Below are 288,358 nucleotides of genomic sequence, written 5' to 3'. Positions count from 1 at the left end.
AAACTGGCCTGAAAGACTACCTGAAGTATTGTGGTCCTACAAGGCTACCGAGCGAACAGCTACTGGGGATACCCCCATTGCACTTACATACGGGTATGAAGCGATGCTTCCCGTAGAGGTGACTCCACCATCTCACAAGCACATAGCATACGACCAGAATGGTAATCACCAGTTGTTAGTAGAATCCTTGGACTTAATTGAAGAAAGACGCAAAAAGTCCAACATACGCCTGGCTGCCCGTCAGCAAAAAGTTTCCCGGTACTTCAATTCTCGAGTTAAGGAACAAAAATTTGACATAGGAGACCTATTCTTACGAAGAATATTACCAGAAACTCGAGATGCTTCAGCAGGAGTACTAGGTCCAACTTGGGAAGGCCCTTACCAAATTACAGAGATAGTACCACCCAGAAGATACAAGCTAGCACGGTATGACCAGGATCTCCAACTAGTACCTGTCCTCCGTTATTGGAATGGCGAACACCTAAGGAAGTACTGCCAATAAGATTTCTTTTGAGTAATCATTGACTGGCCGGTACAGGCACGATTGCCCTTACCACCGACCAGCTAAAGTTAGTTTTATTAATTATGCATAGGCATGATTTGCCCATTTATTGTAATAATTAATGTTCATGAATGTAAGCTACTTTGTAGCAACGCAGCTTGTATGGTTAATCTTTAATCAATAAGACACGCTTTGTCCATTTTTACAAGATTTTTATATTTACAATGATTATCTTGCTAACTAGTGAATTATATCACGAATTGTCGGTAGTGTATGAAACTTTTATAGGTTTTGGTAAACCCAAGTGGTCTCGACCGGGTTATTATGAGCAACTCTGGTCAGTTAGCAAGTGACCAAGAGGATAACTCAAGAGTTATGAATCCCGCTCAGTCACTTGGGGGGCACCATAATCATACATGGACTAAAAGAGAAAAAAGCGCGTAATGAAAAGGACTTAGAAACGTTAATTTTTGTTAATGTTAAAGTGCTTGCGTGTTGTCCAGGGTGTTAGGCAACAAAAAGAGCCATAAAATAATTTCTGTAGAAAGGGTTAAACAGTTTTTGTTTATAACTCATTCCAGAAAATTGAACAGCTCCGATTCACAGAGCTGCATAGCTCCAGACCAAACAGTAATGAAAAATAAAAGAACGAGCAGATATTTACCCAAATTAAAATATCATATAGACATGTGTCAAATAATGCTCAAGATTAAAAGCTACTCGGCTCAGCTGATGTTTCAACAAAAAGGAAATAAATGCAAGAGAATAAAGACTACTCGGCTCAGTCACCTTTGTTGTTCAGATATATAAAAAAAAATAAAGACAGTTAGAGTTTCAAGGGGCAAAGGTATGTTGCTCAGGCTCAATAACAGGAGTTTGGGCTGGAAGATTGTTGGACTGGTCCGCAAGAGTTGGAACCTCAGTTAAAGAAATTGGGTCGGATGGCAAGACACCCTCTTCAGGAGCTATTACGACTGGCTCGGTGGGCTGCTCCACAGTCTCTGGCCCGGAGACTGGCAGCTACTCGGTGGATATGATCAAAGCCTCACTTTTCTCCCGTTCAGTGCAATACTGCATGAGCTCATCGTAAGCCTCTCCCAAATAACTGAAGTCCACCGTTTTATTATGGACCCAAAAATCAAAGAAGGCGCTCTAACAAAATTCTCCAAAGCCCTAGCATTGGTAGCCCGATCTAATTTTTCTTGCTCCAGGCCCATTGTGAGTCGGTCCTCTTTCTCTTAGGCAGCCTTCTCAGCAGCAACAATCTTTTCCTTCAGTTCTTCAATCCTCCTCTCCAGCTGATTAACATCCAGGTCCCTCTGTTCAGTGGCACTTTTAAGACTTTCATTTTCCATAAAAACATGCTCGGAGTTTTGTTGAAGATTATGAACTTGCTCAGACAACTTGATATTCTAAGAAGTTTTATTTTCGGAATCTTTCATCAACTCGACAACTTTCTTACTTACACCTTTGGTGCGATAATGAGCATAACTAAGGACCAGCATACCCTGCAGCAAAAGATAAGGAAACTGAGAGCATAAACAGACAAAGAAAAATCAATTTTCTCTAAGAATACCAAATACTTACTCTAGCGACATCCTGGAGGCCAGTACTGGTGATATAGTCCAAAGATTTGGAGCTTATATTAGTCATGAAGCCTAACTGGGTAGAAGACACCCTTTTTGTGTGGCCTTGATGGATAGTTAACGCTTTCTTCAGAGGTCCTGGTAACTCCTCAGCAGAATCCTCAATGGCATCCTCTGGAACTCCACTTGGGGGGTAGAACCTTTGTGGAGGGGACGAGTGAGTCGCATCCTCTCTTTGAGGTCCCTTGCCCTTCGTAGACTTACAAGTTGAAGCCTGTAACTTTTCTCGAGAGGGAATCTGTTCGGGGGTTCTGGCAGCCTGCTCAGCATGGGAGATTGTCTTCTGGCGTTTTCTTGGAGGAGCTTCACTGCTCGGACCGGTGGCGTGCTTCTGGGAAAATTTCTTGAAAAGCACAAACGACATATCTGCAAACCAAAGTAAAGGGTTAGTAAGGCACCGAGCAGTGTTGGAACAAAAAAAAAAAATTATTTATTATAATTACACAAGAATGCAAAAGAAAGTTATATGAAGAAAAGTAAAGTCACCCTCTTCATCTCCCCCCGGACAATCGGCTGCTCTAGACAAAGTATCCTCATCACTGTCTGAGGAGCTAGAGCTTAAATGCTCTGATTCAATCTGTTTCCCCTTTCCAACTTGGGGGCAATATCAATTTTAGGAGTATTATGTTCAACAGGCTCTTAGATAACTACCCCAGCTGAGCTTCTGGTTTGGTGGGCAACACAAGGTCTGGACGGAGGTGTTGATGGCTTGGTTTGTTTTTTAAGTGGTGGAGAGCTGGATGGCATAGTTTTGGGCGAGTGCTCCCTAGGTGACTGTCTGGTGAGAGTGGCACCCTTGGCTTGCGCTTCTCGATTGGGGTATAGTTCAGTATTGGTTAATTTTCTACGATTGTTAGAGCTATCGAATCTTTGAGGTCGGGGTCCATTGCAGCCAGCCTACGAGCCCGTTCAACCATTTCTCGAGTGGGGGCTGGGTAGCTAAATGGACCATTGCGTTTAAAGGATAGGTGGGTGGCAACAATACTGTCAGTAACAAAGTAATGGTTGGAATACTCCCCAACTTTGGAGATGTTATCTGTATTGGATAGGTAAATGTCAAAATCCCTATGGCTAAAATAGAAATAGCCCGAACGGCCCTGCCGAGGACTAGATTTGAGGCCAAAAAGGTAGTTAATTTCGTGGGCAGAAGGTACCGCCCAATATAATGATTTGTACAAAACATAAAGGGCAGAAAGAAATCTTATGCCTTTGGGACTAATTTGGGCAGGGCAAATCCCAAAGTAATCAGCCACACTCCGAAGGTATGGTTGTAGGGGGAGAGTGGCTCCAACGGTTATATGGAATTGGCTTCATGCACAGAATTGATCCTCGGGGTAATCAACAGTCCGTTGGTCAGTAGGCTTGAAAATGGTTATATCACGAAGCCTAAAATGCTCCTTCACGTTCTGAATCTGTTTAAGGGAGATAGTACTAACAAGAGCTACATACATAGGACCCTCCTCCTTGTCAGCCAATGAGTTTAGGATCGCCTCAGTATAAATTCCCGTGTCTTAGGGCATACTGACCAGTTCAATAGTCAACAACAGTATAGTATACCATGCAACAGGAGGGCAAGATTAAGAGTAAAGGGAGCCAAGAAAGGTAAGAGTTTTTCCAAAAGATTTAGCAAAGGGTGTTCTTGGCATTTTTCAAGAACACTAAGTATCAATATACTAAAATGGGCCGTAAAAAAAGTGTTTTGTTTGTAAAATCAGAAAATAAAGCAGATTACCCGTTACAAGATCTACTCAAAACAGTTTTTATTTACTGATTCAAAACAACATTCATGAAAGAAATCTAAGGGCTTGGTGGAAACAAAACCCACGGCCACAAGGAAAAAAAGAGGTATATTTGTATAAATAACAGATATACCAAGGAGGAAAAAGAAGAACTTACTGGTAGTAGGTCTGCGAGGGTGGCACGAACCAAAAAGCTTATGTGGTCACTGACTGGGAGCTAGTCGGTATAAAAACCCAAGGTGGAGGGAAGCTCTGAACGTCTGGGGAATTTGAATGAAGAAGGAACTGTAAAAAGAAAGTCACCAAAGGAGGAGGCTATTTATAGGCCAAATTTAACGCTCTATTTCCTCTCACGATTTCCTCCCATGGGCATTAATGAAATAGCCCTTCAGCTATTGTAAGCATGTCTTCCCAGGCACATCAGCACATAACCCAGCACGTCCTACCAATCACTTCACCTCAACCGCCCAACACGTCAGCCACTCTTTGGTAACTGCACAGGCCAATGGTACAGTAATTAGGAGGAGCTGTTATGACACTTTATGATATTAAGAAGAGGTGGGAAAAAGTGAAAAGTCGTTTCTTGGAAACTTGAAGAAGTGTAAAGGTCTTTAACTATATTAAATGAAGATTCCACGTAGCAAAGAGACCATACCCTCGACCAGGCTGGACGGGATGGTAACCAGAAGCAAAAGCTTACATACTGCTCAACACCATTGCAAACTTGGGGGGCAAATGTTATCCCAAAAATATGCGCAGCTGACAAGGCAGGAAGATTGAACACGTGGCATCATAGAGGGAGCATATGACATTTATTCTTGACACATAGCATAGGCATCTAATAGTCAAAGAAGCTAGAAAGAACAAGCTTTCCCAATAAATAACATTTGTTGCTCGGTATGCTCCCTAGGGAAGCAGTTGCGCAATGTATCTACCAGAAAAGAGGCTACTCGGTATGCTCTACAAGAAACCCGATGTACCTGGTCGGGTGAAATCGGTTACATCCCCCTCATGCCTAACAATTCACCTGAAAGCTCGATCAAACTCCTGAAGAATAGGACTACAACCACCCGCGAAAAGGAAGGGATATTTTGCAGCAGTTGCGGGGTAGCGCAACTTCCTGGGCGTGGGGAATAGTATAAATGCAAGCCTTCCACCAGTGTGGAAGGGGTTCAGACTTTGAACCTACCGATCAACACCAGGAATATACCAACCAGCTTGTTAGGAACACTGAGCACAGTTTTCTGCCATTCTGTATTGTTTTTACACTTAGTATCATGCCTATTTTCATGGGTTATCATGTGTAAACCTTTAAGATCAATACAAACTTGAAGAGGAAGTAGGTCATTACCGTCTTTTGAGGCCAAACCTCTATAATTTCTGGTGTCTTTTATCATTCATTACTCGTAGTTATTAGGTTCTTGGCTTATTTATGGTTCATTGATTGTCTAAATGAAAGCTCTCTAATTAATTATTTTAACTTCGCGTTAGTTAACTAAAAAACCAGCCAACACACTGAGTGTCCTAAAAAGTCTAGAAGTTATTTTTAGGGCTGACATCTAGGGGAGTGCCCTAAAAATAAGTTTTTGTAGTAGTGTAAAAGAATATTAATTCTAATTAGAATTACCTTTTTATCCCTGGACAATTTTGGGTAACTAAGAGCATTATAAATAGACTAGGTTTTATGCAGAAAGACACTTCAATTTTTATTGTAATTTTTCTCTCTAGAGCTTTTGTGAGCATGTTTTGTGTTCTAGGCTAAGTTCTTTGGTAAGGTTAGAGATATTTTATATGTAGAGTGAATTTATTTGGGTTATAGATTTGAGAAAACTATTTTTCTTCTATCTTCTTTTGAGAAATTTTTTGTTACTATAATTGTGTTGTTATTTTTCATATAAATCTAGTCATCCTTTTTTTATATGAATTTTTCATAATATAATTTTATTGATAAAATTAGATTATTTCTTAATCTTTTGCAAGTGTTCATGGTAAGAAATTGGTTTTGCTTAACGACATTTTAAAATATATCTTATTTATAAAATATTGGTGCTAAATTTTCATACAAGTCAGTCATGTTTTTCTTATGTGATTTTATCATGCAATGTCGTGTCATTAAGATTGTAATTACAAATTAATCTTTTACTGTGTACGCCCTGAAAATCAGCACGTACCTTGTTGAGGCAGCTCGGGTGCAGCGGGCTGGCAAAAAGCTATAATCGATGTGCTGTTATATTATTTTAAATAATATAATGTTAGATTAAATAATGTGACATAATGTGATTTGTCACATCTTGTAACATATTATTGAGAGTCACAAAATTGGACACATGTGTGTGTCCAAATGTGACATATTTTGGAGTTACAATCAGTTACAAATTTGTAACTCCCAAATATTACCCAATAATGTGTATATTATATGTTACACATTTGAGATTGGATTTCATAAAGCCATATGAGAAATGGCTGATAGAGATGTGATTTTAACTCCCATATTGTGTATGGAAGTTACAAAATCAAGTGGGAATAAATTGGAACGTTTTGGAAAAAACTTAAAAAATTGGTTGCTGAAACTGACCAAGGGCCGCGGCGCTTGAAACAAGCGCCGCGGCGCTAGTGGCTGACAGATTCATACTAAGTCAGTTTTTATCCAATTTTGAACGTTTCCAACAGCCAAGTAACTCCCAAATCTCTATTTTAATTCCATAAAACACCCAATTTATCATTGGTAACAGCCATGGGGTTGGTGGAATTTGAAATTCAAAGGGTGTCTCTAAACTCTATAAATAGGAGCCTAATGCTCACTTGTAAGACACACCATTTTTCATCCACAAAGCACTTGGCTGAAAAATACACCAAAAGGCTTGATAATTCCAGAGAGCTATTTCCTAGAGAGATCCCTTAGTGCTTAGAGAATAGGGGGAAATAAGCTTTTGGACAAAGGTCTTGAACCTTGTTCAAGTTGGTGATCCCCACTACTCTACACTTTGGTTGTGTGAGAGTTAGTTTGTGTTCTTATTCTTTTGTTCTTCTTATTTACTTGTATTGTTATAGTATTGAGTTTGTAATATTCTTCTTCTACATCTTTATATTTACTTGTATTTTGAGCAATTGAGTTGTAATACTTATTTAATCAATATTATCTTGTCCATTGTATTTTTGCATAGAGTTGTAATTGGTTTTTCCATATTTCCATTGAGCAATAATATATATATTCTCTAACATGTGCCACGTGTTCACCTTTCATCCGAGGAAATTTGGTACGATTCCCTAGAAAAATAGCTTGAGTTGGTGAGTTCAAAGGAGCATATTGCCTGGAACCACCTCTGCAATATAGCACCGGAAGGCAGGAGCTGGCACTATGCTAGCTCGTGGTAAGCCAGAGATCTGACATGCCCTAGAATCTTTATAAAGTTGACTACACAATCTAAACGTGCATAGAACAAACATCACGTGTCTGTTTATTCTCGAATTCCTCGATACGCAATATAAACGTGCATGATCATACATCACACACCTAATTTAGGCCATGCAGCCCATTATCCATTTTACCTATTGATTAGACCACACTTCAATATAAAATTTAGATATTAATCATTAATGTCACAGAGATAATGTGAGGGATCAAGAGATCATGGGATGATCCCAACACCTACCCAGAGATCATTCTCCTATAAATACCAAGACCCTGGGTAGTGCAAGAGGTGGGATTCTTTCTGTAATGCAAATACTCTGTAAAAATAGAAAGAAAGATACATCAATAATATTGACTCATGGACTAGGGGGATTTTAACCTCCGAACCACGTAAAAAAAATGAGTATTCTTACTACATCATTCTAATTACTTTAAAGAGTAATTATTCTCATTACGTTTATCCTTAAGCACTAGTTCATTCCAGCTAATTTTCGTAATACACTGTTGGAGAAAAACCACGTCAACAGTTTGGTGCTTTCATTGAGAGCTGCAAATTAGTGTATTGAAAAAGATTCAAGGAAAAGTTCATCATGGTGGTCACTCGTTCGAGGCACAGTAACGAAACGGATCAGCATGGTGGGAAGGAGGCTCACCATACCACTGCTTCTGACGAACTAGGTCCGGAGATCTAGCAGCGATCGGGAAAACAACCGATGGGCCACGGTGACCCCAGAAGTTTAGCACCTTTACCGCCGAATCTGAACCCGAATTACTTGACTGCGGTAGAGATGGAGAACATGCAGTTGAGGAGCCATCTAGCCAAGGCCAACAAGCAAATCGAGGAAGTATTGGCTCGGCTACCCCCACTTATAACTGACGTTAACGTCGGAAAGAGGCAAGGCGAGACTCGTAAGTCTCGCCGGGATAGTCGACACAGGCCAAGTCGATCAGTTAGAACCTCAACTCCAAGTTCTACTCTCGTGTCGCCCCATCATCAAGAAACCCCATCTGGTGGCTTTCCCAGGGATCACCACGAGTTAACCGATCAGTCAGAACCTTTACTCCGAGTTCAGCGCCATCGTCGAATGTTCATGGCAACCCACACAGACAGTCAAGGACAAACTCGCAATGACGGCGTGTCCCAACCGACTTCCCTGTACTGCGATTAGATCGCCATGCACAGGGAGCCAGAAATGGTGGAGCAGATCAACCTCGTGCTAGTTTGATCTGACCTGATGGGACAAGAATTGCTTCACCAATCAGACACCCTCCGTCACCAATCAGGAATCCGTCCCCACCTCGTTCTGCTCGGGACGTCCCTGCCTACAGAAACAGCAGGAGGAATCCTCCTCCCGCTGCCCCTGCTCATCTCCCACGAGCACGCGGGAACACTCCAGATCCTCCTCCTCGAACGCAAGCTCTGAGCTTCTCTAATGGAAGTTATTGGACAAAGAATCGTCGAAGTGGTAAAACCAGAACAGATTTGAGGAATCGGCTGAGCTCAACTCAAAACCCTCGGGTTGATCCACATACCGATTTGCGAGATCGCCTAAACTCACAAAGGACCAATCCGACTCGCGATGGAGTCAGCAGCACTCACCACGAGGGAAGTCCTTCTGAGGTACGTGACAACGGGAATGCCCCACCAAACCAAGCTTGAGCTTGGAGGGACAATAACCCGTCAAATGCGTACGGTCAATTGGGAGCTGTTGAACAGCCCCAAGGAACCAAGGACCCAACCCTCGAGAGGCTGGCCCAAATGGAGGAACTGATGAAAAGACTACTATCAGAAAAGGAAAAGGATGAGTATGACTCAGGGGACGAGCTTGAGCTTTTTGCCCCCAACATCGTAGCAACACCATACCCACTAGGTTTTAGGATGCCTTATTTGTCAAAGTTTGACGGAGATGGAGATCCGTCCGACCACTTGGGGATGTTCAATACCCTAATGAAGGCCCATAACATCGGACCCAAATTAAGATGCTTAGTATTCCCTTCGACTCTGGTCAGACCAGCCAGGCAATGGTTCAAGCAATACAAGAAGCATTCTATCAGCTCATGGAAGAGCTTCTCTGCTGACTTCAAGAGGGCATTCCGGGCTTCTTAAGCAGCTCGAATAAAGGCAGACTCCCTGGCAAACATAAAGCAGCAGCCTAGGGAGCCTCTGAAAGCTTACTTAAGTAGGTTTGCCAACATCGTTGCGCGAGCTAGAGACGCAGATGAAAGGTCCAAGCTTATGGCGATGAGAACAGGAATCCTTGTCATAGGTGACCTGTGGAAAGAGATCCAGAGAAAAGGCATTAACACAGTGGATGAGTTCCTAAACAAGGCTCAGAGATGGATCAACCTAGAAGAGGCGTGAGCTTCGGTCATAGGAACCAGCCAAGTCCTTGCCCAGCCCCTTGGAAAGGTAACGGACGTGGCAGCTACAGCTCAAACCGTTACCTAAAATAACCACGGGGGAGGAAGCAAGAGGAAGGGAAATGGCGAAGGCAGCTAGAGTGGTTCAAAGAAAAATAAGCCCGTGGAGAAATTCAAGCCGATCTATGCGACTTACGCCGATATCACGGATACCAGGGAGCGTATCTTCTTAGCGTACTTTGCCTGCCTCCCCTGGAATAAGCCTGAGCCTTTAAAAATCAAAGGGCAAAGAGAGACCCTTCAAAATTTTGTCGATTCCACAACGACATCGATCACAACACCGATGATTGCAGACATTTGAGAGATGAGATCGAGACGTTCATCAGGGCTGGGCCCCTAGCTCAGTATGCCTGGAATCGAGTCATCCTTAATCAGCCCGCTGGGCAAAATGTTCAACCAGCTCCGGAAGCCCCTGCAAATCAGACCGAAGCCCAGGTGAGCCAGGACACCCCTCATTCAATAATAGGAGGAGAAATAACCACCATCTCTGGAGGACCTCATCTGGTAGGTATGAGCAGAAATGCCCAGAAGAGATATGTCAATGAGCTGAGGTCTCACAATGGAGTAAAGTTCGTCCCGGAGCAATGTTCCTCTAAATAACAACAATTTAGAAATAATCGATCAGTTTTACTAAAGAAGACGCTAGCCATGTCCAGTTCCCGTATAACGACCCTCTAGTCATAACCGTCCAGCTCGCCAATCGAAGAGTTAGGTAGACCTTGGTCGACAACGGGAGCTTTGTGAACCTGCTATTTAGGTCCACATTGGAGAAAATGGGATTGTCTGTGGTCGAACTAAAGGCAACCTCCATGATGTTGTATGGGTTTTTCGGAGAAGGTTCGATAGCTATCAGAACAATCGAGTTGGTGATAACCTTGGGCGAAGGACCACAAACTGTTTCTAAGCTGCTCGAGTTTGTGGTCGTGGACTGTTCGACCGCGTACAACGCAATCTTAGGTAGGCCCATGCTGATGGCATTCGAAGCTATAACTTCCGTTCACCACCTCCTAATGAAATTCCCTTCATCAACGGGAATATGTATTATCTGAGGCGATCAGCTCGCTGCTAGGGAATGCTATAGAATTTCCATGAAGGGAAAATCATAACTCGGGCAGCAGACTATGGTCGTGTTGGATCAAGGAGAGGAATCCCAGGAAGTCAGAGATAATCTTGGGATGGAAGAACCTCAGCAGGCCAGTTGCAGGGAAATCAGCCCTAGTGAGGACATTGATCCCCGGATGGGTGAAGATAGATCCAAGCTCCAGGTTATCGAAGACCTCGAAGAAGTAAACATTGATCCCAAAGATGCTTCGAGGTTCGTTAAGCTCGGGAAAAATCTTGATGCCGACAGAAAGGCGGAACTGATTAGTTTTTTACAAGAAAACCTAGACGTTTTTCGCTTAGTCCCATGAAGACATGATAGGAGTCAGCCCGAGTGTCATCATGCATATGCTAAATTTGGACAAAAGCATGCCTGTGAAATCCCAGAAACAAAGGCATCTGGGTACGACTCGAGCTGAGGCACTGGAGGAAGAAGTAGCTAGGCTTTTGAAGTGCGGCTTCATCCACAAGGCTAAGTATCCGATCTGGGTCGCCAACCCTGTCCTGGTCCCAAAACCAAATGAAAAATGGCGGACCTGCATCGATTTCTCCAATCTAAATAAAGCCTATCCCAAGGATTGCTTCCCCTTGCCAAGGATTGACCAGGTGGTAGACGCAACTGCAGGGCATGAGCTCATGTCCTTCATGAATTCATACTCTGGATATAACCAGATTGCCATGAACCCTGTGGACCAAGAACATACTAGCTTCATGACTCCAACCAATGTGTACTGCTATGAAGTCATGCCCTTTGGGCTGAAAAACGTTGGGGCGACCTACCAGAGGTTGGTTAACAGAATGTTCGCTGATTAGATCGGAAAAAACATGGAAGTATATGTTGATGATATGCTAGTCAAGTCAAAGATTGCCGATAACCATGTCTTCGATCTGAAGGAATTTTTCGGAATTCTAAGGAAGTATAATATGAGGCTAAACCCCCAGAAATGTACTTTCAGAGTGGCGTCAGGAAAATTCCTGGGATTCATAGTCAACACCAGGGGGATAGAGGCGAACCTGGACAAAATCAGATCGCTGCTAGAGATGCCTTCGTCCAGGTCGCATAAAGATGTCCAAAGTTTGACAGGAAGGGTGGCGACCCTCAATCGGTTTATTTCTAAATCCACCGATAAGCGTTTGCCATTCTACAACCTGCTTCGGGGGAACAAAAAGTTCGAGTGGACAGAGGAATGCGAGCAGGCTTTCATCAACCTGAAGACACATTTGGCCGAGCCACCGGTGTTATCTAAACCAACGACAGGAGAGCACATTTTCCTCTATATAGCCGTGACCGAAAATACGGCTAGCGCCGTGTTGGTCCGGGAGGAGGACCGAGTTCAAAAGCCAGTATATTACATAAGCAAGAGACTTCTTAGAGCAGAATCTCGATATCCTCTAATGGAAAAGATGGCAATCTGTCTTATTATGACTTCCCGGAAACTTAGGCCATATTTCCAATCCCATTCAATCCATGTCATGACTGATCAGCCTTTAAGGCAGGTGCTGCAGAAACCTGAGACATCGGGACATTTGTTAAAGTGGGCGGTTAAGCTTAGCCAGTTCGAGATACTGTATGTACCCCGAACTGCGATAAAAAGCCAAGCCTTGGCTGATTTCATGGCTGAATGCACTGGATTCCAGGAAGAGCCCTTGAGAGAACCAGTGCGGGAATTATGGAGAAACTTCGTAGACGGGTCATCTAATGAGAATGGGTCCGGAGCTGAGATCATCCTAATATCCCCGGAAGGGCACCGTTTCCACTCCGCGCTACGGTTCGAGTTCATGACGTCCAACAATGAAGCTGAATATGAAGCCCTTTTGGCCGGGCTTAGAGTGGCGAAGGAATTGAAGGCCAAGGTCGTCCACCGCTACAGCGATTCCCAGCCCGTGGTAAACCAAGTATCAAGCTCGAGGGGCCCAAATGGCAGCTTACCTAGCCAAGGTCAAGATGGAGCTATCCGAGTTTGAGTATAGCTTAGTCGAGCAGATTCCTCGCAAGCAGAATGCCAATGCCGACACCCTGGCTAGACTCGCTACCTCCAGAGAAGCTGAGACTCTGAGCATAGTACCAGTGGAATTCTTAGAAAGTCTGAGCGTGGCAGAAAGCTTGGTGGAGGTCGAGATGATCGATATCAGACCAACCTGGATGACTCCCATAATAGAGTATCTTACGATAGGAAAATTTCCTGACAAGCAGAAAGACGCAAGGAGAGTACTCTATCAAGCTCCAAGGTACACAATCATAGACAGGATGTTGTACCGACATGGCCACTCCTTGCCTTTACTACAGTGTGTTCTGCCAGAGGAAGCCAAAACTATTTTGCAGGAGGTGCATGAAGGCTTCTGTGGAGATCACGCTGGGGGGCAAAGCCTGGCCTTGAAAATATTATGGCAGGGGTATTTTTGGCCCACGCTATTGAAGGACTCCATCTCCTATGTCAAAAAGTGTGATAAGTGCCAGCGGTTTGCCACCATTGCCCGAGCTCCTCCGGTCAAGCTAAAAATGATATCATCCCCCTAGCCATTCGCAGTATGGGGAATCGATTTAATTGGAGCCTTGCCCATGGGGAAGGGAGGAGTTCGCTATGTAGTAGTGGCTATCGATTATTTTACAAAATGGGCGGAGGCGGAGCCCCTAGCTACAATCACTGCAAAGAGAGTCCTCAACTTCATGGTCAAGAATATTTTTTGTCGATTCGGACTGCCAAGAAAGATTGTGTCAGACAATGGGACACAGTTCGATATCAATCTCTTCACTAAGTTCGCTATGCAATAGTGGCTATCGATTATTTTACAAAATGGGCGGAGGTGGAGACCCTGGCTACAATCACCGCAAAGAGAGTCCTCGACTTCGTGGTCAAGAATATTTTTTGCCTATTCGGACTGTCAAGAAAGATTGTGTCAGACAATGGGACGCAATTCGATAGCAATCTCTTCACTAAGTTTTGTGAAAGGCACGACGTAATCAAAAGCTTCTCCTTGGTGGCCTACCCGCAGGCCAATGGACAGGTCGAGGCTGTAAACAAAACCCTCAAGGAAAGCCTTAAAAAGAGGTTGGACGAGGCCAAGGGAGTATGGCCCGAGCAGCTCCCCCAGGTCCTGTGGGCTTACTGGACCTCCCACCGAACTTCCACGGGGCATACCCCTTTCTCCTTAACTTTTAGAAGTGAGGTCGTCCTCCTTGTCGAAGCAAAGGTAGCCACACATAGGCTCCAGACCTTTAGCCTAGGGCAGAACAACGAACTACTCAGCACATCCCTCGACCTAATTGATGAGAAACGAGAAGATTCACAGCTACGGCTCGCGCATTATCATAAAAAAATCACGCATTATTTTAATTCAAAGGTCAAAAAGCGTGTCTTTGGTTTAGGAGACCTGGTACTCCGAAGGGTATTTTTAGCAGGCAAGGACCCCAAAGACGGTGTCTTAGGCCCGAGTTGGGAAGGGCCCTATCAGATAGTCGAAATTGTACAAGAAGGTACTTTTAAATTGGCCCGACTTAGTGGAGAAACGGTACCACGTACCTGGAATTCTATTCATTTGAAAAAGTATTATCAGTGATAAAACCACCTATCTATGTAAGGCTTGAATATAAATGCCATTTAATTTTAGAAATATATATATAAAAAAATAGGTGGGTTTATGGTATATTTGTATCTTTGTACGGTTTCATATGCATGTTAGTTCAAAGTAACCCAGAAAGTCCACTTCCTGATTACTTGGGGGGCAGACAACCCGAGGACCAAGTTCCAAAACTTAGAAGTTGGTTAAATTGATTAACCAGTGTTTTTCTAAAAAATGTGAGGTGTCAATAAAACTAACGCGAACTAAGTTTTTAATTAAATATCCTGGACATGATCAGGTTTCGAAACTTAGAAGTTGGTTAAATTAATTAACAGTGTTTTTCTAAAAAACGCGAGGCGTCAATCAAACTAACGCGAACTAAGTTGTTAATTAAATATCCTGGGCACGACCAGGTTCCGAAACTTAGAAGTTGGTTAAATTGATTAACCAATGTTTTTCTAAAAAACACGAGGTGTCAATCAAACTAACGCGAACTAAGTTGTTAATTAAATATCCTGGACATGACCAGGTTCCGAAACTTAGAAGTTGGTTAAATTGATTAATAGTGTTTTTCTAAAAAACGTGAGGCGTCAATCAAACTAACACGAACTAAGTTGTTAATTAAATATCCTGGACACGACCAGGTTCCGAAACTTAGAAGTTGGTTAAATTGATTAACCAATGTTTTTTTAAAAAACGCAATGTGTCAATCAAACTAACACGAACTAAGTTGTTAATTAAATATCCTGGACACGACCAGGTTCCAAAACTTAGAAGTTGGTTAAATTGATTAACCAGTGTTTTTCTAAAAAACGCGAGGTGTCAATCAAACTAACGTGAACTAAGTTGTTAATTAAATATCCTGGACACGACCAGGTTCCGAAACTTAGAAGTTGGTTAAATTGATTAACCAGTGTTTTTCTAAAAAATGCAAGGTGTCAATCAAACTAACGTGGACTAAGTTGTTAATTAAATATCCTGAACATGACCAGGTTCCGAAACTTAGAAGTTGGTTAAATTGATTAACAGCATTTTTCTAAAAAATGTGAGGCGTCAATCAAAATAACGCAAACTAAGTTGTTAATTAAATATCCTGGACACGACCAGGTTCCGAAACTGAGAAGTTGGTTAAATTGATTAACCAGTGTTTTTCTAAAAAAACGCGAGGTGTCAATCAAACTAACGCGAACTAAGTTGTTAATTAAATATCCTGGACACGACTAGGTTCTGAAACTTAGAAGTGATTAACCGGTGTTTTTCTAAAATACGCGAGGTGTCAATCAAACTAACGCGAACTAAGTTGTTAATTAAATATCCTAGACATGACCAGGTTCCGAAACTTAGAAGTTGGTTAAATTGATTAACATTGTATTTCTAAAAAACGTGAGGCGTCAATCAAACTAATGCGAACTAAGTTGTTAATTAAATATCTTGGGCATGACCAGGTTCTGAAACTTAGAAGTTGGCTAAATTGATTAACCAATTTTTTTCTAAAAAATGCAAGGTGTCAATAAAACTAACGCGAACTAAGTTTCTACCGAGCACATCATAAAGCATGAGAAAGAGATCGAAGAATAATTAAAACTTAGATAACTAAAATTAATGTATAAAAAAAAGATTTGTCTCGAGATGAATAACCTCGTGCTTAGCATTTACAAAGGAGATATACATAAGTAAAAACAAAAAAATATAAGACCCCCCAGGTTGCTCTGAGGACGTCACCTCCTCGGTCTCCTGCTCGCCAGTGACAGAGGCCTCCCCGGTCTCAGATGGAAGCTCCTGTTGTAGCCAAGCCTTGAACTTCTCAAGGTAGTGCCCCCACACGTCGGAAGCCATGAAGGAGAAGTTTCCATCCTGATTGAAGGCCCAGCAGTGGTACAACATGCTCTCCATGGAGGATGTTGATGCTCTCTTCTTCTCCTGGATGGCCGCCTCGACCTCCAGCTGTTTGGCCTTGGCCCCCTCGAGCTCGGCCTAAAGGGCTACCGAGGTAGCCTTCACTGCCTGCTCGCCTTCTAGAGTAGTGGTTAAGGCAGCCTTCGCCACTTGTTCACCCGCTTGGGCCGCTTCCAAAGCAGCTTTGGTGCCCTGTTCGCTCTGTTGAGAGGCGGCGAGAGCAGCTTGGGCCACAGTCAGGGCGGTCTGAGCAGTTTGGAGCTCGGCTTTGAGTTCCACATTCCTGGCTCTGGCCCGAGATATGCTGCGGTGTTGAGCCAAGACCGCCTACAAAAAGCAAAGAAACAGTTAGGCACATACCAGGGAAAAATAATAAAAGTTAGGTCAGGGAAAATGCTTACTGTGAGGTTAATCCCCAAGGCAGACTCCATGACATTCTCCGGGCTCCTATCCTCGATCGCCCTTAGGTCGCTGGGCTTGGCCTTGTAGAAATGCTCCACCGAGTACTTCGCCGTCTCGTAGACGATCACCCGAAAAGTGTCTGGAATCAGCTCCAGATCCTGGGGGTTGACGGGGATGCGGACAGTGGCGGCAGGGACCACTGGAGCTGGGGGACCAACCGGTGCTACTGGATCTCGAGCAGGAGGTGGGGGAAAGCGAGGAAGGGGTACAGCCGGACCTCTCTTCTCTGAGGCTGCGGCGGGCTGAGCTCCCGAGCCCGAGCCTTTCCCCTTAGCCAGGGATTTGGAAGCAGTCACAGCTGAGGGGGGCATTTTCTTCGACGTGGGCTAAGTTTCTTGACTAGGGGACCCTCGCTGGATCTCCCCTCCTGGAACATCAAGTGGATGTCAGGTTTCCCTCGTTGTGCCATCTCCTCACCTGAAAAAGAATGGGAAATGTGCTAAGCATGCATATACGTTCATCAGTTTACCAAGAAAATGCGTATAAAGTAACAAAAATCCTACCCTCCAAGCTAGAGAAGTCTATTTCCACGACCTCAAGCCTTGAAATTGCTATAGGGGAAGGAGAGTCTAAGTCAACCACTTTTTGGATTAGGGGAGGTTCTGAATCAGGTTCTACCTCAGGACTGGACTCCTCTACATATTGTCTAAGTCCAGGAGCTACAACACCCTGGAGAAGGGATGGCCACGACCTAAGATTGGTTCCATACTCCTCAAAGAAGGCCGACCTAAAAGACAAGGTGTTATCTACTACTACGGTGCCCCTAGGGCGGCCCATGTCGTGACGTAGTACTAATTGATCGACGCACTAGAGTAAGGTTATATTACGGTCATGGTCATTTTGGTGACGATGCACGAGCTGGTTTGGGTTAAACCTAACTAGCCTAAGGTCTGTGGCTGCCCTATCTAGGTCCCGAAAAGGGTATGGGTTACCTTGGCCGGAGGGGCCGGCTGCTACCCCCAATTGAGCTTGGTCCACATCAGGTTCCCGAGCGATCTCGGGAGCTTGCCTCTTTCGCACAAGTGGCACCTCAGGCTCCTCTTCCTGCTCGTCACCATTGACGACCGCGGCGCCTCCCTCGGGGATGGGTGCCAGCTCACGAGCTACTGTGTAAGTAGCCCGCGTCCTCCTCAGGGCCAAATTCTAGCCTTCGAAAACTAATTTGCATGCCAACATCGTGTCATCAGACACAAGCTGGTGGTAGTCCTTCTCACTAGGCAGAAGCCCCTCCAGGGTATCATATTGACCACCAAGGGTCACTGATTTGGCCGTCCTCACAAAAATGGTTGCACGATGATGCTCCAATCAGTATACACGCGAAAAATCTAAGAATAAAAAATAATAATTTCGCGAGTTAAGAATAGGAAGGAAACTTACGGGGACGGTTGAAGTAATAGTATTCGCAATTGCGAAACCCATTTGACATGAAAAATTGGTCTTTGAAGTCGTTGGGATGACTGAGCAGCTCGATGACCGAAGGCGAGTTCGGGAACCAGGTCAAGTAGTAGAACCCGTCACCTCGCCCCCTTTGGTCCAGCCTGGCTTTGAGGTAGAAGAAGTAAAGGATATCTGCCGGAGTAGGGACCTCCCACATCTACTTTAGGAAGAGATATCTCAGCCCAGCCAGTAGACCATAGGAGTTCGGTGGAAGTTGAAACGGCGCCAACCTCACATAGTTGAGGAAGTCTGCGAAGTATTGGTCAAGGGGGAGGAAGGCCCCACCCTTTACATGTTCATCACTCCAGGCTGCGAAATCTTCCAGGAGGGGTGCACAGCTCCGCTCCCCCTCGTAGGGAGGTCGGGCGATGAGAGCCCCCGTCCCAGCCTCAATGTTATGGGACAGCAGGATCTTGTTGAACCTTCCTTGGGTCGTTATCTTCGAGACAATCTTTTTGGCCTCGAAAAAGGCGTCAGGAGCGACCGCGACCTCCTTCTCCACCACGGGGTCGTACTCAGGCAGGGAGGAATCAGGGACGACCTCCTTTCCCTTGTGAGATTGCTGGGACGACGATCCTGCTACGTTCTTCTTGGATGCGTCTTTCTTGGGTGCCATCAGCTCACCTATCGAATAAAAATGATGGAGCTTTTAGTGGCCGACGTAGAATTTTTTGAACATGAAAAATAACAAGGGCCAGGGGTCCTAACACGCGAGCTGATGCAATATCAGCCCGCATGATGTCACGCATTGCCTATGCTACGCGCCTAGGTTTCCCAAAAAATCCCTGATATTCAGGGATCCGCGTGTCAGTAGAGTCAGGCCACTACTTGCCTTGGGTAAAGGGTTTTAAAGAAAAACTGCCTAAGAAACGTGACCTCTAAGCTACCCGGTTTTGTACCCTAAAAACCTCTCGTCTTCCATATCCCGAATGAGTATTTCCTAAACTTACCCAGAAATTACCTAGTTATGAACATCACAGTCCTAGGCATGTTTTAGGATCTACTCAATACGCCTAAAATCAAAACTTATGCACCAAAGTTATTTAGGAGCAGCCTATTGTTGGTAACTATAAAGTGCATATTCACATGACAAAGAAAAAGGAAGAAAATTGAAACACATGGAAAACAGTAACATACAAGTCTCGGAAAACACAGGAAACTTACAATATGTTCTTCAAACGAAAGTTGCAAGAAAAATAGAAGAAGGGCTTCTGGGGAAATCCTTGATGACTGGGTTTCCGAGGGTTTTTTGTGATGAGATTATGGGGATTTCTGGGATTTTAATAAGAAGGAGAAGAAGAAGAATTTTTGAAGCTCAGAAGAGAGAAAATGAAGGAAAATTTCGAATGAAAGGTGATGAGTGCTGAAAATTGTCAGCCCTATTTGTACGTAAAAGGCATAAGGAAACGAGAACCGTCCGATCAAGTTAATGCGAGATACGAGGGTCATGATTCGAAAGATGAAACGGCGACAAAAAGGTGGTCAGGCCATTTAATACAATCCTTGAAACCCGAACAGACGCCAATCACGGCGTTCCACGTGTCCAGTACTCAAATGGTGGGCAGGGTCTGCATAATCGCAAAGGAAGTTTAAAAGTCCCTACCGTGAGGGTCAGAAGTAACGTCATAGAACACGAAAAGGGACTTGGGGGGCAAATGTACGCCCTGAAAATCAGCACGTACCTTGTTGAGGCAGCTCGGGTACAGCGGGCTAGCAAAAAGCTATAATCGATGTGCCACGTGTTCACCTTTCATCTGAGGAAATTCGGTACGATTCCCTAGACAAATAGCTCGAGCTGGTGAGTTCAAAGGAGCATACTACCTAGAACCACCTGTGGAATATAGCATCGGAAGGCACGAGCTGGCAGTACGCTAGCTCGTGGTAAGCCAGAGATCTGACATGCCCCAGGATCTTTATAAAGTTGATTATGCAATATAAGCGTGCATAAAACAGACATCATATGTCTATTTATTCCCGAATTCCCGGATTCCCGGATATGCAATATAAACGTGCATGATCAGACATCACACGCCTGATTTAGGCCATGCGGCCCATTATCCATTTTACCTATTGATTATACCACACTTCAATATAAAATTTAGATATTAATCATTAATGTCACAGAGATGATGTGAGGAATCAAGAGATCACGGGATGACCCCAACACCTACCTAGAGATCATTCTCCTATAAATACCAAGACCCTGGGTAGTGCAAGAGGTGGGATCCTTTCTGTAATGCAAATACTCTGTAAAAATAGAAAGAGAGATACAACAATAATATTGACTCATGGACTAGGGGGATTTTAACCTCCAAACCACGTAAAAAGGAACGGGTATTCTTACTATATCATTATAATTACTTTAAAGAGTAATTATTCTCATTATGGTTTATCCTTAAGCACTAGTTCATTCCAGCTAAATTTCGTAATACACTGTTGGCGAAAAACCGCGTCAACATACTGCATTATCGCCTGAGAGTACATTGTCGTTCTTACGTAATTTATAATCTTATTTGTTTTCATTGAATAAAACCCAAATAAGTGAATGAAGCATGGATTGTATTCTCGAAACCTGCCATTTTTTTTATTATTGATTTTCTCATCTCATATTAATTTGTCTCTACAATTTCTCACAAAAGTTGTTTTCCATTCTCTTGTGTTTATTTTCACTTATTTCTAAACTAATTGTTTGCTACGTTTAGAGCTTATTTTAGACATCTCCTCATGGATACGACCGCCAATTTTACACTACAATTGACCGCTTTGTGAAGACAAGTTTGGGCGTAATCAGCAGGTTGTATTCGGCCCTGGCCAACGTGTCTATCTGCTCAATGTGAATCAAGGTAAGCGATCAAGTCCTGGAGGAGTTTTGGAACCTGGTAAGATCCAGGTTCCCAATACGCTCCCCGTCCCAGAGAATTCCCACATAGACCAGGTTCTCCATAGTCACCAGCTGGCTCAGTTCCAGCTCCACGTCTAGGAAATCCCTCATGGCCTGCAGACGATCATGGTAGGCAAGGATGAACATGGTGAGGGAAAAGGGGCTTAAAATGACGTAAAGGAAACTACTAAGTCTAAAGAATGTCCGAGAATCGACAATATGTTCTTAGAAAGTGACGAGAAGACTTACCAACCCTGGCAAAATCTAGGAGTAAGGTCGAGTTGTCCTGGAGAGGGAAGTCAGTGGTAAAGAAGAAGTGGTCCTTGAACTCTTGATCGTGGCTCTCGTTTTGATGAGGGGCCTTGTAAGTGATCCGGGAGTACTTCATCAGGGTGTAAAACCCATCCAAATCACATCATTTCTTCTTGGGACAAGCTCAGAAGATATAGAAATACAAGATCTCTGTCGAAGAGGGTTATGGCCATTAATATCGGTTATACAAGACGTACAGGCCTAAGAGGACCCTGTAGCCATTTGGAGTGAGTTGGAAAGGGGCAATCCCCACGTACTTCAAAAAAATAACAAAATATTGGTGGAGCGGGAAAGTTGCTCCCACTTGGAGGTGGGACTGGCTCCAGGCTCCGAATCCATGGACGCTCCGATGAGACCTCTCTGATTTCTAACAAAGATGAATGAAGTATCCATCATTGTGAATCCCATAGTGGGATTTGATGATGACCAAGGCATCCAAGTTTTTCAACTTGGTCAAAATATGCTCCACCTCAAATCATGAGGCCTTGTACCCGCCCAACTCATTTTGGATGGGACCCATGTTGACCTCTGCCTCAGTCAAGGTGCGCACCAAGGATTGTGCTGCTACCGCCAATGGCCTCTCCGCCACTAGAGCAACCTCCACCACAACCAAGCGATCATCTACTCGAACATCCTTGAGATCTCGTCCTTGTTCTCAGGCCATGTTCTGAATTTCTTGGTCAAACCCGCAAAAACCGTGTTGATGCAGTTCCCTGAGCTCCTCGGACATCTGAAACAAAACCAAGCAGTTAGTATCCTAACCGAAAGGAAAATGACCAGAACATGAGAATACCCTAAGACAAATGCTCGAGGATCGAAAAAAGAAGGAAAATTTTCTAGAAAATGAGTGTTCTCGGAGGATCAAGATGTCTCCAGAAACACCATCGGGGATAAATAACATGGCCACATAATGGCTAGAATCTAGAAATTTATCAGAAATTGTGTTTTCGATAAAAGTGTGAAAAAGGCCACTTACAGTCGGTTTTGACACCAAAATGAGTCTAAAAGAACACAAAAAGAGGAAAGCGACCTACATTCCTCACATGTTCATTATCCCCAAAATAGAAACCAAAACCCAAAACTTACCCAGAAAATCAAGAACAAAAAACAGAAATGGAGAAATCGGTACACGTGAACGCATCATCTTCGAGTAAGCCAGAAGTATCTATACTCCCTCCAATTATCTAGATTCAACGAAGAGAAAATGGAAGTTTTTTGAATGGCTTCTCTGAGAATGGAGGGTTTTAGCTCTCTGGAAGTCGAAAAGTTTTGGGTGCAAATGACAAAGTGAAGGAAATGGGTAAGGGGGTAGTGTTTAAATTCAAAACCTCAAAACGTGGATAAAAAGTAACTTGCTCCTCAACAATTGATCACCTAGGGAGTAGGTACTCAAGCATTATCTGATGGTCGCAAAAATCGAGGCAAAGAACGTACTCGAAAACGTAGCACCTACCTTTTTTAAATGGAATCAATTGGTGGACCCAGTATTGGGGAGCCAACAGGTGGCACCTACCTTTTTTATTAAGTCTCCACTGTCCATGAAGATGAGTGCAGACTTGGGGGCAAATATTGTCCGTGTTTTCACCAATTGACAAGTGCCATAATTAAAGAGTGATTGACTCCGCGGAAGAGTGATCTGAGTCCAGTTTTTACCATTGCTTACCACCACCGGAGGAGTACATCCTCCAAGGGCATTCCCTTCTGAGAACCTTGTCAAAGAGTAGTGCTCCAAGTCTTACAACGAGATCACTTCCTCCATGATCACCTCCCCCGAGCACGCGAGAACCCTTCTTCGGACCAGGAGGGCAGTTGCCAGGTCTCAGACAAAGGGACGTCCTAGACCACAAACAACTTTATCACACCCAATTATCTTAGAGATCATGGTGTCAATCCCGTACAAGTGGCAAAGAGGATGTCTCACAACGCCGCCTGACATGTGCAACTACCACCCTGACACTGTCAGTGGCATTTTCCCTAATAAAGCAATGGGCTAAGACTCCTTGTACTGGGCCCACACGAGATATTCTGGGGCCCACGATCTTAGTTAATACAGAATGTCCATTTATGTAATAACAACCCTCATTAAGAGAGGATAATTGTAATCAAATCCAATTAATGAGCTTAATTGTCCTAGATGCTGATAAATAGGGCTAGGACACACATTGTAAAGGATTCGAATTCCATTTTTCAGAGTGAGCACAAACACTGCTTGAAAACCTAGAGAACTTGAGTTGTACAAGTTCTTTATAGCATGAGCCACGTAAAATTTGTGTTCTATTTTCTTTTTTCTTTAACATTTTCTGTTATTTTAGTTATTAGTGAAAAAGCTAGTCAACAATTATCATTAAAATAAATTGAGTATTAATTAATACTTTCATAGATTTAATTTGGAAATATTTATTTTTAATTTGATTTATTTGGTTTTATAGATAAATGTGGTATTTTTGTAAAGAACGATTTATGAAATCACAAACCATGAAGAGCCCAGCCTATTACACATTTATTTTCTCCTTGCCACGTGTTAAATTCTGCACCATTTTTCATTTGTTGGTCCCACGTGTAACTTGCCCGCTTTCTTTCCAAGCAAGTGAAGTCCACACACCAATAGTAGAGCTAGCAGCTGTCATATGCACGTGTCTAAAGGAACCATCAGCTTTTTCGTCAAATCATGTGGTCCCCATGAGATCAATCTCTTTCCAAGCAAGTGAGTTGCACTAACAATCTGAGAGCAAGTGCTCTACACACGCCCAAGCAATTTAAATTGCAACAAATTGATACTTTTCCAAAACTGAATTGGGAATAGTTTTTCACAAAAAAATAAAAAACACATTAGTTTAAATTTAAATCTGAATTTTTATATATGTGATATTTTTAAGAATACTATAAATAGAGGCGTAAAGTTTCTATTTGAAATATATATTTCTTGTCATAGAAAAACTTAGCATCAATGAGTGAATTTTAGAGAGATTTATTCAATAGAGAGTTTATGTTTCACTTTCATTCTTATTCATCTCTTTCTTAAAACACTTTGTGAAATTCTTGTGCTTATTTTTAGTTATGTCTAGCTAAGTTTTTATGTAGTTGATGGTGATTTTAAAGCTCTAAACATGTTTTTTTTTCATTTATTTTTTTTGAGAAAAACCCCAAGACTCACCAGCCAAGCAAATAGCTTGAAGAAAATGTGAGGGGGAGACTGATTGAATTAATTCTTCTCATATAAAATGAGATCATGGATACAAGAAGGGTAACCAGGCCACCAAACCTTACTAATAACTTCCGACAAGGCATATTTAGCTAAGGAATGGGCAACAGTATTAAAGGATCTAGCACAGAAAGAAAAACTAGCAGAGTGAAAAACTGAGTCTAAAATCTGCTAAGACTAACCCCAGAGAAGAAGCCAAAGGAACCTGGTTATTAAACTTCAAAACCACATTCAAACAATCAGATTCAAACCACACATATTGGAAACCCAATAAGCGGCATTGGTTGGCAGCATATTTTAAAGCTAAAGCTTCCGCTATTTCAGGAGTGACAGTACCCATAATGTGCCAAACAGCAGAAACTATAACATCACCGGTGGAGTCACGAGCCACCATACCTAACCCACATCTTCCATTAGGGGCATCAAGAGCAGCATCGACATTGATCTTAACAATCCCCCTAGTAGGCAGCACCCATGCCGACCTAAAAGAGCCCATGAGCGTGGATGGCGAGTTCCCCAACGTGAGAGAATTATCAAGAGGCTTATCTACTCTCTGATAGTTAGCAAGGAAGTCACGACCCCAAGAAACAACAATGTCTGAGTCAATCATTTTATCATAATGCACCTTTTTTTTCTCCTAAACCAAATTCTCCACATAATTACCAAAATCAGCTCTAAGGAAGCAATTGGCAAAGGGTCCAGAAACTGATGAATAAAATCATAGAAATCGTGACAAACAGCAAGAGGATCCCCCAAAGAGATATCACTAAGATTACGACAGTCAGCAAGGGAAGAGCAACCCCATAAGGCATGATGGGTAGTTTCTAACTGAGAATCACAAATAGGACATACCTCGTCTGTCAATAAACCGTGCTTAGTGAGGTTGCATTTGGTAGGAATCCAATTAGAAGAGATCTGCCAAGCGAACATCTTAACCTTCGGAGGAAGATTGAGAGACCAAATTTTTTTCCACCACCTCGAAAACCCGACTCAGGAAGAAGCACGACCTGTGCCTAGGTTGCGAATAGCAAGCCAGTAACCACTTTTGACAGAATAAAGACCAGAAGTTTCATAACCCCAGATTAGTCTATCCCGAGTCGGAGAAGATGGCCAAGGAATAGATAGGATTGTCGCAGCCTCATCAGGGGAAAAAAGACCACGAATGAGCTCCAAATCCCAATCCCCCGAGTCAGATCTGAGTTGAGAAACCGTACTTCCTTCACGTAAAAAGTTAGGAAACAGAACCAAAAAGTTTGACGGCATTGGAACCCACCCATCTTCATACACTCTGATATCCTTACCGTTTCCAACTCTCCAAATAGATCCAGCATCAAACAACTCCTTTCCCCATAAAATGTTTTTCCAGACAAAAGAACCATTCTTAGATTTAACCATAGAACCAAAGGGCTTTTTCCTGTGATACAAGCCTTTCAGAACCTTAGCTGCTACGGAACTCGGGTCATCATAAAGCCGCCACGCTTGTTTAGCTAGCATAGCTTGGTTAAAAAGGTGTAAATCCCGAAAGCCCATACCACCATCTTCTTTATGGCAGCAAAGTCGCTCCCAAGTACACCAGTGCATCTTTTGTTTGGTGTCATCACCACCCCACCAGAATCTGGCACACATACCATGGATACTATTCACGAAAGACATGGGAAGTTTGAAAAGCGACATCGTATAAGTAGGAATAGACTGAATAACAACTTTAATGAGAACCTCACGACCCGCCATAGAGAAAGATTTCGCCTTCCAACCATTAAGTTTTTTCCAAATACGATCACGCGCAGAATTAAACATCCCCGATTTGGTATGACCAGCGAAGCAAGGAAGACCCAGATATTTTTCATGACAATCCACACCTACTACCCCCAGCGCCGCTATCATATTATTCTTGTCAATGGTTTCAATGTTCGGACTAAACAAACAGCCGATTTTTCAAAATTGACCCTCTGTCCAGAAGCTGAACCATACCAAGACAAAATCAACTTGAATCTCTCACACTCCAAAACCGACGCTTGCAGAAAGAAAAGAGAATCGTCCGCAAACAGCAAGTGAGATATCTTCGGCCGCGAAATACCACAAGGAAAACCGTGGAGTAAGTTATTAACACAATCTTGTTTAACCAAAGTAGTCAAACCTTCTGCACACAATAGAAAAAGGTTCGTAGACATTGGGTCACCTTGTCTGAGACCCCTCTCAGGCTGAAAAGAACCAAACACACCACCATTCACAAGAACAGAGTACTCCACCGAAGAGATACAATCAAGAACCTTCCTGATCCAATCAACATGAAACCCCAATTTCTCCATAATCTTTCCAAGGAAGGACCACTCCACTCGATCATAAGCTTTGGACATATCCAACTTAATGGCACAATACCCAGGAGCACCAAATTTTCTCTTTTTTTTCAAAGCATTGATGCACTCAAATCTGATAAGAGCATTATCAGTAATCAGACGACCAGGGAGAAAAGCACTTTGTTCTTCCGAAATCACACCAGACAAGACCTCACACATCCTATTAGTCATTGTTTTAGTGATGATCTTATAAATGACATTACAAAGGCTAATATGACGAAAATCAGCAGGCTTACTAGGAGAGTCAACCTTGGGAATAAGACAAATGAGAGTCTTGTTAATACCTTTTAGAGTAGAATTACCATTCAAAAAGGAGAGAGCAGCCGCAATCACATCCGGGCCAACAGTTTCCCAGTTCTTCTGATAAAAACAAGCTGTCATACCATCACTACTTGGGCTTTTAGAAGGGTCCATTTGGAAGAGAGCTTTCCTCACATCTTCCCCAACAAAAGGACGGGTGAGCTGACTATTCAAAGTAGCCGAAATCTTTAGTGGAACCGCATTCAAGACCCGAGCAAGAGCCTCACGAGAAGGCTTGGTAGAAATAAAAAGATCAGAAAAATACTCCACAAACACTGCCCCCAAATCATCCGGAGAGGAAACAAGAACACCATCTTTATTGAGGATCGAAGCAATCCCATTTTTCTTCTTCCTACCCGAGGCACACTTCTGAAAATAGGAAGTGTTTTTATTGCCAAGCTTCAACTAGCTCACCTTAGCACGAGAGGCCCAGTACTTTTCTTCCTTTTCATGAAGAACATCCAGTTCTTTTTCAAGTATCCGAAGTTCCGCACAAGAAACACGGTCAAGGTTAGCATCAAGAATCGCCATCTGCTTCAACTTTTGACCAATGGCTTTTTTATGGCGCTGATGTACTTCTTTATTCCACTTTTGTAACTTTTTCCCTACAGCGCCCACACTTTCAACCACTTTCAACAGAGGATCCGCACTCGCAGCTTTCCATTCAGTAGTAATGATGTTTTCGCACTCAGACTCAGAAGCCCAAGCATTTTCATAATGAAATCTAGAACGAAAGAGCAGCTTACTGTCCGCTAAATGACGATTTGTGGCCAAAACAATAGGCCTATGGTCGGAACCCCGAAAAGTAAGGTGAGAAATATGCGAATCTGGGAAATAGTTCATCCAAGCCGAGTTGCAAACAAAACGATCCAACCTTTCTTGGACAAAATAAGAATCTTGATGTTTATTAACCCAAGTGTATTTAGGGCCCTCAAACCCCATATCACTCAGGAAACAATCATCCAAAGCTGTCCTAAAATTATTCATCAAGAATTGAGGCCGAGGGGGACCCCCATCCTTATCATTTTGAACCAAAATCTCATTCCAGTCACCACCACAAACCCAAGGATACGTGTTATTGTAAGCAATGCGACGCAATAAAGTCCAAAAATCATGTCGCAAAGAGGCATCAGGCTGCCCATAAATCCCAGTAAACCTCCAAGGAGTGACCCTTGAAATAGAAACTAAGACATCAATGTGTCCTCTTGAAAAAGAAAGAAGAGTAACATCAATATCCTCCAACCAAAAGAGACAAAGTCCACCACTTCTCCCAACTTTTTCAACTACTAGTTTACCAGCGAAACCCAAACGAACTCGTAAAAACTCCATTTAAGCAACAGTACCAAGTGTCTCAGAAAGAAAAAAAAATGTGCGGATTGACTTCCCGAACATTGGCATGGAGTGCTCGAAACGTCCTATCATTGCCCATGCCTTGGACGTTCCACGCCAACACATTCATAATGATAGGAGGCCCTGCTTCACAGGCACCGCCAAGTCAAAAGAAGTCACCCCGCCATCATTGTTCATCTTGACGGGTGACCCAAGAGAACCAACGGAAGTTTTCAGCTCAACAACCTCCGAACCAACACCATGAACACCCTCCGTCACTTCGGCCAGAGGAACCAGACCCGAGTCAACAGCATCCCGCACCAACCCAACACCACCACGAGCCCTCCGTTTTGTCGTTTTGAAAGAAGAACTAGACGGAGCAAACCCGAAAACGCCCAGAATTTTTTTCCGTCCTTTCCCCTTCGATGCATGACTTGAGTCCCTACACTCCTGTGCCTTCCCCCTTAGTCCTTTGTTTCCCTTTAGGATCAACCCCGTGGTCCTTAGATTCTGGCAGAAGGTGGCGTTTGACTCCCAGCACAGGAGGCCGCAGGCCACACTTGGCCTTGAAGCCGTCGTCGAGAGAAGAAGACGGCAAAGCTTGCAGCGACGAAACATGCATGGCTGGAAGAGAAGCAATATCAGTCCCATGCACCTTCACGTGGCTGGTAAAAAGAGGCACGTGAGCAGAAGCCTCTATATTCTTAGATTGAAGAGTTGGCCCAACAGAAACTGGCCCAATATCACCAGACCAAGCATTCCCAAAAATGCCATTTTTAGCACCATTGTTACCCGAAATGGCCATAGAAGCCTCCCCAATCTTTTTTGATGCACAAGGTGTACTTAACTCCCCAAGGATAGGTAAATTAATACCTAAAGTCAAGGGTTGACTCAAATTAGAAAGGGAAACTTTTTCAGCAATAAATGGGGAGTTATCATTTTTCCCATCACAAGAAATATGCAACTTCTCATTTATTTGAGAATCAATATTAGCCACCAAATTAGGAATGTCATTGACCACAGCCAAATTGTTTCTCTTTTGAGCACCATCGGCCCCAGAAGACGAAGAAGAAAGAGAAAGGCTGGCACCCCGATTCACACCAGCAACTTTCCAAATCGGGCTTGACTTGACTTCAGGCCTGATCGAAGCAACACCACCGCTCGCCGCCCTCTGATTCACATAACCTTTTATCACAACAGACGGGCCGCCTTTCTCCTTTCCAACCGCACGACGTAACTTCCCAGCATCCAAACAAGACCTCTTAGATGAAGCATGCAGTCGCTGGACTGGATTCGCACGAATAAAATCGCCGTACTTCCACTTATGGCCACGCGGAACCGAAGCCGGCAACGAAGCACATTCCCGCAAAGGGTGTCCGATAATACCACAACAAAAACAAATATCGGGGAGACGCTCATACTTTAGAGGAAACTTAGCCTTTTCCTCATCCTTGATCAAACTAACTTTCATAAGTTTAGGAAGTGGCTTCGTAATATCGATACCGACCCAGACACGTAAGAATTTTCCCAAACAATCCGTAGAAGAAATCTCGTCAACATCCGTGACCGGGCCAAGAAGACCCCCTAGTTCCCTTCCCATATCCACATTCATGCAAGAAATAGGGACAAGATGAATTTGAACCCAAAATTTGACTCTATCAAAGGCCAAGGAAAGATAATCACCTACTCCCGTAGGGACTTCCAAGGCCAAGAGTTGATGTTCCAACAACCAAGGTCCACCGCCAAAGACATTCCGCTTATCTTTGAGATCCGAAAATCTAAACAGAAAAACATTATTTCCCACGGCCTTGACCGTCACCGACCCGTTAATTTTCCAAAAAACCTCAATACATTGCGTTATGTGCTCTCCCGAGACAACTTTGGTGGAGATCAACTTACCCACAAAGGTTCGAGCAACACTGTCTTGTCCAACGTCGATGAAATCCGCCTCAAGATCACCCTCGATGATCTCATCATCGCAGTCCAAAGAATCATTCAAAGCCGCCCATTCATCACGATCCATGACAAGTAAAAGCTGCCTCAATAGCCAAACCTCAAATCTCTAAAATATAGACAAAGACCGGTCACCGGCGACCACACCTAACAACACGGTCAATTTGAGAATTATCAAGAGTGCTTCTATATGCACTTTTTTTCCCACACTTCTATCTAAAAAACTCATCATAATTTTTTTTTCATTTATTGATGATTATGAATTCTTATTTTCTCTTATATCAAATTGCTTATGTTTTTCTATTCTTATTATTTTGATTATTGTTTTCATGTTAATTATGTGGCCACTAGATAAGATTTGACATGAATTTAATGTTATCTTAGAATTGTTATTTACCTAATAGTCTAGGATTCAAAGTATTTGTGATAAATTATGATAAGAGATTAGGTCAAAGTTTTTTTTTTTTTTTTAAATATGATGAGAAACATAACCTAAGTTGAATGAATTATGTTTGTTGAATTTTTGGCTTATATCAATTCATCTCTATAGAATTTATGCTTTCATTAGGTTGAATTTTGGTTCTTTTTCTTTAGGTTATGTAGTAAAAAAAATTAGTTAATAATGCTTACCTTTGATTAATTTGCATAAGAGAGATTGGAATAATAATTACTTGTGTATTATCTACGGTTGTTAATTTGATAGGAAATATGGAATAATATTGTTAATAAACAACAACATTATTTTTTAAATTAAAAGTTAGAATGTTTCTCCAAGACTAATAATTTAGGGAAATTACCCTAAATACGGTAATTTCTCCTTTCATTTTCACTTTTACGTGTTTTTTAATTTTGTTTCAATTCTATATGTGATCTTTTTTCAATTTTACGCTAATTAAACACTTTTTATTCCATTAATACCATTTATATATAATTTTATATTACAACTTTCCGTCTCCACCCATATTACTTTAGTTTTCCATGTCCCAAGCTACACTAATAATTAATGAAATCTGATAAATGATATTAGGAAGAAAAAAAAATTAAAACAAAACCCAACAATGATTGACAAATGGTTGTGATATCTCTCTTCGTACCAAATTTTAATAAGAAGCTAAGTGGGCATAATAATAAATGCCAATAAGTGAAAGGTAATAAATATGTATTTTTTTATATATATAGTATAAGACTTAATTTTGGTTTTTTAACATACAAAACAAATTCATATTTATAGTCCCTAAAATGAAACAACAAAATAAATAAATAAATAAAATATTTTTATTTTAAAAAAAGATCAATCCTTGAATCGAAAACGTGATGTTGTCAGTTTATGTGCATCCATATCCTTAATGATCATCGATTATGCTTAAAATCTAAGACCTTGTTTTTATTTTTTTAATCTTCTTTATATTTGTTTTCTTGGGAGAGTAGCCTAGACGTAGCTCGCTCTGGAACAGGTCCTTGATCATCTTCAGGGACTCTCCTCTTACGTACCAGTGGTGCCACATCTTCTTTCTCCTTGGTGTCTTCAATGGATGGCAAGACTTCTTGAGGAGGGGGAGCATGGGAAGAACGAGAGGTGGACCTCGGGTCCTGATAGCCAGTGTCTGGCCTTTGCTGATCAGGTTGCAAGCCACCATGGTAGCATCATTCACTACCTGATGGAAGTCCTTCTCCTTCAAAGGAAGACAAGACAACGTCTCGTATTGACCCCAAGGGTCTCAGACCGCTCTGTCCTTGCGAATATAGTTGTACAAGGAGCGAACTCAGTTAGAATGATTAAACAAAAAAAATGAAAATGATAAAGGAGTTCACGTACAAAATTCATAAAGTTAGAGGACTTACGAAGGCGGTTGAAGTATCGATGATCGCAGTTCTTGAACCCATTTGACATAAAGAACTAGTCTTTATAGTCATTTGGGTGGTTGGGGAGGTCAATGATGGATGGCAAGTTGGGGAAACGAGTGAGGTAGTAAAAGCCATCACCTCGCCCCTTCTGATCAGGACTGGCCTTGAGGCAGAAGAAGTAGATAATATTTGCTGGGGTGGGGACCTCTCACTCGTGTCGCAAAAATAGATATTTTAACCCCGCCAAAAGTTGATACAAGTTCAGGGGGAGCTGGAACGGAGACAGTTTGACGTAGTTAAGAAAATCTACGAAGTATTGGTCTAAGGGGAGGAAGGCACCTGCTTTCAGATGCTCATTACTCTAAGCCCCAAAGTCATCTTGCAGAGGGGTGCAACTCTGCTCTTCTTCCAACGGAGGTCGACCGAGGAGGACATCGATTCCCATCTCGATCCCATGGCTCAGTAGTATTTTGTTTACTTTCCCTTGCGACGTTATTCGAGACATAATGTGGTTGACCTTGAAAAAAGCGTTGGGGTCGATGACAAGTTCCCTCTCGACCACTGGACCGAAATGAGGAATTGGAGATTCAGACGCGATCTGCTTATCTTTGTTCTTATTCTTAGTAGAGAAGCTCGCGACGTTTTTATTTGGTGGGGCCATGATCTAGCTCGCTTGATGACAAAGCGACCTATTAGTGGTGACCTAAGACAATTACTAGCTACGATGATAAAGGTACGATGATCCGAGGGTTTAAGTTGTTTACTTATGGGTATTCAAAAATTTACACGAGCTAAGTTGTGTCCTAGCATCAATGCATGGGTCCACGCATAGTCCTAGGTCACGCGCTATGAATTTGTGAAATTCCCTGATACTTCATGATTCATTTGTCAGACCCACTACTTTTCTTTTGAAAGCGGTTTAATGCAAAATCGTTTAAGGAATCGTGATCCATAAGCTACCCAGAGCCAAACCTAAAATCCTCTCAACTTCTACATCCAAACAGGTATCCTAATCGATTTACCGGTGACATTTTCTTTGTAAAACCCATAAAATTTGCCCAGTTTTTTAATACCTTATTTCTAAACAAGTCTAGTGTCATTATTTTAGCCTAAGCCAAACCCTATTTAAACTCAAACATGGCCAAAAATTGAAACGATATTGAACAAAGAATGTTTTTCGAAGTAAAAAAGTCACTGGAAAATAAAGAAATGAAAGATTCAAACTAGATGAGGAAATACTTATAGTTTATACGTTCGTTCGATGAGAATGTCGATTCGTCCATAGGCTGGAGCTTGAAAGCTTTTGAGAGACTAAAGGGCGATGAAGGTTTCTGGGAAAAGTTTGAGAGAAAAAGGGAATTTTTAGTTTTTGAAAGGAAAGTTTTTGAATGCAAAAGTGGTAAGGTTCAGGCACGATCTCCCTATTTATACATAAACTTTGAGAATTAATTTGGGCCATTCAATTGGCTCAGCATGAGATCCAAAGGAAAAGATTAAATGAGTCGTGTGGCGGCAAAAAGTTTACAGGATAGTTGTCGCAGTCTTCGAAACCCGGACAGACGCCAATTTCAGACGGCCACGTGTTCAACACTCGAGTAGTAGGTAGTGTTATATTATTTTATAATATAATGTAATATTATATTATATTATAATATAATGTTTTAGATTAAATCAATGTGACAAAGAGTGTCACATATTGTAACATATAATAGAGAGTTACAATATTTAGTGTAACGCCCTGGCTACCCCAGAACAGTTACGGTGAACGGTGAACCGGAAATTTGACCCTCTACCCGAGTCCTTTGGTTAAAAACGTGATCTAAGTGTTATTATCAGGTTAAGGTAGAAAACCAGTAAAAAGGAAAGGGTACATTTCATTAAGTAAACAAACTGCTCATGAGCCTTTCAAAATGTTTACAAGTAGTTCGTAATACAAAAGAGTCGCTACAGTTCCAAATTTACAATCCCCGCCGGCCTAAGCGGCAAAAATAGGGTAAACCCCTAGTCCCTCTGAGAACTCCTTGACCGTGGCGGTCAAGCGGCCTTGTATGTACACAACATCGCCCAAGCTCTCCACTCAGGGCTGGTTAAGCTTTTCCTTTCCTTTACCTGCACCACATAGCACCCATGAGCCAAGGCCCAGCAAGAAAACACAATAAAACATGATATGATATCAACGGCGATCATAATAACCATTCAGGACTATCAGTCCAGCAAATAGGTGACAATAGCCAAAAGTCACAATAATGAGCATCGCTCCCTCTAGCCATGTGACGATAGGGTCACCAGGGCTCAGCTGATAAGTGATTCTTTCATAAGCTTGTTTAGGACAAGTGCATGGTGATTGGTCACCAACATAACCTTCCTCACGACTCTAGATTCGAAACTATGGACAACGTCCCTTAGCCATGTGACAAACGGTCACCGGGGTCATATACCTTGGCTATAGTCTTTTGGTTGTAGACCAGGCAAGCGCTTATAAGTTCTTCGACCTTAGGGTCGGTCCCGCATTAATGCCGTAAGACCATTCAATACGTGATCACCGACTTTAGAGTCGGTCCCTGACTAGTCAGTGTCTTAAACAGGTAATCAGCATTCATTAGCATTTAATATGCAATCCATGTTCACATATATCAACCAACATGCCTCAATATCAAACCATGCATGTCATATACCTGTACAGGGTGCAATTGTATCCACACACTATTTTCTTACCTCAAGTTCGAGCGAGAAGTATGATAAAGACGACCCCTGAGAACGATCGATCTTTTAGTTCCTTAGCGGTTACCTAATCACAACCAATTATAACCTCCATTAATGAGAATCCATAATAATAAGGTCTTAACCCAAGCACCACCCTCGGGACCTCGAAACATGCCCACACGGTGAGTAGATTCGATCCCGGGCCTTAAGTATTGAAACCCCAAATCAAAAACCCTTAAAAACACTCAAAACGGGGTTTGGAAGGAACAGGGTAGCGCTACAACGCTCAACCCCTAGCGCCACAGCGCTCTACTCAGAACCTCCCAAGCGCCAGAAAGCCTCCCGAGGAGCGCTATAGCGCCCTAGGGTGGGCGCTGTAGCGCTACCTCCAGGCCCAAACACCCCTGAACCGACCTTCTTCAACTTCCTCGATTCTAACTCGATTCCCAAGCTTCCAAAGCCTATTCTTGATGCCAAATAAACCCAAAACCATCCTAACACACCCCAAACATCACAAGCATGGGAACCCTAGCCAAAACTCCCAACAAAAACCATGAATTCATCCTAGTAATCTCAGCTGCAAAACAAACCAAAACAGAGCAAACCAAAGAAAACCATGGTTAGAAACTTACCCAAAACTCGGCTTATGATGGTCTTCAATGGTGGAACACACTCCCAAACTCCCAAGGCTTGCTTCCCAAGCTTGAATCCTCAAAATTGGTTCAAAAACCACAAAGAACAGTGAGGAGAAGAAGGTACGGGAGAACTCTAAAGTATACTCTGTTTTCCATCACTTTCTTCAGTCATCAAGTGTTATATCTATCCTAGGGGTGAAATGTCCATTTTACCCCTAGGTCAATTAATAGTTTCTAAAGGCTCCCAAGGGCATATCTGGTACTTCCCTTCTATCTCGTTAATCATAATTAACACTCTCCAATTCCCGCTATTCTCAATAATCATAAACACCAATAATTCACATCCCGTTACCCTTTACCACCCGGTAACGCTCTAATCACCAAAATCACCCCGAGACTCAACCCAAGTCCCGACACTTAAACCTGTTGTGACCAAACTGCTAATCAATAATCTACGATCGTCTCATGTCGAATAGCTCGAACAAACCCACATCATAATGTGGTCTCAACATATATCACCGACATGCATACAATTAACATTATATTATAATATAATTCTCATAAACATGCATAAACACATTAAATGGCATAATTAAACAATTATGGCCCTCCCAGCCTACAAATCCAGCCGTTAAACCATAATAGGGAATCCGAGGCATTACATTTAGATATATGAGATATATCCAAATAATGTAACATATTTGGTGTTACAAATTTGTAACTTCCAAATATTACCCTTTATTGTGTAAATTTGGTGTTACACAATATTGAGTTGAATTTCATAAAGCCATATGTGAAATGGCTGTTAGAGATATGATTTTAACCCCAATAATGTGTTTTGGGAGTTACAAAATCATTTGGGAGGGTTTGGAACCGTTTGGAAAAACAGCACATTTTCAAGTGCTAAAACTGGGCTGTGGCCGCGGCCTGGGGGACAGAGAGCAGTGGCCGCGGCCACTAATGTCCCTGGCCGCGGCCACAGGTGCATTTCAGGCCAATTTTTCAATTTTTTCCAAATGTGTTGAACGGTTCCAAAAACCCAAATAACTCCCAAATCTCAATTTTAATTCCATATTAATCCAATTAAACATTGGTAACAGCCATGGGGGTTGGTGGAATTTGAAATTCAAAGGGTGTCTCTAAACTCTATAAATAGGAGCCTATAGCTCACTTGAAAGACACAACATTTCTATCCATTAGAGCACTTGGCTAGAAACACCTTGAGGCTTGATAATTCCAGAAAGTATTTCCAATATCTGAGAGAGATCCCTTAGTGCTTGAGTTAGGGGGAAATAAGCTTTTGGACAAAGGTTTTAAACCTTGTTCAAGTTGGTGATCCCCAACCCTCTTAACTTAGGTTGTGTAAGTGAGAGTTTACTTGTGTTTCTGTTCTTCATTTTATTCTATTGTTTTTCTTCTTATTCTCTTGTTCTATTTACTTGTATATTTTGTTTAAGAGTTTTAATCTTTTCTTTTGGTTCAAACACTTTATTTACTTGTAATCTTTTGCTTAGAGTTGTATTCTCACTATTCTCTTCTTCTTCATCATCTTCTTCCTTTTCTTTGTTTATTTGTAATTTTTAGTTATAGAGTTGTAACCTTATTTAATCAATCTATATTTATTTGTAATATTATTGCATAGATTTGTAAAATTCTTACCTATTTCCATTGAGGTAAATACATATTTTCCTAACAGGTAGACACAATTTTACATGACAGAAGCCTAAAAGCCCCTACTGTGCATGTTAGAAAGTGATGACATCAAGCATGAGCAGAAGCTTGGGGCAAATGTTGTACCCTAAAAATTAGCACGAGTTTAATCACTCAGCTAGGGATACGGTTGATAGATGAATATATGGAAAAGCAGAAAAGTAGAACATCTAGCTAATGATGATGTAAGAAGCTCGAGTTAGGACTTAGCAATACAACATTTAGGTAATTATCAAGTCCCCTCTTAAGATGAAGGTCCAGTTCAAGACATATAGTGCCCAGATCCCCTTTAGGGCGCTCTAAAGTTAATTCGAACTAAGGTTCGGGTATTATCGATCACCAGCTCGATGAAGATGTTCAGCTTGTGAAAACCTGCTCATGATGCATACTGAAGGATCCTGAGAGACTCGGAGGCATTCTATATGCTCATTAATGCCCAATTTGTATTTCACATTTATTATTTATTATCCGAGATAGTAGGAGTGTATTCTGTTATGCAATCATATCCCAATGTAAATGGGAATTATCTGTATTAAATATATACCATATTTATGCACACGGTTATCTAATACTGTTAAGGAAATTACACTATAAATATCAGTGATAATGAATAGGAAAAGGGACGACCTTTTTGTATTACTGAAACTCTGCAGAAATTGTGAGGGAAGAGCAATAATATTGTCTCGTGGACTAGGTGGATTTTAACCATTGAACCACGTAAAATTGTGTGTACGAAAGGGTTCTTATAAGTTCATTACGATTTGAAAATAAGCACTAATACCCTTATTAGATTTCTAAATCTATCGTTGATGCAATATTTGGTTATAATTCCAGCTCCTTGCTGCAATATTTGGTTATAATTATTCCCTTGTACTGTTGGTAGAGGCTCTCCTCGCTGGGCATTTAGATGGACCCTCAAGTCCATGTTTGGCTGATTAAACTGCCCCCGGTTCTGATTTAAATGATCTTAGAGATCAGGATTGTTATTAGGATAGTTATCATAGTGTCTTAGCTTAGTGTTATACACACTCACCATCCTACCAACGTCATGGTTGTTAGTTCGATAGCTATCCTCAGCATAACTAACAGTTCGTTTTTGTTGCTCATGGTTGTTGTTTCGAGGTAGGTTTTCTACGTGTACCCTGATCTCAGTAGCTCAGGATCTGGATAGGTGAATTCCAGACTACTGGGGTTGCCTTGTCCCCTAGTTTTCTCCTATGGGGACCTCACGATTATCGCTTTGACCTTGCCCCGTCCTTGGATTTCTATCCCCATTTGCACTCCTCGTGCTTTGAGCTGGCCTCTGAGGTACCCCTTTGCTAGCTCGAGTTCCTCTTGGGACATGTTGTGGAATGTCCCAAACTAGTGAAGGGTGCCTAATTGTCAATGGAAGATGCCGAATTGGTGATGGTGGAGGTCTCTCACCATTTTAGATTGGTCGTGAGGGTTCTGGGTAGCTGCTTCAAGCTGCTTGTTGAGCAGCTCGATTATTCCCATTGTCCATAGAGACCTCCCTAGCCTGGTTATTGTTTTCTTGCATGGGATTTCATGCTGAAACCCTTGGCTTGCTAACTCCAGGATTTATCATGGCTTCTCATGTCTAGGCTTGGCATACCCTCTACTCAACTATTCGAGCAACTGTACTTCCTTGGGGTCGCCCTTGGTTCTCCTGGGAGCTGATTGGGCTTCAATGGCTTCAACAACTCTTGTCCCCGTATCCTTTTTTACATGAGTGGCCTTAACTAGCATTTCTCACAATAATTGGTTTTCTAATTCCACCTTTGGGACGTACCTCGTCGGATCATAATAATCTTGACGAGGTGGTCTTAAACTCTGGCTAGGGTCATGTGGAATCACGAAAGCACTCCCTTCATTTGGAGTATGATTGTCATTCATGGGTCGTTTGTTAGCCCTTCGAGGGTGTTCCTCGGCCCGTGGAGTGGTATCTTTAGATATTTTGGGGAGTGGTCGTCCACTTCCAGATACAGGGAGATTTCTGATGGGTGTAGCCATTGCTACGATGAACACATACGTTTTTTGGGGGAGGTTAATGCTCTCAATGAAAGCACCAAATGGTTGACGCAGTTTTTCGTCAACGAAAATAGAAGAGAAATTAAGCATAAGTAATCAATAAAGAAATGTAAAGAAGAACATAGATTTTGTGTGGTATAGTAGTTAAATCTACTTAGTCCACGAGTCACTCTTATTAAGATGATCTGCGTTAAAGTTACAAGAAATTTCACAAAACTTTGGTACAAAATTTGTGTGAAAAATACAAATGATTGATCCCCATGTATTTATAGATTGAGTTATGATATTCTTCCCCACTTTTTTAGGGGAAGTTACATAAAAATCTACATTCAAAATTTGAAATAATTTGAATTACAAATGAATCAGTTTGACTATGCTAATATCTAAACCGATTCCTTAAAGATAGGCTTTGTTCACTCAAACATGGCTTCTTGATCTTGGAAAATGCGCTTTCGAGCTAATACACATCTTTGATCTCATAGCTGCTTTGTCCGTGATTACTGCCATTTACTTTTCAAGCTGACTCTCTCATAGCGATTGGACCTTTCGAGCTAATCCTCCATTTCGAGCAGAAATTAATTGGTAATGAATTAGCAATATTATAGCTAATTTACATATGCATATGATCTCATCAAGCTATTTCCCGAGCCTACATTTTGAGATAAATTATTTGTCTCAAAATATGAGCATAACAATTTTCATATGAAAAAATGTATATAGTTTTTGTGTGAACAAATATGTATACTAGTAATTACGTTGGTTGATGAAATTCCGTTTTTAGTAATTACCAAATTGATTAAACCATGTGAATTAATTAAAGTGCGGAATGGTAATTAACTGTTTAAACAGATTGCAGTTCTGTCGGGAGAGAATCCGAACTTGTCACGACAAAAACTGAACACAATAAAAAGACAGTGCAAAACAATAAAGAACACAATGAGTTTTTACAAGGTTTAGAAACCCTTTCGGATAACCTACTCCTTGGGGCCACGCCCAGAGAATAAAACCAATTAATAAAGAATCACAAGTACAAAATATTGACTTAAACAAAACAACACTCCCTCTTGAGATTTGCCGCAACTTTGTTGTACTTCTCTTCACTAATATGATCTTGATTGAAATGCTCAACCACTTGAAATCCCTTCAATGGCTAGTGAGTGCTTGCATCATCCCGACGCAAGGCTTGTAAAAATCTTCTCCCGAAGACTATAAAAGTTGTGTTCAAATTACAATGTGTATTCACTCATGAACGTTGTATAAACTCACGACAAAAAACTAAACTCTCATATTTCTACAAGATCACGTGAATACTATGATCTTGAATACAAATAAGGAACTCTCACAAATATTACAAGACACTCACAAATTATGTATCTAAGAGTTCACTTTTTCTCACTGCCTTTAGAGCCCTATTTATAGAGTCCTTTTTCGTGCTCATAAAGGCTGAGAAAGAATCTCCTAATAAAGGCAAGAATAATTGAAGATATTCTTATTTGATGAAGAATTGCCTTTTTCAGAAGATGCTGATTCGACAGATACGATTTTGGAGGAGACAGCTAATACTTGTGTCAGATCAAAAAGCTCAAGATAGAAATAACAATTAATGACAACAAAGATTTAGTTTCCTGATTTTTATAAACTTGAGTTGCACGAAAATATATAGACAAATATTCCAGAAATGACTTTGAGTAAGTACTAAATATTTGCAAGATATTACTTCCCTTTATAAACAAATTGTGATAAAATACAATTAAATAAGGAATGTAAATATTCCACAAAACACAAGAAATGGAAAGTGAATTCCGAAAAGCACAATAAGGGAAACAAAAATTGATCTTTTAATAAAAAAGATATTTCTATAAAATATGCCAATTTTAGGATTTACAATCTCCCCCTTTGGCAATTTTATAGACAAAGCATATCTATTTTTAAAAGATCCCTGCAAAACACAAGTGAGTGCTTAAATTCACAAGAGTCACAAAATGACTCCCCCTGCCAAAAATAACCAAAGCATAAGAGAAAAAATTGTTAACAAAAATAATGAACAACTACAGGTCAACCCAAATAAACAAAGTACCAAAAAAATAGAGTTACTCTCTCTCCCCCTCATTGTCTAAGAAAATGCCAAAGAACAAAGGAAACGAAACCAAAAGAAAGACACAACTAGTGTTCTTTTACATTTTAAAAAAATAAATAAAAATAAATCGAAAGGAACGGTAACCGACATGGAGCAGGAGTGGTGGATGCATTGATAATGGCCAACGAAGTAAGAATTTGGCGCTGAGTATCCTCCATGAGAGTGAACCGGTCAGAGAGACTTGTAATTCCTGTGTGGACAGAAGCGAGATCAGTCGGGACAGTAGGAGTGTCAGTCACAACATTGCCAGACCCAGAACCAGCCAGATTAATGCCTTTGACCTTTAGAGCTGTGGACGGAGCATGGTCATCTTTGACAGTGTAGGTAGGACCAACCAAAGGACAAGTCAAGGTCTTGTGGGAATTCTTCAAAGGACGTTGAGAGTCCAAAAGTTTGTAAATGACTTGCGGAAACATCAAGTGTTGACCCTTGCGTTTGGCACCACTCAAAGACATGATTTGATAAAAAAATAACAGCAGCAAGATCAATGGTGACTCCAGTCCCAATTTTGAACAATAGAAAAGCCATGTCTAGAGTGATGGTCGAGGAATGAGTGGTAGGCATCCAATTAAACATTGGAAATTTGAAAAGAGCACCATAATAGTGAGTGAGATCCGAGACTCGTAGAGAGGTGCTTGGTTCCCACACCATAGCTTGACCAACCAACTCATACAAGACTTGATCCTTTGCAAACTCAATAGAATCATCAATCTCAACAACAACGAGATTGAGGGCCTTAGCAATTTCAGTAGGACTAAACTTATACCAATGTCCCCTAACATACACTTTATGAAACATAAAAGAAGACTGGTCTAACAACTCATCATTCAAATTTGCATAAAATTCCTTAACAACCCGAGGCACAAACCCATCAAACCCAGACAAAGATCGCAACCAACCCATTTCCTCTAAAGTAAGTAATACCCCAAAAACATGATGATGAGAAAAAAAGGAAATTACGCTCACTAATAAAGTGATGATGGTCATAAAATTGCAGGTTTTTCTCATTATCATTAAAGCAGAAAGTAAGAGAATGAGCTTTGAAAGAACCTAAGGTACGGACAGGAGCACCTTTTTGTTTAGGGAGTTTGGAAGACAATTCTGGAAATGCCAATGGTGTGGTGCCCTTTAGGTCAGATGCAACAGGAGAAGCTTCTGATGGGTCTTCTTCAGATTCAGTCTCCTCCGCCAAATCGTCCAACTCAGGCAGTGAGTCTTCTGTTTCAGGAGAAACATCCTCCGACGAGGTGCAAGGAGGTGGGTTGATTTTTGCCTTCAATTTAAATCGGGATAAAGGAGATGAATTAGCGATGGAGCTAGTACCTTTTATTGGAGCTACTTTGGCCTTCTAGCCTTTGTTTGTTCCAGCAGCTTTGGTCTTGCGTTTGCCCTTTGCCTTGGGGGTCAAAACATCAGGAGATAACGACGATTCAGAGTCATGATCAGATGGATCAGACACAACTTTAGTGGAGATTGATTGGGAATGACTTGTAGTCAATGCAGGTTTGGATTTTATTTGACCTTCAGAAGAGGCGAGTGGAACCACCGAGGCTTGGTTTGGCTGGGCATCGAGGTTGGGAAAAATAACTCCTTTACTTGAAGCTCCAATTGCGGTAGATCCTATAGGACCCGGAAGAGCAAGAACCTTCTTTCTTGCTGTGGTTTTAGGTCGACGACCTGTAGGAGGCGAGACATTAGAGATTGATGCTGGGACGGGAGGAGTGGCCGTGGGAACTGACTCAGGAACTGTCTCCTGCTAAGACTTCATAGATTTGGAAGATGAATCACGGCCTCGAGTCTTCATGGCTGCTAAGAATGAAACAAGTGAAACACACAAAGAAAAACCCTAAACACTTTGGTTATAAGTGAGAGAGACAAACAAGAAAACACTGAGTATGAAACAACCAAAGTGAATCTGAATATATAGAGTATTCGGTGCACAAATGAGGCAAGTTCAAAAATGGGTAACCAAAAATGGGTAACCGGATTTTATGTGATAAATGCCAAAATATCTCCTTGTTTTTTTTAAAACAGATTCTTTCACACCTCAAAATTGGAAACTTTTTGAATATTTTAGAATATATTGAGATAAAACAAATAAATTGCATCAATTAATTTTTCAAACCCTTTTATGTACACAATCCAAAACATATTTTATTTTATCATTATTTTTTTTTAAAAATTGCCGAAAATAGAATGTAAATTTTCATACCATATGTGTCCATGTAAATGTCAAGTCCTGTTCAAAAGAAACAAGATAACCATATTTTTCACAAATTAGAGAAATGAGTTATAATTCAAATACTAAGTGACCATAATTCAAAAAATATACCAGTCACAAAACATATTTTAATCAATTCCTTATATGTATGAGTCTTACAACTATCTTACATAGTCTAGTCAACAGGCATGTGTGTGTGCATGTGTAATCAATTTGGCGTTTCTTTTTGGCCTTTTAAAGCTAGGGTCATTGCCCATATTTGGAAATTGTAGCCTTTTTCAAATTGTAACCATAATGGAGGCCATAACTCTTATACTGATGGTAGCCCTTTACATTGGTAGAGTATCCTCCAATATAATTGCTAATTACCTAATACCAACTTACTCAGTGTCGGCTTTCACACATCAGTATAGGTAGCTCTTTTCCAAAATGGAGCCTGAAAAAGAAACTGGATTAAGGAATGCTCATACAAACATAATGATTTGATCAAATATAAATTGGATGGTCTATAATTTTTCAAATATGGTTTTATATTCCTAACAAAGTTTAAGACTTATAGCGTTCATTTTCTATAATACAAAAAATATGCTCATCAAATTTATTCCAAACAGGACGAGATTTACACAAACACATATGCAAGGCAAGATAATCAATTTATTGGCAATTTCAAATAAAACAAACCCCCAAGTATTTCCCGAGGGAATCGAATCTGACCGTGTCTAAAGCTTTAGTAAAAATATCTGCAATTTGTTTGTTAGTCTCAACATATTCTAAAATTAATGTTTTGTTTTCAACAAGTTCCCTAATAAAATGATGACGAATGCCAATATGTTTGGTGCAAGAGTGCTGAACAATATTTTTGGAGATATTAATAGCACTTGTATTATCATAAAAAATGGTTAAAGATTTAATATCAAACCCATAGTCTACCAACATTTGTTTCATCCACAAAAGTTGAGTACAACAGCTTCCAGCAGCAATGTACTCAGCTTCGGCTGTTGACAAGGAGATGGAGTTTTGTTTTTTACTATGCCAAGAGACCAAATTGTTTCCTAAGTAAAAACAACCACCACTTGTACTTTTGCGATCATCAGTGTTTCCTTCCCAATCTGCATCACTATAACACACAAGGTTAGAATTTGTTTCTTTGGAGTACTAAATGCCTAAATCAAGAGTATTATTGATGTAACGAATAATTCTTTTTACAGCAATCACATGAGACTCCATGGGGTTCCCTTGGAAACGAGCGCACACTCTAACACTGTAACTGATGTGAGGGAGACTGGAAGTTAAGTATAGGAGACTCCCAATCATACTCCTATAAAGAGTTGGATCAACTTTCTTCCCATTCTCATCTTTAGATAATTTGACCGTAGTACCCATTGGAGTTTTATCAGGTTTAGATGCATCGAGTCCAAATCTTTTCACTAAATTTCTTGCATACTTGCTTTGTGAAATGAAAATTCCCTCGTCTGACTGCTTCACTTGAAGTCCTAAGAAAAAATTAAGTTTTCCTACCATGCTCATCTCAAACTCTTCCTACATTTGTTTCACAAATTCCTGCACTAGAGAATCATTAGTAGAACCAAACACTATATCATCAACATAAATTTGTGCTATCATAATATTTTCATCAACATTTTTGATAAAAAGTGTTTTTTCTACTCCCCCTCTCTTGTACCCCTTTGAGACCAAAAAATGAGTTAGTCTCTCATACCAAGCCTGTGAGGCTTGTTTCAGCCCATACAAAGCTTTTTGCAATTTAAAAACATGATTAGGATTGTAAGGATCCTCAAACCCTTTGGGTTGTTCCTCATAAGCTTCTTCATTCAAAAATCCATTTAAAAAGGCTGATTTTACATCCATTTGGAACAGTTTAAAACCAATAACACATGAAATAGCTAGTAATAATCTTATGGATTCGAGTCTTGCAACAGGGGAAAATGTCTCATCAAAATCAATTCCTTCAACTTATGTGTACCCCTGCGTAACTAGTCTAGCTTTATTTTTTATTATGGTCCCAAATTCATCAGTTTTATTTTTAAATATCCACTTTCTACCTATAACATTAGTATGACTTGGTCTAGGGACAAGGATCCTGTGATGCCCCACGTCACTATGGCTGCTTTCTGGAATGAGGACTGTCCCTACAAACCAAGACAAGTCTTTCCAGCGTGCTTTGTCCTCACTCGCACACTTCCTGGGAAAACTTCCCAGGAGGTCACCCATCCCTAGATTACTCCAGGCCAAGCATGCTTAACCATGGAGTTCTCAAGTGATGGGCTACCGAAAAGAAGATGCACCTTCCTGATATAGGTAGTACCCATCAATCCATTTAAGCCATTTTCAACTGTGTAGTCCCATACCTTCACAGTCTTAGAATCATTACACTTGACCTTCCCCAGGCGGTGTGGCATTGCACAGCTTACCCGGTCTTTCCCCTTACGAATCACGGGATTCTGACTGTCACAATCACCCCCCCTTACGGGCCCGACGTCCCCGTCGGCCACACTTCCGGCTGGGTCAAGGCTCTGATACCATTTGTGACGCCCCACTTCACTATGGCTGCTTTCTGGAATGACGGCTGGCCCTACAAACCAACACAAGTCTTTTCAGCATGCTTTGTCCTCACTCACATGCTTCTTAGGAAAACTTCCCAGGAGGTCACCCATCCCTAGATTACCCCAGGTCAAGCACGCTTAACTTTGGAGTTCTCAAGTGATGGGCTACCGAAAAGACGATGCATCTTGTTGATATAGGTAGTACCCATCAATCCATTTAAGCCCTCTTCAACTGTGTAGTCCCATACCTACACAGTCTTAGAATCATCATACTTGACCTTCCCCAGGCGGTGTGGGATTGCACAGCTTACCCGGTCTTTCCCCTTACAGATCACGGGATTCTGACTGTCACACTCGTGACTCCACTATAGACTCGGAATTGAACTCTTGAATTCATTCCCGTGATTCAGACACCTTTTTTCTCTTACCACCTTTTGGTTGGTACATTGTATTACTCATCCTTTACCAATCTCCAATAGTCCACAAGCAGAAAATTTGAGTTGCTATTTTTAGATTTATACAATTGATTTGCATTCTCAAAAATTTTCTCATCAGGCCAACCAATGCGATGCACTTGTTGTACTCATTTATAACACCCATTGAAACATACCACCTTTTGATTCCTCTTGTTCCAGTGGTCTTTTGTGGCCTTCCAGTTCTTGCTTGCTCAGCTTTTTGGTTGGTGTTGTAGTATTCTGCGATCCAAGCCCATAAATGTGTAGAAGTTTGGTCATTCACCACAACGACATCCTTAGATGTATGTAATGACCCAACTATTTCTATGACCTTGGACCATTAGATCTACTATACATAGCTACTATTTTGGGAAAGATACATATCACATATCATATAAAATCCTATCCTATTTTCCTTACCAATATACCGGGATGATGAGAACAAAGTCGGGATTTTGGAACACTCCTAAAAACCATAATATAGAGGTGAGTATACTAAAGAAAAGAGATGGAAAGAATAAACTACACCATCGAAATGATACTTACCAATGAAAACCTTAAGTTCGAAGAACTTAGATGCCTAAGAATAGAAAAGACTGAGTTAGGATTTGAGTAGAGAAGAATTATAAGAATCAATACAGAAAGGAACTAGAATTAGGAATACCTTGAATGCTTCTGATACCATTTGTGACGCCCCACGTCACTATGGATGCTTTCTGGAATGACTACTGTCCCTACAAACCAAGACAAGTCTTTCTAGCGTGCTTTGTCCTTACTCGCACACTTCCTGGGAAAACTTCCCAGGAGGTCACCCATCCCTAGATTACTCCAGGCCAAGCACGCTTAACCATGGAGTTCTTAAGTGATGGGCTATCGAAAATAAGATGCACCTTCCTTATATAGGTAGTACCCATCAATCCATTTAAGCCATCTTCAACTGTGTAGTCCCATACCTTCACGGTCTTAGAATCATTACACTTGACCTTCCCCAGGCGGTGTGGGATTCAACAGCTTACCTGGTCTTTCCCCTTACGGATCACGGGATTCTGACTGTCACAGATCCATACCTCATTCCTTGTGAATTGATCTAGCTCTTCTTGCATAGAATTGATCCATGATTCATCATTTAAGGCTTCCTTCACATTTTTTGGTTCCAATGTAGAAGTAAAACAAACAAATTGAACCAAGTTTACATACCTCTTTCGAGTGACCATACTCTCTTCAAGATTTCCCAAAATAAGATCAAAAGAGTGATTCTTTTTTACTCTGGCTGATGGTTATTTTTGAACGGAGTCAGAGGAAATAACTGCATTTTCCTTCTCTGTTTGTCCAGTTGTTGTTTTGACAGAATCAGCGTTTGATACAACAGCAGTGGTTGTTGTCGCCTCCGAAGGTTGTGCTGTCAGATCTGCCATTTCTTTATGATGTTGAACATCAATGAGCTTGTCAATTTCCTCCTCATGGGAGTACTCAGAAAAATATTTTAAATCATCTATAACCACATTAGCTGATTCCATAATAGTTTGGGTTCTCATGTTAAACACGATAAGCCCTACTTTTGGTGGAATATCCAAGAAAAACTCCCACATCGCTTTTGTTATCCAAAGAGCAGGCGTGGATGACGTGGAAAACATTTTTAACACATGGTTGACACTTGGCAGAGGTTCTGTTCGACCATCGACCAGGGAGATTCCCCTGACATAACATTTGGATTTTATATACGACCAGCTTGGTCGTATACTCCGTATATTTTGAGAAGATCTTGTGCAATTGTAATCATATTCAAGATTATCTCCGATGATTCCTGATTATTCGATTATTTAGGAAAGAATATCTGTAACTAATTTGTGTAATCCTCCTTGAGCCTATAAATAGAGAAAAATAGCTCAAGGAAGGGACTTTTGACTTTTGGCTGATTTGAGTTTATGCTTTACAAGAGAATTATAGCTATTACCTTTCGATTGTATTATTCATCCCTCTAAGGCTTGTGAAACTCGAAGAACCCTAGTTCTTTGATCACTCCTTTGAGAATCAAAATCAATAATAGCTTAAGTGGACGTAGGTCATTACCACTTCGTGGGGCCGAACCACTATAATTTGTTGCGTCGTTTACTGTTCTTTCCATTAGACTTATTTCAATACTACCTGTCACAGCAAGCATTTGACTCCGTGTCAGTTGACCAAAATGAGGGTCAACATTCTGGTGCTTTCATTGAGAGCTTGAGATGAAGCGGTTGAAGTACTAATGGCAAAGACAACCAGGAAGAGTGGACAGGTTGCTGATGCTGCACCATCTCAACCTCCTCCTCCGAACATGGCTGAGAATGAGCCACACTTGGAGTTTGATGAGGAGGAACTAGACTCCGAAACACTGAGAAATACTCTAGGAGTATTGCAAGATGAATTGGCCAATCTGAGGCCCAGTCAAGAAAGTGCCGCGGAGACCATGGCGCGGCAACAGCAAGAAATAGAGCTTCAGTGCCAAGAGCAGAGTGAAAGACATGCGGAGATGGACCGTCGTCAGAGGGAGGCCATGGCAGCCCTCCCATTGGCTAGGAATCAGGCTGCACCTACCTCGCAGCCTGATCAACCCTCAAATGGGCCACCTCAAAGGGGTCCCAATCCTAGCCCTCCAATCCAGCCAACAAGCCCTCAAAGGCCGAAGCACCCACCAATGCCTCAGGATGATGTCCCACCTAGGGACCCTGAGATGCAGCCTCCATCCCAGTCTAGTCGAGACAATCCACCACATCCAAGGTAGAATAGGGTCGGACAGCAGCCCCGCAGCCCTAGATGCCCGAGGAGTGAAGAGTCGCACCCACCGAGCAGGGGGCAGTGTCCTTCTGGCAACAGAAGGAACTCGGTGACAGGCTATGCGGTCAGGGCCCCCCCACGGCATGATAATGCACGGGGACCTACCGACCAGTGCAGGCCTCCCCCTAACGCTCAGGAAGCTCCAGCCCAAGGAGGCAACCGAGGAGACAGTCGGTCCCACCATAGCCAATCGAGGTTCAGAGATGGCCATGGCTACAATGAGGCTGACTCAAGCAGAGGGAATGCTGGTTGGAGGAATGAGGATAGAGGTGGAGGCAGAAGCCCACCACCTAGAGAAGACCAACAAGCAAGATGTAATGTTGGGGGGCAACACAGACAGAACAACGTCTTTAGCCGGCTCAGAGCCAGCGAGCAACAGTGAAGAGACGACGATCTAAGGGATGTACTTAATGATCGCTGAGAATGGCATGAAGAGTACATTCCCCCGGCACCAGAGGCCCCACAATTCCTGAACCCGTTCAGGCCCAAATAGATGCCCTGAACCAAGCAGTGCAACAGTTGGTTGGGGGAAGAACATCTCAGATTGAGTACGACAGGAGAAGGGGCACTCCTTTCATCCAGAGGATTGCTATCGTGGAGACTCCCAGTAAGTTTAAAATGCCCACACTTCCGAACTTTGACGGGTATGGTGACCCGGTATCTCATGTCAACAAATTTGAGATACAAATGGACACTCAGAAGGTGTCTGAAGATGCTCGGTGCAGGATCTTTCCTGCAACACTTTCTGATGCTGCACAGGAGTGGTTCTTTAAGTTCCCTCTTACAAGTATTGTATCTTGGGAGATGTTCGTAAAGGAGTTTTACGGACAATTCTATGTGGGACATGTGCACCCAACTGAGGCAAACCAGCTGGTCGAGATACGCCAGCAAGAAGGAGAACCACTGAAAGACTACGTCCAGTGTTTCATGCGAGCTGCAGCTGGGGCCAAAACAGTGGGAGACGAAGGAAAAATGATGGCCCTAGCTGCAGGAGTTAGGCGTCGTACACCTCTTTGGAATAGCCTCAGGAAGCATGGGGTTAAAACTACCCAAGAATTTTTGGATCAAGCTGATCGATACATCAAGCTCGAGGACGTGATTGCCAGCGAAGGAAAGACCCCAAATAAAGATAAGGGGACTGAAGACCCCGCCAAAGACGCAAATGGGTCAAAGCCTAATGGAAACAGCAGTGACAACGACAAAGGAAATGGGAATGGCAACGACAAGAATGAGGGGAAAAGGCCCCATAACGAACCCTCTACTTCCGAGAGCAAGCGCGCTAAGGGCAATCGTTATGAGCCATGGTTCACCAACTACACTGCCCTTATCGAGTCTCGAGCAGAGGTGTATCAGGCCACAAGTTCCAGTGTGCCTTACAAAAGACCCACTGCCATTCGAAAGGATATTTCGAAAAGGGATACCACCAAGTTCTGTTGTTTTCACAACAACTACGGACATGATACGAACGAGTGTAACCAGTTGAAGGATGAAGTTGAGTTCCTTATTAGACAAGGACACTTGAGGAGATACGTGCGGGCTGCGGAGGCTTCCCAACGAGAGGCTCCAAGTGGCAATGAGTAGGCGCCTACACGCCAATGCTCGCCACCTTTACAGCTTGACCCTGTGGCTGGCACCTTACTCACCATCTGCGGAGGCCCACACCTTGCTGGAAACAGTGGAAAGGCAAGGGAACGATACGCTTGGACCCTACGCCATGACCAGGACATCGAGATGACGACTGTGGAGGATCGGGCATCAAAGAAGGCTCGGACAGAGGACAGTGAAATAACCTTCTTTGATTGCGATGCCCAGCATGTCCGGTTCCCACACTCTGATCCACTGGTCGTGGATGTACAGATTGCCAACATGATGGTGAAAAGAGTACTGGTCGATACAGGAAGTTCAGTTAACATCCTGTATAAATCTTCGCTGGAACGAATGAAGTTGTCCGTCAAGGACTTTGAGCCCTGCAACCAAACAATTTATGGTTTCTCTGGTGAGGGACTCGCTCCAACAGGGTCAATCAGGCTTCCAGTAACAGCAAGTACAACGCCCACTACTAGGACATTACTCACTACTTTTATAGTAGTTGATTGTCCTTCGGCTTACAATGCTGTAATTGGAAGGCCAGTACTGGTCGACCTTCGGGCTGTCACCTCTATATGGCACTTAGCCATGAAATTCCCAATAGACGCAGGGGTAGGACGCGTATTGGGAAACCAGAGGGAAGCAAGGGAGTGCTACAATGCCTCAATCACTAAGGCCAAGAAGGGTATGCCAAGGAGTGCTCCCCCAGAAAAGTTGCAGATGGCCATTGATGTACAAGCCCAATCAGATGATGAAGTCACCAAATAGAGACTTAGATCCTCGCTTTGGGGATTTTGAAGAAGATGTAGGACCTGTCGAGGACCTTGAGGAGGTCCAGCTTGATGAAGAGTTTTTTACTAGAGTTGTAAAGGTCGACAAAAATTTAGAAGCAACAACAAAATATGCACTGGTGGAATTTTTTAAGAAGAACCAGGAAGTTTTCGCCTGGTCACATAAAGACATGGCTGGGATAGACCCTGTAGTCATCAGCCATGTCCTGAACGTCGACAAAAGCTTTCCACCTGTGCAACAGAAAAGAAGGCTGCTCGATAAAGACAGATCAAAAGCCTTAAAGGAGGAAGTTGAAAAACTAATGGAGAATGGGTTCATCAGGGTGGCATTTTATCCATCAGGGTGGCATTTTATCCATCATGGGTCTCTAATCCAGTACTGGTTCCCAATCCAAATGGAAAATGGCGAACATGTGTGGATTTCACAGACCTTAATAAAGCCTGCCCTAAAGATTGCTTCCCACTCCCAAGGATTGACCAGTTGGTCGATGCAACTGCAGGCCATGAGATCCTCACTTTCATGGATGCATACTCAGGATACAATCAGATTAGTATGCATCCCCCTGACGAGGATCACACTAGCTTTCGGACCGATACAGGGCTATACTGTTACAAAGTAATGACCTTCGGATTGAAAAACGCTGGTGCGACTTACCAGCGACTAGTTAACCACATGTTTAAGGAGTTGATCGTGGTAAACATGGAGGTGTACGTTGATGACATGCTGGTAAAGTCAAAAAAGGTAGAAGGACATGTGAAGGATTTACAAGAATGTTTCAATGTTCTGAAAAAATATCAAATGAAGCTAAATCCTCTCAAGTGTTCCTTCAGAGTGGGATCAGGGAAGTTCTTGGGGTTCATCGTAAATTTGAGAGGAATCGAGGCTAATCTTGAAAAGATCAAGGCCCTGATCGATATGAAATCGCCAGTAAAGATCAAAGATGTGCAAAGTTTGATTAGAAGAATTGCCGTGCTCAGTAGATTTATTTCAAAATCAACAGATAAGTGCGCCCCTTTCTTTAATCTACTTAGGGGCAACAAGAAGTTTGAGTGGACTGAAGATTGCGAACAGGCTTTCCAAGCCTTAAAAGCCCACATGGCGCAGCCTCCCATCTTATCAAAGCCTGTAGATGGGGAAACTTTGTTCATATACCTGGCGATCACCGAATATGCTGCTAGTGCGGTGTTAGTAAGGGAAGAAGAAGGTGTACAAAAGGTGGTGTATTATGTGAGCAAGAGGTTAATCGGACTTGAATTGAGATATCCTCCCATTGAAAGATTTGCCTATTGCCTAATTTTGGCCTCACGGAAGTTACGTCCTTACTTCAAGCCCATCCAATCACAGTCTTGACTGATCAGCCCCTTCGACAAGTTTTGGAAAAGCCAGAGGCTGCTGGTCGTTTGTTTAAATGGGCAGTCGAACTCGGGCAGTTCGATATAACATACTCACCGCGAGTAGCAATAAAAGGACAAGTCTCGGCTGATTTCATTGCTGAATTTACTGAACTCCCAGACAACGAGCAGGGCGAAAAGCCTAGTGCGCCTGAGCCTCAAGTTGAAGCTCCTTCATGGAAGCTATTCACAGATGGATCATCCAACGAATCTCACGCAAGAGTAGGAGTGATATTGATAACACCAGAAGGGCATCGATTTCACTGCGCAATTAGGTTCGATTTCACCGCTTCGAACAACGAAGCTGAGTATGAAGCCCTACTCGCTGGGTTAAGGTTAGCCAAAGACATAAGCATAAAAGTGCTAGATATTTACAGTGATTCACAGCTGGTAGTGAATCAAGTCTTAGGGGAGTATCAAGCACAAGGCCTAAAAATGGTGGCCTATCTGGACAAAACAAAAGACCTGTTGGCGCAATTTGAAAAATATACCCTCCAGCAAATACCCCGAGATCAGAATTCAAACGCAGATGCCTTAGCCAAACTCACGAGTGTAAAAGATGCTGACACTTTGAATATAGTACCAGTTGAGCGGCTACGCAAGCCAAGCATACAAGCAGACGAAACCAATACGGAGGTCCGGTTAGCAGATACCTGGATGGCACTATACTTGGAGTATCTCACGAGCGGTATACTACCAGCAGATAGAAACAAAGCCAGGACCCTTCAGAGACAGGCTGTTAGGTATATCCTGGTCGATGGTGTTCTATACCGAAGAGGATACTCAATGCCACTGCTCAGATGTGTTACACCAGAAAAGGCTAAAGAGCTGATGAAGGAAGTACATGAAGGCTTCTGTGGAGACCACGCTGGGGGGCAGAGCTTATCAAAGAAAATTCTAAGGCAAGGTTATTTCTGGCCAACAATGAACGAAGATTCGATGGAGTTTGTGCGAAAATGTGATAAGTGTCAGAGATTTTCCAAGATCCCACGGGCACCTCCTAATGAGTTAAAGCAAATGCAAAGTTCATGGCCCTTCGCAGTATGGGGTATTGATTTAATCAGGTCCTTGCCGACAAGAAAAGGTGGGGTGAAATACGTAGTTGTAGCAGTCGACTACTTCACCAAATGGGCCGAGGCTGAACCACTCGCAACCATAACGACAAAGAAGGTACTTGATTTTGTCATCAAGAACATTGTTTGTCGATATGGATTGCCAAGAAAGATTGTCTCAGACAATGGCACCCAGTTTGATAGTGACATGTTCATAGACTTCTGCGAAAGGCATGGCATCATCAAGAGTTTTTCTTCAGTTGCTCATCTGCAAGCAAATGGGCAAGTCGAAGCAGTAAATAAGACATTAAAGGATACTTTGAAGAAAAGGCTTGAAGAAGCTAAAGGAGCATGGCCAGAACAGCTGCATGAAGTACTCTGGTCGTATAGAACTTCTCACCGAATAGCAACAGGTTATACCCCATTTTCCTTAGCATATGGGTATGAAGCTATGTTGCCTGTCGAGTTAGATCCGCCCTTGCATCGAAGGATCACATACGACCAAAACCAAAATAGCCAATTGTTGATGGAGTCCCTAGACCTGATCGAGGAGAAACGAGAGAAAGCCCAACTCCGAGTAGCTGCGTACCAGCAAAAAGTTGCTCGATATTTTAACTCCAAAGTAAAAGAGAGAAAGTTCAACGTCAGAGACTTAGTACTTCGAAGAGTTTTCTTAAACACACACGCGACCAAGCTGCTGGAGTACTCGAACCAAACTGGGAAGGACCTTACCAAATTGAAGAAGTCCTTCATCTAGGCACCTATAAACTTGCACGCTTAAATGGAGATCTCGTTCTGCATTATTGGAATGGAGAACACCTACGCAAGTATTATTAGTAAATAGTCCTTTTTAAAGGATTGGCTTGTATTAATTTTTACTTTTTACAAGTTTTGAAAAAGGGTTAGTCATGTTATATGGCTAATCTCTTATAAGTGCAAGATCCTTCAAAGATCGCTGGTAAAGACATGTTTAGTCCATTTAAATACAAGAATTATAAGGGACTGTGCGCAGCTAGTCATTCTTGCCAAACTTTGTAATTTTTTACAAGTATTTGTTCATTACGTATGTTGTTTTGCTGTATTATAAGTTTTACATTTTATATCGAGCAGTAATGTTTGTACAGGTTGTGGTCAAGGCAAGTGACCAAGGACCTAAAGCTCCTCAGTCACTTGGGGGGCATATAAGGTACATAGAAAGCAAAGCATACCAAGAGGTATGCAAAAACATGAACAAGATAAGTGAAAGCATACTACGGTACTTAGAGTATTTTTCAAAATTTATATTTTGTTAAATCAAGCCAAAGTACTATGCTAGGTTTGATCATGCAAACAGATATTATAATAAAGCAAAAATATTATAATGTCAAAGGAATCCTTTTACATCGCGAGCAATACTGCTTGGATGTAACTGTTCCAGTAAAAGTAAAATGGCTGCCTTTGCAGCAATAAAAAATATTGTCTTTACATCGCGACCCGTGGGTCGTGTAGTTGAAATAACAGAAAAAAAAGGTTAAGGAGCTGGAGGGTCTTGAGGAACGTCTTGGTCGACGGCTGTGCCAGCTTCAGTGTCTGCACCGTCTATCCCTGCTGCCAGGGAAATCTCTTGGGAGGCAGGCACTTCAGCCCTCTCTTCTTCTTCCAGGCGAATGGCACACTGCGACATTAAAGTCCTCCTCAAGCGTTCTGACAAATAGTTGAAGTTAGCCTCCCGGTTGTGCTTCCTGAACTCGTAGAAGCAAAGATGAGTGGCTTCCTTGTATTTCTCCAAGTTCTTAGCTCCAGCTTCCTCAAGCTCTTTCACTCGTTTTCTGAGTTCCTCTGCCTCCTGCCTGCTTGCGATCAGATCAAGCTCGAGCTGTACAAGTTGTTGATAGTTGAGTGTGGTGCTTTCCCTGAATTTTTCCCTGGCTTCGTTGGATTTCTTCAGGGCGTTCTGGGTTTCCAGCAGCTCCTCAGTTGGAGTAGCTTTTTGCTCGAGCAGTTCTTCTTTCAGCTTAGACAGCTCCATTTTCTCCCCGAGCAACTCGCCATTTTGTTTAGTAAGCTCGTTGTTCTTAGCTTCGAGTGCTTTCTTAGCCTCGGTGAGCCTGGTATCGAAATTCCTGCCCCGAGACACCAACGCCCCAGCACGGTGCCAGCCAGCGGTTATGGTCAGTAGTCCCTAAAGTCAGATAGAAAAAGATAAAGTAAAGGCAGGGAATTGAAAATAAATGTTACATCATCAGGAGTTGACTTACGCTAACTATCTCATTCAGACCTCTATTGATAACTTGATCAGTCTCCATTAAGGTAGTTTCAGTAATAGCTGCCTGGCTGCGTTTATGCTTCGAGAGCTTGAATATTCTCTCCGTGGTAGAGCTGACCATGATACTGGGCAGGGAGCCTTCGGGCTGAGTACGCAATGTTTGGCTGCTAGGAGCCTTAGGAGAAGGCTGCTGGTTGATGGGTGTTGCAGGATTGGAAGTTTGATCGACCGAAGGAGTGGAGGCCGGCTGCTCGAGTGGCGATGGAGGTGGTGAGTTCTCCTTCGAAGGGGCGGTAGCCGGAGGGTCGTCAGTTCGAGCCTTCTTTGAGGCAGTTTTACTACTCTCCCCTTAAGCCCTCTTGATGTTCTTCTTCTGGCCAGAAGAGGCGATAACAGCCCTGTAATGCTCGAACACGTCCTCAGAGTCCATATCTGCACAAAAGGAAACAACGCGGGCAGTAAGACAAGATGGTCACACAAGGCCAAAAAATGAAAGTGAAGAGATTACAAGTAATGTACCCGCGCTACAACTATTGGTCGCTACATTATTTACTGAACTACTTACTGCCTGGAAGAAATCTGAATTTAAGATTGGAGCATTCTTAAAGTTGCCATCCCCGTCAAACAGATGACAGGGAATTGGCATATTGTTTAAAAGTTAAATTACTATACCGTTGTCATCCGACGAGTCGTCAGAGAGTTCGGAAGGCTCGTCGGCCTTCTGCTTTCCTTTTCCTTTGGGAGCCGAGGGCCTCTCTGCTCGATGAGTGCTAGCAGGTTCCCTGATCATAACCCCAGTTGATCTCCTCCGTGGATGAGATGCTTGGGGTTGCTGCTCGGGTTCCGCTTCGGCGTGAGCACTCCCTGCCGAAGGCCCACTCATATTTGGTTGAGGGTCCAAGAGGCTAGCCAACCTAAGGTTAGCCTCTGTAACTAGATTTTTGACACTCTTCTCAGCATCTGACATGCTGGCTAAGAGTGCTGCTCTTGACTCCATCCCCGGAGTGGGTTTGGTTGCAGCCACGGGCTTGAAACACATTAAAAGTTTAAGACATTGTGGTGGAAAAACACTAAGTGAAGAAGCCAGCCAGCGATGTGAAAGTTTTACCTCCACGAGCGAAGGCCAGATTGTCTACGACCAGGTCAGGCGTAAGGAAGTACTCTTGGTAGTACCTCCACACGTTCGAGATGTGGGTCGTGTCAGTCAGGAAAGTGCGCCCGGTTTCTTGATGACAAAGATGGAAGAACCCCGTGCCTTCTTGGTTGGGGTTAGACTTGAGGTCGAACAGGTAGTTGACCTCATGTGGCGACGGCACGGGCCATTTTTTCTGGCTATACAGGATATAGAGTGCAGCAAGCATTCTATATCCATTTGGGGTAATTTGGAAGGGGGAAACTCCAAAATAGTTGGCCACCCCCTGAAAGAATGCATGAAGAGGCAAAGTGGCTCCTGTCTTAACATGAAACCGCAACTAGGCGCTGTAAGCACCTCCAGGTAGATTAGCCCTTTGGTCTGGGTTAGGTTTGACTAGGCACCCCTGTTAGATTTTATTTTCTTAAGTAGTTGGAAATCATTTTGCCCGTCACCTACTCTCAACGACTACATGCCATTCGACATCCGGCTGAATAGCGTGTCGAGGGTGGGCATGCCTTTGGACATTTGGATCGGGGGCATTTTCATCTCGACCACTGGTCGAGGGAGCATCAGCAGTAGGCTGATGAGAAATGTTGGAAGTTTTTCTTTTCTGGGCCTTAGTTTTGGTGCGAGCCTTATTTTGAGTCAAAACTGGGGAAGTGTTTAGGTTAATGCGAGAAAAAGGAATATTTGATATTAATGTCGAGGGTTGTTCTTCGTCCTCGAGCAGTTGAGCCAACAGATCATCGTCGATGGGTCTTTCTCCTCCCCACGGGTCTTGCATATGAACTATAAACAGACAAAGGAGGAGATAAGACGCACAACCTGGGAGCTTATGTCGAAAGTTGGAATAACGTTGCTCGCGTCTATCGACCAGCAGCATTCTAACCGAAACACTAAGTTTTATGCTAGCAGTTTGAAAAACAGATCAAAAAGTGAAAGTAAAAAGTTTTATGAAAAGAAGCATTTTCTACTCCAAAAGGGCGGGAAAAACCCAGTTTTTCAACTAGCCTAAAAATCGAATTTTTACGTCGATTTTACGCCCTAAACCTATGATCCTGACTATCAAACTGATTCCTAACTTATATAGAGCAAAAGTACACTACCCTATCAAGCATCAAACGGCATATACAAAATCCTCACAAAATAGAAGCACAGAAGCATCATACATGACATCTCAAAAGGTCAAACGTCAAAGAAGACTTGCCTGAACGAAGATTGGATATCTTGAAAAATAGAAGCTTTAGGTTTACAGGTGAAAGATCATCAGCAGAGTGTCTAAAAAATTCGAAGTTCTGGGATCTGGAATATGGTTCTTCAAAGCTCTTAGGAAAAAGATAGCGAGTAAAAGGTTGAAAGAAGAAGGTGGGATTTACTTATAGAAACCGAGGTGTGCCAAAAAGGGGTAATCATGAATTACCTTTTTCGAGGTATAGGGGAGTGTAACAGCCGTCAGAATGGTTTCTTGGAAGCCGAAAAGGTGCGATTGGATGTAGTTGGTTCACATTTCCCGAGAGCGCACGAGGGACTCTGACAGATTTCGCGGGGCATATGAAAGGTTATTTTCCTAAGTTTACTTATTGCTGGTCGCAATAAATAAAATTGGGGGGCAAATGTTATCCAAAGAGCAGGCGTGGATGACGTGGCAAACATTTTTAATACGTGGTTGACACCTGGCAGAGGTTCTGTTCGACCATCGACCAGGGAGATTCCCCTGACATAACATTTGGATTTTATATACGACCAGCTTGGTCGTATACTCCGTATATTTTGAGAAGATCTTGTGCAATTGTAATCATATCCAAGATTAACTTCGATGATTCCTGATTATCCGATTATTTAGGAAAGAATATCTGTAACTAATTTGTGTTATCCTCCTTGAGCCTATAAATAGAGAAAAATATCTCAAGGAAGGGACTTTTGACTTTTGGCCGATTTGAGTTTATGCTTTACAAGAGAATTATAGCTATTACCTTTCGATTGTATTATTCATCCCTCTAAGGCTTGTGAAACTCGAAGAACCCTAGTTCTTTGATCACTCCTTTGAGAATCAAAATCAATAATAGCTTAAGTGGACATAGGTCATTACCACTTCGTGGGGTCGAACCACTATAATTTGTTGTGTCGTTTACTGTTCTTTCCATTAGACTTATTTCAATACTTCCTGTCACATCAAGCATTTGACTCCGTGTCAGTTGACCAAAACGAGGGTCAACAACTTTTGGCATCAAATTTTCCTAGATTCTAACGATCTTTAAGAATATAACACAGACACCCAAATACATGAAAATAATTGACATTGAGTTTTCTACCTTTCCAGATTTCATAAGGAGTTTTATTTGTACCTGGACGTAGAAAAACACGATTAATTGTGTAACAAGCTGTATTAATTGCTTCAGCCCACAATTTCTTTGTGAGTTTTTTGCTATTTAACATAACTCTGGCCATTTCCTGCAAAGTACGATTTTTCCGTTCCACTACCCCATTTTGTTCAAGGGTTTTGGGAGCAGAAAACTCATGCAAAATTCCAAAAGATTTACAATATTCATCATAAGCAGAATTTTCAAACTCTTTACCATGATCACTTTGTATTCTTACAATCTTTCCAATGTTACAATTTTTTTCAACTCTAAGTCTTGTGCATAGAGTTTGAAAAGCTTCAAAAGTATCTGTTTTTTCTCTTAAGAAATCTACCCAAGTAAATCTAGAAAAATCATCCACACATACAAAAATGTATCTCTTACCATTAATACTTTCAACCTGTATAGGACCCATGAGATCCATATGCAATAATTCTAACACATTTGAAGTATTAATATCAGATAATACTTTATGGGAAATTTTCAATTGTTTTCCCAATTGACATGATTCACACTTACCAAGCAATTCTTTACCCAGTTTGGGTATACCACGGATGAGACCTGCATTAGCAATCTTTTTCAAGTTTTTGAAATTTATATGTCCAAGTTTTTCATGCCACAAGTTAGGATTATTAAAACTTGATGAAGACGCATGACATGTGAATTTTTTTGTGAGTGTGTAACAATTATCCAAAGAACGAGAACCTTTGAGAACAATGTCACCATTTTTATTTACAACATTACACTCATCATGCGAAAAATTAATAAGAAAACCTTGGTCACAAATTTGGCTTATGGTAATTAAGTTGGCTTTCAGCCCATCAACAAGAATCACATTTTTCAGTTTCGGTAACCCTTCAATGTTTAGAGTACCTTTACCTAAAATATTTCCTGTCATTCCATCCCCAAATGTTACTACTCCACACTTCAAGGATTTGAAGTTGGTAAGTATGTTGACATTACCTGTCATATGTCTTGAATAACCGCTATCAAAGTACCATGAACTAGATGCATACATTTTATGACAGGTAAAGGTAGCCAAGGAAACAGAGTTAACTTTCTTGACCCATATTGTTTTTTATTTTGAATTTCTTTTGGTCAAGAGTTGATTCATACTACCAAAGTGTTTAACATAATTCTTTTTAAACAAATTTAACAGAGAAAAACACTTAGGTCTTATGTGTCCTTTCATTCCACAAAAATGACAAAATGGTACAAATTGTCCAATGTTTCTTTTTGGAGAAATTTTCTTTAGTTGTAGATCTTTTGGAACAGATGACAACTTCATGGGCTCTGCAGCGTTACTTGTTCCTGCAAAGCGGTTAGTTGGCACAACAGCCAGATAATTCATGGATTTTACAAAAACCATTTTTCTTGAGGATTCAGATCCATTAGATCCTAATCCATTGTAATCACCAGCCTTTTTTCCTGCAGAGAGAATATCATCCAATATTCTAGATCTAGGATTAAGCATTTTGACACCTTTTTGCAAAAGATCAATTTCTTTACTCAAATAATTAATTTCATCATTTTTGGAAGCAATAATCATCTCAAGTTCTTCAATTTTTTCAACAAATTTTTTATTATTGCCAGCCATTAGTCAATTCTCAGAGCAAACTTTCAGCCATTGATCATACATTATTTTATAAGACTCTTTTAATGACTCCTCATCTAAGTCAGAATCATCAGAATCAATGTCAGAATTCTCATTATTCTGAATAGAATTATTAAGACATAACACCTCCTTGTAATCAACTGAAGAAAAAACCATACATTTGTGAACAAAGGTTAAGGCAACACTATTTTCCTCCTCATCACTCTGTTCAGAGTCTTGATCACTCCACGTGGCTGTCATGACTTTCTTTTTCTTTAAGGTATTTGCACACTCAGATCGAATATGTCCAAATCCTTTACATTCCCTACACTGAATACCCTTTTTATTAGTCTCAAAGGGTTTAGAACAATTGCCTTTTGGGTTTCTGGATATGGCCTTTTTGTTTCCCAATTTCTTTATGTATTTTTGAAATTTTTTTGTCAACAAAGCCATCTCATCATCCTCATCATCCGAACTTTCCTTATTTTCTTTAGAAGATTTCAAGGCAATTGATTTCTCCTTGATTTCTTCTGTCTTACATTTTTTTTTTCTAATTTGTTGGTTTAGTTCAAAAGTTCGGAGTGAACCCATAAATTCTTCTACTTTTATTTTGTCCAGATCTTTTGCTTCTTCAATTGTAGTTAGCTTCGTCTGAAACCTGTCAGGGAGAACTCTAACAATTTTTCGAACCAAAACATTCTCTTCAAGTTTTTCACCAAGAGCAAAATATTCGTTAGCAATATTTGACAATTTCTCATAAAATTCAGCGAGGGTTTCATTTTCAAATTTTGTTGTGTGCATAACAAACCTAGAACGCTTGACATCAGCAGTTCCTTCAAATTGAGTTTGAAGGATTTGCCAAGCATCTTTGGCCGAAACCCATTAAGAAATCAATTTAATGTAACCTTCACTAACACCATTAAAAATGCATGTAATGCTTTATTATTGTAACTGGACAATTTATCTTCAGCATCAGTCCAATCAAGTTCAGATTTTACCTTAGTTACATCATCGCTTTCTGCTGGAGGAGTCCAACCACTTAAAACAGCTCTCCAAGCCTTTTCATCTTGAGATTTGATGAATGATCTCATTCTAACTTTCCAATATGGATAGTTCGAATCATTGAGCAAAGGGGGGCGAGTTATGGAGCCTCCTTCTGTGAAAAAAGATGTTATCCCAAAAAAATTCTGTACGATGACTTGGCAGTCAGAAGTGACAAGTGGCAATACATGGTCAGTAAATGGCGCATTAATAGTCAATAAATGTATTGGCTTTTCAGAGTTGTGATAAAGTGATCTGGCCGACCTAATAGAATTTATGTACGACTGATGAAGGGTTTTGACTGACCAGAGATATGTCATGCTAGACCAGAGATGCGCCATGTTAGACCAGAGATGTGCCATGTTAGACCAGAGATGTGTCATGCTAGACCAGAGATGCGCCATGTTAGACCAGAGATGTGTCATGTTAGACCAGTCAAGTGTCATGACTGACCAGTCAGGTGCTTGGCCGACCAGTCAGGTGTTTGGTCGACCAGTCGGGTGTTTGTCCGACCTGTCAAGTGTTTGGCCGACCAGTCACTTGTCTTGGCTGACCAGTGAGGGTTTGGCTGACTTGGAAGTGTTTTGGCTCTCCATTTTTCCTTGTGGGTATGAAGTGGACCGACTAAACAGATCATTGTTAGGCAAAGAAATCCCAGTAACGGCTTCAGCTAGAATTGGTCATACCTGCGCGAGAATCTCTCATATTACCCCAAAGAATCGCTTATTGTTGTATTTTAGATGTTATTATTAATTAAATATTGAAAGAATAACATAAAGATCCCGATTATGAGGGACTACGTTTGTACGATCCTGGGCTTATAAATAAATGGCCCATGGCATCATTTTAGGGGATCTGATCTTTTTAGACTGAGAGAACTCTGTAGTTTGGGGACTTTGGGACTGTTACTTGGGGTATTCTTGGGGCATTTTCTCAGAGAGTTTAGAGAGAGAAACTATGTATTTTTCTACTTACACTTAAGAAACACAGTTGGCTCAAGTTTATCTGATCTTAAGTGTAGGATATATATCACAACTCCAAGTGGATTAGGCTATTACCAATAAATTGGGGCTGAACCACTATAAAATTATCTGTGTCGTATCTTTCTCTTGAAGGTTCATTGTAGTTTTGACGTCTACTCCTCGTTGGCCAAAATCGTGGTCAACAAAAGACATTACAGGAACAAGAACAACAAACGGAATAAACCAAGATCACACTCAGAAATGAGTGACCCGCTCTGATACCAATTGAAGTTCCATTTTTAGTAATTACAAAATTAATTAAACCATGTGAATTAATTAAAGTGCGGAAATGGTAATTAACTGTTTAAATAGATTGCAGTTCTGTCGGGACAGAATCCGAACTTGTCACGACAGAAACTGAACACAATAAAAAGACAGTGTAAAACAATAAAGAACACAACGAATTTTTACAAGGTTCAAAAACCCTTTCGGATAACCTACTCCTTGGGGCCACGCCCAGAGAATAAAACCAATTAATAAAGAATCACAAGTATAAAATATTGACTTAAACAAAATAAGACTCCCTCTTGAGATTTGCCGCAACTTTGTTGTACTTCCCTTCACTAATCTGATCTTGATTGAAACGCTCAACCACTTGAACTTCCTTCAATGTCCAGAGAGTGCTTGCATCTTCACGACGCAAGGCTTGTAAAAATATTCTCCCAAAGACTATAAAAGTTGTGTTCAAATTACAATGTGTATTCACTCATGAACGTGGTATAAACTCACCACAAAAAACTAAACTCTCATATTTCTACAAGATCACGTGAATACTGTGATCTTGAATACAAATAAGGAACTCTCACAAATATTACAACACACTCACAAATTGTGTATCTAAGAATTCACTTTTTCTCACTGCCTTTAGAGCCCTATTTATAGAGTCATTTTTTCGTGCTCATAAAGGCTGAGAAAGAATCTCTTAATAAAGGCAAGAATAATTGAAGATATTCTTGTTTGATGAAGAATTGTCTTTTTTAGAAGATGATGGTCCGACAGATACGATTTTGGTGGAGACATCTAATACCTGTGTCGGATCAAAAAGCTCAAGATAGAAATAACAATTAATGACAACAAAGATTTAGTTTCCTGATTTTTATAAACTTGAGCTGCACGAAAATATATAGACAAATATTCCATAAATGACTTTGAGTAAGTACTGAATATTTGCAAGATACTACTTCCCTTTATAAACAAATTGTGATAAAATACAATTAAATAAGGAATGTAAATATTCCACAAAACACAAGAAATGGAAAGTGAATTCCGAAAAGCACAATAAGGGAAACAAAAATTGATCTTTGAATAAAAAAAATATTTCTATAAAATATGTCAAAATCAAAGATAGGCAGAGGATACTAAAATTTAATCCAAACATTTATACCAACTTGCTTAATGTTCATATTTATAAATGCAATATCATCATGGCACGAAACCACCCTTAGATACACATGCTTGCTAATCTCATAAACCTAAAAATAAAATTCAGCATGCTGCTCATTTATTTGCCTTTATCTTTTAAGCATATATGTAACGTCCCAAATTACCTAATTAGGCATAAGGCCTTGATTAGGGGGCCATGATGGAACATTATGGAAATTTTGTGATTATGTGATATATATATGTGTGTGTATCATTATATGATTATGTGAGTAATATTATAATATGACTTGATATGCATGTTTAGGTGTATTAATTAAGCATGTGGGCCTGTTTCTTACTAGAAAGGCAATTTTTGTAATTTGGCCTGTTAGGTGTATTTGTCATATATGTGATATATGTGTGGGACCACATTATTATGTGGATATATTTGGGTTACTCGGCACGAAGCGATCCTAGGGAGCAAGTTAGCAGGAAAGTCACAACGAGACCAATATTTGACTTAGTGTGAGTCAAGGGGTATATTCGGTATTTAGCACATTACCGGGTTATTGGGTAATGGGAATAAATATTGATGATTTATTGGGAGTTAGTAAGATCAGGAGGAAATTCTAGGAATTTTGACTATTTTTCCCCTGGGGACGTTTTTGGGAACCCAAGCCTTGGGTCTTACTTAAGGTTACTTAAGCTCGAAGTAACCTAACAGAAACAGATATACGTTCAAAACACTTTTTCTCCCTCTCCTGTTATCCATTTTTATCGTTCGTCGCATTTTCGAAGGAAACTCGAGTTTTAGGACTCAAATTCAAGCAAGGATCGAGTCATAATGATTCTAGGAAAGATTATAAGCTTATTAGACGGATGATTTAGCAAGAAATGACATAATCAGAGGTAATTTAAACTTTGAATTTCCGAGTTTTTGTTTCCTAAAATTTCTTAAGTTTTGAATTTGGATTTTACGTTTTGAGGATTTTTTGAATGATTTGAAGCTTGGGATTTGATGGTTTTGGGCCATTGAGAGGACTGAGAACTTGGATTTTTAGATTTGGGTATGTTTGGATAGGTTTTTCGAAGGATTTAAAATGGTAAAAATAGAGTTTTTGGCTATGTTCGTGGTTGGGTTGCGACTCTTTTCTTGTGTGTCGCGACCTAGGTTTGAAGAAGGAGGAGGATTTGGCTGATGGGGCACCTTGGGCCGCAACACCTTATAGGTGTGCCGCAGCATACGGCGCAGATAGAGAAGAGGCAGCGCCCCTGACTTGAGCATGATGCGGCCCAAAATATGAAAAATTTCCAAAATGGGCTTTTAGTGATAGGAATTTAAATCTAAGGGCTCGAGATCAATCCTACTACCCGATTTAGTAGAGTTCGAGGTCTCGGAGGCTAGGACTCAGTCCGAAAGCCTTTATTCGCTTATTATTGATGGGATTCTATATTATGGTTGTGACTAGGTTATCGCTAGGGGCTCAGAATCAGGATCGTGCTCGAGGGTCGTTTATTGGTATCCTGTGCTTGGACTAAAGGTAAGAAAACTACACCTAGTATGTGATACATGTGATTATGGCATGGCCTTAATGTTGAATATAGAATTGATGAAAGCTTGGGTCTCTGTAAATGTGCTTGATTATTATTATGCTTGTGATTCCTGAATTATTGAACAGGAACATGAATATGGCATGAGCGCTTGAGTATGTGCATGATTATCATTATGCTTGTGATTATTGATTAAGCGAGTTAAATGATTTCTATCTAGATATTTGACATATGATAAATTCCTATTTCCATTATCCTATTGAGAAAGGCTTCACTTATTAGTCAAGGACGACAATAGCGCGCTGAGCGCTGGTAATTTTGGTTAGGCTAACTAGAAGTGCTAGGTATGCATAAATAGAGGATAGGACTAAGGGACCCAAGGTGACTTATTAGTCCCATATCGTAGCATTGACTTACTAGTCAAGAACGACCTTAATTTATTAGTCCCATATCCTAGAATTGACTTATTAGTCAAGGATGACATTAGCACGGTGAGTGCTGGTCGTAAAGCATTGACTTATTAGTCAAGGACGACATTAGCATGGTGAGTGTTGGTCGTAAGGTATTCACTTATTAATCAAGGATGACATTAACATACTGAGTGCTGGTCATAAGGCATTGACTTATTAGTCAAGCATGGCGATAGCGCGCTGAGCGCTGCTCAGTATGATTTAGTCTAACTAGGAGCGCATTATAGGCTTGACCAACCTAAGGGTCAGAGATAACTAAAGCACCAGGTACGATGGGCCAATTCAAAGGCTGGTTATACAGAGGACAGGGAAAAAGGGCCCCGGGGTGACTCATTAGTCCCATGTCCTAGGGCGTTGAGCCAGTATGATTCCATAATCATGTATTTTGGGCATTGGGCCCTGATATTATTCATTGATCATTTATCTAGGGTAATTGGCCCCATATGACACTGTAGTCATTTATATGAATGTTATGCATGCATGAGTAGGGTTATTACTTCTAGGCATGCTTATTATGATCTTGTAATATGTTATAACTGCTTATGAGATTGTTTAAGTTTTCTTGTTGAGCCTTGGCTCACAAGTGCTATGTGGTGCAGGTAAAGGGAAAATAAAATTATACCATCCTTGAGTTAGAGAGCTTAGGTGACCATGTGTACATATGTGGTTGCTCCACCACCACGGTGGAGGGTTTAAACATGACTACGGTCAAACCCTATTTTGTCGCTTAGGTCGGCAGGTTGTAACCCTTTTATTGTAATTAACTTCTCAAATGTATTTTGGAGTCTTATGTGTATAGTAAATGTTTTAGTGAAACGTTTGTATCTTTGACCAAAAATTTTAACCCTAAACCGTTAATCATGTTTAGCTATACAATTATGAACAAATGAATCATTTAGCGAGTTTAGCACTATTTAAAATACACTGTTTTACGACCCCTGGGTAGTAGGGCATTTCAACTTGGTATCAGAGCGTGCCAAGGTTAAGGGTTCCTGAAGACATGCTGGGTGTAGAGTCCAAGAACTTTACTTAGCTAGTTAGATAGTAGTAGTAATAGTAATAGCTAGTAGTAGTTATAGTATGTTTATTAGTGTGGATTTTGGTTCAAGTCGGGATTTAGTTGGAAACTCCTAGCAATAGTTATGGATTTTATAAGTTTAACCTATAGTTTTAGAATATTAATTATAACATAAGGTTTGATTAATATTGCTGGTTATTAATATGATAATTATTATAACCTAAGGTTTAGATAGAGCTAATAAGAATATGACACTTGTCATGAGCATGGTTATTCCTAAGGTTTAGATAGAGCCAATAGGATTATGTCATTTGTCATATGTATGATTATTAATAAATTATTATTTTAATGATAAAATAAGGGAAATATAAGACTTATTCTTCACCAAAATCTGTAAGGAGCATGACATTTATCACAATTTTATTTATTTGTGTTATTTAGATAATTAAATAGATTTTCCGTAACTTTAGGGTACTGTAACTTCCAATCTATTTTTGACCCAGTTATGTTATGAATTTTGAAAAATAGTATTTCTATAAAGTTGTAGATAATTTAATAAGCTTTCTAACGGTATAAAGAGAGTCTAAATTAGAGTCCTACAACTCTAGATATATGGATTTTACTGCAGGGGAGTTTAGAGTTACGAGATTTAGGGAGTTAGAAGTTAGGATTCTATTTGTTTTTATTATTTTTGTTTTAAAAATCAAGCTTTGAGTCCTTAAATCTCTCTGAAAAATTTGACCAATTCCTAAGCCTTTGGCTGAAGGATATTCAAATATTTTCAATTAAATTTATTATTTTTATTCAAAGCCAAAAAGAAGATTTTTATTCCTAGAACTCTATAAATAGGACCTAGCACCAAGCCTTTTCATTCATTCTTCAAGCATTGACCAGAGCCTTCCAAGTGCTAGTGGGACTATAGAGTGATAAACAACTTAATCATTATAAGCTTAATAAACACTTGGGAAGTAAGCTTCATAGTGTGTATTTCGGTTTCGAGGTGTAGTTCGATCATAGTAATTTCAAAGGTATTTCTATTCTTAGTTCCTTTCAGTATTGTTTCATTAGTTTTATAGTCCTAACTCAGTCTTCTCTATTCTTGGTTAGGCATCTAAGTTCTTTGAACTTGAGGTTTCTTGTCGGTAAGAATATTCTCGGTGGTTTTTAGTTCATTCATCGATTTCTTTTAGAATACTCACCTCTATATTATGGTTTTTAGGAGTGTTCCAAAATCTCGACTTTGTTCTCATCATCCCGGTATATTGGTAAGGAAAATAGGATAGGATTTTATATGTTATATGATATGTGATATGTTATCTTATGTTATGTTGTGTTATGAAATGTTATATTGTGTATGTTTGTAGACTTGGGCATATGACCTGTACACTAACAAGCCCCAATAAATTTATGGGCATATGACTTGCTTAGCTAGCAAGCCCCACAAATCTAATGGGCATATGACTTGTTTAGTTATGGGACCCCAAGTAATAATGGCCATTATAGTATGTGTGACATATGTTTATGATATGTTTTATTATATGCTACGTTATGAATTTTATGTATATGAGTTATGTGTTAGGTTTTCCTTGCTGGGCATTAGGCTCATTCCTTTATTTTTTAGTGTGATGCAGGAAACTAGATACGGAGGCGGAAGGATTTTTGGAAGCTTGGCATGTGTGTTGAGGATGAACGGACTGAGTGGACTGCGTGTCGATCGAGGATGAAGTTATTTATATTTAGTCTTTTAGATCATGTTTTTTCGCATTTAGTTTTTTTAAACAATTGAATTAAAGTTTATGTTTTTTTTTAAACAATGGGTACCCATGCCATATTTTCTATTATTATGTAGTTGATACAATATTTTGAGATTTAATAAAGTTATATTATTTCTTATGTATCTTTCCCAAAATAGTAGCTATGCATAGTAGATATAATGGTCCAAGGTCTTAGAAATAGGTGGGTCATTACACTGGGTATGTTCAATCGTCACTAAAGACAAGCTCCACTTAGTGTATGGTGACTATTTATGTGGGTGTTTAACTGCTTAAATAGGATATAAATGCTTTACCTGCATGCTTTATTAGGAAGCATGCGATTTTGATAGGAAGCATGAGATTCTGATAGGGCCTGGCCCTTGATTATTAATATGATTATGTGATTACTTGCTCAGTGAATATGTGAATATTTTATCTGCATGCTAGAGTTAAGAGCATGAAATTTTATTGGCAAGAGCAGGGGTTATTGATTGATGCATGAATGTTATGGGCATGTATTTTAGTAACGCAGTGGTATGTGAATGTAGTGTTGTGCGATTGTTCTTGTGGGATTAGGCTTTTGAATGTGTTCATCATGCTTAATGGGTCAAGTTATTGACTGTAGACTAAGGTAGTTAACGGAACCCGGTGGTATTAATATTGAGGTTGGGAATTACATCCAGGGCCTGAGCCCTCCGCTTGCCCCTCAGAATTGGCAGCATGTGTTTGCAGATATGCAATTAAGATTCCAGAGGCAAGAGGAAGAGATCAGATGTTTAAAACACCAGGTTCTGTCGGGGAACACATGTACCTTTGCTATGCCAACAGTGGCACCAGTATTGGCTCAGCCTAGAGTTGAGAATTGGTGGGAATTTCTTTGTGAAAGATTTCAAGAATATTACTCTCTAGTTTTTTAGGGAGGCCTAGATCCATTCAGAGTTGAATAATGGACGAGCATGACCAATTCCATCATCGACAGTATGGGGGTGGTGGGTCACGATAAGGTGATTTATGCTATATATCTTTTACGGGAAGATGCCCGAACTTGGTGGGAAGTGGTATCCCAGACACGAAATACAACCACGATGAATTGGAAAGAATTTAGGCAGTTGTTTAATGAAAGATATTACATGATGCAGTTAAGACTGCTAACACAAATAAATTTCTAAACCTGGTTCAGTAAAATATAACAGTAACAAAGTATGTTAATAGATTCGATGAGTTGGCCAAGTTTTCTTTTGACATGGTACCCACGAATGTAGCTCAGAAGGAGCAATTTTTCCAGGGATTGAATTATGGGATAACTCAGGGCGTTAGAAACACCCCAGTTCATGAGATCTCTACCTATGCTCAGGTGGTAGGGAGGTCCCTTGTTGTTGAGGGCACAGGAAATGAGATTTGGAGGGAGAGTGCCGGAGAGCGCAGAGCTCAGGCAAGGATACCTCCGTTTATTGGATCAGGGACAGAGGCCCCAACGATCATAAAAGAAAAGTTGAAAACATTTGCAGTACCTTTGGACTAGAAAAAAGGTTCTAAAGTGCTCCGATAGGCCATTAGAGCGAGGACAAGGATTGGAAACTTTACCCAGAATGCACTCGGTGTAAGAGACGTCATCTGGGAGAATGCCAAGCAAAGACATGTTTCTTATGTAGGATGGTTGGGAAATTCAAGAGGGATTTCCCAGGGCTAAGGAAGGATGAGCCAAAGGGGGCTGACAACTCGACTTCAGCTCGAGTGTTCGCTCTGACGCAGTCAGAGACATGGACAAAGACTGAGGCTGGTTCCTCAGTAGTGGCAAGTCAACTTCCTAGTTTTGATTCTTGTATTATGCTGACTGGTTTTGGTGCCATGTTGTTCCTTGTATTGTTGCATCTAGAGAGGCATAAATTTGATATGAAGATTATGTGGTTATGCTATGATAAGAATTGGTACCCTATGGGTAATCTTAAGAGACGAGTTAGATTATTATGGGAATGGACTCATCAGTTGGCTTGATAGAGTTGGTTAGGACCGACTTCGATATGATCTTGGATATGGATTGGTTAGCCAAGTATGGGGAAATGGTAGGTCGTAAGGAAAAGATGGTAACCCTTGGTCTTGAGGATGATAAACCCTTGTATTTTTGGCACTGTGCATGGACCCCATATCTAATTATGACATCTGTACTTAGAGTTAGAGACCTATTGCAGGAGGAGGCATGGGACTCTTAGCTAGTGTGGTGGATACCACTCAGGTCATTCTAGTGGGACCAGGTTATAGTGGATTAGTTTGTGAGTTTCTGGATGTGGTTCCAGGGGTTTGTCAGGGTTACCTCTACACTAAGAGATAAAACAGTGGTTATGTGATGCCGTGGACATATTTTAACGACTCCAGCAGATTTGTAGGTACTAAAGGTTCAATTATTGAGTGAGACGGTATTCTCCATGGTGGATCTTCGATCTGGTTATTACTAGCTGAGGATCAGGTAGAAGGGTAAGCAGAAAACTGCCTTTTATATCAGATATGGGCATTAGGAGTGTTAAGTTATGTCTTTTGAATTTGACTAATGCCCCAGTTGTTTTGATGGATTAGATGAACAGGGTGTTCAAAGATTATTTGAATTGGTTTGTCATTGTCTTTATCAATGATACTTTGGTATACTCTTAGTTAGAGATTTTCCAAGGCCAAGGAACACCTTAGAGGTTAGCAGTTACCTTGGATTGACAGGGTATTACATGTGCTTTGTAGAAGAGTTATAAGTCTTCCTACGGATCATAACAAGTTTATGGGTTATTATGATACCTCATTGACAAAAAAGGCGATTGCCTATACATCACATCAGTTCAATGATATCACCAAAGCTGGAATTTGGTTACTAGTGGGCCAGTTGGCCAACATTACGCTTGAGTTTACTCTTGTAGGGAGGATCAAAGGAAAAACAGTTGAGTGACCCACAAATGTGAAGGATTGAGGGGAATGTCTTAGCTAGAATAGCTAAGGATTATGCAGTGTCAGGTATGAGTTTATTGAGGTATAAGGTTCAGACTTGGGATTCGATGGACACTGGGATTAGATGGAAGATTCTGCATGAATCTTATACTACCCCTTATTCTCTACATCTAGGCACCATGAAGATGTACCAGGATCTGAAAGCTTTATATTGGTGGCCTGGGATGGAGAGGGACGTAATTGAGTACGTGGCAAAGTGGCTGACTTGTTAGAAGATCAAGGCAGAGTATGAGATGCCAGTAAAGCCATTAGAGCCTTTGTGCATCCCAAAGTGGAAGCGGGAGGACATCACGTTGGATCTTGTGCTAGAGTTGCCCAGGTTAGTGGATCAATGTGATTCAGTTCAGGTTATTATTTACCAGTATACAAAGTCAGCTCACTTTTGTCAGTGAGGACGAGCAATATAGTGGACCAGTATGCAGATCTCTATGTGAGAAAGATAGTACACCTTCTTAGGACTTTGAGGTCTATCCTGGTGGATAGGGACCTTGTATTTACTTCCAAGTTTTGGGGAAGGTTACAGAAGGCGATGAGTATACAGCTGGAGTTTAGTACAACTTGCTATCCTCAAACTGATGGTAAATCAGATGGAGTTATCTAGTTATTGGAGGGGCGCCTTATGAGATATTGTAGGACAGGAAGTATAGATCGCCCATTCACTGGGATGAGATGGGTGAGAGGAAATATTTGGGTCCTAAGGTATTTTAGAGGACCACTGAGGCTATTGAAAAGATTAGAGCTTGGATGCCCACTTCTTAAAATAGACAGAAAAGTTATGTTGATCTGAAATGCAGGAACGTGGAGTTCCAAGTGGGATACTAGGTTTTCCTTAGAATCTCACCATGGAAAAGGGTGAGGAGATTTGGGAAAAAGGGCAAGTTGAGCCCCAGATTTGTAGGACCATTTGAAATCCTGGATATGATCGGTCAGATGGCTTATAGATTGACCTTATTTTTGGCACTGTCGGGCGTATACAATGTATTTCACAATTCCATGTTGAGGAAACATGTGTTAGACAAGACTCATGTGTTGAGTTATGAGGATCTGGAATTGGAGGCCAAGTTATCCTAGAACAACCAGTCCAAATATGAGACAGAAAGAACAAGTTTCTAAGGAACAAAGCTATACCTTTGGTTAAGGTATTATACAGAAACAGTAAGGTTGAGGGAGCGACCTGGGAACTGAAATCAGATATGCGGGATCTATATCCCGAGCTATTCAAATAAAATTTTGAGGGAAAAATTTCTATAAGGAGGGGATAGTTGTAACGTCCCTAATTACCTAATCAGGCTTAAGGCCTTAATTAAGGGGGCCAAGATGGCAAATTAATGAAATTATGTGCTATATATATTTGTATCATTATATGATTTTGTGAGTTATATTATAATATGACTTGATATGCATGTTTAGGTGTATTAATTAAGCATGTGGGCCCGTTTCTTACTAGAAGGGAAATTTGTTTAATTTGGCCCGTTATGGGTATATTTGGCATGTATGTGATATATGTGTGGGACCACATTATTATGTGGATATATTTGTGTTACTCAACACGAGGTGATCCTAGGGAGAAAGTTAGCAGGAAATTCACAATGAGAACAATATTTGACTCGGTGTTAATCAAGGGGTATATTGGGTATTTAGCACATTACCAGATTATTGGGTAATGGGAATAAATATTTGATGATTTATTGGGAGTTAGTAAGATCAGGAGGAAATTCTAGGAATTTTGACTATTTGGCCCCTAGGGACGTTTTTGGGACCCCAAGCCTTGGGTCTTACTTAAGGTTACTTAAGCTCAAAGTAAATTGACAGAAACAGATATACGTTCAAAACACTTTCTCTCTCTCTTGTTATCACTTTTTACTGTTCGTAGCATTTTTGAAGAAAAGTTGAGTTTTAGGACTCAGATTCAAGCAATGATCGAGTCCGAATGATTATAGGAAAGATTAAAAGCTTATTAGTCGGAGGATTTAGTGAGAAACGACATAATCAGAGGTAATTTAAGCTTTGAATTTCTGAGTTTCTGTTTCCTAAAATTCCTTAAGTTTTGAATTTGGATTTTACGCTTTGAGGAGTTTTTGAATGTTTTGAAACTTGGGTTTTGATGGTTTTGGGCCATTGAGATGATTGGGAACTTGGTTTTTGAGATTTAGGTATGTTTGGATAGGTTTTTTTGGAAGGATTTAAAATGGGAAAAATGGAGTTTTAGCTGTGTTCGTGGTTGGGCTGCAACCCTTTTCTTGTGTGTCGCGACCTAGGCTTGAAGAAGGAGGAGGATTTTGCTGTTGGGGGCACCTTGGGCCGCGTCACCTTATAGGCGTGTCACGGCACACGACATAGACAGAGAAGGGGAAAATGGCAAAAATAGGTTTTTAGTGTTGGGAACATAAACCTAAGGGCTTGGGATCGATCCTAATACCCGGTTTAGTAGAGTTCGATGTTTTGGAGGCTAGGACTTGGCCTGGAAGCCTTTATTCGCTCATTATTGATGAGATTATATATTATGGTTGTGACAAGATGATCACTAGGGGCTCAGAACCAGGATCGTGCTTGAGGGTCATTTCTTGGTATCACGGTGAGTGCTTGTCATAAATCATTGACTTATTTGTGAAGGACGACATTAGCATGGTGAGTGTTGGTCGTAAGGCATTCACTTATTAGTCAAGGATGACATTAACACCTTGAGTGCTGGTCGTAAGGCGCTGACTTATTAGTTAAGCATGGCGATAGCGTGTTGAGTGCTGGTACATATTATTTAGTCTAACCAGGAGCACATTGTACGCTTGACCAACCTATGTGTCAGAGATAACTAAAGCGTTAGGTATGCTGGGCCAGTTCCAAGGCTGGTTATACAGAGGATAGGGCAAAAGGGCCACGGGGTGACTCATTAGTCCCATGTCCTAGGGCGTTGAGACAGTATGATTCCATAATCATGAATTTTGGGCATTGGGCCCCGATATGATTCATTGATCATTTATTTAGGGAAATTGGCCCCATATGATAGTGTAGTCATTTATATGAATGTTATGCATGCATGAGTAGGGTTATTACTTCAAGGCATGCTTATAATGTTCTAGTAATATGTTATAACTGCTTATGAGCATGTTTAAGTTTTCTTGCTGAGCCTTGGCTCACTGGTGCTATGTGGTGCAGGTAAATGGAAAAGAAAGTTGGGCCATCCTTGAGTTGGAGAGCTTAGGTGACGATGTGTACATATGCGACTGCTCGACCACCACGACTAAGGATTTAAAGAGGAACTAGGGTCAAACCCTATTTTGTCGCTTAGGTCGGCAGGTTGTGACCCTTTTACGTAATTAACCTCTCAAATGTATTTTGGGATCCCATGTGTATAGTAAACGTTTTAGTGAAATGTTTGTATGTTCGGCCAAAATCTTTAACCCTAAACCATTAATTCCATTTAGCTTCACGATTATGGCCAAATGACACGTTTAGCAAGTTTAGCACTATTTAAAATACATAGTGTAACGGTTCATGGGTAGTAGGGCGTTGCAATATAAGTTCACATAAAATCATAGGTTTCCTTAATGAAATGAAAGAAAAAATATATGAAACTAATCCTTTTCATATTTAGCATATATCATGAAATCATGGCATCAAACTCACTCCTAGTTTATTCATGCTTGCTAAATAAATATATAAACAATAAAATTCAGCAAGTAAAATAGAATTATAAAATGACCAATAAAACACTAATAATATACCAACAATTCATGGATAGGTCTAACATGCTTTCTAACATATTATGTGTTTACCCAAAAACGGACTACTTGATGACGTGGCAGGATTGGTTTACACGTGGAATGCACGTGGCAGTTTTAAGTGAGTATAATATGTTAGACCCTCGACCAAAAAATCATTGGCTCATCAGGCATCATAATTATGGCGCGACCAGCCTGGTCGCATATATTCATTTATTTCCTTCAGATATGCAATATTGTAATTACTATTAATTGTAATTTTTATTATTATTTAGATATGCATGTTGTTGACACCGTTTTTCGCCAACAGTGAATAAAGTAAATAACAAGGTTGAATTAGTGCTTGATGATAAACCGAAGTAAGAAAATAACTCTCAAGAACACTGGTCTTTTTACGTGGTTCAGTGGTTGAAATCCACCTAGTCCACGGGTCTATATTAATACTGTTTCTCTCTCTCTCTCTCTATTTTGATAGAGTTTCGGTAGTACAGAATAATCATCCATTTTCCTGTCCAATATTCTCAGTATTTATAGAGAAATTCCTTGGACAGGTTTGGGTAACCGCGTGAGTCAATCACAGATATTTATTACATTTAATATGAAATATTCCCATTTATAATAGGATATGATCTGATCGTGAAATAAATAGTCTCCTAATATCTGGGACATTAAATATCACTGGCTGGCCATAAACGATCGTATAAAGTATCTGGGTCTTCGCGGATCCGCGGACACGCCATATCTCCAAATTACCACGAGCTCATACTGTGGAGGTCGTGCCTTATAAATATTATAAGCTCGCGCTTATCAACTTATGCAACCATAGCTCGTACAATCATCATGAAAATCGTGCTGTCTATGTGGAGAATACATGGACTCCTTGGTTATTTTCCTCCATGCATTTATTTGCCAGCTGTACACGATTTGAGTGAAAGACTCATACTAAAATTAGGATACACATTTTCCCCCTAAGTCCCTGCTCGTGGTTTATGACGTCACCTTCTGACCTACACAGTAGGGAATTTTAGACTTCTATTGCAATAAACCATGCCTGCCCACTACTCTAGTACTGGACACGTGGAACACTACAATTGGCGTCTGTTTGGGTTTCGAGGACTGCAATAATTGTCTTGTCAAATTTTTGCCGATGTTTTTTCCTTTGAAACATAGCCCTTGGATCTTATACTAACCAAATCAGATGGCTCAAATTGATCTATGTCGTTTACGTATTAATAGGATAGACAATTTCCATAGTTCATCACCTTTTATTCGAAACCTTTCTTCATCTTCTCTCTTCAGCTTTTTCAAACCCTTCTTCTTTCTCAGAGAAAAGAAACCCAAAAACCTTTTTTTTCAAAATCTCTCTGAAACCCAGTTGCTCAATTACTCAATTACTCACAAGTCTTCCAGGAACTATCCCTTGCGAACTCTACTTCTTCTATTGACGAACACACTGTAAGTCTTATAGTTTCGAAGAAACTTTTTCATTACTGATTTCTATGTTTTATTTATCATGCTCACCCATGCTTCACCGTAGTTAATATTAGTGTTATACCCAAAAAATAGGAAGGTGCATTCTAGGAGAGTTAAGGGGAATGGTCCTAGGAGACCCCAAGAAGGGTGTGGTCCTAGGAGACCCCAAGGGTGTGTAGGAGGTAAGCCTCCCAAGGTTTTCTAAGTGTTGGCTCGAACGTGTCCAAGGTAAATAGCTAAGGAGGAGGAGTCTCATGCAAGAGAATGGAGACTTAGACTTTCATAAGGAAAGTCTATACAATGTTCGATCGGACATGTTTGGGAGATGCTAAAGGGGGTTGCCTCAATGTTGTCCAAGGTGAGGTTGCCTCAATGTTGTCCAAGGTGAGGTTGCCTCAATGTTGTCCAAGGTGAGGTTGCCTCAATGTTGTCCAAGGTGAGGTTCCCTCAATGTTGTCCAAGGTGAGGTTGCCTCAATGTTGTCCAAGGTGAGGTTGCCTCAATGTTGTCCAAGGTGAGGTTCCCTCAATGTTGTCCAAGGTGAGGTTCCCTCAATATTGTCCAAGGTGAGGTTGCCTCAATGTTGTTCAAGGTGAGGTGCCAAGGAGGTTGCCTCGGACCACCTTGGTCCGAGGAGAAGCCAAGGAGATTGGTTCAAGGAGGAACATGGCATGCTAGAGGAGAGTGCATGTTATAGGAGAGAAATGCATATCCTACCACCATGCACGTTCAACCCACCAAAAACATGTCCTACCACCATGCATATCCTACCACCATGTATGTTCAACCAGCACTTGCATGGGTAGTGAGTAGGAGGTGGACCAACTAGCTAGAGGAGACTAAGTCAGACACAACTTCAACAACATACGCGGGAATCTCTCATTCTTCCCACAAATGGGGAGTTTGTTACATTTCGAATTTTGAATGTTTATTTGTAATATAAATGTAATAAATATAATAAAATATCCCTATTATAAGGGGATATCAGTTGAGGATCCCAGGCCTATAAATAGAGAGCTTATGGGATGAGAGAAGGGTTCTTCTTCTTTCTAGAGAGAGAAAATTGGGACTGTCTATTCTAGAGAGAGAAAGTGCTGAAGTTAGAGAGAATTCTTGTATTTTTACAATTTATACTGAAGAAACTCAGTTGGCATAGTCCATCTGATCTTGAGTATAGATTTATAAATCACAACTCTAAGTGGATTAGGCTATTACCGACAATCGGGGCTGAACCACTATAAAAATCTCCTGTGTTCTTTACTTTTCTTGTTTATACCGTTTGTTGTCGTTTTGATTTCTCTTGAAGGCTTGTCGTTATTGACGTGCTCACGTCGTTGGCTAAAAACGCCGTCAACAATTAGGTTGTTCTCTCAATGTTTTTGGCACATCGCCTTCAACTTAGGTTTACTGAGAAAGTCTTAGAATATCTCTTAAAACTATGATATTCATAGAATTGGGTAATTTCTGGGCAATTTTGGGTAGCTTATGACGATTTTTAGGAAATACCCATTCTAGATATAGAAGATGAAAGGTTAGGGTTCGAAATCAGAATTACTTAGGGAACACACTTCTTGGGTGGTTTTGCTCTAAACCGCCCCCCAAGGAAAGTAGTGGCCGAATTTTCTGACACACGAACCCCTAAATGTCAGGGGTCTGTTAGGAAACCGAGGCACGTAGTGTAGGGCAGCGCGTGGGATCACGCAATAGGCTGAGACTAACTTAGCTCGTATATCAGAGATATCATTCTCCCTCGTACATCTGTGTCATAACCTTTACAAAATCTTAGGTCGCCTACTAAGTGACTCGTCATTCTTTTTCGTTAAGCGATCTAACGGCATCCAAGAAGAGTGTACCCAAGAAGAATGCATCTGGCTCGTCTGCTCAGCAAACAAACAAGGGAAATGAGATCGCCTCCGAATCTCCCCTTCCTCACTTTGGCCTAGTGGTGGAGAAGGAGATTATGGTTGACTCCATCGCGTTCTTTGAGGCAGAGACGATCGTCTCCAAGATTATGACTCAAGGAAGGGTCAATAAAATTATGCTGAGCCATAATATAGAGGTCGGATCCGGAGTCCTTATTGCCCGACCTCTGTACGAAGGGGAACAGAGCTGCGCGCCTCTCCAGGATGACTTCGTGGCCTGGAGTGACAAGCATTTAAAGGCGAGGGCCTTCCTTCCCCTAGATCAATACTTTGCTGACTTCCTGAACTATGTGAAGTTGGCACCTTTTCAGCTCCCCCCAAATTCATACAGACTTCTAGCGGGGCCGAAATATCTCTTTTTGAAGCACGAGTGGGAGGTCCCCACTCCGGCAGATATTCTATACTTCTTCTGCCTTAAGGCCAGCCCAGAGAAAAAGGGCGAGGTGATGGATTCAACTACCTCACCAGATTCCTGAACTCCGCTTCAGTCATCGAGCTCCCAAGCCACCCCAACGACTACAAGGATCAATTCTTTATGTCGAATGGGTTCCGAAACTGTGAGCATCGTTACGTCAACCGTCCTCGTAAGTCTTCTTTCTTTTCTTAGCTCGTAAACTCATTCTTTTTTTTAAGACATACTCCTTGTGCATAAGTTAATTTAGTTTATTTTTTTGTGTAGCCATATTCACAAGGACGGGGAAGTCAGTGATCATCGGGGGTCAATATGAAACACTGTCTGGGCTTCCACCCAGCGAGAAGGACTACCGCTAGCTCATGAATGATGTCACGATGCTGGCATGTAAGTTGATCGGAAAAGGCCAGACGTTGGCCTTAAGAAAGACCTGGGCTACCCTTCCAATAGTCCACGAGCTCCCACCTTCCCTAGAAGAAGACTCAGCAGCAACTGAAGGCGAGAAGCAAGAGAAAGACGATGTCCCTCTTGTGCGGAAGAGGCAGGTTTCTAAAGCTGCTCCGGAACCCGATTTAGAACGAGTTGCGTCGGGGGCAGCAATCCACATCATACCTTTATAGGGAATTAGATAGGGTTGTTGCCAACTTTAAGCTAGTTAGATTTAAGCCACATCATCTCGTCCACCGCCACCCTTACAATCCAGATCGTAACATTACCCTGCTCCAGTGCGTGGATCATTTAGTGTTGAGCCATGATATGAGTTACCTTAGAGGAACTATTATTGTAGAAAACACCTTAACCTTTAGGTCAGCCATTTTTTAGGAGTATGGGACCAATCGTAGGTCGTGGCCTTCTTTGCTCCAGGGGGCTTTTGCCCCTGGGTTTAGGCAATACATAGACGAGTCTAGCCCCAAGGTGGAACCTGAGTCCGAACTCCCTATAATCCAAGAAATTTTAGACTTAGATTCCCCTTCTCCTCCAGTAGTCCCAAGCCCAGAGGTCATGATAATAGACTCCTCCCCCAGCTCGGAGGGTAGGACCTTTATTTATTTATTTTGTGTAAGTTTTCGACTTTACTTGTGAATTAACTCCATTCTTATTCTTTTCAGGCGAAGAGATGGAACAATCCGGAGCTCCTGACATCCGTACAACTTTCCAAAGAAAACCCCTCCTTTGTAAGGAAACACCTCCAGGGCGGAAAGTCCGGCTCGGATCCTGTCGTGAAAAGGCCCTGATTTACAAAGAAAACCCCTCCTGTGGCAGGAAAAACCTCCAAATCCCCTACTAAGGGGAAAGGCACAAGCTTAACAGCTCTAGCGTCTACCATGATGGAGAAAAGGATTCCTCATCATCCTCTTCCTTCTCGATTTATGTCTGCTTGAGATAAGGTAATATAAGCTGATCCCCCAACTCCTCTTGTCCCCGCCGCCACTGTGCGCATCCCAGTTGATCCCCAGGATCTGGAGAAGATCCTCGATGCATTTCGGGTGATCCTCTATGAGACAGCGAGCCACATGGTGGGGCATGCTTATAAAGCCAACCCGAGAGACCTAAGGATGATAGAAGAGCGGAGCCCAGAGAATGTCCTAGAGTCAGCCTTGGGGATGACCCTCACAGTAAGATATCATTCCTTAGTTAAATTTGTTTCTTTTCATCTTGCCAAAGTATACATCTAACTTGTCTCTTTATTTTGCGGTCTTCCCTGGCTCAGCACCGCAGTATAGCCTGAGCTAGAGATAGAAATGACGAACTCCATGCTGAGCTCCAAACTGCCAAGCCCGCCCTGACTACTGCTCAAGAAGGCAAGCAAGTTGTCAAAGCTGGGTTTGCAGCTGCTCAAAAGGGCGAGTACAATGCCAATTATTCTCTTGCATCGTCTTAAGAAAGCGAGCAGGCCGCAAAGATAGCCTTGGCTGCTTTCCAGGTCGAGGTTGCTGAGGACAAAGCAAAGCAGCTAATGGACGAGGCTGCAGTTAAAGAAGAGAAAGCAACCTCACTGAAGACATGTTGTATCATTGCTGGGCTTTTAACCAGGATGGAAAATTTTCTTTCATGGCTCCCGAGCTGTGGGATCCATACCTCGAAAAATTCAAGGCCTGGATCTTGCAAGAGCCGTCGGAGACAGGGGACTCTTCTACAACAGGCGAGCAGGAGATCGAGGAGGTCACGTCCTCAGAACATCCTGGAGGGGCTTAATGAAGCCTTCATTGTTTTACTCTTTCCTTTCTTTTTATATATGTTTGTAAACAATTGCCCTTGGGCTTAGTTCGAGGTTTTTCTCCTCGAGACAACTTGACTTTCAATTATCATATATTTAACTTTTAATATATTTGTCTTTTCCTTGATTATCTCTCATGTTTATGATTTCTTATATTTGCACATTCGAGATTTTAGGAATCAATTTTTAGATTGGGATAGATATTTTGAGTATGGTTATATCCAAATTTAATGTGTTGATTTATATCGTACCTGTTAGTGTCGGGCCTTGGACCCGGTTATATCCAAGATTTTAAATATTTTAAACTTAGTTCGTGTTAGGTTTATTGACATCTCGAGCTCCTAAAAAAGCCATCGAATATTCAATTTTGCTAACTTCTAAGTTTTGGACCTAGTTGTATCCAGGTTTTTAAGTGATTTGAACTTAGTTCGTGCTAGGTTTATTGACTCCTCGAGCTCTTAAAAAGTTGTCGGATATTCAATTTTCAGAGCTTCTAAGTTTCTGACTTGGTTGTATCCAGGATAGTTTTATACCTGGTTGTATCCAGGATAGTTTTATACCTGGTTGTATCTAGGGTTTTAAGTAGTTTAAATTTTTTAACTCAATTAGCAGCCCTACTTTGATTCACCTCGGGTTATATGCCTCCTAAGTAACCAGAATGTAAGAACTTTCTTGGTTGCTTTTACAAACATCGATACACAAGATTATTTATAGAGAAAAATTATTTAAAACCACGCTAACAAGAAAAATTACATAATAATCACCCATTATTTAATTAAATGGACTTCATAACTAAGCCTTACATAGGTGGTTGGTAATACTACAGGTAATACTTCTTTAAGTGCATGGCGTTACAGGTCCATGGGACTGCTTCTCCACTAAGTCGAGCTAACTTGAAAGTTCCCTCACGCAAAACTTCCACGAACTAATATGCTCCTTCCCAGTTCGGGCCTAAAGCCCCATTCTTAGGATCCTTGTTTGCCAAAAAGACCCTTTAGAGTCGCCCAGTCCAAAACTACGTCTTTTGACCTTAGAATTAAAATAACAAGTGATTTTCTGTTGATAGTGAGTGAGATGTAACTCTCATTTTTCATCAATCAGGTTGAGATACGCGTTAAGTAACTCATCATTCCGCTCCTGGCTGAATGTCCTTAGTCTGTGTATGGCTACCTTTGCTTCAACGGGAAGGACGACCTCACTTCTGAAGGTCAAGGAGAAAGGAGTGTGTTCGGTGGAAGTCCTGTGGGAAGTTCGGTATGCCCAAAGTACCTGCGGGAGCTGCTCGGGCCAAACTTATTTGGCCTCATCTAACCTTTTCTTAAGGCTCGCCTTTAGGGTCTTATTCATAGCCTCGGCCTGTCAATTGGCTTGTGGATATGCTACCGAAGAAAAACTTTTAATAACACCATGATTTTTATAGAAGTGGGTGAGGAGATCACTGTCAAACTGGGTTCTATTATCTGAAACGATCTTTTTAGGAAGCCCAAATCGACATACAATTTTTTTCACTACAAAGTCCAGAACTCTCTTTGAAGTGATGGTTGCCAAAGGATCGGCCTCTACCCACTTCGTGAAATAATCAATTGCCACCACTGTGTAACAAACTCCGCCATTTCCCATAGTGCAAATGGCCACGGGGATGAGATCATCGTTAGCTTGACTGGTGCAGCCCGGGGGACTGTGGCGAAGCGCTGGCATTTGTCACATTTCTGAACATGGGAGATGGAATCTTTTGTTAAAGTGGGCCAAAAATAACCATGCCTTAATATTTTTAAGGCTGAGTTTTGCCCCCAGCTTGATCTCGACAAAAGCATTCATGCACCTCTTGCAGAATGGTTTTAGCCTCCTCAGGAAGAACACACCATAGAAGAGGTAGTGAATGACCACGTCAGTATAATGTTCCATCCACTATCATGTATCTCAGAGCTTGGTAGATTATTTTTCTCGCATTCTTTCTTTCCTCATGTAGCCTTCCTGTTGTAAGATATTCCACTATGGGGGTCGTCCATGTTGGCCTTGTGTCAATCATCTCAACCTCTACCATTTTCACTGCCACGCTTGGACTCTCCAAGAATTCCACTAGTACTACGTTCAAAGTCTCAGCTTCCTTGGTGGTGGCAAGCCTTGCCAAAGTGCCAGCATTAGTGTTCTGCTCACGAGGGATCTGTTCGACAGTACCATACTCAAATTCTGATAGCTCTCCCTTCACCTTAGCAGGATAAGCCGCCATCTTGGTACCACGCGCTTGATATTCCCCCAACACTTGATTGACCACGAGCTGGGAATCTCTATAACACTGGACGACCCTTGCTTTCAATTCCTTTGCCACTCTAAGCCCAGCTAAGAAAGCCTCATACTCAGCTTCGTTGTTTGATGCTTCAAATCCAAATCTCAGCGCTGTATGGAATCGATGCCCCTCTAGAGAGATCAATATGATCCCAGCTCCGGACCCATTCTCGTTAGATGAGCCATCCACGAATATTCTCCACAACTCCTGCATCGGTTCCTTCAAAAGCTCCTCTTGAAATCCAGTGCATTTAGCCACAAAATCAGCAAGGGCCTGGCTCTTGATCGAGGTCCATGGTATGAATAGTATCTCGAACTGGCTGAGGTCAACTACCCATTTTAAAAGACGTCCCAACGCTTCAGGTTTTTGCAATACATGCCTTAGAGGTTGGTCGGTCATGATGTGGATTGAATGGGACTGGAAGTATGGTCTATGCTTCTTGGAAGCTAATATCAGGCATAATGTTATCTTTTCTATCAGTGGATATCGTGATTCAGCCCCGAGAAGTCTTTTGCTTATATAGTACACCGATTTTTGAGCACAGTCTTCTTCCTAAACTAACACGACGCTGGCTGCATTTTCTGTCACGGCCAAATAAAGGAACAGGGCTCTCCAGAAAAAGGCTTAGAAAATACTGGGGGTTTGGCCAAATGCGTCTTTAGGCCGAGGAATTCCTGCTCGCACTCCTCGGTCCATTCAAAGTTCTTATTTCCTCTAAGCAAGTTGTAAAATGGAAAACACTTGTCAGTGGACTTTGAAATAAATCGGTTTCGTGCTGCCACCTTTCCAGTCAGGCTCGGAACTTCTTTACACGAGCTGGGCGAAGGCATATCCAATAATGACCTGATTTTCTCCGGGTTCGCCTCTATCTCCCTTGTATTGAATATGAATCCGTGAAACTTTCTCGATGCTACTCCAAAAGTACATTTATGGGGATTTAGCCTCATATTGTATTTCCTCAAGATTTCAAAAAAATTCTTTAGATCGGAAACATGGTTATAGGCAGTCTTGGATTTGACTAGCATATCGTCGACATAAACTTCCATATTTTTCCCGATCTGACCAATGAACATTCTGTTGACTAACCATTGGTAGGTAGCCCAGACGTTCTTCAGCCCGAAAGGCATAACTTTATAACAATATACATTCATTGGAGTCATAAAGCTATTATGGTCCTGATCCGTAGGATTCATCACAATCTGGTTATATCTAGAGTAAGCATCCATAAAGGAGATGAGCTCGTGTCCCAAGGTGACATCTGCCAACTAATCAATTATCGGCAATGGGAAGCAATCCATAGGACAAGCTTTATTCATGTCGAAGAAATCGATGCAGGTCCGCCACTTTCCATTCGGCTTTGATACCAGGACAAGATTCATGACCCAGATTAGATATTTTGCCTCACGAATGAACCCGCACTTTAATAACTGAGCTACTTCTTCTTCCAATGCCTCAGCTTGGACTATTCCTAAACGTCTCTGTTTTTGGGATTTTGCAGGCATGCTTTTATCCAAGTTTAGGGTGTGCATGATAACACTCGGGCTTATTCCCACCATGTGTTCATGAGACCAGGCGAAAACATCTAGATTCCCTTGAAGAAATTTAACCAACTCCTTTTTCCTATCATCGCCAAGATTTTTCCCATTCTTAACGACTCTTGAAGCATCTTTGGGATCTATATTTACCTCCTCGAGCTCCTCAATAGCTTGGAGCTCTGACCTGTCCTCGCCCGTTCGTGGATTGATGTCATCACTTGGCGCGACGTCTCTATCCTTTGTTTCTTGAGGTTCTTCTGTCCGGGAGGAAACTTCTACTTCCTGGGACTCCTCACCTCCATCACTTATGGCCATTGCTTGCTGCCTGGGTTGTGATTTTCCCTTCATGGAAATGCTATAACATTCCGTGGCAGCAAGCTGATTGCCTCTGAAAATGCATATGCCCACAAATAGGGGGAATATGATTGCTAGGTGGCGGATAGAGGTTATGGCTTCGAACGCCATCAACGCAGGTCGGCCCAAAATCGCATTATATGCGGCTGGACAATCGATGACCACAAACTCAAGAAGCTTGGAGACAAGTCGGACCTTCACCCAATGTTACCACTAATTCGATTGTTCCGATAATTGTCAATCCTTCACCAGAAAACCCATATAGAATCATGGAAGTTGCCTTGGTTACAGACAATCTCACTTTTTCTAAGGTTGACCTAAAGAGTAGATTCACAAAACTTCCATTATCTACTATCCTCCAAACTCACCGGTTGGCGAGCTGAACGGTTATGACCAGAGGATCGTTATGTGGGAACTGGACATGGCTGGCATCTTCCTCCGTAAAATTGATTGGTTGTTTTTCCAATCCTTGCTGCTTTGATAACCGTTGCTCCGGGACAAACTCTACTCCTTTATGGGAGTTTAGTTCGTTGATATACCTCTTCTGGGCACCTCTGCTCGTGCCTGCCAGATGAGGTCCTCCCGAAATGGTGGCTATATCTCCTCCTGTTATCGGAGCAGGATTGTCCTGATTCACCTGAGCTCTGGCTTGATTCACTAGAGCTTCCAGAGCTGTCAAAGTGTGTCCAACGGGCTGACTGGGAGTTGCCCGATTCTGAGCGTACTGAGCCAAATGTCCTGCCCTGATGAGAGTCTCGATCTCATTCTTCAGGTGTTTGCAGTCATCAGTATTATGACCGATATCATTATGAAATCGGTAGAACTTTGAAGGATCTCTCTTCGCCCTTTGATTCTTTAGCAGTTCTGGCTTCTTCCATGGAAGGCGAGCATAATTTGCCAAGAAGAAGTGTTCTCTAGTATACGTGAGATCGATATATGTTGTGTCGACCGGTTTAAATTTCTCCACAGACTTGTTTTTCTTTGTTCTTTTCTGGTCGTCCTCGCCATTTCCCTTTCTCTTATTATTTCCCCCTTGGTTATTCTGGGCAACGGTTTGAGTCGTAGCTGCTACATCCGTTACCGCTCTAACGGGGTGGACAGGGACTTGGCTGGTTCCTGCGACAGAAGCTCGCGCCTCTTCTAGGTTAACCCACCTTTGAGCTCAGTTCAAGAACTCATCCACAGGACTAACTCCTTTCCTCTGTAGCTCTTGCCACAGGTCACCTCCAACAAGGATTCCCGTCCTCATTGCCATGAACTTAGAATTTTTGTCGGCATCTCTAGCTCGCGCAACAACATTGGCAAACCTACTTAGGTATGCTTTCAACAGTTCACCGGACTGTTGCTTTACATTTGCTAGAGAGTCAACTTTAATCCTACCTGCTTGAGAAGCCCTGAATGCTCTCTTGAAATCAGTGGAAAAGCTCTTCCATGAGCTGATTGAATGCCTCTTGTACTATTTGAATCACTCCATAGCTGGCCCAATCATAGTCGAGGGGAATATTAGGCATCTTAGCTCGGGCCCGATGTTGTGGGCCATCATAATGATATTGAACATCCCTAAGTGATAACACAGATCTCCATCTCCATCGAACTTTGATAAATGTGGCATCCTGAAACCCTGTGGATATTCAATCGCCCCAATATTCGAGACGAAAAGCTCGAGCTCATCCTCTGAATCACACTCATCTTTCTCTTTTTCTGACATGAGCCTTTCCATTAGCTCCTCCATCTGGGCTAACCTTTCGATGGTTTGGTCCCTAGTTCCTTGGTTATTCTGGGGCTGCTCAACAGCTCCCGTCCTATCGTACGCGTTTGGCGGGTTGTTGTCCCTCCAAGTTCGGGCTTGGTTTTATGGGACATTCCCGTTATCACATACTTCGGAAGGACCTCACCCTTGACGAGTGTAACTAAATCCTTCATTTCGGGATGAATTTCTTCTCTGTGAGTTTAGGCGCTCTTGCAGATCAGGATGTGGATCGAATCGAGGACTTTGAGCCGAACTTAGGTGATTTCTCATATCGCCTTCGAATCTGCCACTTCGATGGCTTTCAATCCAAAAACTTCCATTAGCGAAGCTCACTGCTCGCGGTTGAGGCTGAGGATCTGGATTATTGACACATGTCTGTGGGACATAAGTAGGGGCAGACGGAGGAGGATTTCTCCTGCTGTCCCCATAAGTAGGAATGTCCCGTCCAGAATGAGGCGGTGTCGGATGTCTTAAGGTTGATGGGGGATGCCTGAATGGTGAGGCAATTCTTGTCCCATCAGGGCGACCTAGATTAGCCCATGGTCACTCCACCCCACCATTTCTAGCTCTTTGCATCTGGCGATTCGATCGTGACGCAGGAGGATTGGTTGGAACATTTTGTCTCTGTGAGCCTGCTCCGACCCCTCCTCGTGGGTTGCCATGGGTATTCCCAGGCGCGTGCGATGGTGGTAGCGAACTTGGGGTCGCGGTTCTAACTGATCGACTAACTTGTTGATGACCCCTGGGAAGGCCACTTGGTTGAGCAGTTTGGCGATCTCGCGCTGTGGGCACAGAACTTGGGGTGGCAGTTCTGACTGACCGACTTGGTTTGGATCAGTTATTCATGTGGGACTTATGAGACCCACTTTGCCTCTTCCGACATTAATGTTAGTTGCAAAAGGGGTAACCGAGCCAAAACCTCCTCGATTTGCCTGTTTTCCCTAGCAAGATGGCTTCTTAACTGCGTGTTTTCCACTTCCACCGCAGTTAAGTAGTCTGGCTTTTGATTCGGTGGCAATGACACTAAACTCTCAGTATCGTCGTGGCCCACTGGTTGTTTTCCCGGTCGTTGCTGAACTTCAGGGCCATGCTCATTTGGAACAGCGGTATGGTGGGCCCCCTGCCCACCAGGCTGTTCCATCTCATTGTCGTGCATCGAGCGAGTGACCACCATGATGAGAATTGATTAGAATTTTAATGAAAGCACCAAACTGTTGACAGGATTTTTTGCCAACAGTGAATTAAGAAAATAACAAGGTTGAATTAGTGCTTGATGATAAACCAAAGTAAGAAAATAACTATCAAGAACACTGGTCTTTTTACGTGGTTTAGTGGTTAAAATCCACCTACTCCACGAGTCTATATTATTACTGCTTTTCTCTCTCTCTATTTTGATAGAGTTTCGGTATTACAGAATAATCATCCCTTTTCCTATCCAATATTCTCAGTATTTATAGAGAAGTTCCTTGGACAGGTTTGGGTAACCGCGTGAGTCAATCACTGATTTGCATATTTATTACAAATAATATGAAATATTCCTATTTATAATAGGATATGATCTGATCATGAAACAAATAGTCTCCTAATATCTGGGACATTAAATATCACAGGCTGGCCATAAACGATCGTATGAAGTATCCGGGTCTTTAGGGATCTGCGGACACGCCATATCTCCAAATTACCACGAGCTCGTACTATGGAGGTCGTGCCTTATAAATATTATAAGCTCGCGCTTATCAACTTATGCACCCCTAGCTCGTACAATCATCATGAAAACCGTGTTGTCTACGTGGAGAATACATGGACTCCTTGGCTATTTTCCTCCATGCATTTATTTGCCAGCTGTACACGATCTGAGTAAAAGACTCAGGCTGAAATTAGGATACACACATGTATTAATTATAATTAAGGCCGATTGGCCCATGTAGAACTCCTTGAGCCTATAAATAAGAATCAAAGGGCTCAAGGGAGGGGACTTTTTGGACTTTCGAACATTTGGCTTGAGAACGCTTGAGCTGAGAAATTCTAAGAGAGAAAAAGAGTGTTGTTATCCATCACAATTGTATTTACCTAAGAGCTAGTGAAACTCATGAACCCTAGTTCATTGATCACTGTTCTTGGAATACTACATCAATAAGAACACTAAGTGGACGTAGGTTATTACCATTCTATTGGGGCCAAACCACTATAAATTGTTTGTGTCGTTTATCTTTTCGTCTTGATTTTTTATCATTTTCATCTTATTTTATATCGTTTATCTGACTCCGTGTCGTTGACCAATTCGAGGGTCAACATTTTGGTGCTTTCATTGAGAGACAAACTCAAGACTTTCAATAAGATCAAATGGCAAAAAATCCAGAAAGACGGGACAAACTTCTGGTGCCGCATCAACCCACCCTCCTCCATAAAATGTGGCTGAAGATGAGCCACAGTTGGAATTCAAAGAGGAGGAAATGGATTCTGAGACCTTGAGGACAACCTTGATTGTGTTGCATGAGGAGTTAGCAAATCTGAGGGCTAATAAGGAGAATGTGGCTGAGACAATGGCATTGCAACAGAGAGAAATTGACCGTCAACGTCAAGAGTTGAATGAGCGGCAGGCTGACATGGACCGTCGACTGAGAGATGCCACTGCCGCCCTAGAGGCAGCCATTTAGTTGGCCCGGGGACAACCTGCGCCAACTTCTCAACCGGATCAGCCACCAAGTGTACCACCACAACAAGGCCCACACCCAAGTCATCCCCCTCAACCGGCAAGCCCTCAAAGGCCAAAGCAACCTCCTGCTGCTCAACAAGATATTCCATTTCAAGATCCTGAGCAGCTACCACCTTCTCGTGCTGGTCGAGGTAATCCCCAGCATCAAAGCCAAAATAGGGTTGGGCAGCCTCCCCAAAGCCTTAGATGCCAAACTGCTGAGGAACTAAATCCACCGAGCAGGGGACATCGTCCTTTGCTAATAGAAGGCACGCCGAGTCAGGCTCTGCATTCGGGCCCCCCCCACGATATAGAATGCCCGGGGACCCACTGACCAATGCATGCCTCCCCCTGATACTTGAGAGGTATTAGCAAGAGGAGGAAATAATGCAATCAGCAGGTCGCGCCACAACTGGTCACATTTTAGGGGCAGTCATGATTACAATGAAGCTGATTCAAGCAGAGGAAACTCTGGTCGAGGGCAAGGAGAGAAAGGTGGAGGAAGGAATCCCCCACCTAGAGAAAATAGGCCTGCGAGCCAGAACGCTAGGGGCAGCCTAGGCAACCTAACGTCTTTGATCGATTGGGCACTAGCGAGCAAAGGCGTAGAGATGATGGCTTGAGGGATGTGCTCAACGATAGGTGAGAAAGGCATGATGAGTACTCTCTTCCAGCACCGGTCGCCCCAGCAATACTAGACGCAGTACAAGACCAAAATGATGCGCTGAATCAGGTTGTCCAGCAGTTAGTGGGGTGCCGAACATTCCACATCGAGTATGATCGAAGAAGAGGCACTCCATTTATACAAAGAATAGCGATGGCAGAAACCCCAAGCAAATTTAAGATGCCGGTATTGCCCAACTTCGATGGATATGGGGACCCAGTATCTCATGTGAATAAGTTCGAGATACAAATGGACATCCAAAAGGTGTCGGATGATGCTCACTGCAGAATATATCTGGCCACCTTATCCGATACTGCTCAGGAATGGTTTTTCAAATTTCCTCCTGCTAGCATAGTGTCATGGGAGATGTTCATGAAGGATTTCTACGGACAATTCTACGTTGGTCGAGTACATCCGACTGAAGCCAGCCAACTGGTCAAGATACAATAGAAGGAGGGAGAATCCTTAAAGGAATATGTCCAACATTTTATGCAAGCCACAGCTAGAGCTAAAACAGTTGGCGATGAGGAGAAAATGATGATACTTACCGCAGGAGTGCGACGCCACTCACCCCTCTGGAAAAGTTTAAGGAAGAATGGGGTGAAGAGTACCCAAGAATTTTTAGATCAAGCATACTGGTACATCAAGCTCGAAGAGGCAATTGCTAATGAAGGTAAGTTACCTCCAGGTGACAAGGGGCCGAAGGAAGATCCCGCCAAAGCTGCCAATGGGTCAGATAAACCCAATGGCAACGACAAAAACAACTGGAAAAATTGTGGAAAAAGGGCGAACAACGAGCCGACAACGTCTGAGAATAAGGGCCCTAAGAGTAACAGGTACGAGCCAAGATTCATCAATTACACGGCTCTAGTAGAAAGCAGAGCGAAGGTGTACCAGGCGACCAACACCACTGTCCCTTACAAGTAACCAGCTTAAAGATGAAATTGAGTTCCTTATTAGACAAGGACACCTGAGAAAATAGGTACGAGCCACTGGAGGTTCTAAGTGAGAGGCTCAAGGAGGCAACGAACAGGCACCTGCATGCCAATGCTCGCCCCCTTTATAGCCACCTCCTGTGGCGGGTACATTGTCATCTGTGGTGGCCCACACTTAGCAGGTGATAGTGGGAAGGCAAGGGAGCGATATGCCCGAACCTTACACCACGACCAGGATATTGAAATGCTGAATGTGGATGAGCGAACTCCCAAAAAGGCTTGAACAGAAGAAGAAATTATAACCTCCTCTGAGCTTGACGTGTAGCATGTTCGGTTTCCCCATTTGGACCCTCTGGTCGTGGACGTCCAAATCGCCAATATGATGGTTAAGCAGGCATTAGTGGACACAGGGAGCTCAGTGAATATTCTGTGCAAGTCTTCACTGGAAAGGATGAAGTTGTCAGTGAAGGATCTGGAGCCATGCAACCAAACCATTTATGGTTTTTTTGGCGAAGGGCTCGCACCAACGGGATCGATCACGCTTCTGGTCACAGCAGCCGTAACCTCAGTCTGACACCTAGCCATGAAGTTTCCAACTGACTTAGGGGTAGGATGCGTGTTGGGAAACCTACGAGAAGCGAGGGAATGCTATAATTCCTCGATTACCAAGGAGAAAAGAGGTGGATCGAAGGAAGAAGCCGAGAAAGGGTTGCTATTGACCAATGAAGTACAAGCCCAATCAGGTGAGTAGGTGTAACGACCAAAAAATTACTAATAAAGCTTAAGGGCCTTGATTAGTGTGTCGGGAGGGCACAATTGGAAGTTATGTGAATTAATGTTGAAAATGCATGATTATGTGACAAGCATGCTTATATGATTATTTGGATATATGTGATGCATGACTATGTGTATTAGTATGGATGTAGGCCCTGATTAGGTTATAAGGGCATATTTGTAATTTTGGCCCATTGAGGGCATAAATGTAGATATTGGTGATAAATTGTTGAGACCACATTATTATGTGGATATATCTGCAACTTGTGATTCAAGGCGATCCTAGTGAGCGGTTTAGCGGAGAAGTCACGGCGGTGATTTATACCCGGCTCGGGGTGAGTCTGGGGGTATTTCTGGGAATTTAAGAAGCATATTGGAGATTATTTGATATTGAGAAATATAACTGGTGATTAGTTAGGTATTGGGAAGTAAGCGGTAAATATTAAAGACACTCGAGGAATTAGCGGGAATTGGGAGTAATGACCAAAATGTCCTTAGAGTGATTTAATGCTTTAGTTATTATTGGGAGGGTAATATGGTCATTTGGCTTATTAAGGGATAGGTTATTGTTGGGGTTTTATGCCCTAATTAAAACCCAAATTCTTTGTAATCTCATTTTATTATCAATAAAAGAATAGAAATCATTTTTTGACTTGGTCAATCACTTTGCTCACATGTTTTATTTTCATGATTATTTGTTTAATATAAACTTCTATTAAATCCCGAGCATATAGCTAATCTTATTTATAGTGACGTAATCACAGTGGAATATAAATATGATTATATGTTAAAAATAAGTTAGTCCTAAGATTAGTCAGTGCACTGGATTTACACTGACTTGCCAATCTACGATATGATCTACTTACACATTACAGTGTTATGTTCTTTCCAGAACATTAGCAAAGTAGATAAGATCGGATGTATTTGTTACATCGGACAGGACCGATATTGACAGTTGATAAGATAAGTAAACATACCGTTATTATCTATTCTAGTCATATCATATAGTTGACCATAGGTCAATTCAATCTCAATTCTGAGTGGTTAGTATTCTAACTGATTGTATTATTTGAGTTCTTTGACTTGTTCGTTACCAGCTTACCCTACGGACTAGCCCATACTTACATCTTGGGAACTCGGTAGTATAATTGAGTGGGAGTGTTAATCATAGATATGAACATCTATAGCTTTTGATGAAGAAGTGAAATGATGGTTTCCTTTTAGTTTGGTTCAAGGTGTTAAATGATAGAGATCTCATTTAAGTAATTAAATTAGTTTACTGAAATATCATTTACAAAGAACTAAGCGTTTTAAGGATAAAATACAATGAGGGGTAAAACGGTATTTTAGTCATATCTCATTGTAGACCGTCTATAGAGGATTGAGTGAAAATTATGGTTGTAACAATGGATAATTAATAGCGTATCTATATTTGTTATAGAGCGTTCTATGAATTCAAGAGTGCAATTCCAAGTCTATAGTGGAGTCACGAGGAATTAATAAGTTAGTAAATTTATTTGTTAGATTTATGATAACTTATTGGAACTTGATTTCATAGGCCCATGGTCCCCATTGTACCTTGGATAAAATCATCTAGATAGTCTCAATTAATTGATTTAATCATCAATTAGAATTATCAAAGTTGACCAGGTCAATTTTGGATAGTTTCACAGAGTTGTGTAATTTTGAGAAGAAAAGAGAAATTATGGCAGATTTATTAATTAAGATAAATTGGTATCTAAATTAATAAATAAATTTAAATCAAGGTTCAAATTATAAATAATTAATTTGATAAAGGATTTAAATAATTATTTAATTAATTAAATCAATAGAAAATAATGCAGGCCTTGATTTTAAGTCCAATGGGCTTATAATCAAATGGGAAATTTCACGGGTCTATAGCCCATGATAATTTCGACCTAGGGCTTCAAAATGGCTGTTATTTTATTGATTTTTTAATTAAATTAAATGGCCTAATTGAGTCTATAAAAGGAGTGCTTAGAGAGAAGATTTTAGAGACGACAGATAAGTCACAAGTCAGATTTTCTGATAGTTTTAGATTCTCTCTAAACACAAGTCCTCTTCTAAGCCTCTTTGTTATTTTCTCTTCTTCTCTCTATATCTATCTCATGTGTTGAGAATTGCCCACACTAGTCTAGGTGGTTCTAAGGATACATTGGAAGATTGTGAAGAAAATAGAAGATCGGTTCAGTTTCTTGATAATACTCTGCGACAGAAAGGATACAAGAGTTAGAGAAACTGAAGGAAGGACTCTTAATTCCGTTACGTATACTGTAAGTATTATATTATTTGTTTATCTTTGAATTCAATTTTAGAAACATGTTTTAGGCTATCTTGTATTAATTTGTTTAATATTAGATATACATGAAAATAAATAAAGATCCTGTATAAGCTTTTTCCAACAGTTATATACTGCTTTATGGTTTTAGTGGAAGCTGTAGAAAGACTCAGAAACTAAAGGAAAAGAAAAGAAGAAGGAAGGAAAGAAAAACATAACACTTAGAGCTATCACTTTCTCTCTCTCGGTTGGGTCATCTCTTCACCATTTCTAGAGGAATTTGAAGCTATAAATTCTGAGGGACTCACAACTGGGCTTTGGAAACTTGATCCTTGAAGATGTTGTAGAGGGTTAGCTGGGAGTAACCATCAAATTAAGGTAAGGCCTAAAGAGTTTAGTTTGAGTTTTTCTGGTTTTGATGAGTTGTGTTTGAATTGAGTTTTGGGTGGGAATTCTAGAGAGTTAATCTTGAAGAATTGTGGAGATAAAGGCTGGAGGGATACTAAGGGTAACCCAAGACCAAATTCCCCATTTGAGGTAAGAAATTATGAGCTTGAACACTTGAATTTCTGGGTTGTTCTGGTTTTCTTGTTGAGTTCTTAAGTCTTGGAGTCAAATTTTGTTTCTTTGTTTAAAGGTGCATGTGGCTAAGTTTTGGGATGTTGGGCCATTTGGGATGAGATGTAGTGAATGGTAGGCTTGCTTTGAAGTATAGAGGAGGTTTGGAAGGGTTCCAAGGGGTTTTGGTTCAAGAAAATTGAAGAAGGAAAAAACAGAGTGTTGCTGGTCTGTGACTAGAGCTAGCCTTTGGGTGCTACAGCGCTAGGCTTCGGTTTCCTAGTGCTTTTGGTTCTGCTTGTAGCGCTATAGCGCCCTCTCTGAAGCGTTGTAGCGCTACCCTGTTCCCAGAAAGGGGTTTTTAGATTGTTTCTTAGGGTTTTTGCCCGGGGTTCGGGGTTTGATTCCACCACCCCGTTTGGTGGAATTAGGGCTTCCCGAGGGCTCGGGATTGGTCCCAAGGCTAGGTTTTGGATTTGAGGTTTGGTGATGATTCTAATCTATGGCTGTGACTAGGTGTACGCTAGGGCTCAGACGGGATCGTGCTCGAGGATCAGATTGAACAGATTGAACAAAGCTAGCGAAATCTAAAGGTTAGAAAACTGTACCCAGTTATGTGATTGTGACGGGACTAAGTGCTCCCTATATCTGTTTAATGTCATAGATGGTATTATGCCATGGGACATGTGATAAATGGCCTAAGGGTGTCGTAATCAATATTTGCGCACAGGGTGCAGCTCGGCCACTAGTAGTTGAGGACAGCTTAACATTCACTGAGCTCGGTTTAAGCGGATCAGAGTCAGTGGGATAAACAGAGGGTGCGGCCTAAGGGCGTTAACCCTGATTATCATATGTGATTTGATTATTGATATGAAATGATGTGCTTCGTATGTTGAATACTTGATTAATGTGAGTATCTGGAATGTTGAGTATATGAGTATACTGTATGGGTTATCCGGTTGTTTGTTTGATGATTACGCTATGTGATTGTGTTTTCTTGCTGGGCCTTGGCTCACGGGTGTTACGTGGTGCAGGTAAAGGCAAGAGCAAAGTGGACTAGTCCTGAGTTGGAGAGCTTTGGGGCTAAATGTACATAGTCAGCTGATCGGCTGCCACAGCCGAGGAGTGATACAGGACGGGGAGAACCTAAATGTATATTTTGCCCTTCGAGTGGCTAGTAGTTGTACTTATGTCTTGAATCTTTTTGTAAACTGTCTTTCAAACGTTATTACTTTTGGGATCCCATCTACTAAAATGTTCAAATATATGAAAAGCAACTTTTGTGGCCAAACTCTTTTAACCCTAGCTCAATTATAGTTTCAGTAACACGTTTTTAACTAAATGACTTGATTAGCAAGTCTTGCACATTTGTAAACACACAATGTAACGATCTTGGCTATCCAGGATGTTACAGTAGGTCACCAAATAGGGTGTTTCCCAAAGTGAGGATAGGGATTTCGATCCTTGCTTTGGGGATTTTGACGAAGATGCAGGACTAGTCGAGGACCTCGAGGAGGTCCAGCTCGATGAGGCAGATCCGACTAGGGTTGTGAAAGTCGGTAAAAACTTAGAGATAACAACAAAACAAAAACTAGTGGAAATTCTGAAGAAGAACCAGGAGGTCTTTGCCTGGTCGCATAAAGATATGGTTGGGATTAACCCGAAAGTTATCAGCCATGTCTATAACATAGATAAAAGTTTTCCACCAGTACAACAGAAAAGGAGGCTGCTCGACACAGATAGATCGAAAGCATTAAAAGAAGAAGTAGAGAAGCTAAAGGAGAACAGATTCACCAGGGTAGCGTTTTATCCCTCGTGGGTCTCTAATCCCATACTGGTTCCCAAGCCAAATGGCAAATGGAGAACATGTGTGGATTTCATAGACCTTAATAAAGCCTGCCCAAAGGATTATTTCCCACTCCCAAGGATCGACCAGCTGGTCAATACCACTTCAGGGCACGAGATCCTATCATTCATGGATGCATACTCTAGATACAATCAGATCAGTATGCACCCGCCTGATGAGGATCACACTAGCTTTCAGACCGATACAGGGCTTTACTATTACAAAGTAATGCCTTTCAGTTTGAAAAACGCTGGTGCGACTTACCAGCATTTAGTCAATCACATGTTCAAAGAGATGATTGGTGTAAATATGGAAGTATATGTTGATGACATGCTGGTTAAGTCTAAGAAAGAAGAAAAACACATTGGGGACCTGCAAGAGTGCTTCAACATTTTAAATAAATATCAGATGAAGTTGAATCCCCTTAAGTGTTCCTTTGGAGTTGGATCAGGGAAATTTTTGGGATTATAGTGAACTCACGAGGTATCGAAGCTAATCCTGAAAAGATCAAGGCCCTGGTCGAGATGAAGTCGCCAATAAAGATAAAAGATGTTCAAAGTTTAACCGAGAGGATTGCCGCTTTAAGTAGATTTATCTCCAAATCTACGGACAAGTGCGTCCCATTTTTTAATCTACTTAGGGGCAATAATTCGAGTGGACAGAAGAGTGCGAGCAAGCTTTCCAAACTCTAGAATCTCATATGTTGCAGCCACCGATTTTATCAAAGCCGGTTCAAAAAGAAACTTTGTTCATCTATTTGGCGGTCACAGAATATGTTGCTAGTGCTGTCCTGGTAAGAGAGGAGGAACATGTGCAAAAATTCGTGTATTAAATAAGCAAGAGGCTAATAGGAGCAGAACTGTGATATCCGCCCATTGAGAAATTAGCCTATTGCTTGATCTTAGCCTCTAGAAAGCTGCGACCATACTTCCAAGCTCACCCCATTGCAGTACTCACTGACTAGCCATTACGGTAAGTCCTGAAGAAACCGGAAGTCGCTGGTCGATTATTGAAATGGGCAGTTGAACTTGGACAATTCGATATTTCTTACTTGCCACGAGCAGCAGTGAAGGGACAAGCTCTAGCAGACTTTTTTGCAGGGCTCACTGGGTTCCAGGACATCAAGTCGATTGAAGAGCCTGAACTCAAAAGCCAAACTCCTTCTTGGAAGTTGTTTGTAGATGGCTTTTCCAACGAACACAACGTTGGAGCAGGTGTGATTTTAGTCACGCCTGAAGGAGATTGATTCCACTGCGCAATCAGATTCGACTTCACAGCGTCCAATAACGAAGCCAAATACGAAGCTTTGCTCGCAGGATTAAGATTAGCCAAGGATATGAACATAAAGTCACTTGAAATCTATAGTGACTCCAAGTTAGTGGTTAATCAAATCACTGGAGAATATCAAGCCCGGGGTCTGAAAATGATTGCTTATTTGAACAAGGAAAATGACTTATTGGCACAATTAAAAAATTATACTCTCCAACAAGTACCTCGCGACCAGAACTCAAATGCTGATGCTTTGGCCAAGTTAGCAAGCGCGAAGGATGCTGACACCTTGAATATAGTGCCTATTGAACATTTATCTACACCAAGCATCCAAAAAGAAGGATCCTCCCTCATAATCCAAGCAACAGACACATGGATGGAACCTTTCATTGAATACTTAGAACATGGAGTATTGCCATCGGAAAGAAACAAAGCCAGAGCCCTCCAAAGGCAATTGGCTCGGTTCATCCTGGTCGACGGAATGTTATACAAAAGAGGGTACTCAATGCTTCTCCTAAGGTGTGTTTCAAAAGAAAAGGCCAAAGAGTTAATGCGAGAAGTCCATGAAGGTTTCTGCGAGGATCATGCTGGGGGGGCAGAGTTTATCCAAAAAGATCCTAAGGCAAGGATACTTCTAGCTAACCATGAATGAAGACTCTATGGATTTTGTTTGAAAGTGCGACAAGTGCCAAAGATTCTCTAAGATACCGTGAGCAGCCCCTAATGAGCTAAAATAGATGCAAAGCCTGTGGCCATTCACAGTGTGGGGGATAGATTTGATCTGGTCTTTGCCCACGGGAAAAGGCAATGTCAAATATGTCGTGGTTGCTGTTGACAACTTCATGAAGTGGGCCGAAGCTGAGCCACTTGCAACGATAACGACCAAGAAGGTCCTGGATTTTGTGGTCAAGAACATCGTGTCTTGCTATGGGTTGCCAAGGAAGATTGTCTTAGATAATGGCACAGAGTTTGACAGCGATCTGTTCACAGATTTTTGCGTTAGGCACGAGATTATAAAGAGTTTTTCTTCAGTAGCTCATCCCCAGGCAAACGGACAGGCTGAAGCTGTCAACAAGACACTGAAGGATACCCTGAAGAAAAGGCTTGAAGAAGCGAATGGGGCATGGCTAGAATCGTTACCTGAAGTCTTTTGGTCGTACAGAACATCCCATCGAACAACAACGAGCCATACTCCATTTATTTAGCTTATGGTTATGAAGCCATGTTGCCTGTTGAGTTAGATCCACCATCGCATAGAAGGGTGGCATATGATCAAAGTGTCAATAGTCAGTTGTTGATGGAATCTCTGGATTTAATCAATGAAAGGCATGAGCAAGCTCAACTCCAAGTAGCAGCTTATCAGCAAAAGGTCGCTCGATATTTCAACTCTAAAGTACGCGAAAGAAAATTTAATGTGGGAGACATGGTACTTAGAAGAGTTTTTCTTAACACCCGCGATCAAGTCGTTGGAGTGCTCAGACCTAACTGGGAAGGTCCATACCAAATCGAAGAAGTCCTTCAATCAGGAACTTATAAACTTGCTCGCTTAAATGGAGATCTCATTCCTCGCTATTGGAATGGAGAACACCTGCGCAAGTATTATCAATAAATAGTTCTTTTTAAAGAATTGGCTATTATTAATTTTACATTTTACAAGTTTATGAACAAGGGTTAGTCAGTCATATGACTGATCGCTTATAAGTGTAAGATCAAATTTTTTATCACTCGTACAGACACGATTGTCCATTTATTACGATAAATAAAAGGAACTCTGCACAGCCAATTATTTTTTCCTGTTTTTTTTGTATTTATTACAAGTATTTGCTCATTACGTGTGTTGTTTTGCTATAGTTTTATAATTACTTATTACGAGCAGTAATGTTTGAATAGGTCTTGGTCAAGGCAAGTGACCAAGGACCTTGAGCTCCTCAATCACTTGGGGGGCATATAAGCTACTAAGTCAGCAAAGCATATCAACAGGTATATGTAAACACACGAGCAAAATAATGGAAAACATGCTACGGTACATAGAGTATTTTTCAAAATTTTGTTTAAATTTTGTTAAATCAAAACAAAGTGTTATGCTAAGTTTTGTCATGCGAACAGATGTGATAATAAATTGCAAATATTATAATATCATAAGCAAATTTTTTTACACTGCGAGCAGTTGCTGCTCGGATGTAGTCGTCAATTAAAAGGAAAAGTTGTCCGTGCAGCAAAAATTAAATTGTCTTGACATCACGAACCGAGGTTCGTTTGTCCCAAGTTATAAATTAAAATAAAAAACAGGAGAAATTATGGAGCAGCTGAAGGATCTTGTGGGATCTGCTGGTCGATAGAGGCCCAAACTTCCTCGTCTACGTCGTCGACACCCATAGCCAAAGAGATTTCAGGGGATGCTTGAGCTTTTGCTTTCTCCTCCTCTTAAAGGCGAGCAAGGCACCTATTCAGTTCAAACTGCTTCATACGCTCTGGTAGATAATCGAAGTTTGCCTCGCGATTATTTTTCCAGAACATATAGATGCATTTAAAAGTGGCCCCCGTTAACTTGTCCAAGTCTTTGGCGTTAGTCTCCTCGAGTAGTTTGACTTGCTCCTCCAGTTCGTCATTTTCTTTTATGCTAATTGCCAGCTTGTCTTGAAGCTTAGAGGCCTCCCTGAAATTAATCAATGACGCCTCCTTATACTTTTCTTTGGATTCGGTTACTTTGGCTAGGGACTCGATATGTTGCTTCAACTCCTCAGCCAACTTGGTGTTCTTCTCCAGCAATTCGACATTCTTCTCCTCGGCCGCCTTGAGCTGCTCGACGTGTTTAGCCTCGGCCATTTTGAGCAGCTTGACATGTTTAGCCTCAGCCATTTTAAGCTACTCGCCCAGTCTCTTCTCATACCCAGTAGCCAATGCCTCCGAGCGACGCCAACCAGTGCTCATGGTTAGAACTCCATGCGATCAGAAAAAAGACAAAGCTATTAGTGGAAATAAAAGGACAAGGTAAACAAATAAAGCACAGCAAAAACAACAACTTTCGCTGAGCACTTCGTTCAGCGCGCGGCTGAAGATCTGGTCAACTTCCAAGGAGCCAGTGTTGCTGATGGCTTCTTGACTGCGTCGGTGCCTTGACAGCTTCGTCAGCTTATCTTTAGCTGAGCTGACATCTATGTTCATGAGGGCCTCTCCTTGGGTATCTCCTGTGTGATCAAGAAGAGTCTAGTTGGCAGGAGCTGGGGGAGGAGTCTGGTTGGCGGGTACTGGTGGAGAAATCTGGTCGACAGGAGCTGGAAGAGGTGTTTTTTCTTGGGGGGAAAAGGTATTGGGGGATCCTCAGTCTGAGCCTTTTTCATTGGGGGATTGCTGCTGCATTCCCCAGGATGCTTCCTACTCCCTTTCTTCTTACCCACAGGAGCATCAATGTCGTGTTGGCTATACAGGTCGAATGGGTCTTCGGCAGACATGACTGCAAAATAGAAACGAACAATTAGGCAATATAAATGGAGGTACTTACTAAATCAAGTAATATACCCGAGCCCTTATTATTGGTCGATACATTATCTATTGTACTACTGCTACACTCACTCTCTGCCTTGAACAAGTCTGAATTTAAACTAGTCGTGTATTTAAAGTTGTCATCCCCGTCAAATAAATGATAGGGAATGGGCAAACTGTCTAAGAGTGAGAAGTCAGTACCATTCTCATCTGAGGACTCAAGTATAGGCTCGGGGTGTTCAAGTAGCTTATGCTTGCCCTTTCCGTGTTGAGCAGGGACATCAGTTACTCGCGGAGTGCTGGAAGGTTCCCTGATGGTCACTCCAGTAGCCCTCCTCCTAAGGGGTTGTGACACATCCTAGAGCTGCTCGAGAACTACTCCCCCAGTAGCACTTCCTGCTGTCGATTCCCTCACATCCTGGTGAGGTGCAAGGAGGCCGACCAGCCTTAGGTTATTCTCCGTGACCAACTCTTTGACACTCTTTTCAATGTTTGTCATGCTGGGTAGGGTTGCTGCCCTTTTCTCCTTTCTGGAGTGGGGTCTGGTCGATGCCATGGATCTGAACGACACCAAAGTTCTAAAGAATGTATAGAAAATCTAAAAGAAATCAAACGACCAGTAAGTAAAGGATTTACCTCATTCAGGGAAGGCCAGGTTATTGGTGTTAGATAATATTATTTTATTGCTCAATGGAAAAGTGGAAAAACCAAAAATACAACTCTATGCAAAAATACAATAGACAAGGTAATTGATTAAATAAATATTACAACTCAATTGCTCAAAATACAAGTAAATAGAAAGATGTAGAAGAAGAAGATTACAAAATCAATACTATAATAATACAAGTAAATAAGAAGAAATAGAGGAACAAAAGAATGAAAACACAAAAAAACTCTCACACTACCAAAGTGTAGAGTAGTGGGGATCACCAACTTGAACAAGGTTCAAGACCTTTGTCCAAAAGCTTATTTCCCCCTATTCTCTAAGCACTAAGGGATCTCTCAAGGAAATAGCTCTCTGGAATAATCAGGCCTCAAGGTGTATTTTTCAGCCAAGTGCTTTGTGGATGAAAAATGGTGTGTCATACAAGTGAGCATTAGGCTCCTATTTATAGAGTTTGAGATACCCTTTGGATTTCAAATTCCACCAACCCCCATGGCTGTTACCAATGTTTAATTGGATTAATATGGAATTAAATTGAGATTTTGGAGTTATTTGAGTTTTTAGAACCATTCAACACATTTGGAAAAAACTGAAAATTTGGCCTGAAATGCACCTGTGGCCGCGGCCAGGGACATCAGTGGCCGCGGCCACTGCTCTCTGTCCCCCAGGCCGCGGCCACCATCATTCAGTGGCCACGACCACAGCCCATTTTCAGCACTTGAAAATGTGCTGTTTTTCCAAACGGTTCCAAACCCTCCCAAATGATTTTGTAACTCCCAAAACACATTATTGGGGTTAAAATCATATCTCCAACAGCCATATTTCATAATGGCTTTATGAAATCCAATCTCAAATGTGTAACATATAATATACACATTATTGGGTAATATTTGGGAGTTTACAAATTTGTAACTGATTTTGTAACTCCAAAATATGTCACATTTGGGCACACACATGTGCCCAATTTTGTGACTCTCAATAATATGTTACAAGGTGTGGCAAATCACATTTTGTCACATTATTTAATCTAATATTATATTATATGAAATAATATAACATTCCCCCACTAGATTAAATAATCACTTTTTGTAACACTTATTTAATCAATCAAACATTATATTAAAATATAATATTCCATCACTTGATTAAATAATCACTCTCTATAGAAACCTTTGCATTGGTGCATAAAGTAAAATGTCTTTCGACTTGAATTTTACCTTAGTGTAATTATCACAAAGTTTGTTGAAATTTTGGTTGCCGAAGCATTGAACCACTATCCCTTGATAACAAACCGGTGATAACACACACACCTTTGCTATGTTCACTTGAGACCTCAATGTCTCACTTTTGCACCGTTAATGGCCATGTGCACATTCCATTCATAGACTTTTCTTGAGAATGACTCCCAATTCTCATGAGGGGCGGCACCACCCTTAGGTCTATACAGGTAGAACTCTTACAGTATTGTTAGAGAATATTATTTTATTGCTCAATGGAAAAGTGGAAAAACCAAAAATACAACTCTATGCAAAAATACAATAGACAAGGTAATTGATTAAATAAATATTACAACTCAATTGCTCAAAATACAAGTAAATAGAAAGATGCAGAAGAAGAAGATTACAAACTCAATAATATAATAATACAAGTAAATAAGAAGAACAAGAGGAACAAAAGAATGAAAACACAAACAAACCCTCACACTACCAAAGTGTAGAGTCGTGGGGATCACCAACTTGAACAAGGTTCAAGACCTTTGTCCAAAAGCTTATTTCCCCCTATTCTCTAAGCACTAAGGGATCTCTCAAGGAAATAGCTCTCTGGAATAATCAAGCCTCAAGGTGTATTTTTCAGCCAAGTGCTTTGTGGATGAAAAATGGTGTGCCATACAAGTGAGCATTAGGCTCCTATTTATAGAGTTTGAGATACCCTTTGGATTTCAAATTCCACCAACCCCCATGGCTGTTACCAATGTTTAATTGGATTAATATGAAATTAAAATTGAGATTTGAGAGTTATTTGAGTTTTTAGAACCGTTCAACACATTTGGAAAAAACTGAAAATTTGGCTTGAAATTCACCTGTGGCCGCGGCCATAGCCCATTTTCAGCACTTGAAAATGTGTTGCTTTTCCAAACGGTTCCAAACCCTCCCAAATGATTTTGTAACTCCCAAAATACATTATTGGGGTTAAAATCATATCTCCAACAGCCATATTTCATAATGGCTTTATGAAATCCAATCTCAAATGTGTAACATATAATACACACATTATTGGGTAATATTTGGGAGTTTACAAATTTGTAACTGATTTTGTAACTCCAAAATATGTCACATTTGGGCACACACATGTGCCCAATTTTGTGACTCTCAATAATATGTTACAAGGTGTGACAAATCACATTTGTGTGACAAATCACATTTTGTCACATTATTTAATCTAATATTATATTATATGAAATAATATAACAATTGGCGACCAGGTCTGCTGTTAGAAAGTACTCCTGGAAGTACTTCCCCACGTTGGACTTGTGGGTAATGTTAATCAGGAAGATGCGAGCAGATTCCTGGTGGTAGAAATGGAAGAACCCCGTGTTGTTGTGGTTGGGATTAGATTTGAGATCAAACAAGTAGTTGATCTAATGTGGCGTAGGAATGAGCCACTTCTTATGATTATAAATGATATAGAGAGCAGAGTGTGCTCTATATACGTTGGGGGTAATTTGAAAATGGGCGACCTCAAAATAATTGGCCACCCCCTGGAAGAACAGATGCAAAGGCAAGGTTGCCCCTGCCTCGATGTGATACCTCGACCAGGTGCTGAAGGTGCCCCTGAGAAGGTTTGCTCACTGGTCGGACGAAGGCTTGATGAGGGTTATTCCAGGAAGGTCGTACTTCTTGAGATAATTGCTTACCATCCTAGCTGTAATAATGCTAGGAGGCGCTACATACCATTTGATCTCTAGCCTAAGGACGTCGCGAGGTCGGGCTTTGGTTTGAAATTCTAGCGGTGAAGTATTTATTGGTTAAGGGTTGGTCGGAGGAGTTTTAGTACAAGGGGCAGGCTGATTAGCAGAAGGCTTGGTTGTTTTCTTTTTTCTTTGAGAAATGGACTTTACGCCACCCATGTTTGTTGGGTTGGTCGGAGGTCTGTTTGTGGCGTTGTGTTGAGAAAAAGGAATTTCCAAGAATGGCAGCGACAACTGTTCTTGATTTTTGAACAATAGTGCAAGCAAGTCGTCGTCGATCGACCTCTCACCTCCCTATGGGTCGTGCATGAAAATTTGCGAACAAAGAATGGGAGATGAGAATCTATGTCCAATAGACAAAAGAAGCGGAAATGTTGGGATAACGCTGCACGAGTATAAAAGTTAAGCTTTTGTACGAACAATAACATTCTAACGTAAACACTAAACAGTATGCGAACAGTTTGGAAAACGAATTAAAAAGCAGAAGTGAAAAGTTTTTCAAGAAAAACTTTTCAACTCTGAGAAAGGGCAGAAAAAACCTAGTTTTTTCCGAGTGCCTAAAAATCGAATTTTTACTTCGATTTTGCGCCCTAAATCAGTAATCCCAATTCCCAGGCCAATTCCTAAGCCTCATTTAGTGTTTTTTCTTTATCCTATCATGTTAATACCTACGAGCCCGATTACCCCAAATCAAGTTTTTTCAAGAACAGTCGGAAACTCAGATACTAAAACACCAGAAAACTCAAGAGATAATTATTGTGTGACATATCGGAAACAACGAAGTTCAGGAAACTTACTTGGATGAAAAATTGATGTGTCGCTTGGACAGATACTCTACGGATCACCGAAGTCGTCTAAGTTTTCTAGGTTCTTCGTGCGTCGTTCTTCAGTGTTCTTGAGGAAACAAGGGAGAGTAAAAAGTAAGAAGTGGAACTGAGGGATTATTTATATTGATTGAGGCACTATTAATAAGGTAATGATGGGGGATAATTTTTCGAGGCGTGGAAAAATGTGTTAGCCGTCAAATTTCTTTTTGGGAAACTGCAATGGCATGATTGGTTGCCTTTTTTCGAAAAGGCACTGATGGCTCTGACAGGTCTGACGGGTCACGCGGAAGGTCGATCGTTCAAGCTTACTTTATGTTGATCGTAGTAAAATAAACTTGGGGGGCAAATGTTTGTCCAAAAACGGACTACCTGATGATGTGGCAGGATTGGTTTACATGTGGGAAGCACGTGGAAGTTTTAAGTGAGTATAATCTGTTAGACCTTCAACCAGAAAATCATTGGCTCATTAGGCATCATAATTATGGGCGACCAGTCTGGTTGCATATATTCATTTATTTCCTTCAGATATGCAATCTTATAATTACTATTAATTGTAATTGTTATCCCCAAAATTTGAAAACGATGACGTGGCAATAAAAGTGACAAATGGCAAGGAATGGTGGGGTAATCTGGCTTAGGAGTGGTCCGGTAGACCGGTGAAGATTTTTGACTGATCTGTCAAGTGTCATGTTCGACCGGTCATATGCCTGTGCGCCCAGTCAGGTGCTTGTCTGCCCGGTCAGGTGCTTGTCCGGCCAGTGAGGTGCTTGTCCGACCAGTTATGTCCTTGTTCGACCAGTGAAAGTTTGGCCGACCAGTGAGGAATTTTGGCCTTCAGTTCTCCTCCTGAGTGTGATGTGGACTGACCAAACAGAGGAGGGCTATGTAAAAGATCCCAGTAACGGCTTCAACAAGAATCGGTCATACCCGCGCGGGAATCTCTCAGATTATCCCACAAAAATAGTGTATTGTTGTATTTTGAATATTATTATTAATTAAATATAGTGAGAATAACAAAATATCCCGATTATGGGGGACATCATCTGTACGATCCTGAGCCTATAAATACAAGGCTCATGGCATCATAAAAGGGGTTCGGATTTCAATTTTCTAGAGAGAGAGTAATTGTATCTTAAGAGAACTCTTGTATTCTTTTAATCTGCACTGAAGAAACTCAGTTGACTCAGGTTCATCTGATCTTGAGTATAGATCTATAATCATAACTCTAAGTGGACTAGGCTATTACCAACACATTGGGGCTGAACCACTATAAAAATTGTCTGTGTCGTATATTTCTCTTGAAGGTTTTTTTTCGTTTTGACGTCTACATGTCGTTGGCCAAAAACGCGGTCAACAGTAATTTTCATTATTATTTAGATATCCATATATTAAGTGTAAGTAAGGCCCATTGGCCCATGTAGAAGTCCTTGAGCCTATAAATAAGAATCAAAGGGCTCAAGAGAAGGGACTTTTTGGACTTTTGAACATTGGGCTTGAGAACGCTTGAGCTGAGAAATTCTAAGAGAGAAAAAGAGTGTTGTTATCCATCACAATTGTATTTCCTTGAGAGCTAGTGAAACTCGTGAACTCTAGTTCATTGAACACTGTTCTTGGAATACTACATCAAAAAGAACACTAAGTGGACGTAGGTTATTACGATTATATTGGGGCAGAACCACTATAAATTGTTTGTCTCATTTATCTTTTCGTCTTGATTTCTTATCATTTTCATCTTATTTTATATCGTTTATCTGACTCCGTGTCGCTGAACAATTCTAGGGTCAACATTAGGCAAGTCCTTAATAATTCTTAATCTCATTTACACATTAGAACAATAACACAATGCAATATATCTTAGGCCAAAATACACATAGGACTTAACAACCAAGTATACCACAAAATCTCATCATGCTTCTTTATTCAAATCATCAAGACAAGAATCATAGTAGAACATGCTCATAAAATAAATAATAATACACAAAGATAGCATGCTTTTCTATTAGTTTTAGTACATAAATATTCATCATGCCTTGAATCAATTTAAAGTAGATACATAGGCCTTAAACAATGTCATGGCTGAAACTCATAGTGCTTACAAAACAATTTTTGATTAATCAAGCAACTCTATCATGCTCCCTAATGTATGAAAATTCAATGCAATAATGATTCATCCAAAAAAAATCTAAAAACCCTTTAAACAATATAGTGGCAGAAACCTATGCATCAAAATCAACAAAACAGTTCAATAACATAGATCATGACATCCTAGCATGCATTCTAGTTCTCAAACAATTCATAGAAATAAGTTAGAACAATCAAAACAATTTCCATAACCCATTTACCATGCTAGCCGAAACCCTAATGACCCATTTCTCAAAATCACCACTTCATACATGCTTGCATTAGATCATTTAATCAACAAGACACAAAACCATTTAGGCTAAGTTCCAAAATTCCACAAAATAAGGCAGCAGAAACATTATATCCATTTCCAAAACCAAAAGTTCAACAACACAAACACAACAAAAACAAACTATCATGCTTTTAGTACCAAAACCAAAAGTTGTAAATCCTTACTTTGATTTTCTTGATGGTGGCCAAACCCTAAGCTTGTGTCCCTCTAGGATATGTATCCAATACCCAAACCTCGATCATCAAAAAATATACTAATCTAAATTAGAAAAGGAAGGAAGAAAACATAATCCAAACTATAAATTAAACCTTACTACCTTACACCTTAACCTTTTTCTCTTCTTCCTTTCCTCTAGCACCAAAGTTTTTCCTTTCCCCTTTTCTTCTCTTTTGATTTCGGTAGCCACCAAAGGGTTTTCCAAAGCTCATATGTTCTTCTATTTATAATACCCTAGTGACCTAAACCTGAGGAAAGAAACCATGTGTGAAAGCTTCAATCCTATCCCACCAAATATGCTTCAATCCCACAAAATATGCTTCTATCCCACCAACTCCTCTCCTTGCACCTCACCCAAACCCTATCCCAATGTAAATACAATCTAAAGAAAAGCCTTGTCATCTTATCCCAAAAGATGACAACCCATTTCCTTTTCATTTCTTAATAATAAAAAAACAATTATCCACACACACACCCACACACAAATTTGACACACACACATTGAATAAAAAAAATGTAACCTATTATAATCATATAATATGTCACACCTAATAAAATGTAACACAAATAATTAAACAAACATTTCACAATAAATCAATAAATCCTAATTCACAACAAACAATAATTCAAATATTTTCCAAAAATCAACAATTAAACTACAACATAACAATTAAATAAATAAAATAACAAAAATTAAAAAAAATTGGATCACTACATTTGGCCATGTTGGTTTGCAATGTTACCGAAGGTTTGATCCTTCTTTGCAGTACATACCCTTTAATGGTCCTCGAGCAATGGTTGTTGCCTTTCCTTCACATCAAGAAGATGCTTAGATTCTTGACTTCGGTGCTTCTCATCACCTTACTCCTTGTTACAACAATCTTGACAATGCATCTTCATACTCTGGTAAAGATAAGGTGACTGTAAGTAATTTTCATAAACTCCCCATCTCTAATATTGGTTCTTGTTCCATTCCATGTTCCAAATCAGTTTTGCATTTAAGTAAAGTCTATCATGCTCCTTCTCTTTCTTCCAATTTACTCAGTGTTTCTTGCCTATGTATTGATAATTATGTTTCCTCTGAATTTTTCTATGATGTTTTTCATGTTAAGGACCTTATTTCGAAGAAGGTTCTTCATCAAGGTCGACTTCATAGGGGTCTCTACCATTTTCAAGCTACTTCTGCTATACTTCAATTGAAGACATGTTTTCTTTCCCATTCCTCTTCATGTTCTACTGCCTCTACTGAGTCTACCGATTGTAATAATAGTCAATCTATATCTTTATCTTCTGTTTGGCATGCCCGATTGGGCCATGCTCATTTTGATACTGTAAACTCAGTGTTAAAACAATGTAATATTCCTTCTAAATGCAATAAAATTTTAGTTTGTTCATCTTTCCAATTTGGTAAAAGTCACAAATTACCTTTTACACATTCTGGTTTTAAAGCTACACAACCTCTTGAACTTGTCTATTCAGAAATATGGGGTCCATCCCCTCACTGAACTACAGATGACTCTAGATATTTTATCATATTTTTAGATGATTATTCTCGTTTTGTTTGGTTATACCCTTTGTAAGCTAACACTGAAGCTCTTACCGTGTTTCAACAATTTAAAACTTTGGTGGAAAAATAATTTTCTACTTCCATTAAAGACTTCCAGTGTGATGATGGTGGGGAATACATAACCTTTCCCAAATATCTTACCACTTGTGGTATCTCTCTGAGAATGTCATGTCCTTATACATCAGCTTAGAATGGTCGTGTTTAAAGAAAACACAAACATATAGTTGAGTCTGGTTTGTCTATGTTAGCACATGCTTCTCTTCCTTTACAATTTTGGTTATTTGCCTTTAGAGCTGATGTCTATGTTATCAATAGACTACCAACTCCTATACTTGGTTCTAAATCTCCCTATCAAGTTCTTTATAATATAACTCTTGATTACTCTTTATTTCACACATCTGGTTGTCTGGGCTTTCCTTATCTCAGACCCTATAACAAGCACAAAATTGAATTTCGTTCATCTAAGTGCATGTTTGTTGGGTATAACATAATACATAAAGGGTATTTGTGTCTTGTTCTTGTTTCTCATTGTATGTATATCACTAGACATGTTATTTTTTATGAGTATACATTTCCCTATTCCACTCCCAAACCCACGGTACCACCCTCCACTCCTTCCCTCACTCCAGCCATTATCCCGTCCCTCTATAATATATATGTTCCACCATCTATTCTTCCACCTTCCACTTCTCCAACAACTAATCACACTCCCATTTTACCTTTATGACCAATAGAGTCCACAAATATTGTTTCTTCTTCTGCATCTCATTTACAAGAATCAATAGATACTCTTAATGGGACTAATGTTGTTTCTAACAACTCATTCGACTCTACACCTCCTATTGGTGAGGCTACTATACATTATGTTTTGCAGGAACCGACTATACCTCAGAATATGCACATAATGGTCACCAGGTCAAAAAATGGGATTACTAAGCCTCGAGTTATGCTTGCTTCTATTGATATTGATTTCTCTTAGCCTTCAACTTACAAGCAAGCTCTTCAACATGCATCATGGAAAGCTGCAATGGAAAGTGAGCTAACTGCTCTTCACAAAAATAAAACCTGATCTCTTGTTCCTTCTCCCAATAATGCTAATGTTATAGGCTCTAGATGGGTTTTCAAATTGAAATATAAGGCAGATGGTACAGTTGATAGGTGTAAAGCTCAGTTGGTCGCCAAAGGATTCAACCAAGCTCGTGGTCTTGATTATTTTGAGACCTTTTGATCCATACGAGCAAGTGTATATGACTCAGCCGCCTGGTTTTGTGGAATCCTCTCATCCTACATATGTGTGTCAGCTCACCAAAGCACGATATAGCTTGAAACAAGCACCACAAGCCTGGTTCACCATGCTTAGCAATGCCGTGATCGACTGGGACTTCACTTGTGCTCGATCTGACAATTCCATGCTTGTGTACAACTCTTCCTCTGCAATGCCAATCATACTTGTATACGTGAATGATATTCTTGTCACAGGTAATTCATCATCAAAAGTTGCAGCATTGAGTCACTCTCTTCATACCAAGTTTTCCTTGAGAGATCTTGGCAATATTTCTTATTTTCTCGGTTTGGAAGTTCACTCTTATTCCAATCAGCATCTCTCACAAACAAAATATCTTAAAGATGTGGTGCTTAGAGCTGCTATGTATGATTCTAAAGTTGTTGATACTCTAGGAACTCTTACCAATCCATTGTCTAAATTTCATGGCACTCCTTTGCAAGACCCGAGTGAATATCGAAGCATTGTGGGCGCCTTACAGGATGAAACTTTGACTAGACCAAAAATCTCATTTGTAGTCAATAAAGCTTGTCAATTTATGCAAGCTCCTAGTGATTCTCATTGGTTGGCAATAAAGAGAATCTTGAGATATTTAGAGGCACTCTAACACGTGGCTTAACACTAAAGCCCACCACAGTACATTTATCTGCCTTTAGTGATGCTAATTTGGCTGCTTGCCCCAATGATAGAAAAAGTACTGGGGGCTATTGTATTTTCCTTGGTGATAACCTGGTTTCATGATCTTCTTCAAAGTAGAAAGTAGTGTCCATAAGTAGCACTGAGTCCGAATACAGAGCCTTAGCTAGTGTGGCTCCTGAATTCGCTGGTTTTGATCTTTGTTCAAAGAACTTGCAATCTTTGTTTCTTCAACTCCAGTAGTTTGGTGTGACAACATCAGTACAACTCACTTGGTTGTCAATCCTATATTTTATGCTCGGACGAAACATACAAAGATTGATTTTCATTTTATTCGTTATATGGTCTTAAGAAATGAAGTTGTTAAGTATATTCCTACTAAATATGAAATTGCAGATGTCTTCACCAAACATCTTCCAACAACTTGGTTCTTCATTCTGCGAGGCAAACTTACAGTCCTTCCAAAACTGTTTCGTTCGAGGGGGATGAAGACAATATTAGTTAGTTAGTTGAGTATTGTTTACTTAGTTTGTTAAGTTTGTTAAGGGTGTTCAGTTGTACTCTTCTATTCTATTGTAACTAACTCATTAGTTGTAATTCATTTATTATAAATAATAGTATTCAGATTAAGCTGACTCTAAGGCTTTAAGATATTTTCTCAAACACTTACAAAAGATAATTTCTCATATCTAATTTTTAATTAGATTTGATTAAATTGTATACAAAAAACGTTGGATTGAATTGAATTGAAGGGTGCTTTGACATTGTTAAAGTCATGTAGTGGACCACATCAATCATTCAATTACACAATTTATTATCATTGAATTGACGTGAAATTGTTGCAGTCCTATACTCTAATTCTTGCAAGCTGTGATTGGCATTCTGTTTGGGTCGATACGGGCCTTTACTAGAATTTTCCAAAAATGTTATAAAGAACTCCAAGAGATCTGTACCAATGAACAATAACTCTCACATACCAATCCCCACATAAAGATGTAAATAAATTCAATGAAAAACGTATAAAAACAATTAAGATGATTAAGAAGAGTTGAAGAAAAATCACAACAGTTAAAATTAAATAGCTAAAATTAAGGGTTAATTATATATAGGTTACTTTTGGTAAAAAAATTATTTTCGGTTTTCTTAATCACAAAAATATAAATTTTTATTTTGTTTTTATTTTTTGGTTTATAAAAATAATAATGTGTTTGGTAAAAGTTTTTATTTTTTGTTTTTAAAAATAAAATACAGAAAACTTATTTGATAATTTGTGTTTTGTTTTGTTTTTTAAAAGGAAGAGATGATCCATCATCACATGAGAGTTGAGAAAAAAATGAAAACTATTTAAAAAAAAATTAAAAGCTTAAAAATTCTGTTTTCAAAATTTAATAAATTTTAATTAAATTTTTTTAAAATAAAAAATAAAAGTTGAATTACCAAACAATTTTTTTTACTTTATTGTCAAACTTTTAATTATTTAATAAGAAAACTACTTATAAAATATTTATGGAATATGACCATAGTGTGTAATGTATGTACTAACATTATTTTCTTAAAATTATATGTTAGAATGTTGGTCCAAAAGGCACTAATATTTGATATTTAATATTATTTGTTAAATTACAAGGTCTGATTTTAAATTCAATCATTTATAAAATGATATATATGTATATATATTGTAAGAGTTTTTTTTTTTTAAGGGTATATTGTTAGAACTTAAGTACTCTTGGAAAGTTATAGCGTAGTAAAATAAGGGCCGCGGACTGAACTATAATCATCCAGAAAGCAAGAATTTGATGAACATTGTTAACTAGTGGTAGTTTAATAGCAGGAAATGGAATACATAATGAGACAAGTTTGGAAGTTTGCCTTTTTCTTCCACGAGACTTTGAAAATAAGTAAAAGATTTTTTTTATTTTTCTTTGTCAGAAATTACAAGATTTAAAAAAAAAAAAAAAAACAAATGGATTGCACTCATATAATGACCATACAAAGAACCACTTGCTCTTAACCGACTTCATACCATCATTTATTTCAAGTCTATCATTAGTTGATGCTGCCATGCTCTGGCTCCGTCCAAGTGGTTGTGCATCTCTATGTGATATTAAATGGTTCCATGGGTACACTTCAAAAGTGTTACATCGAGAACTTTAAAATGATGGGAAATAATGGAATTATGTATATGCCAATTTCGTATACAAAGGGAAACAATCCAAACAAAACAAAGAGATGAATTTTTTTTTTTATATATATATATATAAAAAGGGATGGGTTTCAAATCTTTATGGCACTAGTAATTTGACTTGTATCATCAAAATCAACATATTTAGAAACACTTATTTTTTCTTAAAAGGAAACATAATTAGAAACAACAAAATAAACCTTGTAAACATCTAATAGTTGTGAGAAAATGTAAAGTTGTCTAATACGGTTGCACTATGAAGTCCATGTGTTTAGGTCAGGTCATGTTTGGACAGTGAGATTGAATAGATTTTATTGGGAATTCAAGCAAATTCCCACATGGATTAAAAGTGGAGAAGAAATGAGATTAATAAGTATAGACACATCTCCATTTTAACAATGAAATGATATTTTTTTATTGATATTTCATGTTTACACAAAGCCAGTATATATAGGATCTTCACTTTATAATTACAACTCATTATTATCTTTTACAGCTAATTCCATGACTCAGTTACAACTATTCATTCCTAAAATAGAAAATAGTCACCCAAGGAATTAATTCAACATTCCCCTCAAGTTGGTGCATAGATGTCACATATGCCCAACTTGTTCAAGAACTTTAAGAAAACTCGATTTGATACAGCTTTGGTAAGAATGTCACGCAATTGGTCTTCTGATCGGATCACCGACAGTTCCAAAATATTGTCCTCCAGTTTTTCTTTGATGAAAAATCTGTCAACCTCAACATGTTTTGTTCGATCATGGTGAACATGATTATAAGTCATGTCACGAGCTGACTTATTATCACAATATAAGTAGATTGGTTTCTTTGGTGGATACCCCAAATCTTCTAGTAGAAACTTTAGCCATAACCCTTCACAAATTCCTAGTGCCATTCCCCTGAGTTTAGCTTCTCCACTTGAGCGAGCAACAACATTTTGCTTCTTGCTCCTCCATGTAACGAGATTGCCTCCTACAAAAGTGAAGTACCCTGAAGTAGATTGCATATTGCTCATGTCCCCAACCCAATCAACATCTGTGTATACATCTATGGTTTGTTCCACTGTATTTTTAGAGAACATAATTCATTTTCTTGGAGCAGACTTCAAATATCTCAAAATCCGCATAACTGCATTCATGTGTTGTTCCCCAGGATTATGCATGAACTGAATGACAGTGCTTAATGTATATGTAAGATCAGGTCTTGTGTGAGCTAAATACATCAACTTGCCAACAAGTTTCTGGTATCTCCCATTGTCAACTGGAACCTAATCACTCTTGATGCATAATTTCAAGCCTTCTTCCATAGGTGTATCAATTGGTTGACATGCTGACATACCTGTTTCTTACAAGAGGTCTAGGACATACTTCCTTTGGGATAAGTAAATGCCTTTATTTGATCGTGTCACTTCTATCCCAAGAAAATATTTCAAAGTCTCTAGATCTTTCATTTCAAATTCAATAGCCAAGTATTCTTGTAAAGCTTTTCTTTCCTCAGGATCATCTCCTGTGACCACCATGTCATCTACATAACTGATAAGGACAATGATCTTCCCTTGTTGTTGCTTCATAAAAAAAGTATGGTCTGAGTTGCTCTGCGGATATCCAAAGGCTTTCATGACCTTTGTAAATCGTCCAAACCAAGCTCTTGGAAATTAATTCAAACCATACAATGATTTCTTCAATCTGCAAACCTTCTGATTATGTCTTACTGGCGTTATGCATCCTGGTGGTAGATCCATATAAAATTCTTCATACAATTCTCCATGCAAAAATGCATTTTTTACATCAAATTGTTGTAGAGGCCAATCAAGATTTGTTGCAAGAGATAAAAGGACTCGCACTGTGTTGATCTTAGCCACAAGTGCAAATGTCTCTGTATAGTCGACTCCATAGGTTTGAATGTACCCTTTTTCCACCAACCTCGCTTTAAAGCGTTCAATTGTGCCATCAACATTGTATTTGGCAGTGTAGATCCATCGACAACCAACAGGTTTCTTCCCCGGTGGAAGGTCAACAAGATCCCATGTCTCATTTTTTTGTAGAGATTTCATCTCCTCGTTCATGGCTGCTTTCCATTTGGGATCTAAAAGGCTTCCTGCACATTGTTAGAAATAGATACAACAGATAATTGATTCATGAAAGACATATTTGATTCTGACAAGCGATGGTCGGAAACATAATGGCTCATAGGATATTTGACTTTACTAGATAAATCAGGTTCATATGTGAGTTTAGGGATACCTCTAGTGTGACGTGGGGGTAATTATCTCTTGTGTGTCTCAAGAACATCTTCAGTAAGAGATCGGTGTGGTATGTCGGATGGGGTTGAAACTATATCCTCAATTTCTGGCTGAGATGGAGATATGCTTCTTTCTTCAGGAATTGGGTGCTCATCAGCACTTTGATCCAATTCACACATTTCCTGATTTTGATCCGTTTTTGTGAAATCAAAACTTTGATCCAATGTTATACCACTTGAATCCAAGTTGACAACATCTTGGTTGTCTTTTTCATCATAGTTGAGAGTTTGAATTTCCTTTTGATACTCTCCTTAAAATTCAGGCTTGGGAAAGTGCATAATATTTTCATGGAAAACGACATCCATTGTGACAACTAATCGATGAGTTGGAGGATGGTAACACCTGTAGCCTTTCTGATGTGTGGCATACCCTATAAAAATACACCTTAAATCTTGAGGAGTTAATTTTGTATGTTGATGTTTATGGAGATGGACAAAAACTACACATCCAAAAAAATGAGGGGGTAAATTGGGAACTGGTGGGGCAAATACTGCTTCGGTTAGTGTTTGGAGTGGTGTTTTGAAATAAAGGGTACTTGAGGGTACTCGATTGATCAAATAAGCTATAGATGTGACTGCTTCTCCCCAATAAAATAAGGACATATGAGCGCTAATTAATAATGCTCGGACAACCTCCAGCAAGTGTCAATTTTTTCGTTCTGCTACTCCATTTTGTTGGGGTGTGTTGGGGCAAGTAGTATGATGGATCATCCCTTGGTCTTCCAAATATTTCTGCAATTCAATATTTTGATATTCTCCACCATTATCACCGTGAAGAACTTGAATCTGCATTTTGTATTGAGTTTGGATTAACTTATGAAATTTTTAGAATAGCGAATTCACTTCACTTTTGGATTTCATTATGCACACCCATGTCATCCTGGTACAATCATCAATAAATGTAACAAACCATCGTGATCCACCCAAAGTAGTCACTTTAGATGGACCCCAAACATCAGAATGAATAATCATAAAGGAATCAGACTTTTATTCAATTGTAATAGAAATGAATCACGATGACTCTTCGCAAGTTCACAAACATCACACTCGAAACAAGATACATCAAATTGTAGAAATAAACTAGGACATAATTTTTTTAGAAATCCAAATGAAGCATGCCCCAAGCTATGATTGTTGGGAATGGTGTCCTTAAAGAAATTGTAGTTGACAAATATTTTAAATGAAATAAATAATTGAATTGAATTATTATATATATAGACTACGTCCGATATTATATGATAATATTAAGTGAATATCAGAAAATTCCATAGTTTATCTATGTGGTTTTAATCTCATATTGGTATGGGAGGATCGACATTAAGATAGTAAACTTAAATAGTTCGCAGTAAAATAAAGTTATGGAATCTTTAGATTAATTACTGCTAGTACGGTCCACTAGTATTATGAATACATGTGACCTAGATCCGGGTTACTACTGTAGTACGACACTTTAGTGGAGGTACTTTGCATGCTGAGAGTATGTAGAACTGGACCAGATGTGATTTGTTAATACTTGTTTAAACACCGTTTTATATTATTAATCAAACACATCAAACGATAATCATATACATGATGATCTTAATCCTGAGGTTACTATGAACTCCTATATATGTGATCTGAACCTTTGATTCATGCATTAAGGTTTGTCAGAATGATCAGGCTAAGAACAATTGTTTTCGGGACTCAATGATGTATATGTCTGGGGACATAGTTTAATAGACATGGAATCTATACCTTCTTATAGATTGAATAATGGTTCCCTATTATGTTGACTTTTGGAACTGGAAAGGTTATAAGTGATCACGTCGCAAACTTGTTGTGACACAACCTTCACTAGTAAAGTCAATGGTATTCTAGGAACAAGATATAGCTAAAAGGGTAAAACGGTATTTTTATTCCCTTTTAATTATGAACCATTAATAGAGGATTAACGCTGTATGTAATAATTATATCAATGGACACTTTATTATTAATAAAGTACTCAGTAAATATATGTCTATAATTATCAAAAGTTCAATCTCATATTTTTAGTGGAGTAATCATGAGATTAATAAATATGATTATTTAACCAAAGAGCTTTGATTAATAATTTAATATTTATTGGAGGTTGATATCATAGGTCCATATGTCCCCTGAGTGGCTCTATCAACACCATATGAAGGTAAGAGTTGATACAAGGGTATAACTATAATTTGGGAATTTGAAAAAAATTTTATTCTTCGGGTCAAGTTTACAATTATATGATAATTGAGGTTGAATAATTAATTTATAATTAATTATTAAAATTTGAAAATATATTTATTAATTTAATTATGTGAAATTTCAAATTTCATATTAATTAATTAATTAATTAATTTTTGAAATTAATTATTTTATTTGAGTGGGAGAAAATAAAATTGGTAAGTCAAAAATAGTTTTTGATTTATTTAATTTTAAAAGATGATGATAATAATGATCATCAATTTGAATTTAGAATTTAGAATTTAAATTTTGAAATATGTTTGTCATCTTTTCCTTAAAAAGATAAATACATTATTTTGTGGGAGATTGATTTAGTTAATTAAATAAAAGAAAAAAGCAAAATTCCTTAGAAGGGAATAGCAGTACACACCTGACATAGTCCAAGGACTGTGTCATGCATGTACCACTATACTGATATTGTATCTGTGTAGTTTTTATTTTTTATTTAATTATTTAAAAATTTGAAAATGGTTTTTTCAAATACGGCAAGTTAAACATTTACCTAAAATGAAATCCTATCATCATTATTATATTATTATTTTTATTATTATTATTATTATTAGGAATAATAATGTAATATAAAGCTCTTTATATATGATACAAAAGAAGAAGAAAGATACAAGATACATCAAATACAACAATGTACAATTCAGAATAGTTTTGAGAGGTTTTTGTTAGACAAAAAACACACTCTATTTCTTCTTCTTTATTTTAGTCATTCTCATGCCATAATTCAAGTTCTCATGTGTTGAGAAATACTTGTGATTCCTAAAATACAAACTCATGTTCTCTATGTGCCCACACACATCTTGAGGTGTAGAGAACACTCCAGAAGATTGTGGTTTGAGTGCTCAAAGCTTTGGACAGGAAGATCTTGAAAAATACAAAAAGACTCTGTGGCACTTGATAGGCTTCAAGAGGAAAAAGTATATGTTCTTAATTTTTTTGTGTGTTTATATATTCTATAGATAAATATATTATATATGTATATATATATATATTTGTTGCATGATTAATGGTATTGTATGATAATGTTTTTGGATTATTTTTTGGTCATATAAATTGTTTATATGATTATTGAAAAGTAATTTGTATGTTGTTGTTCTATTGTTTCATTATAAAAAAAAAACAACAATGGGCCCACCACACGCAAGTTTTCACAGCGTGCTCTGATTGGTTTTCCAACAATTGGTACGAGAGCAGGACATTAATCTATACATATTATTAATTGTTGTGTGGAGTTATATGCATTTTTATATTATATGCGATATATGTTTGAATGGATGGATGTTTATTTTCATGATGATAGTTTCTTAAGGGTTGTTTATTATGGTGCTTTTGGATTTATGAATTGTTCTTAAAATTTCTAGATGAAATGTGTAAGCCAATTTGGGGCATATGATTCTTGTAATTTTTTGTGTAAAAATTATGGGTTATAAGATTCTGTACTGAGCACGAGCCCAAGCTGATGCATGCGCTCCAATCGTACGCCTAGCCAGACGTGCTCCTATGCCCATGCAGTCGCGCCCCTGCACCCAGCAACTACACCCGTGCGCCCCGTTGCCTCCCTACGTCCTTGTCGCGACCGTTGCACATACCTCTCTGCTGCCTAGCCACCGCGCCTCCTGCACACCTCAGCCGCGGGCCTCCCCACTCCCACGCCGGACTACCCCTGACCACCACCCCTTGGTACAACACCTAATGTGTTGTTACCATAAACATATTTTTAATTATTCATTTAATTAAAAATAAAAAATTGAATTAAAATAGTTCTAATTTGGTAATTTCTTTAATTGAAATAATGGTGATTATTTACCTTAATTAAAAATGTTTTAATTGTTATTTTCCATAATTAGAATTTTTTTAATTAAAATATCCAAAATTAAAATTATGTTGAATTTTAATTTATTAAAATTAAATTATTTAATTTTATTTTTTGAATTAAATCACCCAAATTAAAATTGGGCCTTAAAAACTTTTGGGTGTTAAAACCCAAAGTTTAATTATTTTAAAAGTTTGTTAAAAATAATTAAAAAGTTGTGTAATTCAAAATGGATATGGAAAAATGGGTGACATTGGCTGAAAAAGACTACATCTCAAGGTTGAAGATCAAAGTGCTCTTCATCAAGCCTTAGTTAGTCTAGGTTACATTTTTTCATGTATATTTTTGCAAGTGTTGTAATTTTTTCTAGAAATACCCAAAAGTAACCATACCCACTTTTATTTTATTTATTTATTATAAAATTTTGAATGTGATTAAAATGTTTAATATCTTGTCGTGCATTATAACATGTCATTCATATACCCACACAGTATGCAACTAGCATGCATTACATTCGTGTAGAAACATGCTATTAGGAACGTCCTATATTGTTTGTTATATGTTTATATGTGATAATTCATGTAATAATAAATTAGTCTTAATTAGTTAAGATGGTAAATCAAAATTAAAGATATTTAATTTATTGTTTTAATGAAAATGTTTTATTAAAATAAAAATGGTATTCTCTTAATTAAAGCAAAATTAGAATTAGAATTAAGGGCATAATTTTAATTTTTTGCTTAATTGGATTAGTAATTAATATAATATCATTTGGTAAAATAATTAAATTTATTTTTACAACTAAATAAAAAATATTGATTTTGTGAAAAACACACTTTTCCAAAATAGTGAGTGCGAGAGGAAGTTATGACAATAGGTCTCATGGTCTCCATTATTGGTTTAACACCGAGAGGCATAGGAAGGGCCTCGTGTCGCCTCCGTTTGCGGTCTTCCTAAGGAAAGACACCTGAATATGTTTATTTTACCTCAGGTTGACTTCTCTTATGAGAATATAATTAGTGATGTATTTCAAGTTTGGCTGACCCTAAGGCACACTCTTCAGTTAAGTCATTGATTGAAAATAATGGGTTACACTCCAAAGGTATATCTAGGCTTTCGAGCACGACTAGTGAATCTTGACCAAACTAACAGTAGTTCATAAGTCAAAAGAGAAAAAGACATTTTTAAGTTTTCACTTATGAAATTGAGATTTGTCTCAAAATTAATTTGGGGTTAGTCTCACCTACCTTAAGGCGGTCCATTAACTTTTCAAATTAATTTATCGTGGATTAGTATATTTTTTATGGGTTTTTTATATGTTGCATTCATGCATCATATTTATTTTTCCAAATAAAATATGACATTTATTATATTTTTTAATTCATTATATTTTATTTATTTATTTACAGTAACAATGATTAATCCTCTTAATCCTAATCTTGTACTTGAAAACTTGAGAAATCAAACCTACCTTATTGACAAACTCTTGGACATGATTCCATTTAATCTTCACCACATGAGAAGTTGGGACCATGGGATTCACATTGTCTTCAGAACACAAAACTTGTATAGAGCAATCTATGATCTACCACCAAAGGAACCAAGTTTTTCATCTAGCTTTGATGAACATGAAAAATATAGGTGAATGGATGAGATCGAATCACCTCGCACGTCAATGCATGTTATCGACCATGCATGGCGACATTAAATAAAGATATATGGTTATTGAAATTGCATACGAGATGTGGGCCATGATAAAGGATGATGTTATAGCACATGCTCAATTTTTAAAATACGGGGTAAATTCGATTTACTCAAAATCTCTTCTTTAATATTTTTCAAATGCTTGATTCAAAATTATGCCACTAATAATATTTTCATATGTTCTTGTTTTCAGGGATGCATAAATCTTTTGAGAAAAAGAGTAGTTGCATTGAAACCAAAGCGAAGAAGAACTGATGAAGACAATTGAATAAAGAAAAGATTAGTTTAGAAATTTATTTTGTTTAGTTTAAAACAATTTAATTTTTTTCATTTTGAAATAGTTGATTTTCATTATGAAATAAATTAATTAGTTCTTTTTCTAGAAACTATGTTTTTAGATTCCTTTATTTGATGAATGAACAAGTTTAGTATTTCTTTTGAATAATGAATTCAGTTGTTATTTTTTTTTAATATACTTGTTCCACCTATTTCATCAATGATTAAAAATGATCATTATGAATTATTCATTATTGTGCAAATCATAGATTTAATAAGACATTTTATTCTAGCCCCAATTAAGTGAAATATATATGTGAATTATTTTTGATTGATTTGTAATTAATTAGACACATAAAACAAATAAAAGACAATCTTTTATTTCAACCAGTCAACGGTTCTCTCCCTGTTTATATAGACTGTTAATTAAAGTTAACCAAAAGACCTTTGTCTAATAAAGGATCAAAAATCACATAATCGTTTAGCTAATAGAGATGTATGTTGAACTTTTTAATGTTCAAAGCTAAAAGAAATAATAAATTGTGAGTCAATATTGATTGACATTTATTTTAGATAGGTTTAAACTTTGATCAAATGCAAAGAAAATTTCTAGAAACTTTTCATGCAACATTCAAAGTAAAGTCACTTAGAGACTTGTTTGAACTGATCAAAAGGAAGTCTAAACTCGAATTTGGAATTCAAGTAATTTGTATGTGAACTTGGAATTCAAACCCAACTCACATACGACTAGAATGCTAAGAAAAATTAGTATTTTGAAAATGGAATATAATCATATTAGATAATATAAAATAGATAATGAGTAGTCATTATCATCTTTGTTATTTCTATAATTTTCACACTTGTTATACTATGTACATGTTTGATTGTACAACATCGAAGACTTAGAAGTCGGGATTCACAAGTGGTTGTGTGAATGAAAAATTGAAATTTTTCCATGAAGTCATTTAGTGAAACAATTTAATAATCATAAAAGATTACAAAATAATTTGTATCTCTTTAAATGCTACTTTAATGAAGCATGATTATTATAATCACTATATTTTCAAGTTAAGTTGTACTAGAAATAATGACTGCAAGTCAAGTAAGCAAGTTACTGATAATTAACAATGATAAAATCAAATAATATCACAAATTCTGTAAAGCATTTTTTGTAGTGGGAGCGTTAGTTAGTAACTACTCCATTATAAATATAAAGATAGTTAAATTGTGTGTAACACAATCTAATTGTACTTCATTCACATACTAGTATATGAAATGAAGAGATTTTATAGATAACAATGGTTGAAACACCAGGAATCAAGAAATGGAATTTGGAATTGTATGATATCTGGATTCTTGAACATCCAACTAAAGTTCATTGAACTTTAGTTTAAAATAGGATATTCAAGATGAAGATGAGAACAGAGGAAAGTACAAACTTTTCTAAGTTAGGTTAATAGCCAAAGGCTATGAACAGAAAGAAGAATTTATTGCTTGAATAAATGTCTTTTACTACAACAAAACTTGAATTTGTTTACAGGCTCTTATCCACTGCTTTATGCATGGATTATGAGATTAATTTAAATGGATGTCTAAGTAGTCTTTACCAGAATGACTGACATGACAAAATCATTTGAAGATCTCAACTAGAAAAAATATTATGTTGTGATTCTTATTCTTGATATTGACAAACATTCTAATCATTAGGAATGATGTAAAGAAATCGTCAATAGAAAATAAATGGTTAGCTGAACATTTCTGGATATTGGATTTAGGAAAGCCAAGAATGTTTTGTACATTCAATTCTGCAGAGATTGAAAGAGCAATTCTTAGGCCCAGTCTCAAGCAATTTATATTGTTAAGAAGCTTAAAATACTTTAGTTTACAAAAGCCAAGAAATTTTTTTTGCCTTCTTGGTAAGGAGGATGTGTTATCTAAATAATAAATTTACATTTATTCTTTTACTAGAAAAGAGGACATGAGACAACATTCATACAACTTAGTGATAGACTATTTAATGTATCGAATGTTATATTTTCGAATTGACTTTTGTTAAACCGTGGGAATAGTCAGCAGTTATCAATCCATTATGGATTGAGTCATTGAAAAATTATAAGGACTTAGTTTTGAGTATCTTAAATATAATAGAGATTATATGTATGTGCATTTAGTTAGAGACATAAAATCCCAATGGATGATCTGATATTAAATCTTCAAGATGTACATCAGAAACATATTCCATAGCTATGGAGGAAACATATTAATCTAGAAATGTGTTTGACATTTCAGATTTATATGTTTCACCACAAAAGCCGATATATAATAGCTAGGATTAGTTAAATAAGCTATTTGATTTAGCTAAGTTCTTTGACATTCTGGAAAGGTTTTCAAACTAGAATAAACAGCTAGCATCTCATTGCAAAAGCAATGGAGATACAAGTATTCTAGAAGAACTAGAAATCATGAAAGGGTAAAGTGCATGAAATGACATATCACTGAATACAAGACAATTTTACATAATTGATGTAGTAATCTTGAAGATAACTTCAAGACAGTTTCTTACAAAACTGTTACAAAGAATTTGTTAGACAAAATCGGTTAGGAGAATACGATTGACATATTCAAAGAGATGCCTCAATTTGCTTTAGGGCAAGTGGGAGATTGTTGGGAATAGCACCCTTAAAGCAATTGTAGTTGAAAAATATTTTAAATGAAATAAATAATTGAATATAATTATTATATATATAGACTATGCCCGATATTATATGATAATATTAAGTGAATATCAGAAAATTCTAAAGTTTATCTATGTGGTCTTAATCTCATATTGGTATGGGAGGATCGAGATTAAAATAATAAACTTAAATAGTTTGCAGTTTAATAAAGCTATGGAATCTTTAGATAAATTACTCCTATTATGGTCCACTAGTACTATGAATACATGTGACTTAGATCCGGGTTACTAGCGTAGTATGACACTTTAGTGAAGGTACTTTGCATACTCAGAATATGTAGAACTAGACCAGATGTGATTTGTTAATACTTGTTTAAACACTGTTTCATAGTATTAATCAAACACATCAAATGATGATCATATACACGATGATTTTAATCTTGAGGTTACTATGAACTCCTATATATGTCATCCGATCCTTTGATTCATGTCTAAAGGTTTGTCATAATGATCAGGCTAAGAACAATTGTTTTGGGGACCCAATGATTGTTGGGGTTTTATGCCCTAATTAAAACTCAAATTCTTTGTAATCTCATTTTATTATCAATAAAAGAATAGAAATCATTTTTTGACTTGGTCAATCACTTTGCTCACATGTTTTATTTTCATGATTATTTGTTTAATATAAACTTCTATTAAATCCCGAGCATATAGCTATTCTTATTTATAGTGACGTAATCACAGTGGAATATAAATATGATTATATGTTCAAAATAAGTTAGTCCTAAGATTAGTCAGTGCACCGGATTTACACTGACTTGCCAATCTACGATATGATCTACTTACACATTACAGTGTTATGTTCTTTCCAGAACACTAGCAAAGTAGATAAGATCGGATGTATTTGTTACATCGGACAGGATCGATACTGACAGTTGATAAGATAAGTAAACATACCGTTATTATCTATTCTAGTCATATCATATAGTTGACCATAGGTCAATTCAATCTCAATTCTGAGTGGTTAGTATTCTAACTGATTGTATTATTTGAGTTCTTTGACATGTTCGTTACCAGCTTACCCTACGGACTAGCCCATACTTACATCTTGGGAACGCGATAGTATAATTGAGTGGGAGTGTTAATCATAGATATGAACATCTATAGCTTCTGATGAAGAAGTGAAACGATGGTTTCCTTTTAGTTTGGTTCAAGGTGTTAAATGATAGAGATCTCATTTCAGTAATTAAATTAGTTTAATGAAATATCATTTACAAGGAACTAAGTGTTTTAAGGATAAAATACAATGAGGGGTAAAACGGTATTTTAGTTCTATCTCATTGTAGACCGTCTATAGAGGATTGAGTGACAATTATGGTTGTAACAATGGATAATTAATAGCGTATCTATATTTGTTATAGAGCGTTCTATGAATTCAAGAGTGCAATTCCAAGTCTATAGTGGAGTCACGAGGAATTAATAAGTTAGTAAATTTATTTGTTAGATTTATGATAACTTATTGAAGCTTGATTTCATAGGCCCATGGTCCCCATTGTACCTTGGATAAAATCATTTAGATAGTCTCAATTATTGATTTAATCATCAATTAGAATTATCAAAGTTGACCAGGTCAATTTTGGATAGTTTCACAGAGTTGTGTAATTTTGAGAAGAAAAGAGAAATTATGGCAGATTTATTAATTAAGATAAATTGGTATCTAAATTAATAAATAAGTTTAAATCAATGTTCAAATTATAAATAATTAATTTTATAAAGGATTTAAATAATTATTTAATTAATTAAATCAATAGAAAATAATACAGGCCTTGATTTTAAGTCCAATGGGCTTATAATCAAATGGGAAATTTCACAGGCCTATAACCCAAGATAATTTCGACCTAGGGCTTCAAAATGGCTATTATTTTATTAATTTTTTAATTAAATTAAATGGCCTAATTGAGTCTATAAAATGAGTGCTTAGAGAGAAGTCAAAATATAAGTTTGTAAGTCACAAGTCAGATTTTCTGATAGTTTTAGAGTCTCTCTAAACACAAGTCCTTTTCTAAGCCTCTTTGCTATTTTCTCTTCTTCTCTCTATATCTATCTCATGTGTTGAGAATTGCCCACACTAGTCTAGGTGGTTCTAAGGATACAATGGAAGATTGTGAAGAAAATAGAAGATCGGTTCAATTTCTTGATAATACTCTGCGACAGAGAGGATACAAGAGTTAGAGAAACTGAAGGAAGGACTCTTTAATTCTGCTGCGTATACTGTAAGTATTATATTCTTTGTTTCTCTTTGAATTCAATTTTAGAAACATGTTTTAGGCTATCTCGTATTAATTTGTTTAATATTAGATATACATGAAAATAAATAAAGATCCTGTGTAAGCTAATCCAACAATGATGTATATGGCTGGGAACATAGTTTAACAGATATGGAATCTATACATTCTTATCGATTGGATAATGGTTCCCTATTGGGTTGACTTTTGGAACTGAAAAGGTTATGAGAGCTCACGTCGCAAACTTGTTGTGACACAACCTTCACTAGTAAAGTCAATGGTACTCTAGGAACAAGATAAAGCTAAAATGGTAAAATGGTAATTTTATTCCCTTTTAACTATGAACCATTAATAGAGGATTAACGCTGTATGTAATGATTATATCAATGGACACTTTATTCTTAATAAAGTACTCAGTAAATATATGTATATAATTATGAAGAGTTCAATCTCATATTTTTAGTTGAGTAATCATGGGATTAATAAATATGATTATTTAATTAAAGAGCTTTGATTAATAATGTAACATTTATTGGAGCTTTATATTATAGGTCCATAGGTCCCCTGGGTGGCTCTATCAACACCATATCAAGGTAAGAGTTGATACAAGGGTATAAATGTAATTTGGAAATTTGAAAAGAATTTAATTCTTCGGGTCAAGTATACAATTATGTGATAATTGAGGTTGAATAATTAATTTAGAATTTATATTAAATTTCAAAAATATATTTATTAATTTTAATATATAAAATTTTGAATTTCATATATATAAATAAATTAATTAATTTTTTAAATTAATTATGTTATTTGAGTGGGAGAAAATAAAATTTGTAAGTCAAAAATAATTTTTTAATTTATTGAATTTTAAAAGATGATGATAATGATGATCATCAATTTGAATTTTGAATTTAAATTTTGAAATATGGTTGTCATATTTTTCTTGAAAAGATAAATACATTATTTTGTGGGAGATTAATTTAGTTAAATAATTAAATAAAAAAAGGGAAAATCTCTGAAAAGGGAATAGCGGTACACGCCTGACACAATCCAAGGACTGTGCCATGCATGTACCACTATACAGATATTGTATCTATGTAGTTTTTATTTTATTTATTCAATTATTTAACAATTTGAAAATGGTTTTTTCAAATATGGTAAGTTAGAGATTTACCTAAAATTAAATCCTATCATCATCATTATTATTATAATATATTATTATTATTATTATTATTATTATTATTATTATTATTATTAAGAATAATAAGGTAATTTAAATCTCTATATATATGATATAGAAGATGAAGAAAAAAAATACAAGACACATCAGATACAACAATATACAATTCAGAATAGTTCTCAGAGGTTTTTGTTAGACAAAAACTCTCTATTTCTTTTTTTTTTATTCTAGCCATTCTCAGACCATAATCCAAGTTATCATGTGTTGAGAAATACTTGTGATTCCAAAAATACAAACCCATGTTCTCTATGTGCCCACACACATCTTGAGGTAGAGATCACTCTGGTAGATCATGATTTGAGTACTCAAAGCTTTGGATAGGAAGATCGTTAAAAATACAAAAAGACTTAAGGATACTTGATAGGCTTCAAGAGGTAAAAGTACATGTTCTTGATTTTTTTTTTTTTTTTTGTGTTTATATATTCTATACATAAATATATTGTTTCTATATATTGTAGTATTGTATGATAATGTTTCTGGATTGTTTTCTTGGTCATATAAATTGTTTATATGATTATTGAAAATAATTTGTATGTTGTTGTTTTGTTGTTTCATAATAAAAATAAAACAACAACGAGCCCACCACGCGCAAGTTTTTGCTGCATGCTATGATTGGTTTTCCATCAATGATGCCATAACCAGATTTTCTTCCCTTTTTTCCTTCTCAACACCTACTGTCAAAGCTTGTTGGAGGCTTTCAATGCTCTGTGACTCCATGCCCAAGTAGTATAGCTTCCCTTGCCTAGTACCACAACTAATCGTCTTCCTAGTTTTGATGTCCTTAAACACACAAAAATCAGGCCAAAAAATTACAACACAATATAAGGTAGTTGCTATTTGAGAGACAGACAAAAGATTATAGTCTAAAGAAGGACCAACTAAAACAGAATCAAAATTTAAGGTATCAGTTAGGGTCAAAGATCCTTCCCCAATGACTGGGGTTGAAGCACCATTAGTAGTAGAGACAAAATTTTGGTTCGAATATTAAGTGATGAATCATGTCTAGAATCAAATGTCAAGTGATTTTTGGCACCAAAATCAATTATCCATGTACTATGCAAAACAGATGTAGAGATATTTAAAACCTTACCACCATTGTTTGAAGAAATTACCAATGCCGAGGCTTGTTTAGTGATGGCATCTTCAGTTTTTGTTGCAACAACTACTGCACTGGAAGGGCCTTTTTGATTCTTCTTTGAACGATTATGATCCCACAACTCTGGATAACCCACTAGCTCAAAACATTTATTCTTCGTATGACTAGTTTTCTAGTAGTGGGTGCACTTGAGAGATGACTTATCCACATTATTTTCATACCTTAAAGAGTTGGGTCAATTCTTGGTGACTAATGCGGAAGCATCATGATTTGTTGAGTTGAAGGTGGTTTGACGCACTGCCTCTCAACGAACAATAGAGTAACATTTTTTTATATCAGGAATAGAATCTCTTCGTAGAATTTCTCTACAAATCTGTTCGAATTAGCCATCTAATCCAGCAAGAAAAATGTGTACTCGAAGTCGATCAATCGACTTCTTTTGTGCATGAACATAATCACGATGCTTCATAATGGTTTTATCACGATGATCAAGTTCTTGGAATATTTTTGTTAACTCTCCATAATATATAGAGAGTTGTCAGCCATTTTGTTTTGCAGCAAAGGCTTTTTTATTCAAAGAAAAAACTTGTAATTCATCACTGTCATCAGAAAATGCTTTGGCTAGAGCACTCCAAATGTCACAAGCAGTGGATAAACGCAGATAACGTTTCATAATGTCTGGAAACATTGACATTAGCAACCATCTCTTGACTTTTTTATTCTCAGGCCATTTGTCATAACTGTAACGCCCTACTTCCTTAGATTCGTTGCTAAGTGAGTTTAAATCGTACCATTAGCTCGCTAATTGAGGTTTTAGGTTAAAAGTGTTGCTAAAATTGTGATGAAAGTCTTTTAAAGGCATTTAATATAAAGATGTCGTCATTCATTGGAAACATAAAGAGTTAAACATTTGGGATCCCAAAATACTATTTAGAAAATACATTACATCTCAAAATACATTTAAGGTCGACTTAGGCGACAAATCAACCATTATAGTACATTTTCCCAACAACAACCCTAGTCGTGGTGGCCAGGCAGGCCAAACATGTACCCGTCGCTCCATGCTCTCCATACTCATAGTATGTCGACTTTACCTTTGCCCTTACCTGCACCATAGAGCACCTGTGAGCCAAAGCCCAACAAGAAAACTTAACACAAAACAAATAACATAAGCATATCTATCAACAACATAAGCAGCCAATAGGCTAAACATATAGCGCCCATGCCGTCCCAGGCACTTTACCAGGCTCTGGTTTCACAGTCTTCACCGAGAGGATGTTTCTACCATCCTAGGAGGGTCTCGCCCTAACAACCTGCACTCCATGTGCTTAACACCGATCCCGGCCCCTTGTCATACACGGCTCCTTGTCGTTCTTGTCCTTTGTCGTTCCCGACCCTCGCTGTTCACTCACAAATATGCATCACATAATATAACAACAACATATATTTAAACATATTCTATACTTAAACACTAGGGCTACACCCCGCAATCCAGTCAAATGGGCTACGCCCCTCAATGCAAACAATTGGGCCATCCCCTGCAATTCAAACAATAGGGCCACGCCCTGCTCTATGGCTACAAAAATTTTCTTACCTGTGTCCCGAGCTATTTGAGCACCGCAATCATGAGCACAATCCTCTTTTTCGAGCCTTGACGAAATCCTAGTCACACATATTCATAATATCCATCCATCAAGTTCTAAACCAATAAATAACTTTGAGATATAATTCTAGCCTACGGGACCTCAATTTCTACTAAACTGGGTAATAGAAATTGTCACGAGCGCCTAGGTTCGAGGCCCCGAGCCTTACCAAACCTAGAAACCAACCTAAGCCTAAAATCCCCAGGTGGGTTGCGACTTGCCCCCAAGTCAGAGAGCAAGGCCCCAAGCCAAAGGGGAGGCGGGCTGCGACTTGGTGATGTGGCTTAGTGCCTCGATTAGGGGGTTAGGAGGGCCATAATTGATTTCATATGTGATATGTGATTATATGCATGATTATGAGTATTGTATTATTATATGGCGTATTTTTATATTTATGTGTGTGTATGTGATATTTGGGTGAGACCACATTATTATGTGGATATATTTGAGCTATTCAGCATGAGACGTTCCTATGAAGCAAGTTAGCAGTTTGGTCATAACGGGGTTAATTACCGGGCTCGAGGTGAGCCTAGGAGTAATTTTGTGTTTAGTACATTACCGAGAATGAGCGAGTGATGGGATATGATTTAATAATTATTTGAGGATATCGGGAGTAACAAGAATTGGGGGACGTTAATTATGATTAACGGGGTAGATGGAAATGACAATTATGCCCTTGGGTGGCTTTGAGGGATCAGTTTGGCCCTAGGGGCATTTTTGTCATTTTAGGTATTAGATATACTTAAGCTAGCCAGTTGTAGAAGGAACTAAGGCAAAAACAGAGGTTCTCTTTTCTCTCTCTCGATCACTACTTTCTCTCTCTTTCTCTCAGTTAGCTTTTGAGGCAAATTAGGAGAATTGAAGCTTAAGGTTTTGAGGCTTGAGGGCTTAGAAGTGTGTCCAACAATTTAAAGGGGATCAATCATATTTGAGGTAAGGGATTTTCAGCTTAAACTTCAAGGTTTTTACTCTGTTTTTAGGTGGTTTGAAAGCTTGATATTTTGATCTTAGGATTGGGTATTTGATGGTGTTTTGAGTGTTTCTGAGCTTGGGTTTTGTTGTTAGATTGGTGTTTTATGTTGTATTAATGATTGGTTTTGATATTGGGATTGGTTTAATGAGTTTTGGCTGAGTTTTGATTGAGGAATATGCAGGGGAGCTGGGTTCGCACGATCAAGTCGCGACGGTTAGTAGTTCGCGGGGAGTTGGGCTCTGTCTGGCAAGCGCGTCACGACCCTCAAGGGTCAAGTCGCGGCCTGCCCCTGGCACCCAAATAGAGGGCCTGTCTGTTTAGGAGGTGCGCTGCGACCCTTGGGGGCAGGTCGCGGCCCGCCTGTCCTCTTTGAGCCAAGATGAGTTTTAGTTAGTTTTGAGCACGAGTTTTCGAATATCAAGGCTCGGGATTGAATCTACTAACCGTTTTAGTAGGATTCGAGGTCTCGGGGGCTAGGTTTTAGTCTATGAACCTTTTATTACTCATTTTATTGATGGGATTTCATATTTGGTTATGATTAGGTTACCGCTAAGGGGCATAAGGATAAATCATTCTCAAGGGTCATTCTTGACTTATTTTACGCTCGAGTCTGAGGTAAGAAAACTGCACCCAGTATGTGACATACATGATTATTGATGAGGCATGTTGAGTGCTCTATATATGGGCATTGGTTTTATTGTAAATTCCTAGCAACATTGCTTATTTGTGAATGGCAATGACTTATTAGTCAGAAATGAAAATGGTGTTTAGTACTGGTCATGAAGCTCTGACTTATTAGTCATGATCGGCAATAGTAGTGAACGCTGGTCGTATGGAATTGACTTATGAGTCAAGAGTGGCAATAGCATGTTAACGCAAGCCGAAATGATTAGATCTAATAAACATGAGCATTAAATGCTTGATCGACCTATTGGTCGAAGAAAACTAAGCACTTGGCCAGTGTATGACTAGTTACTCAGAGCCAAGGCTGAAAGGCTCAGGTGACCGGAACGTGACATGGCTTAGGGTGCAGGACCCCAAAGAGACTTAATAGTAATCTATTTAGGGCGCAGGACCCCAGATTGACTTAATAGTCATTGTATGATTAGGGCTACAAGCCCCAAAATGATTTATTAATACTTTTATACATGAAGTAATAAGTTTTCTTGTTGAGCCTTGGCTCACAGGTGCTATGTGATGCAGGTAAAGGGAAAGAGAAGCTTACCCATCCTTGAGTGGAGAGCTTATGTGGTGACGTGTACATATGCGGCCGCTTGACCACCATGGTCAAGGTGTTTCTCAAGGGAACTAGGGTTTAACCCTATTTTTACCGCTTAGGTTAGCGGGTTGTAACTTTGAACTGTAATGACCATTTTGGATTGTAAACAACTTTGTAAAAACTTTTATGGGATCCCATGTATAGTTTAATGTTTTTGGTGAAATATATCCATTCCTTTTGACTGAGATTTTCACCCTAGCCTATTAATAGCACTTAGATGCATGTTTATGGCCTAATGACTCGTTTAGCGAGTTAAGAACTAAGGGCGTTACATCAAAGCTCTAAGCTATCTAAGGTACTCTTAATCCTCAGGTTTAGTCCATTGCTATTTCTCTTATTCGTTTCTTTTACTTCAAATCCTAACTCATTATAATGACTTTTCTTATCTTGATGGCTTAGATCTTCTTTTCATTTTTTTTTTCTTTAGGAAACTTTTGGTTTTATTGTTTGGTTTTAGGAGTTTCCAATCCTGCACTTGTCTCCAATACCCCGATTTTTGGTAAGGAAAATAAGTTAGATTTTATGTGCTATGTGTTTGTTTGTATGTTTTTTTTTATGTCTTTTAGGCCCTTCGGAAATATTGTTGCTTATATAGCAAATATCATAATTTTTTATCATTATCGTAGACTATAGTTGTGTCTAAACCTACCTCTAAAATAGTAGATAAGAGGACTATAGCGGTTTCTATCACACACTACGGTAATGAGTTAATGTCCATTAATATTGTAGTCCATTTTTATGTTTTATGTTTTATGTCGTATGTTTTATGCTTTAGTAGTTTTTCCTTACTGGGCATTAGGCTCATTCTTTTTTATTTAAATTTAGATTGTGCAGGTAAATGAACATGGAAGGCGGGACAGATCCTAGGCGGCTTTGGCATGTTTATTGGGTGAGGACTAAAGGAATGAACTGATGTGATCAATCAAGGATGACATTGACATTTGAGTCTTTTACTTATTTATTTATGATTTCCGCATTTAGTATTTGAACATTTAAAAATGTTTTGTTTTATTTATGATTTTATGTAATAACAATAGGATCCCGTATTTTGGATTTTCTGTAATAAATTTTTATTATTTTATGTATGAATCCAAAAGATAGTAGTTATTTTCGTAGTAGTTTTAAAGGTCCGAGGTCTTTAAGTTAGTCAGGTCTTTACAGTTGGTACCAGAGCCACAGTTCATATGCATGAAGTTCTCCTTGATACACACGCAAAAGCTCCGGATCTAACCGCCAATGTAAGTGTTTATGGTATGAATATTATGTTTATATTAAAACTAACGTTTTAGTCATTACGTTTTCAGTCAAAATGAATGGAGCCATGACTTATCAAGATATCTTTTCCATTAAGGCATTGAAAAATGGCGCCAATAGTAATTTCATTTTTTGGCATGTATGAATTTTATTTTGATTTTTTTAAAATCGTATTTAATTTAGAATAAATTCAATAATAATGGTTGAGTTCGGTGATGGTGGATACAAATCAATGGACCGGGTTCTATATTGAGAGTTTAGGGGGCCATAGTAGTGAGATGGCCTAATAGTCTAAGTATAGAAACATGCCCTAATTTATAAAGATGACTTACATAATTTTTCATAAGAAATCATAACTGATAGGTCCGAGTTATGTTTGCTTAGACTAAGTTTTGCCTTAGAAACTATTAGGGTAAGTTCTAACGTGTTTTTCTCGACTGTTAGAACTCTGCTGAAGATGACACTCCAAAGGTTTGCATGCACTAAAGACAATGGCCCCAGCACCGCCAACGAGACACACGAGGCCCCTCCAGTCCGAAGAAGGGGAAAACGTACTACCACTGTTGTTGTTAACAGAAATGTCCCACCTCTGGTTGACAACAACGCTGAAGTTATTCGATTTCGACAACAAGTAATAGAACTGTTGCAGCAACACAGGCAACCTCAGCCACAGCCTCAACTACAACCTTAGCCAGCAGGCCAAGCACCCCTGTAGCAGAATGGAGGATATCCATACAGGGGATGGCCGATGGCAAATTACGCACCCTGTCTAGCTCAGTAGATAGAGCCAGTCTACGAGTGTTTCTGAAAGAAGCAGGCTCCAAATTTTGAAGGGACAGCCGACCCCTTTGAGGCTAAAGAGTGGCTCAAGAATGTAGGGCCGATTTTGGCACATATGAACCTCGGCAATGCAGATCGCAAATCCTGCGTTTCATCTCTACTAAAAAAGGATACCTAAATCTTGTGGGATCTGATGCAACAAACTCATGATATCACCACCGTGACTTAGGCCAGATTTGTGGAGCTGTTTCACAAAAAGTACTACAACTCAGCAGTCATCGCTACAAGGGTGGAATAATTGTCCTGTCTAAAACAGGGAAGTTTGTCGATAGAGGAGTACGCTTGACCGTTTGATTGGCTAGCCAAGTTTGTACCAGAGTTAGTCCCAAACAACTATTTGAGCGTAACCAAGTTCACCAGGGGACTCAGACCAAATATTGAATTAGGAGTCAAGTTTGCAAACCCCGGAACCACTTCTTACGCCGTTGTTTTGGAAATGGATATAGAGGTGGAATGGCTCAAAGAAAATGTTAGCAAGGAGGAGGCAAGTAAGTCATAACCCAAGCAGCAGAATCAGACTCTGAATGGTCAAAACGCAACAACCAGCATAACAATAATGGGTAGAAAAGAAAGCATCCCGATAATAAGCAGACTGGCGCTGACAAAAGAGCACGGACCAATAACGATAATAACAGGTCGGGTTATGTAGAATGCCCTCAATGCTCCCAGTGCTAGAAAAGACATACTAAGGAGTGTCATGGAAATAGCAAGGTTTGCTACAATTGTGGCCAGGAAGGTCATCGAAAAAGAGAATGCTCGCAGCTCAAAATAGAAGAGAAGAAGGACAACAAGATGGTTCCAACCAGAGTCTTCGCCTTGACCTAGGGAGAAGCCAAAACTAGTAACAAGGTGGTAGCAGGCCAGCTTCCTATCCTCACTAATATATGTTCAGTATTTTTTGATTTGGGAATGATAGAGAAATTAGACAAACCTTGTGAAAGATTTAGAAATAGTTTGTTACGGAACTATCTTCGGGCAAAATTGTTCTATCATCACGGATAGTACAAGGAGTACCGATCAAAGTCGAGGGCACGGAGCTAGGAGGGGACCTGGTAGAGCAAGAGATCAATGACTTTGATGTAATACTAGGCATGGACTGGTTAGCAAGACATGGAGCAACCATCGACTGTCGACGCAAGCAAGTGACATTCGAAACCCCTGAGGGTCAGAAACTATGTTTTATGGGAAAGGTTTCAGGACTACGGACACCACTTATCTCATCTATCAAAGCTCAAAGGATGATTGAGAAAGGATGTCACGCATTCTTAGCAAGTGTCACGAATGTGGCACAGGAAATACCATTAAAAGTTGGAGACGTCCACTAAAGGAATTTCCAGAGAGATTTCCTGATAACTTACCAGGGTTACCTCCTACTCGGGAAATTGACTTAACAATCGAACTAGTGCCAGGAACCGAGCCTATCTCAAAAGCACCATACCGGATGGCACCTACCAAACTCAAGGAGTTGAAAACGCAGTTAGAAGAGCTCTTAGACTTGGGATTCATCAGACCCATCCATTTTCCATGGGGGGCACCGGTTCTATTTGTGAAAAGAAGGATAGAAGCATGCAGATGTGTATCGATTACTACAAGCTGAACAAGGTGACAATTAAGAAAAAGTACGCGCTACCCCAGATCGACGACATATTTGATCAACTCCGAGGAGCGACTGTATTTTCAAAGATTGATTTACAGTCCGGTTATCACCAGTTCAAGGTAAGGGAAGAGGATATACCAAAGACAACTTTTAGGGCTCGATACAGACATTACGAGTTCCTAGTTATGTCTTTTGTACTTACAAATGCTCCAGCCGCATTTATGTACTTAATGAACCGAGTCTTCAAGGATTACTTAGAAAAATTCATCGAGGTATTCATTGGCGATATTTTTGTACTCCAAGGACGAAGTCGAGCATGATGAACACTTAAGACTAAACATGATGTGACTAAAGGAGCATCAACTTTACGCTAAATTAAAAAAATGCGAATTTTGGCTATCATAAGTTGCATTCCTCGAGCACATAGTATCCAAGGATGGAGTCGCAGTAGACCCAACTAAAGTAGAGGTTGTGAAGGATTAGCCAATACCTAAGAATGGGTCATAGGTTAGAAGTTTTCTCGGGCTTGCAGGCTATTACCAAAGATTTGTAGAAGGCTTTTCTAAGATAACCACTCCGCTTACCAACCGGACCCGGAAGCAATAGAAGATCAACTGTAGGGATAAATGTCAAGAAGCTTCTAGTTCCTCAAAGACAAATTGTGTTCAGCACCAGTACTTTGTGTACCGACACCCAACGAAAAGTTTATAGTATATTTTGATGTGTCAAAGCAAGATTTGGGTTGTGTGCTGGTGCAAAATGACAAGGTGATAGCCTACGCCTCAAGACAGCTGAAGGAATATGAGCAACACTATCCAACACACGATATGGAGTTGGCAACGGTGGTATTCGCACTGAAAATCTGGTGCCACTATCTTTATGGAGAACGGTGTGAGATTTATATGTACCACAAGAGTTTAAAATATTTCTTCATGCAAAAGATACTCAATATGAGGCAGCGTAGGTGGTTGGAACTAGTAAGGGACTATGACTGCAAAATCATATACCACCCAAGAAAGGCTAATGTAGTTGCAGATGCGTTAAGTTGGAAGAGTTATGGAAATCTGGCAGCATTATCAAGAATTGAGAAGCCACTACAACAAGAGTTGATTAATGTCAGGAGAGAAATAGTCATGGGTCAATTGGCTAACTTGTCCATCCAGTCAAGTTTACTAGAGGATATACAGATCGGGCAAGGGCATGATGACATGCTATTATCACATATGGCTGCATTCAAAGAAGGCAAGACTACGCATTTCTCTATATAAGGTCATGGGTTCTTGAAATATAAGGGTCGGGTATACATGTCGAATGATCATGGGATTAAGATGAAGATATTAGAGGAGGCACACACTACCCCATACTCAGTTTACCCGGGGTATACCAAGATGACTCATGACCTTAAGGCACTATATTGGTGGTCAGGAATGAAGAAAGAGGTAGCAGAGTATGTGTCCAAATGGCTAACATGCCAGCAAGTAAAGGCAGAACATCAGCGACCCATAGACTTATTACAACTGCTTAGTATTCCATAATGGAAGTGGGAAGAAATAGCCATGGACTTCGTGACAGGATTACCACAGACAAGTAAGCAACACGACTCAGCTTGGGTTGTGGTGGATAGACTCAGGAAGTCAGCTCACTTCCTGCCTGTCAAGACTACGCACACTACAAACCAGTACATAGACATTTATGTTCGAGAAATTGTACGATTGCATGAAATCCCTAAGACCATAGTATCCGACAGAGGTTCGATGTTCGAGCATACCATAATGATAGCATATTCAATTCTCATATTTCAACATATAGCAGGCATTAAGCCTAGAAACCTAATTACTACACAAGCCATACAGGTACTTTCATCTAATGTGTAACATATGTGTCTATAATGATAGCATATTCAATTCTCATATTTCAAATTTTGAAACGAAATCATAAATCAAGCAAATATTGATCAGATATTTACTTGCATTAAGCAAACAATCTATAAATTAGAATAAAGAAGAAGAATCCATAGAACAACATAATAAGATTAAATAGAAACCCAAGTGGCTACATTAAACCCTAGATAGAAGTGTTTAGTTCATGCCAGACATGACTAAAACAACAAAATAATTATTCATAACATAAAATTTAAAGACTTAAAGAAAAAATAAAAAATGCAGAAAAACTAATCTCATAATCAAATTTAATTTCTAAAATCGTAATTAAAATATGACCTTAAAGCTAATTAAACCATAAAGTCTGAATTTATACTTAAAAAACATGAATTCCTCTTTTTTTTCATAGGAGGGCCGCGGATTGGCCTTTCCTAGTTCGAGGCCCGTGTCATTTTTAAGGCACTTCAAATTCTGGTTAGGTCTTCAAGCGGCGTGACCCTCTAAACCCCAGTCGCGGCCTGCGTGTAGATGCACCACCTGGGTTCGCCTCTGACTTCCACTAGCGTCGCGACTTATAAGAGCAAGTCGCGGCTCTAATTCCCTTCAGCAACCTTTAGCCTCTGACTTGACTAGAGTCATCGCCCTTAAGCCCATATCGCGACTTTAATTCCATTTTTGTTCTTCAGATTTTAACCTTTTGACCTTCTTTTCTTCATTAAAACGTATTATTATTCATCCTTAGCGCCAATTTGAGTTAAACAACAACCAAAAGCTCCATTTTCCCACCATTTCCTCTTCTTTTAACATTTAACTCATGATTCAATGCACCAACCTACAACAAAGACAAAACACAAGCGTAATCTTGCACAAAACAAACATAAATACTCAAGATTACCACAAAAACACATCCTAAAACGACACTAAAATAGATTTATCAAACTCCCCCAAACTTACTCTTTGTTCGCCCTCGAATAAAGGACTCAAAATAAACTGAGACTCTAACAACAAAGACAACATCGCACAACAAACATAACATGAATTATACCAACAACACTTATGCCTCAAAATCATGAATGATAATCATATAATTCTAAAAAAAACTACTCAACAGTTTATGCAATCCAGAATTTTGATCAAAACACTCAATCAACACACTTTAGTCTACTAACATTTCAGATTACCAAGTCATGATAATTAAATAAACGTATTTGAAATCAATTATGCTAGCCAAATTCTTTCCAATCAATCCATTCAAACCAAATAATTTCATAAGCTCACTTACTTGCTATTGTCCACTAATATAAATCATGATATGCATCCGAATCAATAGGACTTGTATAAAATTGTAATGATGGCTTAGGTATTGATCTTATGGTATTGCTCAAAATGTCGATGAGACTTGTGTATACAAGAAAATGGAAAAGGACAAAGTGGTCTTTCTAGTTTTATACGTAGATGAAATATTACTCATTGGGAATGATGTGAATAATATCTGGTATAAAATTCTGGCTAGCCAACCAATTCCAAATGAAAGATTTGGGAGAGGCAAGCTACGTTCTTGGGACATGATTAATTAGTGACCGCAAGAAGAAAATATTGGCATTGTCTCAAGCATCTTATATAGATAAAATACTTACAAAGTATGTGATGTAGAACTCCAAGAAGGGAAACCTCCCATCTCGTCATGGTGTTCACCTCTCCAAGAACCAATGTCCTAAGACACCCCAAGAGGAAGAGGAAATGAGATGGATACCCTATGCCTCTGCAGTAGGAAGCTTAATCTATGAAATGTTATGTAGCAGGCCTGACATTTGCTACGATGTGGGTATAGTAAGTAGGTACCAGTGAAATCAAAGCTTCGATCATTGGACAGCTGTCAAACATTGTACAAATTCTGACTTCCAATTCGACAAAGATTCCCAAAAATCTACGTCTGGATATGTTTTCACAATTATGGGTGGAGAAATTATATGGAGGAGTATAAAGCAATCTTTTATTGTTGACTTCACCATGGAAGCAGAATACGTAGCTGCAAGCGAAGAAGCTAAGGAGGTTGTATGGCTTAGAAAGTTTTTCGGTGATCTGTAAATTGTTCCAGCTATGGATAAACCTATCGTACTCTACTGTGACAATAGCTGAGTGATTGCCAACTCAAGAGAATAGAGAAGCCATAAGAGAGCGAAGCATATAGAGCGTAAGTACCACCCCATAAGAGAGATAGTACACATAGGAGATATAATCGTTCAGAAGATTGAATTAGCAAACAACGATGTTGATCCCTCTTCGAAGACAATGCCTGCTACGATTTTTGATAGTCATTTCTTAAATTTAGATTAAGCGACATATCTCATCTACTTTAGGGAAACTGGGAGATTGTTGGGATTTGTGCCCTTAAAGCATATTTATGTATGAACGATTACTATTAATTAAATAAAATTAATATTTTCACCCATATTTGTATTAAATTATACATGCCATTTATCATGAAGATCCAATATTATTGATGTAGTCTTGAATTAAGTATATGTATAATGATATATATACAAGAGGATTTAATTCAAGATAATAATAATATAAAAATAGTCCTTGATTGCTAAATAAAGTGGGAGTTATATTTAATAAAGATTATGGGTAAGGTATATGTTCTTTTTAAGACATAGAAGTTTATCCAGATAGAGGTACCGTATACAATATAGATTATATATGATTAGGACACAATGAAAGAAAGAACTTATGATAATCTCCGTTAAAATATATAAGTTCAACATTCATCAATCAATGGTCGTTTGAGACTTGACCTCAATTCTGAAGTGAGTAATGAACTCCTAATAGTGCTTTTATGACTTTTGACTAATCGGGTAAGGTTCAATATTCCTACGACTGAATTCCTGATATCTTCGAGTCATAGAACTACAAGTGGCTGGGAACATACTTCACAGATATGGAATATGCTCCTTACTTAAATGAAAGAAGATTAGTTGTTCCTTTCAGTTTTGATTCAAGGCTTGAACATAGAGCGCTCAATTTCTGTTAGAGAATACAAATTTCATTCTGTAATTAAATTTATAGAATATTTTCATTAGAGGATCAATGGAACTAATTGATAAAAATATAATTAGAGAGGTTAGTTGGAGTCGATGTTGAAGATGATGATAGTTGGAGTAATTTTAGAATATAAATAACTAATAAAAAAATTTACTAAGAAAGTAACTGAGTATGGGGACCATTACTTTTAGTGTCTAAAAAGTGGTTACATGAATTGGTAGAATATTCTTGTGTTGACGCCGTTTTTTGTCAACTTATAAAAGAAGAGAAATTGAACAAAATATACCAGAGGAAACAAATACTATGGACACGATTTTTTACATGGTTCAACAGTTAAAATCTGCCTAGTCCACGAGTCTGTGTTATTAACTTCTTGGAATTCTCTGATAGCTTTTTGGAAGCAACTGCACAAAGTATTCCCAATATCCATTTTTCTGTCTCTACAAATGAATTATCCCACTCTATTTATAGAGGAGTTTACCGAATCTCTTCCCACGGATTTCAGGAAGTTATTCTCCAAATCAATTAAAATAACGCCACTAAATGCATACAGTTATCACGTACGAGTATTTATCCCATAATATTTGGGATTTAATAACCAATTACATCATATCCCTTAAACATAGGGATTTTACAACAATAAATACGTTCATACACAACTAACGAGATCGGACGCTAGATTCACACACCTTTGAGACCATTTGCATATTACGAGCTCGTCACCTTGGTTCGCCTATGTTCCCAACAAGTGATGTTGACGAGACCATCCTATTCGAGCTTACAATACTCGAGCTTGAATCGTCTTGTCTGAGGGCAAGAAATAAATCAAGAAATTCATACAAGTGTTGAACCATTACCATTGAGAGTTGTGATCCTAACGTATAACCTCGGAGCACCTCTGAGACTACGTAGTTCCTGAGCTCACCAATCCGACACTGTCACTTACGGCATAGCTAGACTATCTCTGAGTTGTAGATCACATGACGTCTGTGCTAATCTCGAGCTTACACCTTATGAGCTCGATTCCGAGATCAAAAGTTCCCATTCTCAAAATCTGGGTGTAACATTTTTCCCCCTCAAAAGTATCAGTTCGAATCCTATGAGAAGGAAACTTTTGAACTGCTTCTATCGAAAACTGAGCCACTTAATATATTTGAGTGTGGACACGCGTCAACCACGGGTTGCTCAATTAGAGTACCAAGTACCTTTTCACCACACCCACGTCTATTCGCCTGCCAACTCTTTGCCGTCATCGCCACTTTTGCACCTGATAGTTCAATCAGATACTGAATCCGGCCAATGGTCCAGATTAGTTCGACCATTGACATTCCCTAAGGTCTATAAATAAGCCTCTATCATCTTCCTCACTTCACTTTTACGCTTTAAGTTCAAGAGAGAAAGAAAAACCAGAGCTACAGTTCTCTTTTTTTCCTACGCATGTTCTCCAAATCGACAAGACAAAACAACCTCAGTATTTTTTATTCCGTGAGATCCTTCTTGCAGCCGATTCTTTAGTCGACAACCTCACTATATCCACAAGCTTCTTCTGTGTGTAAGTTCCATTTCTTGATTTCCCATTCTTTATATTTTTCATGCATTTTTACGCACTTCCTTTCCGTATGAACATATTCACTAGTTTGTAGCTTTAGCAATATAGTTTAGCTGATACTACATAAACTTTGGATTCAAATTTTTTTTTGAAATCATGGGTTTCAAACCCAGATTTAGTGCAAAAAATACAAATGTGGGTTTTTTATTTTTTATACTACGAGTAATGTATTGTGTAGGCCAAGAAATGGGGTTCTGAATTAGGGTTTTAAATTGCACAAATCCCAAAATTATCACCTTTTTGAGTAACCGTCAACTTTTCCCCTTTCAATCAAGGATTCTTAAAATGAACCCACACTTTCCCACTCTCGCGTCAGATACATGCTCGAAGCCCAAACTTTACAATAGTTCGAGGTTCTTCCTTGAACTTGTCCTATCCTTTCGAGACCTCGGTCTCGATCGAGCCTACTCGTGATTTCAAGCCTTCGAGCTCGAATCACCAAAAATCATACTATGATTTCTTGTATGCCTGGCCCTTGCCCTTTTCTTTCTTTCTAGATGTCGCAGAATTCTTAGAATCGGTGTGGATCAGTGCTCGCAATCCCTTATTCTCCATCAACTTCCAATCCAGAATCTCCCTTCACTTGGAACCAGCGACTAATACGCGAGCACAAAGTGAGGTACGAACAAGAAGATATCCGAGCCCATTTTCGACATCAGATCGACGAGGTCAAAGAAAGAAAAAGGAGGAAACTTCAGGTTGCGATTTACCCAGATCCAGACCCCGAACTTAGACCTATTCCTCTCGATCCCAAACTCAAAGTCACTGTTTCCTTCAAGCCTGGTGTACTTTCCTTTTCTCTGATGGATGACCCTTCAAACCGCCCTTCTACCTCGCAAGCTGATACCATTCCTACCTCTAGGGAGGAATTCTTCGAGGCCAAACACTATTGGAGCTCGGTCACTTCTAGAAGCCAGATTTCTTACATTCTATCTCGCCATGGCCTGAAGCTCTCCAATACCCTGATGTGCCGAGCTGTAACTCCGAACGAGCGGAGCTGCTACGCCCCAGGTGATGGCCGACCCGATAACCAGATCAAGCTCGCGCCCTAGAGTTGCGAACATATGAAGGCGAGGGCTTTACTCCACCAAAAATCCTTTTTTAAGGATTTTCTAGACTTTTTCGAGCTCGCGCCTTTTCAACTTCAAACCAAATCCTACAGGGTTTTGTCCGCCCGCAAGTCGCTATACCACGAGCTAAAGTGGGAAGGACCTTCACAAAGAGAGATTCTCTTTCTTTTTTGCCTGAAAAGCAACCCCTCCCGATCTCGGGGAGGAGATGGATTCTATTACTTGTCAAGCTATCCCAAGGAGAAGAAGATCTTCGAGAATATGCCAAACCATCCTCCGAAATTCAAATTATCCTTCTTCTGGACAGACGGTCTGGCTCCTTCGAAATTCTATTCGTTATAACAAATTCGTAAGTACACATACCCATTTCTTTCTCGCTCGATTAATGATTAAGCTCGAAATAATGACACGTATCCATTTCTTCAGCCAATTATCACCGTCCCACACCCTTTAACTCAATGGTGGAACATAAGAATGCTCTGCTCAAATGGTCGTATGGCAGGCGCTCCCTATCATATCTCCTTCATGAAGATAAACTCCGAGCCTGTGGCCTCCTGGAGCGAGATCGTTCGATAGACGATGTTGCTTATCGCAAGTACCTAAAGTGGGAGCATGTACCTCTTCCTACTGAGAAGCTTCCTCCAAGAGAGAGGTCAACGAGCTCACATGCCCGCTCTCCAGTGGCTCACCGTCAGGATCGCCCATGCTCGGGAAATGAAGCGCACGATGAGGCTTCGAGCTCGAGTAGTGGAGGTAAAGTTATCCTTAGCTCGACTATGTGGTCCCTCTCTCTACTAAAGTATAAGCCTGATACCTTGATCATATTCCCGGATTCCATGGATAATTTTTATGTTTGGTCTTGTGTAGATGAGAACATTAATAGGTTCGATAGTTGGTTAGGACAGTTCCAAACTATGTATAGTTTAAATGAAGTCTGGGATGGGGTCGCAGTATAGTACAGTAATAACGACTATAGAGACCTTTCGTGACTGTCACCCACGTATAGGGAAGGGACTCTCCCAACCTCCTCTGAAGATAGGGGATTACATGGTCACCGAGCACAAGCTCGGGGGAGAGTTCCAGTTAGGTTTCTTTTGACTTTAACCTTTGTCTCTTTTTATGTATGTGTAGGCGACATGGACTCCGATCTCGATAATGTGCTCAACCGCCACTCGGGAGCTAAACAAAGCAAGCGCCCGAGGGCGTCACAAAGAGTGAGGCGCCCTTCTAAGATTAAAAAAAGAACCGAGGTGACCCATTTAGCCCCAGACTCCCATGACCCGAGCCGAGCTATTGCTGCAGACCCCAAGGTCAGGGTATTTGCTGAGGTTACGCTTCCCCCGCCTCCTGCCATCCAGACTTCTCAAAAAACTGCCCTGGCCCCAAAGAAGTTGGTTCCCACTCGGGAACGCTTGTTGTCGGTCTTGACCCACTCCCTGGAGTATGTGATCGACAACGCCGCAAGGAAACATAAAGCTACTCTTGGCTCGGACGTACTGTCTCGAGTTGGCCAGAGTTTCAGCAATCTCGGTGTCGCTCAATGGCAATTCCTAACCTCCTGCTGAGACACCAACACCCTCTATGATAAGGGTAGCGAGCTCATCTCCTCCGTAATTTCCCTTGTTGTTCTAACCTGTTCGAGTTTATTCTGTATGTCGTGCTTCCTGTTCGAGTTTATTCTGTGTGTGTTCTAACCCTTGTTGTTTATGTACAGGTCCTTGCTGTGTTTTCTCAGCTTAACTACAAGCTAAACAATGAAGCCCACTCGAGCATGTCCTATGCTCAGGAGTCAAAGAATCTCCAGATTAAGCTCGCAGACGAGCTTAAGGCCACCAAGTCTGAGCTCGAGGAAAAGCTGGAGGCTAAAGTGTCTAAGAGCAAGGAGAAGGACTCCAGAATCAAGGAGCTGGAAGAGCTGAACGCCAAGCTCGAGGAGGAGAAGAAAGCCACATTTGACATAATCAAGGGTGAGAAGGCTCACCTTCAGGAGGAGTTCAAGCAAAAGAAGGATCATGCGGTTGATATGGCCATGTACCGAATCTGGGCCAACAGCGCTGACCTCGACAAAATCTTCTTAGACATTCTCAAAGATGAGTTCCTGGCAAGGTGGCAAGCTCGACTTGTAGAGGAGGACGCCAAGAAGGAGGCAGAAAAGGTGGCGAAGAAGCCTGATGCTGCCGAAGGGGATGCACCCGCTTCATAGAAGCGAGATAATGGGTTGTATCCCATTAAAATTTTTGTAATAATTATTTATTTATGCCCTTGGAGTAAAGACAATTTATTGCTCGCTTAAGGGCTATTTTATATTTTCTCAAACAGTAATTTTAATCGTTATGTATATGATTCTCTTTGCTCGAAAACCTTTATACACTTGATTTTAGATTTAGCTTTTACTTTTAACATTTTTTCTTTACATTTCTGGGTTGAAATATTTTAAGCATCTGATATTAAAGGTTTGCTTTTATGTTTGTTTATTCGTACAAACATATCTGTTAGATTTAAGCTCGAGTTTCAATGCATTCATGCACAGTTTGCTCAATGTATCCATGTCCAATCTCGTTATTTGTCAAGGTCGAACCTTACTTTTACCATGCACTCGAAAGTACCTATATGGCATGTAAGATAGGTAGTTTAGTTATATCTTGCTTTTCTAGTCACTTTTCCTCTTCCTCGAGTAACTCCCTAAGGTTGTGAGGTCGAAACTATCTTTTTTGCAAAATATTCCAGCCTTGATCTCAACTTAACTTGAAGTAGGTTTATTTATATTCCGACTTTCTGTCGATTAGTTTTAGCTAGTTTGTTCCAAACTTGTTTAGGTCATGTCTGGTTTCTGTAATCCATACACTTAGAACTTTGGTAATCTAGTTATGTCCAGATTATATTAGCTCGCGTATCTTGTCAAATCCAGACACTTATAATTTTGACAATCTAGTTATGTCCAGATCATCTTAGCTCGTGTATCTGGTCAAATCTAGACACTTATAATTTTGACAATCTGGTTATGTCTAGATCATCTTAGCTCGTGTATCTGGTCAAATCCAGACACTTATAAATTTGACAATCTGGTTATGTCCAGATCATCTTAGCTCACGTATCTGGTCAAATCCAGACACTTATAACTCTTATGTCAGGTTAACAATCCAGACATTTTTGTTAGTTTACGTGTATACTTAACATCTTTATGTCGGGTTAACGATCCAGACATTTTGACTCGATGTTTATTTATTTTTTCAAACTTATGGTATTATTATATACCACTGATGCCCCCTTAATATCCTATGAGTGTGACCATAGGTTATTGAATTAAGAGAGTTTGCAAAAAATGCAACATGTAGTAAAGAAAATAACTTTTGATCAAAGTCGAACACTTTATTAACAAACAGTCTGAAAAATAAACAAGCTTGGTTACAATAAAACATCATTCCTACATTACTGATAGTAAGGTCGTAGATGTTTGCCATTCCAAGCTCGCGATACCAATTCCCCGCTTAATCTTGCCAATTTATACACCCCAGGTCAGATAATAGACTCGATCTGGTAAGGTCCTTCCCAGTTAGGTCAGAGTACTCCAACAGATGGGTCCCTCGTAGGCAGGAATACACGTCTTAATACCAAGTTTCCCAATCCAAATTTTCAATCTCGAACCTTTTTATTGAAGTATCGGATAGCTCGCTGCTGATATGCGAAATTTTTTAGTTGAGCTTCATCTCGTCTTTCTTCAATAAGGTCCAGACTTTCTTCGAGCTGGGATTGGTTTGAGACCTGATTGTAGGCATGGCTCCGAATTGCAGGTATTTCGACTTCAATTGGTAACATGGCCTCGTATCCATATGCTAGGGAGAAGGGAGTATGTCCTGTTGAAGTTCGAGTTGTGGTTCGATAAGCCCACAACACTTGTAGTAACTCCTCGGGCCATCTACCTTTAGCCTCCTCTACCCTTTTCTTTATGGAGCTTTTAAGGGTTTTGTTGACTGCTTCGACCTGGTCGTTTGATTGGGAATGAGCGATGGAGGAGAAACTTTTTATTATCCCATTCTTTTCGCAGAAATAGGTAAACAAGTCGCTGTCGAACTGGGTACCATTGTCCGACACTACCTTTATGGGCATTCCGTATCGGCAGATGATGTTTTTTACCACAAAGTCTAAAACCTTTTTCGAGGTAATTGTTGCTAGGGGCTCGGCCTTGGTCCATTTTGTGAAATAATCGACCGCGACCACAACATACTTTACTCCACCTTTCCCTGTTGGCAATGAGCCTATAAGATCGATTCCCCACACCGCAAATGGCCATGGGGAGGTCAGCATGGTTAGCTCGATAAGTGGAGCTTGTGGAATTGAAGCAAATCACTGGTACTTGTCACATTTTTTGACGTATTCAAATGCGTCTGCCTTGATTGTGGGCTAGAAATATCCTTGTCTTATCACTTTTTTTGACAGGCTATGCCCCCTAGTGTGGTCTTCACAAAATCCTTCATGAATTTCTTCAATAATTTTCTTTACCTCTGGTGGAGTTACACATCGGAGTAGTGGCATAGAATACCCTCTTCGATACAACCTTCCTTCCACAATAGTGTACCTCGGGATCTGATACATCAATTTTCGAGCCTCGTTCCATTCTGTTGGGAGAATTTTGGTTTTGAGGTAATCGACTATTGGGGTCATACGTCTTCTTCGTTAGGCTCGCTAATACTCGGGGTCGGTAGAAACTCTATTGGGACGACATTCAGTGTATCGGCCTCGCTAATCGTAGTGAGCCTAGCCAATGCGTTTGCATTTGAATTTTGTTCTCGAGGAACTGTCCAAGCATAACCTTAGCTTTCTTTAAATATGCAGCCATCTTTATGCCACGAGCCTGATATTCCCCTAAAATTTGTTTGACCACTAACTGTGAATCACTATATTAGTTTATATCCTTTGCTTTGAGTTCCTTGCCTATCCGAAGTCCTGCCAACAATGCTTCGTACTCAGCTTTGTTATTAGACGCTTCAAAGTTGAACTTTAAGGCGGAATGAAAATGACTTTTCGCTGGAGTGATCAGTATGATTCCTACCCCCGATCCATTTTCGTTGGAGGATCCATCAACATAAAGTTTCCACAGCTCGTGGGCTGGGGTTATAACTTCATCATTAGACACTCCAATACATTCTACAATGAAATCTGTCAGAGCTTGTCCCTTTATGGTCGTTCTCAGGTGATAAGTGATCTCGAACTGTCCGAGTTTGACCGCCCACCTCAACAATCTTCCAGAGGCTTCTGGTTTAGAAAGAACTTGTCGTAATGGTTGATCATTCAACACATGAATAGGGTTTGCTTGGAAATAAGGTCAGAGCTTTCGAGATGAGTGGATTAGGCTAAAAGCCAGTTTTCCATTGAAGGGTATCTCGATTCTGCCCCCAGTAACCTTTTGCTGACATAGTACACTGGTTTTTGTACCTACTTGTCTTCTCGGATAAGCACGACACTAATGGCGTGCTCAGTGGTAGGCTTCGACAAGATCGGTGGTTCGGCGAGATGTTTCTTTAAGTTCTAGAATGCAAGCTCGCATTCCTCTGACCACTCAAACTTTTTGCCCCCTCTCAAAAGGTTGAAGAAAGGAAGACATCGGTCTGTAGATTTTGAAACAAACCTACTTAGTGCCGCCATTCATCCAGTTAAACTCTGGACATCCTTATGCTTTCGAGGTGAGGGCATGTCAATCAATTCCTTGATCTTGTCAGGATTAACCTCTATTCCTCGCACATTCACTATGAACCCCAGAAACTTTCCTGAAGATACTTCGAAAGAGCATTTTTGTGGGTTGAGTTTCATGTTATATTTCCATAACACGGTGAAGCATTCTGCGAGATCTTCCACATGGTTATCATTATGTTTGGACTTGACTAGCATGTCATCAACAAAAACTTCCATGTTATTACCTATCTGCTCGAAGAACATTCTGTTCACAAGTCTTTGGTACGTTGCTCCAGCGTTTTTGAGCCCGAAAGGCATGACATTATAGCATTATAGCCCTTTATCGGTTACGAAGCTTGTATGCTCTTGGTCCGGTGCGTGCATGGCGATCTGGTTATATCCAGAATAGGCGTCCATGAATGACATGAGGTCATGACCTGCTATGGCATCTACGAGCTGATCAATCTGAGGTAAGGGGAAACAATTTTTGGGGCATGCCTTATTAAGGTCGGAATAGTCAATACAGGTTCGCCACGTGCCATTGGGCTTCAGAACCAACATTGGATTGGCTATTCAATCAGGATAGAAGGCGTCTCGTATGAATCGATTTGCCTTTAACCTATCGACTTCTTCCTTGAGGGCATTCTTTCTGTCATCATCTAGGAGTCTTCACTTTTGCTGCTTCGGGGGGAAGCTCTTGTCGATGTTAAGTGCATGACTCATGACATTTGGACTGATTCCCACCATGTCCTAATGTGACCATGCGAATACATCCTAGTTTTCTTTTAAGAAGCGGATTAATTGATATTTTGCTTCTTCAGAAAGATTCTTACCTACCTTTATTATCTTGGTGGGGTCATCGAGCTTGACCTCCTCGAGCTCTTCTAGAGGTTCGAGGTCAACCCTTTCTTCTATTCTGGGGTCGATCTCTTCATCTATCTTGAAGACTGTCCCATCCTTGTTTTGAATAATTACAAGTGTCTATGCACTTGTTTGCTTCTTTCCCCTAACGGAGATGCTATAGAATTCCCTTCTTGCAATTTGGTCCCCTTTCAGCGTCCTGATGCCACTAGAAGTCGGGAACTTGATGGCCAGGTGCCTAACAGATGACACTGCCCCCAGCCGAACTAGGGTGGGTGTCCCAAGCAGTACATTGTAGGCCGATGAGAGATCCACCATGAAAAACTCCATCATCTTGGTTACAGAGACTGGATAGTCTCCCAAGGTCACATGGAGTTCAATGGATCCCATACAGGCAATCCCTTCTCCTGAAAAACCATACAGTGTGGTTGCACATGCATTTAGGTCGCGAAGCATGAGTCCCATATTTTCTAGGGTGGCTTTATAGAGGATATTCACCGAGCTCCCATTATCAATAAGGACTCAGCGTACCCTCTTGTTCGCGAGCTGGAGGGTTATGACTAGGAGGTCGTTATGCGGAAACTGGATGTGTGATGCATCCTCTTCAGTAAAGGTTATGGGTTGAGTTTCAATCCTTTGTTGTTTCGAAGATCGTGGTTCGGGTTTGTAGGGAGAACCGTCACCTGTCTTAAGCTCGTTTACATATCTCTTTTGGGCATTCCTGCCCGATCCTGCGATATGAGGTCCCCTCGAGATAGTTATTACATCTTCTCCATCAATCGAAGGGGGTCGCTCATCCTCCCGAGCTCGAGAGTTACTGTTTTGGGCAGGTGGTGTAGCCGATGCCCTTTGGCTTGTGGAAGCTTGATTGGGGTTTCGGTTTCTGACGTATTTTCCGAAATAACCCCTCGAGATCAAACCTTCGATCTCGTCTTTCAACTATCGGCACTCATCGGTTGTATGTCTGATATCTCAGTGAAATCTATAGTATTTATTATAATCTCTCTTTGCTTTCTGGTTCCTCATGGGGTCAGGTCGTCTAAAGGGGACCTGGTTTTCATTAGCCAGGTAGATATTCTCTCGAGACTCGTTGAGCTCGGTATACACCTTGTATACAGAGAAATATCTGTCCTTTTTCTTCTTCTTTCCTCCATTTTCCTCGGGGTTATTCCCTTCGTTTTTCTTCCTTTTAGAAGGGTTATCCCCAGGGGGTTTCGAAGTTGAGGGGTCTACCAAGGTCGAAGCAGAGTTCATGTTTGTCGTTGTAGTTCCGAGCTGATAGGTCATGTTCAGCGCTGACCTCGCCTCTTCTACATTGACAAACCTCTGGGCCCTTCGATTAAACTTGGTTAAAGACCTGACAGGTTTCCCTTGTAAGTCTTCCCAGAGGGGACTTCCTTGCATTACACCTACTCTAACCGCCATCAGGTGACTACTATCGTCGACATCTTGAGCTCGGGCCACTTATAAGTTAAACCTTGTGAGGTAACTTTTTAGTGACTCGTTTTGTTGTTGTCGGACATTGGTTAAGGTTGAGACCTCAGACCTAATGCCAACCACATCCTTAAATTGTTTTTTAAAGTCCCCAGAAAATTGATCCCAAGACGCGATCGAATGCCTTTTGAACTTCTCAAACTAGTTTTTTCCTGGTCCTGTAAGTGTGGCTGGGAACAACATACATCTGAGCTCGTAACCCACATTGATGGCTCGCATAATAGTGTTGAACGTGCTCAGACGGATATATGGATATGAGTTTCCGTCAAATGGCGGGACATGAGGTATCCTAAATCCATGAGGGAACGAGGTGTTGGAGATATGCGGGGCAAAAGGCTCGAGCTCTTCACGAACTCTTCATCCTTATCCCTGCTACGCTCATTTTGCAAGAGTCTGAATGCTCTCTCCAGTTGTCCAATCCTTTCTTGGACTAAATCCACGGGAGGTCTAACTCCAGGTCCCTGTCTTGGTGCAGGGTTATACACTGGATGTTTGCGGCCATTCAGATGGTCTCGCAGATCTGGGTTCGAGGGATTGTCTCGACCCCGATTGTGGTTTAATTTTTCCCGTAGATCAAAGTGATTTCCTCGATTCCCCGCCTGCCTTGGTTCCATGTTGTAAATGCTCACGGACCTGGTGTAATCCAAGCTTTCACTTACATAGCTCGCAGCTCGGTGATTATGAGGTGGGTCCCCTGCTGGCCTCCTTGTCCCAGCAATCTGTGATCTTGACATTTGGCTTTCTGTAGGCTGAGGAGCCCTACGATCTCGGGTAGCTTCTCTTTCATTCCCCTGTCCATGCCTAGCCCGTCGATTTCCATCTCGATGTGTAGGTCGTGGAACTTCGTGGACTAGCGAGGGGTGCCTTATTGGCGATGGTGGGTGTCTTATGAGAGATGGTGGTTGTCTCCCATTGATGGGCCTAGATGGTCCCGAATTCACCCGATCAGGCTCTAGGTTGTTTTGCGCAGCATCGGGATTTGGGTTCCGAGCCACTGAGGGGGCTCAGTTATTTCCCGTTCCTGACTGTGCTTCTGTAGTTGGGTTGGTAGAACCCCTAGCCCGGTTACTCCTCTGGGGCCTTGGTTGAATCCAAGCTTTCACTTACATAGCTCGCAGCTCGGTGATTACGAGGTGGGTCCCCTGCTGGCCTCCTTTTCCCAGCAGTCTATGATCTTGACATTTGGCTTTCTGTAGGCTGAGGAGCCCTACGATCTCAGGTAGCTTCTCTTTCATTCCCCTGTCCATGCCTAGCCCGTCGATTTCCATCTCGATGTGTAGGTCGTGGAACTTCGTGGACTAGCGAGGGGTTTCTCATTGGCGATGGTGGGTGTCTTATGGGAGATGGTGGTTGTCTCCCATTGATGGGCCTAGATGGTCCCGAATTCACCCGGTCAGGCTCTGGTTATTTTGCGCAGCATCAGGATTTGGGTTCCGAGCCACTGAGGGGGCTCAGTTATTTCCCATTCCTGACTGTGCTTCTGTAGTTGGGTTGGTAGAACCCTCAGCCCGGTTACTCCTCCGGGGCCTTGGTTGAACTGGTTGGGATGCTGGTGGTGGCACCTGCTCCGCCCTCCTAGCGGCCGTGCTCCCACGAGGACGTCCTCTAGGCCTCTGAGGTGGTGCCTGGGCGCCAACAACTTGTCTGGCTAACTCTTCGTTGCGTTTTGTTTCTTCTGCCAATTGTTTGCGCAGTTGGCAATTTTTAAGTTCCACAATTGGAACATATATTTCAGGATTGTTATACATATCCTCGTTAGGCCTGGGGGTAGGATGCCCTCGGGAGTTGGATGAATCGCTTCTTTCTTCCATATCTGGATTCATCATGGGCTGCTTTCCACGCCGTCGTGGGTAATCTTCAGTGTGAGGAATTTTCTCTTCATGTATATTGAGCATTGGTCGCTCACTCGTACTGGCATTACTCGTAGCGGCCATTGATAATTTGAGAGGCTTTCTGACTAAACAGGCTCATGTCTTGTTTAATAGCTCTCAATGAAAGCACCAAACTGTTGACACAATTTTTCATCAACTTAGAAAAGAAGAGCAATTATGCAAAATATATCAATGGAAACAAATACTATGGACACGATTTTTTACGTGGTTCAGCAGTTAAAATCTGCCTAGTCCACGAGTCTGTGTTATTAACTTCTTGGAATTCTCTAATAGCTTTTTGGATGCAACTGCATAGAGTATTCCCAATATCTGTTTTTCTGTCTCCACAAATGAATTATCTCACTCTATTTATAGAGGAGCTTACTGAATCTCTTCCCACAGATTTCGGGAAGTTATTCTCCAAATCAATTAAAATAATGCCACTAAATGCATACGGTTTTCACGTACGCGTATTTATTCCATAATATTTCAGATTTAATAACCAATTACATCAGATCCCTTAAACATAGTGATTTTACAACAATAAATACGTTCATACACAACTGACAAGCTCGAACGCTAGATTCACACGCCTTTGAGACCATTTGCATATTACGAGCTCGTCACCTTGGTTCGCCTATGTTCCCAACAAGTGATGTTGACGAGACCATCGTATTCGAGCTCGAATCGTCTTGTCTGAGGGCAGGAAATAAATCAAGAAATTCATACAAGTGTTGAACCATTGCCATTGCGAGTTGCGATCCTAACTTATAACCTCGGAGCATCTCCGAGACTACGTAGTTCCTGTGCTCACCATTCCGACGTTGTCACTTACGGCATAGCAAGAGTGTCTCTGACTTGCGGATCACGTGACAACTGTGCTAATCTCGAACTTACACCTTACGAGCTCGATTCCGAGATCAAAAATTCTCATTCTCGAAATCTAGGTGTAACACCTTGAGTTCTCTTAAATTATTCTAGCCATCCCTATCAATAATAAATCTTCCTCTAAATTTGATTTGAGTTTTAAATCTATTAGTCTAAATTTTTTTGTGTGTTCATGTTTTTAAAGTATATGTAAATTGTGTTTATTTAGATGGTTTGGGACCATTGATGCACCTTTTTCCTAGCTTTAAATCTATTGATCTAATTTTTTTATATTGGTTCAAGTTTTTTTTCATTAGATATGGATGGTACACCCAGATAAACATTATGCATAATTAAATGTAATAGAATGTTACAATACTAACAAGATATGTCCAAAGTCTCTCCAGATATTTGTTGTTTCTGAAGTTTTGGAAGGTTCCAAGTTATTGACGCCAAAAGATCAATTCAAAGAAATCAAAAGTTTCACAAATTTCAGTATTCTTGATTCTTGAAGATATAAGAAGATCATATTATAAACATTGTTCATAAAGCTTGACAATATAATCAAGGGCATGAGTCACAAAGTATTAGGTTACTTTTTATTATTATGTGGTCTATCTACTAGAATCACAAAAGTAAATAAAAAACATATAAAATTACACAAATATCTTATAAAAATTGGATATAATGATAAAAATACCTAAATATTATGTGGTCTATCTTCTAGAATCCAAATATATTTAGATTTTCTTTTTAATATATTTAGATTTTCTTTTTTTTGAGGGAAAAAAGCTGAGGTTTGGTTTGTTTCTCTCCCATGGCGAAGAGGAAGAAGCCAATTCGTAAGCTAGATCGACGGGTAGGAGAGCAAGGTGATCAGCTGAGTTTGGAAGAGAAATCTCCAATTCATGAATTGGACAATGATCGGATGCCTGATGGCCAATTTTCTGGAGCAGGTGAAGAAGTTGAGACGTGTGATGCAGTTTTGCCTCACCAATTTGAGGAGATCTCTGGATCGGGAGGAAAAGATGATGATGTGACTCAACCGATGGAATCATGGGCAGATAGAGTAGATGATGAAGATTATCAAGCTATAGCTCAGAGACAGTGGCAAAACTTCATGGCTAATAAGTTGTCCTTTTCGGACCAGCAGCTTGAATTCACTGAGCCATTATACAAGGAGGGTCGGAAATTTGCAAGAATTGATGTTGAAGAGGTTAAAATACAATCTGCTAACTAGAGCTCGGCAGTCATTTGCATGGTGCTAGGTGCTAACCCACCAATGGTTGTTTTTGAAGGGTTCATAAAGAGGTTTTGGGGCCATCTAGGGATAGCCCAGATTTCAAGAATGACTATGGGTCTGATGATGGTCAAGTTCAATGATGATGCAACCAGGGATCATGTGTTAGAAAATGGCATTCTCCACTTTGATAGAAGCCTGTTATTGTTCGGCCATGGACGACCGATCTGAATGCTATTCGTCTTGTGCGATCTGTACCTCTTCGGATTCGTCTACCAGATTTGGGACTTCAATATTGGGGTAGTAAATGTCTCAACGCCCTAGTGAGTACAATTGGTAAGCCAATTATGGTGGATAAATTCACAAAGGAACGATCTCATATTCAGTATGCCAGAATTTTGGTAGAAATGGAAGTTACTGAGAACCCTCCTAAAAATATACAATATATCAATGAGCATGGCCAAATTATGGAGCAGGGGGTTGAGTATGAATGGTTACCGATTAATTGTAAGACTTGTGTGGGTTATGGTCACTCAATGGCAGATTTTAGGAAGGGCCAGAATACTCAATGGGTTGTGAAGGAGTCTACAACTAAAATGGAGACACAGGGTATGAGCTCTGAGGGAATATAGGAAGAAGTGAAGGAGAAGCCTGCAACTCAGACCAGGTTTGATGATGGTTAGGTTCAGGACATTCTACTCGAATCCTCTCAGCCTCCAAGTGAGATATCAGCTGATAGTGATAAAGGTACTCAGGCTAGCCAACCCTGGCGTACCCCGAAAAGAATTGCTGCACCAACCAAGGAAGGAAAGGGTTCAGGTTTAGCTGCTAACAATTCTGGTCAAAAGAACAGGAAATCTAATAAGTTTGGGGTGCTACAAGAGCAAATGGTCAGTGATAAAGAAGGTAATACTATTTCTGTTTCCTCAAATGGATAATTGTAATATTTTAAGTTGGAATGTTAGAGGGCTTAATGGTTCAAATAAGCATAGCCCAGTTAGTGATCTTTATAACAGAAATAAAGTTGGAGTAGGTGGTCTTTTAGAAACTAAAATGAAGGGAAACAAAATAAGGAGGTTCATGGAACATCATTTTCCGAACTGGGATTTTTATACCAGCTTAGTCATTGAAGGCCATCTGTTGATTATCTGGAGAAAGATATTTGCTAAGGTCAATATCATTGAAGAATCTAATCAATATGTTCTTTGTTTAGTGAAGTTGGCTGGTTTGCAGCAAGTTTTTGGTGTCACTTTTGTTTATGGTGTTAATTCGATTGAAGGGAGGAGAGCTCTCTGGGAAGGGTTGCAAAGACCAGTTCTTATGGACAAAACATGGCTAGTTTTAGGGGACTTTAATGCCCCTTTTCAGGTCAAGATAGGTCAGGTGGTAAGCCTGTTTCTGATCTAGAACTGGTGGACTCTGTTCAATGGCTTGTAGATGCTCATGTTGAACCTTTAAGAAGAATAGGCTCATTTTTTACATGGACCAATAACCAACATGGTGCAGCTCGAATTTACTCGAAAATAGATCATGCTCTTACGAACGAAAAATGGATTGATATGTTTCCTCAATCTAGTGCACAGTTCAGCTGGGAGCCTATATCAGACCATTGTTCCTGTATTGTGAGATTGCAGCCATTATTGAAGATGGGGTTAAAAATTTTTAGGTATATATAATTACTGGAAAGCATCATGAGTTCCGTGACCTAGTTATAGATAGCTGGAGGTCTCCTCTTAGAGCCACTGGTATCAAAGCTATATTTTTCAAGATGCTGAGACTTAAACATTGTCTGAAAGTTTTTAACAGGGATAAAATAGGTGATCTGAAGGCTGCCTATTACAAGGATAAAGAGGCTTATCAAGAAGCTCAATTGCAGGCTCAAACTCACCCTCAAGTTTTTAGCTATCAGGAAGAAGAGAGAAAAGTTGCTGCTAACTTTTCGGTTCAGGAAAAATGTTATCACAGTTTTTTAATTCAGAGGAGCAAGATCACATGGCTGAGACAGGGTGATATGAACACTTCTTTCTTTTATGCTTTTTTAAAGAAGCGTAAATCTGATAATGGTATCGTCTCTTTCATCTCAGAAGAAGGAAAAGTTATGGATAATTTCTCAGAAGTTGTCTCTCATTTTATGAATCATTTCAGATGCTTTTTAGGTAGTCCTAGTTCAGCTACAGGTAAAATTAGTATTTAGAATGTTGAGATGGGCTCTAAGCTTTCTATTGAGCAGCAATTGAAGCTTCTCAAACCTTTTTCAAAGAAGGAGATCAGGGACTCATTGTTCAACATTCCTTCTACCAAATCTCCAAGACCTGATGGATTTGGTTCTGGCTTTTTTAAAGCTAGTTGGCAAGATATAGGGGATGAGGTTTGTTCAGCTATATCTCAGTGTTTTGAGTCAGGTTATTTCCCCTCAGAACTTCATGAAACAACTTTGTCTCTTATTCCTAAGGTTGCTAACCCCTCTCGGGCGGTTGACTATAGACCCATAGCTTGCTGCTCTACATTGTACAAGTGTATGGCTAAACTAATATGTAAGAGACTGGCCTTAGTTCTCCCTGATCTTGTACAGCCAAATCAGAGAGCGTTTGTTAAAGGTCACTCTATAGCCCATAACATAATGATTTTTCAAGATCTCATAAAAAATTATGGGAGGATTTCCACTTCATCGAGATGTGCCATCAAGATTAATTTGAGTAAGGCCTATGACACTATTGATTGGGATTTTCTTGAGGACTTGTTAAAAGCTCTAAATTTTCCTCAGAAATTCATAGGATGGGTTATGTCTTGCATTCGGAATACATCTTATTTTCTGTTGATGAATGGCAGAGTGCAAGGTAAATTTAAAGGTAAAAAAGGGCTGAGACAAGGTGATCCCATGTCACCTTTGCTGTTTGTTCTCATAATGGAATATTTGACTAGAAGTCTTCAGCTTGCTGCGCTTAATTCTCCCTTTAGATATCACCCTATGTGTAAAAGTCTCAAGCTGATTAATCTATGCTTTGCGGATGATTTGCTTCTTTTTTGTAAGGGGTCTATCTCAGCTGTTAAAAGTGTTAAGGAGGTTCTTGATGAGTTTGCTGCTGTTACAGGGCTTTCAATCAACTCTCATAAGTCTCATATTTTTTTTGGTGGAGTTTCTAGCCTTGACAGATCTCGGATTGCCCAGGAAGTACAGCTGACTGAAGGTACTTTTCCTCTTAAGTACCTTGGGGTTCCCATGAGGCCTACCAATTGGAGACATGAAGATTGTGAGGTAATCCTTCAGAAATTTCTATTAAAAATTTAGAACTGGGCGAGTAGACATCTTTCCTTTGCTGGTCGCATTCAACTTATTCATTCTGTTTTGTTGGGACTTCGAAACTACTGGATGACAGTTTTTGTCTTGCCTCAAAGAATTATCAAGGAAATTGATAAACTTTGCAGGGGATTTCTGTGGGGCACTTCTGGGCAGAGAAGCAAGCTTCACATTCCTTCTTGGCAGAAGGTTTGCCTCCCCAAAGCTTATGGAGGTTTGGGTTTCAGAGATGGTAAAGTTTGGAATCGTGCTATTTTAGCTAAGTATGTCTGGGATATATCAGCTAAACCTGATCTGTTATGGGTCAAATGGATCAATTCCATTTACTTGAAAGGTGTTAATATCTGGACCTATGATCTGAAGGCTGATTGCAGCTGGTATTGGAGGAAGCTTTGCAATCTTAGAGATTGTTTCACTCCAGCTGCAATCCTCTCTGCTGGTGCGCATAGGAAGTTCAAGTCAGCAAGATTATATAACAGCATTCTAGACCAACAAAGGGTTGACTATTATAGGACTGTTTGGAGCAAAATTATTCTTCCTAAACACAGATTCATGCTTTGGCAAGTGGTGAATTCGCAGCTTCTAACTAGGGACAATCTCAACAGGGTGCATATTGAAATGAACTCCTTGGTCTGTCCGGTCTGTGAGAGCTTTCCTAAAAGTCATTGTCATCTTTTCTTTGACTGTAATCTCTCTAAGTTGGTGGTTAAAAGTATTTTTGGCTGGTTGGTGTTTGCTGCTTGGCCTACTGATTTTAAAAGCTGGCAGGTTTGGCTAGCTAGAGTCAGAGTTGGTGTTCCTGCTGCTATAGTGAATTTGGTGTGTGCTGCTGTTATATACAATATTTGGAGGAATAGAAATAGGTGCCTTCATGATGGTTATTCTTTGACTGTAGTGAAACTAGTTCAGGAAGTTAAATACTTCACTAAATATAGGGTATACATAGTGACTAATAGGTAGCTTTCTGATAGAGATCAAATGTATATTCGGTCCCTTCATTGTAATTAGTTGAGGTCTTTTACTGGTTTGTTTCTGACAGGTTTTCCTTTTGTTTTTTAGTCTCTGACTCTCATTTGTATTGTTCATTGATTAATGAAGTTCATTATTCTTCTTGATAAAAAAAAGAATTAATTTTGATAAATAAAAAAACTTAATTATTAAAATTTACAAATTCAGATATTAATATCATAAAATATTAAATATTGTAATAATAAGATTATATATCAATTGTACTAAATTAATTAAGAGAAGATAAAAAAAATATGAAGGGATGATTATATAAAAAAAACAAATTTATAAAATATCTCTCTGAAAAAAAATTAAAATACTAACATTCGAAAAAATAAAACTAAAAGTAATACAAATCTCTAAATATCGTCACAAAACAAAATGTCTCTAAACACTGAACGATTAATTAAAATATGACTTTACTTCATAAAACATAAAAATATGGAAATATTTTTCCATACAATCAGCTTAAGTTAAGAAAAAGTCGTAGTTTATACAAAATCTAAAAAAGTCAATACTTGTGAAAACAAATGAAAAAAAACCACATCCAAAGTAATTTCAACTATTATTTATTGAGTAAATAAAATTAATATATATTCATTAATATATATCATTTTCTCAGTATTTTACTTAAAAAATATATATTTGTGTTTTTAATTTTACGTATTTTATGAATATTAGTATACTTTTATATAATTTTTAAAATTTTGTATTATATATGACAATAAAAAATATCAAATATCAAATTTAAAGTTTATCTAAATATATATATATATATATATTAAAAATATTGAAATACATTACATGCAACCGAAAATAGCACATAAGGTATAATCCATTATATTTATAATCAACAATAAAAAATAAACATGCAGTGTGAGATGATCCATGTACATGAAGATACTAAGGCCAACACCAACAAATCTATTTCATTAATAGGTGTATCTCCTTCCAAAGCTAACCTGGAAAGTAAAATGGCTACTACTAAAACTTCCACATTTAGTAGTCCATCTTAGGCTGCACATGAGTAGGGTTGGCCAGATTGAAGGTATTTGAATGAGTAAACTCAATTACATCGGCCTAGGGAATTCTAACTCATTCAAAATATTTTTAATATATAACTCAACCCTACTAATTCAATTAAGGGTTGGGTTGGATTATAACCCATTTAAAAAAATCTATCAAGTTTTTCAAAATCAATAATTCAATATATAAAAAAAGGATGATATTATTAAAACCTAAAATGAAGAATCATGTCTTAGTAGTTGCTACTACTAGTTAGTACTTAACAACCCAAATATTACAGTCATTCAAATTCCAAACACATCTTAAAATTATTATAGTCGTCCATTATAACAACCAGATAGATAGTTCATAGAAATTTAAACAAAATAAAAAGCTTAAATTAATCAATCAACAATGGCAATGGGTGTCTTGGTCTTCTCCTTTGTTGCTGCCTTGTCCTTAAGTTTATTGTCTACAATTCAAAAGCCAAAGTTACACAACTTATTGAAAATAAAAAGCATTGAAGAAAGAACAATATTAACAAGTCATTTTATTTACCTTCTTCAAGAAGCTCATAAGCTTGTATATCATCCAAATACTCTCTTGTTTGAATCCCTTCATGACTCCCCTTCAAGTAATTTTGAGTGTGTTGTATGTGTTTTCTTCATACGATAATGTGGTCTCGATGGGTGATTTTGTTTAGTCCTCCTCGCGACCTAAAGGCCTGATACACTGAATATTCATTTCATCATGATCAGAGAACATACTCGGCGGTTCATTTACAGAATCTATTGTCGAGTACTCTTGACGAGAAGTAATCTTACAAGTATCCACCTTGTTCCAATAAAGCTTCTCAGGATGTGATCAGCTTGTCAAGCACCGAAGACTTCCCTCCACGGAAGGGAAACTCTCCTGCCAGGTGACAATCGGAGATGCATTCAGGATAACAAACATGTATCTAACACTTTTGGTGGCCACAGAGATCGTATTGTCGATTTCGTACAACTATAGGGATACGTGCAGCTACCCCCTGACAGTATTAGAAATGACATTTTCCAATAAGGTCGTGGGCTTGATAACCTCATAGCGGGCCCGTTGAATAACAAATGAGACCCAGAAGTCTAGCTTATGGGAAAATAACATTGATTTATGTGTAATCTGATCCATTGAGGGAATTTATTATAATAAGCTCCAATTAATGAGCTTAATCCCCTCATCCGCCTATAAATAAGGCGAGAGTATCACTTGTAAAAGGATCCCAATTTTTAGTGCATGCAAAAACACTGCCAAAATCTCTAGAGAACTGGAGATTTGCAAGTTCTTCTTCCTCAATACAATTTACTTGTGAACTACGGATAATTAATAATCTGAACCACGTAAAATCTTGTGTTTGATTCTTCTTTTCTTTAAGATTTATCTGCTTATTTTAGTTGACGAAAAAAATAATCAGCAGAGCACAAACTAGTGCATCCACCATTTTGGACTAAAAGAACTCCCAAATGAGTCTAAAATATGTCTACTAGTACTAAAAGCATATTCAAAAGCCACAATATACACAAGTATAGCAAGAACATCTTTAGTAATCATAGAAAAAATCTTAAACCTTTGAGAATTATCCTTCCACTAAAGTAGGTTATCAAATGAGGAAGTCATTGGATTGACAATTTTTTTAGCCAAGTACTTATCAACATCATTCATTTTCTCAATCAATTTATTATTTATTTAATCAAATAGCATAATATTTCAGCACTTATTTCAACACTTACAAATAATCAAAAATTGCAAAATATGTCAAATATCCACAACATAATCATTAATTTTAGCACTAATTTGTTATACAATTTACAATTTATTATACAAAATATGCACAAAATTTTCCAAGTAATATCAACAAGCAATATGTTCATCATAAAGCAATATTAATCAAATAATCATAGAAAAAAATATGTATTCCTATTCAGCTACCACTTTGAGTATTTGACAACTTTTCTTATTCCATTGAGTCATTGATAATAATATTTTTCCTTTTTCTTTGACAGTATCAATCCTAGTGTAACAAAGCATAGCATAAATTAGTAATAATATAAAATATAAATTAACAATAATACAAAACCTAATCAAATGCTAAGAAAATAGTTGGTGTGGTGTGTGATTGTGTGGTACTGTGAGTAAGAGAGATTGAGAGGAGGACCGGACCGATGGTGTGGTGGAACCACTTGGAGTTGTGACTACCACCTGGAGCTAGAGTCATGATGCCTGTGACCGAATGGAGCCGATGAGAGTAAGAGATGGAGGAGTGGAGTTTGGAACTTGGACTATATTTCCATGGAGAATGGAGATAAATAATAAAATGAGTATGGGATGAGAGTGTAGAAAAGAGAGAGCAGGCAACACAATTAGGGTTAGAACAAAACTGAAAAGAATGTGATGTATTAAGGTTTTAGGGTTTAGAAATTATATGTATAATTTTTTTTTTTAAATATAAGGCCAACCTGGGTTGGGTTAAATAGGGTTGGAAATTGTTTGGGTCGTGTGCTCAGTCGAATCCAACTCATCATTAGTTGTTCTCAAATTGTTTCGTCGTTGTCTTCATCAATGGTGGTCTTCTCCCTCACACCTCCTTTGTAAATATTGCTATGTAAATAGTTTTCATTATTCAATAATATTTTCCTACAAAAACTCATAAGAAACAAAATGTAAAAACCCATTCTCCTTTCAATATGCATGTTGCATTACACACATGTCTCCTCTGCAATACATTCAAACATTCTCTCATAACCAATAACTTTGTTTTATGAACGAAAAAGAAATGGTTCGTGGCGTATCTACATCAATAGGTGGTCAGTTTGGCAAGTGAGGCCACTCCTTCACTTCGAGTAGAAATAAAAGTTTGAAATCGTAAAATTGAAAAAATATATTAGAGACCGTAAAAATTAATTTTTTTTATAAAATTATGTACATAGGTTAAATTCCCTTTATGGTATTATTAATCATTAATTTAATATAAATTTTAGTTTCTATGCTTAGTGGAGACACTACAACAAAAGGGATCTTTATGGGTGACGGATGTCGCCCCTAATAATACCCAAAGTTGCTACTAAAAGTCATCAGCGGCGACATGTCGCCGCAAATATTTTGACGTAAAATCGATTATTTGCGGCGACAAAATCGTCGCCCCTAATAAATAGTATTAGCGGCGACATTTTCGCCCTTAATAAAATGAATGTCGCCCCTAATAATCGTGATTCCCAAATCATATTTTGCTTCTAATAATGTAATATTAGTGTCGACTTATATATTATTAGAGGCGACTTATCGCCCCTAATACTTTTATATAACTAAAAAAATTATAAAAATTTATTAAATTATAAATATTTTAATTTATAATATCAAAATTAAATATGCATAAAAATAATAATATTAATATTAAATATGCATAAAATTAATAATTTATTCATAAAATAATCCAATAATACAATATTATCCAAATTAAATATCAATACAATAATTTATTAATTAGAAGTTATTGTTTCATACAATAATATATAAAACATCTCCACCTTCAATGTCCTCCATATTGCCTCCTTCTGGTGGCTGCGATGCTTGTGGTGTGTGCGGAGGCATCGCCCATAGATACAGTGGAGGTAACAATGATCCTCCATGTCCATACATGTGGATACGGATAGGGCGGAGGTTGAGACAATGACCCACTCATATGAGGAGGCGGGGGTTGGGACGAAGGTCTGCTCATATGAGGATGATAAGCTTGAAGGTACGGAAGCATCGACCATTGATACATATATGGTTGGGCCAAAGGTTGAGATGGCAAAGTTGGTGCAGGTGTGTCAAGATGGCTTGGTGAAGGCTGAGAAGCTGAAGCTTGAGACGTGTGTTGTGTCTGAGTTTCAGAAGACGAGCCTACATACTTCTCTAAAAATCGTTGATATGTATTCTGCATCTCCACGTTTGTTGCCGGACGTTTTTCAGGTGGAAGTTGCTGATATACATATTGAAGTTGTTCATTCATGACCTTCACAATGTCAACCAATTCACGTATTTCCTCAGTCGACTGTTGAGGTGGTGCCTGAGACTAAGTGTTTTGAGAGGGACGGGTTAACGCTTTTTCCTTTAATTTGCGGCCAACTCCTCACTAGTGACCCCGCCTTTCACCAATAACCTGACTTAGTATCTTCATTTGATCGACCGAGGAAGAATCATCAGTACAACATTCAACAGTCTACTGAGTCTCAGCTTTAATAGTTGACTTCAACTTAACCTGTTTTTTTTTTAAATTATAATACAAAAGAAAAATATAATTATTTGAATTGATAATAAAGTTAAACTTACATAATCTCATTCAACATCCTCATTGACAAAATTCTTGTTCTTTTTTGTCCAATGATACTCCTTCCATTCCTCAATTAGGTTCGGGTTCAACTAATAAAGAAAATTAGAATGTTGGAGAACTTATAAATTCATACAACTTAATTAAGTTAATATTTTTCATTTACTTTTTCGTGACGAGTGGCCGCTAATGATTTCATGCCTTGTGTTGTAGAGTACTTCATTTGGTCTCGGTTTATTTTGTTTTTCACGAGCACGCAATAAACTTTGGACTCCTGAAAAACTCACAAATTTGTTTCCACTCATCGGCGTTGACATATTTGGGTGGATTCTTTAGGATCTCATTTGAATTATCTAGTCCTTTGTAGAACTTTTTGAATTTGGCATGCCGCTTAGTTTTCCTGTCTTGGTATCTCTCAGCCATATCAGCATCGATACTGTCAATGAGGGTAGTATAATCTGGCCGCCCATCTATTTGATAGATGTGCTACAATCAAGAGAAAATATGTTAATCATGCTAGAATTATAATACAATTATTATTAAATTAAATTCTAAAAATTTTACCTTCACTTTACTAATAACATTGTCCTTATACCGTTTTGGGACACTAGTCCAATCCTTGTAATATCCTAGAACCGCTGATGTGACTTGGATGCCCAAAAGACGAACAAAAGGAGCATGTTCCATTCCCACCACCTTGTACGTGATAGGGTCAACCACTATGGGGAGTGGATGTCCAGCTTCTCGCCTTCTGTCATCTAAATTTTTCCCAGCGGCAAGCCCACGACCTTTTCTCTTTGGTGGAGCTATTGTATTGTTTTAAATAAGTGTATAATAAAGTCTAATTAGAAATAAATAAAGAATGAATTGTAAAATACCTGACTCCTAACTGGATAGGATCGTAGTAGGATGTGGTGGATCTTGACCACCACCATCTCCGCCATCATATGAAGCTACATCTGCTGACATCTTTAAACTAAATATGACCAAATTTGTTTGTTAGTATGAATATCAAATATATATTATTTATGGGCTCTTAGTTGTAATCACCACAAAATTATTATTTAACCTTTCTGATTACAAATTCATAACATAACAAATCCATTATTCCATAAATCATTAACATTTCTGATATATATATAATTATTTAAATATAAAGTTTTTCTTATACAAATATAAGAACTAAGTACAATAGTCACTGCCATCACTTATCAAATTAACATTTATTGGTGAAACATGATTGGTGTTATCATCATCACTAAGGCCAACAAGTAAATCATCCTCGTCATCGGCTTCTTCTATGTCTTCGACTTCTTCTTCATCATCATTAATTAAATCATCAGTATCTTAAGCAGTCAAATAAGGTCGAGGGATAGTAGATATGAATGTTGCTGGTTGATTAGATTATTGAACAACCAACTCCCCGAACTCAACATTCAATACAAAATTTGATGAGTTTGTGTCATGTACTACATCAATATCAGCAATCTGATCAGGTTTGTCCGGAATATCCAAAACTTGCCTATGATTAACTTCTTCAACTACTTTCCAAGCTCGACCTCTAAGTAGATCATTGAGATAGAAAACCTATTTAGCTTGGCTAGAAAGTATGTACGGTTCATCTTTATACCATTCACTGCTCACATTTATACTGGTGACATTATTTTCAATAATTGTTTTTTTTTTTTTTTTTGGATCCGTGTTGAACCATTTACATCGAAACAATACCACTAAATATACACCAGTATAAGATACCTCCAATATCTCTTCAAGTTGTCCATAATAGTTAAAATCTTCTGTCCCAGCAACACACACTCCACTATTTTGTGTAATACGATTTTGATCTCGAATGTGTGTAGTATATCGAACCCCATTCACTATACATGCTTGATAGGAGTATGCCAAATGATCAGACCTAGATGCCAAAGCTAGCAACTCATCCCCATTCTCTAATGACCCGAGTTGGTGCAAGTCATATATCTAAATATACCAAAACATGTTATAATAAGAAACTTCTATTTAAATCTAACAACAAAGAATGTCGTAGGTATAAATTACCTTCTCGTGAAACTAGGAACGAAACTCTTTTCTGTGCAAAAGGTTATGATCGCCCAATGGATCCCTCTATTTGACCTCACGAAGGTGTTCGTTGTTGATTAACATAGTGTTATAGTTCAATGATGTTACATTAAAAACAACATAAAAAAAGATAATTAAATTAACCTACTCCATATAGACTTCAATCTTAGAAGAATTCTCCAGTATGAACCTTTCAGCTATATTTATAGTCTTTTCATCGAGAGGCACTTGAAATCCCTTACTCAATGGACGATGTTGAGATTGAAACACTAATACGTGGCGTGGAACATAAACTATATCCGCATTTCGATCCAGACAATTAAATTTGGTTTCCACGCCTATGAAATACACGGAACAATATGTTAAAGCCTCATTTGCAACATATGTTAGGAGTGTGTCCTAAAAGCATGTAAAGACATTTGTTTTTTCTGTGAATAAATAAATACAATGGTTTATTATTATTTTCATATTTAGATTGTCAAATTATTGTTAGAATAATTTTGTAAATATCAGAAAAATTCCATATTCATTATTGAGGATGTGATCTTGTATTAGTACAAGAGAATTAAGATCACATGAATGAATAAAAATAGTCAACAACAACAAATTAAAGTTATGGAATTCTTTAATTGGAGTTGTAAGTACGGTTTACTGAGTATCATAATGATACAAATAATCTAGATTCGGATTATTGATGTGGAAAGACATCTCGGTAAAGGTGCTTTATATAATATGATTATATATGACATGGACCGATATGAATTAAAGTCTTTATCCAAACACCGTTAAATAATAAAGACTTGTAATTCATATCATAACTGATGATCATTTATAGATCAACCTAAATCCTGAGTGTTCATGAACTCCTATTCATGTTTATTAAATCTTTTGATTCATTCGTTAAGGTCTCTTCAAAGAATGAGGCTAATGACTTTTGTTTTGGAGATTTAATATCATGGATGGCTGGGAACATGTATCAACAATACGGAATCTAATCTTTCCTAACGGATCGTATATTAGTTCCCTTAAGGGTTAATTCTGGAACTGAATGATTTTGGGCTCAAATCTATAATTAGATTATAGATTAATTATTCACTAGTGAATTAATGGTACTTAAGGAATAAGAAGTAAATTAGAAAGGTTAAATGGTAATTCTTCCATTCTAATTTATGAACTAATTAATTAGAGGGTTGAACTATTGTAAGATGGTTATATCAATGGACGACTTAAGAAAATATTTCTGTAAAAGTATATCTATAACATAAAGAGTGCAATTCTGAATTTATAGTGGAGTAATATCAGAATTAATAAATTAACTATTATAATTAAAGAGTTTAATTATTTAGTTTCAATTTATTGGAGCTTAATGTTATATGTCCATGGTCCTCGAAATGGCTCAGACAAATACTCACAAAGGTCAATACAAAAATGGGCAAAAAGGACTTATGTGATAAGTAAAATATTTTTCTATGTATCAAACATAATTATTGCTTCATTATGTGTAATTAATTAATTAAGAATTAATTAATTATTTGATTTAACAAAAATATAATTAATTTTGAATTAATTTATTTTTGGGATTTTTGGTATTTAAATAATAATAAAAATTGGGAAAAATCACATGCCATCTCAGGAATGTGGTACACGTGTGGCACAGTGCACATGCACTGTGCTACACGCATAAGAGAGTGTACTCAGTCTCTTGATTCCACAATTTTAGTTATTTAAATATTAAATAAATAATGAGATATTTTAATATGATTAAAATATTATTATTTAAACAAAAATCTGATAACTGATCAGTTATTTTGAATTTGTTTAAATAACAAATATTTTAATATATAGGATATATTAAACATAGGATATCAGTTTTTCATAGAACGTAACTTTTTAGGGATAGAAAAATATCTAGAAATCTCTCTCAGAGAAAGAGAACAGTGACATAATCAAAAGTCATTGTTCTTCACAAAACCTAGGTCCAAACTTTATCAGATCTCATGTGTTGAGAACATCTGATAAATAGTTTATTGCCTATTATTTGTATAGCAAGCCCACACTCGTTCTTTGTGTGCCTGAGAACATTTTGGAAGATCTTGGTGTGAGATCTCGAGGATTTAGCCATACGAAAAGATAGCAGCAAGGAAGGACCTGAGGTAATTTTTCTATTCATGTCCTTGATTCAATATATATATATGCATGTGAAAAAGTAGATCTAGAAATCTTATGGGATTAATCTAACAATTTGATAGTTGTTCCGCTGCGTATAATCTCTAATTTGATCAATAAAAACCAACAACATATCCTTCAGCTATGGACCCTTCAGGACGAGCTTTATTCCTGAGGTAGTTTTTTAATTTCTTCATATATCTTTCAAAATGATACATCCATCTCATAAATACCGACCCACCCAATAAATCCGCTTCTTGCAAATGCAAGACCAAATGTATCATTATGTCAAAAAAAGCTAGAGGAAAAATCAACTCCATTTTGCATAAGATGTGAATGACCTCCCTTTGAGCTTTCTCCATATTATTTAGATTCAGATCCACGAACATAATTTTCTGAAGAAATTGCATAGTTCCATTATGGTGCCTGATATAGATTATGGTAGAAACTTGCGGATACCCACTGGAAGTAATCGTTGCATTATCACATGACAGTCGTGTCACTTCAACCCAATGATATTTGAGTCATTATCAGTCACTTTCTTCTTCAATTTCGAACAAAAACCATCTGGCAGTTTAACACCTTTTAGAAATTGAAGAAATTCTCGCCTATCTTCAGGAGTCAACACGTAAGGAGCATGTGGTTTCATTAACTTTTTATTCTAATCTTCATATATCCAAAATGCATCCCTAACTCCCATATTCTTCAGATCATGTCTTGCATTTGTAGTGTCTTTGGACTTATCATTATCCAAGATAGTACCAAGGACACTGTCACATACATTCTTCTTAACATGGATAACATCTATGTTGTGTTTTAACTCGTTTGTACTCCAGTAGTCAAGTTCAGAAAAGATGCATTTTTTTCCTCTAGTTATTATCCTTCGCGCCTCTTTTTCGTTTCAAACCTCCAAACCTCTCATGTTTCCCCGGGACTTGAGGTGGTAGAGCATTCACTTGATCTAAGATATCCTGACAAGTTGATTTTCTTGGAGGACGTCTTCTCTCAACTTTTCCGTCGAATTGAGTATCCTTTCTCCACTGATGATTACTGGTCAAGAATCATTTACGACCCACATAAGATGTCTTACCAATTAATCAGATAGAGGATGTGTCTTCGTTGCATGTAAGACAAGCCTTGTAACCCTTACCACTCCATCCAGACAAACTACTTCGAGCAGGAAAATCGTTCGTCGTCCACAAAAGGGCCGTACACATCTTGAACATGTTGTTGTTTCTACCATCCCTAGTTTCCACCTTGTAATCCACATCTCTTTCAACTCGTCCACTAGTGGCCTCAAAAATACATCCATGTCCTTACTTGGTGATTTTGGCCCAGGAATAAGAAAATTTAGCATGAAATAATTGTTCTTCATACAAAGCCATGGTGGCAGATTATAGTTCATCAAGACAACAGGCCACATACTGTACGATAAACTCATGTTGCCAAATGGATTAAACCCATCGGCAGCCAAGCCCATACGAACATTTCAAGGATCTCTTGCAAAATTAGGATGTCTGGCGTCAAAATCCTTCCATGCTAACCCATCAACCAGATGACGCATCATCCCCTCTTCTTTCGATCTCCCAGTATGATGCCATATCATCTCTTCCACTGTATGCCTTGAACTATACAATCTTTTTAATCGAAGAATCAACTGAAAATAACACATCACCTTATGCGGAACATTTTTCCCTTTATTCTTCTCATTTATCCACCTACTACTCCTGCACACCGTACATGAATCTTTAGATGCATGCTCATTAAAAAATAAATAGCAATCATATCTACACACATGTACTGATTGGTATCCCAACCCTAACTTACTCAGTTGTTTTTAGCCTCGTAGTGGGATGTTGGAATTTCATTTTCCTTAGGAAATGCAAACTTTAATAACTTCAACAATTCATCAAATGTGTTGTTCAATATCTTCTCCCTCACTTTCAAGTGCATCAACTTAGCTAAAAATTCCAGCGATGATATCCAATTACAACCCGGATACAATTCAGCTTCAATCTCGTCGAATAACTCGTCATAGTACTAATCCATTCCACTATTAGCTTCTTCAGCATTGTTTCTGTAAAAGGAAATCGTCAACGACATCTCGCATCACATCTTCGGGCTCATTCTCATCCACCCCTTCATCATTAACATCTTCCTCGACTTCCCCATTGTAAATCCACTGTTCATAACTCTGTTGGAAACCCCGATCGAATATATGTGCTTGAATGACATCCAAAGTTTGCATTCTAAGATTCATGCATCTTACGCATGGACATCTTATTCTCCCGTCACAATCTTTGTGTTGTGATGCCATATTCGTGAAATTTTGGAGACCAATCCAATAAGCATCACATGCACGATTTCTCAATTCCGTCCAACTCTTATCAATCTCTATCTACGGTAAATAATAATTTTTTTTGTTCTTAGAAATAATAACATTTTTTTGTTATAAGAAATAATAACGATTTTTTGGTATTAGAAATAATAACAATAAAGACCCTATCCCTATCCCGACCCTATAAAGACACTATCCTGACCCCCGACCCTATAAAGAACATATCCCGACCTTATCCTGACCCTATAAAGTCACTATCCCTATCCCAACCCCCGACCCTATAAAGACATTATCCCTCTCCCGACCCTATAAAGTCACTATCCTGACCCTCGGCCCTATAAAGACATTATCTCGACCCTATAAAGACCCTATCTCGACCCCCGACCCTATAAAGAATCTATCCCGACCCTCGACCCTATAAAGACACTGTCCCAACCCCTGACCCTATAAAGACCTTATCCCGACCCTATAAAGTCACTTTCCCTATCCCGACCCTATAAAGACACTATCCCGACCTCAACCCTATAAAGTTCCTATTCTGAACCCCAACCCTATAAATCTACACAAAATTGGATAGCATCTCCCCTATACTAAAGAGCTAGCCATTTTTAAATAGTTTTAAAAAACAATTTAAACAACACACTATAAGTTCATTCGTTATATCTCCGCAGCGCACAAAAATTTCACAGAACCTACTTCACTAATGCATGCAAGTTCATAACCTCCCTTATCACCACAGCACACAATGTGTATCTCAAAACCTACTTCACTATGGATGAATATTTAGGATATTCGAACTCATCTAACAATAGTAAATAATAATAATAATGCAAGAAATAAGAGACACATAGCAATTAATAAAATGCTCCGAAAGAAAAGATTCCAAAAATTACACCAATTTATTTTTTCCTAAATAGAAAACAAAGTTAGTAAAACAAAACATAATTATAGCACATATAAATTAAATACATAAATTACACCCACACACATGTATATCTATATACTTACATATACACACATACACACGGTCACATATATATAGTCTTTCCACACATATATATACACACAAATATAAATATACACATTTATATATAGTTATACATATATATATCAAACACAAAACTAAAAGAATTAAAAACAGAAAACAAAATAAAATAAAATAAAATTATAAAATTAAATAAAAATTAAAAACAATTAACAAATAAATAATAAAAAACTGAAAAAAAACATATATAAATATATTTACATATATATATATATAATATATACATATATAAAATATATGCCTTATGGGGCAGTGGAGGCTCCAGCTGGGGGCGAAGGAGCAGAAGGGCGCAGCTCGGACTTAGTGGGGACAGAGGTGTGGGTCGAGGTGGGGGCAGACTCGGGAGTAGGGGTGGAGGGGCGAGGTGGGGGTTGGGTTCAGAGGGGCTGGGATGCGGGCAAGGGGCAAAGGAGTGGGGTGGAGGCTGGGGTGCGGGTTCGAAGGGGCGGGGTGGGGGCTTGTTTCGGAGGGGCTGAGGGTGTGGGCTGTGGACAGAGGGCTAGGGTGGGGGCTGGGTTCGGAGAGGCTAGGTGCGGAGGGGCGGGGTGGGGGCTCAAGGGCAGAGGGGTTGGGCTCGGTGGGGGTTTGGGTGCAAAGTGGCGGTGGGAGAGGGAGGGAGACGGAAGTTGCAGAAAAATGAAGGAGAATTCGAGGTTATTGGGTGGACTATTAGCGGTGACACGTGTCGCCGTTAATAATTTTTTAAATGATGTGGCACACATGTCGCCGCTAATAGTCTTAAATATAAACGTTGGATGGAAATTTCCCACTTTTTATGAGTATTTTCAAATTTATTAGTGGCGACACGTGTCGCCGCTAATAATATTTTTAACAAACAAAATTTAACTAATCTGATATTAGCGACGTTCTAGGTTTGTCGCCGCTAAAGACCGTTTTTCTTGTAGTGATACTCATAATTACACACATTATTGGCATTAATAAATGATGCTACTCTTTCATCATTTTTCCCAAAATGCCCCTGACATATTTGCTAGCATATCTCTTCATCTTCTCCCTCTCTCCCTCTCTCTCTTAGGCCCTCTCTCTTTTTCTTGAAGAAAAAAAACCATGGGTAAGGTAAGCATAAGAAAACTCAATGAAATAGCAAGTATCACTTAAAACACTATTTATTGCATTTCAAATAAATTTGGTCATGATTTTGGTTTTTTTTTTTTTTGCGATTTTTGTCAGATCTAAAACTTTTAAATTTGTAGAGAATCAACTTTGCTAGATGGTTTCTTGATAGTTGCTTTGTAAATTTTTTGATATCTACACATTTGATATGTTTATAAACACATTTGGGAAGTGTAAATCTTGAAAAAAAAATACAAAAATTCAAAACATACTCCACGCTTAAGACATGTTTTGGTATGTTTTGAAGTTGTACACCTCCCAAATATGTATATTAATATATCAAACGTGAAGATCTCGAAAAAAAATACCCAAATTAAAAAAAAAAAAAAAAGACCCCAAACGGACACTCTAGTGAAAAATTACGCCTCTTACAAGAATTGCATCGAGCACCAATCTATTTCATTGAGTAAAGTTTATTTTTCATGAAAATCTTGATTTTATAGGCCCCATCGATCTTGCATCAAGCACCATCAATCTTTTGGGATTTGTGCCCTTAAAGTGTATTTTTGTATGTACAATTATTGTTAATTAAATAAAGTTTATATTTTGCACTCATATTTGTATTTAATTGTACATGTCATTTATCATGAAGATCCAATATTATTGATGTGGTTTTTAATCAAGTAAATGTATAATGATATATATACAAGAGAATTTAATTCAAGATAATAATATAAAAATTATCTTTAATCGCTAAATAAATTTGGAGCTTTATGTAATAAAGATTATGAGTACGATTTATCTTCAGTTTAAGTGTGATATACAAGTTTGTTTCTTGAAATACAAAGAGATAACACCTCCTCCAAGAGTAAACATCCAACCGATGGTGGAGAGATTGTCTCTCACTCCCGATGTCCAACTAGCATCTGAATATCCTTCAACTATCCTAGAAAAATTTGAATAGTGAAGGTTATATTCTTTGGTGCCTATAAGGTATCCTATAATCCTTTCAATAGCCTTCCAATGTTTTATACTTCAATTGCTAGTAAACCTACTATGTTTACTAACTACATATGCAATGTCCACTCTAGTACAATGAGTGGCATACATTAGGCTCCTTATTGCACTTGTATATTCCAATTGAGCCACCGTTCTTCCTTCATTCTTTTAAATCTTCATGTTTGAATCGAATGGTGTATATGCCTCTTTGATTTTGAAATGACTAAATTTGTCAAGCACTTTCTCGACATAATGGGCTTGACTTAACATAAAACTCCAACTATTTCTTCTAACTTTTGTACCTAGAATGGTATCGACCTCTCCAAGTTCCTTCATCTTAAAATTAGAAGATAGAAAACTCTTTTCTTCTATTATTCCTCTCATGTCATTACTCAAAATAAACATATCATCCACATAAAGACACACTAGTATGGCATAGTCATCACAAGTCTTAGCATATAAGAACTTGTCCGCGTTGTTGTGTCTAAATCCATCTGAAAAAATGACTTTATCAAAATTCTCATGCCATTGTTTTGGAGCTTACTTCAAACCATATAATGATTTGACAAGTCTACACACTATATGCTCATTTCCTTGAAGAAAAAAACCCTCTGATTGTTCCATATAGACCTCCTCCTCGAGATCTCCATTTAGGAATGTTGTTTTGACATCCATTTGGTGAACATAAAGGTTATATATAGATGATAAGGCAATAACAATCTAATAGAAGTGGTTCTTGCTACCAGTGCATGTGTCGAAGTAATATATTACATCATTTTGTTTGAATCCCTTGACTACTAATCTAGCCTTAAAGGTTTGTATAGTTCCATCGGTATGGTATTTTCTTCTAAATACTAATTTGCACCCAATTTTTTTAGTTCCCTTTGGAAGGTCAATCAATTCCCAAGTGTTGTTAGATATAATTGGATCGATTTCATCATTTAGTGCCTCCTTCCAAAAAGTGGAGTCCCTTGAGGACATAGCTTCTTTGAAAGTTTTGGGATCATTCTCTAATTGAAGTACTATTGGATATTGCCAAGTGACTTCCTCATTATTTCCTTCTATATGGTATAGTGTCTCTATTGAGAACATTTTTCACTTGATCCCAAATATTTGAGCCTTTGGCTCCTTCTAGGCAATAGAGGTTGCTCACCAACCATTTTAGGAGTCTCCTTTTGAGGCTCTTTAATTTGAAAATATTCTTTTGATTTTTTGTCATCATTTGACATGTTCTCAAAGTACTCAACATTTCTTAATTCAATAGACTCCAAGTCTAATAATCTATAGGCTATGCTATTTGAGGCAGAGCCCACAAATGCACATCGTATAGCCCTTGGATCCAACTTGGTCCTTTTAGGGTTTGTGCTCTTGCAATATGAAATCCACCCCCACACTTTAAGATAACCAATATTTGATTTCTTACCATTCCATAACTCATATGGAGATATATTATTTTTCTTCTTGGAAATACGATTCAAAATATGACATGAGGATAACAAGGTTTCACCCCACAAATTAAAACTCAATTTTGAATGTAAAAGCATAACATTAATTATCTCAAGAAATATTCTATGTTTCCTTTCTGTTATACAATTTATTTATGGAGTATATGGGGCGGTGCATTCATGTATTATTTCATGCTATTCATAAAATAAGTTGAAATCATTTTAAAATATTCACCACCCAGCCACTTCTAAGTACTTTTATTTTTCTTTCTAGTTGATTATCAACTTCTGATTTATAAGCTTTAAACACATTAAATGATTCATCTTTGTTCTTAAGCAAATAAACATATGTGAACGTAGAGCAATAATCGATGAAAGTAATAAAATATCTACTTCCTACTCTAGTCAGCATGTCATTTAGTTCACATAAATCACTATGTATCATATCTAACAAGTTAGAATTTCTATCAACACTAGGAAAATGTTTCTTAACCATTTTAGATTTTACACATAATTCACACTTATCATGCTCAACATTATCACAATTAATAAGTTTGTATTAATTGTTATTTTAATTATGCTAAATCCTATATGTAGCGTCCTAAATTTGCTAATAAGGCTTAGGGCCTTAATTAGCATGCCTGGCAGGCAATAATTGATTTAAATATGTTAATATGTAAATTTGATGACTATCTGATTAGAAATGCATGTTTAAGTGAATTAAATATGCATGTGGGCCCCATTTGGGTATTACGGGCATATTTGTAATTTTAGCCCGTTGAGGGCATAAATGAAAATTTTATGTATATTGTCATTGATACCACGTGTGAGTGGTGATATATATGTGATGCACGATCCGAGATGGTCCTAGCGAGCAGTTTAGCTAAAAAGTCACAGAGGGATCAAATACCCGACTCGGGAGGAGCCTAGGGGTATTTTGGTGTAATGACCCAACTATTTCTAAGACCTTGGACCATTAAAAGTACTAGACATAGCTACTATTTCGATACAAATATAAGAAATAACATGACTTTATTGAAAACCCAAAATATAAGAAATAGCATGTCTTTATTAAAAATGTCAAATAAAATGTGATATGGTATGAGATCCCATTGTTTACAAAACATAAAACATAGCTTTAAAAACAAGTTCAAAAAAAGTTGAATGCGGAATTACAAAAAAGACATATTTCAAAAGACTAAAATAAACGTCATCCTCGATCGACACGCAACCCATCCATTCCATTCATCCTCAACACACATGCCATGCTACCAAGAATCCTTCCGCCTCCATAATCATTTTCTTGCATCACACTAAAAAAAAGGAATGAGCCTAATTCCCAGCAAGGAAAATCTACTAAAAACAAAACATACATCGTAAACATAAGCATAAGACTACATCAAATACTATAAAAGAACATAAGACTATCTAAAACATATATCATATATCATAAGCATACAGTAGAAAACATATGGCTACAAAAACATCTATTACAATGGCCATTATATATCTTGGGGCTTGCTAGCTAGGCAATCATATGCCCATAATTCTACAAGGCTAGTTATCTAAACAAGTCATATAAATTTATGGGGCTTTTTATCTAAACAAATCATATGCCCAAGGAATATACTATTGGGACTTGTTATCTAAACAAGTTATTTCTTATATAAACAAATTATATGCTTGTTATCTAAACAAAATATATACACAAGAACTAAAACATATCATACATATACATATCATAGCATAAACATATAACATAACATAACATAACATAACATAACATATAAGCACATAAAATCTATCATATTTTCCTTACCAACACCGGGATATGAGAACAAGGACCGGATTTGGAACACTCCTAAAATCAACAATACAAATGGTGAGTATTTCTAAAGAATAAAGAATGAATGTCGAAACTAAACCATCAAGAAGAAACTTACCAAGAAAGAACTTAAGTTTCAAGAACCTAATCAAGAACAAATAATGAAAGTTAGGATTTGAATAAAAGGAACTAAAGAAAACTAAAGAGTTTTAATGAATTGGACTTAAAGAATAGGAGTACCTTAGTTGACCTTATGGATTGGTCTAACTCCAATACCGAAATACACTAAACCTCACTTCCCAAGTATTTTATAAAGCTTAAGAATGGCAAAACTTTTTCCCAACCCAAGTGTTTATCACTCTATGGTCACACTAGAACCTTGGAGTCTGATCACAGCTTGAAGAGTGAGTGGAAGGGCTGGGTTCTAAGTCCTATTTATAGAGTTCTAGGAATAAATATCTTATTTTTGGCTTTGAATAAAAATAATGAATTTATTTGAAAATATTTGAATATTCGTCAATCAAAGTCTTAAGACTAGGTTAAATCGTTCAAATGTAGGTCTAAGGAGTCACAACTTGTTTTAAAAATTAAAAAAAAAATAGAATCGTAACTTCTAACTTCCTAAATCTCATAACTCTAAACTCACCTATAGTAAAATCAACATAACTGGAGCTGTAAGATTTCTATTTAGACTATCTTTATACCGTTAGAAATCTAATTCAATTATCTACAACTTTTTAGAAATACTATTTTTCGAAATTCATAATATAACTGGGTCAAAAATAGGTCGGAAGTTACAGTACCCTAAATTTATGGGAAAATCTATTTAATTATCTAAATAACAACCTAATCCACAAATTTCTTAACTAACCATAAAATAACAAACTCTAATTCCCTAATAATCATGCTTATGACAAGTGTCATATTCTTATTGGCTCTTTCTAAACCTTAGGTTATAATAAATAATACACCGAGGACCAGAAATATTAATCAAACCTTATGTTATAGTTAATATTCTTAAACTATAGGTTAAACTTATAAAATTCATAACTATTGCTACGAGTTTCCAAGTAAGTCCCGACTTGAACCAAAATCTATGAAATCTAACATACTACAAACTAATACTAACTACTACTACTACTATCTAGCTAGTTAAGTAAATATTCTGGGACTCTACAATTCTCCCCCACTAAAAAGAATTTCGTCCCTGAAATTTACTTATCAAACAATTACGGATACCGGGTTAACATGTCTTCCTCCAACTCCCACTTTGCCTGCCGTTCAGAACTATAACTCCATAGGACCTTGACTATCGGAAAACTCTTAGACCGTAATTCTTTCATCATTCTATCTAGGATGCTAGCTGGTCGTTCCTCGTAACTCAAGTCTTTTTGGAGTGCTATCATATCATATTTGAGGATGTGAGATGGGTCTGACACATATCTACGCAGCATCGAGATGTGGAACACATTGTGACTATCTGGAACTGCTCCCACTTTGTCCAATATCTCAAAAGGACCTATAAACCTGGGACTAAGCTTTCCTTTCTTCCCGAACCGCTTCACACCTTTCATAGGAGATATCCTTAAGAAGACTTGATCTCCGACTTTGAATTCCACATCACGCCGCTTGGTATCCACATAACTTTTCTAACAGCTTTGAGCAGCGAGCATACGCTTTCTAATCAGCGCTACTACATCTTGACCTCCTCTAACAGCTTCAAGTCCAAGTAGTTGCCTTTCTCCTACCTCATCCTAATGCAACAGCGATCGACACTTCTTCCATAAAGTATCTTGTAGGGTGCCATCCCGATTGTTGACTGGTAGCTATTGTTGTAGGAGAATTCTATCAACGACAAATACTTACTCCAAGATCTCGATGTAAACACCGATCATCTATCGAATACTATTGTCTTAGAGATTCTATGTAGTCGTACTATTTCTTGGACTTAAACGTCTGCGTATTGACCTGCTGTGTATGAAGTCTTAACAGACAGGAAATAAACTGACTTGGTTAATCTATCTATTACTATCCAAGATGAATCATGTTGCTTACTTGTTCGTGGCAAACCCATCACAAAATCTATGGCTATATCATCCCATTTCCATTCTGGAATGCTAAGTGGTTGCAATAAGCCTACAGGGCACTGATGTTTTGCTTTCACTTGCTGGCATACCAAGCATTTAGACACATACTCCGCTATATCTTTCTTCATTCTTGGCCACCAATATAACACTTTAAGGTCGTGAGTCATCTTGGTCGACCCTGGGTGAACTAAGTATGGGGTATTGTACGCTTCTTCTAAAGTCTTCATCTTAATCCCTTGATCATTTGGCACGCATACCCGATCCTTGTATCTTAATGACCCCTGACTAGATATTGGGAAATCTGTGGCCTTCGTTTCTCTAACTACATCCATATGTGCTACTAATGTGTCATCATGTCCTTGCCCAATCCGTATATTTTCTAACAGACTTGACTGGATGGACAAGTTAGCCAGTTTACCAATGACTACTTCTATTCCAACATTGACCAGCCCCTGCTGTAGCGTCTTTTCTATTCCAGCTAATGATGCTAGACTTCCGTAATTCTTCTTACTTAGCGCATCAGCAACTACGTTTGCCTTGAGGCGGAGGCTATCACCTTATCAATTTGCATCAGCACACAACCCAAACCTTACTTCGACGCATCACAGTAGACTACAAACTTGTCGTTGGGTGTCGATACACAAGTACTGGTGCTGAGCATATCCTTAAGCAACTGGAAACTCTCTTCACACTTATCAGTCCAGTTGAACCTTTGTTGTTTCTGGGTTAGGTTGGTAAACGGAGTGGCTATCTTAGAAAAGGCTTCTGCGAACCTTCAATAATAACCTGCTAGTCCCAGAAAACTTCTTACCTTAGACGCGTTCTTTGGTCTTGGCCAATCTTTACAGCCTCTACCTTAGATGGGTCTACTACAACTCCTTCCTTGGATCCTATGTACCCGAGGAACGTTTCTTGCGAAAGCCAAAATTCGCACTTCTTGAATTTGGCATTAAGTTGATGCTCCTTTAGTCGTAACAAGATCAACCTTAAATATTCCTCATGTTCGACTTCGCCCTTTGAGTACACCAAGATATTGTTGATGAACACTATGAAGAATTCGTCAAAATAATCCATAAAGACCTTATTCATTAAATCCATAAATGTGGCTGAAGTGTTGGTAAGACCAAACGACATAACTAGTAACTCGTAATGTCCATAACGAGTTCTAAAAGCCGTCTTGGGATTATCCTCTTCCCATACTTTGAGTTGTGGTACCTGGTCCGTAGATCAATCTTTGAAAACACGGTTACCCCTCGGAGTTGATCAAACAAGTCGTCAAGTCGGGGTAGCAGGTACTTATTGTTAATTGTCACCTTATTCAGCTCACGATAATCTATACACATATGCATACTTCCGTCCTTCTTCTTCACAAATAGAACCGGTGCTCCCCATAGAGAATGGCTCGGTGCCCGGTACTAGTTCGATTGTGAAGTCTATCTCCCATGTCGGCGGCAATCCTGCTAGTTGCCAGGAAATACCTCTGGGAATTCCTTTACAATGTAGAAGTCTCCAACTTTTAGTGGTGTTTCCTTTACCACATCCATAACGTTGGCTAAGAATGCGGCGTTATGGATCATCCTCTGAGATTTGAAAGATGAAATAAGCGGCGTCTGTAGTCCTAAAACTTTTCCCATATAGCATCGTTTCTGACCATCAGGAGTCTCTAACATCATTGCTTACGTCTGCTATCGATGGTTACGTCATGCCTTGCTAGCCCGTCCATGCCTAATATCATGTCGAAGTCTTTGATTTCTAGCTCTATCAGGTATCCTTCTAGTTCTACGTCCTCGATTTTGATTGGTACACCTCGTACTATCCGTCATGATAGGACTATTTTACCCGAAGGTAACTATGTCACATACCTAGTTCTACAAGTTTTGTCTAATTTCTCTATCATTCCTAACGAGATATACGAGTATATTGCTCCCGAATCAAATGATACAGAACATACATTATTGAGGATAGAAATCTAACCTGTAACCAATTTATTGCTAGCATCAGCTTCTCCTTGGGTTAAAGCAAATACCCTGGCAGGAACCATTGTATTGTCCATTTTCTCCTCTTGCTTGAGCTAGGGACACAGCCTCCTCCGGTGACCTTCCTGACCACAGTTGAAGCATCCCTTGATGTTTTCATGACATTCCCCAAGATGTTTCTTTTGGCACTTTGAGCATTGTGGGTATTCTACATAACCCGACTTATTCCCTCCATTGTTTGTCCATGCTCTTTTATCACCATTGGCCTGCTTATCATTTGGATGCCTTCTCTTCTGACCATTACTATTACTATTACTATTACTATTGCTATGCTGATGGCTGTTGTTGTGGTTGTTCCGACCATTCTGAGGTTGACCCTGCTATTTAGGCTCAGGCTTACTAGCCTTCTCCTTACTAACATTCACTTGAAGCATTTCTACTTCTATTGCCGTTTCTAGAACATCGGCATAGGTAGTATTTCCTAGGTTTGCTAGCTTAACTCCTAGCTCAATCTTTGGTCTAAGTCCTCTAACGAACTTGGTCACCCGAAAGTCAGTTGGAACCAACTCTGGTGCAAACTTGGCTAATCTGTCGAACTGCCGAGCATATTCTACTATCGTCAAGTTTCCCTACTTCAAACTAGTGAACTCCTCGACCCTTGTAGCGATGACTTCCGAGTTGTAATACTTCTTGTGGAACATCTCCACAAACCTTGTCCATGTCATGGTGGCGACATCAATAGTCTACTGAACTAAGTCCCACCATATTCTAGCATCCTTCTTAAGTAGAGATGAAACGCAGGATATGCAGTCTGCATTGCCGAGATTCATTTGCGCTAGGATCGGCTCTACATTTCTGAGCCATTCTTCTGCCTCAAAGGGGTCTATTGTCCCTTCAAAGTTTGGAGAGTGTTGCTTACGAAACCGCTCATAGATTGGCTCCATGTGCTAAGCTGGGTATGGCACATGGTTCGCCATTGGCCATCCCTCATAAGGACCTACTTGATGGGGGTACTTGAGCCATTTGCTGAGGTTGTGGTTGCGGCTGAGGTGCAGGCTGAGTCTGAGTCTGCTGTCGCTATTGCTATAGTAATTCCTCCACTTGCTGTCGTAGTCTTGTAATTTCTGCAATGTTGTCAACTGGCAGCGGCAGCACTCTTTCATTAGCATCAACATTTGTTACACGCCTTCCCCTTCTGAGAACTGTAGGGGCTTCATAAGTTTCAGGAGCGACGCTTGAGGCATTGGCGTTGTTGCGAGCAGACCTTATGAGGGACATCTTCAGCAAAGTTCTAATAGTCGAGAAAACATATTAGAACTTACCCTAATAGGCTCTAAGGCAAAACTTAATCTAACCAAACATAACTCGAACCTATTAATTATGACTTCTTATGAAAAAATTTATAAGCCTTCTTTTAATTAGGGTGTGTTTCTATACTTAGAAAAAAAATAAGCCATCTTTATTATTTTCTAAGTCTGTTTCTAATCATCCTATATGACTTAATTCTCAGGCTCGAAACTCATCGTTGTTCCAAAGTTAACCATATTGAGGGAGGGCTGGGATCAGTAAAATCATTCCCACTAATATGGCCCCATAACTCTCAATTTAGAACCTGGTTCATTGATTCATATCCACCCTCACCGAACTTGGTCATTATTTATTATGATTGTAAAAGAAAATCAAACTCATACATGTCATTCAAAAATAACAATGATATTTATTTGGAAAAAGGTTTTCACTATATACAATCATAAATGCAAAGATATTAAATAAAATAAATAACAAAAAAATAAATAAACTAATTTATAAATATTCTTAACTAAAAACATAAGGGCTAATACACAAAATCATAACAACTATAACATAAACACTTACATTGGCGGTTAGATTTGGAGCTTGAGCGTGTGTATCAAGGAGAACTTCATGTAAATGGAACCTGGCTCTGATACCAACTGTAATGACCCAACTATTTCTAAGACCTTGGATCATTGAAACTACTAGACATAGCTACTATTTCGATACAAACATAAGAAATAACATGCATTTATTGAAAACCCAAAATATGAGAAATAGCTTGCCTTTATTAAAAATGTAAAATAAAATGTGATATGGTATGGGATCCCATTGTTTACAAAACATAAAACATAGCTTTAAAAACAAGTTCAAAAAAAGTTGAATGCGGAATTACAAAAGAGACATATTTCAAAAGACTAAAATAAACGTCATCCTCGATCGACACGTAGCCCATCCATTCCATTCATCCTCAACACACATGCCACGCTACCAAGAATCCTTCCGCCTCCATAATCATTTTCCTGCATCACACTAAAATAAAGGAATGAGCCTAATGCTCAGCAAAGATAATCTACTAAAAACAAAACATACATCGTAAACATAAGCATAAGACTACATCAAATACTATAAAAGAACATAAGACTATCTAAAACATATATCATATATCATAAGCATACACTATAAAACATATGGCTACAAAAACATCTATTACAATGGCCATCATACATCTTGGGGCTTGCTAGCTAGGCAATCATATGCCCATAATTCTACAGGGCTAGTTATCTAAACAAGTCATATAAATTTGTGGGGCTTGTTATCTAAACAAATCATATGCCCAAGGAATATACTATTGGGACTTGTTATCTAAACAAGTTATTTGTTATCTAAAAAAATAATATGCTTGTTATCTAAACAAAACATATACCAAAGAACTAAAACATATCATACATATACATATCATAAAATAAACATATAACATAACATATCATAACATAACATAACATAAACATAAACATAAACATAAACATAAACATAACATAACAGATAAGCACATAAAATCTATCATATTTTCCTTACCAACACCAGGATATGAGAACAAGGACGGGATTTGGAACACTCCTAAAACCAACAATACAAATGGTGAGTATTTCTAAAGAATAAAGAATGAATGTCGAAACTAAACCATCAAGAAGAAACTTACCAAGAAAGAACTTAAGTTTCAAGAACCTAATCAAGAACAAATAATGAAAGTTGGGATTTGAATAAAAGGAACTAAAGAAAACTAAAGAGTTTTAATGAATTGGACTTAAAGAATAGGAGTACCTTAGTTGACCTTATGGATTGGTCTAACTCCAATACCGAAATACACTAAACCTCACTTCCCAAGTATTTTATAAAGCTTAAGAATGGCAAAGCTTTTTCCCAACCCAAGTGTTTATCATTCTATGGTCACACTAACACCTTGGAGTCTGACCACAGCTTGAAGAATGAGTGGAAGGGCTGGGTTCTAAGTCTTATTTATAGAGTTCTAGGAATAAATATCCTATTTTTGGCTTTGAATAAAAATAATGAATTTAATTGAAAATATTTGAATATTCGTTAGTCAAAGGCTTAGGACTCGGTCAAATCATTCAAAGGTTGGTCTAAGGAGTCAAAGTTTGTTTTAAAAATTAAAAAAAAAAATAGAATCCTAACTTCTAACTTCCTAAATCTCGTAACTCTAAACTCACCTATAGTAAAATCAACATAACTGGAGTTGTAGGACTCCGATTTAGACCATCTTTATAACGTTAGAAATCTAATTCAATTATCTACAATTTTCTAGAAACACTATTTTTCGAAATTCATAATATAACTAGGTCAAAAATAGGTCGGAATTTACAGTACCCTAATGTTACAGGAAAATCTATTTAATTATCTAAATAACAACCTAATCCATAAATTTCTTAACTAATAATAAAATAACAAACTCTAATTCCCTAATAATCATGCTTATGACAAGTGTCATATTCTTATTGGCTCTTTCTAAACCTTAGGTTATAATAAATAATACACCTAGGACCAGCAATATTAATCAAACCTTATGTTATAATTAATATTCTTAAACTTATAAAATTCATAATTATTGCTACGAGTTTCCAACTAAGTCCCGACTTGAACCAAAATCCACGGAATCTAACATACTACAAACTAATACTAACTAACTACTACTACTATCTAGCTAGTTAAGTAAATATTCTGGGACTCTACATTTGTTATGTTATACGTGTTATGGAATTATTGAGTAACGGGTATTAGTTTGGTAATGATTTGGACATGTCAGGATTTAATTGGGATTTTTAGGTGCACTCGAGGAATTGGTGGGATAAGGAAAATGATGGAATTTCCCTTGAGGTTAGTTTAGGAGTTTAATTAGAAGGAGGGGCAAAGTGGTAATTGCCCTTAATAATAGATAGAGTTTGGCTGAAGAGGGTGTCCCACGTTTTCTTCTCACTTTGGCATTTTTCTTGGGCCTCTTGAAAGTTCTCTAGGAGGTTAGAAACCAAGGAAGGACTTCTGAGTTTATTGATCAAAGTGGGAGAAATCAGGACAGGGATTGAAGCCAAGGGAGCTGGAGGTTGTTTTACACGTTTGAGGTAAGATTTAAAACTAGTTTTTTGTTGAATTCCTCTGTTTTGCTGGAGTTTAAGGGGTTGGAACCTAGATAATTGAACTTGGATTGTAGTAGGATTTTGTTTAGTTTCTTTAAGTTAATGTGCTGCTATAAGTTTGGTATAAGTGATTTGGGGCTGAATTTTGGCTTTAGGATAGGTTTGGGTTGATTTGCAAAGGATTTTGAAGTCTAAAAATGGAGGTAATTTCTGGGTTTCGAGCTCGCGCCGCGGCCCTGTTCATCAGCATCACAGCCCGCTTGAGTTTATAGGCCAGGGGACTACAGGAAAAATTGCCCAGGTGTCGCAGCCCAAACTTGCGCCGCGGCCTGCATCTCTCAACAGAGCGACATTTTGCCTCCGACTTGGGGCATGTTGCAACTCTTAAGGGGGGCTGGGTCGCAGCGCAAATGCTGAATTATGGCTCAGGAAGGTTTCTACTACCCCGTTTGGTAGAATCCAAGGTCCCAGAGCCTAGATTTATATTCTGAAGCTATTTATTGGACTAGAACATGATGAATGGCTATTATAAATATGTTGTGACTAGGTTTTCAATGAGGCTCGTGTTAAAGGACTGTGCTCGGGATTACGGTGCTCAGATAGCTTGGGACACAGGTAAGAGAACTGTTGTACCCGTAGAGCAGGGCGTGGCCCTATTGTTTTTATTGCAGGGCATGGCCCTATTGATTGAATTGCAGGGTGTAGCCCTATTGTTTATGTTTAGTATATGTTTAAATAACTGTTGATATTATGCTATTTGATACATATTTGTGAGTGAACGGCGAAAGCCGAGAGCGACAGGTCATTATTGCCACACACAAAGTAAGGTCTTTTTTAACTCTTGAATTGACCTTCATTCTTCTTAGGTCCCAAGGGTTTGTAATCCTATACATACTTAAAAATCATTAATATCGAGCCATAATCAATACATATATATATATGTACATTAAATCTACACACAAAAAGGAAAGAAGAATAACTCTTGTAGCCTATCAAGAGTCCTTGGGTCTTTTTGTGTAATCAAACAATCTTCCTATCCAGCGAAAACTCACACCACAGTCTTCCAAGTCATTCCTCAAGCACACAATGACGTTTGTGGGACATAAGATTCACTGGTTTGCTTATTTAGGCTCTCCAAATATTCTCAACATATGAGATCTAGAGAGTTTGGAGAAGATACCACTTTAGAGAGTTCTAGAAAAAATTTAGGCTTAAAAAATTTTCTATCGATACTTTTTTATTGGTCGTCTGATTCGACTTATTAAAAAGATCATATATTTTTAAACATATAAATAAAATACTTTTATTTTCTTCTAATTTAATTAATTAAAAATTGATCAGTTAGATTTTTTTATTTTTTTATTATTTATTTTAATCAAACTAATACAATAATTAAATAAATAAATAATATTTGAAATTCAAATTTCAAATCTTAGGGACACTTGGCACTGAGTGTGGCACCACTCACTGTGCAAGCACAGTAAGTGGCTTGTACCGCACAATTGTGTCCCTAGTTCTTCTAATTTGTTTGTTTAATTAAAATAAAGACAATATATTTATTTAAAACTAATATAAATATTATCTCATAATAAATATCAATTAATTAAAAATTAACTTTATCTTAATTTATCAGTTTGAATAATTATCTTATACTAAGATAATATTTAACTCTCTATAATATTGATTCAAACACTGATTGCTATTAATTTCAACTAATATAAAGTTTTTCAAATAAAAACTAATTAGTCAAATAATTAATTAATTACACATAATAATCACTTAGCCCTGGAAAATTAATCCATTTGCAATTTAGTCTTTTTCTCCATTAATCTTGCATGTGACATATATACCCTTGACAGTGTAGGACAGAGGCTACTCAGGAACCATGGACCTATAGTACCAAGCTTCAATAAATCTGACTATTAATTAAACATGGAATTGTACTCTTAGTAATTATATAATTATATTTACAGAGTATTCTCTTGCAGTATATTTATATAATCAATATATGTAGTTTTGTCATCCATTTATTTGTTCGTTAATTAGAGTAGTCAATAATTATCGTTTACCCTTCTAATTACTTCTTGTTCCTTAAGTATCATTAAGTCACCAATGAATAATCAATCTATAATCATATTATATATTTGAGCTCAATAATTATTCAGTCCCGGAATCAACCCTTAAGAGAACCAATATTCTATCTGTTAGGAAAGCATGGATTCCATTATTGTAGAATCATGTTCCCAGCCATTTCAGATATTGAATCTCCAAAACAAAAGTCACTAGCCTCATTATATTAAGAGACATTAACAAATGAATCAAAATATCTAATAAACATAAATAGGAATTTATGTCTACTCAAGATTTAGAGTGATCTACAAATGATCATCTTTTAAGATATGAATTAAATCTTTATGGAAAACGGTAAGTTTATAAAGAAATTATTTCACATAGGTATTTTCATATATAATCATAATTATATAAAGTACATTTATTAAGATGTCTATTCACATCAGTAATCTGAATCTAGATTACTTGCATCCATCTATATGCTTAGTAAATTGTACTAGCAGCCATTGATTAAAGATTGATTACTTTAATATGTTGCTGACTATTTTATTCATTATATATGATCTTACTTCTCTCTTACGCATAAAAGATCATATTCTCATAAATGAATATGGAATTTTTTTATATTTATATATAAATTATTCAAACAATAATTTCGATAATCAAACATAATAAAATTGTACTTTTATTTAAATCAATAAAAATGTATTATCAATTGCTTTTAGGGCACTAACCCTAACATTCTCCCACTTGCCCTTAAAGTAAGTGAGGCATCTCTCTCAATCTCATATTATGTACCCATAAAATACTTTGCAAGAAGTGTCTTTGTAAATGGGTCTGTCAGGTTTTCTATTACGACCCTCAAAACATACAAGACCAAAACAAGCGGAAATCTAAACTTTTACTTTGATTCATTTTACTGAAAATCCATATAATTTTTTTTAAAAAAAAAGATCGTGTGCGCACACTCTTAGTTTTAGTAAACGGAATTACAACTTTTCTTTTTCAGAGTTAAAGCAAAATAAATGTCATAAAAGAAATAACATGCTCCCAATGTTTTTTTTTTCAAAACAGTGTTCCATCAAAATCCTCCCCAGGTCGGACCGCTTGTTTATATTCACAAGCAGACTCCGGCGCTCACTGTTCCACTTTGCTTTTGCACTTACCTACAATATGAAATAACTAGGTAAGCAAAAATGCTTAGTAAGCAAGGCCTTGCACAAAAATATACTAAACCCAGTAATGGGTTGCCCTAAGGTAGTTATCAATACCGATCATTAGGGTATTGGAAATATTCCATCTCTATCATACAATTCTTAATAATAGTCCTAACAGAAAAATCAAGAACATTGGTTGCGCCCAACAACCAATGCTCATACATATCAAATCAACCTGCACTCAGAAAAATCCCTGAACATTCAAGATATATAATTATACAATTTAAATCAATCAAACAAACATAAAGGATCCTGGCTCCAACCCGGATTCTCTCGAAGCGTCCTGGCTCCAACCTGGACTATATTACCATTTTTTGGCTCCAACCTGGACTTTATCTTACCATGTCCTGGCTCCAACCCAGACTAAAATTTTACCATGTCCTGGCTCCAACCCGGACTATAATTTCACCATGTCTTGGCTCCAACCTGGACTATAATCTCACCATGTCCTAGCTCTAACCCGGACTAAAATTTTACCATGTCCTAGCTCTAACCCGGACTATAATTTCACCATGTCCTGGCTCCAACCCAGACTATAATTTCACCATGTCCTGGCTCCAACCCGGACTATAATTATAATAAGGTTATGTCTTCAACTCGAACTCACTTACCATTAAGCCGTAAAAAGCATAAGCATTGAAAAGGTAGGCATTAAGCGTACCCTGGTCTTAACAACCCAAACAAAACCAGTGTAATCTACTACTACAAGCACACACTAGTATATTCATGTTGTATCCAAGAAAGAGAAAAGCTAACTTAATTGGAGTCCTTAGCTCCTAGCTAGATCTTTAACACTGCTATTTGTTTTCCCTTTTTGTGATTACTATAATAAATACAATGTACTCGAATTAAATTATGGCATACTCGTATAGCTAATATTCTATGATAGCTACATTCAATAAAGTTCTCTTAGAGACTCTATACTAACATTTCTCTTATACACTTTACAGTGTATAAGACCAAATTCCGCTTTAAATCAATTTACGGTTTTCTGAGAAAAATTGTCCTTACTGCAACATGCTCTCCATGTTGTGCATTTTAATATTTTATCTCTAGAAGACTCTCTCAATCGTATTACGTGTATTTTGGATACTTATAAAAGGAGTTTTAAACGACTCTTAATCTTAGAAAACCGCCCACTTTCTACTCAAGTATGGAGTTTACTGCTTTCCATTCTTTACCCAAAAATACTGCATTTTGACATTATAAAATTTATTATCCGTTGACGATAATACTTTTTTATTTACGGTTTTATAAAACCTAACTCCCATTTTTACCATCTTTAATCCATAACCTAGGATCTCTATTACGTCATTTTCGAAAAGAAATGGCAATTGGACCACGTGTTTAGAAAATGGTAAAAATGAATTCCCAATAACCTTAAACTAATTTGGGATTTTTTAGATATCCAAAACTTTAGCTATTTTTAAAAAAAACTTCATTTCCAATTCCAAACTTAACTTTTTCACTATTCATTTTAACTTGATAAAAATCTCGCTTTTAAGCTCATATTCAATGTTAGGTTCTCTTACCACAACCCTTTAAAATCACATTCATGTATTATGCATCCTAATGTTGGGAACTAGGCGAAATCTCACGTTAAAAATTCAATTTAGGCTAGGAGAACTAACCTCCCAAAACTCATTTTTTGTTAAGGTTCGAAATTACTATTTTTCCCCGTTTTTAGGTAACTTAGAAAAATTAATACTGTTAAACCGTGACATAATTTAATCTAAAATTTTATCAGGGCCTTAATACACATCATAAAAAATTCTCACCAAGTTTCATAATTTTTTGGGATGGAAAAACTCATTAAACTATTTAAAGAAATCTGGGTAGTGCCTGCTACCCAGGAGTTTTTCTCAGATTTTTAGGGTTCTTTGATAAATTATTTCTCCACACCGTAGCCCAATTTTTTATAAAATTTTACCAAGATCTTTAATCATATCTAATTTAGTTTCTCTAAAAAATTCATAATTTTTAGGATATAAAAACCTATTAAAACTGTAAGACAATCTGGGCAGTGCTTGCTGCCCAGAAATTTCATTTTCAGATTATTAGGGAAAACTTTGAAAAACCATAACTCTTTTACCATGTTTCATTTTCCTCTAAAATATTTATGTGATCCTTATACATATTTAAACTAACAGTTTACCAAATTTCATGGATTTTGGCTCAGTAAAACGTGTTCAATATTCAAAACAATCTGGGCAGTGCATGCTGCCCAGAAATTTTCCAGATTGTATCAAGATGCCAAAAAGTTTATAACTTAGGTTTGAAACACCTTTTTTAGATTTTAAAAATCCTAAACTCAAGTACTCGTCTATAAATATGCAACAGTATAAATTATTTCTACAAAAAGAGGTGGTAGGGTACGATCTAACCCATTGGAAGTCAGACCACGAAAACTTGACAGCATGCATTTCTACACATTCTAGCAAAAATAAACACAACTAGCAAAACCCTAGCCACATGCATGCATGCAAATTAACAACTCAACCAATCTAACGCTCAAGCATAAAATAAACTTCAAAAACCAACAAAACAACCTATACAACCAGATATAACATTAATAACAAAAAACAACTCAAAAACCAACCAAAAATCTACCTTTGATGGTTCAAGCTTGGAGATGTGGTTCCCTTAGCCTTATAAACTTCCTCCTTGTGTTCTATACACTCAAACCGAGCCCCAAGGTTCCACATGCAGATTTTTTTTTTTTTAAAGAGTGTTTAGTAGAAGATGGAGATGAGTGGAAAATTACCAAAACTCTAAAATCCTTACATTTGTTCTCACTAATCACCAAAAAGTTTCAAACTTTGAGATCTTCTTAGAACAACTTCCCTTTAGACCTAGAACACAAGATCCATGTCATGCATGGCTATTAGAATCTCATGCATGCATAGTAAAACCCCTTAGGATTTCGGTTTTGAAAGAAAAAGAGAAGGAAAAGAGTGTACTAGGGTTCGAAACTTACACTTGCCTAGATATATCTTGAGTTTTCTTCCTTCTTCAATGGGGAGAGAGTGTTATTTCTCTTGGAGAGGAAATGGCAGCCATGGAGGGTAGAGAGAGAGGGCTCTCGATTTTGGGGAGAGAAATGGAGGGAGTTCCTTTTTGATTTCTTGAGGAAAAATAAGGAAATTAAAAAAAAAAATGATTGGATGTGTAAGACAGAATGATTGGAGGTTTAGTTAATGGGTGAGGTTGCCTCTTACTCTTCCTAGGGTAGGTGTCATAGACACTTGAGTATACTAGGGCATAGCCTAGCTTCCCATCACACCCTCTCTCCTCCTTTGGAAATGGCTAAAATGTCCTTGCCCCTTTTAACTCACTTCTAATGCACGCAAGGGCTCTTTGGTAATTTCACTCTTGAAATGTAACAAAAATTTTACCCTATAGTTTTTAAATATATCCAAGCTAAAATAAAATAAATGTGACCAAAAATAAATTTTGTCACATAACACATAAATTTGGTAATTTACTCAAATTGACCGAAATTCCCTTTGAGGCTCGAGCAAGAATTTCCATTCTTAAACCCAGTAGATTGGAATTAAATCCTCAATCAATTTTTCTTAAATTTACTAGCTTGACTATACAATCCCAGTTGCCAAATAATTTTATGCCATAGTATTCCTCATTTTACCTAATTCGAGATTTTTCCATTATTAGGGTTTGCCCCTCAGTCCAAGACCAATTTTCTTTGCATAGGCCTAACCCCTTTATCAAATTAGCACAACGGCTATGAAATAAAATAATTTCACATAATGTTATTTATCAAAATAATATTTCACAAAATTCTTCACCGGCTCCAACAAGCTACAAACGGTGTTCAAATTACGGGATATTACATTTTGTTCCTACGTATCTTCATAACGGTCACATCACCTTTATGCACGATCTCTCTTACCAGATGATATTTTCTATCTATATGCTTTCTTCTCTTATGGCTTCTAGATTCCTTTTGAATTATTTATTGATTCACTGTTATCACAGTACAGGATTAGTGGCTTCTGCATATCTGAAATCACTTCCAAATCAGTGTGAACTTCTTGAGCCAAACTGCTTCCTTAGTTGCTTCACAAGTCTCTATATACTCATCTTCCATGGTTGAATCTGCAATACTGGATTGTTTGGTACCTCTCTTGACCATAGCTCCTCCACCAAGAGTGAAAACTAACCCAGACGTCGATTTATGACTATCTTTATCTAGTTGAAAATCAGAACCGGTGTATCCAGTAGGGTTTAGCTCACCCCTGAGTAAACAAGCATATAATCTCTCATTCTTCGAAGATACTTGAGTATGTGCTTTACCGCAATCCAGTGTTCGAAACCGGGATGTAATTGTTAACAACTTACAATTCTCACAACATAGTTTATGTCGGACCTTGTACACAACATAGCACACATTAGTGTAATGCCCTACTAATCCAAGATTGTTACACTATGTGTTTTAAAATAGTGCTTAACTCGCTAAACAAGTCATTTGGACTTAAAATGTGTAATTAAGACTAACTTGAGGATTAAATTTTTTAAAAAATCAACCAATTATAAGTTTTCCAACAATGTCTAACTAAACTTCTAACATCAAAAAAAATATATATGTCATTTCTTTTGACATGGTTGAGTGTTCTCTCTATATTTGAGAGGTTTTTGTTTTGTTTCTTATTAAGGTTATTGAGAGGTGAAAGTATGGATCATAGAAATGTTTCCGTAGGTGAGTTAGAGGAACGATGTGCTGCTATTTGGTTGGAGAAGGAAGAGAATGGTGGGCTTTCTTATGATGATATTCAGGAGGAGGATGATGTGTTTGATGTCTGATGGTGTCTGGTGGGAAGATTTCTTAATGTAGGTTCTATAGATTTTCAGGTCATGCAACAAATGATGGACTCTTTGTGGAAGCCTGGGAAAGGTATGTATGTTAAAGAATTGGATCACAATCTGTACTTGTTCCATTTCTACCATTAGATTGATATTAGAAGGGCAATAGATGGGAGCCCTTGGACTTTTGATAGAAAGCAACTTATTTTTGAGAGGTTGAAGCGAAGAGTTAACCCGAGAGCTATTACATTGAATCGTCTAGATCTTTGGGTGCAAATATATGATTTACAGCCGAGGTTCCAATTAGAGAGGGTCATAAAATACGTTGGCAATTATGTGGGTACGTTTGTTGAGTCAGACCCGAATAATTTCACCGGTGTTTGGCCAGACTATATGAGAGTTCAGGTTACCCTTAATATTGATATTCCTCTAAAAAGGAAGATGTGAATGCACAAGAGTGGAGGCGATTGGTTTTGGTTGTCCTTTAAATATGAATATGTTCCCACGTTTTGTTTCATATGTGGTGTTATTGGACATGTCGAGAAGTTTTGTGAGAAAATCTTTGATAAGCCTCTGAATGAGGCCTTATCTTGTGGATGAGAGCTACCATGAGAACAAATCGACATCTTATTTGATCAAAGTAGTTGCATTCGGGGTGAGCAGATGAACGTCGGCAGTGGTCGTGGTGGCCTAAGAACGGACGATGATACGCACATGTCAACTTTTTCTTCTCCATGATTTTTAGGGAGATGGTAATGCGGTGGCTGGAAATGTGAGGTTAATGAGCTCAAGAAATCAAGTCGTGCATGGGTTAGGGCAGGATTTAGGGGATATTGCAGCCGGTCATTTACATGGGCAGCTAGGAGAGAGAGAAGTGGGAAATGATTCAAATATTTTCCATAGATGGTTTGACTATTGTGGAGCTAAAAAGAAAGAGGATTGTTAATGGAAAGGAGATTGGGTCGTCTGCTACTATTGAAGCTAATATGGCCCAAGGCGAAAAAGAGATCCAAAAAAACTCATGTGGGGCGGGCCTTGGCATCTAGGCCAGCCAAGAGAAATGAGTACCCTTACCTGGAATTGTCGTGGGCTTGGGAACCCACGGGCCTTTCGATTCCTTCAAGACTTGGTTGTCCAAACGAGGCCCAATATTATTTTCCTTTGTGAAACAATTTGTAATCATGAAATTGTGGAGGGGGTTCATATGAAGCTAGGGTATGAGGGCTCGTTTGTAGTTGATTCTCAAGGACACAGTGGGGGTTTAGCTCTATTATGGACGCTTAGGGAAGATGTCGAGTTGTTGGGGTACTCTTCTAATTACATTGATGTGGTTACTAAGGTTAATGGGATGTCAAATTGGTGCCTCACTGGTATCTATGGTGAACCAAACAGAACATTGAGGAGGAATACGTAGGATGCACTAAGGAGGTTGCGATTAGAATTCCAGTTGTCGTGGTGTGTAGTGGGGGATTTGAATAATGTTACTAGCCATTCTGATAAGTGTGTTGGGAGGCCTTACCCAAATTGGTTGATTAATTGCTTCCAGAAAACTCTAGAAGATTGTGGACTCGTTGATATGGAGCTTATGGGCCACCCGTACACGTGGGAGAGAGGCAGAGGAGGGTCGGATTGGGTTAACATGTTTCTCACTGCTAAGTTATTTAATATGGAGGTTTCGTCATCAGATCATTGTTCAATCTTGTTGGATATGATTGTGGGAAGAGTTTTTTCTTCAGCTCAGAGATTTCGTTTTGAGAATGCCTGGTTGCGTGAACCTATGTGCTATCAGTTAAGAAAGATTGTTGGGAAGTCTGTAACGATCTGAATATTCAAGGAAAAATTAAGTGATGTAGTGAGACTCTTGCTAAATAGGGGAAGGAGTACACCGGGAATTTCAAGCAGCGAATTTACAAGTGTAAGGAGGTCCTTAGACAGCTAAAGGGACAGAGAGATTTAGCTTCTACCAATCCTTATGTAGAGGAAAAAGATAAAATTTTTGAGGTGTTAACTTAGCACGAAGTGTTTTGGACGCAAAGGTCGAAGAAATTTTGGCTTAAGGAAAGAGACCTGAATAGTAAGTATTTTCATGCATACACTAGTGCTAGGAAGAAAGCAAATCAGATTCATCAGTAGCAAGGAGAGAATGGTGTGTGGGTAAACTGGGATAGTGGGCTTGATGGGGTCATGCTCAATTATTTTCATAATTTATTTGCTGCTTCGAATACAATTTAGGATGATTTTCTGGATAGAGTGGAACCTTCAGTCTCTCAGATTCAGAACCAAGAATTACTACAACTTATTTCTATAGAGTAGGTTAAAGTTGCTTTGTTTTAGATGCACCCTGATAAATCGCCTAGCCCAAATGGTATGCCTCTTGGCTTTTATAAAAATGTTGGTCTACAGTAGGTAGTGATGTTGTGGATGTCGTCAAGAAGTTCTTTGATATAGGAAAATTTCCTGAAGGATTGAATGAAACTCACATAGTTCTTATTCTAAAGAAAAAGCAACCGCTTTATATGGGAGACCTCAGACCAATTTCGCTTTGCAATGTGCTTTATAAGGTGGTTTCAAAAGTCTTGGAGAAAAAAATGAAGGGATTGCTTGATCAGGTAATTTCAGATTCTCAGAGTGCTTTTATCCAAGGGAGACTTATTTAAGATAATATCATGATTTATTTTGAGGTGATGCACTATTTGAAAAGAAAAAGATTTGGGAAGAATGGATTTATTGCAGTCAAATTTGATATCAGTAAGGCATACGATCGTGTTGAATGGAAGTTTTTACAAGCTATTCTTCAGAGAATGGGGTTTGATGGTGAGTGGGTAGACTTTGTTATGAAGTGTGTTTCATCTGTTTGCTATAATGCGGTGCATGGGGGTAGAGTGTGCCTATGAGGGGAATTATACAAGGAGATCCATTATCACCTTATTTATTTATTCTTTGTGCGAAGGGGTTTTCTTCTTTGATTAGGAAATTTGAAAGGAAAGGGTGTATTCAAGGGTGTAAGGTTGCTAGAGGTGCTCTAGTGATATCTCATATGTTATTTGTGGATGATAGCTATCTCTTTGGCAAAGCAAATGATAGTAATTCGTCTAGGATGATGGAGTTACTTTGTTGTTTTGAGCAAGCTTCAGAACAAAAGGTGAATCTTAAGAAGTCATCTATCTTTTTTAGTCCAAACAATGAAGGTAATATGAAAGCTCAAATTTGTGGTATTATGGGAATCCAAGAGGCTGGGATGGACTGTACATGCTTGGGTCTTCTAAACATAATTGGAAGAAACAAGTCTGCTATTCTTGGGTTCCTGAAGGAGAAAGTTAGAAAGTGGATTGAAGGGTGGGATGCGCGGCTTTTGTCTAGAGCAGGAAAGGAAGTATTATTGAAAACAGTTGTTCAATCCTTAATGAATTATGCTATGAGTGTGTTCTTGCTTCCTCTTGAGTTGTGAAGGATTTGGAGAGATCAATGAGAAAATTTTGGTGGAAATCATCATCCAGACAGGGGAAAGGGATTCATTGGATGAGTTGGGACAAAATGTGTACTCATAAGTCTGGTGGAGGATTGGGTCTTCGCCATCTTAGGGAGTTCAATATTTCTCTTCTTGGGAAACAGGGGTGGAGGTTATTGACGAGACAAGAATTGTTGGTGGGTATGGTCATTAAGGCTCGTTACTATCCCACTAGGTCGTATTTGAGTGCAAATCTAGATAACAATCCTAGTTTCATTTGGCAGAGTATTTGGGAAACTCAAACTTTGGTGCGTTCAAGTGCTTTGTTGAATATAGGGACTGGCGAGTTGGTGAATATATTGACTAACCCTTGGTTAGTAGATACTTAGAATCATTTTATTACCACAACTAATTCGGGCTTGGTAGGAAGGAAAGTTAGTAGTTTGATGCTTATTGGGAGGAGGGAATGGGATTTGGATGTTGTGGAGGATATGTTTAATGAAAGGGATAAAAACTTAATACTTATTATCCCTTTAAGTTCTACTGCAGACACTGATCATTGGTCTTGGAGTAAGGAAACGCCAGGGTGTTACACGGTCAAGAGTACTTACAGTCTTTTACAAGACTTGAAGGATCTTAGTCACTCACTATCTTGCTAGAGCTTCTTGTTTTTTGTCTGATCATAGTTACAGGGAGTGTGATGCTCCTTCTGAATTCTTGAATGTTTTGATCTCTAATCGTTGAAGTTAATGAAGTTATCATTGATTAAAAAAAAGACTAACTTGAGGTTTAGGTATTAAAATGTTTGGTCAAACAGTAATCATTTCATTAAAAAGGTTTAACTCTGTACATGGAATCCCAAAACGAGTTTATAAACTGATACATAAACAAAAATAGATACAAAAGGCCAGCCTAGGCGGCAAAATCAGGGTTCAACCCTAGTTTCAGCAAGTGTTCTCAGCCGTGGTGGTCAAGCAGGCTACATAAGTACACAATGCCCCCGAAGCCCTCCAACTCATGGCTGACCCAGCTATTCTTTGCTCTTACTTGCACCATAGAGCATTCGTCAGACGATGCCCAGCAAGAGAACCTCACAAGGCATAACAATATCCAAATTTCAAAAGCAATAAACACATGCTTTGCAATTATCCAATACATTTATTCCAATCATACAACTAGTAAACATATTTTACAATTGACAGATATATCCTTTTTATTCTCTGGAATCAACTGCACGGCCAAGGAAAACAGCCCTACCAAGCGGCCTAACCAAGCGAAGTGCGTACCCAAGCACTCAACTCATAGTTCTTGCTGATGAATGGGGACTGCACCCTTAAACATAAATTGCTCTTAATTACACGGCCTAGGAAAAACTCCTGTCGTGCTGCCCAACTGAGCGACCTTAACCAAGCGAGATGTGTACTCAGGCATTCAGCTCTGGTTCTTGCTGGGTGAGTGGGGACTGCACCCTTACACTAGACTCGCCTTCGTGACCTGCGTTCTTCACGCTTTCCCAAGCAGCCCCATGCTCAATGCGATGGTTGTCTAACCCAATTGGGCGAGATGCATACTCAGGCATTCAGCTCCGGTTCTTGCCGGGCAAGTGGGGACTACACACTCACACTGAACTCACCTTTGCGACCTGTGTTTCGCACGCTTTGCCGCCCTCAGCTTTTAAGACGAGTTGCTATATTGGCCCTCCCATTACAGTCTGTGTTCCGCACGTTTTTGTCGCCCTCAGCTTATATGTCAAGCTTCTATATTTAGATATAACAAGTAAGCATACATCACTTAACACAAATATGCACAACGCAGTCAAACATGTTTAATAAAACATTCCAAGCATGGTATAATCATGTTCGATAACTGAGGCTCAGGACCTAACCATAGTCCAAGTGCAGTTTTCTTACCTCAAGTCATGAGCATGCAAATATAATGACCCTGAGTACGATCCTTTCCTCCCAAGCCTAGCGGTACGCCCTAGTCACAACCATAACGAGAAAGGTACATCAAGAAATGAACCAATAAAGGCTTCCGGACCAAGTCCTATCCTACGAGACCTTGACTTCTACTAAACTGGATAATAGAATCATTCCCGAGCCCTTAGGGTTTGGGCTCCCATAATCCAAAACCTGATTTTGACCTTTTTCCCAATTTGAGCCGCGATGACCCCACAAAAAAAATTGTGGCGCGTGATTAGTCAGAGAGCCTGACCCAAAATCCCCTGCACTTGCGCCGCGACGCTAAGGCGGTTCAAGGCAGGGGAGTTCATGTGGGTCTTGGCGCCCCCTAAGAATAGCGCTGCAGCGTGACCCTGCAAACCCAGTTTTTCAACGATTTCAGAAATCGTAACTCACACAAATCCGCCTCAAAACACCCTTTTTACCATAATTGACTGCATAAATGGTCTTTACAGCTCAGGTATACTACAAACAACCTTTAAAACTTATAAACAACTCACTTAAACTGAAAATAACTTCAAAACTTGAGTTTACCTCTAGAAAAATCTCGTTTTCTGTTGTTTCACCTAGCTTGACAGCTTCTAGACTCCCCCAAACCACTTCAATCCCCCTCCAAGTTTTGCCTCCAAGCTTGAATTCAAGTGTTTTCTTAAAAAAAATCAAGAAACCTCCAAGGGAGAGAGAGAACACGAGAGAGTGTGTGTGAGAGAGTGAAGGCGATCTGAGTTAACTAAATCAACTATGGCTATATCAACTAAATGGTCCAAAAGACCAAAATGCCCATCCCCCTCAATTCTCCTCTCAAATCCCCTTAGGGAAAAAAGGGTCATTTGACACTATAACCCCGCTGAACCTCAAATTTCACCTATAATTCCCAATTAATTCCGCCAAACACCAGATACAACTATTTTTCCCAAAATACAACTCATACTCCAATGAGTCCCGGTAACTCACCGAATTACCAAAAAATCGTTGGGCTCACCCCGAGTCGGGTATTAATATTCGTTGTGAATATACCACCATCTTGCTCAAAAGGACCGACTTCTGCTGAATATCTCAAATATATCCATATAATAATGTGGTCTTAATCACATAATACAATATAATCACAATTATACCCTCGGCAAGTAAAAATTACAAAAATTCCCTTTTTAACAGAAACAACCTATAAGCATATTTAAAACACTTAAACATACATAATCATTCATATTATAATATAACTCATATAATTCACATAATCACATAATATTCAATAAAATCACATATAACTCCAGTTATGTCCACATGGCACCCTAATCAATGCACTAAGTCTTTTTAGGAATTTTCGGACGTTACAATTAGACTCCCAACTGTTGAAGCATAGGGATATTTTCTCATGTCCTCTTCTTCCTGAGGTGTCTTTGGACATTGCTCCTTGGAAAGAGTAGTTCTATGTCTTGTTGGTAACTAACCTTTCTTGGAATTCTCCATTGAGAACCTTTCTAGCATTTTATCTATATAATTTTCTTAAGAAAGCGCTAAGAGCGTGTTCTTCCTATCCATTAGGATTTGGATTCCCAAAACGTAGCTCGCTTCGCCCAAATATTTCATTCAGAACTTTTCAACTAACCACTTCTTTACATTTGATAGTGTCTCCACATCTTCGTCAATGAGTAGAATGTCATCCTTGTAAAGAACTAAAAAAAACACTACTTTTACTTTGATATATATTATATACACATGATTCGCCGACATTCTGTTCAAAGCCATATGATTAATTGTTTCATCAAAGGTAATGTTCATAGATCTAGACGCTTGTTTCAATCCATAAATGGATTTTAGTAATTTGCACATCTTATGATCTTCTCATTTCTTCACGAACCCTTCTAGTTGTGCCATATAGATACTTTCATCAAGATAGTCATTTAGAAAAGTTGTCTTGACATCCATCTGTCATATCTCATAATCATAAGTGGCCGCTATAGAAAAAAATAATGTGTATGGATATTAGCATGGAAATAGGAGAAAATGTATCTTCACAATCGACACCCTCTCTTTATTATATTTTAATATAATGTTTGATTGATTAAATAAGTGTTACAAAAGTGATTATTTAATCTAGTGGGGGAATGTTATATTATTTCATATAATATAATGTTAGATTAAATAATGTGACAAAATGTGATTTGTCACACAAATGTGATTTGTCACACCTTGTTACATATTATTGAGAGTCACAAAAATTAGACACATGTGTGTGCCCAAATGTGACATATTTTAGAGTTACAAAATCAGTTTCAAATTTGTAACTCCCAAATATTACCCAATAATGTGTATATTATATGTTACATATTTGAGATTGGATTTCACAAAGCCATGATGAAATATGACTGTTGGAGACATATTTTTAACTCGCAATAGGTGTTTGGAGGTTACAAAATCATGTGGAAAAGGATTTGGGACATTTTGGAACATTTTGGAAAAATGACTTTTTTGTGCTAAAAATGGCCTGTGGCCGCAGCCTGGGGGACAGAAGCTAGTGGCCGCGGCCACTGAAAAGTCCTGGCCGCGGCCAGTGAGGCTGACAGCCTATATGATTTTTTCAGTTTTTTCCAAATTGAACGGTTCTAACATCCCAAATAACTCCCAAATCTCCATTTTAATTCCATATGTTAGAGAATATATATTATTGCTCAATGGAATTATGGAAAAACCAAATACAACTCTATGCAAAAATACAATGGACAAGATAATATTGATTAAATAAGTATTACAACTCAATTGCTCAAAATACAAGTAAATAGAAAGATGTAGAAGAAGAAGATTGCAAACTCAATACTATAACAATACAAGTAAATAAGATCAACAAGATCAAAAGAATGAAAACACAAACAAACTCTCACACAACCAAAGTGTAGAGTAGTGGGGATCACCAACTTGAACAAGGTTCAAGACCTTTGTCCAAAAGCTTATTTCCCCCTATTCTCTAAGAACTAAGGGATCTCTCTAGGAAATAGCTCTCTGGAATTATCAAGCCTTTTGGTGTATTTTTCAGCCAAGTGTTTTGTGGATGAAAAAAGGTGTTGTCTTACAAGTGAGCATTAGGCTCCTATTTATAGAGTTTGAGATACCCCTTTGAATTTCAAATTCCACCAACCCTCATGGTTGTTACCAATGTTTAATTGGATGTTTATGGAATTAAAATGGAGATTTGGGAGTTATTTGGGATGTTAGAACCGTTCAATTTGAAAAAAAAACTAAAAATTCACATAGGCTGTCAACCTCACTGGCCGCGGCCACGACTTTTCAGTGGCCGCGGCCACTGAAAGTCAGTGGCCGCGGCCACAGGCCATTTTCAGTACAAAAAAGTCATTTTTCCAAAACGTCTCAAATCCTTTCCCATATGATTTTGTAACCTCCAAACACCTATTGGGAGTTAAAAACATGTCTCCAACAGTCATATATAATCATGACTTTATGAAATCCAATCTCAAATGTGTAACATATAATATACACATTATTGGGTAATATTTGGGAGTTACAAATTTGTAACTGATTTTGTAACTCCAGAATATGTCACATTTGGACACACACTTTAGTCCAATTTTGTGACTCTCAATAATATGTTACAAGGTGTGACAAATCACATTTGTGTGACAAATCACATTTTGTCACATTATTTAATCTAATATTATATTATATGAAATAATATAACACCATAAACATCCAATTAAACATTGGTAACACCCATGGGGGTTGGTGGAATTTGAAATTCGAAGGAGTATCTCAAACTCTATAAATAGGAGCCTAATGCTCAATTGTAAGACACACTATTTTCCATCCACAAAGCACTTGGCTAGAAAATACACCATAGAGGCTTGATAATTCTAGAGAACTATTTCCTAGAGAGATCCTTTAGTGCTTATATAATAGGGGGAAATAAGCTTTTGGTGAAAGGTTTTGAACCTTGTTCAAGTTGGTGATCCCCACTACTCTACACTTTGGTTGTGTGAGAGTTTGTGTTTTCCATTGATCTTTTCATTCTGTTGTTCTTCTTGTATTATTAGTGTATTGAGTTTGTAATCCTCTTCTCTTATTCCTATTTACATATTTATTGGTATCTTTTGTTTTAGGGTTTTAGTTCTTATAATTCTCTTCCTTCTCTTATTTCTATTTACTTGTATTTTGAGTAATTGAGTTGTAATATTTATTTAATCAATTACCTTGTCTATTGTATTCTTTGCATGGAGTTGTATTTTGGTTTTTCCACTTTTCCATTGAGCAATAACATATATTCTCTAACACTCTTTGTTTATAGCCTTTGGCTATAAGCCTTTCCTTGAAAGTCTCTACTTTCTTGTAAGCCCTAGTTAGCCAAGACCATCACACTGTGTACTTTAAATAGTGCTTAACTCGCTAAACGAGTCATTAGGCCAGAAACGTGCATCTAAGTGTTATTAATGGGCCAGGGTTAAAATCTCATTTAAAAGGAATGTCTATATTTTATTTAAAACATTAAACTCTTCATAGGATCCCATAAAAGTGAGTACAAACCTGTTTACAATCCAAAATGGTCATTACAGTTCAAAAGTTACAATCCGTCGACCTAAGCGGCAAAAAATAGGGTTACACGCTAGTTCCTCTGAGAAACACCTTGGTCATGGTGGTCAAGCGGCTGCTTATGTACACATCGCTACCTAAGCTCTCCCCTCAAGGATGGGTAAGCTTTTCTTTCACTTTACTTGTACCACATAGCACCATCGAGCCAAGACTCAGCAAGAAAATTTATTACTGCATGTATACAAGTATTAATAAATCATTCTGGGGCTCGCAACCCTAATCAGGTGATGACTATTAAGTCAATCTGGGGTCCTACGGCCTGTATAGATGACTATTAAGTAACTCTGTGGTCCCCATGCCCTAAATAGATGACTAATGATACATCTGGGGTCCTGTGCCATGAATAGATGACTAATAAGACATCCTAGGGCCCTGCGCCCTAAAGAGATGACTATTAAGTCAATCTAGGGTCTTGCGCCCTAAGTCATGTGACGTTCCAGTCACCTGAGCCTTTTAGCCCTGGCTCTGGGTAACTAGCCAAGCGCTTTAGTTTTCTTCGACCAATAGGTCGGTCAAGCATATAATGCTCAGTGCCACTGACAAGTAAACAATGCAACCAGGCATTCACAATGCAACAAATGTCCATATATAGAGCACTCAACATGCCTCATCAATAATCATGTATGTCACATACTGGGTGCAGTTTTCTTACCTCAGACTTGAGTGCAAAATAAGTAAAGAACGACCCTTGAGAACGATCCTGACCTTAGGCCTTTAGCGGTCACCTAATCATAACCAAATATGAAATCCCATCAATAAAATGAGTAATAAAAGATTCCCGGACAAATTCCCAGCCCCCGGGACCTCGAATTCTACTAAAGCGGTTAGTAGATTCGATTCCAAGCCTTAAGGTTTGAAAACCCGCGCCTAAAACTAAGTAAAACCCAACCTGGCTCAAAAATGACAGGTGGGCGGCGACCTGCCCCCCAAGGGCGGCGGCGTGCCTCCCACTGTCTGGGTGCCAGGGGTAGGCCGCGACTTGCCCTTGAGGGTCGCAGCGTGCCTACCAGACAGAGCCCAATGAGGGTTCTGGGGTTCACTCAAGTTGTGGCTCCCATGAACTCGGTCGCGACTTGACCCTGCGAACCCAGCTCCCCTGCATTTTCTTCAATCCAAACTCAGCCAAAACTCATCAAACAAATCCCAATATCAAAACCAAACATTAATACGAAATTATCACCCATCTAACAGAAAAACCCAAGCTACAAAACACCTAAAACACCATCAAATACTCAATTCCAAGATCAAACTATCAAGCTTTCAAACAACATGAAAATAGAGCAAAAACCTTAAAGTTCAAGCTGAAAATCCTTACCTCAATCCTAGAATTATCTCTAAGCTTTACATAAACCAAAACCTAGCTCAAATAGCTTCAAATCTCCTAAGGTTCAAGCTTCAAAATCAACCGAGAGAAAGAGAGAGTATGATCGAGAGACAAGAGAGAGAACCCCTGTTTTCTGCCTTAGTTCCTTCTATAGCCTACTTAACTGAGTTTATATACTGGCCTAAATGACCAAAATTCCCCTAGGGCCATCTAAAACCTTTAAAGCCACCCAAGGGAAAAGTTGTCATTTCCACCTACCCCGTTAATCATAATTAACGTCCTTCAATTCCCGTTACTCCCAATATCCTCAAATAATTATTAAATCCCATTACCCGCTCATTTTCGATAATGTACTAAGCACCAAATTACCCCTAGGCTCACACTGAGCCCGGTAATTAACCCCGTTATGACCAAACCGCTAACTTGCTTCCTAGGTTTGTCTAATGCCGAATTTCTCAAACATAAACACATAACAATGTGGTCTCACCCATATATCACATACATGCACATAAATATACAAATACGCCATATACTAATATAATGCACATAATCATGCATATAATCACATAATAATGTATTAAATCAATAATGGCCCTCCTGGCCCCCTAATCAAGGCACTAAGCCACATTAAGGAATTTGGGACGTTACATTTCCCACCATCGCCTCTTTTGTTCCTGAAGATTCATTCGCACCCAATGAGCCTGACATCTTCAAGTGGGTCTACAAGTTCCCATACATAATTTGAATACATCAATTCAATTTCTTGGTTCATGGCTTCTTTCCATTATTCCTTTTCAGAGTCTTCCATTCCTCAATGGGTCGTCGTTGTTTGTGTCAAAAATAAAAACGTGTGCTTCATGTTCATAGCGAACAAGTTGTATCAAAATCCTCCCACCACAACATTGCGCTAAGGCTTCCTTTTTAGGAACTGTGGTTTCTTTGGTTTGTCGTTTATCATTTAATGAATATGATGTTGGAAAAACATCTAGAGTGCGCAGGGAAATTGTGCGGTGAGCCCGGTGATTAACAAGAAAAAATTTTCCCACCGCTCATATAAACAGTTTATACATTTAAGAATACATGCTGAAACCATTAATATACAACATATTAATATGCAACATATATATATACACGTCCATACATGTATATATATACATAGATATACACGCACACATATATATACACACAACTATATATTACATGCACACGTATACAAATATTTAATGGACATAAATATTTACCTCTTGAAGCCTATCAAGTGTCCTCGAGTCTTTTCATATAAATAACAATCTTCCTACCCAACGCTTTAAGTACTCAGACCACAATTTCCGGAGTGTTCTCTACACCTCAAGATGTGGGTGGGCACATAGATAACAAATGTTGTAATTTAGAAATTACAAGTTTATCTCAACACATGAAAACTTGGATTATGGCTTAAGAAAGGTTGGAATAATAAGAGAATAAGATGCATAATTTCTTGTCAGACAATGGTATTCTGAACCGTTCTCTTCTTATCTCTTATTATCATATAATATATATATATATCGGTTGTATATTACATCATTATTCATAATAATAATAATAATAATAATAATAATAATAATAATAATATATAATAATAATAATGATGATGATAGGAATAGATTTAGGTAATATCTAATTTACCAAATTTGAAAAATATACTTTCAAATTATTAATTAAATAAATAAAAATATGAAAAAACTAATACTGATACTTTATCAGTATCACACACACGCATGGCACAGTCCTTGGATTATGTCATGCGTGTAGCCTTATTCTCATTCAGGGAATATTGTCTTTTTCCTATTTTCTTTTATCTATTTAAATAAATCCCTCCCATAAAATATGGTATCATCTTTTTTAGGAAAAGATCACAACCATAATTCAAATTTAAATTTTAAATTCAAAATTCAAAATTAATGATCAAAAAATAATAAATCAAAACTATTTTGACTTACCATTTTTTTCTCCCACTAAAATAAAATAATTAATTTATTATTATATATATATTGAAAATTTAATATTTAAATAAATAAATATATTTTCAAATTTTAATAATTAATTCCAAATTAATTATTCAACCTCAATTATCATATAATTGTATATTTGACCAGAAGAATCAAATTCTTCTCAAATTACAGTTTTAACCTTGTATCAACTCTAGTGGTGTCTTGCTTATTTTCTTTGATGGGACTACACTCAAAATATAAGTCGCTATTTGAAGTGCATAACCCTAGAATGTGAGAGGAAGAGATGAGTAGCTCAACATAGATCTGACCATGTCCAACAAGGTCATGTTTCTTCTCTCTAAAATACAATTTTGTTGTGGCATTCCAAGTGTTATGAGTTAGGATAGAGTACCATGGTCCAACATGAAATATTTGAATTATAGATCCAAATATTGACCACCTCGATCTGATCGAAGCATCTTAAGAGTTTTACCTAGCTTCAACTTTGAAGTCTTTAAACTTGCCAAAGGTTTCTGACTTCCTAAGCATTAGTTAAGTATGACCATATCTAGAGTTATCGTCAATGAAAGTGACTAAATACTCATTACCACATATAGCTTGTATATTAATGGGAACACACACATCACTGTGTAAAAGCTCTAATGGTTCTTTAGCTTTATTGTCGTTCGCTGAGAAAAGGGTGTTTAGTCGTTTTTCCTTCTAGACGGGACTCGCAAATCAGAAGAATTCCAACAGTTAGTTCCTCAATGGTCAATCTTTTGTTAACCAATATATTTTGTCTTGACTAATATGACCTAGTTTTAGATGCCATAGATATGTTTCACCCAATTTAGAAACTTTTGTCTTTTGTTACCTTTTGGTTTAGCTACATTAAATAACTCAGAGTTATTAAATGATTGTTCATTTGGCAAAACGTCCACAGTCTAAATGCTTACAATTGCATGTCTATTAAAAGAAAATTAAGAATAATCATATTATTACTAAAAATTTATTTAAATGTCACTACATTCAGTAAAAGGAAATTATATTTCTAAAGTGCAGTATTTGAAGGCCTGTCTAGGCAAAGGAGCAGTCCACCACTACAAAAGTGCAGTATTTGAAGGCATGTCTAGGCACTTCTCCAAGTTTCACTGGAAGCTTGATCTGCCTCATTGGGATTAAGCCTTTACCTAAGAAACCATATAGGGTTGAAGTGCATGGGGCGAGATCACTTTTTGTCAGCCTGATCTTCTCGAAGGCTTGTTTGAACAGGATGTTCACTAAACTTCTATTGTCCACCAAGATCTATGCAACCATTTTGTTGGAGATCTAGGTCTCGATCACCAACGGATTATGGTGGGGGAAGTGTAGAGTCCAAGAACTTTACTTAGCTAATTGTTAGTAGTATTATAGTATGTTTAGTGTTATCTTTGTTACTATGGATTTTTGGTTCAGACCGGGAGTTATTTGGACACTCATAGTAGTACTTATAGATTTTCTAAGTTTAACCTATAGTTTAAGAATATTAAATATAACCTAAGGTTTGATTATATGACTGATATTAAGGATAGTATTTGTTATATTATAAGGTTTAGACATCAACCAATAGGATTTTAAGCACATGTTATGAATGGTAATTAAGGATTAAGTATTTTGGAGGATTAAATTAAATAAGGGTAAAGTTTGAATGATATAGGGTCAGTCAGCAGCTTTGAATATGTTAAAGGCTTAGTCAAGACTGTTTACTCCATTCAAACTTAGCTAAAAATGTGTAATTTCGTGTTTAATTATTCAGCATGTGCCAATATATCGCAACTATAGGGGGCGATATATCGCAGCACGTAAATACGGAAAACACGAAACGATGCACGGTCGCCTCGGGCATACTGGCCCAGGCGATATATCGCCTACAGGGGGCGATATATCGCCTCCTCCAGTATGTTTTCAAATGTTTTTGAATTCATTTCCTTTCAGCCATTCAAACTCCTACAACAGTCCAGCATCTTTTGAACGAGTCTTCAGCCTCTGCTGAACGATTATTCAAATGATTTTCACCTAAAAAGCCATTATTTTTATTCAAGTAAAATCAAGATATTTTCATTCCCAAACTCTATAAATAGGACCTAGTACCCAGCCATTATTCACCATTTGCTCTAAGTTCAGAAGCTGCTAGTGTTAAGTGAGTGTGAGAGTGTAAACACTTGGTTTGGGGAAAAACTATAAGCTTAAACATCATAAGCTTATCAAACACTTTGGGAAGTGAGTTCTATAGTATTTCGGTGGAGGTTAGATTGATCTTGCAATCTTTGAGGTAAACCCAAAACTCTAGTTCCTTTCTATATTTTATGTTATTTCCTTTCTCAAAACCTTCTACTCAGTCCCCTAACCTTATTCTTTTTTTGGTTAGGGAATCCAAGTTCTTAAGCACTTAAGTTGTGGTAAGCATATTTTCTTTTAATGGTTTAGTCTTCCTATTCTCTTTCATTTCAACTCCTTTCTTTAGACTCACTCTTGTTCATTATTGGTTTTAGGAGTGTTCCAAAAAGTCCCAACTCAGTCCATTTTATCCCGGTAACTTTGGTAAGGAAAATAGGCTAGAATCAATATGTTATGTGCTTATGTTATCTATATGTTTTATGTTATTAAAAGTGTGATGATATGTATATGTGTATGTTTGTAGGCTTGGGCATATGACCCATATGACTAACAAGACCCCAAATGGGTTATGGGCATATGACCTACTTAGCTAGTAGGACCCCACTAATCCCATGGGCATATGCTTGTTTAGTCTATGGGACCCCAAGTAATAATGGCCATTATAATAAGTGTATGTTATATGTATTATGTTAAGTCTTTATGTTTTCTTATGAAATTGTGTATATGACTATGTGTTAGATTTTCCTTGCTGGGCATTAGGCTCATTCCTTTTTGTTTTATGTGCAGGAAAATAAGCTTTAGAGGCGGTAAGATTCGTGACGCTTGGAGGATGTGTATCGATGGTGAATGGAGTCAAGGGGCCGAGCGTTAATCGATTCGAGGATGTAGTTTCGGTTTTATGTCTTTTTATATGTATTTTCCGCACTAATTATGTAATGTTTTATTATTTTAAATTATGTCTTTGTTTTAAAGACAATGGGATCCCATATCCTTTTTGGTATTTACTTTGTAAGTAACTCTTATTTTTATAAGTTACTTAATAAAATTATGGTATTTTCGCAAATGTAAGTTCTTTTAAGGATTTTATGTATAGTTTCGTTAATGGTCCAAATAGTCTAGATTAGTGGGTCATTACAGGAAGTGCACTCTCTAAGAATCTTCCTCGGTGAAGCTAATAACTTGGTCTGTCATCCAAGGAATTAGTGACTGGAGCTGAACCAGCGCACAAAATTCATCATCATGATTGAGGGCTCACGCATATCTGTTCTGTGAGCTCCTGAATGTTCCCCCTAAGTGGGGTCCTCCTGAGATGGTCCATACTCATCTATTCACTGAAGGAGGCATATGGGCCATCGATTGGGGAGCAGCTGGTGTTTGGCCTTGGTTATAAAGAGGTGCCCCCAACTGATTCAGGGATGGAGCTCCCAGAGAAGCTAGTGCAGGGCGTGCTCCACCCTTGGTATACTGGTGAAAATGCCCCAACTTATGAGGTTCTCAATCTCATCACGCATTTTCTAGCATTCATTGGTGTTGTGACCAATGTCATTGTAGTACTTGCAAAATTTACCGACATCTCTCTTATTCCTCTCTCTTCAGATGGGTTGTGGCCTTCGGTAGTGGATTTGATGCTCTGTGGCCACGTATATATTCTCCCGAGTATCAACTAAATCATTATACTCATAGTATTGGGCGAAGGATTTCTCCTCGAGAGCTCTTTTTGCTTTCGAGAACTCTTTTTGCTTTCTTGCTCCCTTTTTCCTTTACCCCCACGTTTGCCCCCACCCGGGCCTTCGCTATGTGCGGTTGACTGGGAGGGAGCAACTACTCCAGTACTGAAAGTAGGCTGGTAAGCACTGAATCCAGTGGGAGTTGCTCCGTACCCAGTGGGCATGGCATTATAGTTGGCATGTGGAGCAACAGGGTTGTACTACAGAGCACTCATCACACTCGTCTGGGTAGGGGTATACGGCAAGAAGTAAGAGCTCGGTGTTGTAGCTGGTGAGATAGTAGGAGCAGAAAGAAGATTGGTCCATTGGGAGCTCCAATCTGGGCATCTTCCTAGTGTATGTACTCTTAGGCCCAACGAATGAAATCATTGATCCTGTGGCATCCGCGTCTTTGCAGGTCATCCCATAGTGGAGAACCTGGTCAGATACTAGCTTGTAGGGCTATGAGTTGTTGACCATCATCGACCATATTGGTCCTCACAGCTTCCTTCTTAAAGCTAGTGTACGCTTTAAGGGTCTTGAATGCCCCTTGCTTGATATTTTCCAAAGCATTGACCTCAAAGCAAACCTTTTGGGCTACTATAAACTGTGTCCAGAACTCAGAGGAAAATTGGGACCAGGAATGAATGAAACTTGGTCGGTGCTTCTAAAACTACTCTTCAGTTGTTCCCATCAAGGTTAACCAAAAAGCAGTGACATCTCGTGTTTTCAGAGATGTGGTGCATAGACATCAACCTGTTTAACTTGGATAGGTGATCGGTTGGATTCGTTGTCCCCCTGTATGGGTAATATCTAGCATTTTAAAGCCTCTAGGTAGTGGGGCTTCAACTATGCGTTGGGCACATGGCTCTCCGTCTTCATCCTCGGAGTCTAAGTCATGGCCCTACTTCTTTGCCATCTTTAGCATTATCTTTTTTAAACTCTCTAACTCTGCCAAAAGGTGATCATTATTGGCACTGTGTGCCAGGTATGCCCCCTATTCGGGCATTGCTTCCTTCCTCTGAGCATTAAGGTTGACTCTCCCGGTTAGGGGTATTTCTTGTGGAGGTCCACGTGCTTGGCCCTATTCTTGCGAACATTGAGATTCTCTCACAAGTCAGGTTGCGCGCACCTGCGGCAACCATCCTCGGGGAATCTCACTTTCGTTTCCCCATCAGACTTGATATAGTCATTATTCACCGAGATTCTAATGCAACGTCCTTGGTCCATGGAGACCTCCCTCCTATTGGCACCCATCCTTGGGTTTCCCCGAGGCTACTGGGGCACAAAGGGCTCTCTTTCCCGAGGCCTGACACAGTTCGTTGCGACGCGCCTGGGTGGAATGCCCTAGGGCCCTCGGACATTGTGGACCTAGGGTCTCCTCGGACTCTGTGGACTTCTTTAGGGTCTTGCACCCTCCATGGAAGGTCAAGCGGCTCGGGAGCCCGCTGAGATCTCTTCCTCTTGTGGAGATCCTTAGCTCTTTCTTCCACATAAGGAACTAGGTGCACTGGGGTTTTCTGTGTTTGCATAAAATTATTTATGTGTGCCCCAAAGCCCCTATATATCGAGGGTTTTTGCGCCACGCCTAGCGTGGAGTAAAAACTATGATGCATGGGGCAAAAACACTTCTGGGCCTAAGTGAAACGAAAAAAGTGAGTTTTTGTGCCATGACTAGGGTGGAGTAAAAACTCTAAGGAAGGATTTTACTCCACGACTTACCAAGCATAGAGTAAAATGTTGACACATTACAAGATTTTTGTAGTAGTTAATGGAATGCATATTATCATATAGCGTACGTTTTAATTTAGGATTTATACCTTTTTGAACATTGTGTTTTGTCCAATTACCTGTTTGGACTCTATGTTTTGACAAATGACTTTTTGGACCCTATGTTTTGCAAAATTGTTCAAATAAAACCCTAAACTCGATTTTGGTCAAAGTTTTCTGAGCTAAAATTACAAATAATTCACCAAACTAACAATTTAAAACAAAAACAAAATTATTTTGCCTAACAACTGTGTTGTTATATTCAATTTTGTCTTCATCAAAATTGGGTTTATGGGTCTATTTGAACCATTTTACAAAACACATGATCCAAAAATGAATTCATCAAAACACAGGGTCCAAACAAGTAATGGGACAAAACACAGGGCCCAACAAAGTATAAACCTTTAATTTATGTACTTAAATGAAGATTTAATGTACTATATATTTGATTTTTTATATTTTAGATTCTAATGATTGACAATTGTTTCATCAATCAAAACATGGCTCTATCTATGAGGTAAACAAAATGCATCTCCTAATAAGTTAAAATCTATTCCCTATAGATATATATATATATGTGCACTCTTAATGGTTACTACCCATGGATAGTTACTTTAATATTAACCATTAGATTAAAATCAATAGTCCATATTTATAGTTGTTAATTAATATTTCTAAAAATAAATTTTGATTTTTTCAAATTTTTGGAAGGGTTACCTAATGAAAAACATGTATTTATTATGAAAATATAATAATGTAAACTTTTGCATTTTTCAAATGCAAGTAAATTTCTAAATATAACTAGTGTCTCTCATTGGTTGGAAACAATATTAATTATGACAAAAAAATAATAACTAAATTTGAAATTGATGTAGAAAAAAAAATACATGTTGGCGACTTGCTATACCAAGTCACTATGTTGCTATATCATCATAATTGTTAGTACACATCTATGGGTAGTAACCATTGAGAAGTCTTCCATATATATATATATATAGAAGACTTCTCAATGGTTACTACCCATAGATAGGTACTAACAATTATGATGATTTGACAACATAGTGACTTGGTATAACAAGTCACCAACAAGTAAATATTTTTTTCTACATTAATTTCGAATTTAATTAATTTTTTTTCCTATAATTAATGGTGTTTCGAACCAATGAGAAACAATAGTTATATTTTGAAATTGACATGCATTTGAAAAATGAAAAGTTTACAATATTATATTTTCATAATAAATACACGTTTTTCATCAGGTAACCTTTCAAAAAATTTAAAAAAAATCAAAATTTACTTTTAGAAATATTAATTAACAACTATAAATATGGATCATTGATCTTAATCCAATTGTTAACATTAAAGTAATCATCCATGGGTAGTAGCCATTAAAAGTGCACCCATATATATATATATATATATTATATTCATATAATAATAAATAAATGTATTTATAGTGTGCATGTGTATTTTTTTTTATTTCTTATAGTGTGTTTACTTGCACATCGAAATGATTAACAAATTGTCTTTGATTGCTCCAAGCTCTTGAAGCTTCCGAGAAGCATTATCATATTTCCAAAAACTAGTATTTTTTTTTTTCTTCAAAAACTAGAGTAATTTTTTTTCTCAATTATTTCTAAAAATATGATAAAGCTTACTGAAAAAAAAAAAACGACAAAGCTTATATATTGACTTTAGCAACAGTTAAACTCTAAACTATTTTAAAAAAAAAAAGTTAAACTCTAGCGTAATTAATAGCTAGAAAAATCTAAAAGTTGAGGTGACTTTTCATTTATTATTATACTTATTTAGTTTCTTAAAATATATTACTTACAACATAAATTATTTTCAAATTATTTAAGAACTAATAGGCCTAAAAATAAATTTGATTTTTAAATATAATAAACTAATTATTAAATTATTTAATATTTAAATTAAATAATATTAATTATCTAAGAAAAATTAGGCATCAACAACTAGAGGGGATGTCTTTAGACAATTTCTCAGTAGAATCTAAACTAAGTTTTTTTAGTGTAAAACTATAGAGTAGGCTTGCTTAAGGAAATGTGACAAATATAGCGGCTCACAATTAGTGATGGAGTTAGACACTACTACAAAATAGGGCTTTCGTGACACCTAACCACGACAGTCAACTCTGTTGACTGCCGTAATTGCTTAGCGGGACTCTACGCTAATAGTTAAAAACTGTAGGCATAGAGACCAACACCGACAGCTAATAACTGTCACCGTTGCTTTTGACTGTCGATATTGACCCCAACGCCGACAGTTAATTCGAGACAAATGACGATAGTTAAAATGTGTCGTTATTGACCCCAACAGCGACAGTTAATTTGAGACCAATGTCGACAGTTAAAATGTGTCGCTATTGACCCCAACGCCGACAGTTAATGCAAGACCAATGCCGATAGTTAAACGTTATCGCTATTGGCCCCAATGTCGATAGTTAATAAAAGTCCAATGCCGACAGTAGTAAAATGTCGTCAAAATTCAAATAAAAAATTGAAAATAATGAATAGTATAATTTTAAAAATAAACTAAATTATGTAAATATATATTTTTTAAAATTATGTATTTATTAAAAACTTTTAAAACTAGATTTTTTTTTCTAAATTTTTCATATTATTAACTTTTGTATTTATAATAATTTTTATATCAAAATTTAAATTTATTATTCTTTAACATATTTATAAAATTTGTATTAGTTAAAAAAGATTTGTTTTATTAATTGGAAAATATTGTAAAAAAATTAATGAATAGTATAATTTTAAAAATAAACTAAATTATGTAAATATATATATTTATAAAAATATGTATTTATCAAAAACTTTTAAAACTAGATTTTTTTGTTTCTAAATTTTTCATATTATTAACTTTTGTATTTATAATAATTTTTATATCAAAATTTAAATCTATTATTCTTTAACATATTTATAAAATTAACTATATTATTAATTATATTATTATTTAATATATTTATAAATTTTGTATTAGTTAAAAAAGAGTTGTTTTTTTTTTTTTCTTGATCAAGAAGAATGGATGAACTTCATTAATCAACACAAGCAAAAGTTACAGACTAAACCAACTAAAAGCAACCAAAGGCTAACAACAGCAAGCCTCAAAAATACAACACAGCAAGCTAAGGACAAACACTACATGAAACTAAAGAACAGCTCAAATATCAATTACATAGTGAACTGAGATAGCAAACATTTTTCCTGGGCAGAAAGTTTCTTTTTGCTAACACTGTTAAGCCTATGATGCATTAAAAGTTTAACTTCAACAGCTAAACTAGAAGTAGACCGAGAGTAATGATAAAAAACATAGCCATTGCGATTCCTCCAAATGCAGTACACTACAGCAGCTAACAACATGATATAGATATGAGACAATAATCCATTGTTTCTGCTAGAAAGTCAATCTCTCCAACTATCAAATTCATAAGGCCACATACTGTTACCCATCCACTCAGAAATTTTCTCCAGCACCTGAATTGACAGAGTACAAGCAAAGAACAAATGGGAGTGGCTTTCTTCATAATCACCACAAACTGGGCACATTACAGAGTCAAGAGGCACTCTGAACCGAAGCATGTTATCATAAGTGAGCAACTAAGAATTGATAACCTGCCATAACAGAAATCTATGCTTAGGCAAAGATAATCTACACCACACTGCTTTGTAGTATCCAACCTGAACATGATTCAAGGAATTAATATAAAGATTGGTAGAGCAAAACTTCCCATTTAAACCAGCAGCATTAACATCCTCCTTACTGAATTTGCCTCTGAGATTGCATAATTTCCTCCAATACCAGCTGGTATCCGGAGGTAATCTATAGGACCAGAAATCAGAGTCTTTCAGATAAATTGAGTTTATCCATTTCACCCATAATACATCATGATTTTTAGAGATAGCTCAAATATACTTAGCTAAAATTGCATGATTCCATCTCTGACCATTTCTGAAGCCGAGCCCCCCATAAGCCTTAGGCAGACAAACTTTTTCCCAAGATGCCATATGAATCTTGCATCTATTGCCATTAAGACCCCAAAGAAAGCCACGACAGAGCCTCTCAATTTCCTTGATAATGCTTTGAGGAAGAATAAAAATGCTCATCCAATAGATCCTCAAACCAAAAAGAATGTATCAGTTGCATTCTGCCAGCAAAAGATAGGTGTCTACTTGCCCAAGTGTGTAATCTCATTTTAATTTTTTGAATAATGACATCACAATCTTCATGCTTCCATTTGGTATGTCTCATAGGGACACCAAGGTAATTCAAAGGAAAAACTCTCTCAGAAAGCTTAAGTTTAGCAGATAATTACACTCGGTCAGCTGCTGAAATTCCTCCATAAAAAACCTGCTCTCATTAATCTGAAGCCCAGTCACAGAACTAAACTCCCCCACCACATTCTTAATGATTTTGACTGATGATAGAGTCCCTTTGCAAAAAATCAATAAGTCATCAGCAAAACATAAGCTTATAAGATTAAGATTCTTACACAAAGGATTGAATCTGAAAGCTGAGTTTTGGGCAGCTAAATGGAGGCTTCGGGTAAGATACTCCATAACTAGGACAAATAACAGAGGGGAAATTGGATCCCCTTGTCGAAGACCCTTCTCCCCTTTAAACCTGCCCTGGATCCTTCCATTCAAGATTAATGAATAAGAAGTTTTGCACAGACAGGTCATAATCCAGCCAATAAATCTAGAAGGGAAACATAAAGCCTTTAGGAGATCCTCAATAAACCTCCAATCTATTGTATCATAAGCTTTGCTTATGTCAACTTTAATTGCACACCTTGGTGATATGGACGATCTTCTGTAATTCTTGATAATATCTTGACAAATGAGAACATTGTGTGCTATAGATCTACCTTGTATAAACGCTCCCTGATTAGGATGAACTAACACAGGGAGGACTTTGGCTAAACGAGAGCAAAGTAGCTTTGAAACACATTTATACAATGTTGAGCAACATGCTATAGGTCTGAAATCCATTGCCCGATTAGGGGTATCAACTTTAGGTATCAAAGACAAGGAGGTATTCAGTAATTCTTCTGGAATAAAACCTGTCTCAAAAAAATGAAGAACAGCTCTACAAATTTCATCACCTATGTCTGGCCACATCACCTTAAAAAAAAGCTGAACCATAACCATCAGGACCTGGAGTTTTGATGCTAGAAATGTTGAACATGGCATCTCGAATTTCCTTATGCGTGAACGGTTTCAATAACAAAAGCTGCTGGTCTAAATTCAGTTTTAATCCCATATCCACAATCTTACTGTTTAAACCCTTGGAAGCCGAACTGGGACTTCCCATTATACCTTTAAAATGATTCAGAAAATGAAACACAACTTTCGAATAGTTGTCCACCACCCTACCTTGTTCATTTATGAAAGTGGCTATTCTATTATCCTCTTTACGCTTCTTCAAACAAGAAAAAAAGAAAGCAGTATTCATATCACCTTGTTTCAGCCAACTTATCTTACTCCTTTGAGCTAAAAAACTGTGATATCTTTTCTCTTGAACTCTGAAATTTTCAGATGCAGTCTTTACATTGTCTTGAAATACAAGGTTGCTAGGATGAAGTTGAGCATGATACAAAGCATCCTGAAATTGGTCCTTAGCTTTTTGAAACTGAACCCCTATATCTCGAATATGGTCCACATTGAACCTCTTTAGTTTATGCTTAAGTCTCATTGTCTTCAAGAAGATAGTTTTCAAACCAGTCCCCTTCATCGGCTGCCTCCAACTGTCTAAAACCAGCTGCTTAAATTTATCATGCTCAGTCCAAAAATTGTAGAACCGAAAAGGTTTAACACCCAAATTCTCTACTGGCATAACAGATATGGTGCATGAACAGTGATCTAAACTAGTTTCCCATTTGAACATAGCTGAAGTATTGGGAAAACCTTCTAACCATTCCTCATTTATAAAAACATGGTCTATCTTGGAATAAATTCGAGCCATTCCCTCTTGATTGTTAGTCCAAGTAAAGAAAGAACTAGTACTCTTAAGAGCTTCCAAATGGTTCATAGCAAGCCAATGAGAAGAGTCTACAATTTCCATCTGAGAAACTGGCTTTCCCCCATTCCTATCCTTTGCAGTGAAAACAACATTAAAATCGCCTAAAATCATCCAAGAATGTATTGGTTGAACAAGCTGAAATAAACCTTGCCATCAAAACTTCCTCTCCTCCAAAGTGTTGCGACCATACACAAAAGTAACATAAAAAGACTGTCTGTGACCTGCCATTCTAACAAGGCAGTGAACAAACTGAGTATCCTCCTCTATCACACTACTTTGACAAACACTTTCCTCCATATGATCAAGATTCTTCCCTCTGTTACAGTACTAGAATAATAGTCTCAGTTCCTGAATTTATTCATCATTAACTCCTGCACTCTTATTCCCTTCATTTTGGTCTCTAAAATAGCACCAATCCCTAATTTATTCTTACTACAAATGTCTAACACAGCAGAATGCTTCTTCGGGCTATTCAAACCCCTTATATTCCAGCTAAGGATATTACAATTATCCATTAGAAGATTGTAAAATACCCCTGTCTTCTACACTCCCCTCTGCTTGATCCTGAAGCACCCCAAATCCATTTGTCAGCTTCTTCCCTTGGACCCCAACTTTGTGAACATTCTTACTATTACTTCCTCTTTGTCCTTGCTTATTTAGAGACCCTAGTTTCTTAGGAGTTTGCCAGTTATTTCTTGCTGTCAGCCCCCCAACATCAGTTGTGTCCTCCAGCATCTCCGTGGTACCTGAAGACTACCCCTATCCAACATCAGCAACCGCAGTTTTCTCCTGATCCATTCCAGTAGGTGATAGTAGCCCTTGTTTGTCTTTACCCCTGTCATTCTCTTGAGAGATTTTAGGTAGAGAAGCTTTCTGACCCACTGGTGGCCTCTGCTCCTTGCGACAATCAGACATGGTATGACCATAGCCTTCACAGTTTTTGCACTTGACAGGCAGCCATTCATAATCCACACCTTGCTCCACAAGCTGACCTTGCTCCACAGGCTGACCTTGCTCATTCATATAGTGAATAATCCTAGGAGGATTATCTGAAAGGTCAACCTCCACCAAAATCCTAGCAAACTGAACTCGAGTTCTCTCCCGGGTAAATTTTTCCACCATAATCGGCTTACCTATAGTACTAACTAAAGCACTAAGGCATTTGCTTCCCCAATACTGAAGGCCAAGATCATGTAATCTAATCCACAAAGGAACTGAACGGATCAAACGAATTGCATTTTAATCCGTAGTCCACGGTCGAACAATCACGGGTTTTCTGTCAAAATGAAGACAACCATTCTCTAATACATGGCTTTTGGTAGCCTCATCATTAAACTTAACCATTATCAGACCCATAGTCATCCTAGCAATTTGAGCAATCCCTAGATGACCCCAAACTCTCTTGATAAATCCTTCAAACATAGCCATTGGAGGGTTAGCTCCAAGAACCATACATATGACTGCTGAATTCCAATTAGCCGCCTGGCTTCTCACTTCATCCTCATCAATTAGGGCAATCCTCTTACCATCCTCAACCAGTGGTTCAGCATACTCTAAATTCTGTTCACTGAAAGAGAGCTTACCCGAACTGAATTGATTCCAGTGTTTTTGTGCCGAAGATTGATAATCTCCATTCTCCACCTTGTCCGCCCAGCTAGTAGCAGGAAACCCAGCTCCAGTCGGTTCATCTTCCTGAACTCCGCCATCAGCAATCTCTCCCAAATCGGACTCTATTAGATTCTTACCCCGTACCAGAACATTGTCCTCACCAAGATCCTCTTCACAAACAACCTCAGTCCCAGAATTCGCATTTTGGATTGAAGGCAGACCTTGAGCCTCTGATCTTGTCACTGGTTTCCTGACCGACTTCTGATTCTTCGCCATGGAAGAGGGAAAAATCGAGAGGGAACCTTTACTTGCTATAAAAAAAAAGTTGTTTTATTAATTGGAAAAATATTGTTAAAAAATTAATGAATAGTATAATTTTAAAATTAAACTAAATTATGTAAATATATATTTATAAAAAAATATGTATTTATTAAAAAAATTTAAAACTAGATTTTTTTTCTCTAAAGTTTTCATATTATTAACTTTTGTATTTATAATATTTTTTATATCAAAATTTAAATTTATTATTCTTTAACATATTTATAAAATTAATTATATTATTCTTTAACATGTTTATAAAATTTGTATTAGTTAAAAAAAAATAGTTGTTTTATTAATTGGAAAAATATTGTAAAAAAATTAATATATAAATTTATTAGTTATGATTTGTTTTATTAATATATATATATGTTTAAATATTTTTTTATAAAACCTATTGGAGCAATGCCGACAGTTAAAATGTGTCACTATTGGGAAATTATAGAGTGAATTTATTTTAAGGGGCAATGTCGACAGCTATAAGCTGTCGCTATTGGCAATAGCAATAGCTTATAGCTGTCGGCATTGCTCCTTAAAAACAATTCAGACTCTAAATAATTTCCCCCCACACCTTTCTTTTTCCCTTCCCTCTTTCTTTCCTTTTTCCCACTTCTCTCTTCCTCCGTGTGCGACTTCTTCCAGCCGAACCTAGTCGCATCTCCATCTCTCGAATGCTTCTTCGTTCTTCCTCCAACCCAAGCACACGTCTCTTTGTTCTTCATCCAATCCAGGCGCACATCTCTCTGTTCTTCATCGTTCACCGTTCACCGTTCTTCAGCTGCATCTCCATCTGTCGAACCCAGAATCCAGCCGCATCTCCATCTCTCAAACTTGTGTGTCTTCGTTCTTCCTCCAACCCAAGCGCACGTCTCTTTGTTCTTCGTCCAACCCAGGTGCACATTTCTCTGTTCTTACTCATAACCCATTCTTTTACCCTACATCATTCACCATCTCTCTCCGCCTCACCATTGAAAGCTGCCATCGAGAGCTTCAAATCTTGGAGTCATCGCCAACATCTTCAAGTCTACTAGCCACCGCAATTTTCAGTTCGTACTGTCAACAATCTTCAGATCTAAGTATGCTTTCTTTAACAATTTTTTTTTCCATATGTATATAGATTTGAGAAATATATGTATAAATATTATATATATGAATAGATTTGCAATGCTTATATATTATGTTTTGTAAGGTTTCCTATGAAATTGTTTGGAGGCTTTGATGTATTCCGATTACTTGGCTTTGTGTATTTTGAGATTTGGGATTCGTTGGCTTGGTGGCTGTGTGATTTGGGATTCTTTGGCTTGGCGGCTTTGTAATTTTGGACTGTTTGGCTTGTCTATGATTATTACTGATTCAACAAATTCTCAATATTCTGAAGGATTGATGATTTATTTATTTGAGTCTAATTTTTTATGTTGTGTTTGCTGCCTAGTTTGTAAATTCGATATTTAGTTTCAGATTTGAGAGATATAAGAGATTTTTTACTGTTTACTTCCTATGTGTTCGTTAGTCAGGTTTGTTTCTAAATTTTGCTTTGAGTTATGTTGTCGATATCTAAGTTTGCATTTGAATAAATGTTTAATAGTGTGTAGGATTTTTATTCTATGTTTGTTGTCTATTTTGTAAATTTGATATTTGGTTTTAGATTTGAGAGATATAAGAGATTTTTTTTTGTTTGCTGATTTTAGAAATGAAATAAAATTAGAAAGTGTTTTCACTAGCTTTCACTATTGTTATTTAATCTAATTTTTTCGTTTTATGTGTTTAGTCCCTGAATGTCTCAATTCAAGAAACCATTTATAGTCTAATTTTTCCAAGTCTAATATTTTTCTTATAGTTTCTAATAAATTTTTTATTTTGTTTCTTTCTTTTGATTTGGTTTAAAGCAATTGTGGGTTCTATGTCCTTTCTTAATTAGTGTCTTGTATGGTTTGAAACTTGTGTAACTTGTATGAAGCTTATCTATTTTTTAGTTTTGATGACGTTGTCTTTCGTCAACTTAGAAATGAAGAGAAATTAAACAAAATACCAGAAAAAAAACAATAAAAGACACGATTTTTACGTGGTTCAGTAGTTAAAATCTGCCTAGTCCACGAGTCGGTGTTATTCACTTTATGGAATTCTCTCAAAGCTTTCTTGAAGCAATTTTACAGTCTTCCCAATACAAATTTCTCTGTCCTTACAAATAAATTGCTCCACACTATTTATAGAGTGGTTTACTGAATATCTCTCCTCATATTTCAGGGAGTTATTATACAAATCATTTAAATAAATCTAATTAAATGTGCGTAGTTACTACGTACGCGCATAAATCCTATGATATTTGGGACTAAATAACATATTACAACCAATCCCTTAAATATAGGAATTTTATAACAATAAATATGTTTACACTCAGCTCGCGACCTTGAACATTCAATTCACATGCCTTCGAGATCGATCAACCATCACGAGCTCGCTACCTCGGTTCGCCTCGACTTTTAACAAGTAACATTGTTCAGATCATCCTTTTCGAGATCTCAATGCCCCAAGCTCGAATCGTCTTGTCTGATGGCAGGAAATGAATCAGGAAATTTATACAAGTGTTGAGCCACTGTCATTGTAGCTTCGAACTTGACATATAATATCGGAACGCCTCTGAGACAACATAGTTTCCGAGCTTGTCAATTTCGATGTTGTCGCACTTACTGCACAACAAGATTGTTCTTGATATTTTCATTAAAGCCGATTACGATGAATCTGCTTATTTCGAGCTTGCACTTTACGAGCCTGACTTTCAAGATCAAAATTTTTATTCTCGAAATTTGGGTGTAACAAGTTGGTTACTTAGCAACAGGTTTGTGTGCTTGAAATAAAGATAATGATACTAACATATTGGTTTGTGATTCATTTTTTACATTCATTGATTTTGGTATATATATATCTATATATAAATATGTTTTTGTTGGATATTTCTTTCTGGTATTATTATGGTTAATTATATTTATGGTATTCATTTTTTTTGTCAATGATGTTAAAATAATGAGTATGCTTATTATGTTGGTGATTATAGGACTTATGCTCTTATATATTTAAAGGCATACAAAGTGTCATAAATGCCCATAATAAGTCATTATTTTTTCTTTCTGAAATCCTTATGATGATTATATTGGGGATATTCTATTATTAAATTGAGAATTTTGTTATACTGTAATTCACAACATCATTGGTCTCTCAACCGTCTCAAACATTGTCGACATTCTTACAATGTCAGTTTTTGTTTAATAATCTCTAAGAGAGATTAATCAACTAATTTTACATATTTTTATTGTTGGTTCTCTCATTCATTTGTTAATATATTATGGTAAGATATACTATTTAATTATAATTTGAAGTCTTTAATTCATTGGTGCACGGAATATCATATGACTCACTTTTAAGGTGGATGCCTAGATTTAATAGGAAGAATATTGAGAAAAGAAATATGATTGAGTTTGCAGTGATTTGGAGAATAGAATTATGTTGTATTATTTATTTTGAAGTTTATGGATTTATAATATTATAATGAATTTTTATTGAGAATTATTTAGTCTACTGGGGATTTGATGTATTATTTACATTTCAATTGTATGAAAAAATGTTGTATGTCGATGAATTTTTATTATGATAAATATATATTTTTTTTACAAATTATGGTAATAATAATTAATTATGTGAGTAATTTTTTTATTTAAATTTATATCAAACTTCAATTGTTAAAAATATATATAAAAAATTATTTATATATATAAATTTAATGTTACGGCGACACCTATTAACTGTCGGCGTTGCCAGCAACGGCGACACCTATTAACTATCGGTGTTGTCAGCAACGATGACACTTATTAACTGTCGGCGTTGCCAGCAACGACGAAACCTATTAACTGTCGGCGTAGCCAACAACAACGATACTTATTAACTGTCGGCGTTGCCAGCAATGACGACAGTGTTTAACTGTCGGCGTAGCTACCCGTACTCTCTTTATTTATAAGAGTTAGTCGATTGTCGTCATTGCTCAATAGCGACAATTAAAAACTATTGGGAAAACCCGTTTTTGTATAGTGAGACAATCTTTAAGATGTAAATTTTGTGTCAAATTTAGCACAAAAAATGAGTTTATGTTGTATTTGGCTCAATATTTATAATTGTGCTCCAATACATAAGATGCAAATTACACAAAAAGTTTCATTTACTATTTATTGAAAATATACCTAAATTTATTTTTTTATTATTTTTTATTATCCAAATTATGTACTCCAAGAATTTTTTCATTGAAAAACTAAATAAATAATTATATATGGTTGATCATTAATTGTCAACTATTAAATTATAATAATTAGTGGTAATATGGTAGATAAAAAAAATGATATTTACCATGTATCAAATTTGACACTTTTTGCAATACCATTAGAGTTATATTTTTTGTAAGATGTGTTAAATATAGCATTGCACTAGCATTTTAACACTCAATGTATAAAAAAAAATATATGTAAATGTATTTTATACACATTTATTTTTATTTTAAAAAAAATATATGGTGCAAAAATGTAAAAAAATAATTAAGAAGGATCATGGCCACCCCTAGTCTTAGTGACGGGCCTAGAATTTTTGTTTAATGGAGCTTAAAATAAAAATTATATGTATAAACATAAAATTATAACTATCTACTTCAAATAAAAATTATTATTATTAGGGATAATTGTGGCAAAAGTACCCAATGTTTGGGTTTTGTACGCAGCATAGACCCAATGTTTATTTTTAGTGGCAAAAGTACCCAAAGTCAGTAAAATTGTAATTCCGTTAGCCTCCCCCGTTAGGTTCCGTTTCGTGATTACTGGACCAACACGTGTCACTTCGTGATTGGTCCAACTCAATAATATATTAGGGATATTTGCGGCATAAGTACCCAATGTTTGGGTTTTGTACGCGGCATAAGTACCCAATGTTTAAAAATAATTATGATTTGGACCAATACAAACGTGACACGTGTCTGCCTAACAGACTCTAACGGAGGAGGCTGACGGAATTACAGTTTTACTGACTTTTGGTACTTTTGCCACTAAAAATAAACATTGGGTCTATGCCGCGTACAAAACCCAAACATTGGGTACTTTTGCCACAATTATCCCTTATTATTATTATGGGGCTTAATAACAATTACAAATTATTTATGAGGATTTTTTTTTTATCAATATTGGTTAAAAAATATAAATTATAAATATATAAAAAAAAATTATAGTGTCTTTGGTAGAGAGGAGAGAGTGATGGATGGAGATGGATAATTTCTTGTTTTGGCAAGAGGGAGAGATGAAGTGAGACGAGAGATGGAGGGATATGGACTCTCTCCAAACGAATAAATAGGATTTTTGTCCCATGAATTATTATCACTACTTTATTGTGTCCCCTGAACTTTTCACGTTATTTTAATTTCCCCCGAACTATTACCCTTTTATGTTAGTTTTCATCCTACATAGCTAAGAAAATAGTGATTTGACACTTATGCCAGTGATGTGGCATTGTCATGTCACTGCCACATGTATAATTAAAAAATTTATAAAATAATTTAAAAGTATAAAAATTATTTCAAAAGATTAAATACAAATTATAAAATCTATTTTACTTTTGTCTTTTTTCTCTCTTCTCCTCCATTTAAAAATTATAATATATTCTTAATATTAAAAATTAAGTAAGTAAAAATAAAAAAAAATTAATAATAAAAATAGTAAAAATAGATATTTTAAAAAGAAAAGATATTTAATAAAAAAATCTATTTTAATAAAACATTATTAAAGATTTTTTCTTATTAAAAAATATATTTTTTACTTTTTCTCTTTTCTTTTTTCTATTTTTACTTTTCTTTTTTCTTTCTTCCACTCCATTTAAAAATTATAATTTTTTATTAATATTTAAAATTAAAAAAGAAAAATAGAATAAAAAAGAAAAGAAAAAGAAGTAAAAATATATATTTTAATAAAAAAATATTTAATAATATTTTAGTAAAATAGATTTTTTATTTTTAAATTATTAGTAAAAAATTTTTAAAAATATTTTCTTATTAAAATACTTATTTTTTTTCTTATTTAATTTTAAATATTAAGAAAAAAATATAATTTTTAAATGGATGAGAAGAAAGAAAAAAAGATAAAATAAGTAAAAAAAATAGATTTTATAATTTTATAATTATTTTTTGAAATATTTTTTATATTTAAATTATTATTTTTATTTTACACGTGGCATGACTATGTCATGCCATGTCATGTCACTGCCTAAAATATCATATCAATACTTGCTTAGAACACTCCCAATTGATGCGCTACTCCATCTTTTAAAATACTCTCAAAACACACATTTTTCTATTTTACCTTTAAGTTTTACATTATACCATACATCAACTTCTCTATATATTTCTCTACATCATTTAAATATTATATATTTAAACATATTTTATTAATTAAAGTAAAATAAAATAATTGAAAAAGAAAAAAGAAATAATAAATATATACTAAATGGGAGAGAGAAAGCTTATAAAGAAAAATAATAGTATTAAAATATTATATAAATGATATGTAAATGTTATGTAAGTGTAGATATAGATTAATTGGAGTTTGTACATAGCTATTATAAATATATGTATAAACGAGTTGATGGAAGATGTTTTTGTGAGTTTTAGCTAAATATTATAAAGAAAGTGTATTACAAAATACATCACAAAAACATATTTTTTTATAATTTACTTCAAACTTTTACATTATATCATACATCAGCTTATCTATTTTTTCTCTACATCATTTAAATATTATATTTTTAAGTTTAAGAAATAAAATAATTAAATATAATAGTATCACACTCATATATATACAAAAGTTTATAAAAAAAATATATATTTATACCTTGATGAATAGTATTTCACTACATATAGAGAAATACTATTCATTTAGGTAAAAAAAATATAAGTTTATATCACATGTTGGAAGACTATTTAACTATTTTTTTTTCTATATTATAAAGAATTAGACATTTTAGCTCATCTATTGGAAGTGTTCTTAGCCATGTAGGATGAAAATTAACATAAGAGACAAAAATAGGGTAACAATAATAGTTTGAGAGGAATTTAAAGCAACGTGAAAAGTTCAAGAGACACAATAAATATTGGTAATAGTTCATGGATAAAAATCATATTTATTCTAAAATTTAATTCTTATATTTTTGGAATGATTAAAAAAAAATAACAAAAATATGTAAAATACTATTATTATCATTTTTAAAAAATAACAAATATTTGTACTATAAATAAAAATATGATAATTCCAATAATTAATTTTATTTCCATCCACCCAACTTATAAAAGAGAGTTACTATGATCTCCACTGTCATCTTCATTCACTATAATATTCATCTGCTTTTTTTTACTAGGAACTCAAACTCCCGCCTTTGCCTATTCTTCTTTAGTTTCGTTATTGCTCACAATAATATGCACTAAGGATTTAGAACTGAATTTAAATGGTTGCCCAGAAGAACATAATATAGACTAAGTTTTTCTTTTTTAAAAAATAAAAATATAAATTAAGTTTGGTAAAGGATAATATAAAGCTCGTATTAATATGCACGTGGGATTATGAAAGCTAGCACTATTTAAAAATGTTGCCCAGGAAAGTGTAGATCTTTTTTTTTCTTTCAAGTAAAATTATAAACTAATCTTCCTTGAGGGCAATGTGACGAATATAACTGCTCACATTAACAATTAAATTAACAAGGAAAAGAAAGAAAGAAAAAAACGCACATTAATATCCACGTGGGATCATTGAAGCTCAATATTTTAAAGTGCATTTCAGGAGCTCAGATTAATCCTTTCATGTGGCAAACCAAATCTTTTGTTGTTTCAACTTTTAAATATATTTCTTTTGAAATCAAATACTGTGTCTAACACTCATAATATTATTTCTCAGAAGCATTCCAATTTTATTAAGGTTGATATGGGCCTCATGTGAGAAAAGAGATTATGGGATGAATTATTTGGCATTATTAAATTAGAAAAATTACATAAAATACTAATTTTCATAAAAAAAAATACGTTTTTACAGTTAATTTTTTTTTTTTTTTAATTTTACAATTTTAATTTGTTTTTTACATTTTCACGGTTTTGTTTTTTTTTTCAAATTATTTTCACGTTATTTTTATATTTTTTTTGTTTTCACATTATTTTTAATTTTTTTTTATGTTTAGTTGGTCTAGTAAATTATTTTCAAGTTGCTTTTAAATTATTTTTTTAGTTATTTTTTTTAAAAACCGTTTTTTCGTAATTATAGAATTTTGAAAATTTTACTCTTAAAAATCTGAGTGCGTATCTTTAAAAAAAAATAAAGAAATTACCCAACATACTGTTTTTTACCATTTATTTTTCACTTTTACGTTATTTTTTCATTTCTTTCATTTTTATAAAAAAATTTATGCAATAGTACGGCTTCCACTTTATGCAATAGTACTGCTTTTTATGCAATAGTCGACGTCCTCCGTGTCCTAGCCATCGCCGCTCACCTCCGTGCCCTAGCCACCGCTGCCTTAGCTCCACAACGTCGACGTCCTCCGTGCTCACCACCACCGCTCATCTCTGTGCCGTCGACGTCCTTCGTGTCCTCCGTGCCCTAGCTCCGCAGTCGTCACCTCTGACATTCTCAAGGACGCCACCAAAGTTGTTGCTAATATCATTGACAAACATGAATCTATAAGCATCTCTTCTTGTATGTACACACACATGTATATATGTATGTAATATTTGTTTGTTCATTTTGTTGTGACTACAAGCTGTTCGTTGAAATGCCTGAGTTAATTTTAATGCTTCGTTTTAAGTTTGTTTGCAAGTTTCATTTCAATATCTCTTGTTCTGAACTTAGATTTTAGGAAGGAAATGAAAATTAATTCTAACTAATTAAAGTAGAAGTTCAATTAAATGTAATTTTATAGATTGTAGAACTTTATAAATCTATTCTAAAAGAGAAAATATTAAAATGTATTTGATCGAATTCTAGGAAAATATATTTTTGTTCCTAGTAATTTTTCTCTGACAAAACGTTAGTTCTAAACAAAGCCTCAATACCTTTTCAGTATTTAAAAGTTGCAGATATGCATAGGCAGAATGAAGGAGAAGAGGAATAGGTTGATGGGTTATAATAATAATAATAATGGAGGAGGAGGAGGTAGTAATTTCATGAGCATTAACAGTAGTTGCAGCCTAATTGGAGAAGCCATTAATGGTGATATGAGCTTGAAATCGCCTCATATTGAGGTTCATGAGATGGGTTTGGCCCTTGAGATTGTTCTGATAACTGGCTTGGATTTTCAGTTCATGTTCAACCAAACAATTCACATTCTTCATGAAGAATGAGTTGACATTCTTAATGCCAGTTTCTTTGTTTCTGAAGATACTGTTTTTCACACTATTCATTCTCAGGTAATTTTTTATAAATAATTTTTATACTATTTATTAATAATGATTTTGTTATTATTAATTGGTCTTCATATGATGATATATATGTACTATAGAAGGGAGGGTTTGCTTCTGGTCTTGGTGCTTCAAGGATATCTAAGAGGCTAAAGAAGTTAATTGACGAAGCCAGTAATAATGAATCTTGAAGCATTTATATATGTGATTATAGTAGTGGCTGCTTAGTTATGAACAAAATCAAGAATGTTGAGGGATTATATTTCCTTGATTACATTGTCTTCTAATACTTTGTAAGTCATCAGTTTATTAATTAATTAGAAGTACTATATATATATATATGTTGTTTTGTGATATGAAATTAAGCATATTCATGCTTATGTTATATCTATATATATTGTTAATTAGCTATCATTGGATTTTATGAGCGTATCGATATAGACTTCTCTTCAAATCCTTATGCTGGGAGATCTCAAGTTGGTTCTTTTGAAGTAGTTATGGATGATGGCATTTCTTCTGGGTCGCCTATGTGAGTTTTTCTTTCTTTCTAATTTTTAGAAATCTTAAATATTTTATTATATTTTAATATGTTGTTTTAGAATATAACTGATGTTATTTTTTTGTGCTTGTGCAGAGATAGTGCAATATATATGTTCTCTTTTGCTGAGTATTTCATTGGCGGAAAAGAGATTCCAAGATGCTTATATGCAATGGGAAAGCAAGAATGTGGATATGAGAGCACACGTGAGTATGCTTTTTGGGATTAGGCAGAGAGCAAGGCAGAGCCAATAAGTCAATGAGAAAACTTTATTCATGTAGTTGTTGTTGCTGCCAATACAAAATGCTTATTGGTTGTACTTAAGAGTTACTTTTATTAATGTAGTTGTTGTGCTTATTAGTTTTTTGGTATAATTGTTCTATAATTTAATGCATTTCTTTGATAATTTCTAAATAAAAAATTTAAAATTAATATATAAAGCAATCATTAATCAACCTACTTAACAACCACCTGTAAATAAACCATTCAACTCTTAAGCAACCCACAATTATAATAAACAATCTGTCAAAAAACTATGAAAACTTCTAGGCAACACTTAAAATTTCTTGGCAACATTTTTAAGCAATTCTTAATTAGTATATTCAGCAACCTCCAGCTTATAATCCCCCAAAACAACATATAAATCAAATTTTTTTTTGCAACTATTAAGCATTCAGCAACCCTCAATCTTTATATCAGTATATACAACAACCTTTGCAATTATTTAAGCAATCATTTACAATATATTCAACAACCCATAATCTCCATTATAACAAAAAAATTAGCAACCCTTAAAGAAACCCACAATCCCCAAAATTAACATATAATGCTTCCTTGTGAGCAATTTTATATGACTACATATACAGTAACCCAAAAGAAACCTAAGCAACATGTTCAGTAGATTAATTAACAATAAATTTATAGAGCAAATAACATTTATATATTAAAGAAATTATTAGTAATTTTAAAGTAAAACATAAAGGAAATGAACCAAAATCATTGTATAGATCAAAACATTTGAACTTTACATATTGTTTTGAAAAAAAAAATGAAGCAATAATGTATGTTTTTGTAAGTCAACATCTAATCTTTCTGTCGAGGGTTTCTGCAAGTCTTTCTGTTATGTCCTCTTGACCACAATTCCCGCATTTGTTTTGTTATTTTGGTTTTTTGTTTTTCTCCCATGGAGCTTTACATATTCTTTACTTTGGTCTACCTACTCTTATTTTTCCTTCTGGAGGGTGTATTTTCACAACTTTTATATGTTTAGGTATTTTCCAAGTGTCTTCATTGCCAAGTGGGTAAATAATTTCTTTGAAAGTTGCAACCATGACTTCCTTGGTATAATATGGAGAACAATATTGATATGGATCTTGATTCATTTCTTTAAAAACAGCAATTGCATGGGCACAAGGAAGTTGATCCATTTGAAATCTGTTGAAACATAACCAATCTTATAAAAACAACTAAAGTAATTTCATTATTTATCCATATAAAAAGACTAACCCTTCAAGCAACTTGTAAATCAACCTATAATGATGTTAAACCCTAATATTTAAGCATCATGTTAAACCCTAATAAACTTATTCAGCAGCTCACAATCATTATTATAACTAAATTTAAACCAACTAATAAGCAATTTAAGCAACAAATAAATCAAATCTTACGTAACCTATTTGGAAACTACCAATATTTATAACCAACATATACAAAATCGTTACAAGCAACCTGTTCAGCAACTACCAATCATTATATGCAGCATATACATCAACTATTACAACTACTTAAACAATTCTTAAGCAACTGACTGAGCAACTACCAGTCATTATAAGCAACATATACAACAACATTTACATCTACTTAAGCAACCTATTTAGCAAGTACCAATCATTATAAGCAACATATACAACAACTGTTCCATCAACTTAAGCAACTCTTAAGCAATCGGAACCAGCAACTACCAGTCATTACAAGCAACATACACAACAACCATTACAACTATTTTATTCAATTCTTAAGCAACCTATTCAGCAACTAGCAACTTATAATTCCAAAAAACAACATATAAAACAACATTTTTAAGCAATTGTTGTACTCTTAAGCAACTTTATAAAGCCCATCAACAACATATAAAGAAACATATTATCAATCTACAAACCAAAGCAACCGCAATAAAATATTTAAATAACAAATTAAATTATGATGTTAAACATCAAAGTTGATGTAGTTTTTGTTTTGATCCCATTGCCCATTGTGTTGTAGTAAAACTACAATGTTATCAATTTCCTGCAACCAAGATAAACCTTGTAAATAACATATAAGCAACTTATTAAACAACTTACAATCTTTAAGAAAACCCTGATGATCAACCCTTAAGCACCCATTAAGCAACCTCTTCAGCAACTTTATTAACACATTACACAACAAAGAAGAAACCTATTCAGCAACCTTTATAACCCTTTAAGCAAATAAACAAACTCTTAAGTAACCTCTTCAAATCATTATAAGTAACATAAGCAAACAATAAGAAACATGTACAATATTTAGAGAAATTTTTTAAACACCTAATTAAGCTACCAATTGTTCTAAGCAAAGTATAAATTAATAATTACCTCCTTTCAATCACTCTTCTTTAAATCCCAAGATATTGACAATTGCTTGTTCTCACACATTCTTCCAATTGCTTGTTTGATGAGTATATTTGCAGCAACCTAAGCATTTACAACAACCCATTCATATTCAACCAAATCAATTAAAAAAAATATACAAAAAATAGAGAAACTCTTAACCAGGCTCGTCAGCAACCTTTATTACCTCTTAAGGAACAAGTCAGTAACCTAATCAGCAACCCAAAAATTCAGATTTACATCATTTCAAGAAATTGACAATTCATTGTTATTCAACTGATTGTCAATTGCTTATTTGCAGCAACCTAAGCATTTACAGCAACCTATTCAGATTCAACCAAATCAATCAAAAAAATATACAAAAAATAGAGAAACTCTTAACCAGGCTCGTCAGTAACTTTTATTACCTCTTAAGGAACTAGTCAGCAACCCAGAAATTTAGATTTACATCATTTCAAGAAATTGACAATCCATTGTTATTCAACTGGTTGTCAATTGCTTGTTTGCAGCAACCTAAGCATTTATAGCAACCCATTCAGATTCAACCAAATCAATCAAATATATATATATATGTTGACGGTGAGAACTCGTCAACGAAGTTAAGTTGGAAAAATTATCAAATTAAGATCACTAATCGGAAAGCTGTAAAAACTTGAACAATAACTCAAGAACTAGGATAGAACAATAATGGAGAATTCAGTCTTTCATTCACACTCAAACCTCTGCTACAGTAAAATTTCCAACCCCTTTTCAGGTGGTCTTAGAGTTCATTTTATAGTAGGCTCTAATGGCCTTAGATACATGGTGGTCCAGGAGACCAGGTGGTACATATGTACTGTGTTAGGGGAGTGGCTTCAGAGGTTGTGGTCGTACATCCCGTACAGGAGCAGATGTCAGGAGGATGTCTCCACTACTTGTCTGTACCCGTGTCTGATGGGTAGTGGCAGGTGTAGTGGCGCAGGAGGTAGTGGTGTCGATTCTGTCCTCTTTCCTAATACTCCAACTACTCGTCTATCAAGAGTGTCAGGATCATGCGTACGGTCTTAACGGTCGTACCCCGTACAAGATTGTACCAACATGATCCTTTTGAATTATTCTTAGGCCTTTCCCTCTAAATGTCGAAGTCATGGTTGACCCTTAGAGGAGACGTCCACTTGAAGTGTTAGGGGCGAAGAATAGGCGTGTGCGTGACGCCATCTCGCGAGGCCACTTAGTGCTGGACCTCATGCGCGCGGCTGAGGCATGGTTGGGGTACCATTTCGCGAGGTGCCTTACTAGCGAGGCCACCACTAGCGAGGCCACCACCAGCGAGGCCACCACCAGCGAAGCCACCATGCCCAGCGAGACGCTCCACCAGCGTGGCCACCATGTGCAGCGAGGCCACCACCAGCGAGGCCACCATGTGCAGCGAGGCCACCACTAGCGAGGCCACCACCAGCAAGGCCACCATGCCCAGCGAGACGCTCCACCAGCGTGGCCACCATGTGCAGCGAGGCCACCATGTGCAGCGAGGCCACCACCAGCGAGGCCACCATCAGCGAGGCCATCAGATGCAACTAAGGCGTGGCTTCGCTAGGTACGTGGTTGGTGCGGGACAATGGGAGCCCGAGGGCATCGCGGCCCCATCACGTAATTAAGTGCTTATGGGGCCTTAATGCGTGCCTTTGATCCTTCGAGGGCGTGGAATTTTGAGCCTCAACACTTGCCCCCCAGTCTATTAGAGTACCTTTAGGTGCTCTTGTAGACTATTCACCATGATTCCTATAAATAGTCCCTCATGCATGGCCTAATATTTACACTCCATCTCCTTAGCTTAGTGGCATTTAGACCCTTGCTCCTTTCAAGAGGTAAAGGGTTCAATCCCCCACAACCACACTTTTTCCATAGTTTCATCATCTTTTTTTTTTTTTTATATATATGAGCTAATTTCTTGGTGTGTCTATTTTATGGCTAACACATCTTTTTGGTTCATTCTTGCAGACGCGCACTTTCGACTCTGTGGTGCTTTTTGCTCCCTGGCCTTCTTTGGATCCCGCCCTCGCTTTCTTAATCGCTTGAGGTATATTTTCTTTCCTTCTCCCTTTTATTTATTTATTTTTTATTTTATCGGGTCCAAACTAGCAGTACTCGGGATGGGGTACATTAGTCTAAGCTTGTAGTGAGTTTGACCATATGCACACCCCTCCTCCTCGTTGTTTTTTTTTTCTTTTTTATATATACCCTGTAGTAGGCCATTTAGGGCGTTTGTATCTAGAGGTATTAAGCCTATTCCTTTGTGTTTTGTAGCCTTCCCCTCGTTTATACGTGAACCTCTTTTTGCTGTTGGGACGTGGTTTCATGGCCAGTGGCGGCCCGTCCGACATACCCCCAAAGGCTGAGTTTATTGACCTGTCCTCAGACTCAGAGTCCCCTGAGGGCAACCCTCACCAGGACTATGACTCTTTAAGGCAAGCCCGCATCCGCCACCTCGAGTGCATGGCCGATCTTAGGCGTAAAATTTGGGTGGTGGAGAGTGAAATTGACTCGGTGTCGAGAGGAGATGGAGGACCTTCACCCCTGGGCCTTAGTGACCATATAGCGCGTCTTAGGACGACCCTTTTTGAATTGCGGTGGGAGTTAGAATTTATGGAGGGACACATTCCACCAGAACCTCCCACTCCCTCATCGCCTGATGACGGTCATGGGGCTGCTAGCTCCTCTCCCTAGCCCTTAGTCTCAGTTTATCCTAGCTTAGTGCTTCCGCCATCGCTCCCTCGATGGAAAACTCTTGCTAGGAAGAAAAAATGGAGGGTTAAGTGTTCTGTCTCTTCCTCACATATTTCTTTTGATTTTGCAGATATGCTGAAAGCACGCAGGCAGGTGTCCGCCCAGGAAGAGGACGAGGCCCCTCTACTGGCATCCAGCCTAGTGTCCCATGTGTCTCCGAACAAATTGAAGGGGATTGTGAAGCACTACTGCATTGCACCAGAGTACGCCCTATATGCTCCTAAGGAGGCATGTCGGGCTGACCGCCCTGCGAAGGGTTTTGTGGCTTTGAGTGAGCAGATTCTGAAGGCGGGTGGCACCATTCCTTTACACCCGTTTTTCGTGGCGGTTCTTAATTACTTCGACTTGGCCCCTCTTCAACTGTCACCCAACAGTTGGTTGACTTTAAGTTGCCTCTTCATTTGGTTTAAGGAAAACGCCCAACGGGCCCCGACGGCCCAGGAGGTGCATTCCCTGTATAACCTCATGGGAGTGCACAAGTCCAAGGGATTTTACTACCTGCAGAAGGCCAACGAGCTCCCCTTGATAGAAGGCTCAGTGTCCAACACAGGGCCTTGGAAACAAGACTTTTTCTAGGTAGAGGGCCCTCTTTCGGTTCGTGAAGACTTTCGCGCCGGCCCTAGTAAGTATCCTGGTTTTTCTCTTTTTCTTAATAGAACTTACTGTTTCGTACTTTTGCTTGTACTGACATTGGCATGGATTATGCAGGGAAATTTGCTGATCCTTCGATCATTGGGCTGGAGGCGGAGGCCATCAACAAGCTCATTAGTGCGGACTCCGCCCTGAAGAAGGCGGCGGTCCTATTTACTGTGGTGAACCTCAACCGCTACCAACTGTCCCCGGTCTCTGACCCCAAGTTCCTGTGGTCAGTTACTGGGTTTAAGAAGGCTATGGCTATGCCGGCTGGGCCATCCCTACACGATGGTGAGGCTGAGGTGGAGATGGAGGATGTTCCCCTTGAATGTGGGGGGTCTCATCAGAGCCCCCTGTCCCCCGGAGGATGCCCTCCTTACCGTTCCCATGACCAGGACATGGCCTGTCAATCTCCGGACTCGCAGGCCGCAGCGGGATACTACGCTCCTCCTGGCCTTGATGGCAATGACGCCTTCCCTCAGGTCCCTCATGATATTGGCTTGCCGGATGCTGATTATGTCGATCTCGCGGAGCCCCCTTCTAATGCACCAGGGTTCCAGTTTTTCCCCTTCCCTGCGCCTCCTCCTGCTTCGGCGAGTGGGTCATCTGTTCCTGTCCAACCAGATGTTCCTAGCGTGGAGGCGGAGCCTTGGGTGACTAGGATGGCCTCATCCTATGCCCAGCGTTTCATTCAGATTGCCTCGAACCTCCCTATCTCCGATTGGAGAGGTCTAGGGAATGTGACCCAACCAGATCTTGGGGAAATCCTAAGGCGTGTCGCGGCCTGGGTGAGGTCTTGCACCTTGTGTTGATTAATATTATGTATAGGTGTACATGTGTTTTCCTTTTTGTTACTTATTGCTGACGCCATTGACTTTCTTGTGCAGATCTACATCGTGTCCCTTCAGAATGCTAACACGTCCGGCGTCCTCTCTGCATCTACTGCCGAGAGGGACGGCCTCATGGCCCAGGTCCAGGAGCTCGAAAATGAGCTTAGCGCAACCAAGGTCCAATTGTCAAAGGCCCGGACTAAGTATGCCAATTTGGACTCGAAGAGGGAGAAGCTGAAGGCCAAGATCAAGGAGCTAAAGGGCAAGGCTAGATGCTTGGAGCGCGAGCTCCGGGGGGCCAAGGTCGCTGCGACCGCGTCGCAGGAGAGGGTTACTCAACTGGAGACTGAAGTTGAGGCCCTTAGGGCTGAACTACAGTCGGCTCAGGAGAAGGTCGCTTCCTTGGAGGCGGAGAGGGCTTCCTGGGAGGCGGCGAGGGCTTCCTGGGAGGTGGCAAAGGCTTCTTTGGAGGCGGAGAGGATCATAACCGAGCGCAAGTCTATAGATCGTGCTCTTTACAATGTGTGGAGGCAGGATCCTAAATTCGACTTCTCCTCTTTTGGCGAACAGGCCGTTGCCCAAGCAGCTTGGTGGAGTGCTCACTATGGGAGGCCTTGAAGTAGTCTTGCTCTTTTTTTTTTTTTCTTTTTTTTTTGTAACATCATTATTTGTGCTACTTTTTTGTTGGTAACTCTTGTACTATCCCGAGAACTCCTTTTTTTTTTAATGTATAAATACATATGTTGCTGTTTATTTCTTGTTCTATTGCATTCGAGGCCCTTTTAAGCCCGGGGTTTAGTTGGTTCCCCTCTTTTATCTATCAGGCTGGAGGTCCTTTGGAGCCCATGTGAAAGGGTTCGCTGGGACCTCTTTTGGTGCCTCTTGGTTGCTTTTATAAGGATATTTTGACCCCTTGGGTCTTAGTTATCCTTTTATGTTTTTCTTGCGTGCGCTTATTATTTCTTTGCGAGAAGCGTCCTTCTCGTCGTTATTCATAGTACTATTTTTGCAAGGGTCTCCTTTGGGACCCTTTTTGGCTAGGCGGCTTGGTGGCCGCTCTAGACTTATTATTATTGTCGTCACCATGCGTTTTTTGTAAGTCCCTATGGCCTCCCTTGGTGTTCATAAGGGTAGCTAATCCTTACGATCCCAAGGGGTGCCTTGTAAGGACTTCGTTGAAGGCCCTAGTATAGGGGGTCTTTTTGGTTTTGGGTCACTTCCCCTTGATAGAGGACCCTTTTTTAGGATACTCTTGGTAGAGGGTCCTCTTTTTTTTTTTAGGGACCTCTTTTTTAGGAGGGCTAGGGGTCCTCTTGGTAGAGGGTCCCTTTTAGGGGGCCTCGTTTTTAGGAGGGCAAGGGGTCCCTTTTTAGGATCCTTTGTTATAGGGCCCCTTTTAGGTTCCCTTTGCTAGCTGCCTGCTGTCGCCTCCTATCCTGCCCCCCTAGTGTCTGGTGAAATTTATTTCGGCAGGCACTTTGGCTGATGCCCACGTAGCGAAGGAAAATAATACATGAGGTCGAACAGTTTTACCCACAACATGCAGTTCCATTCATCACATTCATAATAAACGGTCTCATACAAATAGTTGCAATGGTACATATGAAGTTTTTATATAAAACAAAAATAAAAGACTCACACCTACTTAGGAGGCTATCTAAGTAACCTCTTTGATTTCTTCCTATCATATTAAGGCAGTGTGCAACACTTGTTCTTTTTCCATCGAACATGGGCGCCTTACTGGTAGTACTTCCTCAGGTGCTCCGCGTTCCATGCTCGGGGTATGAGGGTGTCGTCCATGCGAGACAACTTGTAAGTGTTCGGGGGGATGCATTGAGCAACCTGGTAGGGCCCCTCCCAATTCGCCCCCAGCACTCCTGCGCCTGGGTCTCGTGTGTTTGGGAGTACCTTCCTTAGCACCAGGTCGCCAACTCTGAAAGTTCTCTCTCGCACCCTCGAATTGTAGTACCTTGCGGCGCGCTGCTGGTATACCGCCACCCTCATTTGGGCTTTTTCTCTCTTTCTCTTCCAGCATGTCTAAGTTTTCGGCCAGGGCTACGCGGTTGGCTTCGTCTCCATATGCCTGTACCCTGTGGGACTCAACTCGCATCTCGACTGGGAGCATGGCCTCGCACCCATAGGCCAAGGAAAATGGGGATTCCCCAGTAGTCGTGCGTGGGGTGGTTCTGTAAGCCCACAGCACATTTGGTAGCTCATCTACCCAGGCTCCCTTCATCTTTTCCATCTTTGTCTTCAGGTTCTTTTTAAGGACCCTGTTTATGGCCTCCACTTGCCCATTGGCTTGGGGGTGTACAACCGCGGAGAAACTCCTCCTTATGCCTCTTTCCTTACAATATTCATCGAAGGTTCCTCCCTCGAACTGGGTACCATTGTCAGAAATAATCTTGTAGGGTACTCCATATCGACACACAATGAATTTGTTGACGAAAGAGGTGATGTGCTTGGCGGTTATCTTCACAAGGGGTTCCGCTTCTACCCACTTAGTGAAATAATCCACTGCCACCACCGCGTACTTTGCTCCGCCCCTGCCTGTAGGAAGAGCGCCGATCAAGTCTATCCCCCAGATAGCGAAGGGCCATGGGCTGGTCATGCTGGTCAGTTCGCTTGGGGGTTTCCGAGGGTAGTTGGCGTGCCTCTGGCATTTTTCGCATTTCGTGGCAAAGTCATGTGCATCTTTCTCCATGGAAGGCCAGTAGTATCCTTGTCTCATGGCCTTCCTAGCCGTGGAGGGTCCGTGTTGGTTTTTATTGATCAAATCAGAGATTATGCGCAGCGGAACAACAATCAAATTGTCAAATTAATCCCATAAGATTTCTAGATCTACTTCTTCACACTCATATATATATTGAATCAAGGACAAGAATAGAAACATTACCTCAGGTCCTTCCTTGCTGTTATCTTTTCGTATGGCTGAATCCTTGAGATCTCACACCAAGATCTTCCAAAATGTTCTCAGTCACCCAAAGAACGAGTGTGGGCTCGCTATACAAATAATAGGCAATAACTATTTATCAGATATTCTCAACACATGAGATCTGATAAAGTTTGGACCTAGGTTTTGTGAAGAACAATGACCTTTGTTTTGTCACTGATCTTTTTCTCTGAGAGAATCCTAGATATTTTTCTATCCCTGAAAACTTACGTTCTGTGAAAACTGATATCCAATATTTAATAATATCCAATATATTAAAATATTTGTTATTTTAAACAAATTCAAAATAACTGATCAGTTATCAGATTTTTGTTTAAATAATAATATTTAAATCAAATCAAAATATCTCATTATTTATTTAATATTTAAATAACTAAAATTGTGGAATCAAGAGACCAAGTCTATCTCTTATGCGTGTAGCACAGTGCATGTGCACTGTGCCACACGTGTACCACATGCATGTGCATGCATGTGATTTTTCCCAATTTTTATTATTATTTAAATACTAAAAATCCCAAAAATAAATTAATTCAAAATTAATTATATTTTTGTTAAATTAAATAATTAATTAATTACACATAATTAAACAATAATTATGTTTGATACATAGAAAAATATTTTACTTATCACATAAGTCCTTTTTACCCATTTTTGTATTTGCCTTTGACAGTGATTGTTTGAGCCATTCTGGGGACCATGGACCTATAACATTAAGCTCCAATAAATTGAAACTAAATAATTAAACTCTTTAATTATAATAGTTAATTTATTAATTCTGATATTACTCCACTATAAATTCAGAATTGCACTCTTTATGTTATAGATATACTTTTACAGAAATCTTTTTCTTAAGTCGTCCATTGATATAACCATCTTACAATAGTTCAACCCTCTAATTAATTAGTTCATAAATTAGAATGGAAGAATTACCATTTAACCTTTCTAATTTACTTCTTATTCCTTAAGTACCATTAATTCACTAGTGAATAATTAATCTATAATCTAATTATAGATTTGAGCTCAAAATCATTCAGTTCCAGAATTAACCCTTAAGGGAACTAATATACGATCCGTTAGGAAAGATTAGATTCCGTGTTGTTGATACATGTTCCCAGCCATCCATGATATTAAATCTCCAAAACAAAAGTTATTAGCCTCATTCTTTGAAGAGACCTTAACGAGTGAATCAAAAGATTTAATAAACATGAACAGGAGTTCATGAACACTCAGGATTTAGGTTGATCTATAAATGATCATTAGTTATGATATGAATTACAAGTCTTTGTTGTTAAATGGTTTTTGGATAAAGACTTTAATTCATATCGGTCCATGTCATATATAATCATATTATATAAAGCACCTTTACTGAGATGTCTTTCCACATCAATAATCCGAATCTAGATTATTTGTATCATTATGATACTCAGTAAACCGTACTTACAACTCCAATTAAAGAATTCCATAACTTTAATTTGTCGTTGTTGACCATTTTTATTCATTCATGTGATCTTAATTCTCTCGTACTAATACAAGATCACATCCTCAATAATGAATATGGAATTTTTCTGATATTTACAAAATTATTCAAACAATAATTTAACAATCTAAATATGACAATAATAATAAACCATTGTATTTATTTATTCAGAGAAAAAACAAATGTCTTTACATGCTTTTAGGACACACTCCTAACAGTCCGCTCTCGTGGTTGCCGCACTCTCCCTCATGTATCTCATGTAACACTTTCAACGCCTCCTCTTCTTCTACACACCGCAGAAGGGGCATTGAGAATCCTCTTTTGTAAAGGACCCCATCTACCAGGGTGTATCTTGCGACCTTGTACACCAACCTCCGGGATTCGTTTTTATCTGCAGGCAAGGTTCCTTCTTCCAGGTACCTCTCGATTGGCTCGGTCCATGATTCCCTCGGGGCACTAATCATGTGCACGTCCGCGCCTTCGATGCTGGGTTTTGGTAAGTACTCCACGGGTATTGATTCCAAGACATCACTATCCTTGGTAGATGCCATCTTTGCGAGTGCATCGGCATGGGTGTTCTTTTCTCTAGGGATTTGCTCTATAGTATATGCCACCAACCGTCCCAGATAGCCCTTCACCTTCTCCAAGTATGCTGCCATCTTAGGTCCCCTCGCCTGGTACTCTCCCTTTACTTGGCATACTACCAATTGAGAGTCGCTGAAGATTTGAAGGCGCGTCACTCTCAGCTCCTGGGCCAAACGCAGGCCAGCTAAGAGCGCCTCGTACTCTTCTTCATTATTGGAGGCCTCAAACCCAAATCGGATTGCGCAATACATTCTATGTCCTTCGGGCCCAGTCATCATGATGCCCGCTCCTGATCCTCCTTCATTTGATGCCCCATCAACGTGAAAACTCCACTCCTCTGAACCTCCTAGCTCCTCCTCTGTAACAAGCTGCTCTCCTTCTTCATTCCTTCCTTCATTTGGCTGATGGGTGAGTTCTACTATAAAATCTGCCAGCACCTGTCCATTGATGGAAGCCCTCGGAGTGTATACAATATCAAACTGACTCAGCTCAATCGACCATTTCATTAGTCTCCCTGAAGTCTCTGGCTTATGTAAGACCTGTCTCAAAGGACTATCTGTTAAGACTTCAATTGTATGTGCATGGAAGTAAGGTTTCAACTTCCTCGAAGCCACCACTAGCGCATAGGCCAGTTTTTCGATCTCTGGATACCGGTTCTCCGCGTCCACCAAACGTTTGCTGATATAGTATATGGGTTGTTGCTGCTTCTTCTCTCCCTTAACCAGGGCTGCGCTGATGGCATGCTCAGACACTGCCAAGTACAGGTACAGCTTCTCGTCCTTCTCTGGCTTCGCTAACAGGGGTGGCTTCCCCAGGTGCTCTTTCAGCTTGACAAAAGCTTCCTCACATCTTTCATCCCAAGCGAACTTTTTGCTCCCTTTGAGGATGTCAAAGAATGGGAGGCACTTGTCGGTGGACCTTGAGATAAACCTATTAAGGGCCGCCACCCTTCCTGTTAGGCACTGCACCTCCTTCTTATTCTTTGGCGGGCTCATCTCTATGAGTGCCTTTATCTTGTCAGGATTGGCCTCGATGCCTCTGGAATTGACCATGAAGCCCAAGAATTTTCCTGAGGATACCCCGAAGGTGCATTTGACTGGGTTCAACTTCATCCGGTATTTCCTGAGCGTGTCAAACATCTCACCAAGGTCTTTGTTGAGCTCTGCTGCTACTTTGGTCTTCACTAACATGTCATCCACATAAACCTCCATATTCCTTCCTATCTGATTGGCGAACATTTTATTCACCAGCCTTTGATAGGTGGCTCCTGCGTTTTTGAGCCCGAAGGGCATCACCTTGTAACAGTATAGCCCTTTGTCTGTAATGAATGACATGTGCTCTTCATCTGCCGGGTTCATTGGGATTTGGTTGTATCCTGAGTAGGCGTCCATAAAACTTAGTAACTCATGTCCTGCTGTCGCATCTACTAGCTGATCTATCCTGGGAAGTGGGAAGCTGTCCTTAGGACAAGCTTTATTCAAGTTCGTGAAGTCAACGCAAGTTCTCCACTTCCCATTTGGCTTCGGCACGAGTACTGGGTTCGATACCCACACAGGGTAGAAAGACTCATGGATGAAACCGTTGGCCTTCAACTTGTCAACCTCCTCCTTTAACGCTGCGTATCTTGTTGGGTCTAGCGCCCGCCTCTTTTGCCGGACGGGCCTTGCTTCTGGGGAGATGTTCAGGTGGTGACACATCACACTGGGGTCTATGCCGACCATGTCCTCATGACTCCATGCAAACACGTCTAGATTATCTTTCAAAAATTTCGTCAACTCCTCCTTCACGTCACCTTGCAAGCTTCTCCCTATCTTCAATTTCCTTAAGGGTTCCTCCGTCATCGTAACCTCCTCTACTTCTTCCACTGGTTATGCTCTTGATTCATCCACGAATCGAGGGTCCAGCTCCTACGGACCCCCTGTGGGCATACATAGCACCTCATGTACCACCATGGCCATTGGCTCGCGCGGTTTTACAGGCGTGCGGAGTGAGGTGTTGTAACACTCCCTTGCCTCCTTCTGTTCTCCCTTCATACTTGCGACCCCTCCTGGAGTCGGGAACTTGACAACCAAGTGATATATTGAAGTTATGGCTTTCAATTCTCTCAGGGAGGGTCTCCCCAATACCGCGTTCAAAGCTGATGCACAATCTACTACAACAAAGTTAGACATGACTGTAGTCTGCCGGGGTTGCTCCCCCATGGTAAGTGTCAATTTGATCATTCCAAGGGGTTGCACTGAGTCCCCTGTGAACCCGTATAGGGACGACTGGCAGGGCTTCAGGTGACGAATGCCAGTCCCATCTTTTCCAAAGCAGGGAGATATAGGATGTCCACCGAGCTCCCGTTGTCCACTAGGACTCGATGCACACGCATATTTGCCAATTGAACTGTCAACACCAGCGAATCATTGTGGGGAAAGTGTACCCCCCGTGCGTCCTCCTCAGTGAACGTTATCGAGTCGTTTTCCCCCTTGAAACTCTTCAGGGGTCGTTGTTCTAAACTCATGACGCAGGGAGGCGGACTTCGCCGAGCCTCTCTTGCATATCTATCTCGCCCCTTCCTAGAGTCTCCCCCAAATCCTGGACCTCCAAAAATGGTTCGGACCTCCCCCTGTATTTCTGAGGCTCGCTCTTGTGCCTGGGGTGTTGTGGGCTCACCCTCCGGCCTTTACCTTTCTCTCCTGACATAGCGGCCCAAATGCCCCCGGCGGATAAGCTCCTCAATTTCCTCCTTCAGATGGATACACTCTGTCGTGGTGTGTCCAATGTCCTTGTGGTATTGGCAGTATCTACTGGGGTCCCTTTTGGACCGATCCTTCCTCATCGGTGGGGGCTTCTTGAAGGGCACTCAATCTTCGTTGGTGATGTAAATATGCTCCCTGGTGTCCGTGAGGTTCGTATAGTAAGTATAAGCCGTTAGCCTACGGTCACCCCCTCGTTTGGTTTTCCTCTGCTGGTCATCTCTTGGCCCATCGTACGTCCTTTTCTTCTTTGCTACATTCGATCCGTCATTAGTTGGGGGCTTCGCGTAGGGCTCCTCCTTCCCCGCCTTCAGGTTTGCATGGCCATCCTCCACACGGATGTACTTCTGCGGTCTCTCATAGATTCATCTAAGTCGGTGACTTCCCTCTTCAACATGTTGTCCCACAACTTGCTTCCTGGGAGCACTCCTGCGGTAATGGCCATTTTTAACTCTCGGCGCGTTAGGCTTTCCACTTTTGCGGCCTCCATATTGAACCGATGAATGTAGCTCTTCAGGCTTTCGTTCTCCCCTTACTTCACGTTAGCCAGGCTGGTACCAGGCATCGTGTAGTCTCGCACGGCATGGTGTTGCTGGAGGAATTCGTCAGAAAACTGCTGCCAGGACCTGATGGACCCCGGCCTTAATCTTTTGAACCATTTGTAGGCGGGTCCTTTCAGAGTAACAGCGAAGCAATGGCACCTGGCACCACTTCCGATCCCTCTCAGTTTCATCAGATCATTAAACGCATCCAGGTGGTATTTCGGATCCGTGTTCCCTTCGTAAGGGGTCATATTGGGCTCCTTAAAATTGGCAGGGAGTCGGATTGCCTGAATTTCTCTCACAAAGGGCGACTCATGGTCGAAGTCTTCCTCAAAGGCCTGGCCGCCTGACGCGGTGATGATCTTGCTCCGCAAGCTCCTCATCTCTGTGTCTAGGTCCTGCCTCATCTTGCTGAGAGTGTCCCTTAAAGCGGACGGGCTGAGATCCGCCTTTCCCTTGCCTTCTCGAGGCGCCACAGGGGGCGTGGTCCCTTTGCCCGCCCTCCTTTTATTGAGCTCCTCCCGCAAGTCTGAGGGTGTTCTTTTGGAGGTGACCTCATCCTCATGGCGAGGGGCAGCGTTGGTCCTCGGCGCTGGCTTCGGGGCCTACTTAGGCGGTTCGGGGTGATCGTGTTGCTTCGCGCGGGGGGTGTTACTAGTTGAATGTCGGGTTCTCCCATCATCTACCGGTACCGTGGTCTCCACCCCATCCTTGCCCTTCTCCTTCCTCTTAGGCAAGGTTATGCTAGACTTACCCTGCAGCAGGCCGTTAAGGACCTCTTGCATGTTTTCTAAGGTGGTTTCTAATCTTTGGTTCTTGCGGTGGAGCTCACGTATCTCCTCTTCGTAAAACTGGGATTTCGAACTCGAGCTCACGGAGTGGATTAAGATCACTAATTGGAAAGCTGTAAAAACTTGAACAATAACTCAAGAACTAGGATAGAACAATAATGGAGAATTCAGTCTTTCATTCACACTCAAACCTCTGCTACAGTAAAATTTCCAACCCCTTTTCAGGTGGTCTTAGAGTTCATTTTATAGTAGGCTCTAATGGCCTTAGATACATGGTGGTCCAGGAGACCAGGTGGTACATATGTACTATGTCAGGGGAGTGGCTTCAGAGGTTGTGGTCATACATCCCGTACAGGAGTAGATGTCAGGAGGATGTCTCCACTACTTGTCTGTACCCGTGTCTGATGGGTAGTGGCAGGTGTAGTGGCGCAGGAGGTAGTGGTGTCGATTCTGTCCTCTTTCCTAATACTCCAACTACTCGTCTATCAAGAGTGTCAGGATCATGCGTACGGTCTTAACGGTCGTACCCCGTACAAGATTGTACCAACATGATCCTTTTGAATTATTCTTAGGCCTTTCCCTCTAAATGTCGAAGTCATGGTTGACCCTTAGAGGAGACGTTCACTTGAAGTGTTAGGGGCGAAGAATAGGCATGTGCGTGATGCCATCTCGCGAGGCCACTTGGTGCTGGACCTCATGCGCGCGGCCGAGGCATGGCTGGGGTACCATTTCGCGAGGTGCCTTACTAGCGAGGCCACCACCAGCGAGGCCACCACCAGCGAGGCCACCATGCCCAACGAGACGCTCCACCAGCGTGGTCACCATGTGCAGCGAGGCCACCACCAGCGAGGCCACCCTAGGTACGTGGTTGGTGCGGGACAATGGGAGCCCGAGGGCATCGCGGCCCCATCACGTAATTAAGTGCTTATGGGGCCTTAGTGCGTGCCTTTGATCCTTCGAGGGCGTGGAATTTTGAGCCTCAACAATATACAAAAATAGAGAAACTCTTAACCAGGCTCGTCAACAACCTTTATTAACTCTTAAAGAACAAGTCAGCAACCTAACTAGCAACCCAGAAATTTAGATTTGCATCATTTCAAGAAATTGGCAATCCATTGTTATTCAACTGACTGTCAATTGCTTGTTTGCAGCAACCTAAGCATTTACAACAACCCATTTAGATTCAACCAAATCAATAAAAAATATATACAAAAAATAAAGAAACTCTTAACCAAGCTCGTCGGCAACTTTTATTACCTTTTAAGGAGCTAGTCAGCAACCTAATCAGCAATCCAGAAATTTAGATTTAAATCATTTCAAGAAATTGACAATCCATTGTTATTCAACTGGCTGTCAATTGCTTGTTTGCAGCAACCTAAGCATTTACAACAACTCATTCAGATTCAACCAAATCAATAAAAATATATATATAAAAAATAGAGAAACAACCGTAAGCCCAAAAAATATATTTGTATAGTATTGATGGAAAACTATTGAGAGTAGTGGCATACACCTAAACTAACAAAAATATAAAATGAAAATGCCAAAACAATGATAATAGATCAATGGTTGTTTACTAAAAGAAATTAAATAGAAATTAAAGAAATCAAAAGTGTGTATTTGAAATTGGGAAAACCAGAATAAGAAAACCCAAAACAATGCCAAATCAAATATCTAATGTTAACCCAAAAATCAATACCTAAACCAGACCAACAATGGAACCCAGCAGCCCAGCCACCAATAATGATGAGAACTCAACGACCCAACCACCAACAATGACGGGAATTCCTTCCAACCCAGCGACCCAGCAATCGGTATTCCTTCTGGTTTGCTATCGCTGGAAGAGAAGAAAGAGAGAGACTATTTTTTTTTTTTTTTTTGCTGAATGGTAGAGAGATTGGTTGCAAATCGTATTTTTGCACAAAACACTTAAAGTTATATATAAATGAATATATTTTTTAGATACCGTATAAATGTATAAATACACTAAAACTTTTATATATATGTATTATTAAAAAAAGTCCAAAAAAATATTACCCGTAAAAAGATAAAAAATAAATAAAAATAATGTGAATTTAAGAAAATATCTCTATTAAATTCAGTGCGCAGGACCCACATCAATCATTCAGTTACACAATTTATTATCATTACATCTTAGTTTCTGCTCTGGTTCTGGTTAGCCATGTGATTGACATTTTGTTTGGTTATGCTGAATAAATATGGGCCTTTAGTTGAATTTTCCAAAAATGTAAGAATTCCAAGAAACCCGTAACGCTGAACAATAATTATGAGAAGAGTTGAAGAAAAATCACACAGGTCAACAAAATAGATATTTCATACCGTTTTTCATAAATTGAGTATTTGAAACCTTTTGGAAGTTTTGTCTTTTTTCTTCCACGTGACTTTGAAAATATAATTCAATATTTTTTTAAACACAATTTTAGTTTGAAATGGTCTTTGTTTAATTTTATAAATAAAGTAAAATAATTGTGAAAAGAAAAAAAATGTAATTAGTCATTGTTTCCACAATAGGCTTATGGTTACACTGGACTCATGCAATGACCATACAAAGAGCCACTTGCTCTCAGCCGACTTCATTATCATTATCATTATCATCATTCATGGATGTCTCTGTTATATTAAATGGTCTGATTGAAATAATGTCAAATGAAATTATTTATATCAATGGAAACAAACCAAACAAAACAAAAAGGTGAATTTGTTTTAACAAATGAGAAAGAGTATCAAATCTTTATGGCACTGGTAATTGTAAATCTAAGTATTAGAAGAAAACTCTCTCTTCTTTGTATTTCACTCAAATATATCATTACAAGAAGAGAGTTAGCTATATATATATATAAAAGCTAACAAGAGTTTGTTTTAGACAAGAGACTGTTACAACAGAAAAGTTATAAAACTGTTACAATAACTAATTAACCAATAATGGTTATAACTCTAAAACTCCCCCTCAAGATGAAGTGTAGAGATTTCTGACACTCATCTTGGATAACAATTCCCTGAAGTGAGTTGGAAACAGAGCTTTTGTGAGAAGATCAGCAATGTTATTTTTGGATGGAACATGAATGAGCTTGATGGAGCCATTGTGAACTTTCTCTCGGACAATATGACAGTCTATTTCAACATGCTTTGTACGCTCGTGAAAGACAAGATCTTTGGAGATGTGAATGGCAGCGTTGTTGTCGCAAAAGAGAATGGCAGGCTGTTTGTGATGAATGCCGAAGTCTTGGAGAATATTGAGTAACCAAGTGAGCTCACATGTTGCGTTTTCCATGGCCCTGTATTCGGCTTCAGCTGAAGATCTAGATATTGTGACTTGTTTTTTTTATTTCCAGGAAATAAGAAATTTACCAAGAAATATGCAATAGCCTGTGACAGACCGTCTAGTATCTAAACAAGAACCCCAGTCAGCATCTGAAAAAACTTTAAAATGGAGATCATGAGCAGTAAAATTGGATTCAGCATAAGCAGTTAATTGAGGCTGACTATTTGATGGGAAGAAAAGGCCTTGACTGGGACTTCCTTTCAAATATTGGAGAATCTTTTGGGCAGCCTTTAGATGAGGTAATCTAGGCAAAGATAAAAATTGACTCAACCGATTAACAGCAAAGGATATATCAGGCCGTGTAATGGTAAGATAAATCAACTTGCCGATTAAGCTTCTGTATGATGTAGGATCGGTAAGGGCATCTCCTTCATCTTTGCTTAACTTTAGATTAGGCTCCATAGGTGTGGATGAAGCTTTAGTGCCAAGATATCCTGTATCACTTAAGAGCTGTAAGAGAAAGGGTCTTTGAGAAACAGAAATGCCAGAGTTAGATCTGCCTATTTCAAGACCAAGAAAAAAACGAAGAGGACCAAGGTCTTTTAATTTGTATTTTGAGTCTAGGTGAATTTTGAAGTCATGAATAGCTTGATCATTGTTAGTGGCGATGACAATGTCATCAACATAGATCAAAATTGCTATAAAAACACCTGACATATTTTTAATGAAAAGAGAATGATCTGAATGTGATTGTTTGAAGCCATCTTCAATTAAAGTGGAGCTGAGTTTAGCATACCACTGTCGAGAGGCTTGTTTTAGGCCATATAGGCTTTTGTTTAATTTACATACCAGATTAGAAGGAAGATTCACCTTACGTATATATCCTTGGGGAATATTCATATAAATTTCCTCTTCTAAATCACCATGTAAAAAAGCATTATTAATATCCATTTGATGTAAAGACCAATTAAAAGTGGCAGCAAGAGCTAGAAGAAATTTTAAAGTATTGAATTTTGCAACAGGAGCAAAAGTGTCAATACCTTGTTGTTGCGTATATCCTTTTGCAACGAGTCTAGCTTTATATCTGTCTATGGCTCCATTGGGTTGATGTTTTATTTTATAAACCCATTTGCTTCCAATGGTATGTTTGCCGTGAGGAAGAGAAACTATTTGCCAAGTATTATTAAGCTCAAGGGCAGTAAGTTCGTCCATCATAGCTTGTTGCCATTCAGGCATGGTAGAAGCTTTGGCATACGTAGAGGGTTCTGTAGTAGTATGAGCAGTAAGAATGGCTGCACGAAAAGAAGGAGAAAATCTGTCATAAGAGAGATATTTATGTAATGGATGAGCAGTAGATGAAGTAGAAACACTATGAGTACAGATATAGTCATTTAAATGACTTGGTCGAGTAGTAAGACGGCCAGATTTTGTGTGTACAGGTAAAGCTTGTGAAGTGTCATCCTGCTGGGAAGGATTATTGTTGGCCAGAGGAGATGAAGCGGAAGGCATGAGTGGAGGCCTGTATGAAACAGATTCTGATTTTGGCAGCAAGGAGTTATGAAAAAAATTGGTGATATCAACATTATGGTGAGACTTATATAGAGGAAAAATATCCTCATAGAAAATAACATCTCGTGAATGGTGAACTTGTTTTGTTTCAATATCAAGAAGAGTGTAAGCTTTCATACCTGTAGGATACCCGATGAAGATGCAAGCTTGAGATCGAGGGGTGAATTTATGTCTTTTGCTGTCAAGAGTAGACATATATGCAAGACAACCAAAACTTCGTAGGTGTGTATAGTTAGGAACTTTATTATGAATTAATTCAAATGGAGTTTTGAATTTTAAAAGAAAAGATGGTGTCCTGTTAATGAGATATGCAGCTGTAATGACAGTATAATTCCAATATGATAGTGGAAGATTTGATTGAAAAGCAAGGGCACGAGCTACATTCAAAATATGTTGGTGCTTTCTTTCTACTACTGAGTTTTGTTGAGGTCTATCAACACATGAATGGTAATGTTGAATTCCCTTAGTAGCATAAAAAGATGTCAAATTGAATTCCTTAGCATTATCAGAACGAATGGCTTTAATTGTAGTGGAAAACTGAGTGGAAATAAGTGCAAAAAAAGCTGGAATTATTGTTTGAACATCATATTTTAATTTTAACATATAAAGCCATGTAAATCTAGTATGATCATCAATAATGGTGAGAAAATATCTATACCCTTCAGTAGTAGTGACTTGAAATGGACCCCAAATATCAATGTGGATTAAAGCAAAGGGAGTATCAGATATATTGTTATTGCAAATAAATGGCAGTCTCTTTTGTTTAGCAAAATGACAGATTGAGCAATGCCTATCATGAGATTTATCAGTAGAAAAACTCAGACTTTTATTGATGTTATTAGAGATTAACATTGAAGGATGACCTAGGCGATTATGCCATAGGTTTCCATTAGTACATACATAATTATTGGAAAAAACATTAGAACAAGAGAAAATAGATGACTTGTCTTGATCAATTATATAGAGATTGCCAACTCGATTAGCCATCCCAATCTTGGAAATCCGAGTATGATCCTGAATGATGCAATGGCAGGCAGTAAACAAGAAAGAATGAGCATAAATTTTTAGATGTGCATTAACAGAAAATAGATTGAACCTAAATTCTGGTACATATAGAACATCATGAAGAGTTAATTGGTCATTCAAGTGTATTGTCCCTGTTTTGTGAATCTTAATATGCAAACCAGTGGGTAAAGAGACAGTGTTTGCAATATTAGTATCATTAAAAGAGGAAAAACAAGCAAGATCATAACAAATATGGTGGGTAGCCCCACTATCAATTATCCAATGAGATGATGGAAAAGAAAATGAGTTACCAGTAATGTTGGAAACCATTGGCTGAGTTTGAGGGGTGGATGATTCACTCTTCTGAAGTTGTTGGCTGAGTAGAGAGATAAGGCTCTGAATTGAGGCATTGCTGGCAGTAGCATCAATTATGGGAGGGGTCATAGTGGTACTACCAGTTTGGTTAGTGACAGTAGCCAAGTTGATATTGGCTTTAGGGTTGTCATCATTGCGCCTCTTGTCACCATATCCCGGAGGAAAGCCATGGAGGAGGTAGCACTTTTCTTTGAGATGTCCTAGTTTGTGGCAATTAGAACATGTTGGGCGCATTTTCTTGGGCCGGGTATTGGTAGTTGGAACAGCAGCCACCAAGTTGTGATTAATAGAAGAACCAAGTTTTCTTTGGCGTTCTTCTTGAATGATCATGGAAAAAACTTTGGATAAAGGGGAAATGGGATCAATCAACAAAATCTGAGCTCTTACAGTATGAAAAGATTCATTAAGACCTGTTAAAAACTGTAAGACTTGATCTTGATTCAGAAAATGAAAGTTATCAACAGAGGCATCACAAGTACAAGGAGTTCTAGGCCTTAATTGATTGATTTCATCCCACATTGATTTGAGTTTAGTGAAATAAGCACTTACAGAATCATCACCTTGATGAAGACTAATGAGACTTTCATTGAGTTCAATATTCTAGGGCCATTGCCTTGGTCGAATCTGTTATTGAGCTCCATCCACATGGCTGCTGTAGTATCCAAGAACATAATGCTACTCTTGATTTCTGGAGAGACAGAATGTATAATCCACGACATAACCATCTGGTTGCAACGAAGCTAGGCGTTGAAGTGAGAATCAGATGGAGAAGGTTGTGGGAGGGAGCCATTGAGAAAAGCAGTCTTGTTCTTTGCCCCAATAGAAATTTTAAAATCACGGCGCCATTGGAGGAAATTTTTTTCTGTGAGAGGAGGTGAGGCAAGAATAAGACCGGGATGATCACCAGTCCCTAGAAAATATGGATCGTCTTCATGAGTTGGACGAGGCAGAGGGGTACTGAGCATGGGTGGAATTGGAGTCTGAACAGTCGGTGGTTGTTGTCCAATCGAGGAAGGATGGATTCGAGGTTGAGCGACTGAAGGTTGCGGTCCAATCGGAGACGGAGCAACCGGAGATTTGGCAATCGGTGGCTGAGTTTGTTCTGGTTCTTCTGATGCAATGGGGTCAAAGTGATTAGAGTTAGAGCTCGCATGACCAAGATTTTCAGTGGCACCATTAGAGAGGTCTGGACCGGTTGAAGGAAGATTTCATCTGGTGCGAGCCATCAACGCCGGAGGAGAAAAAAAGAGCAATCAATCGAAGAGGGTAGTGACTTCTGATACCATATTAGAAGAAAGCTCTATGTTCTTTGTATTTCACTCAAATATATCAGTACAATAAGAGAGTTAGCCATATATATATATATATATAAGCTAACAAGAGTTTGTTTTAGACAAGAGACTGTTACAACAGAAAAGTTATAAAACTGTTACAATAACTAATTAACCAATAATGGTTATAACTCTAAAACTAAGTGAAAAGAATGAAAGAAAGGTATGGGTCACTTAATGACCAAAGAGACAAAAAGCCTTTATTTATATATGAAACTGAAAGTAGTTAAAGAATAACAACCCGAGAACAACTAATTAGTTATACTAACATCCTCTCAAACTGCCGGGTTTTGGAAAAATAGTCAATTTGGTACATACAATTGAGAATCGAGTTGCTAAGACATGCTTAGTAAGGATATCAACAACTTGATCTTCAGATGAGACATGTTGCACAGAGAGCTCTTTTCGATGAACCATGTCCCTTATGAAATGAAAGTCTATTTCAATATGTTTGGTACGAGCATGAAAGATTGGATTTGAAGCCAAGTGAGTTGCTGAGATGTTGTCACACCAAATGATTGGAGGTGAAGGAAGAGCAAGCTTTAACTCAAAGAAAAATTGTCGATACCTAGAGATTTCAGCAGCTGTATTTGCAAGAGAGCGATACTCGGATTCGATGCTACTTCTAGAGACAACTTGCTACTTTGTTGAGGACCAATACACTAAGCTATCACCAAGGTAAACACAATAACCTCCAGCGTTGTGTCTATCATCTGGGCTGGATGCCCATTCTGCATCGGTGAAGGCAGAAAGAGGAAGAGAGGAAGAAGCAGTAAGGGTGATGCCATGTGTGGGAGTACCTTTCAGATATCTAATGATGTGTTTCACAGCAAACCAATGACCAAAGGTAGGCTGATGCATAAATTGATAAGCCTTGTTGACTGCAAAGGCAATATCGAGTCTTGTCATGGTGACATATTGAAGAGAGCCAACCACACGACGATATTATTGTTAGGAACGAGTTTCCTAATACGCAGCGGAATGGTGGTGGGGTTGGCCTAGTGTACAACAAAAATTTTGTAACATATTTAAACTATTTTTAAATATGCGGATTCATTAATATACATACATTAATCATAAGCAAGTTATGAATAGAAATCATACCTCTTGAAGCCTATCAACTGTCATTGCTATCTTTTCGTAATAAGAACGATCTTCCTATCTAAGCTGCTCCCACGTACTCACACCAAGATCTTCCATAGCATTCTCTACACCTCAAGAAGTGTGTGGGCACTTAGAGAATAAATGATAGTTTATTTGTGATTCAATTTGATGCACTCAACACATGAGATCAAGAGAATAGACCTGAGAATTGGTTATTTATTTTTTAGGGAGAGAAAAATATTGTTCTATTTTTCACAGAGCGAATAGACTGAGTTGTCTGAGTTATCTGTATATTTTCTGATTAGTCATACTTAAAAGAAAATATTCAAATTTAAAAAATAAATCTGTAACCAACTTAAAATTTACTTTTTTAATTAATTAATTATTTTATTAATGAAAATATCCAAAAACTAATTTTTGAAATATCCATTAAATAAATAAATAAAAATTATATCCCTGAAAAAATAGGAGTACACGCCACACACAGTCCATGGACTGTGTGTGAACGTGTACCACCCCTATTTTTATGGATATTTGATTTTTCTATTTTTATTTAATTATTTATTCAAACTATTTTTTCACATAAAATCTAACAACCTCATAACTAATTCAAATTTGAATTCAAATTTAAATTAAATATATTTTTAACTAATTATCAAATATAGTTAATTATTTGAATAAATATTAATCTTTTAAATTCAAATCTAATTTGAACTTATCATATTATTATCTCCCACTCAAATAAAAATATTTAATTAATTCTACCAATTAATTAAATCCAATATTTTTGAAAATTAGATATTTAATTTATTATAATTTCAAAAATTATAATTAATTAATTATTCAATTAAATTTTGAAATTAATTTAATTATTTAATATAATTTCAAAAATTATACAATAATTTAATATTAATTAATTTTGTTAATTACAACTAATTTGTAATTAATTAATTAATTAATCACTATTATCATATAATTGTATATTTGGCCCGAAGAACAAATTTGTTTTTAAATATGTATTTAAACTATTTTCCCTTTCATATCAACTCTTGCCTTGAATAGTGTTGATAGAGCCGTTGTGGGGACCTATGAACCTATAATTTCAAGCTCCAATAAATTTGAGATTATTAATTAAACTCTTTAATTAAATAATCTTAATTTATTAATCTCATGATTATTCCACTATAAATATGAGACTGCACTCTTGTAATTATAGACATTTCATTACTGAGTACTTTATAATTATAAAGCGTCCATTGATATAATCATTGCATACAAATTGACCCTCCAATAATGGTTCATAATTAATCGGGAATAAAATTACTGTTTGACCCTTTTAATTATCTCTTGTTTCCTTAAGTACCATTGACTTTACTAGTGAAGGTTAATTCATAACTAAATTATGAATTTGAGCTCAATAACCTTTCAGTCCCAAAAGTCAACCCTTAAGAGAACCATTATTCAATCTCTTGCGAGAAGGCATAGATTCCATATCTATATACTATGTCCCCAACCATTTACATTAATGAGTTACCAAAACAAAAGTTTCTAGCCTGATCATTCTGACAGACCCTAACCAGTGAATCAAAGAACTCATATAACATAAACAGGAGTTCATAGTAACTTCAGGATTGAGATTTATTTGTACATCATCATCAGTTGATATATTTAATTAATACTTCGAAACAGTATTTAACTAAGTATTAATAAACATATCTGGTCCAGTTCTATATATTCTCTAATATATAAAGCATCTCCACTAAAGTGTCCTACCACACTAGTGATTCAGATCTTGATCACATGTATTCATAATGCTAGTGGACCGTACTTGCAGTAATTAATCTAAAAATTCCATAATTTTATTTTACTACAAACTATTCAAGTTAATTTATCTCAAACACAATCCTCCCGTACCAATACGTGTTTGAGATCACATATATGAACTTAGGAATTTTTATGATATTTACATAATATTATCACAGAATAATATAGTCTATAAAATATATGCATAACAAATTCAATTTATTTATTTATTTCATAAAACAATGTCTACTAAATATGCTTTCAGGGCACAATTCCCAACAATTATGTAGGATCATCAAGAAGTGAGCCATCAAACTGAGATGGAGGCTTGGAAACTGCCCAGGTGTAGGAGCTGACTTTGAAGCAGCCATATCTTTAATGGTAAGTATATCTTAAATATACTTTTGCTAACATAGGTGAATATGACCAGAAGAGTAAGTAACCTCAGTGCCACAAAAATAATGGAGTTGTCCAAGGTCACGAAAGGAAAACATACTATTGAGTGTCTAGATAAATGCTTCAATTTTGCCTCTGTGATTGCCTGTAATAATTAGATCGTGAGCATAAACTAGAACATATATGACAAGAGCATCATCATGAAGAACAAATAACGAACTATCAGCCTTAGAACAAGTGAACTCCCATTGTAAAAGGGCTTTGCTTAGCTTGGATAACCAAGACCGTGGGGCTTCCTTGAAGCCATAAAGCGCTTTGTGAAGTTTACACACATATATGAGGGTGTTGTCGGAGTCTAATAATCTTGGCGGTTGGCTTATATACACATGTTCTTCAAGGTCACCATTGAGAAACACATTATGCACATCAATTTTCCTAAGAATCCAACCTCGCTATAGATCTATGGTGAGAACTATTGGGAATAGTGCATTTAAAGCAATTGTAGTTGACAAATGTTTTAAATGAAATAAATAATTGAAATGAATTATTATATATATAGACTATGTCTGATATTATGTTGATAATATTAAGTAAATATCATAAAATTCCAAAGTTCATCTATGTGGTCTTAATCTCATATTGGTATTAGAGGATCGAGATTGAGATAATGAACTTAATACAGTTCACAATAAAATAAAGTTACGGAATCTTTAGATTAATTACTGCTAGTAGGGTTCACTAGTATTATGAATACAAGTGACCTAGATCCGGGTCACTAGTGTAGTAGGACACTTTAGTGAAGGTACTTTAGATATAGTGATATAAATAATTGGACCAAATGTGATTTGTTAATACTTGTTTAAACATTGTTTTGTAGTATTATTCAAACATATCAAACGATGATCATATATACGATGATCTTAATCCTGCGGTTACTATGAACTCCTATATATGTCATATGATCATTTGATTCATGCGTTGAGGTTTGTTAGAATAATTAGGCTGAGAATAATTGTTTTGGGGAATCAATGATATATATGGCTGGGGATATAATTTAACAGATATGGAATTTATACATTCTTATAGTTTGAATAATGGTTCTCTATTAGGTTGACTTTTGGAACTAAAAAAGTTATGAGCGTTGACGCCTCAAACTTGTTGTGATACAACATTCACTAGTGAAGTCAATGGTAAACTAGGAGCAAGATATAGATTAAATGGTAAAACTGTAATTTTATTCCCTTTTAATTATGAACCATTAATAGAGGATTAACGTTGTATGTAATGATTATATCAATGGACACACTACAACAAAAAAGGCCATTTGCGTCAGTTTCTAACTGCCACAATTGAGTTTTTGCTTCAGTTTTAAACGTGATGCATAATCCTATGATGCAAATGCCGACCTGGTTTTCGTTAGTTGAGAACTGCCACAAATGTTAAAAACGAGTTTAAACAATTAGGTTCATAGATTACCTAATTGACAAGTAAATAAAGGAAACAATATGTCAAAAAAAAAATTAGGCAGCATTTCCCCTATTCTCATCACATTTCCCAAATTTAAACGTGCATGTATACAACACATGATATACACAAAAGTATTCAACAAATCAATCAAACATGCATAATTCTCATATTACTAAATCTAAAAAAATTTGGGCAGTATTTCCCCTATTTCTATCACATTTCCTAGATTTAAATGAACATATATACATCACATAAATACAACACACTAATTAATCAATCAAACATGCATAATTCCAGTCTTATATCACTGCAGCACACAGTCCCAGAACCTATCTCCACTATTTTATAATTCCTACATTCCACTAAGTTCAATATCTTAATTATATATTAAGGTTAAAAATATTACCTCCAATATAAAATCCTTCAAAGCTTCATCTCACCAACAAAGTTGTCAACAAAAAACTTATTCAAATATACCAATAAACAACAAAAAAGAAAAAGAAAAAGTTAGCAAAATATAAAGAAAAATATACTAAAGTTATATTCCAACTAAATAAACAATAAAGTGGAACTTAAAGAAAACACATAATATGTTATACATACTCATTTAAATACTTAAACCCAAAATTAAATAATTTTTTTTTAAAAAAGTTAACAAAGCATAAAGAAAAATTTACTATAAATATCATAACTAAATAAATAATAAAATAGAACTTAAATAAAACGAAAAATTTAATATATATACATATTTAAACAATTAAACCCAAAATTTAAAAAGTTAACAAAATATAAAGAAAAATTTACTAAAAATATTCAAACTAAATAATTAATAAAGTGAAACTTATACAAAATATATACATTAATATATATATATACACATTTACATAATTAAAACCGAAATTAAATTAAATTTAAAAAACATTGAAAAAGTTAACAAAAAATAATAAAATTATAATAAAAAAAATTCTAAAAATTCTAAAAAATTAAAATGCAAAGTTTAAACTTAAAACAATTAGATAGTCATTAATATAAAACTATCAAAAAATTTAAAAATCTGAAATATAGCCAATTTATAAAAAAAAAATCACAAAAATTAACTTTAATTCATAAAAATTAATAAAATTACACTTATTTGTGGTAATTGAGTAATGTGGGTTCTTGAAGTAGCAAACCCCAAAAAACTAAGAAAGTTAATGGGTTTCCATACATTAATCTTCAAGAATACAAAAAATAAAAATAAAAACTATGTAAAAGGTTCATAAACACATATATATATCATTATTTTCACCTTAAACTTGAAAAAAAAAAAGGAAAAAAACTCACCCAAATAGCCAAAATGGGTGGAGCCGCTGCTGGGTTTGGGAGAGAAAACACACTATATTTTCTGTAGAATTTTAGGTTATGGGCATATGGGGACGAAGTCCAGTCTGATTTAAACTAACTGGTCATTTGCATCAGTAGGCCACTGCAGTAACGATTGTTTGCATCGGTGGGGCACTAACGCAAACGCCTAAGTAAAACGCGTGTGTTATCCCCAAAAATTGGAGATCAGTGACGTGGCAATAGAGGTGACAAGTGTCAGTGCATGGTCAGTAAAAGACACATTAATATTCAATAAATATATTGGCTCCTCAGAGTTGTGATAAAATTTTGACTGGCTTGAAAAGTGTCATGACCGACCAGGCATGACCTTGTCCGACCAGTAGTGACATTACTGCCCAGGAGTGACATTACTGCCCAGTAATAACTTTGCTGCCCAGAAATGTCATGCTAGACCAGTGTGCCATGCTAGACCAGAGAAATGGCATGCTAGACCAGAGTGCCATGTTAGACGAGATACATGGCATGCTAGACCAGAGTGCCATGTTAGACGAGAGACATGGCATGTTAGACCAGAGTGCCATGTTAGACGAGACATGTGCATGTCCGACCAGCAAGTGCATGTCCTACCAGCAAGTGCATGTCCTACCAGAAATTGCATGTCCTACCAGCAAGTGCATGTCCGACCAGCAGAGGTATGGCCGACCAGAAGGTGATATTCATCAACTAGGTAGAGCAGACTACGTCAAGATTCCCAGAAACGGCTTCAACAAGAATCAATCTTGGCATACACGGGAATCTCTCATTCTTCCCACAAATTGGGTGTTTTGTTACATTTTGAATATTTTTGTAATTTAAATATAATAAGAATAATAAAATATCCCGATTCTAGGGGATATCAGATGTATGATCCTAAGCCTATAAATACATGGCTTATGAGATCAGAAAGGGGACTTTTGGGAAATTTTGGGTCTGAGTTTTCTAGAGAGAGAAAGTGCTTGTATCTGAAAGAATTCTTGTATTCTTGTAATCTGTACTGAAGAAACTCAGTTGGCTCAGTTCATCTGATCTTGAGTGCAGATCTATAATCACAATTCTAAGTGGATTAGGCTATTACCAACATATTGGGGCTGAACCACTATAAAAATTGCGTGTGTTATTTATTTTCTTTTCAAACCCGTCTGTGTCGTTTTATTTCTCTTGAAGATTTCATCGTTTTTGACGTTCTCACGTCGTTGGCAAAAAACGCGGTCAACATTTTGGTGCTTTCATTGAGAGCCTGAAGAGAAATACAGACGGTCCCTGAAGTGTAATGGCACCTAAGAGCACTAATGTAGCCTCCAAGAAGACAAGCTCCTCTAAAGAGCCTGTTAGCCCACAAGACCATGAGAATGAGCCTAGAGTCGTGGTCGAGGACATGACTCCAGAAGTTGAAGAGCTCCAGGAGGCCATGGGGGCCTTCCAGGAGGAGATGGCACAATTCCACGCCAGGCAGGAGGCGTTTGCTGAAGAGATGGACAGGCAGAGAGCTGCGTTAGAGTATCAAAGACGCGATATGGAGGCCAGAAGCGAGGAGCTTAGACAACAACAGGAGGAGGTCAACCGGAGACATCATGAAGCAGCACTTGCTCTAGAGGCAGCTACGCAGTTGGCCCAAGCCAATGCCCAAGCTGCAGCACAAGGAGCAGCCACCCCAGGAGCAAGGACCACAGAAGCTGGTTGTAAGAACAATGATAGACCAAGGAGGGGTGGTAATAACCCACCTGGTCATGAGGATGATGGAGTCCGATCGCACACTACCTCAACACAAAGGGAGCACTCTAGGACCCCCTCCAGGAGCCACCGATCAGAAACTTCAAGATCAGGAAGTCACCGATCGGATAGTAAGAAGACTCCACCTGGGCAGGAGCAAAATAGAGCTCCTCGAGATAAGAGGACTTCACAGTTCAAAGATGGGCATGGTCGTGATGAGTCTGATAGTCATCCCACCGACCAGTCAAAGGAAAAGGAGGGCCACAACCCACAAGGAGGAGAAAATAGCCCAGAGCGCGCCAAGAAGCCTCCACTGCACCCCGAACAGCAGCGTAGCAGGAGAGAGAAAGTCCCGCGTAGTAAGCCCTCTGGGAAATCGAAGAGTACGGTGTTCGATCAGGTAGGAGAGCATGCTTCTCAGAAGGATCTAAGGGATGTTATCACCAACAAGAGGAGGACTGTCCCGGTCGAAGGGCAAAATCTGGACCGCCCTGCTAATCAAGTAGAAATACTTGACGGTGGCGCGCCAGATGGTAATGCCCGACCAGGCGGTCAAGACCTTGGAGCCTCATCAGTTGCACCAGCCATCCAAGCCCAGCTTGACAGCTAGCAGCTGCAGTGTAAGGTTTGTCGAAACGACCTTCCGAGATAGATGCGATAGACCACCGGAGTGGCAGCCCATTTTGTGCTCGAATTAGAGCAGCCCAACCACTAGCAAAGTACAAAGCACCGGTACTGCCAATTTATACAGAAAAGGCAAATCCCATCAGACATGTTGGGAAGTTTGAGGACCAGATGGAATTGCTCGGAGTGAGTGATGACTATCGGTGTAGAGTCTTCCCCACCACCTTGACGGATAGTGCCCAGGAATGGTATTGGAAGTTTAAGCCAAACTCCATTACCTCTTGGGAGGCATTCAGGAAAGAGTTTTGTAGACAATTCAGCACTGCCCGGACTCCACCAGTTTATGCCAACCACTTGGCAGATATCAAACAAGGAAAAGATGAATCTCTAAAGAACTATATACAGAGATTCATGAGAGAAGCCAATAGAGCAACTGCTGTAGGAGACGATGGGAAGATGGTTGTCATATCCCCTGGGATAACTTATCGGAGTCCTCTATGGGATAGTATACATAGAAATCCAATTTCAACACTTCAACAATTTCTTGACCGGGCGGACAAATATATTAAATTGGATGATGCAATAGAGAAAGGGGAGAATGGCATAAACAATCCGGGCAGATCAACTGACTCTCCTAGTGATGGTGGAAAGAAACGTGGAAATAATGGGTCTGACCACCATGAGGAAAAGAAAGCAAAGTTGGATTCAAGTGAAAAGCCAACCAAGTATGAACCTCAATTCACTAACTACACCACTCTCTCAACCAGCCGAGCAGAGATATATCTTGCTAGTCAAGAAAAGGTTCCCTACAAGAACCCTTCACCCATCAGGAAAGAGATGGGGAAGAGAGACATGAACAAGTTTTGTCGTTTCCATGAAGATTATGGTCACGACACGAATGAATGCAACCACCTCAAGGACGAGATAGAATTTCTTCTCCGGTCGGGCAAGTTGAGGAAGTACCGGGCAGAGACACCCCAAGGAGAAGGAGGTAGCAGCAACTCTGGTCTCAAGCGACAAAGATCTCCACCCTTGCAGCCTGGACCTGTGGACTTTACCTTAGACACTATATGTGGAGGTCCACACTTGGCTGAGGAGAGCAACTAAGCAAAGGAGAAGTATGCTGAGCAGGAGTGCTAGGATCAGGAACCACTGGAGTGGCGAGCACCAAAGGATATATTATTTTTAAATACCGCTTTCAGAGTGGTAGCTTGATTTCGAGTTGTTAGACTTGTTATTTAAGTTTGGTTTATGAGCTGGTTATTTGCTAACCAGTCATTTTATTTTTGAACAATTTTGATTGTTTAAGACTCGTTATTAAACATGTTTTGTCCATTTTAACTTACGAGTAATAAAAGAGACTACGCGCAGCGTGGTTGATTCTTGCTACAAATATGCATGTGTGTTAGTTATCCGAGCAGTGTTCAACTAGTCGGTAAAATCGGACAGTGTTCAACTGGTCGATACGCTCAAGCAGTGTTCAACTGCTCGAATATTTTCCATATATTATGTGTTTCACGAGTAATTAACTGCTCGAACAGATTCTGTCAAGTAGCAAGTAACTGAGGATCTTTCAACCCTCAATCACCTGGGGGGCACATGGGGTATACTGGTATATAATTTAACACAGGCAATAAGAGCACGAGTTAATATATCTGTTTTTAGGCTGACTTGTAAATTTTCGAAGTCCAAAAAGGCCATTAAGCTAACTTGTTTGACAAAGCTTAAGTAACTTGGAATTTTGTTTAAAAATTTCAAGTTAGGAGCAGATATTCGTGTGACAATAAGCATGCTCATAAAATGTTAGAGTAATAAGAGTGTGAGAATGTATACTTAGCATGGACTTATGAAATGTCTAGAATTTCTAAGTTAGAAAACTAAGTACTCATGCGAAAATATAAGGCATACACCAGAGTGACTTTACTATTCACAAAAAACTTATAACTTTTTAATTCTAGAGGATACTTAGAATGTTTTAAGTTAGAAAATAAAAGTAAAGTATAAATTCCAACAACTCGGTTGTACGAGACAAATATCAAAGCTGCTAAGCAACAATTGTCTTCACAACAAAAGAGAGTAAACTACTGGCAAGGTACAAATTCTAGCTTATCAGGCGCAACGTTTTCCTGGTCGGGAGAGATACAACTTCCCTGGTCAGCTGAGCATGTACCACTGGTCGAGTAGGGAACTCTATTGTCAAGCATGACTAACATCGATGAGTCCCTGGAGTGAATCAAACAAATGCGTGCAAAATAAATGCTACATAGTGAAAAGTTTTCTTTTAGAGGAGAAGTCAAGTTTTCACCAAGATTGATTGAGAGAAATCAATCTCTCAAAATAATTATGGGAGGATCGAACAAGGTGCTTTGGTGGTTTTTGGTAGGGAAAGTTTTAGGCATATGCTTAACTGGCTATGCCATGTGCCCAAGCAAAAGCCTAAGATTTTGCCTAAGAGTGCCTAAGGGTGCTTAAAGTATTTGAAAAATGTGGTGTTCGAGCATACCTTGAGATGGCCGATCGGATGCACGTTGGTCCGAGGAGCATCTCGCCTATGTCCAAAGATCTAGTCCCAGAAATTTGGTGCCTAAGGTGCTGCATCCGAGGAGGAGATACACGCCTGAGTGGTTTAAGTGAGCGTTTGAGCATCCAAGGCTGCATCCGAGCGGTTGGAAGCTGCATTGTGTCCGATCGGGTAGGACATGGCCGAGCAGATGCCATGTGTGTTTGGGTAGGCTCGCGTGTGTCTGAGTGTTGGTGTCCGAGCAGCTAGGCTGCATCCGAGCATACACCTTGAGATGGCCGATAATGTGCATCTTGGTCCAAGGAGTCGAGAGATGTCAACGAGTTGTGTTGTGTCCGAGCGGACACTTGGGTCCAAGGGGATTGTAGTGCGTCCGAGCGGCTGTGCCAGTCCGAGGAGCTGCTGCCACACCCTGTGTCTGAGAGGTTGCACCTGGTCCGAGGAGAGGTGAGTGTCCGAGCGGATGGGGGACATTTTGTCCGAGCAGGAGGAGCTGCATCCGAGTAGCTGCTGTCCGAGCGGACCATGGCATTTTTCTGTGCAGCTGGGGTGCTAAGCCTTGGGCTGTGTTGAAGCATCTAAGGAGAAAAGGCATGAACGTCCAAGCGGCTGTGTCAATCCGAGGAGATGCGCCTGGTCCGAGGAGCCCGTGTGCGTTCGAGCCAAGGAAAGGCAGCATGGTCCAAGGGGTTCATATGGCCATGACCGAGCCCATAGCCAAGGGATCGAGATTGTAATCCTAGCGCAACCAAATCGAGGATACTCAACAACCTTTCTCGAATACCATGATAATTTTGCAGAATAGACAAAAGGAGAATTGAGAAAGAATCAAAAGGGAGGCTATGTTTTCATTATATCAAGAAAATAGAGTTTGAAGAAAGAACAAGACAAGTTCAGTCGTGGAGGTTTACGTGAAAGTTATCAACCAGATAGGAGCTTTTGGATGACCTCGAGAATATTTTGCTAGAAGAAAAGTTTATCATACGAGAAAAATCGTATAATAAACTTGGGCAGCAAATGTTATCCCCAAAAATTGGAGATCGGTGACGTGGCAATATAGGTGACAAGTGGCAGTGCATGGTCAGTAAAAGACACATTAATAGTCAATAAATATATTGGCTCCTCAGAGTTGTGATAAAATTTTGACTGGCTTGAAAAGTGTCATGACCGACCAGGCATGACCTTGTCCGACCAGTAGTGACATTACTGCCCAGGAGTGACATTACTGCCCAGTAATGACTTTGCTGCCCAGAAATGTCATGCTAGACCAGTGTGCCATGCTAGACCAGAGATATGGCATGCTAGACCAGAGATATGGCATGCTAGACCAGAGTGCCATGTTAGATGAGAGACATGGCATGCTAGACCAGAGTGCCATGTTAGATGAGAGACATGGCATGTTAGACCAGAGTGCCATGTTAGACGAGATATGGTATGTTAGACCAGAGTGCCATGTTAGACGAGACATGTGCATGTCCGACCAGCAAGTGCATGTCCTACCAACAAGTACATGTCCTACCAGCAAGTGCATGTCCGACCAGCAGAGGTATGGCCGACCAGAAGGTGATATTCATCAACTAGGTAGAGCAGACTACGTCAAGATTCCCAGAAACGGCTTCAACAAGAATTGTTCTTGGCATACGGGGGAATCTCTCATTCTTCCCACAAATTGGGTGTTTTGTTACATTTTGAATATTTTTGTAATTTAAATATAATAAGAATAATAAAATATCCCGATTCTAGGGGATATCAGATGTATGATCCTAAGCCTATAAATACATGGCTTATGAGATCAGAAAGGGGACTTTTGGGAAATTTTGGGTTTGAGTTTTCTAGAGAGAGAAAGTGCTTGTATCTGAAAGAATTCTTGTATTCTTGTTATCTGTATTGAAGAAACTCAGTTGGCTCAGTTCATCTGATCTTGAGTGCAGATCTATAATCACAACTCTAAGTAGATTAGGCTATTACCAACATATTGGGGCTGAACCACTATAAAAATTGCGTGTGTTATTTATTTTCTTTTCAAACCCGTCTGTGTCGTTTTATTTCTCTTGAAGGTTTCATTGTTTTTGACGTTCTCACGTCGTTGGCCAAAAACGCGTTCGACAGTGTGTTTTACTTAGGCATTTGCATCAGTGCCCCACTGACGCAAATGGGTCGTTACCGTCAGTGGCCCACAGACGCAAACGGTTGTTAAACATCTCGTGGCACTGATGCAAACACCCTCGTTTAACGTCGCCAGTGTACATACTGACGCAAATGCCCTTGCATTTATGGAAGTTCCCAACTACCACAAATGCTAATTCTCGGTCAATGGTGTTAGTCAATTGCGTTGACTGACACGTTTGACTGACACAAATGACATTTTTTGTAGTAGTGACACTTTATTCTTTAATTAAGTACTTTGTAAATATATGTCTATAATTATCAAGAGTTCAATCTCATATTTATAGTGAAATAATCATGAGATTAATAAATATAATTATTTAATCAAATAATTTTGATTAATAATCTAATATTTATTGGAGCTTGAAATTATAGGTCCATAGGTCACGAGGGTGGCTCTAACAACACCATATCAATATAAGAGTTAATACAAGGGTAAAAATGTAATTTAAGAATTTGAGAAGAATAAAATCTGGTCAAATATATATGATTATATGATTATTGAGGTTGAATAATTAATTTGGAATTAATTATTAAATTTTGAAAATATATTTATTTATTTAAATATAGAATTTTTGAAATATATATAATAATAAATTAATTAAATTTTTAAATTAATTATTTTATTTGATTGTGAGAAAATAAAAATGGTAAGTCAAAATAGTTTTGATTTATTTATTTTTAAAAGGATGATGATAATGATGATTATTAATTTGAATTTTGAATCTAAAATTTAAATTTGAATTATGGTTGTTATCTTTTCCTTAAAAAGATGATACCATATTTTGTGGGAATGATTTATTTAATTAAATAAATAAATAAAAAGAAATAGAAAAATTACCATATTCCTTGAAAGGGAATGATGCTACACGCATGACATAGTCCAAAGACTATGTCATGCGTGTATATGATATTGATAAAGTATCAATATTGTTTTTATTTATTTATTTATTTAATTAATAATTTAAAAATAGATTTTTTCAAATTTGATAAGTTAGATATTACCTAAATCAATTCATATCATCATTATGATTGTATTATATTATTCTTATTCTTCTTCTTCTTCTTCTTATTATTATTATTATTATTATTATTATTATTGTTGTTGTTGTTGTTGTTGTTGTCCATATTTTCACCTTTGACACGTGGCAACCCCCATTGACTAGCTTGGACGTTCACAGACATCCTCGGGGCATGTTACTGCCCGAGGTCTTTAGTCGGAGCAAGGGTCCTCTTAGGTGGGACCTTGCCTCTGACAGTGGGTCATGGGTGCCTTAGTCGATCACTCCTCGATGTTCGTTCTCGAAGCAGGAGTTTCTCCAGCTCGGGAAATTAAGGTGAGGGGTCTCGTCTCCCAATCGTCTCCTAGGTTCGAAGTTCTAGTTCTCGGACCTAAGATAAGGCACAATGTATCATCAAATGCGAGTTCTCAAAGCTAGAGGATCGCCTGACAACTTTTTTGGGCGATCTGTCAACAGTGTTGTCGAGTGTACGACTCGACAATTCGCACACCCACTACGCCACCTGACATGAAGGTAGTTATAGCACGTCCTGACAGTACCTGGGGCATGTTCCCTATAAAGTAGGTGATTTCCAGCAGTGGGCCCTGCAAATCTCGTTTGGGCCATAGTCTTAATTCAATGTAGCCCAATGCATTAAATTTGTATTAATCCCTCAATAATCGGAAAATGTGTATTAATTACTTATGATTAGTATTAATGACCACAGCCTCTATAAATAGGGTTGTGGGTCTCATTGTAAAAGGTTGGATTTTTTAGAGAGAAAACACTTTGTACTCAGAACAATCTAAACGTTGCCTGAGAATACACCATTGGAGCTTGCAATCACAAGCTTACAATTCCCTTAATACCAGAGACTCATGGACTAGGGTTCTTTTATAACCTGAACCATGTAAAAATCATTGTGTTCTTATAGTTTATTTCTTTGATCTCTCTTATTAAGGTTGATAGCGAAAAAAGCAGTCAACATTTTGGTGCTTTCATTGAGAGTTTGAAGAAAACATTTGAAACACTCACAGCCATGGTGACTACACAAAAAAATGTTACAGATGAGGTGCTCCCTCCTACTAGAGTTGAAGGAGGAGAACCCAGTAGGCAACCACCTCAGGACATGCCTGAAATTATGGATGACTATGATGAGTACGCCGAGTATGACGACAAAGATAATGGTGCTGACCAAGGGTATTATGAGGAAGAATACCCTCAGTCCATGGAGGCGGAAGAGACATCGGAGGTGGTGGTGCTCCGTGAGCAGGTGGCCACCCAGTAGCAAAAGATTAATGCTCAAGAAGGTAACATCGCCGCCCTTCAGTAAATGATACTTGCCATGAAGGCCACTCTTGCAGCCCAGGGGTTGCAAGTGGAACCCAATGAAAATTTATCATCTAGGCATCCAACTGGCATGCCACCTGCGCACTCCGCTGGAGTGCCACCTGTCAATGCGGCTGGGGTGATTCCTTAGCACCTAGCTGCAGAGGCGTGAGATCTGCCAGCTGGGGTGCCCCTCGGGATCCCCGCAGGAGTTTGAGCCTCGATGCCGCCCAGGACCGTGGTAAGGGAAAGGCTGATCACAACCTACTCCAAAGAAGAAGAGGGCTCGTCAAGAACCCAAAGGTCACCAGGTTCCTCAGCAGGCTGGCAAAGATAACGACACAGGGGCTCGAGGACATCGTCCGACAGTCAGCGCCCGTGGGGCTCGGGGCATTTCGCCTCGACGTGCCCATATGGATCGTGCGAGGCATGGAGCTGGTGTCCCCTCGGGACCTAACCAGCCCCTTAAGAATAACGGTCCAGGGATCCGCCCGAGGAACGCCCCACAAAACCGAGAGTGTGGAATCATTATCTTGGTAAATGATTTTGTCGAGTCCGATTGAGAGACTGAAATGGCTCGCCCAGCAGATAATGGTGCCTTTCGGGGACAGACCGACCTACGAGACAACCTCAATGCACGGAGGTGCAATAAGGCAGGAAGGTGCGAGCCTGTTGGGAGAAGTCCGTCAGATCTCCAAGATAATCTCAACGCTCGGAGAAGAGATAACCTAACTCAGAGCGCCAACCAGGATCACAACCTGCTTCGTGAAGAGTTGGAAGGTCTGAAGTGCATAATGCTCAGGATATCTAGGTGACAAGGTCATGAGTCTGACTTGGAGGATGAAGAAGTAGAGCCATGTGCCCCACATCTTGTTGAAGCCTCGCTACCTATAGGTTTCAAAATTCCATCCATACCATCCTATGATGGTGGTTAGGATCCCACAGACCACCTGTATAAGTTCAACAGGTTAATGTCGGTGCAGCATGTCTCCGACGATGCTAAGTGTCATGTGTTCCCAATTATCGTGTCGGGGCTAGTGGATGAATGGTTTAAAAAGCTCTGACCAGGGTCCATTCAATCATGGCATCAATTATCATCCACCTTCTGAAGATAGTTCATAGGATTCCAAAAGGTAAGCTTTGAGGTCAACGCCTTGGCCAACATAAAGCAAGGGCCTTTCGAGACCCTCAAGGCCTACATCAAGTGCTTCAAAGAAGAAGCGGTGAGAACCAAGAGGGTCGATGATGGCTAGCAGTTGATGGAATTATAGGCTGGCATACGAGCGGGGTCCCCACTTTGGGATGATCTCCAATGAAGGGGATGTTGGCTTCTCGACGACTTCATTCATTAGGCACAAGAGTACATCAGCTGGGAGGACGCCCAGACCAGGGCATTTGGAGCGCCCTCCCTCTTCCCTACGTCGGCCACACCTGGCCCCGTGGCCTTAGGGATCCAATACTCACCCTATGTTCACATCCAACAGGGCTCGGGGGAGTCTAACCCAACAAGAGCGCCACCCCTTCCGGTTACAACGCCATGTCTGCTCCTTGATTTGGTATGGCTCCGGCAGGGTTCGGGGCAGTGCCACTGGATACATCACTTTTCAGCCTGCATTCAGTGCTGGAGTTGTTGCCCCATCCCAACTTGTTGAATCCAGTAGAGCTCCCAATGACACAAGGCACGGAGGGAAGGGTAAGGGCTGCAAACCTAGAGGGAACGGAACCACATAGCCCGTGCAGGGAGTCACATCTGGAGAGAAGTACGTCTCGCTATATTCTGAGTACACTGCTTGGTAGATTCCTGAGAGAACATCTTCGTGGCCATGACACAGCACATTCATTACAGGAAGTCGCAGCCCATCCAAAGAGATAGGGATAGGCAAGTCCCTGGAAGATTTTGTTGTTTCCATAATGACATAGGGCACCACACCAATGAGTGTCGTCAACTCAAGGATGAGATTAAGAATCTCATCAAGCTAGGACACCTCCCTCAATATGCTAAGGTTGGAGCGTGTCAAGCACAACCTCTCGTGGCAAGAATGGTGGTCCCACCTGTCATGCCACAGGCCCCTGCAGTAGCTCCTATAGTTCCCCAACATACAGTGGCCCAAGTACCTCCTCTTGTCAACGGGCGGATAGGAACCATCTCAGGTGGGCCTCACTTGGGGGGCACTTCACAAAGCTCGTAGAACAGATATGCACGAGCTTTGAATCATGATGATGAGGTAATGGCTTTGGCCCAGCTGCCTGCCCAAATACCACGAATGACTGACCAAGTCATAACATTCTCTGAAGACAATGCTCGGAGAGTGCATTTCCCACATAACGACCTATTGGTGATTGAGATCCAAATCTTCAACAAAATGGTGGCGCGGATCCTAGTAGACAATAGGATTTCAGTGAATATCCTATTTAAGTCATCCTTCGAGAAGATAGGGCTAACGGCAGACTTTCCCCATGCACCTCGACACTCTATGGATTCTCGGGAGAAGCCCTCACCCTGATGGGGCAGATAAAGCTTCATGTGACGCTTGGAGAGGTACCTCGCCAAGCCTTCAAATACTACACCTTCGTAGTGGTGGACTGTTCCTCAGCGTACAACACCATCTTGGGATGACCTGCACTAGTGAAGCTTGTAACTGTTACCTCCATCCGTCATCTGTGCATGAAGTTCCACATGGATGCAGGTATCGATACTGTGCGTGGTGACCAGAAAAAGGCGAGACAGTGTTGTAATGTCTCCCTCAAGGCTCAAGTGATGATGGTAAGGGAGGAAAGTCTCGATAAGTTCGATGCCTCAGAGGTACAAGTTATCCAAGAGTCGAGGCCCAACGAGTTAGACCCAAGGATTCAAAGGAGAGGTCCATTGAACTATTAGAGGAGGTATTTCCTGATACCTCCACCCTCGACAGGAAAGTAAAAGTTGAGGGAAGCTTGAAAACTGAAGTCTGTGAGGCATTGGTGGGCTTCCTCCGAGGAAACCAAGACGTGTTCGCATGGTCACATTCTGACATGACTGCCATTGATTCGAATATCATATGCCATACCTTGAATGTCAATCCTAGCTTTGCTCCCGTCCAGTAGAAGCAACAGACGTGTGATCAAACTCGGAAAAAAGCCCTCAAGGCCAAAGTGGGCAAGCTCCTCTCCAATGGTTTTATCCGAGAAGCCCAATATCCCAGATGGCTATCCAATTCTGTCCTCATGCCAAAGTCGAATGGCACTTGGAGGACATGCATCGATTTTTCAGACCTTAACAAGGTCTGTCCGAATGATTGTTTTCCGCTCCCCAAGATAGACCAGATGGTCGATGCCACCTCCAGTTACAAGTTTCTATCATTCATGGACGCATACTCAGGATATAACTAGATATCCATGCACATCACTGATCAAGAGCACACTATCTTTCAAATCGACAAGGGTGTCTATTGCTACATCGTGATGCCTTTCGAGTTGAAGAATGCTGACGCCACCTACCAAAGGTTGGTTAACAAGCTGTTCAAAAACCAGTTGGGGCAGAACATGGAGGTCTATGTGGACGATATGTTGGTCAAGCCTAGGACCGCCCCAGACCACGTGGGTGACCTGACTAAGGACTTAGCGGTGCTCCACCGGTTCGGGATGAAGCTCAACCCCCAAAAATGCACATTTGGGGTAGTCTCCAACAAATTCATAGGCTTCATCGTCAATGCTCGGGGGATTGAGGCAAACCCCGAGAAGATCAAGGCTCTAATCGAAATTCCATCTCCCTGGAAACATAAAGATTTTCAAAGCCTGACAGGAAGGATCGCAACTTTGAGTTGTTTTGTCTCCAAGGCAACAGACAAGTGCATCCCTTTCTTCAATGTTCTCCGAGGGAGTCATAGGTTTGAATGGACGGAGGAGTGTGAACAAGCATTCCAACAGCTCAAGGCGCATATGGAAAACCCTTCGATCATGTCCAAGCTAGTAGACGGAGAGCCTCTCCTGGTCTACATGGTTGTGTCGGAAGATGCCATCAATGTCGCGTTGGTAAGGGAAGAAAGTCACGTTCAGGACCCCGTCTATTATGTCAGCAAAAGGCTCCTCAGGGCAGAGTCTAGGTACCTACTGACGGAAAAGTTAGTCTTTTGCTTAATGGTTACCTCTCAGAAGCTAAGACCATACTTACAGGCGCATCTGATCATGGACCTCACAAACCATCCCATCAGACAAGTCCTTAAGAATCCTGAGTCATCGGGAAGAATCTTGAAATGGTCAGTGGAGATAAGGCAGTTTGACATCACCTATCATCTAAGGACCACCATAAAAGGTCAAGCACTCACCGATTTCATTACAGAGTGCATCGGGAATCAGGAGAGGACCGAGAGCACCCCAGTTGTCAGACCAGCATGGAAGTTGTTCATGGATGGGTCTTTGAAAGAAAATGGCACCAGGGTGGGACTTATTTTGGTTTCCCCCGAGGGGCATAGGGTGCATAATGCCCTTCTCGTTGGGTTTAATGCCTCTAATAACGAAGCAGAATACGAAGCCTTAATCGCGGGGCTCCGCGTGGCACTAGAACTCAAGGCCAAAGGACTCGAGATATTTAGCGATTCCTAACTTGTGGTACACCAAGTTCTCAGAGAGTACCAGGTTGAGGAACAAAGATGGTAGCATATTTTGCAAGGGTTCAAGAAATGCTGCATAACTTCCGAAATTTCACTATTCGGCAAGTGCTGCGAGAGAAAAATTCCAATGTGGATGCCCTGGTTAAACTGGCCATGACCAAAGATGTTGAATTAATCAATGTGGTCCCCATTGACTACTTGGAGTCTCTGAGTATCTCAGCCCTAGACGAGGTGGAGTCAATACAACCCCAGGATGGGTGGATGGGGAAAATAGTTAAATGCCTTGTCTTCGGGGAGTTTCCCCAAGATAAGAAGGCTTCTCAGAAGTTTCTATACTAAGTACTGAGGTACATAATTATGGATGGTAGGCTTTACAGGCAAGGTTATTCTTTGCCTTTGCTTCAGTGTGTATCCAAGCAAGAGGTTGGTTTCATACTACGAGAGGTACACGAAGGTTTCTGCGGAGACCACACTAGGGGGCAAAGCCTATCCATGAAAATATTAAGACAAGGGTATTTTTGGCCCACTATGAATGGAGATGTGATGGATTACATCAAGAAATGAGAAAAATTCCAACACTTCGCCAACATCCCTCAAGCGCCTCCAAATGAGCTTACTCAGATGACCAGTCCATGTCCTTTTGTTGTCTGGGGTATCGACCTTTTAAGGTCCCTACCTATAGGTAAGGGAGGAGTGAAATATGCCATAGTGGTCGTCGACTACTTCACGAAGTGGGTTGAGGTCGAGCCGCTTGCCACAATCACCTCCAAAAAGGCTTTGGATTTCATCATAAAAAATATTGTTTGCCGGTATGGGCTTCCGAGGAAGATAGTCTCCGACAATAGATTATAATTCGACAGTGAAGTGTTCACGAACTTCTATCGACAGCATGGAGTCGTCAAGAGCTTCTCTTCTGTGGCTTATCCGTAGGGGCAATGTCCAAGTGGAAGCAGTTAACAATACACTCAAGTCCACTTTGAAGAAAAGGCTGGAGCAAGCAAAAGAAGTGTGGCCCAAGGAGCTGCCTAGGGCATTGTGGAGGTACCACACCACTCCTCCAACCTCCACCAGCCATTCTCCCTTCTCGATGGCCTACAAGTATGAGGCTATGCTCCCAGTTGAAGCAGCAATCTCCACACATCGACGGGATATGTATGATCCGACCACGAACCATGCTTTACTTTGGGAGTCCCTGGACCTCGTGGAGGAGCTACGCGAAGCTTCTTAGCTTCGAGTAGCGTCCTACCAGCAGAAGGTAGCCAAATATTTTAACTCCAAAGTAAAGGATAGAAAATTTGGGGTCGAAGATTTGGTATTGCGAAGAGTCTTCTTAGCCACCTGAGACCCCAGTGCGGGAGTGCTGGGACCCAACTAGGAGGATTCCTCATGCCTGGAATGCCGAGCATCTTTGCCAATATTACCAATAGTATGAGCAGCAAATATTTCTACTTCTGTAATACCCCCTGTAGCCTTTGGGCACATATAATGGAAACCGTGTATGTAGAACACGGTAAGATATTTATTGTCGGCTTATATTCTTTGTTTTCCTTGATTTTCTATTAATGTTGTGTAAAAGCACCCACTCGCCTAGACAAGTGATCGCAGACTAGTCTCCGATCACTTGGGGGGCGTGGAGTTTGGGCAGCACCACGCCTCACAAGGAACGACCTAGGAAACTAAACTTGTCAATTGTCAAGAGTAAGCCTACCATCTCCATCCTGATAATAGAAAATCCTAAGAAACTAGTAAAGTCTAGCCTAAAAGGTAGCTTGTTCCAGGTAGAACTAAGTTTAGCACCTACGAGATAGATAACCCAAATAGCATGAGAATAGACTATTGTCACCTCCCATGGACACCGAGCCCGAGGAGCACTGGCTAAGTCTCTTGGTCTCGAGGTGCGAACGGAAGGCCGAGTACCTTGTACTGGGCCTCGGGATATCCGTGACAAGGGAAGCTTGGCTAGTCGATGAGCGATGCACCCCCAATGTCACTATATCCCATATCTAGAAAACCTAGTGTAGCACAAACTAAAAATTTAGGTTACCTCCCGAGGATAGAGCGTGCCCGGAGAGTAATAACCAAATCCTAATCTGTGCAATATGAACTGATGCCTAGGCAGCCTACGTCCGGGCGCTTCGTTAACATCACCTCCCGAGGAGGTGTAAGATTTTATGGAAATGATAAAATATGCACTCGGAGAATAGTGTTGAAACCCTAGACCCCTCAAGTAGTGCATACATGGGGGGCAGGTGGTTTCACATGCTAAGACCCTTAAAAGCCCAAATCTTTGGATTATAAGAGCATAAGACACCGAGTGAAGACCAACGGTGAATTCCACGTCAAATTTACTTCTTGTTTGCGTGACATCTATGTTACGTTGAATTTACAAAACCAACTATTAAAAACAGTTTGAGTTCTTGTTCTCGTGACATTCATGTTACGTTGAATTTATAGAACAAGTGTTACAGTTTGAGTTCTTGTTCTCGTGACATTTGTGTTATGTCGAATTTATAAAACCATGTGTTACAGTTTGAGTTCTTGTTCTCGTGACATTCGTGTTACATTGAATTTATAGAACCAAGTGTTTAAAACAGTCTGAGTTCTTGTTCTGGTGACATTCGTATTACGTTGAATTTATAGAACCAAGTGTTTAAAACAGTCTAAGTTCTTGTTCTTGTGACATTCGTGTTACATTGAATTCATAGAACATCTGAGTTTTTGTTCTTGTGACATTTGTGTTATGTTGAATTTATAGAATCAAATGTCTAAAATGATTTGAGTGCTTATTCTCGTGGAAATTTAAGTTACCGTGAATTCATAGAACCAAACTAAATAAAAAGTAGGGCAATTTACATAATTCTTAAACGGGTGAATAATTACAACTATGCTCGGGGGCTCGAGTGATTGTTTGCCTATACCTCAATAAGTTTATTGAACGCATGCCTAAGTGCAAAAATTATAATCAGCCTTCGGGAACCTCTGCCACTAGTTCAATAATTGGATCTCCACTTAGGACACCCCCTGCCTGGGTCGTCTCAACAGTTGGGGTCATTTCAATTGGTTGAGTGGCCTCGACAGATGGGGTCGCCTTAGCCATTGGGCCACCTGGGTCACCTCGATGGCTTGGGTAGCCCCCGAAGGCGCTCGTTGAAAAGGATTTTATACTTTTCAGGCTTCCCAATGAAGTCCAAGTTCATGTCCTGGTTGTGATACTAGGCCACATAGAAAGTGTCCTCGGCGATAGTCTCGGTCTCCTGTTTGAGCTTCTCCACCTGACACCGAGCATAATTGTTCATCTCCATGGCTTGGAGGGCCTTCCTCTCGGCTAGCTCAGCTCGGTCGCTAGCCTCCTTAGCATGCTCCTGAAGCTAGAAGTTCTCCAGAGCCACTCGGGCGATCTCGGCGGTGGCTTTCTTAGCCTCCTCCTGGGCCCGCTGCATGCCCTCAACGACTGCCTTCGTTTCCTCTTTCCCTTGCTTTATATCCTCGGAGGCCGTCTGGATGGTTTTCTTAAGCTCCCAATAGCATTTTCGCTCAGCCTTGAGGGCAGCCTTGGCTTGGGCATGTTCTTCCCGATAACCTTTCATCTTCTCCTTAAGGGAGACAACCTTATCATGGGATTTTTGAAGTTCATATGACTTCTCCATCATGATGTCTCCTAGGCGTTGGCAGGCCAAGGCAGACTGCAAAATGAAAAAATAAAAGGAAGGAAAGTGTTAGCCTAATAAAAACTTGTTGAGTTGAATTCAAGCTCGGGAATGATTAGCTTACCTGGACAGAGGCGTACCGCCACGAGGCCACGAGAGATGCCTACTGTCACCGAGTTGGGAGAAGCTTCGGGCATTCAACTCGCACATGGTGGAGTTGATCCCCTGGAGGAGCTCGGCGGCGAGAGTAGCCACGATCTCCCCTAGCTTGGCGGAGAACAAAGTCTTTAGCTCGACCCGACCAATTGGAGGGATGACGCGCCTCTCTTTGGGTGGTTTGAGTTGACGAAGGGGCTCGATTGTTTTGTGCAAGACTTTGTTGCCTTCTTCCAGCCTTGCTTCAAAGTGTTGAAGCATCTTCTTGTACTGCTCCAACAAAGCCCCCTCATACTTCTTAGGGTACACTAGGAGATGAATTTGGGATGGCATCGCCTCCTGCTCCGAGTCTTGAACGAACCCTTGGTCCGGTTTGTTGGAAATGTGCCCTGAAAGCATATGTAGTAGACATTGTTTTATGAAATAAATAAATAAATTGAATTTGTTATGCATATATTTTATGGACTATATTATTCTGTGATGATATTATGTAAATATCAAGAAAATTCCTAAGTTCATATATGTGATCTCAAACCCGTATTGGTACGGGAGGATTGTGTTTGAGATAAATGAACTTGAATAGTTCACAGTAAAATAAAGTTATGGAATCTTTAGATTAATTACTGCAAGTACAGTCCACTAGTATTATGAATACATATGATCTAGATCCGTATCACTAGTGTGGTAGGACACTTTAGTGGAGGTGCTTTATATATTAGAGAATATATAGAACTGGACCAGATATGTTTATTAATACTTAGTTAAATACCGTTTCGAAGTATTAATTAAATATATCAACTGATGTCCATATAGAAATAGATCTTAATCCTGAAGTTACTATGAACTCCTGTTTATGTTATATGAGTTCTTTGATTCACTTGTTAGGGTCTGTCAAAATGATCAGGCTAGAAACTTTTGTTTTGGGAACTCATTAATGTAGATGGCTGGGGACATAGTATACAGATATGGAATCTATGCCTTCTCGCAAGAGATTGAATGATGGTTCTCTTAAGGGTTGACTTTTGGGACTAAAAGGTTATTGAGCTCAAATTCATAATTTAGTTATGAATTAACCTTCACTAGTAAAGTCAATGGTACTTAAGGAAACAAGAGATAATTAAAAGGATAAAACGGTAATTTTATTCCTGATTAATTATGAACCATTATTAGATGGTCAAGTTGTATGCAATGATTATATCAATAAACGCTTTATGATTATAAAGTACTCAGTAAATGAAATGTCTATAATTACAAGAGTGCAGTCTCATATTTATAGTGGAATAATCATGAGATTAATAAATTAAGATTATTTAATTAAAGAGTTTAATTAATAATCTCAAATTTATTAGAGCTTGGAATTATAGGTCCATAGGTCCTCATAGCGGCTCTATCAACACTGTTCAAGGTAACAGTTGATATGAAGGGAAAAATAGTTTAAAGACATATTTAAGAAGAAATTGTTCTTTAGGCCAAATATGCAATTATATGATAATAGTGATTAATTAATTAATTACAAATTAGTTGTAGTTAACAAAATTAATTAATATTTAATTATTGTATAATTTTTGAAATTATATTAAATAATTTAATTAATTTCGAAATTTAATTAAATAATTAATTAATTATAATAAATTAAATATTTATTTTTGATAATATTGTATTTAATTAATTGGTAGAATTAATTAAATATCTTTATTTGAGTGGGAGATAATAATCTGATAAGTTCAAATTGGATTTGAATTTAAAAGATTAATATTTATTCAAATAATTAATTATATTTGATAATTAGTTAAAAATATAATTAATTTAAATTTGAATTCAAATTTGAATTAGTTATCAGGTTGTTAGATCTTATCTGACAAAGTAGTTTGAATAAATAATTAAATAAAAATTGAAAAACCAACATCCCTAAAATAAGGGAGGCTACACGTGCACACACAGTCTATGGACTGTGTGTGGCGTGTAGGGCTATTTTCAGGGATAAGATTTTTATTTTTATTTATTTAATTAATGGATAATTCAAATTTTGGTTTTTGGATTTTTTTTCATTAATTACAAAGTAAATTGTAAATTGGTTACAGATTTATTTTTTAAAATTTGAATATTTCCTTTTAAGTATGACTAATAAAAAAATATTCAGTAATGAGTGACAACTCAGAACATTCGCTCTGTGAAAAATAGAACGATAGTTTTCTCTCCCTGAAAAATAAAGAACCAATTCTCAGGCCTATTCTCTTGGTCTCATGTGTTAAGTACATCAAGTAGAATCACAAATAAACTATCCTTCATTCTCTAAGTGCCCACACACTTCTTGAGGTGTAGAGAACGCTTTGGAAGATCTTGGCGTGAGTACGTGGGAGTGGTTTGGGTAGGAAGATCGTTCTAAATACGAAAAGATAGCAATGACACTTGATAGGCTTCAAGAGGTATGAATTCTATCCTTAACTTACTTATGATTAATGTATGTATATTAATGGATCCGCATATTTAAAGGTAGTTTAAATATGTTACAAACATTTTGTTGTACACTGGGCCAACCCCACCACCATTCCGCTGCGTATTAGGAAACTCGTTCCTAACACGGTTCTGGGACCTCCTCTTGCCGTGCCTCTTGAACCGCCTCGTTTAACCCGAGCGAGAAGTGGATCTCCACTACCGGGGCAAGTCAGCTGCAGAGACCTCTGCGGGGGGAGTGGAGACTCTTTGCCTCTTGGCCGGAGGAGAGGGTTCGGGTTGCTCTCGAGGATGCAACGACCCCTCTCCTACGGAAGATCCGGGAGACACTCCTAACCTTAGCGCAGACCGGGCAATGTCTGCCAATCCCATGTGAGCTACAGGAACAAGTTAAATAGTTAGTGTACATTCTACATAAAAGGCCAATGCAACAAAATAAGCTACTATGAGGCTCACCGTGAGTTGAGCCTTGATGCAAACAGTGAGGGTGATTTACTCGAGCTCCCAATCCTCTTGTGTCTCTCTGGGCTCTTTGCAGCACGCACATTAACCAGCCTTTCCTTCGCCAACCGTTTGTCAAATGCTTTCTTGGCCAGCCCTTCTATGTAATAGATATGGCAGGATGTTAACTTCTGAGACTTCTTGGACTGGCGGTATTTGGTCAGCTCCATGTTGCTTATTCATTGTTCGACGCTGACAAGCCCCGACCTAATCAGATTCGATTCTGTTACCAGGACGCTAAGGTCCAAGCCCCGATCGGGGAGAGCCTTCATTGCCTGAAGGTGATTTTTGAAGAGCTGAACATAGGGAGTTCGGCGGAAAGGACCTATTCAAAAGGAAATAACTAAGTATCGAATATAGAAAGGTCATAGTGAGGCAAAGAATAAGTGCGTTCAGAAAGATACTCACCTACTCGGGCGAAGTCGAGAATCAAGGTCAGGTTACTACGGCTCGGGAAGCCGTCCGTGAAGAAGAAGGCATCTTTGTAGTCCCGAGTGTGATTCTCGTTATGGTGGGGAGCCTTGTAACTGAGTGAAGAAGTTGGATACTTCACCAAGGCATAGTATCCGTCTCGCTTGGAGCCCTTCTTTCGAGGAGTGGTTTGAAACTGTAGAATAAAGAATATCTGGCGGTGAAGGCTCAGGCCATTTGTGCTTCCAGTACAAAATGTACATCCCCGTGAGCACTCTGTTGTTGTTGGGGGAGAGCTGGAAGGGGGCTATCCCCACGAACTTCAGGAATTTCACGAAATATTGCTTGAGGGGTAGGGTAGCCCCCGCCATCACGTGGGCCTGGATCCAAGCGCCTAGGAAGTAGGCGATGCGATACGACCTCTAGGACTCCCGACAGAGGCAGATGAGGCATATGTCTCCGACGGAGTAGTACCTCATGATCACCTCAAGGGCCTCGGGGTGTCAAAGTAGAGTGTGGTAATCCTCTGCCTAGAACGCATCACCCTCGTATTTTTGCGTAGGGTGTGGAATGGGGGCCCTGTTTAACTCCTCCACAATTTTTCCCCGGTCTTCAGGCATTTCGGGCCTCACTGCCACTTGAAGGTCAGAACGAACGACTAGTTCCCCAGTCGGCTCTTGGATCCCTATCCTTACATTGCTTTTGGAAGCATCTCGTGTTCGGGCCATGTCGGAGATCTCCTGGTCGAAGAGATAAAACTCGTGTTCGTGTAGTTGATGGAGTTCCTCGGACATCTGAGACAAAAACCAAGCAGTTAGTATTCTGACCAAAGGAAATATGGCCAAAATACGAACGACTCTAGGAATACTACTCGAGAAGGAAAGGAGAGTTTTGGAAATGCGAGGTATCCCAGCGCCTAAGGAAAAACCGGAGAAGATGAACCTACCGGAATCTGGAAAATTCCCAAATTCCAGTCACAGGCTCAGGCTCAGAAATTCAAAGTCGATAAAAAAGACTCTTGAAGGTCATTTCAAATGATCCTAATATCAAAATGTGCCTAAAACGACTCATGAAAACGAGAAACAGACTCCAAAATTCCATACTACTGCCATTCCTAAACATATATTGAAAGACACCAAGCACACACCAAAAACAGAAAATTGGATCGATGATACTTACCTGAGATAAAGCGAAGGTAGGTGTTGAGGCGAGTCCTAACCTTAAAGTACTTTTTGTCGCCTGACCTGAAGTAAGACGATTCACGCTAGTCGTCCAAAACTTCAGGAAAGGGTTGAAGGTGAGAGGCAGACGGGAGAGAAGAAAGTGTGTTGGGAAAGTTTTTTGATTTTCGAATGGTTATAGTATGAGACTGAAGGTTTTTCTGGGTTTTTATACCCATTAAAACGTATTAGGGAAGCAACTTCCCCACAACCGTCAGATGGCTTGTCCTAGTAAGATCATGAAGGTGATCTGACGTCCAGGGTTCAAAAGGCACATATCGCAATCATTGTTTCTTTGGGAAAATACGCCTCGGGCGCAGAGTGGACATTTGGGATATCGAGTTGACCCTTAATTAAATGCACGGACTAATGGGCCCAGCAATGGGGCGTTGACACATTTTTTTTCTTTCCAGAATGACATCAGCAGAAGTCCAAACGTTTCCTATCCGAGGACTTGTCGAAGTCTTCCTCAGTTTGAAATCTCCACTGCCCAAGGATGAGTAAAGACTTGGGGGGGGGGGGGGAATTTTGTCCGTATTTTCACCTCCGACATGTGGCAACCCCCAGTGACTGGTTTTGATGTTCGCATGCATCCTTGGGGCATGTTACTGCCTGAGGTCTTTAGTCGGAGGAGGGGTCCTCTTAGGTTGGACCTTGCCTCTGATAGTGGATCGTGGGATCGTGGGTGCCTTAGTAGATCACACCTCGATGTTTGTTCTCGAAGCTGTAGGTTCTCCAACTCGGGAAATTAAGGCGAGGGGTCTCATCTCCCAGGTCTGAAGTTCTGGTTCTCAGACCTAAGATAAGGGGAAATGTATCAGCAAATGCACGTTCTCAGAGCTAGAGGATCGTCTGACAGCCTTTATGGGCAATCCATCAACATTATTGTCGAGTGTACAACTCAACAATTCACACCCACTACACCGCCTGACATAGAGGTGCTTATAGCATGCCCTGACAGTACCTGGGGCATGTTCCCTATAAATTAGGTGTTTTTTGGCAGTGGGCCCCACAAATCTCATTTGGGACATAGTCTCTATTCAATGCAGACCAATGTATTGAATTGGTATTAATCCCCCAATAATGGGAAACATGTGTATTATATACTTATGAATAGTATTAATGACCCCTGCCTCTATAAATAGGGTTGGGGGTCTCATTGTAAAGGTTGGTTTTTTTAGAAAGAAAACACTTTGTACTCAGAACAATCTAAACACCATTGGAGCTTGCAATCACAAGCTTACAATCCCCTTAATACCAGAGACTTGTGGACTAGGGTTTTTTTTTTATAACATGAACCACATAAAAATCCTTGTATTCTTATAGTTTATTTCTTTGATCTCTCTTATTAAGGTTGATAGCGAAAAATGCAGTAAAAAATTATTATTATTATTATTATTATGAATAATAATGTAATATATAATCTATATATATTATGTGATAATAAGAGAAAAACACTAGTGATTCAGAAGAG

The 288,358-nt window shown here is 38.7% G+C and overlaps 2 protein-coding genes across 2 annotated transcripts; one reads left to right on the top strand and one right to left on the bottom strand.

Moving 5' to 3' along the window:
• Positions 1–24,711: 24,711 nt before the first annotated feature.
• On the bottom strand, positions 24,712–25,502 carry LOC133832485 (uncharacterized). Its single transcript, XM_062262825.1, has 2 exons — positions 25,236–25,502; positions 24,712–25,125 (listed from the first exon to the last, which is right to left on the bottom strand). Exons 1-2 carry the CDS (start codon positions 25,500–25,502, stop codon positions 24,712–24,714), a joined length of 681 nt encoding a protein of 226 aa, XP_062118809.1.
• A 135,466-nt stretch (positions 25,503–160,968) lies between these two features.
• On the top strand, positions 160,969–163,023 carry LOC133832472 (uncharacterized). The gene is made up of 2 exons (XM_062262811.1): positions 160,969–161,953; positions 162,143–163,023. Exons 1-2 carry the CDS (start codon positions 160,969–160,971, stop codon positions 163,021–163,023), a joined length of 1,866 nt encoding a protein of 621 aa, XP_062118795.1.
• The last annotated feature ends 125,335 nt before the right edge of the window (positions 163,024–288,358 follow it).

The sequence above is a fragment of the Humulus lupulus genome, chromosome 1 (genome assembly GCF_963169125.1).
Source record: "Humulus lupulus chromosome 1, drHumLupu1.1, whole genome shotgun sequence".
In the NCBI taxonomy this organism is placed as follows: domain Eukaryota; kingdom Viridiplantae; phylum Streptophyta; class Magnoliopsida; order Rosales; family Cannabaceae; genus Humulus; species Humulus lupulus.
Note: the sequence above shows the minus strand (reverse complement) of the source record. Positions and strands in the feature narration are given on the sequence as shown.

Bases quoted from the DNA above. Each gene is read 5' to 3' on its own strand.
- LOC133832485 (XM_062262825.1), bottom strand. From the start codon at position 25,502: ATGTTCGCTTGGCAGATCTCTTCTAATTGGATTCCTACCAAATGCAAC. The intron at 25,126-25,235 runs GTAATTATGTGG...GCTAACTATCAG, and splicing joins CTTCCTTAGAGCTGATTTTG to AGAGTAGATAAGCCTCTTGA.
- LOC133832472 (XM_062262811.1), top strand. From the start codon at position 160,969: ATGGGCTCTAAGCTTTCTATTGAGCAGCAATTGAAGCTTCTCAAACCT. The intron at 161,954-162,142 runs GTACTTTTCCTC...ACTGGATGACAG, and splicing joins GGAAGTACAGCTGACTGAAG to TTTTTGTCTTGCCTCAAAGA.